Genomic DNA, 258056 nt, shown 5'->3' with positions numbered 1-258056 from the left:
TTCACTGTTCCTCCCTCTGCGTGTGCTGGGTGACGTGTGATTCCATCTCCTCTGTGTTTACATGGTGCGGAGAAAGGCTGTCTGTGGGGGTGACACCCGTGTGCGGTGTGTGACACGCTGGGTGGCAGCTTTCGATGAAGTTCCACGCGGGGGCCCCGTGTGGCCTGTGGGGAGACAGGGCCGCACCTGGGGAAGACTTGTTGGCAGGTTTTCCGGGGTGAGATACTGGGAGTAGGAGGCGGGAGGGTCCCACTCACGCCCATCTACGACCATCTGCTTCAGAATTTTTCTGTAGAACATTCTAGAGCTTTGAATCCAGGTCAGAGGCTCTAAGCCGACAAGGTTGAAAGCCTGTGTTAACGGCATTCCAGTGTTTAACACAGTGGTTAGCGTTCAGGCAGGAAGCACTTTGGAGAATGTGGGAGTTCTGTTATTTTACACTAGTCTGTAAATTTTTCACACCCCACCCCACCCCACCAATAAAGTGGTAACTCAGTTCTTCATATAACAGTGGATTCTACTCGTCTTGAGTGCTCTTAAAAGTACAGCAGAAAGCAGTGGAACATGATCATTAAAGATGATTGGAGTCTCTGTCTCTTACACATACTGTAGATTTTATTGGCTTGCATTTTTTCTGGGAAAAAATAAAAACAAACAACCCTCTTTAAAACGTGACTGGAACAAGATTCTAAATTTCTGGGTTTAGATACGAAATTAAGCCGCTCATGCAGCTCCACGGATTCACATTGGAGGTGCAGCGAAGGATACCTGTGGCCATAGTATTACCGATGGAAAACATACATAAATGTAAAGCACAGTACTTAGAATCCTTGGCAGTGGTTTTCTGTCCCCTTCTCGCCCCACCAATGTGCAGAAGTAAATTTTCTAGCCTTTATTCTCATGTTCTGAAGTCTTGGGACACTGATGGATTGCTGGGTGCGAGACCGAGGGAGTCTTCGTACGCACAAGACACAAGGTCCTAGAGAACAGTTTCCTCGCAACGCTCCCTAGTTCATCAGCCGAAGGCAGTGTAGACACAATTTGAAAACTACAGGCTTGAGATTCTGTGCCAAAAGTCTTAATTTTAAATGAAAATATTTATATAAAATACGTATTACATCTGCTGAAAAGAAATTGAAACTGACTGACTTTAGAATTTTATTATAGGGACATGAGTCAAGAGGTGTGATGTGTGTGGCTGAGCTGCCAAGAGTGAATTTAAGTAGTTAGTTTACAGAATTTGAAAAGGAAGGTTGAAACGGAAAATGACCCTCAAAAGAAATTTCCTGATTTTTCCTGGTGTTCTTTATTTATAAATGTTATAAGGAGTTGAACTTTCTGGAACTAAAGGAGAGTAAATGAAATTTTTATGACACTACTTCTTAAGTTGGTAGACCAAATTGTTTCACTTACTAAAAGTCAGGTAAAGAAATTTCATGACATTGTGTAAATTTTGAAAAAGGGAACGTCACTTTATCTTTATTATCGGTATGAATTTTTCTTATTTGTTGAATGATAAAAAAATGAAAAATAAATTTGACTTCATTTAGCTTTTTCTCTATACTTTCTTTTATAAAATTATACGATAATGAAGGAGAGAGTGTGGCATTGAACCCCGTTAACTAATGATGACAGTCTACATGTCAGTAATACAGAAAGACCCTCGAGCCACCCGTGACGGTGACTCCCTCGGTGGGGACACATGGCCCAACCAGAGTTCCAGCGTGGCTACAGAATGTGCTCGGGCCTTAGGGGTCCGTGGTAACAGGTTTGATTTTTGCGGCCGCGAGTGGAACAGCAGGGCTTGCTTCTTCGCAGGTAATGCTAAGGGCCGGCTGCCGGAACCGTTACCCAGTTAGCAAACCGGCCACGGCTGCGGGGCCTGCTCCTTGGCCGCGGCGTGCTGAGCTGTGCGGGAGGCGCCGGGCTGCCGGCCCCAGGGGCGCGGAAAGCGCCTAAGGCGGCACAGCGCTCACCGCGCGTCTCCCCAGATCACGGTTCCGGCGGAGCGGGCCTTTCCTATTTCCCCGTGAGAACTGTGGCGCTTCCCGAGGCGCCGCTGAAGGAGCTGGCGGCTGACCTGAGGCCTGGGCACTGCTGTCGATTCCCGGCCTCGGCCTGAAAAACAAAGGCTCAGGGGCTCAGAACTCAGGGGTCTGGTGATCTGGGGTTTCCAATTATTATTATTATTATTTTTTTGGTTCTTTTTTTCACTTTTGGAACAAAACATGTAGCTTGCTGTACTTTATATCCCACTTTTTTTTTAATTTTGTTTTAAATGTATCTTTATTGACTTCAGAGAGGAAGGGAGAGGGAGAGGGAGTTGAACCATCAATGATGGGAGTCGTTGATGGGCTGCCCCCTGCAGGCCCCTGCTGGGATCGAGCCCGCAACCCCGGCACGTGCCCTGACCGGGAATCGGACTGTGATCTCCTGGGTCCTCGGTCGATGCTCAGCCGCTGAGCCACGCCGGCTGGGCCGGAGCCCACACTTTAACCAGGCCCTTTCTTCAACTCACATGTAAGGCAGGCAAGGGCTTCGCCTGGGTGACTGCTGCCTGGCGGTGACCACAGCTCTTCTGGGTGGCAGCAGCCCTCCCTCAAATCTTCTGCCAACACCATCCACTTCACACGCAGTGTGACTGCCACCCTCAGGAGGGGTCACCCACCTCAGGTGTTCCGACGAAACACCCACAATGGTTAGTTTCCAAAGTCGCCTTAAACGTTACATTGGCTCCGTTTTCGGATCCCTTTTGTTCTGTTTTCTAATTTTTTTCCTTTTTTCTCCAAATAAAATTCTGTTTTACTACCTTTAAGAATAGTCAATAAACTGTGGGTCAGTTGTCTTACCTGTACAGACAGAGCACAAGTGTTTCTGGGTAGAGTTAACATATGAACTGTAAACAGATTACCAAGTTTTCAATGTAGAGAGCACATTATTTGGAATGGTTCAGAGCCTACCTCAGGACCTTGCAGTATGTCACAGGCATTGTGGGGACCCATTGTCCTTGTGGGGTGGACATGTCTCTCCATGGGATACCCAGTAGACAGAAGCCACACACACCAGTGGTCTCTGACTTTCCTGTTGAGTCACAGTTGTAAGTGGTAACTAAATTCATAATGTAAGTGAAGCTCTCTGAACCCAGTAACGGCAGCTCAGCTTGCCAAACAAAGATTTTCTGTATTTACACTGACAAGAATTTCTCCTGTGAAATGTTGTACAAAAGTTTAAATATTAATCACATGGGGATATGTCCTTAATAACTTTTGGAGATAATAACATATCACATGAAACCAGGACAGTCCCCAAAATTCCAATTTTTAAAAACGTATACATCAAAACCATTCTCATTTGTACTAAAATGGGGTCATGATAGCTGGAACTCATGGAAGGTAAGAATTTAAAGAGTATTAAACTCTCAATTCTTTTCATTTCAAATGCACATATCTAACATGAGGTTAACACTATTACTGTGTTAGAAAACCTGACGAGAGGAATAAAGATTATGATCGGTCCGTAGATTTTCTGTGTGTAAGTGGACCCTTGGGCGAGGTAGTGGGTGCTCGGAAACACGCTGCCTTCTCAGGCCAGCCCAGCAGAGCGTTAGGGCAACGCAGCCACTGTGTTTCCAAATGGCCCCTGAAGGCGATGCAGAGCTATGGGCCACCCACCAGACTAGGCGTCCGTGACACACAGTTTGGGTCACCTGATCAAAACCCTTTACTGTGTTTGCTTCCGCAATTACCCCTTACTCTCAGGCATCTGGTTTAAATGCTTACCTTTAGCTAGAAATGGCTCCGTGAAGGTGCTTTGAAGGTGACCAGAAGAAAATGCTCAGCCTGGTCAGTGGCATCACCAGCTGGCGGGGTCGGAAGTCAGACTTCAGGGTGCCCGGCCTGTGCTTCAGCCCCAGCAGAGGAAGGCGAGCGCAGGGAAGCCCACCGGCCCACGCAGACCCACCGGCCCACGCAGACCCACCGGCCCACGCAGACCCACCGGCCCACGCAGACCCACAGGCCCACGCAGACCCACCGGCCCACGCAGACCCACAGGCCCACGCAGACCCACCGGCCCACGCAGACCCACCGGCCCACGCAGACCCACAGGCCCACGCAGACCCACCGGCCCACGCAGACCCACCGGCCCACGCAGACCCACAGGCCCACGCAGACCCACCGGCCCACGCAGAAAGCGTTTATTGCGTTAGGTTCCTTCTGGGTATTTCACTAGGTTCCTCCTGGGTATTTCTCGTGGTTTCAGTTTCATTAAGCAGACTCGAGCTAGGTTTTGGTAGGTGAGTTATCACAGAAAACAGTAATTCTGTCTGGATAAGAACCTGAGTCCCAGCTATTCAAAACGGAACGGATTCTTTGGTAAGCCTAAAGAAAGATCGTCTTATCCCACACGATAAATTTAACTATTAATAGGTATTTTAACTACATTTTTGTCCACCACAGTGTGTGATTTGGAAAAGGGATTTTTATTTATTAATATGTAGTATATTTTAAATCCAGAGTGATCAAAATGCAGTGCCTTGTTCTAACAGGAACCTTACAGCCCACTTTCATGCCGCGTGAGTTAGTAGTAGAAACACGCCTTCCCTCCCCCAGGAACAAGCTGCCTGAGAGCCGGTGTTTTCAAAACAAGAACTGGCGCTGTTTCTTACAGCGTCATGGATCAGAACCTGGAAATTCTGTTACTGTTTGCACAGACAGCTATCTATAAAATGGTGAGTTTAGACCATGTGTTTGGGGAAAACAACACATCTAAAGTAAAATACTGTTTTAAAATAAGTATTTGTGCCCGGCCGGGCATGGCTCAGCGGTTGAGCGTCGACCTGGGATCCAGGCGATCGGGGTTCGATTCCCGGTCAGGGCACATGCCCGGGTTGTGGGCTCGATCAATGACTCTCATCACTGATGTTTCTCTCTCTCTCTTTTCCTCTCTCTGAAATCAATAAAGGTATATTTAAAAAAAAAAAAAGTATTCGTGTGCCTGACTAATTAGAAGCCCTAGTGTGTAATGACGTGTTATTTTGAAACTATTTGCTCGCCTGCGGTCCATGTGGACTAAATTTCAGTTCTGTATATATCTGGTATCAGCGTCAGGCTGTGAAGGACTAAGGCTTGTTGTTTTACCGTTAGGATGTGTTCAGCGCGCTGGAGTTTAGAATTTTCAAGCACTTCAGGACCCTGCTTTAAAATACACATCGGGATACAAAACAATGGCTTCTAAAAATGAACAATTAGAACAAATAACATTTCATCACAATTTAAAGGGATTTTATTATTAAAGAAAATGATTGCCATGTAATTGGCAAATCCTTCAGGGGAAACAGTTGAGGACCGAACGATGTTTTCCAGATGGAACCCCGTGATTCTCCACTTGAGCGCGTTGCACGCGCCAGGCCCTGCGGAGCGCGGCCCGCAGTCCCAGAGCTGCAGCGCCCGCGCACCCGGCTGCACCTGCGGAAACCCGGGCAGGGCGCTGCAAGGCCGCCCAGAGCTTTCGGGGAGCCACGTGCTGGCGCTTACGGTGCCCCCAAACAGCTCTTCTCTCACCGCGGCTGACCGCCCGCCTGAAACGTGCCCTCGCGTGAAACCTCTGCCGTTAGCAACACCGCAGCACAGTGGCACATTTATTATAATCGAGGGACCTACATTCACAGGTCATTATCACCCCAACCCACAGCTTATATCAGGGTTCGCTCTTGGGGGTGTACATTCCGTGAGCTTGGACAAATGGACAATGACATGTATCCACCATTGTGGATACAGAGTCGATCTGCTTTATTTTTTTTTTTAATAATTTTTATTTTTGTTTATTACAGATGTCCCTTTTTCTCCCCAATGATGCATCCCCCCCCCCGTTCCTTCCCCCTCCCCAGTCACTCTCCCCACCATTGTCCGTGTCCTTGGGTTGTAGAACTCGGGGCTCTGAACACGCTCCTGCTTCTCGCCCTGGGGACAGTTCCTTCCTTCCTTTCTCCCTCCCCCCCTTGTCTTACTCAGCTGCAAGGGTTTCCACCACGGGAGTTTTGTTGGTCTTCACCCTCCAGTTAAGGCTTTCCTTCGCAGGGGAGAGGTTGGCAGAGAGCAGCGGCTACTCTTCCGCTGCCCCGGCCAGTAAGGACATGGAAGATGAATCTCCAGGTTCTCCACAAGCACTTGGCAGGTTTTGTTGAAGAAAAGCAAGTTGATGCGAACCCCTTCAGTGGGAGCTGCAGGGGCTTCACAGCAGCCATACCTGGTCTATGGGAGTCATTAGAAATTCTTAGCTGAGGAGTCGGAGCTCACAGCCGTTCAGCGTTTTCCGCAGCAGTTAGCGAGCCCGTGGGCCCTGCTTCTCCCCGCAGGCCCTTGTTTTCCCCAGCAAGTCGGGTGGGTGGGCTGTTTCCCTGAGAACTCCATCCTCTCGTGGGTTCAAGAAGAGCCACCGATTTGAAGTCTGTCTCACATTTTGTTTGTAGAAAATGTGAGCAGAGTGCTCTTTGCAGCTCTCTACACCTCCAAGAAGAAAATGGAAACCTTGTTTTTTTCACATGATAACTCTTTGAGAACTGAAGTTGAACAGAAATCCACCTGAAGCCCCTAACTCCATGTTCTGGTGACGCACAAGGGCCCAGCCTCGAGCCTTCACTTAGCCTGAGTTACCTTCTGATGGGCCCTGTTACCAAATACAGTCACACTGGGGTTAGGAGTGCAAGATATGAAATATGGGGTACACGAAACACTCCAAAATGAGAAACCTTGCCACACAGAGATTCAGAATTGCCTCCGTTTCCTCACTGATAACGGGGAAATTGCAGCGCTTGCTGCAGTGGGTAATTATGGTTAAATGAGCTGATAAACCCGCGCACTTAGAATAGTGTTCGGGACAAAGTGACTGCTCTGAGTGCGGGTGTTATTATTTGTCGCTGCTGTCATTTTTGGCACTTAGCTGTTGTGTTATTAGAGTATCCTCAGATGCCGCAGTTTTTAAGCACTTACCCCATACCCTTTGTGCAACTAAATTAAACAGAGCTTAAAGGACCTGGCTGAGCGGAACAAGAAGAGAAGGCGGCGGAGCCGTCGGTGCAGGGCTGTGGGGACACCTTCAAGATCCTGACAAGGGCCTCTCCCTCTCCTCTATGCTCCTGCCTGCGTTTCCACCCAAACACCAGCTGTTTCCTCCTCGGGGAGGCCTGGGTGTCTCCCCACCTCTCCCAATCTCTTTCTCATTGATTAGATTACCTTTCCTTTGGGGCGCTGGACCTGAACTGGCTCACGGACCCTGCGCTCGTTTGAGCCTGCCTTCTTGGGAAAGTAGGTGGGAATGGAAATTAAAAGTTCATCCTCATCTTTACCAACAAAAAAGGACCAGTGGCAAAGGCATTTAAGGAGAAGGTCGTATACTCCAGAGCCAAGGTTAAATAAAAATGTCTTTCTTTAAATTAAGACTCAAGTCCTTCACTCTGATTAATTAAAAGTACTTGCAGCCAGGGGGCAGGAGAAGAGAACTTTTCATTTATGTGGCTGCTTCAGGCAGACGGAATGTAACATGTCCCCTCAGAAAGAATTGCAGCAAAACAGTGAGTAAATTAAATCAAAACTGTAATTTGTGTATTAGTTGGCATAATAGATACATTCCTGCAAGTTACATCATTTTCATTTCCAGCTTTTTAATATATCTTTATTGATTTCAGAGAGAGGAAAGGAGAAGGAGAGAGAGAGAAACATTAATGATGAGAGAGTCATTGATCGAGCCCGCAACCCGGGCATGTGCCCTGACCGGGAATCGAACCCCGATTGCCTGGATCCTAGGTCAACGCTCAACCCCTGAGCCATGCCAGGCCAGGCCATTTCCAGCTTTATGAATCAAAGAATTTCCCTTTGGTCCCAGTTTTTTTATTGGAAATGTCTTATTGTAGATTGATTGCAAATAAAGGCAGGCTTTTAAGAAATATGTTCCGAGTGTCTTGCCCCTTTCAGGAGTTCATGCACTTAAGTGCACTAGTAAGAGTTCCTTATGGAACTGAACCCAGAGTTGGGCAGCAAACCTTTTTCAAACTGAAGGATATTTTTGTAAAATAACTGCTTCTGTGTGAGTTACTTGTGTACCTAGTTCTCAACTGAATGGATTGTCAACTGCCTAAATTAATGAGGGGAGTGAGCGTCTGGATCTTGTAACAGTTGTGTTCAGTGTAAGTTATTCCTCGCGGCCTGCGTACTTTGATGGCACCATCTTAATTAAAGCTTTACAGCATCCAATGCTGTGAAAATAATAAATCTTTGACTACAATGTTTGCATTATATCAAAATCGCAACAGCTGATCATAGTATCCCATGGAATGCAAGCAGATTTTACCCGTGGCCAGCAGGGGGCAGTGTTCGCCCAGGTCAGTTCAAGGCGGGGTAGAAAGAGGCCTAGTGTCTGATGCACCAACTCCTTTGACACACTTCATCTCGCCTGAAGGCCCCAGTCACCCTCTGGAGCACTGTTCCCATTTTCCCTATAAAAACAGACTCACAGAGTTGAGCAGTTTGCCCCAGATCACTCATCTAGTCAGGAAACTCACTCTTCTTAATTCCACGAAGTCCTCGTTCTAAAGGACTGTCCGTGAGGGACAACACGGGCAAGGGAGCTGGTGCCTGCAGTTCCCATTCTTGGCCCAGGTTCACCGGGTCTGGGGGGTCACTCCCAGGTCGCCACTCAGCACCTTGCCTCTTCACTTAGCTTCGGGGGTACAAGGAACTCCAGGTTGAAAGCTGTAACAAGGCCATGACTAACACTGGGGATACAAACATAGGAACATAACCCGTAAACTACTGTGACTTACCTTTGGCAGTGGGACTCCATGCAGATCTGTCTTTGCTTACCCCTAGCCCTTTTTTTTCTTTTTAATTTTTAAAACCTTTTTCAATTACCATTGACATTCAATATTATACATATTAGTTCAAGGCATATAGCACAGTGGTTAGACATTTATATAACTTCCCATATGACTCCCTTGATAAGTCTAGTACCCTCCTGGCACCATCAGTTTATTCTGTACATTTATGGGTTTGTTTCTGTGTTTGTTTGTTTGTGTATTTTGTTATTGTTGTTGTTGTTGTTTCAAAAAATATATCTTTATTGATTTCAGAGAGGAAAGGAGAGGGAGAGAGAGATAGGAACATCAATGATGAGAGAGTCATTGATCAGCTGCCTCCTGCACACCCCCGACTGCGGATCAAGCCCGCAACCCGGGCATGTGCCCTGACCGGGAATCAAACCCCGATCGCCTGGATCCTGGGTCGATGCTCAACCGCTGAGCCACGCCCGGCCGGGCTGTGTATTTTGGTTTTAGATTTCACATACAAGTGAAATTATATGGTATTTGTCTTTCTCTGTCTAACTTACTTCCCTTAGCATAATACCTTTTAGGTCCACCCATGTTGTCACAAATGGTAAGATTTCACAATGGCTATCATCAATAAATCAACAAACAACAAATATTGGCGAGGATGTGGAGAAAAGAGAGCCCTCATGCACTGTTGATGGGATTGCAAACTGGTGCAGCCACTGTGGAACACAGTATGGAGGTTTCTTAAAAAATTAAAACTAGAACTACCATATGACCCAGTGATCCCACTTTTGGATATTTACCTGAAGAAATACAAAACACCAATTTAAAAAAGATACATGCACCCCATGTTCATTGTGGCATTACTTATAGTAGCCAAGATAGGAAGCAGCCTAAGTGCCGTCAACAGACGGTTAGATGAAGAAAATGATAGTACATGTAGACAGTGGAATATTGCTTGGCTGTAAAAAAGAATGAAATCTCTGGACTTCTTCATGTGACCAAGAAAGTCTTTAACTCCTATAGTTAAAAAGACTTTTAGATGCTAAAATTTCCGACCAAGAGAGTGGACACCCACAGAAACTGGTTATTTCATATTCTGCCTATTAAAGACTTAGTTGTATCCAAAGTATTTAATGTGCTTAGTATGGTGTCTGCCACGTGGTGGATGCTTATGAGTATTAGTTATTATCGTTCTCCTTGGTTTTCATTTTTGATCGTCAAGCTGTCCCACAGGGTGGACCCTGAGACACCATGCTTATGCTTGTGGCCTTATCAACACAAAGTGGATTCAATATTCACATAGGGACAGGTGTGCACAGTAGCAGTGCAGTTGCTTTATTATAGAGTTATTGTGCATTGAGGCTGGTGCCCAGTATGTCTCTCTCTCCTAGTCTCCTGGCCTTTCACTAGAAAGGAGGGAGGAAGTGAAGTGAGAGCCCATGCCCAGATTTGTAAAGCTTGTGAGAACACAGCTGTTTAACAGTCTTCCTGGGGCATGGACAGCTTTCTAGGCTGCTGAGAGAACTTGGGGAAGAGACACTGAATGGCTGTGAGTCATGGAAAATTAAAGGAGCTTTAAATGATCCCTGGATTGTAAGTTCCATTTCATTCTCCATAAGTGTCTAACATAGATTTTTAAAAGATGGTTTGTGGACATCTGCTGAGGAGTTTCACAAAGAGCAAGCCAGCTCTACCCAAAAGAGGTGAGTGTGGCCCACCTCTTGTGAGGCAGGGAGGCGGACCTGCACCAGGGCCTGCTTCAGCTCGAACCAGGGGCAGCTGAGGGCCTGGCCGAAGCCCTGCACCTGGTCTGGGCAGGTTCCCATCATGGAAGTGATGGCCCTGGGGAGAGGCAGGTGGGCAGCAGAGTCAGAGTCCTGGTCTTTCCTTGCACACTGCCCTCTCATGGCACCCTTGTTTGGGACTGGGCCTCTGTGCCTGCCCCTGCCTATCCAGGGGACAGCCCCATGCCACCCCCGACCCCTGTGGGGCTGTCCTGGGAGTAGCAGCCTGGTGATCCCGTAGGTTTAACACGAAGTCTGTATGAGGCTCTTCCTCCCACTGACAGTTCTGCTGAAGGCCCTGCACACTGCCCAGCCCAGCCCAGCCCTCCGTGCCCCTGGGCATCTGGCTGAGGACTGAGCCAGGCTTGTGAGCAGCCTGCGCACCACAGTCCTGTTCTGAGCCTGGCCATGGCTGTCAGGAGAGAAGTACATGGAGAGAGGTAGGCAGAGGGGGACAGGACTGTGCTGGGTTTGGGACCTTGTCCCTCCCCAGTTTGGGGACAGTATACAGGATTGACACACTATGTAAACCACTGACTTCCAAAAGGACACTCATGTTTCTTCTTTTTACATTAAAGGGTGTTTTGAGACCCTCGTTGTAGAGCTCCCACATTCCACAAAGGGGCAAAGGCCTGGAGAAAGGTGATCACCAGGCAGGAGTCTGAGCAGATGACTCGGGAAGGAGCCAATCATGTGGCAGGTGAAAAACTGCCAGGTGAGCCAAAGTCCCCGGGAGGCAATTTCCAATGAAAAACACTGTGATTGCCTTGGACAACTTGTTGTCGGATAGGTAGAAATTTCAGTGAGTGAGAAATCCCTGGGCCAGGCTGGGCGCAAGGCGGCAGCCATCAGCAGAAACTGCTGTTGACAACATCTCTGCCACAGCCCTTTGCATTTGGAATCTGCCTGCAGATCTTAAAATTTTACCTGTGCGTATCCTCCCACCAGCAGGGGGCGACTATCTCCAGAACACGATACTATATATTGTGGCCTGAATTGTGTTCCCCAAATTCCATGACTTTGCAACCCTTGGAACTTCAGAACATGCCTGTATTTGAGCACGTAGTTAAGGTTAAGTGGGTTCAGTGGGGTGGGTCTTAATCCAATAGGACCAGTGTCTTTGGAAGAGGAGGGGGGACACATGGAAGCCCAGAGGGGAGCCCATGTGACAGAGAGAGAAGGTGGCTGATTACAAGCCCAGGAGAGACCCCTCAGGGAAACAGCCCTGCTGATGTCCTCAGCCCTAACTTCTAGCCTCTTGAACTGTGAGAAAACGAATGCCTGCTGTTCACAGCACCCAGTGTGGCCCTGTGTCATGGCAGCCCGAGCACAGGGACACACTTAAGTGTTCCCGGCAGCACTGCTGACCTGCAGCTGAACTGCACTAGGGCGATGTCCACAGCGCTGAAAGGCTGCATCACCGTGACAAACGACCTCCGTCACTGGACCAGGTCTGCAAGGACAGTGGAGCTGACTGCTCCATGGGATACCCAGGGTGGGGAATTTAAACAACACAAACAGCAAACGCAAATGTGCTCATGGTCTACTGTGAAGTGAAACAATTTTTTTCCCTCTCTAATATTCCTACAAGTATGTGAGGAGTGAATTCTTTTTTAAAAAAAATATATCTTTATTGATTTCAGAGAGAGGAAAGGAGAGGGAGAGAGAGTAATAGAAACGTCAATGGTGAGTCATTGATCGGCTGCCCCCTGCACGCCCCCAACGGGATCGAGCCCGCAACCCGGGCATGTGCCCTGACCTGGAACTGAACCCCAATTGCCTGGATCCTAGGTCAACGCTCAACCGCTGAGCCACGCCTGGCCAGGCAGGAGTGAATTTTCACTCTCCCATGTAGCTGGTGGGAGGAGCAGAGGTCCAGATTCCTTTGTCATGGGACTGTGGTCACTCTGGTGGGAAAGCCCTGGAGATCCCCAGACGTGAGTCTGTATTCTTGGCCCTTCATGATCATCTTGGGGTCCTGGGTATGGAGACTGCCCTGGGCCAGCTCTCACCTCGGACCAGACCTGGACAGGGTTGTCGGCCTGGTGCACCTGCACCCTGACCCGGTAGGTGGTGTAATGGGGCCCGTGGACCAGCACCTCGATGATGTCATCCTCGGAGCTCTGCAAAGACAGAGCGGGCACTGAGCCAGGAGGCATCAGGAACCTCCACCCCGCCTGCGGTTCTGTCCTATGAGAGACCTAGCAAACTAGGACGCTGTCAATTAGCACACGGTGAGGATGTCCCCAGCAGCCCTGCTGAGCTAGCAGCACGACAACCACGTCACGGTCCGACCACAGTGAAAGGCTGGGTCACTGAGGAAAACTCCCTCCTAATGGGATGTGAGGGCAGTGAGTGAGGCCACAGCTCCTGACCTGGCCTCCTCCACTGGTTGGCCGTGCTCTCTGAGATGACAAGTGGCAGAGAAATCTATGCAGTGCCTGCATCCCTTTCCATTTGTTTAAATACACAGCATCTGTTAGTGTGATGGTGTGTGAGGCTCAGAGACAGCCTCCAAGGACAGTCGTGCTGACTGCTCCCCAGGATCCCTGGGGCAGGCAGTTAAACAACGAAAGGAGCAAACAGCAAGGACAGAAGAATATTTTCTCCACTACTCCAGGAAATACGTGAAGCCTGAACTTCTACCCTACCAGAGACGTGATCGGGAGGGCTGGAGGTACAGATGTCTTTGGGAGTGGGCCTGTGGAAACACTGAGGCCCCAGATTTGAGCCTGGGTTCTGGTCCCACCCCAGCCACCTGGGGGCCCTGGGTGTGGGCCAGCTCTCACCTCAGACCGGCACTGGCACTGGACGGTTTTCCTGGCCTGGCGCTCCTGCACCTGGTACCGGTTGATGGCATAAGTGAACCCATCAGCCAGCTCCTCTATGACACCCTCCGTGAAGCTCTGCAGAGACAGAGGCCGGTCCCGGACCAGGGGCATGAGGGGCCTCCCAGGGCACTGCCAGTGGGGGACATGCCCACCACAAAAGCTGCTCCCCAGATCAGGCACAGAGTGCCATCTGCAAAGACCTCCAGGCAGGGAGGGAACACGATGACCCCTGGAGGACTCCTGAGTAACAAGTGGGGAGAGGAGCTTGGTCCACAGCTCTCAGCTTCCCTTCCTGTCAGCCATGACCTGGGCCATGAACATGACAGACCCTCCAGGCTTCTAACACCCAACAACCTGCTCCTGCCCAGGATGAGCCCCACTTACCACCCCCGACACACACACCCACATACCCAGGATGAGGGGTAAGATGTGTGGGCCCCCCAGGTGGGATCCCAGTTGGGGCCTGGCTTGGATGGGCCCACCCTGGGCTGCCCCTGGCTACCTGAGGGTGCCTCAGGCCAGAGGGCGAGGAGTGTCCGCTGTGGCCCTTGCGCCGATTTCTACAGAAAGAGAAACATCTCTCACTCAGGGCTTTTTTGTGCCCAGAGCCTCGGAAGCACGGGAAGCAACAGAGAGACATCCTAGTCTCCTGACCAACTCCAGTCAAGTGAGCAGGAAAGGCGGTTTTCTCTAGAATGTGGGTACCCGGTTACCGGAGCTCTAAATGCTACTGGGGACCTGTCACCAAGGAAGTGAGGTCACCCCTCAAGGTTCCATGACCTGGGCCCCTTCCTCCAATCAGAGTCACCCAAAGGCCCCCTGGGCTTCTGCCCACTCACCCTCCTTGCCAGGTCCTGTCCACACCCACACCCCAGCACCTACCCAGCCCTCCCGCAGCTCCCTGGGGATGGGCCAGGGCCCGGCTGGAGAGGAAAGCTGAGCTCACAGCTCCTTTCCCCCCAGTTCCGTGTCCTGGGGACGCCTCTGTGCCTCTCAGGGCCTCCCCAGTCTCCCAACCCGCACAGTGAGGATGACACTGAACACCATTTCCCAAGGACACCATCAGGTGTGGATGACACAACGTCCCTCACACCTATGGGCTGGCCTCCCATGAACCTGCTGCACAGTGTAGAGGTGGAAGAGGGACGAGAATGAGGGGACGTGGCAGGGAACCTCCTGCAAATCAGGCCTGGGTCCAGCGTGTGGTCTCGGGGAGTCACTGCCCATCTTGGTCTCACTTTCAAGTCCGCACCTTTAAGAGGCTGAAATGACAGGAAATTCAGACGTTGTCATTCACTGGCCTAAAACCTTCCAGTGGCCTCTTTTTTTTGTTAATCGTCAGCCAAGGATATTTTTCCATTGATTTTTTAGAGTGGAAGCAGGAGAGGGAGAGGGAAAGACAGAGAAAGAGAGAAACATCGATGTGAAAGAGACACATAGATCACTTGCCTCCCGCACCCACCCCGGACCAGGGTCTTGGGGAGCCGGGGATGAACCTGCAACCCAGGTATGTGCCCTGGACTGGGAATCGAACCCACAACCCTTTGATCGTGGGCCGGCTCTCTAACCACTGAGCCACACTGACCGGGGCCCAGTGGTCTCTTGTTAAGCTTAGAATCAGCCCGAGGGCCTCATGCGGGTCCACATGGTGGAGCCGTCACAGCGGTTTCCATGAGTCCAGCCCCAGGCGGGACCATCCTTGTGTATCTGCCGTGGGCTCAGGAACTGGCTTCTGAACCACGGAGAGCACAGCGCAGGGGACGGGATGTCAGGTCCTGTCACTTCTCTCGTCCTCTCGTCGTTGAGCTCCCTTCCTTTCTCTCGGCCTCTATTTCACTTCCTCTCTGTATGTCTCTCTGTCTCTCTGTCTCTGTCTGTCATGTCTCTGGAACAGGGAGAGCAAGCGCCCATGGTTTGAGCTGCCCTATGTAGAGGCCCCTTGGGAGAGAATCGAGGGAGGGCCCAGGACAACAGGCAGGAACCCGGGCTCTCAGGCCAAACTGCACCCTGATGAACAGCAGGCGAGTGACCTTGGGAGGAGACCTCTCCCCAGTGGAGCCTCAGTTGAACCCCATCTCCTGCCTGACGGAGACCTTGAGGCTGAGGCGCCCAGAAGCCTAGTCCCCAGCAGTTGTGAGGTGCTAATATTTGTATTTTACAGGTGCAAGTCTTGAGAGCAGTGTTGCTTGTGCCTCAGTTTCCCCTTCCAGCACTGAGCAATAAAAACCCTACCCTCTCTGAGGTTATGGGGGGTGTTAAAGAATTAATGTTTGAAAAATGGTGGGAACACCTGGCATATCACAAGGGCGGTGTCTACATGTTAAAATCAGCTTCAACATTCTTCCAATGTCTAAGGGCCCGAGGGCGGGGATGAGCGCCTGGCCCAAGGTAGGAAGCTCTCCCAACCTATGATGAACACATGAACGGGTGACACTTTGGAAGCCTTGCAAATGCTCCCTCCTGCCCTGGCCTCACATCGCCCATGTGAAGAGCTGGGTCAGACCACAGACCTGTGGAGGTTTGTTCATGGTTGAGGCCAGAACTTCTCAGGGTCCTGGGGATTTCTGGAGAAAGATGGGACCCCTGGGTGGGGGTAGAGGCAGTCATCAGAGTCAGGCAAGCCTTTGGGGGTAGGAGGAGCAGGAGCACTGAGCTGAGGACAGAACCTGCCCAGCCCTGGGCCTAGAAGCCGAGAAAGGGAGCAGACACTGCCCAGGAGGCTCCGATGAAGGAGGCTCTCAAGGTCCTCTTCACCCGCTGCTTCTGATGCGTGGAAGGCTCTGAGCTATTTGATTGACCCCTTTTGACACTAGAAATTCAACTTTTGTTTAAAATTAGACCTGTGCCTAATCTTTAATCCAGTGAGCCTTGTTGCTGAGTGGGAGCTGCAGGGCTGTGTGTGGGGCCAGGACGAGGGCCTCACCTCCAGGGCGCAGCCCGAGCTCTGTTCTGCGCCCAGACCAGGATGGTTCTCTGCCTGCTGGGAGCCTGCTGCCCTAGGAGCAAACCTCAGGCTCGGCAAGGATTTAAAAAGCATTAAGATGGTCAGTTTTCTGTTTTGTGTATTTTACCACTGTTTTAAAGCTGATGACCTGGGGCTGCCCAGAAGCTGCAGTCACACTGACACCCAACTGGAAGGACCTGTTCTGGGCACCCCTGGGGGCTGGAGCCGGGGCAGCAAGATCTCACTAGTTCCCTTTGAGGGCGTGGGAACTTCCCTGGGTGGCTCCAGGGGCCTGAGGCGGCTGCCCTGAGCCTGGGTCTGCATCTGTGGACAGGGCAGAGCGTGGAAGTCCATGAAGGCCCTGGTCAGGGAGGGTTGTTTTGGGCATTGGAGTGTGACCTGGAGGAAGCCCAAAGCCAAGAATCAGAGGTGGCCCCAGCTCTCAGGAGAATGTGTAGTACTCCACTGTGTAAATGTCCTACAGCTATTTTTTTACTTTACTTTTATTTTCGACACTATTACAGATGTCCCCATTTTCCCCGCTTTACCTGCCTCAACCATCCCCCACCCCCCTTCACTCTGACCATCACCACACTGTCGTTTGGGTTATACATATTCTATGGGTTACACAAATGTTTTCTTTGGTTAATAGGTTATACATATATGTTCTTTGGCTAATGGGCTATACATGTATGTTCTTTGGCTAATCCCTCACCTTCTTTCATCCATCCCCACTCACCCCCTGCCCCTCTGGCAGCTGTGAATCTATTCCAGTATCCATCTTTGTTCATCAGTTTATTTTGTTCATTAGAGTCCACTCATTGGTGAGATCATACAGTATTTGTCTTTCTCTGACTGGCTTATATCGCTTAGTATTCCATGGTGTAAATGTCCCAAAGCTTTTTATCCACTCACCTACTGACGAGCATTTGGGCTGTTTCCAGATCTTGGCTATTGTAAATAACACTGTGAGCATAAGGGGTGCATGTGTTCTTTCCGATTAGTGTTTTGGGATTCTTAGGATATATTCCCAGAAGTGGGATCACTGGGTCAAAACCTTTGTCCATTTTTTAACCGGGTTGTCTTTTTGGTGTTGAGTTGTATAAGTTCTTATAAATTTTGGATATTAATCCTTTATCAGATCTATCGGCAAATACGTTCTTTCATTCAGTGTGTTGCCTTTTCATTTTTTTTATGATTTCCTTAGCTGTGCAAAAATTTTTTAGCTTGGTTTAGTCCCATTTGTTTATTTTTTCTTTTGTTTCCCTTGCCCAGGGATATTTATCAGAAAAAGTACTGCTATGAGAAATGTCTGAGATTTTTCTGCCTATATTTTCTTCTAGGATTTTTATGGTTTCAAGTCTAACATTTTAAGTCTTTAATCCATTTTGAATTTATTGTTGTGTATGGTGTAAGAAGGTGATCTAGTTTCATTTTTTTGCATATATGTGTCCAATTTTCCCACTATCATTTATTGAATAGACTATCTTTAACCCATTGTATGTTTTTGCCTCCTTTGTCAAATATTGACTATAAAGGTGTGGGTTTATTTCTGGGCTCTCTATTCTGTTTCATTGATCTATATGTCTGTTTTTATGCCAGTAACAGGCTATTTTTATTACTATGGCCTTGTAGTGTAGCTTGATATTAGGTAGCATAATTACTCCAATTTTGTTCTTTGTTTCTCAAGACTGCTGTTGTTTTTCTGAGTCTTTTTTGATTCCATATACATTTTGGAATATGTGCTCTAGTTCTGTGAAATGCGCCATTGGTATCTTGGTAGGAATTCCATGGACCCTATAGATGGCTTTGGGCAGATGGACATGTATATGGTCCATGAACATGGTATGTGCTCCCGCTTGTTTGTTTCTCCTTCAGCGTCTTGTAGAACCTGCTCCTCTTTCATGTAACGAGAACTTTTGCTCTTAAATGAGCACTAGTGTGGTTATTGTTCCCCCTCTTTTGATAAGTTTGTCTATTTCTACACACCTTGTGTTCTACCTATAGGGGATTCTCAAGTGTCTGATTGTTTTGTTACTCCTAACTAACGTCCCCCATCGAAGCTGCCATAATGAAGCATCTTTCATTTCCTCTGAGAGCACAAACTATTTTATTATCACTTTCTAAGAAAACCAAGCCCAGGAGTGCATGTACTCTCAGAATGCTCAAGTGTTTATGTGGGTAAGACACTGTGCCAGGCTGGGTGAGAATGCAGGATGAAGAACATCTCATCCACACAGCCCAGGAGTTTAAAACACTCACTATATGATATAATGTTAAAGGTTTGAGGCTTAAGATGTGCAAGGCAGTTTCTCTGGCATGGCAGCTCCACTCCATTTTAAAGAGGCTCCGTTTATTATTATTTTTTTACAGTCTGTAATTTGAAAGGGATCCACAGGTAGAGTGTGTTGAAGGTTTCTAGGCTGGAGGAATCAGGAACAGAGGGATGGGATGTGGGAAAATAAGAATATTCTTTAGTAACAGCAGTGGCCTGGAATGACTGGAGCAAGCTGTGAGTCAGGGGAACAAGAGATGAGACGAGCCCTGGGGGGGGCTCATTTGGTTGGAGCATTGTCCCATACACCAACAATGTTACGGGTTCACTTCATGGTCAGGGTACATGCCTGGCTTGAGGGTTTGACCCTAGGTTGAGGCACATGCGCGGGCAACTGATTGATGTTTCTCTCTCACATCAATGTTTCTCTCTTGCGTGCTTCCTCTCTCTCTAAAAATCAGTAAAAACATATTCTTGAGTGAGGATTTTAAATATTTTTAAAAGAGAGAGTGATGAGCTGAGAAAAGATTGATGAAAGCCAGAACTATGACTAATGAATTCGAAAAGGCCTGGCAAAGAAGCATCTTTCTGAATTGAAATTTTAAGGTTCAAGATAACCAGTTTTTGAGATTTTATATTATTTTCAATGTATATGCATGTTATGTGTTTGGGTTCATGGCTGTGGCATACAAATACTCCAAACAATAAGTGCCCAAAGGCCTAGTCAGCCTCCTAACAGAGCTTTGAACTTCACTAATATGCAAAAACAACAGTGTTAGAAACAGCATGCCATCCACAGGCCATCTGGAAAGCACTGTTCATACTTTCACCTTTTTATTTATTTAACAGCGTCAGCCACAGTAAGTGCCTTGAGGTATAAGTGCATTAAAAATCTTTGCTGGGACACGAACAGCTCTAAACCCGCGGGTGATGTTATAAGATTGTGACTAGTGATGACACCAGGAAAGATGTCAAGTCAACGCTGGCAGAGCACACACCACCCCTGCGACTGGGACACATGCACCTCCTAGTCCTCCAAAGAGACTGGGGTTCCCCTCCGCTTGGTTGGTGAATTCGACAGAAAAGTCAGTTCCCCCCACACATGGCTGCTTCTGCTAAAGACATACAGGAAGGAAAGGAGAAAGCTTCAGGGAACAGAAAGGCCTCGTGTCACTCACACGGACAGACCCTCAAAGTAAGGGATGATCTCTGAGCTTCTGGAAAGGGATGTGCTCAGAAGTGGTGCAGACTTGGTCCTGTCAAACTCCCTCCAGACTTGGAGGTAGAGGAAGATTCCTGACAGTGTCTTGGTCAACTCAGGCTGCTCTAAGAAATTCCACAAAGTATGTGGCTTAAACAGTAGGCCTTCCTTCCCCACAGTGTTGGATGCTGGGGGTCCAAGACCAAGGTGCTGGCAGTTGGCGTGTCTGGTGAGAAACTGCTTCCTTGCTTGCAGATGGCCATCTCCTGGTGTTCCTCTGTGGCTAAGACCAGAGGGAGGGCTCTAGTTTTTCCTCTTCTTAAAGGCGCTAATTCAATCCAGGGGTCACCTTCATGACCTCATATATACCTCACCACCTTCCATATACCCACCTCCAAGCACCACCACATGGGGATTAAGGATTTAGCAAGTGAATGTTGGGGACACGGGCGTGCCATGTACAGAACAGAGGGTCAAGCTGCTCAAGAGGGAGTAGCGGGAAGTGATTCCGTTACCTCCCTTCAGTATCTGCTTGGCAGTTACAGATCCAGCCTGGGTAAGGACAGCCTCCATCTCTGAGAAGTCACATTTCATCACCCCCTTGGACGGTGCTGGGCAGGAAGCAGAGGTGCAGAGAAAGGGGGGCAGCCTTGAGCTCCTTCTCCCAGTCATAGCAGGAAAAAATATCATTTTTGCATTTTCCCATAGTTAAGCTTTCAGTCAGGAAACTGCTTTTTAAATACATGAACATGAAGCTGAAAATCATGAGAGTAGTAGTTAGTGAGTATTGGCATCTTAAACAATTTACCAAATTCATAATCATGCTCTTAGGCTCATGGTTGCCAGAGGAGAGGAGGGTTGGGGGCTGAGTGAAAGAGGAAGGGATTGAGAGTAGAGATTACTAATTACAGAATAGTCAGTGGCTGTAACCTACAGCACAGGAATGCAGTCAGTTATACTGTCATTATTATGTACGGTGTCAGGTGGGTGCTGGAAGTATCGGGGGGACCACTTTGTAAAGTATACGATTATGTAACCACTGTGCTTAACACCTGAAACTAATACAGAATAACAAATGTAAACTGTAATTGATATATAAAATTAAAAAACACCAATAACACTGCTTCTCTAATCTGTGCCCGGTGTTCAGTAGCTTTCAAATTGATCACAGCTTTTTGTGGGCATCAGACTTACAGAGGAAATCATCATTTGTACTTTGCTGTTACTGTTCCTACTGAGCAAAGCTCTGTCTTATAGGTCAGATAAGTCATGGGGCAAATTCATTTAACACGTACATGGACCTATAACATAATCCAGACTCTTCCAGAAGTTCACAGGGGTCTGTCTGGGAGTCCTTTACAAGTGACAGCCTAGGAGTTGACTGCAATGTCTGGAGAAGACACACGCAGTACTGGCACCTGCCTCGGGTACAAGAGAGGGAAAGGTCCCAGGTAGCAGTGCTCTGTCACAGGAGGTAATATTCATAATAAGGAATATTATGAATGTTACCTCCTGTTCAGAACATCAGCCCTGCCCCACTCCTGTCTTAGGGGATCGTACAGAACTCTGCTTAGAGCATTGCCAGTTGGGTTTCTCATGGTGTCACCAGCTACCGGGATAAAATCAAGCTGTTTAGATTGTGCCATCAGCCAGGGACACTGTCAAACCCCAGCTCTCCATGGCTCCCTGCACAAGGCCCCTGCTTCCCCATCTTCCTTTGGAGCAGGTGAATCTTTTTCTGCTGTGTGATGAACCCTGCCTTTCTCCCCCATCAAGTGGCAGCTGGGTGACCCTGGCCTTCCCTTCACCCCTCATAGAGCTTTCTGATGCTGGCAGACCAAGGCAGGGCTCTGGATTGTGGTTGTCCTGAGTGGGGGGGAGGGGGGGGCACCCCGCCCAAAGCTGGGCACTGCTTTCTCCAACTCAAACAAAAGTCTCTGCAGCCACTGTGGGAACAGTGTGTAAACACTGTGGACTGCCTTATGATGCAGCCATTCCACTTCTGGGAATACATCGAAGGAACCCAAAACACTAACTTGAAGTAATATGTGGTCATTGCAGCGTTATTTACAATGGCTGAGATTTGGAAGCAGTCCCAGTGCCCATCAGTAGACAAGTGGATAGCAGACTCTCTCCGTCCATGTGTACAGTGCAACATGACTTGGCCATGAAGAGTGATGAAACCTTACCATTGGTGGCAGCATGAATGGACCTAGAGGGTATTGTGCTAAGTGAAGTGAGCCAGAAAGAGACAAACGCCATGTGGTGTCACTTATATGTGGAATCTAATGAACAAAATAAACAAAGTTGGGGGAAAAAGGGTCTCTGGCCCTAAGTGCCCTCCTTCCTAACACTCTTTCTTAGACCCCGCCCTGTACTTCTTTGGCTCTGAACTGGACTCAGGAGCCCTGAAAATCTAGCCTGAGAAACAAGAGCAGTGACGAAGGTCACCGAGGGCAGTTCCTCCTTTTGCATCCCTGGTGCCTTAGTCAACCTCCCTAGTAGGTCTCTCCCGACCCTATCTGGTCTTTTCCCTTTTCGTGGCCTGTGCAGGTTCACTGGTGGCCACGGTGGGTAAGAATGGTAATAAGAATAGCTAGTTTTACATATAGGTGTCTCACATCTAAACGCTTTACTTCCATTAACTTCTTTAATCCTCAAACCAATCCTCTGTGCCTCAGTTATTGCAAGTTCTGCAAAGTGGAGATTTCGTAGAACTTGCAATAACTGAGGCTCAGAGAGGTGAAGCTTTTTGCCTGAGTTACAAACGGACAGGGGCCAAGCAGGAGTGAGCATGTAGGAGCCTGCCCGTGAGCGGCCCGGCACACACGGCCTCGCCAGTCAGCCCTGGCGGCCGGGGGAGCCTCACTGTGTGTCCAGAGGCTCATGGGCCTCCGCAGATGACATCCTGTGGGGCTCCGGTCCTGGGCTGTGTGCAGGTTGTTAGACTTCGTGTTCCTGTCCGAATGAGGTGTCAGCCAGAGCTCTGCAGCTGCAGTGCTGGAGGAGCGTGCGTGGCCCGCGTCAGCGTCACCCCCACCCTCGCAGGCCGGGCCAGCCTGTCCCCTTCCTCCACCAGTGGCACAGCCCCTAAAAGGCAGAGGAGAGATGGCTCATCGCTCAAGCTCTGGCGCTTTGCTGAGTCATTCATGCCTTCAAGCGTCTGTTCCTCTGCCACTTGTTGGTCCCTGCTATGAGCCAATGTAGTCACTTGGGACAACAGCGACAAAGCCGGTCAAAAGCAGAGGGGCCCCTCATCCGGGGAGAGGGTGCTGCTCCAAGGAGGCTGGAGCCTCAGTGCACTTGCCCACGAGGGGCTCAGCTTCTCTGCTCTGCTTCAGGACTCCCAGAAGAGCCGACCAGGGACAGCCCCGGTCTCCTGCTGGGCCTCCCGATGGGCATGTCCGGGTGGACCCGCAGCCTGCCTTTGCCCGGGCCTCGGGGACAGCAGCTCCGGCTTCACCCGGTCTCCTCCCCACCTCCGTCTCCCTCCCCCTGCCTCCACCCGTGGACTTCCCCTCCCCGAGGCTGATGAGGAAGCGCCCGTGAAGCCCGCGGGCCCTGGAGAAACTGACAGGGACAGACGGCCGGCGCCCACTTCCCTTTGCAAACCGCCCCTGGTGTGTCTCAGACCAGCTCCCCCGACTCTCGCTTCTGTTAACTGGGCTCTCGGCGCAGGTGGGTTGCTGGTGGTGCCGCCTTATCAAAAGAAGGGGCCGATCCCGTGGTGGTTCAAGCCGGGCCCCCACCCACCCCGCAGACACACTTTCACCGCCACCCGTGGATCAGCAGCACAGCCTGCCGTGCGCGGGGCTGAGCGCCGCGGGCTGCGGCTGGAGGGCGTGGGGGCTGCGCCCGCTGCGCCCAGCCGGAGACCTCTGGCTGTCGGGTGCTCAGTGGCTGTCGTGGCGAATCCCACCGCATATGAATTTTACCACATTTTTTAAAAAAGCAACTGGGCTGAGAGGTAAAAAAGGGGAATTGTTTGACCTGAAGTTCCTCCCATAACTGCGTGAGGATGAGTCATGTTCAGCAGAAAATCTGCTGCACCTCTGACTGGGGAAGGCGACAGCAGGCCGGACAGAACGCCGTGCAGTCTTCAGACAGACGCCCTCTGCTCTTGCGCAGGTCGGGGCAAGATCGTGGCTGCAGTGTCGTGGCCACTCGATGCTGTGTTTGAGAGAAGTCACGGGCTCGCACGAAGCACAGGGTCCGGGGAAGTAACAGCCCTTCTGTTTAGGCTGTGTGGTGTCATCGACGCCTCAGTGACCTTGAAAACACTCGATGCCACCGCCAGGGGCCACCTGTTGGTGGCACATGTGCCGGACTGGAAATAGAAAGCAGCGTCGGAGAGAAGGAAAACTCGTTTTGGGGTGGCAGCGAGGACAGCGGGGTGAGCTAGCTGCGTCTGGGAAACTGCTGCAAGCTTGCCATGGGGCGGCTCCTCACAGGCACAGGGGCCGCCTCCCCAGCCCCCGAACTTCACGCTAGCACGCCAGCAAGAGGCCGCGCCGGGCGAGGCCGCCGCCCGGGCTCAGCCCAAGTGAGCACCGGGAAAGGGCTGCGCCCAGAGTCAGTGCACGTCTCTGTCCAAAGGACTTGAGCTCCAGACGTCCCACAAGGTGTTTGCAATTTTGGTGGCAGCACCGCCACTTGTTAGCACTCAGCCCTGGGAAAGCACCGGAGGGAGGCTGGGTTTAGTTCCGCCCTGAGAGGAAGAGGGCTGCGGGGCCTGCTGAAGCTAAAGCAGCGCGAGCGGGTGAGAGCAGCTGGGGCGCCCAGGCGCGTGCGGGCTCTGGCCCCCTCCGCCCGTCACCAAACCCTTCCCGCAGCTCTTCCCTCACCTCCTTCCGTCCCGTTTGGTTTCCTCTCAGCTCTCACGTCCTGCCTCCCTGCGTGTCCAGGTGTGGGCTCAGTGAAAAGTGAATGCGTTTATCACAGAGTGGTCAGTAATTGCCTAAACATCTGGAACACAGGCAGACAAGTTCTGTGGCAGAAGAGGTTTGGGAGCACAGGGGTCCCAGGGAAGGGCAGGGGTGTGCACTCTTCCTGCTCTCCCAGGACTGCACCAAGGAGCTCTGAGCTCCTCACCCAGTCCCCAACGGGACCCTGGCCAAACTCCCAAGGGGCCGAACATTAAAGGACTCAGAACTTCAATCTGTGCTCCAGGGCAACTTAGCTCTCCCCAGATCATTTCCTCCTGCAGCCTGATGTCTTCCTTTGTGTTCATGTATTAACATTTCTGATTTATAATTTCCATTCATGTGGAAATAAAATATTTATACCCTTTAAGATTTAATCAATCATCATTATCAAATTCACCTCTTCTTTTCAGAGTAATGTTTTCTGATAAATATATATTCATATACATATTTTTTATTTATTTCATAAATTGATTTTTTTTTTTTTTTTTGAGAGAAACATTGATTCTTGTATGTGCCTTGACCTGGGAATCGAACCCAAAACCTTGGCATATCAGGACAATGCTCTAACCAACTGAGCTACTCAGTCAGGGCTCATATACATATTTTTTTAAAACTCTGGGTATCAGCCTAATAGATTTTATAATATAAATGATCCTGGGTGATCTTCATAACCTTCGAATTCCTGCTTCACTTTTCAAAAGGAACGGGCACTTAGCTGCCTGACAAAATTGCCCGCCAGCCTCTCTGGGGGAGCCCACTGTCCTCTGCGCGGCCTCACTGCAGAGGTGTGTGACCACCCTGAAGTGAGTATGGAGGCTCCAAAGGTCATTCCCTCAGTCCTCTACCTCTTGTTCTTTGCAGGCTTTCACCCGTGTTTCCCTGAGTAGAAGACGGGTTCTGTTGACTGAGTTAAACCATAGTAGGGCTTCTCGAACTTCAGTGCCCACAGAGGTCACCTGCAGTGCTAATGAGAACTGCGGACTCCTGGGTCCCTCTCCGTAAACATGGGGAAGCTGGATGGGGCGCAGGGCTCTGCCTTTCAGCAGGCACTCCGGGAGGCTTATCCGTAAGCAGTCTGGAATTAAAGGCTATCCCCGCCTGGCTGTCGTGGCTCAGTGGTTGTGAGCATCGATCCACAAACCAGGAGGTGACTGGTTTGATTCCCGGTCAAGGCACATGCCTGGGTTGTGGGCTCGATCCCTGGTGGGGGTGTGCAGGAAGCAGACGATCAGTGTTTCTCTCTCATTGATGTTTCTATCTCTCTCCCTCTCCCTTCCTCTCTAAAATATCAATAAAAATATATTTTTTTTAAAAAAAAGACCCATGCAACTTAACTTACCATATATGATGCAAGATATGAAACAGTACTTCTGAGCAATTAAAAACTTTAGATTGTCCCTACTTGGTAGTAACTCATTATACTTGTATCAGCAGCCACGGGTGAATACTGTCTAAGAGAAAAACAACTTTTAAAATAAAAATAGATAGAGATTTTTAAAACTTGGTTTGAAAAGGGCATGTGACATTGTGACTAAAGAATAGAGGGAAATCACTTATCAAGTGAAGCTGGAATCAGAACGCAGAGGGAGTCACAGGTCACATCAGTGCTTCCCAGGACAGGGGCTGATGGTGAAGCTGGAATCGGAACGCAGAGGGAGTCACAGGTCACATCAGTGCTTCCCAGGACAGGGGCTGATGGTGAAGCTGGAATCGGAACGCAGAGGGAGTCACAGGTCACATCAGTGCTTCCCAGGACAGGGGCTGATGGTGAAGCTGGAATCGGAACGCAGAGGGAGTCACAGGTCACATCAGTGCTTCCCCCAGGACAGAGGCTGATGGTGAAGCTGGAATCGGAACGCAGAGGGAGTCACAGGCCACATCAGTGCTTCCCAGGACAGGGGCTGATGGTGAAGCTGGAATCGGAACGCAGAGGGAGTCACAGGCCACATCAGTGCTTCCCAGGACAGGGGCTGATGGTGAAGCTGGAATCGGAACGCAGAGGGAGTCACAGGTCACATCAGTGCTTCCCAGGACAGGGGCTGATGGTGAAGCTGGAATCGGAACGCAGAGGGAGTCACAGGTCACATCAGTGCTTCCCCCAGGACAGAGGCTGATGGTGAAGCTGGAATCGGAACGCAGAGGGAGTCACAGGCCACATCAGTGCTTCCCAGGACAGAGGTTGATAGTCACCCAGAGAGTGTGAAGAGACCGAGCCCGAGCTCTGATCAGCCAAGTGCTCATGAAAGATCAGCTCTTCTCCCTTCACTTGCTTCTGATTGTTCACTTCCAGACCCTGCCATCTGAGGTGAAGGGTGCTTTGGAGGACTGGGTTTTTCCCCTTTTATGTAGAAAAATAAAATGTAGTATGAACTGTGGTGGAGGACAGGGTTAAGGTGATTCAACATTTAAGAAGCACTGGATGACATTGAAGTGTTAATCATGAAACTCTTTCAAGTCTCTTGTGATGTGCCTTTGGAAAGTCCCAGTGTCCCCCGTCCCATCACCACAGGGCAAAAGTGAACAGAGTTGCAGTTCAGCACCGTGTTCACCAAAATATTCCCGCCTCTCAGGCACATGTGGGCTTGTCCTTCCCTTCCCCTGGTGTTAGTGGTGGCCCTTGAATTGCTCTGAGTGGCAGTGACCTGTGTCCAATCCAGGAGGAGGCCTGAAGAACCAGGGCCCCACTCACCGTGCTCTCCCCCTCTGCCCCGCAAAGGGAAATGCTCCAGGTGGCGGCTGAGCTACTGGCCCAACCCAACGAGGAGGGAGGTGTGGGCCTGAATCCCCAGCCGCCCCCCTGTGGTAAGTAATGAGCGAGAAATAAACCTTGTTGTTTTGTATCAGAGATTTGGGGTTTGTTACTGCCGCCTGACCCAGCACATCCTTACCCATTCAGTGGTAATGACAATGGTTCGTGGAAGGCTTTTCAAGAGAACCTCCTTTCATTTTAATATCCATTGACCAAGAAAATATATGTCTAAAAGCTACTCTGGCCCTGGCCGGTGTGGCTCAGCTGGAGTGTCACCCTGTCTATCAAAAGGCTGCGGGTCTGATTCTCAGTCAGGGCACACACCCAGGCTGCCGGTTCCATCCCTGGTCGGCGCAACTGATCGATGTGTCTCTCTCACATCAATGTTTCTCTCTCCCTCTCTCCCTTCCTCTCTCTCTAAAATCAGTAATAGCATATCCTCAGGTGGGGCTTTAAAAAAATCTACTCTGAATTTAAAAATATTTTAAATACACATTTTTATTAATCATAACCCTTATATTTGAAAACTAGCAGCAAATCCACGAGCAGCAGACAGTTCTTTGTGAACATATAGGCTTGAGTTTTAGTTCCCCGGGGTTCAGGTGAAATAAGCCTGACCCTGGGACACAAAGGCCAAGAGGTTTCTGGAAAGTACAGCTCTGCCGTCATATAACCATATGACTTAGGGATGGGCAGTTCCCTCCCCGTGCAGACCTTAGTTGTCCGCAAAGCAATGATATGCCAACGGTCCCTCTGTCTCATGAGAGATTAAGTGATACGGTGATAAAAAGTAAGAATTTTGGAAACAGTGTTTTAAAGTGCATAAAATCACTTACAGTCCCAAGTTTGTGTCCTCAAATGACATTTAATCTTTGCCTTAAACAAATGCACAAAGAAAATGGTTTCATGGCAATGCTACTATAGACCAACTGTCTGAAAATTAGATGCAAGTTCATTTGTCTTTTCAAATATTGCCTCATGCATTCAAAGTCAATATCTAAACTCTGAAATACAAATGACTAAGCGAAGGCTCAACATTAATTCAGGAAATGAAGAGAAACTAGACAAGAATGAAAGGAAAATAACCAAGACTTAAGCATTGGGAATTCATATGCAGAGGTGGGCAGAAGTTTACAGTTGTGAGTACACGAAACGCAGAGTGTATTCTTGTATTATTTAGTCTTGTGCTGTTTATTTGTAGCACAGCTGCAAACCTACTTTTGCCCACCCTGTATACGCATAACACTAGAGTTTGTCATTTATTGAGGGGCAAGGTCAAAATCCAGGCACCAGAAGAAATCGTTGTCAGGAGGTTCAGTCAGTGGTTCTCAGACGGCGGTGTGCATCCGAATCACCGGGAGGGCTTGTCAAAACACAGGCTGCGGGGCCCTCCTCCCCAACTCCCCTCCCCAGTGCAGGCGGTAGGTCTGGGGTGGAGCCCAAGAGTTTGCATTTCTAATAAATTCCCAGGTGATGCCAATAATACTGGCCCAGGGACCACCCTTTGAGAACCACTAAAACCAGCTGTGGCTCCCCTCCCCTGCTTGCCTTGACCAGATGTGCTTGCAAGAAGGAAGATTCCTCAATGCCCTCTCAAAGGCCCTTTGGGCTCAGACCAGGGCTGAACTATTACCCATCTGCTCCATACCAGGCCTGGCTGCACCTGGCAATCATCCAGGGAACCTCTCACGTGGAATGCACAAGTCGCACCCCTAGAGTCTGATTTGACCAGTCTGGGGTGGAACCTGAGTAGAAAAGCTGCCTGGGGCTCCAATGCCCATAGTAAGGCAGTGGCTCAACCCCAAGTGCACATTTGCAATATCCGAGATCCTTTTAAAGAATATCTAGTCCTGGCTGGACTTCAGACGTCTTATCAGAATCTCTAGTGGAAGTGGGCTGTGGGTTGTTCTGGCTTTTGGCTTTTGTTTTTAATTAATAGACTTTATTTCTTACAGCAATTTTATGTTTACAGAAAAAAAATAAACAGAAAGTACTAAGTGTTCCCATATACTCCCCCTCCACCTCCACCCCTTATAGTCTCCCCTATTAATACCTTGCATTGGTGTTGTACATTTGTTACAACTGCTAAACACTCTTGAACTGGTGAATATTGGTAGGTCATTATTAATTAATGTCCACGGTTCACATTAAGGTTCACTGTTGTACAGTTCTGTGGTTTTGGAAAATGCATATCTCACCTGTGCACCATTGTAGTATCGCACACAGTTGTTTCACCCTTACTGGTTTTAAACACCCCCAGAGATTCAGAAGAACAGTCAAGCTGAGAACCAGTAATTTAACAATTATCAAGAACCAGTAACAAAATAACTAAGAACTTTACCATATTTGCTATTTCTTTAAGTACCTCATCTGGTTCCCAATAATGATAAACAGCAAAATAAAAAGGGACTGGATAAGGGACACAGACCCGGAAGATCTAGGAAACGAATTGGTCAGACGTAAAGACCCAATGCAGGCCCAGGAAAGACTGGGAAATGATTTTTTAGTTTCAAAATGCACCTAGTGTCCCTCCCAAGCCCTAGATAATACAATCCCAGCTTAACGGAGTCCTCTCCTTCTCTCCTCCCTCTCTCTCTCTCTCCTCTTTCTCCCCCCCACTGCCCCCCTTCCTTCAGGCAGTCTCTCTCCATAGTAGCCATGCGGGCCTAGCAGCCACCTGGGGCCCCCAGCAGACCACCTGGGCTCGAAGCACATGCCTGGGCGCAGCCCCAGCCAAAGCGCAGCCAGGGACGAAAGCTAAGCTAGTAGGATGTGGACAGGGATTGAACTGGACTGAGGTAATGGCACAGAATTTCTGGACACTAGCCCTGTGTCTGGGCGTAAGAACATGAGGCCGGACTTTTTCCATAGCAGGACGAACAGAGATGAGACATGAGAACCTGGGGACACTCATCTATTTCAACCCCAATAATTTTTACCACTAAGCCTCATCCTCCCACGTGTGGGTCCCTGGAAATGCTTTTCTTGTGACTCTGTGGAAGGACCCCATTTCCACCAGCAACAGAACTATGGACAATATTTTTTGTGATTATGCTTTTGGTTTTGCTTTTAAAAAATTGTGATAATATTGTGATTATGTTATTTTTAAATATTAAAATGTTTACAGATAAGATGATATGATGTTATGTGGGCAGAGAAATAAATGGTTTTCTTCTTTTCTAAATTCTTCTCGCTGGACTAATAATCAAATTAACATGAAACAGTTTAACAGGAGAAAATTACCAAGCACATTATGTGTGTACATATGAGGGGTCCATAAGAATATGAGACCCAGGACTAACTGGGCAGTTGAGAGTTTATATGCCATTTTGGACAAAGTAGAAGGGTCTGGGGTTTCAAAGGCATAGTAGGTAATTCATAGGTAGATGAGAGAGGGCACATTCTTGCCAGGTCACCCAGAAACAAAGGGACACAGAGGGGGTTCTAACAAGAGATTTGCTTGGATCCTCTCTGTCTGCACATTTAATTCTTACATGGAAAGGTGACTATGCTAAGGTTCTCTTCCTGAAGCATGTTTTACTATCTGAATTCCTTTGGGCAGGAAATGGGTAGGGTCAACATTTCTTTCTGAGTCTTTTGTATCTTAAAAATAAGCAACTTAAAATCATCAGTATCTCCTAAAAGGCATATTTGGGGGTGGCAAACTCTGCTTCCCCTCAACGTCTTGGATTTCCTTCAAGGTAATCCAGTAGGGGCAAGTGGAAGTGACTGGGTGTACCCGAAATTGGCAATGAGCTGATCATTGTTGAATCTAAGTTATAAGTGCATAGAGCGTCATTATATTAGTTGCTCTACTTTGGAAACAGTTGGTATTTTCCATTATAAAACTATTAAAAGAAAAGATACTGGGGGTTTTCAAGATGGCGGGGGACTGAGTGGAAGCTACACTGACACTCTCCCAGGACCAAACTGGAATGACAACAAAAATATAGAAAAACCATCCTGATAATCAGCTGCAACTGAAGACGAGCTGGAGAGCACCCTCATAACCGGGAACAGAAAGTGGAGACAGCATAGAGACTGGTAGGAAGTATGGACACGAGAGGGCTGGCCGGGCTCCCACAGGCAGCAGCTGAAGGTCTGGAGGGAGATCTCAGCTATGGGGGTTCCCACTGAGGACTCTGGGGCCCAAACCCCAAGCTGGGCTCCCCACCCAGAGCACCAGAATTGAGAAAGGTGCCCACATAATAACTGGCTGTGAAAAGCAGCCAGGTTTTTGTCTGGCAGGGAGAGATGGCTGGAAATGCAGGCACCCTCTTAAAGGGCCAACACACAAAGTTTCATGTGCAGATACTCACCTTGGGCTTCAGTAGAGGGAGGGCAGAGAGGATTGGAGCCCTGTGAAGAGAATCTAGGGTTGTGGGCTCTGGACATGGAGCTCAGAGAGCACCCATCTGGATTCCTTTGCCGAGTCAATCCCCCATATGGCAGAGGGCATCTTTCTCAAGCAAACATCTACCTTCAAAGCAGCTTTTGCCTGGAGGGGAAGCAATTGCCCTACCCTGCTGGAAAACCTCTCATCCTACCTCTTGGAGTTTCTACAGCCTGAGGCTCAATAAGAGAATCAGATTTATCAGCCTGTAGGAAAAGGCAGACCTCAGAGTGCTTTGAGTCTCTGCTTGATCTGCTTCTGGACCCAAGCCTTAGAAAAGCAGACTTGGGTGTGTCTCTTGGTCCTGCCCAAACACACCCAGTCCCAGGAGAGGGAATCTCAAGCCATGGGTCATTGATAGCTCCAAAAAGGGTACTAAAGGCCAGTCACAAGCAACATCTGACATTGGCCTGCACCAGAGACCCTCCAAAAAGACTGAGAGTCCTAGCAGATATACCTAATACACAGAAACAAATCCAAATAGGCAACAAAATGGGGAGACCAAAAAAAAAAACAAGCCCCAAATGAAAGAAGAAGAGAATTCTCCACATGAAGAGTTAAGTGAAATGGAGATAAGCAATCTATTAGATATAGAGTTCAGAATAGTGATTGTAAGGAATGTGAGAAAAGATAGGGAAACTATGAAGGGAATTAAGAATGACATAGCAGAAATAAAGAATACATTGGAAGGAATGAACAGTAGATTAGAGGAAGCTGAGAATTGGATCAGTGAAATAGAAGACAAGGTAAAAAAAAAATCAGTGATCCAAAAAGAAAAAAACAATTAAAAAACAGGACAGTTTAAGGGAGCTGTGGGACAACATGAAACATACCAATATTCACATCATAGGAGTACCAGAAGGGAAAGAGAATAAGCAAGGTATAGAGAATTTGTTTGAAGAAATAATGGCAGAAAACTTCTCTAACCTGGTGAAGGAAAAAGTCACACAAGTTCAGGAGGCACAAAGCGTTCCGAGCAAGAAGAACTCAAAGCGGCCCACGCACAGACACATCATGCCAAAATTTCAAGACAAAGAGAGACTATTAAAGGCAGCAAGAGAAAAACAATCTGTTACTTACAAAGAAGCTCCCATAAGGCTGTCAGCTGACTTCTCATCAGAAACTCTACAGGCCAGAAGGGAATGGCATGAAGTATTCAAGGTAATGCAAAACAAGAATCTGAAACCAAAACTACTCTATCCAGCAAGACTATCATTCAAAATAGATGGTGATATAAAGAGCTCCCCAGGCAAAAAAAGGCTAAAGGATTTTATCACCACCAAACCATCATTGCAAGAAATGTTAAAGTGACTGCTGTAATGAGAAGTAGAAATAGAGAAAATGAGAAACAGGCATAAAGAATTAAAATGGCAATAGATAAATATCTATCAATAATAACCTTAAATGTGAATTTAAGGTTGGAGCATTTAATAACCTTAAATATTCCAATCAAAAGACATAGGGTAGCTGAATGGATAAGAAAATATGACCCAACTATATGCTGTCTACAAGAGACCCACCTCAGAACAAAAGACTCACATAGGATGAGAGTGAAGGGATGGAAAAGTTTTTTCCATGGAGATGGAAATGAAAAAAAAGCTGGGGTAGCAATACTCATATCTGACAAAACAGACTTCAAAATGAAGACTATAAAGAGAGACAAGAAAGGTCACTACATAATACTAGAGGGATTGATCCAACAAGAGGATATAACCCTGATAAACGTATATGCACCCAATATTGGAGCACTTACATTTATTTTTTTTAAAACCTCTGGAGGACGTTAAGGGAGAGATTGACAGCAATACAGTCATAGGAAGGGACTTTAACACCCCACTGACTTCACTGGATAGATCTTCCAAACAAAAAATCAATAAGGAAACAGTGATCTTACATGACACCCTAGATCAGATGGATTTAATTGATATTTAGAGAACATTTCACCCCAAAGCTACAGGATATGTACTCTTCTCAAGTGCACATGGGACATTCTCAAAAATAGACATGTTAGGACAAAAAGTAAGTTTCTACCAGTTTAAGAAGATTGAAATCATATCAATCATCTTCTTGGATCACAATGGCATGAAATTAGAAATCAACTAAAGTAAAAACACTCAAAAACATTCAAACACATGGAAGCTAAATAGCATGTTATTAAACAATGAGATCAAGAAAGAAATCAAAAATTTCCTGGAAATAAATGAAAATGAACACGCAACAAACTCAAGTCTATGGGACACAGCAAACAGTCCTAAGAGGAAAGTTCATAGCACTGCAAGCCTATCTGAAAAAACAAGAAAAACTTCTAATAGACTCTCCAGCCCTACAACTTAAGAACTTAGGAAGAGAACAAGAAAAGCCCAGAGTAGAAGGAAGAAAATAATGAAGATCAGGGCAGAAATAAATGACATAGAGACTAAAAAAACAATACGAAAGATCAGTGAAACCAAGAGCTGATTCTTTGAAAAGATAAACAAGATTGGTGAACTTTTAGCCAGACTCATCAAGAAACAAAGAGAGAGGACCCACATAAAATCAGAAATACAAAAGATTGTAAGAAAATACTATGAACAACTATACGCTACCAAGCTGGAGAACCTGGATGAAATGGACAAATTCCTAGAAAAACACAACCTTCTAAAACTCATTCAGGAAGAGTTAGAAAACCTGAATAGGCCAGTAACTGCTGATGAAGTTGAAGCAGTAATCAAAGGGCTCCCAGCACACAAAAGCCCTGGCCCGGATGGCTTCACAGGGGAGTTTTACCAAACATTCAAAACAGAACACCTTCCCTCTTCAAACTATTTCGAAAAATCCAAGAGGAAGGAACACTTCCAGCTCATTTTACGAGGCCAGCATTCGCCTAATTCCAAAACCAGATAAAGACACAAAGAAAGAGAATTATAGGCCAATATTTCTGATGAACCTAAATACTGAAATCCTAAACAAAGTATTAGTAAATTGGTTCCAGCAATATATTAAAAAGATCATACACCATGACCAACTGGGATTTATTCCAGGGATTCAAGGCTGGTACAATATTTGCAAATCAATAAATGTGATTGATATATGACATAAACAAACTGAAAGACAAAAATCACATGATCATATCAATAGATGCAGAAAAAGCATTTGATAAAATCCAGCAACCATTTTTAATAAAAACTCTCAGCAAAGTGGGAACAGAAGAATCACACCTCAACATAATAAAGGCCACATATGACAAACCTACAGCCAACATCATACTCAATGGGCAAAAACTAAAAGCCTTTCCCTGAAGAACAGGAACAAGACAAGGGTGACTGCTTTCACCACTCTAATTCAACATAGTACTGGAAGTCCTTGCGACAGCCATCAGACAGGAAGAAAACAGAAAAGGCATTGAAATTGGAAAGGAGGAAGTAAAGCTGTCATTATTTGCAGATGACATGATATTGTACATAGAAAATCCTAAAAACGCTCCCCCAAAACTACTAGATTTAATAAATTAATTTGGCAAGGTAGCAGGATACAAAATTAACTCCCAGAAATTGATGGCATTTTTATACACCAATAATGTTCTTTCAGAAAGAAAAACTAAGAAAGCAATCCCATTTACCACTGCAACAACACAAAATTAAGATACTTAGGAATAAACTTATTCAAGGAGGTAAAAGACCTGTACTCAGAAAACTACAGGATGTTGCAAAAAGAGATAGAGGAAGATATAAACAAGTGGAAGAATATACTGTTTTCCTGCACTGGAAATATTAACATCATTAAAATGTCCATAGTACCCAAAGCAATCTATAGATTCAATGCAATCCCTATTAAAATACCAGCAGCATATTTCACAGATCTAGAACAAACACTTCAAACATATATATGGAACCAAAAAGCCCTCAAATAGCCACAGCCATCTTGAGAAAGAAGGACAAAGTTGGAGGGATCACAATACCAGATGTCAAGTTATACTAAAAGCCACTGTAATCAAAACAGCCTGGTCCTGGCACAAGATCAGACATATAGGTCAGTGGAACAGAGCGGAGAACCCAGAAATTGACCCAAGCCATTACACTCGATTAATATTTGACAAAGGAGGCAGGAGCGTACAATGGAGTAAAGACAGTCTCTTCAATAAATGGTGCTGGGAAAATTGGACAGGAACATGCAAAAAAATGAAACTAGATCACCAACTTCCTCCATACACAAGCATAAACTCAAAATGGATAAAAGACTTAAATGTGAGACATGAAACCATGAAAACCCTAGAAGAAAACATAGGTAGCAATATCTCAGACATCTCCGGTAGCAATATGTTTGCTGGTACATCTCCTAGGGCAAGAGAAACAAAGGAGAAAATAAACCAATGGGACTACATCAAAATACAAAGCTCCTGCACAGCAAAGAAACCATCAACAAAACGAAACGGAGCCCACTGTGTGGGAGAACATATTTGACAACAGCACATCTGATAAGGGATTAATATCCAAAATATATAAGGAACTCATACAACTTAACAAAAGAAAGGCAAACAATCCAATTAAGAAATGAGCAAAGGACCTGAATAGACACTTCTCCAAAGAGGACACACAGAGGCCAAGAGACACATGAGAAAATGCTCCAAGTCACTAATCATCAGAGATGCAAATTGAAACCACAATGAGGTGTCACTTCACACCTGTCAGAATGGCTCCATCAACAAATCAACAAACGACATGTGCTGGCGAGGGTGTGGGGAAAGGGGAGCCTGGTGCACTGCTGGTGGGAATGCAGACTGGGGCGGCCACGGTGGAAAACAGTGTGGAGGGTCCTCAAAAAATTAGAAATGGAGCTGCCTTTTGACCCAGTGACCCCACTCCTAGGAATATGTCCTAAGAATCCTGAAACACTAATCAGAAAGGATATACACACCCCGATGTTCACAGCAGCACAGTTTACAACAGCTAAGATCTGGAAACAGCCCCAGTGCCCATCAGTAGCTGATGGATGAAAAGCTGGGGGACATTCACACCGTGGACACTACGCAGCTGTAAAGAAAAAGGATCGTTTACACTTTGGAATGGTGTGGATGGAACTGGAGAGAATTATGCTGAGTGAAATAAGCCAGGCAGAGAGAGATAAGTGTCACGTGATCTCACTCATATGTGGAATCTAATGAACAAAATAAACTGATGAACAAAATAGGTCCAGAGATGGAGAAGCATGGAGCTGACTGAGGGATCTCAGAGGGACGGCTGGGGTGGGGGAGGGTAGGGAGAGATTAATCAAAGAACTGATATGTGTATAATCGTAACCTATGGACTCGGACATTGGTTTGGGGCAGGCCTGGGGGTAGGTGGATGTGGGGTGGAGGGGATCAGTGGGGAGAAAAGGAAACATCTGTAATACTTTCAACAATAAAGATAAATTTAAAAAAAGAAGAAAAGATAATGACACCAGCCTGGCCCCACCCCCTGCATAAAGAATGGTGGGGTGAGTCCTGTCAGTTTTCTTCTGGGACCGTAGGGGAGGGGAACTGAAGAGACTGAGTGGCACTTGGCAGCTAGTGTAGGTGACGGCTTGAGTCAGTGGTGACAGCTTTGGATCAGGGGCCTGGAGTTGGTAATGAAAACTAAAAACCAAGAACCTCGGGTGTCTAGGGGCTCAGCAGCTATAAGGCCTGTTCCTGTTAACCTGTTGGACTTCACTGAGCAACATGCCTGCCAACAATCACGAGTCCTTGACTCTGAAAGAGCCAAAAGAGCTACTTTGCTCTTTTTATTTTTTTAATCCTGACTCAAGGATATTTTTTCCATTGCTTTTCAGAGAGAATGGAAGGAAAAGGGAGGGGGGGGGATGTGAGAGAAACACATCGATTGGTTGCCTCCCACATGCGCCCTGACTGGGGCCGGAGATTGAGCCTGCAACCGAGATATGTGCCCTTGACTGGGAATCGAACCTGAGACCCTTGGATCCTCAGGCCAATCCCGCTGGGGCTGCTTTGCTCTTTTTTAGACACATTGATTAGACAGACATGAAGTTCTGCTGGCTGAGGTAGACTCATGAAAACAGCAAAGATGCAATCCTGGCCCTCAGGAAACTCAGTGTCATTAAAAGGCTAGGAATGGTATTGGAAAGCAATGCTGCTGTTATAACAGTAATGGGTAAGTGTAATATACACAACATGGAAAACAGGAGGAGCACCTAAGTTTGCCTTTAGGAACCAGGGAAGGTCTCACAGAATAAATAACTTTTGAGTTAAAACTTGAAGACTGCCCTGGCCAGGTAGCTCAGTTGCTTAGAGCACTGTCCCCATACACCAAGGTTGTGGGTTCGATCCTGGATCAGGGCACATACAAGAATCAACCAGTGAATGCATGGATAAAGAAAATTAAAAAAACAACAACAAAAAAACCCCACAAAACTTGAAGATTAAGTTAATGTTTGCCAGGACAAGAGCCAGAAGCAGGATTTTGGGACGTAGTAAAGGATTTTGTAAAACGTAGCATGGAACTGCAAGGCTCGTTCTGGGAACTACAAGTACGTTTTGCTGGAACACAATGTGGGGGTCCTAATGACAGCACTATAATTAACCTAGTTATTAATTAAGAGGAAAGGAGCAAAGGGAAGGCCAGATAACATAGGCACGCCATTGTTACACCCATCTTACTCGAGACCAATTCATACAGAGACCAAATTGACCATTTGGAAATTTATAAGCCAGTGACTGCAAGCAGAGTCCCGCCCTAAACAGACTCACAGCCCCGAACAGTCTTCGCAGGGAGAATATAAAGGCAAAAACTACATTCTCTCTGGCCAAGGGGGCAGGTGGGGGACTAGTGAAGCAGTAGACAGAAGCTAAGAGAAGCGTTAATTAACTTTGGTTAACTATTCCCTGGAATTTTTAAGGGCGGAAACCTCTTACAAAGTTTACAAAGAGCCAGGGGAGGGGAAGAGGTTATTGCTTCTACCACAATTTGTTGCTCTTGCTTATCTCCAAAGTATCGATCGTAAGGGTAGAAGGCGGGGTGCTGAGATGGGGTGCTCCATGTGCTCGACTTCACTCCCACTGCTGTTTGTAAAGGTGATGACAATGAACTTGATTCTCCTGCGAAGGGCAGAGAATGGTCCTCAGTTCTGAGGGGGGTTCCTTTTACAGGGTTAATTCTACCTCTAATGAAGGAGGTCAGGCGGGTAAGGAGACGGGGCGGCACTAAGGGCGAGTGTGAGGCGGAGTGAAGGGCAGGCTCCCCCAGGGCTGAGGCTTAGGGCCCAGCCCCAAACACTGGGGCTGCAGCCCAGGCGTTCCTGGGGGCGGCTCTGAAACGTGTGGGCGTCGTATACACTGTGCACTGCATCAAACCGAGAGAGCCGAGCCCTAGGACGTATTAAGACTTTCTGGAGGTTCTGTTTGCCTCGGCCTCAGACTCCGGGCACTGGCTGGGAGCTGGGCCCCTGTCCTGCGGAGGGAGCAGAGAGCGAACTATAACTGGTGTGTGTCAGGCGTCACCCCCACACCCACCCTGCGAGGTAGGCTGTGTTGTCCTGCTTTACAAATGGGTAAACAAGGGCTCGAGAGGAAGGGACTTGCCCAGTTACACAGCAAGAAACATAGGAGCCAGGGTCTGACCCCAAGCCAGTGGGGCTCCAAAGCCCACATGTCTTCTCTCAGGACGAAACAGAAATCAGTCCTTTCTAATAAGGGACCTCAAGTTATACGCTCAGGGACTCTCAGCCCAGCTGGGGGTGGGGGGCAGGGTGAGAACCAGAGACTCCAAGGGCACGGCTCCTGGACGGGCTGGTGGGCTGGCAGAATGGAGGGGCAGAGAGAGATTACCGGGCAGTAGCTATCAAACAGCTCCAGCCACCAATGCTCCAGGAGATGGCTCTGGCCACCTAACAGCTGTGGGCAGGGTGAGGGCCCGGCTGCTCCTGAGGCCTTGTGGCCCTAAGTGGGTGGTGCCAGGCCACTAAGCCGGCGGTTTCCAGCAGGCTTCGGCAGGGGCCCTCAGTGTGTGGCCGGGTGGGCTGGCACTGGCATCGGGGGCAGGTGAGGCACAGCAGGACCCTCCCCCGGCAGTTGCCTCTGCTTTCTCTGACCAGGAGTTGGTAGCTTCCTCCCTGGCTTCCTGGCCTTGGAGATGGGAGTCTTCTGAGCCAGAGATAGGCTCCCTGGCTCATCTCTGGCCAGGATGGGTTTCAGCTGGCGGCGTCCACAGTCACGCCGCTGCGGGCCCAGCAGGTCAGGGTATGTCAGGCAGCTGGCGCAGTGCCAGCGACTTCAGCATGCGTGGGGAGCAGCTACGCAGGGCTCGCTCCCGCAGTGCCTTCTCCTCTGACAATGCGGTGGGCCGGAGCTCCACGCGGTGCTCCTGCAGCACGTGGTCCACAGAAGCGGGTGGCCGCCTTGGGAAGAGCTGCTCCTTCACCCGGTGGATGGGCACGAGGATGGTGCCAACCCTCACCACATGGGGGAAGGGGCACTGCCAGGTGCACACAAAGCGCTGCACTGGGACAGCAGCTTGCCCAACAGCCCTGGACTGCCTGGCCATCCTGCCGTGCTGCCCCGCCCCGAGGCCCAGCCATCTCAAGCCATTCACAGCTTCTCAGGTGGGGAGTGGGCCACTGAGCCCGAGATGGCATCACACAGGGATTCGTGCAATCGTGCAAAGTGTTGCTCTGGGGAATCCACTGTGACAGGGGTAGAAGCTGGAGTCGGAGCCTGGGCTGAAGCAGGTGATGGAGGCAGAGTAGGTGCTGGGGTGGCCACGAATACACCTGGAGAACTGGGCAGTGCCAGATCAAAGCAGGCCATGGGCAAGAGCTGTTTGAGAATCTGTAGTCCAGTGGGCACAGATGTAGGGGTGGGTGCAGGCTGGTCAGAGGAAGGGACTGAGGTGGGCACAGATGGGGCCATAGCTGCAGACAAGGGTGCCGGGCAGAGGATCTTGAATTTTCGGAACATGAAGGCCACGGAGCTGTGGAGGTTGGTCTTTGGGGTGGTCTCTGTGGTCACTGGCACCCCAGGCAGCTCCGAGACTGCGCTCCCTGCATCTGGCACCCCCACAGCTACAGGGAGCTTGGCGAATACCGCAGGACTAGGGACCTTGATAGGAGGAGCCTCTGCCATGGGTTTCTTTACACTCAAGTGCAGTGCCACTTCCTCCCTAAGTGAGCAATGCACCCTCAAAGGGGCCTCCTGGGTAGACAGGGTTCCCCTGGAGTCTTTGTCATAGCTGTCCTTGGGGACTGGGGCTGGATCAGGCTCAGGTGTGGCCTCGGGTGTCTGCACATCCAGACAGTCACGGTAGGCAGCCAGGTTCTGTAGAAGAGACTGGTGCTCTTGGGCACAGGGTGGGAGTGTTGGTGGGGTGTGGGGAACTGTGCTATCTCCAATAACAATGGGTGCCCCAGGGTGCTCATTGAGCTGGGGCTGGAGCTGCTCTTTCCTGCAGCTGGGCAGCCATATAGTCTTCTCAGCATCCTGCACCGGCTTCTCTATAGGCCTTACAGGCTCTGTGCACGGCTGACTGGCAGGCAAAGGCTGGCATGCTTGCTGGAAGGCACTGGGCTGTGGCACAGCCTGAACACTATTCCGGGACGGTAGTGTCCCCCTGAGCCCCAGGGATGCTCCACAGAGAGGTCATCCCGTGCATAAGGAAAGCCCAGCCTCTGGGGGGCAAAGTCTAGTGGGCACTGTGGAGTGAGAGGTGGCTCGAAGCTTGCAGAGGAGGTCCCTTCCCAGGAGGGGATAGGGACAATCCGAGATTACAAGGAAAGAATCAGCGACAGTATTTTTGCCTAGGTCAACAGTCCATTGGGATGTCCAAGGATATTGTGCGGAGTTCCCAGTGGCCCCTTAGACTGTTGTTCTCTTAGAGGAAAGGGGTCCTACTCCAGCCGATTTGTGGGAAAAGGTTGTTCAATCCTATCTCTATTCTCTTCTAAGGAACCCCCTCCAGGGCCTAAGGCTGCCTGCGGGCCTCCTTTTTAATTCTTTCATGTTCCTCAGAAGTGAACAGGGTAACCATGAGTTGCCGACAATTGTCCCATGTGGGGCGATGGGTGTGAAACACAGACTCTAGTAGCCCGGTAAGGGCCTGCAGTTTTTCCAAGAAAGGGGGATTCTGGGCTTTCCAGTTGTATAGGTCGCTAGCCAAGAAGGGAGTGTGAACAAGAAAAGCGGATCTTCCCCTCGAGTCCCCGTCAGCAGGCAGGGCTCCCGCAGGGAAGAACAGTGCTAGAGGAGGGTGCACCTCCCGCAAGGCCCCTAAGGAGGAAATGGGGCCTGAGGGGGGCACCAGAGGATGACAGCGCCTCCTGAGAGGGGCTCCCCACAACGCCTGTGCGCAAACCAGCCTTTTCCTCACGGTGGAGCACACCCTGGAGCGGAGTTCTGATTTTTTAACTACCCCCGCCCTTGGTGAAACTGATGAAAACAATCAGTGCGGCCAAGGGAATAGAGGAGAAAGCCCCCCGACACGTTGGGAAGGAGGCGAAGGCCGAGTCCCGCCGTCCCGTGGGAAGGGAATCAGATTAGGAGACAGGTGGGCACTGGCGGCCCCGACAGAGGAGGGGGAGGCATGGAGAAGACCGGGTCTCGGGTGCAGCACGCGGTCAGAGGCCCGAGATCTTCAGAGAGAGCAGGCTTCAAAAGAGAACGGGATAGGACCCCACCAAGAAAGATCCTCTAAGACAGCTGAGACAAGAGAAGCGAAATCGTAACCCAGGAGGACTAACGTATGGAGACTAAGTGAAGTAAGAGAAACTGAACAAACTTATAAATTCTATGTATTCCTTGAACCCAGATCTTTCTGTGCACGGTGTCAGAGACAAAGGAGAGGGGAGGTCCCCGAAGGGACCCTCTCAGATGCCCCGTCTGCCCACTGCCTCGCGGCAACTTAGTTCGGCCTTGACTAAGGTGCACCCGTGTACACCCCGGGCCTGGTCAGCCAGAGCTGAGTCACCGCTATGTCGTTGTGGCCGACTACAGAATCAGATTAGGGCCCACTCAGATCCCGTAGTGAAAGCTATGGGACTACAGACACATTCACACAACACTTGTTCAGAGGTTATGACATTCCCACCGACAAAACCTGAGTGGGACCTCTATAGGTTTCAGAACCAGGTAAATCCTTCTGTCTGTGTCCCGACCCAAGGAAGGACCCCGCACAATTAGGACGGCCACGTCTGGCCCTCATTGGTGAGAATACAGAGACTAGTCTAACCAAGAAATAATTTAAAATTATATCTTACCTCCGGATGCATCCTGAGAGACTCTAAACGGATCGATGGCCACAGGGCATCAGCTTCTGACCCACAGGGGAGAAGTCCTCGTCGCGGAGCCTTGGCACTTCTTCAGAGGGTACCCATCCTGCGAAGGGAATTCCCCGGCAGGCCAGTCGCGGAGGCCCAGAAGCCTGGAGAAATTTTAGAATTAGATCTCGCTGGGGCCTCCAAATGTTATACCTGGCTTATGCAAAACTAATTCACACAGAGACCAAATAGATCGTTTGGAGATTTATTAGCCAGCAGCTGCGAGCAGATGCCTGCCCTGAACAAAACTCACAGCTCAAAACAGTCTTTGCAGGGAGACTATAAAGGCAAAAACTACATTCTATTTGGCTAAGGGGAGGCAAGTGGGGGACTAGCAAAGTGGTAGACAGAAGCTAAGATAAGCGTTAATTAACCTTCTTGGTTAACTATTCCCTGAAATTTTTACGGGCGGAAATCTTTTACAAAGTTTACAAAGATCCAGGGGAGGGAAAGAGGTTATTGTTTCTACCAAAATTTGTTGCTCTTGCTTATCTCCAAAGTAGCAGTTGTAAGGGTGGAAAATGGGAGTGCTAAGATGGGAGTGCTAAGATGGGAGCGCTGTACTTCACCAGAAAGCTACAGTTTTACATGCTCCAAGTCTGTTCCCTGCAGATCCTGGGGGAAGGAACGGGACATAAAATGAATAGGCGCATGCTCAGTACAGTCTAGGCGATGTAGGGGAGGGTGCTTGTCTGTTAGTCATACCTGGGACCAGGGCATCGGCCAGAGAAGGCATATAGCCGTGGCCACTGAAGCTCTGGGAGACTTGGTATTTAAGCTCCTAAACACAGGAACTCTCTTGCTCTTCTCTCTCCTGCTCACGGCTGGCAGGGCTCTGAAGCTCGCACGGTGGGCCATGTAGACCCCACCCACGATGAAATCATGGATACAGCTAGCCTGGTGCTCTGCTGGACTCGGTTCCACCATGGAACAGACGCTCTGGACGCTGGCTTTGCTTCTAGCTCTGATGAACCCCCAGCTGCACCTTTTCCAGGACTGGTTTAAGGGAGACGGGACTTTGCAACCCGAGGAATGTAATCCCACGCAAATAAAGCTTTCTATCACATCTCATCCTCCAGTGGGGGCCCCTGGAAATTCTTGTTCCCACGAGCAACGGAGAAATTCCGCCTGGCCGGCTATCCAATAGCACGCGGCCCTGCCCCAGCCTGCTGCCACCGCCATGCTGTGGCTCCCTTAGTCTAGGCAACCGGGGCAAGTGCCCTTGACAGGAAGAGAGCCTGGGACCCTCCGAGGGCAAAGCTCTAACCACGGAGCAAACTGCCTAGGGCTCTTTTCATTTCAGCCTTTTAAAATTAGTTTCCTGATGAGAAAGGGAGAGATTTCAACTTAAAGGAAAACTTAGGGTTTGTGGGGCAGGTGCATTTTGGAGCATAGTTTTAAAATGTAGTCCAAGAGAGGTTGATGACAAACGGGAAACGCAAGAGAATTTAAGGCCCAAGAAAAAGACCTGCTGCGAGTGGCAACAGCCTGCTTGTGACCAGCACAGACCCCTATTCAGAGATGAGTCCGAAACCTTAGCTTCTTTCCCGCGGCAGGAAGGCTTTCCATCCAGGGCAGGTTCATTTTCATCCAAACAGGTACTTCTGTCTCTTTTTATTTATTACTGTACAATTTAAGTTTGATGCAGTTATTTCAAAACTACAGGTTATATATTAAAAACATCATACAAGGGGTCCTTGTAGGCATACTACTCGAGAAAAGCCTTAAGGAATCCATCACCATTGCAAAATTGGTAGCAAAACATATCTGGAAAACGTGGGTAGCTTTGAATTTTTTTTAATTTTAAAAATGTCTTAGACAAGCAGGTCGTTTGCCACAGTAAACTCTCCGCGAGCATCCGCTGAGCGATTTTACACAATCCCGCTCCCACGCCGCGGAGAAGCTTCCCCTTTCGGGGCGGCCACGTCTTCCTTCCGGGGCGCCAGCGGCCGGCTCGCTCAGGGCGCACGGTGCCCGGGGCCGCCGCCCCTCCCCTCCCCGCGCGGGGCCCGCGGGGCGGCCGGGCCCAGGGACGCGGCGGGGAGCGGGGAGCCCCCGCGCCCCTCGCCGCCCGCCCGGGGGAGGGGCCAGGGGCCCGCCCCGCGCCCCGCCCCCGCCCCGCCCCTTCCCGCACCTCCTCTCCCCGCGCCCCGCCCCCTGCGCCCCGCCCCGCCAGGTGCGCGTGCGCCGCCCCGCCCCGCCCCCAGCGCCCCGCCCCGCCCGCCAGGTGCGCGTGCGCCGCCCCGCCCGCCGTCCGGCTGCGCTCGGGGCCGGCTGGTGCGCGCTCGCCTCGGCGCCCCCGCCCCCGCAGGCCCTGGGAGTCCCCGCGGCCCGGCCGCTCCTCGTCGCGCGGGGCCATGGCGCGGCCCGAGGCCGGCTGCGGGGCGCGCGGCGCCCTGGCGCTGCTGGCGCTGGCCTTGTGCGCGCCCGGGGCCCGGGGCCGGGCGCTCGAGTGGTACTCGGCCGTGGTGAGCCTGGAGTACGTGGACCGGCTCACGAACCGCACCGTGTGCAGCGTTTCCGAGAGCGGCCGCTTCGGCGACGGCTCCCCCAGGACGGGCGCGCTGGGCCTGGTGGGCGCCCCGCGCGCCGCCGACCGCGACCCCGAGGGCTGCGCGCCCGGCACGCGCTTCGCGGTGCCCGCGCCCGGCGGCCGGGGGGCCGCGCCCTGGGTCGCCCTGGTGGCGCGAGGGGGCTGCGCGCTGCGGGACAAGGTGGCGGCGGCGGCGCGGAGGAACGCCTCGGCCGTGGTCATCTACAGCGAGGACGGCCTGGGCAACCTCACGGAGCCCGCGGCCCCCGCGGGTGAGCGGAGGGGGCGGGGGGCGGGGCGTCTTGCCGGCGGTCCTGGCGAGAGGACTTCGCGTCTCCACGGGGTCCCCGGGGGGGGGCGGCCGGGGCGGGGCGCCGTCGGTGGCCGGTGACCGCCCGGCGGCCCCCAGGTGCTGTCCGGAGGACGCCGGCCTGCCCACGGGCTTAGGTCCTCGCCTTGGGCCCCTAGGGGGGCAAGGAAAGAAATTAAAATCGACGGGGAGGAGTGTGGCTCTGCCCTGGAGAGCCTCGGGGTCGCCCCTGCGGGCCCCTCGCCCGGCGCCTCCCGGAGTCGGGGGGAAGGAGCTGCGCTCCCCAGAGCCGGGCGTCCGCGGACCCTCCCGCGCCAGCGGCGCCTGGGTGGCGCTCGGTCTCGACCTCCTTGAAACGTGCCCGGGCTTTCTACCCTGAGCCAGAAAATGGGGTTTAACTCTGAGTCAGAGTCTGGACTGGAACTCGGGTACGTTGTCGCTACTAAACGTGAGGGTATGATTCCGGCTGGACCGCCGGGCAGGTTAGTTTCGTCTTGAGTTTACAGGAAATGTTTAAAGCTGTGCTCATTCAAGAAGGGCCTTGCCCTTTGCCAGGTGAGCCTTCCTACCTGCACGCGTTCCCCAGGGCAGCAGACGGCAATTTCAGGCAGCAATGATAGTTTAAAAGTCTTTTTTTGTAAGATATCTTTTTTTTCTTAAATATATCTTTATTTCAGAGAGAGGAAAGGAGAGGGAGAGGGAGAGAGAGACAGAAAGAAACATCAGTGATGAGTCATTAGGAGTTAAGCCCGCAGCCGGGCTTGTGCCCTGCCGGGGAATCGAACCTCCGTCTCCCGGATCCTAGGTCGATGCTCGGCCGCTGAGCCACCCCCGGCTGGGCTGTGAGATATCTTAAGAACTGAATCCAAGCGCTTTCTGACCAGTACACAGAGTGACTGTGTATTCTGCTCCTCCAAGATCGTGACTCATTCTGAACTTACTGTTATTAAAATCTCTTTTTAAAGTTGCTGCTGCTGTAAAGTGCCCTTCGTCCTGTACTTTTGTTTTTCATTCTGTTTTGGCTGAGTGCAAGTTCAGAACCTCACAGTAAAACAGGACAGAAGAGTGCCTTTGAATGTGTTAGCCGAGTGGTAGGAGCGGAAGTCAGTTGAGAGGAGAGGAAGTGGACACTGTTAGAACAACTCTTTCCAGAAGGCTGACTGGAAGGGTTTGGGAGGTGCTGCGACATGGGCAGAAACGGCAGGGCCAGGGCGGGTAGGATGGAGGCTGGTGAGGCATGTTTGAAGTTGGAAGGGATGGTGGAGATCTGGGGTAGAGAAGAGGTAACTGGCAGAGGAAGGTCTTTGGGAGACTGTGCCCAGAATACTTGTGGAGGGTTTGTCCTCATGTAATAGAGGGAAAATTCCTCAGTTGCAACAGAAAGGAAGTGGGTTTGGAGAGAAAATGGAGATGCCCATTTAGGGTATTGGGCAAGGTGCCACTTTTGGTGCAGTGATTCCATTGATGACGGATCTACCCAAGTGTCATCGTACCCAAGCCATGCTTCCACAAGGCTCTCATGAAAAGTCCTGCCCGTCGGATTTCACATATTCCAGATACATCCTATCCATAGTTTTCCTGTAGTTTGGTAGTTCTGTCCTAGAAGAGGTTAGTGTGTCACTTCTCAGTCTACAACATCTCAGTGCAGCCCTTTTCTTTCCAATGGCAGGCTCATCAGCCTACAATTTTCTAAATCTGTTCACTGCATTTTTTGATAATGGCACTAACATCTTTCCGGGCTAGCAGCACTAGTTCTAACCATTGTTCAGCAGCCTTGCTTACATTATTGACACAGTTTATCCAGGCCCAGAAAAGCACTCCTTATTTTATTTATTTATTTTTTAATATGCTTTATTGATTTCAGAGAGAGAGAGGGAGAGAGAGAGAAGCATCAATGATAAGAGAGCCACTGATCAACTGCCTCCTGCATTCCCCCTACTGGGGATCGAGCCCACAACCTGGGCATGTGCCCTGACTGGGAATGGAACCGTGCCCTCCTGGTTCATAGGTCCACACAACCACTGAGCTGTGGCGGCTGAGCAACACCTCTTATTTTAAATCCTCTCCTGGTGAGCTTTTGTCCCATTATCAGTGTCTGTTCCAGCCTTTTCGTGAGAATAGTTCTGTCTGAGAAAAATGACGAAAGTAACAGCAATTTTTAGAAAATGTGTGAAAGTACCCAGTGCTGAGGCATAGCGTTCAGTGTTCTCAGGCAGTCCTCCTCACAGCCCTTTAATGTGGTACTTTAACCCCATTTTACCAAAGAGGAAACTGACACTCAAACAATTGAAATGACTGGCCCAAAGTAGCAAGGTGATATATGGCCAGATCATTCTTTGTTGTGGGAGGGGCTGGCCTGTGCTTTATAGGATATTTAGCAGCATCCCTGGCCTCTACCACTAGATTCCAGTAGCACTCCCCCAGTTATGACAACCAAAAATGTCTCCAGATATTGCCAAGTGTTAGGGGGGAGAGGACATGACAAAATTATCCAACTTTCTGAACCACTGACTTAAAGGGAAACTGATTTGGTAGCATTGTGACTAATGGATTTAACAGAAGGAAAACCGGAAATAGAGAATCCAGTTAGACTGTTGGGCTAGTCCAAGTAGAAATATAAGGGCCAACATAGTAGTGACAGTAAAGGTGGAAAAGAATGACCCTCACAGAACTTGGCCCAGCTGGGGATAAGGGTATAAATGTATCATGACTTTTTGAGAATGAAACAGAATTAAAATAGAATGAATGTTAAAAGTCAGAAGACAAACCAGCTCTGACAAACATGAATTTGAAATGTTACACAGAGCCTTGATGTCAGTGCAGGCTTCGCCTTCTTGTATTTTGTCAGACTGAGGCTAGAGCCAGTAAACACCTTGGATTCAGTGGGTCTCGGTGCTCCAGTATAACACTGGTGTTAGACAAAATCCGTAGTGATGGCTGTGTCTAAAATTGAATCATGAGAGCCTCAGGAGAATTTCTCCAGTTTTTCTTAAACATGTTGCTTGATTCTACTAGAATCCAGTATAAGATATTTTGGATTATATCAGTATTATATTGTGGCTCTAAAATGAATCATGACTTTAAGACAATTATCTGTCAGAACAACTGTAAGAACTGTTATAGTAATGCCCAGAGTTGATTTCCTTTAGCAGACAGATACTGAGCCAAGTATTGTGCCTTCTCACAGACAGAAATACATGAGACATATGCCTGCCTTTGAGGAGTTTGCAGCTAGTGAGAGCAATAGACAACTTTCCAGACAGAACTGTATGCATAAGTGCTTAGAAAGCCTAAAGGAAGGATATCTAATGCAGATATTGCAAAGATGGCTAGAAGTTAGTTTGAACAAGATGGGTAAAAATTGATACAAGTCAAATAATTAAAATGAAAGCTTTTATAGAGTATTGGCCTTAGTGTAGTTATTGTTGATTAATAAGTGGGATGATTCTTTAGCTGAAGTCTTGGTGTGGCCTTTTAGGAATGGCTCTTTCATTCTGTTGAAAGTTGTTTACTAATTGCCAAGTACTGGCAAGGCATAGAGCTGTGTTTGAGGAAGAGACCAGAGTTGTGGTGAAGGGAGATGACAAAGATGTATAAGAAGTCCTTGATCTTCCCCTGGCTGGGTGGCTCAGTTGGTTGTAGCATCGTCCCAAGCACCAGAATGGTTTCGGGTTTGATTCTAGGACAGGGCACATACCTAGGTTGTGGGTTCGAGCCTTGATTGGGGTGTGTATGAGAGGCAGCCAACCCATGTTTGTCTTTCACATTGATATTTCTCTCTCTCCCCCTCTCTCTCCCTTCTCTCTCTAAAATCAGTAAACATATCCTCAGGTGAGGATTTTTAAAAAAAGAAGTCCCTGACCTTAAGAGATATGTACATTTTGTGTTCACAGAGCATGGTAAATAGTCTTTAATGAATAACACATTTCTTTTTTTATTTTATACAATTTTTATTTTTCAATTACAGTTGACATACAATAATATATTAATTTTGGGTGTGCAGCCCAAGAATTAGACATTATATAACTTACTAAGTGATCATCCTGATAAATCTCATACCCATGTGACACCGTACATAGTTATTACAATATTATTGACTGTATTTCCTATGCTGTACTTTATAGCTCTATGATTATTATGTTACTACCAATTTGTACTTCTTAATCCCTTCACCTTTTCAACCATCGCCCAAACCCCCTCCCATCTGGCAACTGTCAGAATGTCCTCTGTATCTATGAATTTGTTTCTGTTCTGTTTGTTTTGTTTTTTAGATTCCATTGATGATATGTATTTATTGCCATTTTATTATTTTCTTTTTATTCTTTAAGAAGACCCTTTAACATTTCATGTAATACTGGTTTGGTGGTGGTGAACTCCTTTAGCTTTTTCTTGTCTGGGAAGCTCTTTATATGCTCTTTGATTCTAAATGATAGCTTTGCAGGGTAATCTTGGTTGTAGGTCCTTGCTTTTCATCACTTTGAATATTTCTTGCCACTCCTTTCTGACCTGCAAGGTTTCTGTTGAGAAGTAAGCTAACAGTCTTATGGGAGCTCCCTTGTAGGTAACTAACTGCCTTTCTCTTGCTGCTTTTAAGATTCTCTCTTTGTCTTTAAGTGTTGGCATTTTAATTATGTGTCTTGGTGTGGGCCTCTTTGGGTTCCTCTTGTTTGGGACTCTCTGAGCTTCCTGGACTTATATGTCTCTTTCACCAGGTTAGGAAAATTTTACATCATTATTTTTTCAAATAGGTTTTCAATTTTTTGCGCTCTCTCTCCTCCTCCTGGCATCCCCATTATGCGAATGTTGGTATGCTTGAAGTTGTCCCAGAGGCTCCTTATACTAGCCTCATTTTTTGGATTCTTTTTTTCTGTTCTGATTGGGTGTTTTCCGCTTCCTTGCCTTCCAGTCTCTGATTTGATTCTCTGTTTCATCTACTCCACTGTTGGTTCCCTGTAATGTAGTCTTCATTTCAGTTCACGTGTTCTTCATTTCTGACTGGTTCATTTTTATGTTTCTAGTTCCATTTTTGTTTCCTGTGTCTTTGTTGAAATTCTAAGTGCATCTACTCTTCCCCTAAGTTCATTGAGTACCTTTTTTTCCTCCTTATCCGAGGGTGGAAGGGAGAAAGAGAAACATTGATGTGAACGAGACACATCAATTGGTTGCCTTCTGCACGTGCCCCAAACAGGGCCAGGGATTGAGCCTGCAACCTGAGTACATTCCCTTGGCCGGAATTGAACCCGGCACCCTTCAGTCTGCAGGCTGACACTCTAACTACTGAGACAAACCGGCTAGGGCTTATTGGGTATCCTTTTAACGAGTGTTTTAAACTTGCATCTGGTAGATTGCTTGTCTCCATTTTGTTTAGTTCTTTCTCTGGAATTTTGTTCTGTTCTTTCATTTGGGAATGTTTCTTTGTATCCTCATGTTGTCTGCCTCCCTCTTTGTTTCTATGTGTTAGGTAGAGCTGCTGTGTCTCCTGGGCTTCATAGAGTGGTCTTATGTAGTAGGTGTTTTGTAGGGTTCAGTGGCACAGCCTCCCCAATCACCCGAGCTGGGCACTCTAGGTGCGCCCCCCATGTGGATTGTGTTCACCCTCTTCTTGTATTTGAGCCTTGATTGCTTTTGGCATGTCAATGGGAGGGATTTACTCCTAGGCCAGTTGGCTGCAAGGACTGTCTGCGACCACCATGGAGGATCAGCTGTGTGGGGGCTCACCCACAGAGCCGGACTTACTTCATTGGGGCCCTGGTGCCTGCTAAGTCTGCCCCTTGAGTGTGGTGCTTGTGGAGCGGTTGGGTGGTGATTCAAAGTGGTCTGAATCTCACCACGTGGTGCCCTGCTCAGAGCCACCCGGCATGAGCTACAAAGCAATCTGCAGAGGACTGCTACTTGTGCTTGGCTTGGAGGAACCCAGAAGAAGCCAAGCTGCAAACAAAGGCCAGCTGCCGGTAGTGCCAGGCTTTGGGCAATTTAGCCAGAGGTATGAGCCCAGGTGCTGCTTGTTGGAGAGATTTTAGCAAACTGAGCCAAGACAGGCCATTAGTCTGGAAAACCCACTGAAGATAGCTTGGGTGGGCCTGCAAGTTGGGTGGGGCAGGTTCTCAGGGAAACGCCAGGGTGGGTAAACAGTGTTAACTGGTTGATGGAGACTCATTTATAGCACCCACCTGCCCACTCTGTGTGGGGAGGGCTTATCAAAGGGAACAATAACTTCTGTCTGGGAGAAGAGCGACTCCTCCTCCCCGTATGTCCCTGGTGCCTTTCATGCTGCTGCCCCAATGCTAGAGCTCAGAGGAAGTGAGTCAGAGTAAGTCCCTTTAAGATGAACTGCCAGGGACTCCAGCAGCCTCTGTCTCATTCAGCCACAATCCCCACTGGTTATTACAGCCAGAAGTTATGGGGACTTCTCTTCCTGGCACTGGGATCCCTCGCTCCTCAGTGGGGACCTCTGCAGCCAATGTATCCCTCCCTATTTTATCCGCCACACATGGGTTTGGGACCAGCCCCTTTTGTTCCATGTCTGTGCCCCTTCTACCAGTCTCATGTGGCTGCTGCTTTATATCCTTAATTGTAGGAGTTCTGTTCAGTCAGTTCTGAATGATGGTGGTTCTGCAGTTTGGTTGTAATTTTGATGTGGTTGTGGGAGGATTTGAGTACCGTGTTTACCTATACTGCCATCTTGACCAGAAGGCTAGACTAATAAATTCTTGATGATCTTTAGTGCTTACTCCCACAAATGATCTAAAAATTTAGCTTTGAATTTAGTGTGTATTTTTGTGCTATAAGAAGACAGAAATGGCACCTGACAGCTTAATAAAAGGTGGAATTAATTAACTAGGACAGTTCCCAGAAAGACTGAGTTTTGAAGGACAGGATGATAGAGAAAGTGTCTCTGGGGATGGATGTGTGGTGTGAGGTAGGGGTGGGTGGGCTACAGGACATTCTGGGTGCAGGATTAACACTGTGAAAGGCTGAGTGACTGAGATAAAGTAATGCATTTAGGAAAATAGTAGAGTTTTCACTAAGATTGTTGTGCAGTATATTCAACAAATACAAAATATTTTTGAGCAAGCCAGATTATCCAAAACATAATTTAACATTCCAAGAATTGCATTTATTTTTGGGTCCTCTTCACTCTGAGCCAACCATTAAAATGTAAAATAGCTTCAAATTTCAGAGACATTTACATTCATATTTAGTGTACTGTTTCCCCTGCAGAGGAGTTAATATTCTCCTTTTTGGGTTATTTAAACTATAATACTAGAAGATAAGCCAGTTTTTCAGATTGATTCATTCAGAAACCCTTCTCTGGGTCATCACTGCATCATGCTGGGCTGCAAAACTAATAAATAAGAACAGGTAGTGCTGGGCTAGTGAGGGAGAGAGATCTATAAAGAAATTATAGGAGGCACATAAAAAGAGGCATATCTAAGAGGCTTTGGTGCATTGCATACTCAAAGGGATGGGTGGTGCTGAAAAGCCACACCTTAGGTTGAGCTTATGCTGAACCTTCAAGATTTAACCAGGAAGTCTCTAGGTCAAGGGGAAAAGGTGGAGAGGGTATGCAAGTTATGTTATTGGAAAAAAGAAAACCTGAAAGTTCGTGGAATTCTCTTGCTAGAACTTTAAAATGTCTTTCTTGCTCCCTGAATGAGTTCTCTAGAACAGAAATCTAATCCACTACTTTAAATATTTCAGTACTTCCCATTTCCTTCAATAGAATGTTGAAATCTACTTTAAATAGTTTCCTTGGGAGGAGAAATGGTACAATAGACTCAAAGCTCGCCCTCTAGAATTTTGAAACTATCGTTTGTTTGTTTTTGACAAGGTGGTAGGAGGAACACAGAAATTTGAAAGGAAATAAAAGTACACCCAATTTTATTTTTGGCATAGAAGAGTTCTGTGGATAATTTGGCTTGCTAAAGAATACTTTATTTGGTATTTATTATTGTTTTTACGTAGGTTTTTGATGATGTACTATGTGCGAAGGCCTTGTGCTAAGTGTAAGACAAAAATAAAGCAGACTGCCTCAGGTTCTCCTGTCTGATGGTGGTGTGTTTAGATTTGGGGAGCATGGAGGAGACTTGCACAAGATGACTTTTTTTAGTCAGATATGGTTGGTAGCAATGTTAAGGCCTAGGGAAGAAAAATAATTCTAAGGACTTTTTCTCACCCATCCCAAGTCTTTGGGTGTGTGTGCCTTCTGTGAAGAAATCCAGCTATTTGGTTTGAGAATAAATTGTGATGTGTCATCATATGCCACTGAGGCTCCCTGGGAGTGACAGAGATGCCTCAGGGGAGAAGGGCAGGGCCAGCAAGCTCCCTTGAGGCTGTGCGGGTGGTGACCCAGGCTAGTGCATTTTTACCCAACTGCCCTGCCTCCTGTTTGTCCCCCAAAATGTCCCAGGAAAGCAAGTCACAGGATAGAATGAGTCTTCATTCTGAGTTTTATTAATTTAAAGTAGTTCCCAGAAGCAGTCTTGTTGGTGTAATTACAGTACACACAGCACATGGTTTACCTTCATCCTAGGCACAGAACTTTTTTTTTAATGATTTCTTTTAACTTGCTAAACTAAGATTAATTTCCTAGGTGGAAAATTTCAGATTGATATGACAAGTGTTTTCAGTTCAGGGTGTCCTGATGCCGAGTGTTAGTTGTCTCACCCCTCCCTCACTTGAGATTTTAGGTGCTGAAGAACCTCTCTCATCTTGGTTCATCTTTCACCTCTTGTTCATTCATTCATTCATTCATTCGTTCAACAGATATTTACTAAACACTACTGTGTGCCAGCTTCTTTGTGAGGCACTAGGAGTAATGAGACTAGCACCTTCAGTCACTAACCAAACTGGACCAGTCACCATCCCAAATATGTTTTTATGATGGTTTCACAGCCTAGAAGGTTTCAGTTTCCTTCGCTTGTCAGCTTTCCTGTCCACCAGGACGTACCTGAGATGCACTTCGCAGGGAAAGATGCCCCATCGCCCCAAACAAAGCGATCCGCCTCAGCCCTGCAGCTCTTTGTTTTCTTCTTCCTTATTAAATTAAATCAGTGACAGCTCAGAATAGAAAAGTTCTCACCTCCATGTTGTAGCTGAAGGCATATTCTCAGGGAAGGCAGATTCTCCTGCCCCGACAGTGGTGGCAGAGAGAGGCTGACCCCCGCTGTGGCTCGGAAGCCTGGGTCGCCCGCACGGCACCGTGCCGGTTCCTCCAGCCCGGCTTTTCCAGGTGCCGGACGACACTGAGCAGCCCAGGATTCCCGCGGCTGTGGAATGCTAACGTGGCCTCTGCCCGCTTCGGGCGAGAGAAACGCGAAAGCCCTCCAGAGTCAGGTTTCTGCATTGTCACGCGAAGAACATTGTTCAGTACCAGGTGGTGTATGTGGCTGTAAGCACGGCATAGACAGTTCGTTTTCTGTGTAAAAGCTATTAACTGAGACAGGGACACGTGCTTCCCTACGCCCGTCTTCTTACTCACGTATGTTCCTGAAGGTTTCCGCAGAAAGGAGGTTTATAGGAGGCTTTCAGCTTGTGAAGTGCCGTGTGATTGCGGGTGGTATAACTATCATAATTGTGTCTGTATTTGTCTTTCTTAGCCACGAGATGTTTATTTTCCTGAAGGCGAGACGCGCCTCAGTCCTCGTGTCTCCCGGTGGTGACATGGTAGAGTGAGTGAGCGCTGAGACTTCAGCTCTTGTGAAGGGATGCTTTTAGGCCCAGGTCGTAGGATCGGCTTCCAGGGAGCAGCCACTGAGAAGGGTGCCCTTCTGGTGTTTCAGTAACTGAATCCCGATGGCTGAGGGTCACAGTGGGTTTCCTACAGATCAAATTTCTCTCTTAAGATAAAATGGTGTTACAGTGTGGTTTTAGTGTCATGCCAGAGAACATTATATATGTATTTTTAAATTAATTTTTGAATAGTAATATGTGCACATGGTACAGAATTTTTACTATGCCCAGCTCCTCTCGCAGCGGCAGTGGGGTCCCCAGTCCCTGGGGCCGCCTCCCAGAGATAGTCTGCGTTGATCTCTGCTCCCCAGAGTTTTACATGCTCCTTTCTGGTCGTCTGTGTAGCTTGAGCTCTGTCAGTACCGACAGCCGCTGCCTCACTGTGACTTGCATGGCTGGTTTCTTGCCGATGGACTTTTAGATTGGGATGGCAAAAACCTAGAAAAAACACTGACGGTCAGCATCTCTATAGATACCTCACGTGTACATACGTACATGTGTCTCACTGGTCAGCAGCCGCGCGTGGACGGCCATCGCCCTCCCCCGCAGCTTGTGGTCCCCTGCCCCGCGGGGTGCGGGTGCGGGTCTGGGCGCACTCTGTGAGCCGAGTGTGTCAGACACGTTTGTCTCTGGCAGGGTTACGGCCAAACTGCTGTGTGGACCATGACTTTTCATATGTCCAAAATCCACCTATTGGAGAGAAACTGTGCAGCTCTTTGGGGGATGATGAAGGTGTTTTGGAATTAGACGGTGATGGTTTCATACATTTGTAAATATACTGAAAGTCACTGGAATGTACCCTTTAAAAGGGTGAGTTTCATGGCATGTGAATTATATCTCACTAAAGCTGCTGTTTTAAAAAATAAAACCCATTTGTATTTTCCTTTCTGCAAACTGACTTCATTTCCCTTGTTTTCCCATTGTTCTTTTTCTTATAGGAAGCTGAGTTAGTTTTTTGTTTTTGTTATGTTACATGTATATATTCCCAATTGGCCATTTGCTCTTTTCATCTTGAGTCCTTGATTTTGCTCTTCAGCCATGTAGAAAATTTTAATTTTTATATATGGCTGGTCAAACCCTTTTTTATTTTTTATTTTATTTTTTAAAGAAGATTTGAGGTGGTTTTTCATACTTGGAAAGGTTTTTCTTCAGTATTTTATATTTATTAATCCCCATGTTTCTTCTGGCTCTTTTATGTTTACTTTTGAAATATATTTAAATCTTTGATTCTAAATCTTCAGAATTTGTTTTGGCCTAAGTTGTGAGGATGGGATAATAGCTTTTTTCCTCAGATAACACCCAGTTTCCCCCACACTTTTTTTTTTTAAATAATACATTTTGGCCCATTGATTTGAAATTCCACTTTTATCATTTCCTAAATTCTTTTATGTTTTGAGGTCTAAATTCTAGGCTTTTTATTCTCCATCCTAGTCATCTTCATATGTTACTATCACAACTGTTTTAATTACTTTAAATATAAAGGCTAATAAAACTCTTTAAAAGGTTTGCCTGATCATTCTTTATTTTTTTTCCCTTAAGTGAACTTCAGAGGTGGCGATTTTAAGGTTTTTAAAATCCTGTTGACATTTTGTGGTTATTGCATTAACTTACATTCATGAAATGGATGATTTCACGCCTTCGCCGTTTCTCTTTCCCTCTTGTCTTGTTTCCTGCTCATGCCTTCAGATCGTGTTAAATAGTAGTGGTCATGTGGAAGTTCTCAGCTGGCTGCCCTGAGATTAGTGCACATACATGCTTTAGGCGTGAGGTGGTAATGTTCATAAGTGAGGTTGGGCTGTGTGGTTCTTTTGCTTGTTTTTTTATTACCATTTTGTTTTTATTGTCTTAGAAATAATTTTAAAATGTATTTTTTAAACCTGCTGTGGAACAATTTAAATGTCATTGGTGTTGCTCGTCCTTAAAGGGTTTGGTGGTAGAATACACCTCTGAAACTGAGTGGGACTCTTGCTTTTGGGGAGGTAGTTCTTGGTGATTTATTCTACATCTCATGCAATCAGTCTGTTTTCTCTTTGGGGATCACTATGTTTTCCTTAAAAATTACCCATTTTATCAAAGTTTTCACATTTATATGCATGGACGAGCCATAGTAATCGTATGTTTCTCTTTTAACTTTCTCTATATAGTATTTTGCATTCTTTATATTGATTTCTTTGTTCTTTCTTACAGGAACAGGAAATATAGTGTTCATCATGGTTAGCTACTCAAAAGGAAAAGAAATTTTGGATCTGGTGCAAAAAGAAATTCAAGTCAAAATGACCATAGGGGTTGGCAAGCGCCATGTGCAGGAGCTCATCAGCGGCCAGTCCGTGGTGTTTGTGGCTATTGCCTTCATCACCATGATGATTATCTCGTTAGCGTGGCTAATATTTTACTATATACAGCGTTTCCTGTACACTGGCTCACAGTTTGGAAGCCAGGTAATTATGGATAACTCTTTTTAACTTTGCTTTTTTAAAAGATAGCTTGTAAAATATTTGCCATCTATATTGCTTGAAGTTGTATTGGACTGTATTCTCTTGCTGTTGTTGTAAATCCTCACCTGAGGATATTTTTTCCAGCACTTTTCAAAGAGAGTGGGAAGGAGGGGGGAGAGAGAGAGAGAAACATCGGTGTGAGAGAGACACATTGACTTGTTGCCTGACAGGGTTGGGAGCAAGCCTGCAACCTGTGTACGTGCCCTTGACCAGGAATCAAACCTCTGACGCTTCGGTGCACAGGTGACACTCTAACCACTGAGCCGCACCGGCCAGGGCTGGACCCGTTTCTTTTGTTTTGTTTTTAAATATATTTTATTGATCCAAGAGAGAGGAAGGGAGAGGCAGAGAGATAGAAACATTAATGATGAGAAAGTCATTGATCGGCTGCCTCCTGCATGCTCCCAACTGGGGATCGAGCCCGCACCCTGGGAATGTGCCCTGACTGGGAATCAAACCATGATCTCTTAGATCCTAGGTCGATGCTCAACTGCTGAGCCACATCTGGCCGGGTGCTGGACCCTATTCTTAGTATCATTTTCACTCATAATTGTTAAGTATTAATATGATTTTTTGAAAGTAACTTTTAAATTAGAATGTATTGTTTTCTGTTCTGGGGGAAATTACATACACATTTTTAATCCTCAGTTGAGGATATTTTTTCCATTGTTTTTCAGACAGAGAGAGAGAAACATCAGTGTGAGAGGACATCAACTGGTTGCCTCCCATACGTGCCCCAACCGGGGCTGGGGATCGAACCTGCAAATGAGGTACATGCCCTTGGCCAGAATTGAACCTGGGACCCTTCAGTCCACAGGCCTACACTCCCACCACTGAGCCAAACCAGCTGGGGCAGAAATTAGATATCTTTAAATCCAGGTCACTTTTTGCATGTTTTGCAAACATAAAGGAAAAACCAAAAGGCATGAAGTAGAGGGGACCTGGTTCTATTTAAAGAGAGAACTCTGGACCCAGCCAGTGTGGCTCAGTGGTTGAGGGTTGACTCAGGAACGGAGAGGTCATGGTTCAGTTCCTGGTCAGGGCCCATGCCTGGGTCGCAGGCTCAGTCCCCAGCAGGGGGCCTGCAGGAGGCAGCTGATCGATGATGTTTCTCTCTCGTCGATGTTTCTGTGTCTGTCTCTCCCTCTCCCTTCCTCTCTCTCTAAAACTCAATTTAAAAAAACATATTTAAAAAGAGAACTCTGGGCCCTAAGGTGAAGAGCAGAGTGGGGGTGGGCTTTGCTCTCTCCATTGTGGGGCAACTTTCAAAGCCATTTACCTGCAGAGGAACGGTCTCCATCCAGCAGAGGGGAGGCGGGGGAGGGGCTGAAGATCCAGAGGCTTCCAGCGCAGAATTTCACACTTACCTCTGTTGTCTTGAAAAGTCACCTGTCCTGACTTTGTAGGCTTTAGATAGTCATTTCTGAGTCACCTTCTACCTGATGACTAGGATGCCCCTTTCCTTTTAGGGAAGTTGATAGATGGTAGCCGCATCCTTAGCTCAGTGCTTTCTTGCCAATATTTAAACATAAAAATTGGAACTGGGTTCTTGTTTAAGCATGGCATTGAAAATGGAATTCTTACCTCCCCCAATTACAGTTTACATTCAGTATTATTTTGTACTGGTTAGCCAATGCTATACTTTACAAAGTGGACCCCCCTGTATTTCCGGCACCCACCTGGCACCACACATTGTTATCACACTGTTACTGCGTCCCCTGTGCTCTACTTCATGTCCCCAGGAATATTCTGTAAGCACCAGTCTGTACTTCTCAATCCCTTCCCCTTTTTCTACCAGTCCCCCAACTCCCCTCCTGTCTGGCAACCACCAGTCTGTTCTCTGTGTCTGTTTCTATTTTGTTTGTTTGTTTGTTTGTATCTTTAGATTCCACAGATACACGAAATCATATGGTGTGTGTCTCTCTCTGACTCATTTGCAGCAGCATGGATAGACCGAGAGGGGTTATGCTAAGTGAAACTAAATATTCTTCATCAGTTAGCTCTTATATGTGCTTATTTTGTACATTAAGACCGATGGTAGTTTTATTTTCATTATAGTCATTTAACTTTGCTTTTTAAATGAATTTTTTATATAAGCTTCCTTATATTTTATGAATTTTTTAAAACAGGTTTTACATAAAATTTTCAATAATTATAATAATTTTTCTCCTACCTAAGAGCCATAGAAAAGAAACCAAGAAAGTTATTGGCCAGCTTCCACTTCACACTGTAAAGCATGGAGAAAAGGTAATATTTTTGTGGTTTGTATTTTCTGTTTTGTTTTTGGTTTCCACTAGACTATATGTCTGTCTGTGTATCTAATGCTTTTCCAGTCTGCTAAATTCACAGTTACTGAACATGTGAAGTTTTAACTAGTTGAGTGAATCCTGACTCATTTTTTGTGTTTATTTCAAAGCAGGGCTGTCAGAAATAACTCAGTTGCATATGTTGACGAGCCTTTCAGACCTAGGTAGCCACTTGGCATACACAGCTACTTGAATTTAAATGAATTAAATTAAACTTAAAAGTCATTTCTTCCATCACACTAGCTATATTCAAATGCTTAAATTGGCCACATTGGCTGGTAGCTACCATCCTGGACAGCGCCAATATGTCCATCATCGGGAAAACTTCCACCTGTTGGTCAGACTCAGATGACTAAAGAAGATAAAGAAGTTGTCTCTACCACAGACCCTTGAAAATGTCAAGTCATCTCTGTTGAATCCGAGACTGTGTTTACTCTCTCAGATTCCTTTAATTCCAGGGAGAAAATGAAGTACTTTTTTACAAAAGAAACATTTTGACATGGCCAGCCCGAGACTTAACAGGCCAAAGTCATACCCGAGGTGAACCTTTTTTAGAACAGGACAGATCCCGAATCTAGAACCTCGCATTTTAGAGGGTAGATTCCTTAAAAGGAAAGCGGTTGCTAACACAGCAGTATTCTTTTAATAGACCGTTTTTGTGCCGTGAAACTCTGATAACTATGTTGACATAGCTGTAGGTTTGTTCAGTTGTTTTGGTTTTCATTTTATCTCACTAAGTTGAGACTTGATCTGTCTCACCCTCTAGTCTGTGTCCTTGAAATGAAAGAATAACTGCACTCGTGGTTTTTCTCTTCCTCTGACCTACTTAAAGGGCCAAAACAGAAACAGCACGTCAAATACGGACCTTTGATTTGAAAACTTTGGAATGTGATATTAATGGGTTATGGGCTATCTTTAATATTGAGATATCCCTGGCATTGTATTTTGGCTGCCATGCCTTCCCTAACCCTTCACGTTGTCGTGACAGTGAGTTTTAATAGCTTGTGCAGGGTTTCTTGCCATGCAGATATACTGAACAGAAAAAGTTTAAAAAAGTTTCCCATCTTCAGGGTTAGGGTTAGCATCCGATTTACAAAACAAGGTCCTTGTGATGCATGCCCGTGACAAGCGGCATGCCTTTGGTGTAGCCAGGGACTTGACAGCAGGTAGTCTTAGGTTCCTCTTGGAATCTTCCTACTCTCCGAAGCAGGAATTCTCAGTCCTTAAGTAGGAAGACTGATTTATATGGATAATTTACTGAATTAAGTCTTTGAGAACATAAGTAAATTGATACTACCTTCTTTCTGTTAAGACCATTTTGGAAAATATGCTTCCATGGACTGGTTTTTTGAAAATTGTCAAAATAGTGGTTTAGAAAAGAGGGTCCATAAGTGGCCCATGAGATACATACGTGGATTTTCTGACTATTTTATGTTTTAAACTTGTATGCAAAAATGTTGTTTTAAATAGGTGTGTGTGTGTGTGTATATATATATATATATATATATATATATACATACTCATCTTAGGCAGGGGGAGAGAGACAGTGCTTTGCTGCTCCGCTCCTTTTCGCAGCATTGGTTGATTCCTCTACGTGCCCTGACCGGGATTGAACCTACCACCTTGGTGTATGGGGATGAGGCTCTGACCTACTGAGCTACACAGCCAGTGTCTTAAATCTACATCTTGTCCAGTTCTAGAGACTAGAGTTTGTTTTCTAATTTTTCTTTTCTTGTGGACTCATTTATATAATGTGTAAATTTTTAAATCATTAGGGACTTTAAAAATGATTTCATCACTCTTGCATGGCATACTGATAAATATTAAGTGATATTTACTTTAGTTGTAACATATAATTTTAAGTGTTATAAAGTTCATTTTAATACAATCTTTGATAACCATATCTACATATAAAATCAGTTTTCATTGCTTGCTTATTAATAAGTGATACACATAGCTAAATATATTTTAAAATAATTACGTGTAATCGAGTTTCATAAAATCAACTTGCTAGAGCTGTAGCCCCGGGCACTGATGGGTGGTTCCTGAGTCGCCCCAGAGCCTTGGGAATACAAGTGCATTGGCCCCTCTGGGTCTGGTGGCACCTCCAGCCCCACCCGCTGTGGTCGGTGGGATGCCAGGTGGGTCGACCCTGAGGATACCCAGGGAAGCCTGAGGGGTGAGGTGGACCCATGGATTCTTAGGAGTGGAAACTTTGTCATAAGACTGCTTCCTCCCCTGCAAAGACTGCTTCCTCCCCTGCAATTTTTGTTTGTTTTTACCTTTGTTAATTTGATAAGTGAAAAAAAAATAACTTATTTCAATCTGTAATTCTTTTATCACTAGTGAGGTAAATATTTTCAGGTGCTTAGTGTTCGCATTTCCTCCTTCACAAGCTGCAGCTGTACCCCAGCAAGGCTTCGTGACTGTGCTCTAGTTTCTTTTTAATGATTCCAGAAAACAAGCAGCTTATTGGATAACCTTCCTTTATAGGTTTTTATATTTGAAAAATAGTCAACTTTATCATAGTAAAGCAGGCATTTGCATTTCTAAAGCCCTTAAAACATGAACACTTTAAAATATAAAAACCATGGACGCTAGCCTAGTATGTAAACACTGCTCACGTCTCATTAGGTAGACAGTGACATTTCTTTTCAGCAAATTCTTTAAATATTCTCTTGATAGTGGTAAGAAGTAAATACCAAGTAGAAATTGTACACTTAGTTCCAGGTAGTACCCAAGTAGACTAGAATTGTCGCTGCTTTACCCAGGGCGCCGTGAGCCTCTCCGCGGATGTGCGTCCCTCCCAGGCTGGTGAATGCTCTCTTCTCTTACAGGGGATCGATGTCGATGCTGAGAATTGTGCCGTGTGTATTGAAAATTTTAAAGTGAAGGATGTTGTCAGAACCCTGCCATGCAAGTATGTTCTTTTTACCTCCTGAGATGTTAAGAATTACTCGACAGGCTTCAGGCTCCCAGCAGGAGTCTTTTGGTTCTGCGACTTGAAGACCTCGTGTAATGATGATCTCAGGGTCTCTTCCTCTAGAAAAGACGTTCCAGTCTTGCGGACTCCTGTAGCGTATCGCTTTAAAATCGCTTCGCTTAGGAGCCTGTGGGTGAGACTGGGAGACCCGTGGGTGGGCTTTTTACAGTGTGCTGTGGAAGAGCAGGGAGCTGACGCTGGCCGGCGGGGGCCCGGTCGCGGGCTGGAAGGGGCGGCGGGGGGGCGGCTGGGGAGGGAGCCCTTTGCTGTTGTCTGCACCTGGGTTTGGTGTCCTCTGGGGTTGCATAAAATAAATATTCCTCCCCTTGCTCTAGGTACATTAGGGGCTTGGGGGTTTTCTTGTTTGCTTTTTAAATCTTCACCAGAGGATATTTTTTCCGTTGCTTTTCAGAGAGAGTGAAAGGGAGAGAGAGAGAGAAACGTGTGAGAGAGACCCATCAATTGGTTGCCTCCTGCACGCGCCCCGACCAGGGCTGGGGGTCCAGCCTCCAACCAAGGTATGTGCTCTCGGCCAGAATCGAACCTAGGACCCTGCAGTCCTTGGGCCGGCACCCACCACTGAGCCAAACCGGCCAGGGCAGGGCTTGGTTTTTTAACCAGTAGGAAGTTACGTTTCCTTTTTAATGATGGGATAATTTGATAACTTTTTAATTGCTTTGTTAGCAGAAGGGTGTACAAATTTATATGTTTGAGTTTGATTAGTTTTAATTATACTCCACAGCTATTAGAAGCAAGTCACAAGTTGATACAGGGCAGGCAAAAGCACAGGTTTCCAGTTGTGAATATGTGAAACACAGTTTATTCTTGTATAATGATTTATCAATTATTGTATTATTTTCCACATGGTCAACTGTAACCCACCCTGCTTTTGCCCCACTCTGTATATAATTATGTTTGCTTTATGTTTGGAAAGTATTTTAATATATATAAGTACTTTATAGTAGATTAAGTTCTCAGTAATTGTGGAGGAAATGAGTGAGTATGGGATTAAGAAAGTAAAAGTTTCCTTAAGTCTGTAGGCAGTTATAGGGGTTGGTGTGGTGGGCACTGAATGAGTTGAGGTGAGTGTTACAGGGTGATCATGTCCTCTAGAAAATTATTAAAATAGAAAAGTATTTTTACTCTCGGCTGGTTTAGGACAAGTCTTTCTGACTTAAAACTAATGCTTAGGATGCTTCCCTGAGGGGCGGCCGAGGCTGCCTGCGGCTCGGCGCGCGGGGCCCCTGTGCGCGGCCCGAGCCAGCCTTGACCTGCGCACGTTTCCTGGCCTTTCTCGGCTCCGGGTTTCAGCGTTTTCCTCCATTTTCTCCTGTGCTTTATTTAGTGAGTTTTCCAGGATGGCCAATGGGTTTCTTTTATGTTTTTGTAAAAATAATTCCTTTGGTGAGTCGGTTTCCGTTTGAAGATGGAGAGGCCGAGAAGCTGCGCCAGGCTGTCGCGGCCGAGCGCTCGCCCTAAGCGCGTGGCGTGTGCATGGCGCGGTCCTGCGCGCCTGCTGCTGTGGGCCCCTAGCCCCTGGCCCCTGGCCGGTTCGCCCCTCCGAGGAGCCTGTGGTGCAGGTGCACAGGGCTTAGGGAACCAGCTCAGCCGCGGCATCAGTCACCCGACTGGTACCGGAGCCCAGCTGTCTGGTCCAACACTGTTCTCCTAGCTCCTCACCTTCGTCACCTGAGCCGGCCAACCAGGGCAAGTCAGTAAAAGAAGAAAATACATAGGTGATTGTTTTTTATGCTGAAAGGGATGTGTTTGCTACAGAAAAATGTGACAAAACGTTTTTTAACTTGCACCCCAAAGATGATTTGTTAATATTTTACTGTATTTCTACTGGAGTCGTTATTTATAGACAAATATAAGGTACTCTCAGTTTAGTATTAGCTTATTGCTATTAGTTTACTGTTGGTAAACCACATTTGTGCCCAAAGAGCTTGAAAACCACATAGAAATACAACCTAGCATAATGCAGAAGTAAACTGCTCTTTTTTGTGGAGTGAAGGGGAAATTTCCCTGTGAGGTCATGTTTAACGTGGGAAATAGAATAGATAGGAACTGAGGGGACGGGAACAGACCTAGAGTGTTGATTGGATGTTATTTAATTGTAATGAGAAGAGAAGTTGGTAGAATGTATTGTTTCCTTGATATGATACAAACATTGATTGTAAAACATTAACACAACTTAATTTTTTTAGGCATATTTTTCATAGACTGTGCATTGACCCATGGCTTGTGGATCACCGCACGTGTCCCATGTGTAAGCTTGATGTCATCAAAGCCCTGGGATACTGGGTTTGTTGCCTTTTTGTTTATATTCCATCTTTCCCCGGTTCTTGCTGAGGGATGCGGTGTCCTATTGGCCAGACGCAGGAGGGTTGGACTAAATACTCCTTCTTTGAAGAAGCTTTCCTCTTGATTAAGAACAAATTCTTAAGACATTCCAAAAAAAATGACCTAAATTTGTGATTATAGAGTAATATGCTCGATGTTTCCTCAGAGAGCTTGCTGTTGCTTAGGGCAGTACATTGTGGGATAACACGTTGCAGAAAGTGCGTGTGCGGGCCAGCCTTGCAAACAAGTCTTACACAGTGTTGGCAGCGGAGGGGCCTCCGACGTTCTCTGGCTGTGGGTGCACATCCTGCCTGCGAGCCAGAGCCAGCGTCTCCCGACCCCAGGTCTCCCGAGCCCTGGGTTCAGAGTCAGACACGGGGGCGGATGTGTCCTGCATTGAATTGGCTCCCTCAGTTTGATCCTTAGAGGCCATGGGACCTTCCTCAGAAAACAGACATTAGGGCCGAGTAGGAGAGCGCACGTCCCAGTAGCCAGCGGTGGGTGAGTGCTGCACGCTCCGTTTCGCTGACTAGAAACTCCAGTTTAGAGATGCTCGGCTCACGCGAGGTCACAGCCAGTTAGGGGGAGTCGGTTTTCAGAAGAAAGTTTGCTTCCTTCCAGGGTCCAAGCTCTTAACTACTGTCCTACCCAGAAGGGGCAGACAGAGGGAAGAAAGCAGATACTTCCAGACTGTCCTGGTTTTTATTGTCTTTAGAGTCTATATAATCAAATCAGTGTCTTCAAATGTTCTTGATTAAATAGTAAGTAGTTTTGGAATAAAGATCTTTGAAAGAAGTAATATAAGTGTGAAACATAATTTTCTTGCTAAACACATATTTAGAGTTTCTCGTAGCATTTATTGTGCAGTTAGAAACTACAGAGAGGTGTGGTTTTTAAATAATCATTTAAAGCTACTTAAAGTCATAATGGCTCTCGAGGCTGCGGGTATGCGTAAAGTGTGCTCTCATCTCCTGGCCTAGCATATCTCAAAAGATAGACCACTACCTTAATAGCCAGCATAATTTTCTGTGAATTATATTTTTCAAGCGTGGGCTCTAGGATTCCCTCCCTTAGGCGCACAGTCGGCCTTCAGGAGCATGTTACATAAGTCGCATTGGCTTTGATATCTAGAAAATTTGTCTTTCTTCTAGAATTCCTAACATTCCCTTATCCATAGTTTTTAATAGTGATGCTCTGTTTAGCACGTGGTAACCCACTTCCTCAGTGAGAGGCCCACCCGCCGCTGCAGGTGGAGGCTGCACCCGCAGGGCAGCCCGTTTCAGTAGCATCCAGGCAGGTCGACAGGTGTTTTCTCAGAAAAGTTTTCATTCTTCCCTTTTCCCTCCTTAGATACACTCTGAAGTTCATTTTAAGTAACTTCATGAGTCAGTGATTTTAAACTTGTTATGCATTTCTAAAAATTTGTATAAAAGGAATTTCACTAACAATTAGTATTGAGACTTTAATCCTCATGAGTTTTGTTTCTGGAAATATAATTCATGTATTAAAAATCAAGATTCTTCATTTTACATAAGGTTGGGTTGCTTTCTTAGAACATTAATTTCAGAAAGCGAGAATATGTATCCCAAAATGCTTAATTTCTTTTTGAAGAACAGAAACCTTATAGAAACTTGAAATCAAACTAAGTCATTAACTTGTCTTTAATTTTTTTTAAATCTTTTGGCAAGTATGCCATCTTCTTCAGCTCAGTGGCTCATCCTGTGTTGGATTTTATAGGTAGTCATGACATGCTTTCATGTAGTGACTACAACTAGTATAACTAGTTGTCGCTTCCAAGAAAATGTCCACCGCAGGGAGCAGCCGGCTGTCCTCCACACAGCTCAGAGGTGGTCCTTGGGTTTGCAGCTGTGTCCGCTGTTGTTTTCATTAATTTCTCCGGCAGTTATCAGAGGAAAGCTGTCTAAGGGGCTGGGTCTGAACTTGGCTCTGGGGAGACCGATGAGTAAGACACAGCCCTCGCTGTCAGTGTCACCTGATGGGGGCCAGGGTGTCCACCCAGACACAGCGTGGCAGAGGCTGTAGGAACCCAGAGGAAGGACGGTCCACTCGCCAAGTGCATGTGGGAAGGGACAGGAGTGGTTTCTTCGAGGCACATCTGAGCTGGTTGTGGAAGGATTTGTCTGGCAGATGAGTACATGGCAGGGGTATGAAGATGTGGGGTTAGAGACTGGCAGGTAGTCAGACTTGGCAGGTATTTGGAGAAACACCTGGGAAAAACAGTGGGCTGAGCGAGTTTGGACAGTGTGGCAGCTCAACAAGATCTGGTGTGAGGCGTGTCGGGTGTCGTGTCCTGAGGGTGTTCGTTACTGATGAGAGCGGCAGAGTACGCGGTATTTGGGAGGCGGGGTTCTGGAACACAGGTGGGGTGCAGTGTGGCGCAGGCGGCAGGCCCGGGCCCTGAGAGCCCGGGGGAGGGCAGGGGAGGGACTGCAGGGTTCCACTTGGAGCACAGGCGACGGTCTCTGCCCAGGCGCACAGAACCCACCCCCACCCCTCATGTCAGTCCCTTTCCCAGCAGTTTCATCTGATCACAGCATGGCTTTGACTCCAGCATTAATCAGACAAGGTCTGGATGGCCCCCAAATTTTGAGACAGAATGTAGTAATCCTCCTAGAGTCTCGCCCCCCCTTCCATTATTTTATTTAAAGCAGCAAATGAGAGAGGACGTAGTTAGAGGCAAATTGACAGTTGATATTTTTAAGTGGACCAGATCAGTGGGAAGCGCCGTGTTGTTCAGAAAGCCCGGCCCTCGCTGTGGACCGGCCGTGGCCAAGGCGGCGTGGTTGGTGGCAGGCTGATTCCATCGTCTCCGGGGGCGGGAGAGTGTGTATGACAAAGCTTCCCTTCCTGTCCACAGAGAGTTTGAAGGTGGCTTTGATCGTATCAAGGGAAATGGCTGTTAGAGTAAAAATGGTCAGGTCTTAGGAAGCTGCTTGTTGAGAAGTGACTCATTGACGATGTTAAGTAAAGGAGTCACGTGCTCTTTGCCATGTTCTGCGTATTAGGAAGCATTTTGTGTGAGTTATGCACAGAAGCTGAAAGGTAAGCTTTGATCGATTTACTTAGAAAAGACGTTTCCTTTTGTTCTCACTCCCAAGGGAGAGCTTGAGGCTGCCCAGGAGACGCCCGCCGCGGAGTCGGCCCCTGGAAGTGTTGTGGCCGCGCCTGTGAGCATCGCCCTGCAGGACGAAGACAGAGGCGCCGGGACCAGGCCTGGGGCGAGCTCCGCCTCCGAGCCCGCGCCCCAGCCCCGAGGGCCCCTTAAGGAGGACGCCGGGGAGCACACGGCCCTGCTGGGTACGTAGCCGCAGGGTGTGCCACACACCGACACTCGTCATTGGAAGGAGATGCGGAGATCCTAAAACGCAGGAAAGCGTAAGGGCGAGGGGGCCATGGGCTCACACCTGGAAATGCCGTTCTGTCGTTTTGGTGAATGCATGCCTTTTCGGAGCTCTTGCTGTTCAACGACCCGGAGAGCGTCGTTTACGTGCTGCTGGGTAACCTGTCTCTGTGTGAGCGCGGGAAGCTCTTTCCGTACCAGTAGGCACCTGGTTCTGTGTAGCTGCGGAGGGTACATTTTGGGCTTTCCACAGTCCTGTCTTCAGGCCACACCCTGTGGATGGACTCGGTCAGTACGTGGCCCCTTCTTACCATTATGTGTATTTGTTTTCCACTTGTCTGGTTGTTTCCTGTTGTTCTGAGAGGTAAAATAGAGTGAATTACATTTTCTTTTAAAGATTTTTTTATTGATTTTTAGAGGGAGAGAGAGAGAAAGAAGCATGGATGTGAGAGCAAAGCATCGCAGGGCTGCTTCCTGCGCGCCCCCGGGGAAGGAACAGGCAGCCTGTCGTGCCAGGAGGGCGCCCAGCCAGCTGAGCCACACCGGCCGGCGCTGAATTGCAGTGTCTGATTATTGGTGACATTACCGTCTTTTCCCATTTGCCAGTCGTTTGTTTCTCTCACGAGTTTTCCATTTCATCTTCAGCCTGTGTTTCTGTGGAGAAGCTAATTTTCATACTGATCCTAAGCACTTTGGTCTTAGTCAGATGTGTTAAATATCACCCCTTTTCCCCAAGGCCTGTATCCTTTGACTTTCTGATTTATTTTGCTTAGATAGAAAATTTAAAATTTTATCTAATATTTGTGGTTTTGTACTTTACATTTAAATCTTTAATCCACATGGTTCAAGGGGCGATCGAGCTAACCTATTTTTCCCTAAGTATTTGATCAATTACCCTAATATTGTTTAGGGAATAACAGTTATTTATAAACAATATGTTTTGATATTTGCAAGACAATGCAGATTCCTTCATCTTTATTCTTTTTTTAAAAAATTTCTGGCCTTTTCTGCACTTTTAAGGTTAACTTTGTCTCTGGTAACTCTTTCCTTCATGTTGGGGGCCCTGGCAGGGGGCTGTGGGCCCTAGTGGGAATCACACTTCGGGTATTCTACCTGCCTGAGCTCAATCTTCCTTTCGTGTGTGTGTTTCCTGAATTGGACCTGAGTTACTGTATTTCTTTTTCTCATTTTTATCATTGTACAGTTTCTTTACCTTTCAAGTATAAATATGTACATAAAATATAAATACAAGGAATTCACTAAATACCACTATTAACAGTTGCTGTGTAAATAAAACTTGTAAGCAGAGAAATTACTTGGGGATATCTGGTTTATTTAACCACATTAGGAGAAAAAAAGGAATAAACCTTTTTCTTGCCAAATTTCTCTTCCAAGGGATGCACTAGGCCTTCAGCCTCTTGAGACTGACAGTACTGGCCGTGGAAGGGCTGCACTGTGCCTGCCCGTGAACCTCCCATACAGGGGCTATTCGCAGTCAGTACATGACAGGTTTTCTTTTGGCTAAACTATATTTTCCATTAAAAAATAACTTTTCCTACAGTCCTCGAGATGATGTGAAATCTATTTGGTGTTTCATTTGTCTGTCCTAGCCCAGGGCTACGTTGCATTAAGTGCTACTAGAAGATAACAGTAACTAGCATAGTTTTCTAAAGCCATAGAACAGTGTCAGTTTTTACTGATTTCTTTTGCATTCATGACCTTCATATAATGTCATTGGCTTGAGTATATTTGACTTTACAGAAGGTAAGTAGCATTTGCAAAAGAGCAAATCCTCTGACTTCAAGATACAGTTTTTATGGCAGCTTAGGAACTCACACTATTTTTACCTAGAAAATTCAACTTTTTAGAGTATATACTGTTGGAGGGTATAATTCTAAAGCATATAATCGTGGAATAATGTATCTTCATAAAGCCATATGGTTTATTTCGATTCATTTCCTATTTTTGTTTGGAGAAGATAAAATTATTTTGTACTCCGTGAGCATGTTCAAACACAGCAGAGATTGGTATAAAGGAACAACAAACGTGGAAGTTAGTGTCGGAAAATCAGATTTTAATTTGCCATAACTAGTTGACATTGTCTCACTTCTTTGTCTTACTTCTGGGTGAAAAATGATTTTTGTATTGAATTCATACTATTTTGATGTTGTCAAAGCAGTGTCTAAAACATGAATTCCCAAATGTAGTAAGACTTCATTAATTAGAACTTACTGCTTCACAGCATTTGAAAACAAAAATTAAATAGAAGTTCAAAAAAAATCTTAGGGAAGCTAACCACTTCAGAAAGAGACAAAAGCCTGGCCCTTTAAAAATACTGTTTGCTGCCCTGGCCGGTTTGGTCCAGTGGTTAGAGCATCGGCCTGCGGACTGAAGGGTCCCGGGTTCGATTCCGACCAAGGGCACGTACCTCGGTTGCAGGCAATGGGCCCTGGTTGGGGTGCATGCAGGAGGCAACCAATCAGTGTGTGTCCCTTACACTGATGTGTCTTCCTCTCTTTCCCCCCTTCCCACTCTCTGAAAAGTAATGGAAAAAAAATATCCTCCAATGAGGATTTTTTAAAAATTTAAAAATAAATAAAAATAAAAATATTGTTTGCTTACTAACAGTGTAATTGCAATAGAAGTGAACTTCTTGGTACTGTGAATGAATGCAGGAACATTTGTATGATTATATGCCAAGCAATGCCTCTTAATATTCTGATAGGCTAATAAGTTAAAAGTAAAATGATTTTTTTTACTATTGCGATTTTATTTGGAAAATCACTTTTGTAATGAAAACGTAAATGGTAAATATATACTCGTATGTAAAATTGACAACAATGGTGTATATATATATATACACACACGCGTTTGTTTTTATTTTTAACTTCAGGCATAAAATTATAAAAGCAGAAAGTAAAACTATAAATTTTCCCGGTCTAGGCAGTATTGATAATCAATATTGCAAGTAGATGATGTATTTTGATTATCAAATCCCAAGGCATTTTTTCAGGTGGTTTTGAGGGAGCGTTTTTTAAAGCTGGGACAGAAGCAGCGAAAGGGAGAGCCCAGGCAGTGCTCTGCTTTGGCTCCCTAGAAATGTGACAGGAAAGAAGTGAGCCGGGGGCTGCTGTTAGCTCCCTGGGAAGTCGGAGGAAAGGGGCCTTGGAGACGGGATCAAGGCCTGAGCCGGGTGGAGCGGCCGCTGCCCACTGCTCCCCTGGCTGCAGGTCTCGTGGGGGCCCTTCGAGTTTAAGAGACACAGGCCTGTGGGGATGAGAGGGGAGGAAAAGGCAGGCGTGCTCCCTGGAGGGAGAGCACCAGCATCTGTATTCTTAAGAACCTTTGAAAGGGACGTATTTACCTGATTAAAACCTCTGTAGATTGTAAAAAGCTCTGAATGCCTGTGTTTAGACTTTGACTTGAGAAGATAAATCGGAAAGTGTTTGAATGATAGTGTTTGTTCTAGTGTTAAGTTAATAAAGTGATTTTTAAATAAGTTGCGCTGCAGTGAAGAAAATTTTTCTGGCCTGTTCTACATTTTTTAAGATTAATCTTAAAATCATTTTGCCAAGTAAAAGGAAGTCCCATCAGAATTTTTACTGTAATTGTTTTACAAAATCATGATGCTTCAATTTTAAAATCTGCCATCCTAGAGGAGCAAGTATATTTTCCTAAATGTGTAATATTCAAACTGAATCAGTTTTTTCATTTTTTTACGTATTTAGGATCCGTGAGGCAAAGATAGAAATATTAGAGCTTAAGTCTGAACGGGTTCCAGAGAAAAGCGGGCTGCCAGAGGAAGACTGCGGCTCGGAGCTGGAAAGGCTTCGAGCTGGAGGGGCTCCGAGCTGGGGGGGCTCCGAGCTGGAGGGGCTGCGAGCTGGAAGGCGGGAGGCCCCGCGGCTGGGACAGGGCTCCTTCGGGCCGGCCTGCCTGGCGCGGCTCCTGTTTTAGGGGTGCTCTTGCTCGAGCCACAGTGCAGCCAGTGGGTTTATGTTGTTGCCGGCAGGCTCCAGAAGGAAAGGAGATTTGCTTCTCTCGTACTTGGTCACCCTTGAGACACTTAAAGCGGGATAAAACTTGTATCCTGACTAAACATCCTTCAGAAGCGGCGTCTCGCGGTTCCTCTTCCTTCTCGTTACCTGTAGTGCATTAGTTTGTGAGCATCTTTCCCCAAACGCCCTCTTAAGACTAAGATAATTTCAAACAATAGAAACAGGCGCGGGGAACGAAGCTAGGTGACAAAGGCGCGGAAGCTGTTCGCTGGCTGGCCCTCGGCCCCGGGCTTAGGGACGTGCCGTCTCTGGGAGACCCTTTTGTGCGGAAGCTGCTCTGCACCCCTTTCCCGAGCAACGCCGCGCGCCAGGATGTGAGCGCCAGGTGCTCCTCCAGGCCACTCTCCCGCTTCAGTTTCCTCTGTAAAATTAGGGTGGAATATAGCGTCTCCCTGTTGGTCGGTATATATCGCCCAGTAAATGCCAGCTATTGGTTTCATGGGTGTGGCCCCGTCGTCATTGTCACCAAAGCTACTTGCTTTACTTTTGGAAACGTTGACCCCAGCTCCGGCTGCATCGTTTTTTATAGCTCGTGCTGACCGGGCGAATGGGGCTGATGCTGGAAAGCCTCGCACTGTGTGTGCGGGAGATGTTCATAGGCTTCTCTTAACTGTCTGGAATGGGTTGCCATTTTTACACATACGTTTTATTTTTAAATTTCTGTAATCTGTTGCTTGAATTATGTCTTTAAATGAGTAACAGTGTTTGTTTAATTGAAGTTCAGACTTTGCCAGGAGACTGATGTTGCTCTGCTGCTTTGTTGCAGAGACCAGCAGGAGCGACCTTCCTGGAGGACCGGCTTCCTTGCACAGCGGCCACTGACAGCGGCATGGACAGGACTTCAAATTAAAGGACATTTTATTTTTTTTACTTTAGCACATAGTTTGTATATTTGAAAATAATGTACATTCTTTTACCTCTCATGTTCTGATTTGATATACAAAGGGCTAAGATATTTTATTCTTAAAGAGACTTTTTGATTAGTGTTCATATATTTATCTACTAAAGTATATCATTTGCAATAAGCAGCATGTTGTTTCAGACTGTTTACAGCGCAGGCGACTGGGAGGGCCCGCTGGTGGGCGGACGGGTAGTGTCTCTAAATGCTAGACTGGCTACTGTGGTTCAGCATACACGAGATGAATTCCGTCTCAAGGGTGGCTTTAGACTAAGCACACTGAATTTAGACCAGTTGAGGTGGAATTGTATAATTAAATCCCATAAACCAATCACATCAGTTTTCGTGGAAGAAAGACTATTTTAAAACATTAAACTTGTAAATGAGATGAGAGACATCTACACCTTGGTATTATATAGATTTCAGAATCTGAGAACCTTTTCATTGTCATATTACCTAATTTTTGTGATGCTTCAGTGGGAAGTTCATTTTCTTCAACAAATAAAAATGCTGAGAGTGTACTTCACACGAGCATTAGGTTCTTGTAGCCTTGTCAGGAAGCGGAGTAGACAGAGGCTGGTTCTCTTTGTAAATGATGACTACGATGTGTTGGTTCCAACTGCAATTTAATATTTACGGCTGTAAGGGCGGAAGGTGAATTTTTTATTGTTGTAACAAAATAAAACTGGTTTTCTTGATTGATTTTAAAGCAAACTTAATGGCCATGATCATTTAATCGTCTGTCCCTTTTACCTTTGTTTGCTGTTCCTGCGTGTAGGTGAAAGGAGCAGGCAAATATGAAGCATTCGGAGACTAAGTTTTATGAGGGGACTAAGTACACACCCACGCCCTGCTCTGCCACTTGTCGGAGGTGGAAGTCGGCGGGGGGGGGGGGGGGGGGATAGGGAAGTTATTAATCTTAGATCTTGGTATTATAGTCCTTTGTTGCTTTGCTTCTAAACTAGTTACTATGTATATCTTTTTTGTGGGTATAAATAAATGTTTAAAAAGAAAATACATTTTACAAAATTTAAAAGAATTTACTCTTATAGCTATCTAAGTTTCAGATAGCTTATTTTCTTCAAACTACTGACCACACGTTGATTGTAGCCACTTGTAGTGAAGTTCTTGGTGAGTAAACATTTTTCCTAAACTCCATGGCCAGATTCAGCTTGAGAAGCTACTAAAATAGAAAATCCATCTTACTTTGAGCTCATTTAAACAGACAGCCTCAAAGTAGGTTTCCATAGTAGTCATTATTTTTAAAATCTGCCTTCTCTGGTTCATTTCAAATAGGAAAATACGTCCTTGAAACATGCTAGAGCCCTGGCTGGTGTGGCTCAGTTGGTTGGAGCGTGGACCTGTACACTGAAAGGTTTCGGGTCCGGTTCCCAGTCAGGGCACATACCTGGGATGCGGGTTCGGGGCATGTACATGGGGTGGGGCACATTGATGTTTCTCTCTCTAAAAATCAATAGAAACATGTCCTTGTGTGAGAATTTTGTAAAAAGCTGGGAATATGGGTAATATAGATGAAGAAAGGGTATACTAAACCAGATAGTGAGGTTATGATGTCTGTACGATCATTTTCCTTTCTAACAGTTGTCATAAAAGCCATTTGTTCACAAGTAACGTCAAGTTTTAACTTTGAAAGTTCACAGGCAGCCTGTGCGAGGCAGTGTCCACGAGCAGGGCTCCCGTCAGAAAACTAGGAGTCTGGAGGCGAGGTGTGGAACAGCGCCGTCAGGTAATTCCCTGCCTGCTGTCTTCTCGGGGATCCTGGATATACAGAGCCTTCCCTGAAGGACTGCTCCCTGTGTCACTGAGGAATGATGACAGTAAAAGGCCGAATTGCAGTGCACCCCTCAGCAGTGTGCTCTCTGGGTGCACAATGACAGCATCTCCTGAAGCGAACCACTGGTCTGACCTCAGCACAGGACTGAAGCTTCGTGCTTCAGGCAGGAGCTCCGGGGAGGCCCCACAGACTGATCCGTGCATCTTGACACTGGGCCTTAGACGGGTGCTAAATGCCCCTCTGCACTCCGCGGGGCTTGCCGGGTCAGGCGGCTCACAGCAATAGACCTTCAAGGGCAGGTGCGTCCCCATGTGACGAAGGACCCAGTGTGACCCAGCCTCCCAGTTAGGCTGGCTGGCTTTGGCAAGTCTATCTGCTCAGTGAAGGCTGAGATTAAATCAGTATGTGCTAGCACTCGAGGCATCGTGTATTGGTTAAAAGCAGTTTCTGCAGGCTCGGTGTAAACCCTCTGTGATTTACAAGGCACAGGATGCCGGCCTGAACCAAAGCTAGTCTTGTGGTATAATGTGTCTGACACAACCGCCAATTAGAAAAGCACCTACACCTTTCCTAGTTTAGTTTTTGAAGTTTTTTAAAAAAATAAGCATTTCACTTTTAAAAATACTTGTGTATTAGCAGTTGTAAAAATGAAGTATTTACAGTGTCAGTGTACAGCTAGAAATATACTTATTCTAAAGACAAAGTATTATGTACGTTGTGAGTTGAGAAAAGTGTATTTGCATTAATTTAAAATAAAAGACTAGAAAGGCAATCCATTCTTTTTGATGAGTTGTAGGCTTGTGTTACGGGCTAGTGAGAACCCTGGGAGCACCATTCCTGCGGGCGGACTGCAGGTACTGAGTCCCAGGACTGTGAACTGCTTTTGGAAGCACCTTGGTTGGTTCGAGAACAGTGACTGCACAGACCGACCAGACAGAAAATGAGATCAGCAAAGTCTTAGGTAGAGGGCGCAGGAACATGAAGGGGCATGTAAACGCTCTTTCGTGATACCCTTAAAATGTGATCCTAAAGGGATGCCACTCAAAACATTATTTAAAATATGGGGGGGCAAAAGTAGGTGTACAGCTGTTTGCATGGAAAATAATACAATAACAACACAAGAGTAAACTGTTTTGCATACTCACAACTGTGAACCCACTGCCCCAGCCCGCAGGTGTGTGGCCCTCCACCGGAAGGGAGGGCAGGTCGTCACGGGACGTAGGGCGTGGTACGTGCAGCGGAGAATCCAGGAACGTGTGCCCCGGAGAACAGTGAGGGAGCCATCTCTTAAGGTGGGTGGGATAACATACTGTTACGGAAAATTATTTGAAATAGTTGTATTTTAAGGTGCCAGATACTGTTTTTGAAGTAACTTCTTTCTGTCCTGTTACTTAGTTTTGTTTTCTTTTTAACAGGTGGTTTGAAGATATTAAAGAAATTGGAACTAGAAAACCCAGAGAATTCAAGTTGGTTTTTTTTTTAAGATAAGTTAAACTGAACTCCTCTGAATACACTTAAAAGTTGGTTGCACACACACAAAATAAAAGGGGGAAAAAGGCAAAACAACAAGCATTGATTGCAGTTGTTAAACCCCATGATTATAGTTTCTTGTATCTCAAGTAAACTTTCCTCTGCTGCTAAGCATGTTTAATGAAGAACCTTTTGCTGGTGTTCTGAACGTAAATTTTGACGGGTTCATATGTTCTCTAAATATAACTACTATTCTTTGTAAGCTATTTAAAATAAATCTGCAAGTCTTTCCTCATTCAAGTAAACACCAATAGTGTGGTCTTTCACTGCTGAGTCCATGTCTGCCATTTGCCCACTGAAGTTTATTTGTAACCCTAAAGTCCCTCTGGGCAGCGTGTTCGCAATTGTTTGTGGACGTGCAGACAGTGAACATTTTGAGTCACCCAACGTGCACGTCCCAGGTGAGGTGGAACAACTGCCAGCATGTTTTTTTCGTGGTCTATTTACTGCCACATTTTCTGAAACTGCTTTGTGGGTGACTTCAGTTTAGTGTTTCAGTGCCATCTGTTATTCCCGCAGCAGGCTGTGACGTGCCTACAGAGAGGACGTTAGATCAGCTGCGTTCAGGCAGGAGTTCCAGGGCTGGTGGCCGAGTTCAGCGTCATCAGCATCAGGAGGTCCTGCAGCCTGAGGTTGGGCTGCTCCCAACAGTGGCAGCAGTTGAAACTCTGCCATCCCAAAAAGTATCTGAATAATGAATTTTATCTCCTCCAATGCTAACATGCAAAAGTGATGCCCGCTTTTAGGGACTGAGAGAAATCAAGTCTGTTGCCGTTATTTTAGGTGTCTGAAGGTGCTCCTATTATATCAGCTTGGGTCCTTATTTTCAGGAAATATATTTGCAAGTCCCCTACTTTCATAAGGGGGTGCCTAAGATAAAATTTATTATAAACGTAGGAGTACTCCTCTTTGCCAATATTAAAAGATTGGAACTTCAAACCAAAGTATATGCCTTGAAAATACCTCAGTACATGAAGAATTTCTCAGTTTCTTCAAGAAAAAAAATACATTCAAATACAGAATTTATAAAAAAGAACTTTAATATAAGGCACTGTTGTCCAGAGTTAAATGAGGGCTAGGAGCCCCATGACGCCCTCTTGCTCTCCGACTCCTCAGACCCACCACAGGCAGAGGGCACAGACCCCACTCAGAAACAGTTTCACATGACAGTTCCTCAGTGACGACATTACATCCCAAAGCACTGACTGACGGGTTTCCTTAAACCAAAAATGACCACCTTAGACTAGTAACCGAAGAACCAATGAACACCCCCACAGAGAAAACCAGAAAACCATACAGCTGTTACAACCCTGACCGAGGTTTCTAAGGGTTGCCAAGTTGTAAAAGGCCCAAGAAACGCATTTATTCTTGTTCTCTATTAAGTCCTGTAACAAAAAGGGTTAAATCTCAAGTCAGTCCTTCCCAGACTCCGCTTAAGGAGAAGCTCAGAGCTACCTGCACAACGGTTCCAGGATCAAACTTCTGGTTGCCGCTAGATTCAGAAGCATTCCTCCGATTTCGCCTCAAGGGCAGTACAATGAATTCTTACTCGTTAAGTACATTTACACTGGAACCTGAGGAAAACTGGGTTCTTGACTTAATCAGAAGCCTGTGATTTGTTTTAAAAGAAACAGGCACCTTGCTTTTTAGTGCTAAAGACCTCATCTATTTTTCTGCAATCTTTTTTTGGATAACCATTCTGTGTAACACACCTAAAGACATTTTTCCAAGTTCTTACCAAAAATTCTTCTAAAGGAAAAAGTCACCCAGGAAAGTAAAACTTTGCTTTAAGTAGCTAAAGTTGTTTATATGTATCACAACAAACAACCCACTCAGGGTTTTAACAGTTAAAAATAAATCACAGTACAGCTGAACAACGAATGGGGTGGTTCTGAAGAGGTATTATTTGGACATTTTGGTCTCAGAAGGTGTTTCCCCAGTATCCAGTGTCTTCAACAACCGGAAAAGGCCAGCAGCTTCTCGTATCCTACTGAACTCGATACAGAACGCCTGCACTTCTATGAACAAGTCCTGCACGTTTATAATTTTGTTACGGATCAAGGACTGGAGAAAGACACACACAAGACGCACCAAACGATTCTGAAAAAGAAGAAAAATTTAGTGTGCCCATTTTCTTGGCAGGTTATTTATAAAATTTACTAAAGTTTCTATTACTTACCTGCATATATTTATCCTTAATTTGTTCACAAGTAGAGATGCAATTTGATATATAAAGGTGAATAAATTCAGGAGGTAGATCAACAGCTGTAGTCAGTCTGTTTCATAAAGTTAGAAAATTAGGGTGGTTCATTTTATTTGCTACCATTAAAAACACTGTTAACCATAGAATAAAAAGTGTCCTTTGGACATTTAGTGTAAACTTCTGATGATGACCAATTACCTTGTTTTAAATATACTTACGCAAATAACCCTAAGAACCACACCCCTTTGTTAATGAATGACACTAATTAAATGCATTGTAATTACTCATTAAGCAGTCAATTCTTTGAGCACCACGTCTCTGTTTTGGCTGAATCGTAATTCAGTTATTTCTTCCAAGCTCTAATAATCCTGGCAGTTATCTGTTCATTTACTAAACCCCAGTTACATAGGTGCTGTGCTACGCAGGGTGTGGGAAGGTGCAAGCTCAGTAACTAAACTACAACGTACAAGTAAATGCTAAAACGAGGCACTTGCAAAAAGAGGAACAGAATAATGTGAGTGAGAGGAGTTGGGAAAAGTCTTAAGAGGGCAAATGACTTAAACTGGCACCTAAGTAGAGGCGTAACTGATAGTAAAGCCTGGACCAGGGGCAGGCATGGAGCAGCGACCGGGGGGGAAGACCTGGGCGTGCCAGCCAAAGGCAGGGCGTGGTGGCGGGTCAGTTCAGAGTTGCAAAAGGCAAGGCTGGTATTTTTCGAAGGAGTCTATGGAATGTTTTAAAGAAAACTAAAAAGATGGGGTAGGAATTCCATGTTCATATAAAGGTATGCAGGCTCACAACAGTGAGAATTTCCAGAAGAATAAACTCTAAGTCCAGAGCTTGATCCCACGAGGCTCTGAGGAACGAGCGCTCCCAGGAAGCGCCGCCTAGGCTGCTGCGGTCACGGTGGTTCCGCTCTTACGGGTGACGCACTGTGATTGGTGGGGGCACAAAGAGCAGCTCTTGTCCTTGAAATGACTGATAGGAAGACGCAGATATTCTTGGACTAAGTGCCAGATGTCTGACAACTCCCACGAGAACGTGGGGAAGGGGAAGAAGTGAGCTCTCAGCCTGGTCAACCCAAAGGGCAGCCCTGCGAGAAGATCAAGTCCAGCCGCGCAGGGAAAGGCCTCGACCAGGAGGAGGCAGGGACGAAGCAGCACGTTTCCGCAGCAAGTTTCCACAGGCAATGCCTGTGCGCCGGTGCTAGGAAATTAAGCTGAAAACCTCATGCTTCCTTTCCCACCCCAAAAAGAACGCACTCTTCTACTTGGGATCACCTGGCTTCGGCCAGGCTTTCTTCACCAGTTGATAATACAACTTCAAGTAGGTTAAAAAGAAATAACCCCCAACTCAGAAACGGGCATTCAAAATATGTGCTAACTGAAGTTCAGTTGCCTGGCACTTGGGTGGATTTCCCCACGCAGAAAGACCATGTAGACAGAATTTAGCACCCAAAACACCACCACAGGAAAGGAGGCCAAGATAAGCCTAAATTGGGACCACCTCCGACAAACCTGGACATACACCACCCTGTATGTAAGCAGCGTCATAAAATAGTAGGCTCCCAAGCTAACCCCCCAAGCCTATTAAATCCATAGTTTACCTAAAACACATTTTTAAGGAAAATAGTATAGAATGTGAAGAAAGGATACATTCTATTCTTCTGACAGTCAATGACAAGAGTAAGGAGAGTCGGAGAACGGCAAGGACTTCTAGGATGACGTTCCCAGAATTCTCACAGCTCTAAAAACCCACACATCCCTATGATACAGTGTCAGGCACTAACCAAAAATAATGGAGCATCTGTATTTGTGTAGAGGTCAAGAATATGCAACTATGTAGAGAGAAATTTCATCAATTAATTATGCATCTACTAATGCTAAATATTTGAAGTCCGACCCTCTGGGTTCTTTCCTGTGGATGCTAAATTCACATGCAGTGAACACTATAGCTCAGATTATTTACTGGGTTTTCTCAGGCTAACATGATCAGAAAAAAACTGGTTGCTGGGTTTTCCCTCCTGGCCATGTACTAAGGATCTGTATACCTACATTGGATCAAGTGTAGGAACTCACCGATTTACAACTTCCATGGAATGTAAGGACATATCCATGTTGACCAGGACCGAAAAATACTCAGTGATCTGGCTCGACTGCATTAACTTCAGCAGCATTTCTATGGCGACTAGAGGGTTGTTTTCCACGAGGTCAGGAAGTTTGGCTGGAGTGAGGCCAATATGATAAACAAGTTTGGGGTCTTTTTCCAACTCACCAAGGAGCTAAATACAATCAAATTTTTTAAAAAGAGAAAGAGGTTCTTGAGTCAAAGTAGGCATTCTCTTTCCTGCATATAAAAATATGTATTTTATACAAAAAGCTATAAAATGACCTGCATTAATTTCTTACCTGAAACCCATAATCATGATGACTTGATATTTTTCAATTTACATTTGAAGTATAGAAATATAAACACCTTTATTATTGTCATTATTGTTATTATAATCCTCACCCGAGGATGTGTTTTATTGATTTTTAGGGAGAAGGGAGAGACAGAAACATCTATCAGTTGCCTCCTGTACACGCCCTGACTGGGTTTGAACCAGCAACCTAGGTATGTGCCCTGACTGGGAATTGAACTTGAAACCTTTTTGGTATACAGGATGGTGTGCCAACCAAGTCACCCAGCCAGGGCAATATAATTAAGACAGTTTATAAATATGCCAGTGATTCCTCCTGGGCATTAAACCAGTTGAATAAAATACTGTCTGGATTGTAACAACATCGTCTGTGGATTTCTTTTTCTGTCATCTGTTATAACAAAAAATAATTGTAATTACCAACCAGTTCTCCCCAAAATCCCAGACCATAGAGAATTCAGGAGCATCCAAAACAACAGTGCAGCCCAGCTCCAGGTAGGAAAAGAAATCTCTGAGAGGGAGCAGGCTGGGAAGAGGGAGATCTGTCCTGCAGCTCCTCCATTTGCAGTGTTCATGGTTCCAACATATTCACACTTTGTAATTCAAATAGGTATCCTCAAAAAGTTTTTTTCTACCAAATACTACTTTTTCTTTAAAACTTTCTATGTTCTGTCTCCTATCTATTTGTATGTACCACAGTGGTGGTGGTTCAGAATGGCCTAGTAAGGAAAGTGAACTACAGACAGCTGCTTGCTTGACTGTGAAAACAATGATTTTGGTGGTAAACTGCACGAGATGCCAGCATCTCCTGATAAGTTCTAACCTGAAAGTATGCCAGCTCAACCAGCTCCCAACCAGAAACCACACAGGGTGTCCTTGCCTTTCCCCCAAGTGGAATCTTCTGGTTGGGCAGCAGGGCTATTATGACTCGCAAATCTACCACTCACCAGCTGTGTGATGGGGCTAGTTCACCTTACCTGAGCTTTTTCCTCCATAAAAGGTTAATAAACCTGCTTATCCTCAGAACTACTGTCCAGCTTCAACATAACAGTGCATGTCGTGTCTAGCTGGTATGCAGCAGGAGCTAAGTGCCAAAAACGTGAGACCCATCCTGTCCCTCCTCTCCCAGAGTCGAACTGATCCCAAACATGCCCAGGTACAGTTCAGTCATCAGGCCTCCTGCCCCATCACGGGGAGGGGCAGAACAGCATCGGAGATCCGAAAACCGCTCTGCTGCTGGCTCCTGTTAACAGTATCACTGTCTGGGTCATTTATCCTGTTGCGGAGAAATGCACACTCGCTGGGTTAAAGACAGGGTTACCTGCGTCTGCTGGGGCGAAGACAAGGGGCTTTTGAAGGCCTTCGCCATTATCCGCTTGATCTCCACGCCCGTGCTGTTCTTCACGCACATCGACTTATCCCACTGGACCGCGTGCTCAGGCTCGGTGGGGTTCAGCCACGCCAGCTCGTCCTCACAGATGTGCAGTGGAGGTGGGGGACGAATAAACTCGGGCCGAAAATGGCCTGTAAGCGAGAGCAGGAGCATGACTGCTTCTAGAAGCGCACCAACACCCGCACCGCTGTACGCGCCGCACGTTTCACTTAATGAGTCACTAGCGCCCTTTTAACAAGGACGACAGGATAAAACGGAGGCTTCAAAACCAGAGCAGAGGTGATACAGAAAGTCAGGGTTTTATTCACAATACAAAGAAGAAAATGAGACATTATTACGCCAGGGACCAAACCTACATGTGTTTGGAGAAGAGGCAAACGCAGTTCCACGACCTGGCGACTCCGTTCAAGCATGATTGCCACTCCATAGCAAAGGGCACAACCTACTCGATTAGTGAGAGTCTCTTGATGAGAAAAATGAAACACTACTTGATCTCACTCATCCTGTTCTGTTACCACTGTTTTACCCAGAGACCACTATGATTAGCACTAGTCCTTCCTCCGCATCTACAACCTTGAATTGGCTAATTACGTGGAGGTGAAATGCCAGGCGGAAAAGAAGGGCTGACTTGACATTTTCAAATAAACCCAAAGACATCCATAAATTCACAAATCCATATTTTAATAGAACAGTAAAAGCACAACGGGCAAAGTGAGAACACAACTATTTCATAAAACAAGGCTGGTCTCCAAAGTTAGCCACCCACTAAATTGATGCTTGCTGGGACTTCTGCCAAACATAGTGCACACCTCTGGTTTCCACTCAGGACTGAGATGGCTTGTTCCTATCATGGATCCCAGCCCCTGCCAAATCTGAGGTTATACTCTAGCTTACTGAAAATGCCTGCTTTCTGGCTGAGAATTAATACCTTAACTTTACACGATCTCTTCCCTTACATCACCAGAACCAGCACCTGAATCTCTCTTCAGACCATTTACAAAAGAACCAAAGTGTTTAACACTTCATGAGAAGCACAACACTCAATCGAGTTCCCATGAGGCAGGGATGCTTCGTGCTTCCTAACTGTCTGGCAGACCTGCCTTCACATACCTTTCTGTGCCTGAGCGAGTATTACATGAAACCAGTATGTGCATGACCTTCTGGCACACTTGTGACCAGCTGAGACTTCAATATTAGGCCCATTTATGCCAAAGATTTACTGTAAATAGCACAGAGTCAGTGTGAGTTTTAAATTCAAGGGGACTATGACCTGGAGACCACAGTCTTACCCCAAGCAGAAAGCAGGCCCGTCATTAAAGCCATATAGAACCTGATAAAACCAAAAGGTGCAGTTATAATACTTTAAGTTCAATAGGTGTTTTGTTTGACTTAAGTAAAGTAAGAGCTATAAGATCAGTAAAACTTTACAATGGAGAAAGTAATGACAGTGATAAGATTAATAAAGAGACATAAAACATAAAAAGCTACAAAAAGAGACTCATTTCAGTAAAATCAGAGAATTTACATCTTCAGATATGCTGGTGACAGATATGTAATAAAAATTTTGGTGTGTAATTTTATTAAAGGAGGTAACTTTTACCAAGCATCTCCATGAAGTTCTAGACACTATACGAATAAGTTTTTAATTAAATTCTAGTTTAAGTGGCAACAAAAATAATGTTTCAGAAACCATCTCAGAATGCTGATAAAGTAAAACTAAGACCATAAAATATATACTTACTTTCAATAGGTGGCTTTGGTCCACTGACTAAAGCTTCTGTGATCTGAGAGGCAACTGAGCTGTCAAATCCAGAATTGGAAGAATCTGGGTCCGGGTCACTGAGGATACTCGGGAAGCTAGCCTTACTTTGGGTTGGCAATTCAGACTGGCGTTCTGAAAAGGGTAAAATAGGAGACATTTAAAACTGGGGGCACCACACGGGAGTGAAAGACAAGCTAGTAACTGGGAAAAGCTACCTGCAACACATAAGCAAAGGGCCAGATTCAGAGTACGTGTGTATTTTTTTCAAAAGTCCTACAAATCAATTTTTAAAAATAGGGGGGGAAATGGGCTAATGACTTCAACAAGCACTTTATTCTTAAAACACAAAAGGCTTGGCTCTGGCCAGTGTTGGAGCATGGTCCGGTATACCAAAAGATCACGGGCACAATTCCCAGTCAGGACACATACCTAGGTTGCAGGTTCAAACCCTGGCTGGGGAGCATTCGGGAGGCAACCAATTAATGTTTCTCTCTCTCCCCTTGTCACTTCCTCTCTCTCTCTCAAATCAATAAAAACATATCCTCAGATGAAGATTAGAAATAATTTAAAAAGCCCGGCCGGGCGTGGCACAGCGGCTGAGCATCGACCTAGGATCCAGGCCATCGGGGTTCGATTCCCGGTCAGGGCACATGCCCGGGTTGCGGGCTTGGTCAATGACTCTCTCATCATTGATGTTTCTATCTCTCTCTCTCTCCCCCTCTCCTTTCCTCTCTCTGAAATCAATAAAGATATATTAAAAAAAAAAAAAAAAAAAGTTAAAAAAAAAAGAAAGAAAAATAATAAAAAACAAAAATCATAAAGCCTGAATGGCCAAAAACATCTTAAAAAAATGTTCAATCCCATTAGGAACCAGGAAGAAATCAGTCAATACACAAGGTATAATTATTCATCCGCCAGACTGGCAAAAATTAACAAACCTGACACGATCAAATGCAGAGGCAGCTGTCAGGTGACTCGCACACTAATAGGGTTGAAAAACGGCACGGCAACTGGAAAACAATCTGCCATCACTTGATAAAGTTTCACATGTGCTTATCTTTCCCTTTAGAAGACACTTTTTCACATGTACACCAGAATATATAAAAATGTTCATAGCAACACTATGTCCATCAACACCAGAGCAGATAAAGAACTTGGTATTCCACTATATGGAATATATACTTACAACTCAGTATCAAAAACCAATCCAATTAAAAAATGGGTGCCCTGGCCTGCGTGGCTCAGTGGTAAGAGCGTCGGCCTGGGCGCCAAAGGGTTCGGGTTTGATTCCCAGTCAAGGACACATACCTCGGTTGTAGGTTCAATCCCCGTGGGAGAAGCAACCAATTGATGTGTCTTTCTCACATCAATGTTTCTCTTTTTTTGTTTCTTCCTCTCTTGCTCTTTCTCCCCACCCCACCTCCTTCCTCTCCACTCTCTAAAAATCAATGGAAAAAATACCCTCCAGTGAGGATTAACAGAAAAAAAAAATGGGCAAAAGGTCTGAATATACATTTTTCCAAAGAAGGCATACAGACGGCCATGTAAAGATGCTCAACATCATTACTCATCAGGGAAATACAAATCAAAACCACAATGAGATATCCCCTCACACCTGTCAGAATGGCTATTATCAAAAGGACAAAGCCTGGTCAGGTAGCTCGGTTAGAGCGTCGTCCCAATACACCAAAGTTGCAGGTTCGCTCCCCTGTTAGGGCACATACAGAAAGCAACCAATGATGTATACATAAGTGAAACAACCAACCAATGTTTCTCTCTCTCTCTCTCTCAAAAAAAATAATAGTTTTTAAAAAAAAGACAAGATGATAAATGCTGGCAAGGAACCTTTGTGCACTGTTCGTGGGAATGTAAACTGGTGCAGCTACTGCAGAAAATAGTATAGAGCTTCCTCAAAAAATTAAAAATATAACTACCATATAACCCAGCAATTCCATTTCTGGGTCTTTATCCAAAAACCAAAACACTGATTCAAAAAGATATATGCACCCCTGTGGTACTTACAGTAGCCAAGATATGGAAGCAGCCTAAGTGTCCATCAATGGATGAATGGGTTAAGAAAAGGTGATACACACACACATACACACCACCTTTGGTCCATGGGTCCCATTGTGAGATCTGAATTTCAGGCCTCTGTGAAGATGATCTGTGTAGCTAATTCCAGATAAGATAGGTGGCCTTGCTTTTTTTTTTTCTGCACTTGTGACATGAATGGCTTATGACATCTTCAATTTGGGTAGGGGTCAGTGAGCAGCAATCTTCATCATTCTGCCAAGCTTCTCAGTCCTAACTCTAGTCATATATTCCTTTCTGAGCTTGACATACTTTAAAACTTTATCACAGGCTGACTCAAGTCACCACAAGTTTATAGGTCAGATTTGATTCTCATGTGACTGAATGCAAAGCTAGAATCCTCAAGATACATATCGCTTCTCAAAGTAAGGTGACTGAAATTGTCTATCATCTCTGTATGATGAAAATAATAATTTTATTTCTGCTAATAGAGTGTATCTGGCACTAGTGGCTAATAAGTACTTCTGTGTTCCTTCAGTCTTAAAAGTCAAAAGATTTCTTGGGGTTTCAGAAAATAACCATTGTTATATTGTTAATACCCAGTAGTTAAAAAGTGAAGTTCAGGGCAACCCTTTTCGGGACCCCTCTCACACGCCGAGAGCTTTGCTTTCTTTCTTTCCACAATAAACCCTGGTACTAAAAAAAAAGAAAGTGAGGTTCAGATGCTGCAAGGAAAAAGTAGTTTACCGAAAGATGTCACCTTATATAAGCAGCCAAATGCCACAGGTGCCTTCAGTCTCAGAATGGGCACTGTCAAAATTAATACTGTGGCTTATTCAATGACAAAGTCAAGGGTTCATAAATCTGGCTACATATTAGAATTTCCCTAATGAATCACTCTCAAGCATTAAGATCCAAGCCATCTGTATTTTTGCTTAGAGCGGAAAAGCAAAAGGTGCCTCTTCTCTTTCACTCCTCAGAGAGACTCTCTCTGACTATCCAGTTCAAGAAGGTCCCCCTATTTTCTATCACAACACACTTCTGTTTCAAGAGCACCCATGCATTTGCTTATGTGTGTAACACACAAGGTGCCAAACACTTTTGAAACAGAAGAACCAAGTGGAGGGCTCACACTTCCTAGTCTCAAAACTGATTACAAAGCATCCATAAGCAAAAGGGTGGCACTGGAATAAAGACAGACATATGAACCTGATGCAGAACAAAGGTGCCAGAAATAAACCCTCCACAAATGGTCGAAGGATCTTCAGCAACGGTGCCCAGAGAACACTGTTCTGGCCATTCAGCATCCCGAGATGCCATCTGCATTTTATGACGGGTTTTCTATTTCTGCAAAACATACCTTTGGAATTTTTATAGGAATTGCATTGAATATGAGATCTCACTTTGAGCAGGACTGACACGAGGAATATTTTTTTAACAGACTAAATTTTATCCAGTGTTCTCCTTAAACTGGAAAAGCAATCCAATCAAGTGAAGACTCAAAATGAACATACATGCCACACTAGCAAGGATCTTATACTGAAGCTATGCTCTTAGAAAATACTAACCTTTTAGCACAGCTACAGAACTGCATCTTAAGTGCAGTACCTTAAGAAAAAGGCCTAACACTACCTACCACACAAGAATGCCCAAACCACCAATTCCCTCCTTACCAGCCAAGGCTAGCTGAAGCCCACTAATGTCCACAGACTGGCCCATGTTTCCAACGTCCATCAGTGCAATCTGTCGAGGTGTCTTTTTGAAGAGTTCCCTTGGGGGTGCCAGCATTAGCTGGGAAAGAAAAAACTTTTCCGGTGGAGTTATAGGAGGTAAAAATCCTGTAAACAAAGATGTATAACAATTTCTCCAGTGGTTATTTTAAAAAATTAACACAAATCTGGTAAAATTAGCATTTGCTACTTGCCAACTCAACTTACATATTTTTAAAGACAAAATTATTTTAAGTTTCAGTTACCCAAATACATACATTTATGAAAATGTAATTAAATGTCATTTGAAATTCTATGAGTTGTAGCAATATCAATGAAACTTAAGATTTTTGTAATTATTTAGAATTTTTTTTTTAACATGCCTCAATTCCTGCAAAGGCTAAAGCCTACTTATGTGAGTAAAAACAAATTAAAAGCTACAGCATTCAGAAATGCTCTTCTTCTCTGCTGTTACCAGCAACTGTGTAGAGGTTAGAGAGACAAGGAAGCAGTCCCTAGCAATGCAAATACACTCCACCTACCTGCTTCACAATACACAGTGCAGCTAAAACTCCCGTGCTGAACGTTGCTTCCCTGTTGTCCCATGTTCAACTGCACACCAAGCCGCATCCATCCTACCAGAGCAATGCTGCCGGACTCCATGCCCACACCACCAACCCTTCCTCTTGCCTGAACCACACACAGCACAGCCTTCCTGGTTTCCCAAGCTCCCAGTGTTGGCTCCTGCTACATCCACCACCCACAGTCCGCACTCCCACTTACCATTTAGTTACATTTCTAGGAACAAACTTGCTCACGTTACTTAACCTGTTTACACAGAATTAAACCCAAACTTCAGCACCATTATAAAACCCTCCACAATCTGCTCCTACCCACTTTCCTAATCTCATCTCTTGAATCCCCCTTCAATCCACATACACTCCAGCTGGACAAAAATCTCTCAGCTTCTCTGGCTCCAGACTTCAAAACATCCAATGCACCAAGTTCTTAAGACCTGGCAGGGCCACACCTTTTCCTCCCCACCACCATCTCTAATCAATACCCAGCAAAGACAGCAGTCTGAGAATCTCATTCCACACAGGTAGCTGCTGCTCTGTGCCACCGAGCATTCTGTACATACCATCTAGTACAGCCGTTACCACACTGTTTACATTTTCCCAACCAGCCTACTCCTTTCTTGAGTGAAGGGAAGCCTTCTATATTTACTTCCAGGTACATTCTCAACCCTGACTCTGCATCACAATCATCTGAAAAACTTGAAAACATATACCTATTAGGTGCTCACCTAGGTGTACAATAGCGTATGCCTTGGCACTGATATTCCCTGTTGTGCATTAAAGCACCATCCTTACCTAATCTAAAAAAATACTGATAATGGGTAATGCTTATCAAAGATACTTTTATTCCTCATCATAACTCTACCAGCTGGGAATTATCTGCATTTTAAAAAGTGAAAAAACAGGCACAGAGAGAAAAAATAACCAATGCAAAGATTCCTTCCCTGGCAAATCTGTGTTTACAATGAAATGTACAGTGTAGATTTGAGTTGAGACTCGTGGCATTCGATGACAGCGTATAAATCATGGTTCCTGTCTCACCTGTCTGAAGCGCCTTGCGACACCACCCCACCCTGCCCCATCCTCTAAGGGCGCCCTGGGGTGGGGGTCTGCGCTGCACCCGCTCGGGCATTCTCAAACTTGCTGGAAGCCAGCCAGCGCCGTGCCCAGGGGCTCGGCCCCACAATGGCCTCCTACAGGAGGGCAGCGCGAAGAGGCCGGCGCCCAGGGGAGCCCCCCAGCTGTGCCAAGTCTCCCCGGGGTTACCTCAACCCTCGGCCTGGACCCCGGCAGGAGCGGCCCGCTGGCGGCGGGACCGCCTCTCCGAGCTCAGCCCGCGAGCCCGCGCTCCCGCCTCCAACCCCCGCTCCGCCCGCGCCGCCCTAGGGCCTCAGGGGCGCTCGCCCTCCGCGCCCCTCGGCGGGGGCCCCGCGGCCCCGGCCCCCGGCTCCCGCACAGCCGTCGCACACGCGAGGTGCGGCCGGACATGTCGTACAACGTCCAGCAGCCACGCGCTTTGGGACCTGGGCCGTGGGCCGGGGACCCCTCGGTCCTCCGCTCCCCCCACTGTCCAGGGCCCTGACCGCCCAGCGCAGGCCGCCAGGTTTTAAACGCTCCCCGACGCGTTTCCGCCCGACGGCTCCGGGTTCCTACAATGGCCTGTTTTCCCGCCTGAGACTGAAAACGTGCCGCGAGATGCGCCTCGCAGCCTCAGACGCTGAGGAAACCCCGCGCCGGCCCCGCATGGCCCGCACCCGGCGCTGCCCCGCCGCGGGCGTCACCCCACCTCCGCCCGCGGCGGCCGCGGGCCCCACCGAGCTACCTGAGAGCGGCGGGCGGTCGGGCTCCTGGCCGCCGCGGGCGGGCGGCGCGGGGTTGAGCAGGTGCGCGAAGCCGGCGGCGAAGGGGTTGGCGGCCAGCGGCTCGGTGCGGTACATCTCCCAGAGCAGGTAGAGCGCCGTGAGCCGCTGCGCCGCGCTGGGCAGCAGGTCCGGCTGCTGCAGCAGCATGACCAGCACCGAGCCCAGGCGGAAGTGGTCGGCCTTGCTGAAGTAGTGGTGGAAGGCGGTGGACAGGCCCTCGAAGGTGCTGCCGCCGCCCGCCTCCTCCGAGATGATGCTCAGCAGGCTCGAGAGCTCCTTCGGCGTCAGGCTCATCCTGCCCGCGGGGCCCGCGGGGCCCCCGGGGCCTCCGCTCCCCGGCCCGGGGCCGCCCGCTGCGCCTCTGCCGCCGCCGCCGGAGCCCCCCGGGCCGTCCCTGGACGCCGACGCCGCAGCCTCCCGAGCCGCTCTCTGCTCCGCCGCGGTGAACAGCCGGCCCGACGCCGCGCCCGCGCCGCCGCCGCCGCCGCCGCCGCCGCCGCCGCCGCCGCCGCCGCCGCCGCCGCCGGGCATCAACCTCGCTCGGCTGCACTGCCTCCCGGCGGGTGTGGCCTCGGCGCCGCTCGCTCCGACCCCGACCGTAAAGCGTGCGGTCCCACGACAGCGTCGCAAACCAAACGCGTCGGGGAAGCCAAACCGCCGCGGAGAAGGGCGGCGCCGCGCAGAAGCGAGGCTGGCGGAGCGGGCGGCGGAGGACCCGGATCCGCGGTGGGCGGGGAAAGGGGCCGGAAGTGGGGCGGGCCGGGCGTCTGGCTTCCCGCCGGAAGGGGCGGGGCCTGCGCCCGTGGACATCAGGGGCCAGCGCCCAATAAGTGTTGCCGAGGAGAGAAGCTTTCGGGCCTGTGGAGCATTTTTTACAGTGTTTTTATCGCCTTTAGGGAGAGACGCGTCCATTGGCTGCCCCGCCCGCGTGCGGGGACCTCCTGAGCCGCCGAGCGGGACGCGCCCGACCTGGGCCCCAGCGCCACCTTGCGGCGCTCGAGCCGCGCGCGACGAGCCCCCCGCACCCGTCGGCTCGCTGGGCCGCGCGCGGCCGGAAGGACAGGTGCCGCCGGTCCCGCCCCTGTCCCCCGGGGGAGGCGGGGCGCGCGGCCGGAAGGACAGGTGCCCCGGTTCCCGCCCCTGTCCCCCGGGGGAGGCGGGGCGCGCGGCCGGAAGGACCGGTGCCGCCGGTCCCGTCCCTGTCCCCCGGGGAGGAGGGGTCGGCGGGGCCGGAAGGACAGGTGCCGTCGGTTCCGTCCCTGTCCGCCGGGGTCGGCGGGGCTCGCGGGCGCGCGGCCGGAAGGACAGGGGCCCCGGTTCCCGTCCCTGTCCCCGGGGGCGGCGGGGGCGGCGGGCGCGCGGCCGTGCCCCTCGGGGGCTGCCCCGCCGTCGCCGCCGCGTGGGGGCGCGCGGTCCCGCGTGCCGGGGAGATGCGGCGCGTGTCCCGTTCAGGGGACGGAGACCTGGCCGAAGTGGCGGCGAGCTCCGTGCCCACGGGCGCCGCGGGAAGGGCGCCGACCTCTCAGCCCGGGAGCGGGCTCGCGAGCCCCGGACGGGAACGTGGACGGTCTCCTGGTTTTCCTTATGTTTGGAAAACGGAAATACTTAAAAGTGAGCGGTGTTTTGAACAAAGTCTTAAAAGGAAGACTCTTCCGTTCATTCAGTCCCGTAACCATTTTTTGTTTATCCTGATTATTTGCCAGTATTTCTATTAACTCAGTTATTAGGGTTCTGCAAATCTTCATCTAGGGTCCGTTCCGGGGACCTTTCTAGAAATGTCACATTGGCAGATGCGTTAGTGTAAGACAATGTCTATAAATGACATGGTTACGGATCCGATGCTAACGCAGCTAATGAAAAACCTTTGCTTTTCTGTAAGATGTAACATTCCAAGGTAACAATTTCTTGGTAAATAATTATTATGAAGTGACATAAGACAATATAAAGCTCACATTTTTAGATTTAATACACAATTCCAATACATAAAGAACAGTTAATATGTAAGATTTTAAAAGTTGCACGTGGCTTATCGGAAGTGCGCTGAGCCTGGGACCCTCCGGTGCGTGGAGGTCACCGGGGCGCCGCTCGCTTGTCCTGTGCCATGGACAGGACACCTGCCAGCCCCAGCGCTGGGTTAACCTGGCTCTGAATCTGCAGGCTCCTCCCCAGGGCCGGCTGAAATCTCTAGAACACCCATTTCAATAAAATAAACGTATACAAGTAGAACATAGTTATCTTTTGGCAAAGCTTTTCATGTAATTTCAAGCATATCATAATAATTATTAGTTTAAAATTTCTCTTATAGGGAAAGAAAACAAAGCCTTGAGGTACTGCGGGGCCCGTTGGAGCAACCCAAAGCCATTTCTCAGTTAAAAAGTCTCTCAAAACTCAAACTTTGGGAAGGTCGTCAAATATATTTAACCAAAAGATCAAGACAAACTTTTTGTAAACCTGGGTAAAACAAATACATTGTTGGTAATAATTCTAAAAGCTGTCAATTCAACTTAAATTGGTTTTAATATCAAATATTTTGTCTATACCACAGGACCCTGCTTAATCTATGTAAGTATTTAATCTCTTTAGGCCAATAAAGTATTATAACCTAGTTATGCCATCTGGAAGCAAAAAACACACCACATATAACACACAGATGAACACATATTATTACGTAAAGACCATACCCATAAAGACCACACACATAATCCAAATTACAAATTTTTGTAAAGAAGACAAAAGATTTCTCACTTTTGACAGCTTTCAAGGAGACTGGAAGGGGGGGGGGGGGCCTAATTCGCCTGCAGGAAGAGCTGTGGAGACTCAGTCAAAGCTTTGAGGGCTGTGAATGGTCCGTGGAAACAAAGTCTCAGCGCCAGTCTAAGGAATTGAGCCACAGGAGAGAGCCTGGGCAGAACTGCTTTGACTGGGGTTTTTCTTTACAAACTTAAAACTCTCGCTAACTTTTACAGCCTTCACACCCTTCTTACCCAGTCAGAATAACCATCTTTAGAATAGCTCACTTTCAGTCCTTGTCTTTCAAAAAAGTATCTCTATACCTTATACCTTCTATTATCAAAGCTATACAATTTGTTTTATTTATTTAATCTCCCTTTTTTAATAATCTTAACCCGAAGATATGTTTTTTCTAATATTTTTAGAGAAAGGAAGGGAGAAAGGTAGAGAAACATCAATCGGTTGCCTCCCATACACACCCCGACTGGGGATCAAACCCACAACCTAGGTACATGCCCTGACCTGGAATCAAACCCACAACCTTTTGGTGCACAGGATGGTGCTCCAACCAACTGAGCCACCTGGCCAGGGCACGATTTCTTTTTAACTTAATTAAAATTTCTAACTTAGAAACTTCCAATTTCCAGTGATAACCAAAAAAGTAAGCAACCAGTATTCCTTAAATTGACCTTTTAAAAAATATTTTTATTGATTTTTAGAGAAAAACATCAATGTGAGAGCAGAACATTGATCAGCTGCCTCCTGCATGCCCCCCACCAGGGATCAAACCCACAACCCAGGCATGTGCCCTGACCAGAAATCGAACCAGCAACTTTTCTATGCACAGAATGATGCCCAAACAACTGAGTCACACCAGCCAGGGCCCTAGATTGACTTGTGAACACATTTTATTACTTTTAGAAGCATAGATTCCTCTGCTGGGAAACACACACTTTCAGGAAACACACCAGCAGCAAAGCACAAGGCATTCATCAACAGCTTCGCCTTTCTGCTCAATAAAAGGCAAACGTAGGCAAACCTGAGACTTATCTAGCAATGTTTCAGTGTTCAGTATTGAATATCTAGATTTTCAATAACTTTAATCAAAATTTACTAATTTTTAGAAAGGAATAGGGGAAATAAGTTCATTTGCTCAGATATGGCTGTTTTTTTAACCCTTTTGCTAAGGTTTACCTCCCAAAACTTTGCATTTTTTTTTTTTTAGAATCTTTTTTTTTAATATATCTTTATTGATTTTAGAGAGAGGAGAGGAGAGGGAGAGAGAGATAGAAACATCAATGATGAGAGAGCCATTGATCGGCTGCAGCCCACAACCGGGGCATGTGCCCCCACCGGGAATCGAACCCTGCTCGCCTGGATCCTAGGTCGACGCTCAACCGCTGAGCCACGCCTGGCCGGGCCCAAAACTTTGCATATTAAAAGATGGCCCGGGATTCTTAGGGTACATTCCTAGGAGTGGGATCACTGGGTCAAATGGCAGCTCCATTTTTAATTTTTTGAGGACCCTCCACACTGTTTTCCACAGTGGCTGCCCCAGTCTGCATTCCCACCAGCAGTGCACCAGGCTCCCCTTCCCCACACCCTTTGCCAGCACAAGTCGTTTGTTGATTTGTTGATGGAGCCATTCTGACAGGTGTGAGGTGACACCTCATTGTGGGTTTAATTTGCATCTCTGATGATCAGCGATATTGAGCATTTTCTCATATCTCTTGGCATCTGTGTGTCCTCCTTGGAGAAGTGTCTATTCAAGTCCTTTGCCCATTTCTTAATTGGGTTGTTTGTCTTGCTGGTGCTGAGTGCTATGAGTTCTTTGTACACTTTGGAAATTAGCCCCTTATCAGATGCATCCCTGGCAAATATGTTTTCCCAGACCGTGGGGTTCCTTTGTATTTTGAGGCTGTTTTCTAGAATCCTGAAACAATTAGAAAGAATCTATGCCCCCCTATGTTCATAGCAGCACAGTTTACAATAGCTAAGATCTGGAAACAGCCCAAATGCCCATCAGTAGCTGATGGATAAAAAGCTGTGGGACATTCACACCGTGGATACTATGCAGCTGTAAAGAAGAAGAATCTCGTGCCCTTTGGGACAGTATGGAGGGACCTGGAGAGTATTATGCTGAGTGAAATAAGCCAGGCAGCTAAAGACAAACATCACATGATCTCGCTTATACATGGAACCTAAAGAACTTAATAAACTGATGAACAGAATAGATTCAATGACATGGAAGCATAGATGAGACTGATGAATGTCAGAGGGATGGAGGCAGGCGGGCGGGTGGGTGGGTGGAGGGGGAGAGTAACCAAAGAATTTATGTGCATATATACACAACCCAAGGACATGGACAATGGTGGGGAGGGGGACTGGGGAGGGGGAAGGAACAGGGTGGAGTGGGTCATTGGGGAGAAAAAGGGACATCTGTAATATTTTAAACAAAAATAAAATTAAAAAAAAAAGGATGGCCCAGATAAGAGTCCTCGAAGGAAACCAAGTATTTGCATTTCAAAGGTCCTGGGACTTTGGCTTCACCTCTGTAGAAGAGGAGAACTGGGGTGTTGGTACTTATTAGCTTTAGAAGACTTCTTTTGTTTAAAGACAGTCTCTAAAATTTCTTAACTTTAAAAAAAAAATTTATCTGTATTCCTTGTAGAATATTCTAATTTCCAAATCAAGATATGCTTCCCACTCAGTTTAATTTTAGAGCTGTCATTTTTCTAAATATTGATGCAAAAAAACTAATTTAGGTGCCCAAAGAAAATGGCATTTTGGCCATTTTAAGTCAATATAATTTCTAGTTAAATCTTCCCATTTCTGTAAAGTACTTGCAAGTAAAGGCTTCCTACATCCCTGAGAGTATTAATGAGGACTGGGCTCTGGGAGTTTCCAGCCTTGGAGGCACGATTTCCCATGTTAATTTTAGTTTTTTTTTATGGGATCTACAGAGTGCACAAATTTCTAGGGATATTGTGTAGTGGGCTGCTTATGGGTTGAGCTCCACGTGTCTCTCACCTCTGAGTTGCATCCCTCTTATGTGCCTCGGTTTCTGTCCCTGGTTGTCTAACAGCCGTGAGGACTCAGAGCACTAGGTTGAGTTGGAATTCTCTTTGGGGCTTCTGCACATCGGATGCCCTTTGACCCCCCCCCCCCAAAGGATTCTTAGTAGCCTAAGAATACCCGAGATTCAGGCTGGAGGGAGGAAATGCCCCTGATCTTTGGAGCCCAACAAGTTCAGGTTCTCATTTCAGCAAACAGTTTTGTTCAGACTTACAGTTAAGCGATTGCAATTGTCAAGCCGAGATTAAAGCCAGCTGCGCCCTTCAGCTCCAATCCTGTAGCACCACCTCAAGGATCTGATAATAACTCAAGTCAAGTCAGACTCCCCCACAGCGAAGGACGGGCCTGGACTCCACGGGGCAGGCACCCGATGGACGGGAACCCGTGGGCTCAGCGGGCACCTGCTGAATTCCAGCGCCACGCGCAGGTCCTCAGGGTGGTCCTGAGTGAGGCTCTGTGGAATCCTGCTGCACTGCTCCAAGTAAATGCCAATGTAAGGAACAGCCAAACCTGCAGAGAATTTTTATGAGTTTATTTGAAACTGATGACAGTTTCTGGGAGGCAAACCTCAACAGGCTGAGAAAATGCTCTGGAAAATGACACTTTTCAACCTTATTTTGTACATTACACTCAAAAGAGGAGACGTAAGTGGGTTACGTGAAATCCAGTGGTGATAGATTAGGGAGGTGGGAAAAAGCAAAGTGGGGGGACCTCTGGGATTGGATAAACAGTAAAGTGATAGACACATACTTCTCTCTGTTTTGACACACTTTTTTACATAGGTGGGTACAGGGTAGTTAGCAGCATTTAACATGATAACAATGGCAATGAGGGATTTGTGGTCTTTGCTCTGGTGGGTACAGGTGATTTGAGGGGTGTGGAAAAAGGGAAATTACTTTGTTATTGCAAAGGCCTGTTCATCGGGTTCGTTATCCTAGATGCACAGCAACAGACGGGCTTAGTTAAGGTGAAGACTGACCTGTGTTAGGGAAAAGTACTGCCCTTGGACATGACTACGGCCAGGCTTTAGTGAAAAAGTTTTAATTTCAGCCCATCCTTGTGGTTACTTTAGGTCTCTGAGTTTGTAAGGCTGCCATGCAGGTCTTCCCTGAGTTTGTCAGGTTTAGTGTGTGTGGCCCCTTTTCATCCACAATGTGGGCTATGTTATTGTTTGGAAAAGTGCATCTTAGATTCTAAATAGTTTTCTTAACATAACACATATAACTCTTCAAGGTAAAAACACAGTTCAAGTACAAGTAACTGAAAATATCACATACTACTCAACCAAAGTTAATTTCCATTCTTACACTCCTTTTTGCAGAACTGGAATCATTGCATGAGAGCTTTTGTACATGGTCATTTTAACAAGATTTCAGGGAAGTGTCTCCAATAAATATTCATTTACAAAATTGTGCAGCTTTTTACTTAGCCTGCCCAAGATGCTGATTCTGGGTCTTGGTTGCACATGGAAAGCTCTGAGGCGTCTTAATGCCTAGTCCCACCCCCAGAGATAAGGACTCAGGTATTACAAAACAACCAAAAACACCTCCACAGTGAGTCCAGTGTGCTCGCTGAGCTGAAAACCCAGTGGCGTTTCCCAGACCTGCCCAGCTCCTCCCTAGACCCACACACCTGCAGGCATTTCCCTCACCAGTGATTCATTCCCACCAGGCACCTTTGGGAAATCCAGTCTGCACTAAACAACGCTAGCAGCTCAGTAATTACCAAGTTAAGTGCCACCTTACTTCTAAAGTAAAACTGAAGGAATAGAAATTGCTGGGTCACCAGGTATGCATATTTTTAAGGCTTCTTCAATTTCTTGCTAGATGCCTTCTAGAAAGGTCCTGCCAATTAACATTCCTAATAGCAGCTGTTAAAAAAAGTCAACCCATTGAATTTGAACATCTAATGGGCTTTTTTGAATGATTCATAAATCAGGCAGCATCTCATCTAATAAGTAATAAGAGAGGTGCTCCAAGGGCCTGTACAAAATGGAAGGTTTTTCTAGGAAACTGAGTGGGACAGGGAAGTTATTAGTAAAAGGAAAAAAAATGTTGTTTCAGACAAGGTCGCCAGTCTTTGGAGGAAAGGTGACAGAGGTCTTAGCAGGCAGATTACCTCACTAGCTAGCGTTGATCGGGAAATTCCAGGCTGATTGGTTTAAGATCACATTCCTGAGCCTACATGCATAGGGTTTCACTGTTGGTTTAAGATATTTCAAAATATTTGATTATGTTACCCCCCAAGAAAGAACTTGTTAAAGAGAAAACTACAGGCCCAAAATGGCATCACTCATGCTAAAAGCCTGTGATACCAAACCCAGATTTAATACCTGACATAATTGCTATTTCAGCCTCTCCCAGAAATGTAATTTTAATCTATCAGTCAGAACTTTCTGGTCAAGCATCAGTAAGGCAGTCAGTCTACCCCTCAGCCCTTTCCATCCCCCAGGGAAAGAGGCAATCACATGATAAAAAACCTTTCCCATTCTCTTCCCCCCAAAAGCTCGAGGCCTTGCCCAAAACCAAAATTTTATTTTATTTTGTTAATAGTTGCCTTGCCCCACCCTGCTTCCTATAAAACCCTTCCATCTTGTAGAGCCCCTCAGAGTGCCCTTCTAGCTGCTACGTGGGATGCCGCCGGATTCGTGAATCACTTAATAAAGCCAATTAGATCTTCAAATGTACTCAGGTGAATTTTGTTTAACAAACAATGCTTTTTTTCCTGTAGGAAAATTAATTTCCTTAATTAATTTCAAAATTAAGATAATATCCAGAGCTACCTATCTATTCCCTGAAAACACTCTCAGGCCCTGAATTGATTTCTTGGTAACCACAAACTGGGTGTCTTAACACAACAGAAATGTGCCCGCTCACAGTTCTGCAGGCTAAAAGTCTCCAGTGAAGGTATCGGGAAAGCCCTGCACCCTCTAACACTAGGGCAGAATGCGGGCTTGTCTCCTCGCAGCTCCTGCTGGCTGCAGGCCAGCCCTTGGCTTATAGCTGCACCACTCCAGTCTCTGCCGCTGCATCACAGAGCCTCCTTCCACGACCCTCTCCTGAGGTCACCAGTCATTGGATTGGAGACCCACCCTCATCCAGCCTGACCTCATCTTAACTAATTACACCTGAAAATACCCCATTTCCAAATAAGGCCACATTCTGAGGTTCCAGCTGGACGTGCATTTGGGGGAGGCACTATTCAACCCCGTAGAAGCCCTAAGCTCTCCTGAGCATATAGTGGTAGTTCACACCCACCTCATCTCTGCCCTTAGATTTGTTAACCTAAAAATAAAAGGCCAAAGTGAGAGGCATGGTGTTTATTTGAGATAAAAAGCATAGCTATTTGGGAAGCACTGATTCGGGCAGAAACCCAAATGATGTTTCAATTAGGAGATTAGGAGAAGGGCAGAGTTGTTCATGAGAAAGGGAAGGAGGACAACTGCATGGATGAAGGAAGGCTTTTCCGTAGGCGCAGAGAAGCCAGCTTAGTGATGTTCATTCTAAATGTGTTTAATTTTCAGCCCCATACGTAGTCATCACTCCAGGAGTCATAATATCTGCTTTCCAGTTACCTTTGCAAACAGTTGTTTGGTCCTCTCTACTCCGCTGGCTGGTGACCCTGACTTGAGTCTGCACAGTTCTCTCAGGCTTGGCTCTGGGATATGGTCGCCTGTCGAGTTGCTCAGTTTTCCTGAACTGGCTCTGGGTGCTGGCAGGTCAGAGCTTACTGCGGTTCCCTGGCCTGGAGCTGTCCATACGTCCTGTGATAAGGGTGGGCCTGCTTATGCCACTGAACACATGATGGTAAGACAGGAGCATCTTTGGCCTGAACTTTCATTGTTAACACCGGAAGGAATGCCAGTATTTCAGAGATCTTTGTACTATGTGGATGAGGTGCCTTGGGGACTCAGTTTTTCCTCGTGACATTAGCTGATTAAGATCTAATGCTGCTGCTGCAAATCAGCTGACTTAATTTAAACTACGGGTCAGTCCTAAAGATGGAGCTCCCGGCCGACTGTTGGCGTCAGTGGGCTCAACACGTCCACGGTGCGCACATCGCGTCGGTCACTCTCCTCTCAGGTCTGAACTTGTTTGATGCTCACACTTTTCCTTCTTTTCTTGCAGGCAGACAACGAAGATCCAGAGGAGGCACAGACTGAAGCGCACACAGGCATCCTGGCCACTGTACCAGGCATGGGAAGCTTTGCCTCCAGGCTTGCTGGCCGTGGTGGGCACCACAGCACCAGGAGAGCTTCAGATCCCACAGACCATGCCCAGCACATCTCTGACCTAATGGCTCATTAGCTTCTCCTGTGAGCACTGAGCCGGCTTCTGTGGAAAGCAAGCGACACGTTTATTACTCATTCTGTAATTTAGCAAAGCCTCTCTTCTCAGTCTCTGAATGGCTGGCGGGACTATACGGGGTGTCCCAAAAAATGTGCACACATTTTGAATGATTATAAAGGCCATGTTTATTAATATACAGTTCAGTTTCAAAACTGAGCTATCAGCATTAAAGCGTGTGTACATTTTGGGGACACCCTGTATATATATATGCATACCTTTTGGAAAAATAATTTGGAAATATGCATTAAGAGTCTGAAAAACATTAATATACTTTCTCTAAATAATCCTTCTGAAAGTCTATCAGAATCAGAAAACCCTTTTTGGATGAGAAATTTAATAACACTTTCATCAGCAACACCTAAATGTCCAACAATAAGGGAATAGCTACAGCACATCTACCAGCAAGAATATTATGTAGTCATTACAAATGTTATTTACCAACCATTTAATATATAGCAAATCCATATACTACTCAGCAATTAAAAATGAACTATTAGATGGATCAACTTAGATGGATCAACTTGGATGGATCTCAAGGGAACTGTGCTTGGTGAGCGGAAAAAGCCAATCTCAAAAAGTCACATACTTGTGATTCTGTTTGTATAACATTTTGAAAATAGCAACATTTTAGAAATGAAAAATAGATTAATGGTTTCCAGAGCCTAGGGATGGTGGGGAAGCAGGGCAGAGAGGTGGGTGTGACTCCAAAGGGAAGCCCGAAGGAGCTTTGAGGTGAAGGAACCCTTCTGTATCTCAACTGTGATCATGGCTGCGCAGATGTACACATGCAATAAAAAGTGCTTACAGCCGCAACATACATCGTACCTCGCTGGCTTTCTGTCCTCACGTGCTGTAGTTACGCAAGATGCTGCCCTTGAGGCAGCCTGGGTGAGGAGTATGAGGGAACTCTCCCTGCACTGTTGTTCTGGCGATTTTCTGTGAATCTGCAATTATTTCAAAATAAAAAGTTAAAAATAAAATAGCAACATTCCCATGGCATAACACTAATGCAAAAAGCAAAATCAATGTGCATGTGCACATACATACATATATACATAAACTTGTAAACGGTGGCTGTCTTTAGGTGGATTTTTTTTTTTTTCTTGTGACTTCCAAAGAAGCGTGTATTATTTTCAGGATGAAGAAGTTTGCTGAAAGATGGCCAACATGCATTAAAACCCGATGGCTAGAATGTGCGCTTGTTTACTGAGGCACCTGCCTGTGTTCTCTCTGCAGTCCTCCCCATCACTCCAGCTGAAGAAATGAGAACATTCCCCGTCCTTTGCTCTGCCCCTGAGGCTGGTCCACTCCTTTCCCGGTTGTGGACAGTGGTGCAGTTATTTGACGAAGTGGGGGGATGCTCTTCCCCACTGGGTGCTGGGGTCGGGTCCTTACGGTATCTTGGGAAAAAGGGTTTTCTGAGACTCAAATGGGTGAATGAGTGATTTTTATTTGCATGGAGTTACGTCCCTGGGTTTCCAAAGTCCCATCTCCCTCAGTCCAGTCATAGAAGCAGTGCAGCTGGGGTGTTAGTAGAGCCAGAAGCGAAGCCAGAGTCCGGAGTTTCCTTTCCTGTGGGAGCCGGGCCCAGTCCAGCATCAGGCTACAGCAGCCCATTAGTCCGCTGTGTGGGGTCTGCCCGGCTGTGGGCCATGTGGCCAAGGCAAGGGAGCCCCACAGGCCCCAAGAGCCCCGAGAGCAGTAAGAAGCACAAGAGAAGGAGCTCCTTTGTTCACAGGATTAAATATCCCAAATCTTCCCGAGTTTGCAGTGCCCATGCCCATGCTGGCCAGTGGCCTCCGTTCCCAGACGTGGCTGACAGTCGACAGTAAGCACCTTCCCTATGTCACCCCAGCCTTCCTGGGCAAGCATCTATCTTCCCTTTGTTGGACCCCTGGGGAGGGTAAAATTGTAGCTTCCTGGAGAAGCTGCCAAATGACACGCTTGTAATACGTGGCCTTCCCTTTGCTCCTTTCGTTATTAATAACCGGTTAGTACAACAGTCTCAGGGCCACTACACTTTCCTTGTGCAACACTATGCAACACACAAGGCCAAGCAGCCCGTCTCCCCACGGCGCCGACAGCTCCTGCAGGTGCTCTGTGTCTTAACCCTCTCAGCAGTTCTCAGAAAAACCGGGAGAGGCAGAAGAGGGAAGGAGGCGCTTCACTCGGCTTCCTGCCCGTCGCACGAACAGCCACCTCCCGGGAATACGTGAACATCAGAAAGCCCTTCCCACCTCTGGTTCTCCCCAAAGCCCTTCTGTGCTCTGCATGTCATCAGTCCCGTGGGGTCTCCTCTCAGCTGAGCGCACTCAGATGGCCTGACCAGCCCTGTGGGAGGAGCGGGTCAGGCTCACCCGGCCTGGGGCTTGGCTGCAGCTCAGCAGCCACCGGCCAGCCCCACAGCATGCCCCTCATGCACCAGCGGGGGACACCACGTGAATGAGGCCCAGCCCCTGCCCTTGAGGATGCCAAATGAAGAGGAGCCTAGTTTTCCCCTGTTTTGTAACCCTGGGCCAGTTGTTGACCTCTTTGACCCTCAGTTTCCTTTTCTGGGTAACAGAAAAATCCACAGGGAAGGTTCCCCTCATCTATCTTGAGAAAAAGGAAAAAGAGTTGTATTTTTTAAAGAATCTTTTGCCTGGCTAGTGTGGCCCAATGGCTGAACGTCAACCTGTGAACAGGAGGACAGGGTTCCATTCCTGGTCAGGGCACATGCCTGGGCTGTGGGCTCCGTCACAGGCAGCCGATTGACGATTCTCATCATTGATGTTTCTCTCTCGCTCCCTCTCCCTTCCTCTCTCTGAAATCGGGAAATACTTTTTTTAAAGGAATTAATCTTTCTTTGTGGATTTTTAAGCATAAAACTGGCTTTACTGTTCACCTTCAATCAAACTTTTATTTTAGACTTTATATTACTTCAACATGACACATCTGACATGAAATTAATTTTAAGCATTTCAAAATCCTTCCAATGAAAAAGATCAAACCTATGAATATAGATACTTTTAAACAGCCCTTTCATCCCTGAAGAGAACTGGGAGTGCCACTTAGTTCGTTAATGGCAGTAACAGAATTGAAAACAACTAAATATATAGGGACTTGTAAACTCAAAAGGGGAAACAGCTAAAAAACTAAGTGGCTGTAGTTTTCATTTCCCTGTTGAAGATCATTTTGAGCTCCCTGACTGCCTCTGCCTTCATTTAATTGTGTTGGAATTCATTCCGCATGACCAAAAAATAATATAGTATGAGCTACAGGGCAGGTGCTTTGGCATTTGCAGGGCAATAAATACTGAGACAGAATTTTCATGAACCATCTCAGTTTATTAGGAAAGAAATATACGGAAAACACTTGTGTCAGGGTAGCATGACGTCAGCCTGGGACCCACAGCCCGCTGGCCGTTCTCAGTCTCCCACGCATCTGACCAGCTCTGTGAACTGAGATCTGAGTCTCAGGTTCCTCGTTTGTGAGTGACCGGCCTTATACAGGCACACCAGAGATACTGCGGGAACGGTTCCAGACCACCACAATAAAGCCAATCTTAACCTTTTTTGCTGGTGAGGGTCCTGCCTTCAATTTATTTAAAAAACTCACTCCATCGACGAAGCAAAGCACAGTAAAGCCAGGTGCACCTGTACCAATGTCACAGGGTTGCTGTAAACAAGATAGTGACTATGAGGCTGGACACAGTGCCTGGTACACAAAACTGTGGCTCTCACGGTGCTCACGACGATGTGCTGCCAGGCCCCGGGGTTTGCAGACCGCCCCCGGCTCCGTGTCCTGGAAGCAGCCTCACTGCCGGGGACTTCCAGCTCCCGTCACAGGCCAGCTCTTAAAGTCACTGAGGACCCCAAAGAGCTCTGGTTTACATGGCTTAGAGCTGTCAAGATTTACCATATTAAAAACTGAAACTGCTATGATGCTAAAATTTATACTCGCTTAAAAATAACAATGAGGGTGGACTGGAAACAAGCTGGCGGCGTAGGTACCAGCTGCGCCCGCCGCCTCCCGCACCACATCAAAATCACAACTAAAACACAGAACCACCATCATCAGAGCCTCCTGAGATCCGGCTGCACAGAAGCCCCACAACCAGGGAGCTGAAGCAGCCCCGAGAACGGTACGAGGGGCGGAGACGTGGGAGGGTCAGGGCTGGATCCCGGAGACTTGGCCGCGGGCCCACACCCGGTGCTGCGGGTAAACCCGGGAGAACATCTCGGCGGGGGAGGTTTCCTGGAGGAGCGAGGGGTCCCAGCCCCACAATAGGCCCCAGTCCAGGGCTCCAGGGCCGGGAAGAGACGTCCCCACAACTCTGGGCCGTGAAACCAGCGGGGACTGTCCCTGAGGGTCGCGGAGGCCGTGGGAGCCCCAGCAGCTCCTGTAAAGGGCCCGGCAGGGACTCACTCGGACGCTCCCTCTGAGCCCAGCGCCGGGAGCAGCCTGAAAGGACCCGGGACACTTGGGGAGGAACTAACCTGCCTGAAGTCGGGGCGAGAGGCGGAGGGCGGCTTCCTCCCAGGCAGAAGGGCTGGCAGAGGCCATGGCTCCTGTGGCGAGTCCTCCCCGCACAGCCGGCAGGCGCCATGTTTGAGTCGCCAGCACCTGACTCTCACCTTTGGCCCCGCCCCGTGATTCCCGGAGGCCCCGCCTCTCCCCACCTGCAGCTCATCTGGGCCCTTTCCAGGGGCTTTTCTATGCAAGTGGCCTCTTGAGCCTCATGCTTAGGACTTTCCTAAAATCTCTCAAACAAGCAGCAGCTGCCCCATACGGCTTGATAAGCGGCCCCAGGCCTGGCACTGCAGCAGCTACATTGCCTCATAGCTTGGCCTCTCCTGGGCACCTCCAAGCCCAGCACAAGTAGCAGCCAACTACGGTTTGCTGTGTAGCTCATGCTGGGTGGCCCTGGGCAAGGCACTGGCACAGGCTGACTTTGCACCTCCGGTGAGGCCCCAGGGACAGTGCACCTGGTGGTCAGACTCAACCATGCTGCATTACAACCCTACCTCATCCACGAGTGACACACTCAAGGGGCGCACTTGGTGAACACCAAAGCTCCACTGAAGTAAATCCTGCTCCATAGGGGTGTCTCCAGCACAGCAGCTCTCTGGCTGTAGTTGCAGCTGGTCCTCACAGCTGATTGGTCTGGGGGTCAGTTCCTCCCAGTGATGCCAACAGCAACCAAGGCTCAACTACAACAGGACAGTGCACACAGCCCACACAGGGGAGCACCTAGAAGGACCAGCTCAGGGGACTGGGGAGGCTGAGCCACTGGACCCTGCAGGACACCTACCACACAAAGCCACTTTACAAATTCCAGGAGACATAGCAGATCTACCTAATACATAGAAACAAAGACCTGGAAGCAGCCAAAATGTGGAGGCAAAGAGACATGTCACAAAGGGAAGAACAGAAGAAATCTCTAGAAGAGGAACTAAATGAAATAGAGCCAAGCAAGCTAACAGATAGAGTTCAGGATTTTGTTTATAAGGATGCTCAGGCATATTAGTAAGAGTATTATGAAAACAACTGAGAAAATCGACAACATAATAAAGTACCAATTTGAAATGAAGGCTACAGGAACTGAAATGAAGAACAATTTACAGGGAATCAACAGTAGAGTAAAGGTTGCTGAGAATCAAATCAGCCATTTGAAACATGAGGAAACAAAAAACACCCCAACAGAAGAGCAAAAAGAAAAAAGAATCTAGAAATATGAAGATAGTATAAGGAGCCCCTGGACAATTTCAAGAGACCCAACATTCGTATTATTGGGGTACCAGAAGGAGAGGAAAAAGCATGAAATTAAAAACCTATTTGAAAAAATAATGACAGAAAACTTCCCCTACAAGTTTAGGGGAAAGAATAGACTTACAAGTCCAGGAAGCACAGAGAGTCCCAAACAAGAGGAACCCAAAGAGGCCCACAGCAAGACACATCATCATTAAAATGCCAAAGGTTAAAGACAAAGAGGGAATCTTAAAAGCAGCAAGAGAAAAGCAGTTAGTTACCTACAAGGGAGCTCCCATAAGACTGTCAGCTGATTTCTCAACAGAAACTTTTCAGGCCAGAAAGGAGTGGCAAACAATATTCAAAGTGATGAAAACCATGGAACTACAACCAAGATTGATTGCTCTACCCAGGAAAGCTATCATTTAGAATTGACGGTCAGATAAAGGGTTTCTCAGACAAGGAAAAGCTAAAGGAGTTCATCACCACCAGACCAGCACTACAGGAGAAGTTAAAGGGTCTTCTTTAAGAAGAAGCTAATGAACAAAAGAATCTGACAAACTAAGTGGATCCAGAGACACTGACGCATATAACAGACGATCATATTTCAGAGGAAAGAGGGAAGGGGGTTGGAGGGTGGGAAGAGATTAACCAAAGAAGTTATATGCATATAAGCATAACCCATGGACACAGTCAATAATGGTGTGAAGGCCTGGGGAGGGGGTGGGAGTGAGGTGGAGGGGGTCAGTTGGGGGGGAAAAATGGGACACCCGTAATACTTTCAACAATAAAGATAAATTTTAAAACAACAACAATGAGGCAAGGCAGGGCTCCCTCCCCGTCTCTCTCTCTCTCTCTCCCCCCCCTTTCCCCACCCCCTTCTTTCCTAGGCATGCTCTCTCTGAAGCAGCTGGGACCTCCTTTTGCCTCTGTAACTTGTTTCCTGAGACCACACAGCCCAACTGGCTCACTTCTTTCACAGCTCATTTCTCCTACCTCTGTGACTTTCTAAATAAACTTTTGCTTGTATTTGAATCTTGGCTCTGAATTCTTTTTTTCTTTTTGTTGTTGAAAGTATTACAGATGTCCGTGGTCCCCCCCCTCTCCCCATTGAACCATTCCACCAGGCATCCACCCCTTCCCCCCCAGGTCTTCTCCACACTATTGTCTGTGTCCATAGGTCATGTATATGTGCATCTAAGTCCTCTGATTAATCTCTCTCCCCACACACTCCCCACCTTCCCTCTGAAATTCATCCAACTGCTCCATGGTTCTGTATCTCTTGGCTCTGAATTTTTTTATAAAAATGAAAATGACCATATTTTCCCAAAGAAAACACATTTCGTGAGAAGAGTAGCTTACATTTCTACAGGTGACTTTACTGTCTGGCTTAGTGACACGGAGCTCAGTCCTCACCTGCTCCTGTGCTTAGTCTGCCGGAAGGCGCTGCTTCGGTTCATGTGAATGCCGACTATCCAGCCTCATGCAGGCATTAGTTAAAAAGGGGGGAGTATTTTAATGGACTTCTTACATATCTATGGCTATTTTTTGATACAACACCAAAACTTACCACGTTGTAATTTGTTGAAGGTTCTTTATCATGTGGAATCTGAAACCACGTCAGTGTCCCATAGTCTGTTACAGGAGGACCCGCTGGTCTGCCTGGTACCCGGCGCGCACCCTTCACCAAGATGACTGTTGCTTATCACACATTACTTATCTGGAAAATATTGTTCACGGCTGTGTGCAGCTCTTCTAAATGCTGGCACACTCATACAATATAAAACATCACATTTATTAATGTCAGCACTGATCTTATCAGAAAAGTATTTTAAGAATTTAGAAGCTATGAAGCTTACAGTGCCAGATACAAGTTTTCCGCAATTCTAATTTCCACACAAATGCCCGACTTTATCACTGACAACAGATGCCATTAGCAGGGCTCCTTGAAGTGACAGGATCACTTTGCTCTTTTTCAGGAAAACATTTGCCGAGTACTTGAATCTGAGTAGCTGTAGTCTGTGTGCTAATAATCCTTTCAGGTAAAACGGTGTTCCATGAAAAAAGTTGCTAACTTGGCCCATAATTCAGTCTCCAAAGTGCTTTTCTTTGAGACAACAATGGAAGCAGTAGGAGAGGGTGGTGTGTCCTTTCGTTTGGTGACGTAGAATATGAGACAGGCAGGTGCCCAAGGGGTGAGATTTAATGAAATTTTTTAATAATGTCTATTGCTTCATCAATGACATTCTTTTTTTAAAAAAGTTTGTATTGATTTTAGAGGGAGCAGAGAGAGACATCAATGAGAGAGAAGCATCGATCGGCTGCATCCTGCACACCCCTACTGGGGACCAAGCCCACAATCTGGGCATGTGGCCTGACTGGGAATCGAACTGGTGGCCTTTTGGCGCCCAGGACAACGCTCAGCCGACTGAGCCACACTGGCCAGGGCCATCGGTGACATTCGTAAGTGAGACTGGCTTTCGCTCCTGTTTAACGTGTGTGTAAGGCCACGGAGAATAGATCACTAGAATAACTCTGTGCTGCGGCCTTAATCGGTGCTAAAGGACCGACACTTTCACCCAGCATCTCCGCCGCACCATCGGCGCTTTGGTCAAGGTCCCCATAGAAAACCGGTGTCAGGTTCAAATTACATAACTGTAGGGGACTTTGAGCGGGAGTGGGGCCCCACAGGGAAGAGGGAGTAACCCAGGGCTGGCAGCAGCCACCACCTTCAGGCCCAAAAGCCAATGGAGGGAGAACTGTCAGAACCTGAAAGAAGAGTCATGCAGGGTTAGTGACCCTCTCCTGAGGCATGGAAACAAACACCCGAACGGCCGTGCCCTCCTACCCCCCGATCCGCTGGGGCAGCCCGACGTCGAAACCTAACTGGAGGCCACAGGTGAGAGGAGCCTGGTGACGTGGTCCAGGGGAGGCAGGACGCAGAAGGGTGGAGAGTGGCTCCAGGGGCACGGAGACGTTATGTGGCCCAAAAATGCCCTCTAGCTGCTGCTAGACCAGCTGTGTCGCCAGCCAGATTCCCAGGAAGTCAGTCACGCCCTTCACGGCCGCTCCACAGCTCCCACCCAGGGCCCGGCCCGGCAGGTTCAAGGCAGTAAAGGTCTGCTGGCAAAGAGAGCCTTGGGGTCCTGACGTTCTCACAAGGAGGCTCTGCAGGGCCCAGCAGCCCGCACCCGCACTCAAACCCGCCAACACAGGAGCCACCAGCACCCCAGCCTGCAGCGCCTGACCTGCCGTTGCTGCTGCGGAGCCAGTGCTGAGCAGACCAGGCCCTCAGCCCTTCTCGAAACCTGGCACAAGTGCCCAAAAAAGAGCTCAGAGCCTAAGATGCGAAAGGAGGCGAGCACAGCACCCTGCCTCGGGCCCTAGGTCGCTGCAGACTGAAGGCTCTGGCGGTGGTTCTCAGCCACAGAGGGCCCCCTCCCGTAAGAAGTCCTGTGGAGAACACCACGTGTGAAACAGACTAAAGAAGACGTCAGTATCTTTTTATTTACACCTCCTGAGTATTTCCAAGTCTGAGTCTGAGAGGCTGTCCCCAAGGTTGTGCGTGGCATCACCACTAGATGGCGTCAGAAACTCTCGGGCCTCACCCACCGCAGCCTAAGGCCAGGCTCTCGGCTAATGATGAGCCCATTATTTCACTTCCTTTTATTCTAAAATTAAGCAAAAACAGAAGATTAACTGAAAGTAACAGTAATGTAATCACTTCCAATTAAACACCAACCCTAATCTGATGAAACAAATATAAATCTATAGTAGGTGAAATTTTTCTGAATGAATTTTGGCTATTTCTAATCTCTTTCTCTTAAAGAAATAATTATAGACATTACCATAATAAGCACCTATATGCCTGTCACCCTGGCTAATAAATAAAAATACAAATACAATTATAATCCTCTGGGTATGTTTCTTTTCTCCCAGCCCCGTCCCAGGTTTCCTACTCTAAAAAGCCTAAATCCATGAGCATGCTCGAAGGGCATGGAACCCTCCATAGGGGCCACAGCTGCACCAAAAATGTGAGCATGTATCTGTGCTTTAAAAGAATTTGTCTTCTCTTTTTACTAACCTGACTTGGTTTGAAATCTTTTTTTTATTATGACTGCTTTGAGAAATAATTCGCATGCCATACATACAATTCACTCATTTTGAGTATACAATTCAGTGGTTTAAGTATGGAACCTTTCTCTTGGAGGATCTGCTTTCCATAACGGGCTCTGGCTTCTTTAGGAACGCTCTCGGACCCTCTCTAAACTGGTCGCACCTGAAGCTCGCACCAGCTCCCATGGCTCTCCTTTTGAGTCATCGTATCCTTCCTCATATACACATTTTCCCCACCCCCAGATGTACAAAAAAAGGCCTGATGGGAACACCCAGCAAACTGTGGGGTGCCGAGAAGAACTTAGATGATGTATTCTATAAGCTTCTGTATTGTTTGAAAGTTTCCTAAGTGGCATATCTACTATTTTAGTTTTTTTGGAAAATTTCCTTTATGTCTTATTTCTCCCCAGCCTTTGTCTAGTTCTAATCTCCCCATGTGGAAAATGCCAGGAGGAGCCGGAGGAAGGCAGAGTGTCTCCTTCTTTCCAGGAGAGCAAGATCGAAGGCGTCAGAGTTTTCTCCAGTCATAAAAGGTTTCACTTGGTGTCTTCTGCTCTCCTTCCTCTGTCACTCTGAGGACGAAGGCCCTCCCCATGCTGACTCATTTGCAAGCAATTATGGGGGTTACTGCATTCTGGTAGAGAAAATTTTAAGTCACAGAATTCCTTTTAATAGAAAAATGTACCAAATAAAGAACAGTCCACTTAGTTTACTTCAAAATGTAGTAAACTAAGCAGAACAAGTGTTAAATTCCATTAAAGTTCCTGAAAGCAGCTCAGAGTGGAGCCACTGTAGCCCGGCATTGGCTCAGCTCATCACTGACTTTGTGTCTAGTGGAGACCCTGCTCCTGAGAAGGTGTGAGGGGACACTGAACACATCATTTACAAGCTGCTGAGCCCAGTGAACAGCAAACCATGTTTACTAGTTTCCCTGGCAGAGTGTCATCTGGTCAAGAGCTGTGATTTTACCTCACACGTTAGCCTGCCACAGTCTCCTGGCTGCTGGTAAGAAGGGATGAAGGATGGTGTGTTACAGCAACAGCAGCAGCCAGAGCAGCAGCACCTGTGCCTGTTCCCAGGGCTTCAGTTTCCAGGGTGACACAGAGACCACCAGGTGACACCTGCACCAAAGTGGGTTACATTGCAGGAGAATGTCCCAGGGTTTGTGGAACCCACATGTTTTATAATGGGCAGGAAGCATGTCTGACTTCGTTACAAAGAGGAACATCCTTAGTCACACCTACCCTTTCCCGCAGGCTGTTCATTGTACTGAGATCCTTAAAAGGACACCCAAAACAAAGGCAGGCATGCCTTGCTCTAAGGTCCAGGGAGAATTGTCTCTCAATATACTTGAGCTGCTAAACAAAAATATCCACCATTATTAGTTCTGAATTATATGCATTTTAAATTAAACAGAGTCCTTAAAAAAAAAAAATCTTACATAAAATTCAACTCCTCTGTATTTTCTTACTAGGCTACTTAGCCTCAAACTAAAATTCACTTTAGACATTTTGAGGCTAAGACCTTATGGGAAAGAAACGGAGTAAATTACATTTCCCTAAGCAGGCAGGGGATCTTCCTTTCTTGCTACTTTGTTACCAGAAAGGAAAAAAATAAATCTTAGCAAATGTGCTTAATGTCAGAACTATTTCAGATAAATTTATATTTACCAGGATATATTCCTAGGAGTGGGATCACTGGGTCAAATGGCAGCTCCATTTTTAATTTTTTGAGGAAACTCCACACTGTTTTCCACAGTGGCTGCCCCAGTCTGCATTCCCACCAGCAGTGCACCAGGTTCCCCTTTCCCCGCACCCTCGCCAGCACAAGTCATTTGTTGATTTGTTGATGGAGCCATTCTGACAGGGGTGAAGTGATACCTCATTGTGGTTTTAATTTGCATCTCTGATGATTAGCTACGTTGAGCATTTTCTCATGTGTCTCTTGGCCTCTGTATGTCCTCTTTGGAGAAGTGTCTATTCAGATCCTTTGCCCATTTCTTAATTGGGTTGTTTGTCTTCCTCTTGCTGAGTGCTATGAGTTCTTTGTACACTTTGGAAATTAGCCCCTTATCAGGTGCATCCTTGGCAAATGTGTTTTCCCAGACCGTGGGGTTCCTTTGTATTTTGAGGCTGTTTTCTTTTGCTGTGCAGAAGCTTTTTAGTTTGACATATGGGACTATATCAATAAACTTAAAAACAAAACATATGGCTGTACTGCCCTGGCCTTGGGGAGTGGGTGAGAGCAGAGCCAGGTTGGGGAGCCCAGTCAGATTTGAATCCTACTGGTTTACCAGCAGTGAGAGGGAGACACCAGGTCTCTGAGCAGACACTTTGGAAAGGATGCTTAGCTTCAGGCAAGGAAACATAATCATCTACAATGAACGAGGGCTCCCTGCAATATCCTTTATAAGAGAAGAGAGAAGCATCTGGAAGACCCACCTTCTCTCCTCACAGCGGCCCCTGCAGGAGAGAAAGTATGCTTGTTGCTCAATGCTCATTTTTCTGTCCTTTCTCTTATTGAACACACTCAATAGCCATCACCACCTATTTGAAGCTCCCTCTTCCGTTAGCTTTGAGATCACTGGTTACATAAGTAATGAAGTAGCAATCTTAGTATTTTGTGCGTACCTGATTGTGCTAGTGTGTTCATACTTTCATGCATGGCCATGTTTAATCTCCACACCTGCACAGGTGGGTTGATGGTGAGTCATTTCTCATTTTCAGTTGAGTAGCCTGAGCCTTGGGACTGGGAGAGAAACCACTACCTCTGGCCTCAGGGCTGGAGGGCTGGTGGCTGGCAGCGAAGACTGGCAGAAAGAGACAGATGCTAGGAAAGAAAAACAAATGCTAGTGACAGTCACAGCTCCTGTGCCTCAGAGCTCAGCAGTGCTGTTTCCAGGCCTTGCCCTAATCCTGGTCACAGTGGGAGAAGCAGGCCCTGCTTGGGGGCGGGGGGTCACAGAGTGACAGAGACAGGCTTTGGTTCCTAAGTGGTGCTCTCTGCCCATCACCACAGCCCAAACAAGCTTGGCCCCCCACCTGGGTGCTGAGAGGCAGCCTTGCCCGGGCCTCTCCCTCCACAGCTGCCTCCGCTGGACGGGACCTCGGCTGGTCTTGGCACAGCGCAGGGCCCAAGGCGGGTGACCCACCTTAGACGGGCTGCACCGGGCCTGCCCCTCACCCAGACCATTCCAGGCATCTCATATCCCGGGCATACGCGGTGCCTTTTCTAACCTCCGAGTCACCTATCCCTCACTTTCTGTTCATTCACTACGTACCCCGCAGCTCTCCCTTTCCTTTGCAGCACCAGTTGATGTTGAAAAGGCTTTAAATATGCTTTAAGGAAGCATAATAGCATCATATGTGCTCAGTAGGGAGTTATTGATTTTTCGGGTGAAATATTAAAGTGTCTTTCAGGCTATTTACGTCCCAGTGCACCAACCACACCAAGCCTTAGTTTTCTTTCTGGGAAAAGGTCAAGCATTTACCACTAGCACTGCTTGTGGTTTTCTGTCCTCACTATTATTGTGTCAGACTCTAAACAATACCGGCTGTAGGTTGGCCACTGTAATGCATCAGCCGTGCGGGTTCCTAAGGGTTCCCTCTGGTCTGGTCGGATTCTCACGTCCCACCCACCGACCTGCTGTCCAGTGGAGCAGCCTGAAGCCATCGACTCATTTGCTCCGGTCAAACTCTGCCTCTGATGAAACGAAAATGTAGAATGGCCTTGGCACGTCGCCCTCCCAGGGTTCCTGTTTCTTGCAGTGCACGTGGCTGCCTCTGGGTCCAGCAGAGGCCAGGCCCTGAGGCCAGAGGGAGCCTCAGCCTTGGGAGCTGGTCCAAGAACCAAGGCCCCAGCGCCGTCCGGGGCTTCCTCAGTGCTGCCAGCGTGGCAGCCAGGCCGGCGGCATGCAAACCTCCAGGGCAGTGCTTCCAACCTGTGTGTCGGGGCCACACGGAGGGCCACCAAGCCTTTCCTTCTAAGTGCACAGCGAGGCCACGCTGCATCTAATAGAGGACGCTACTCTGGCCGAGGGAGTGTGGGGTGATATCTAGGTTGTGCTCCTCGTTCTCTTTTCCCTGGCATTTTGGAGGCCACGTGTTCTAGACGGTGAGGCCACAGGGGGGAGGGAGGCTGGAGCCCTCCCTGCCGCACTCTGACCTGAATGAGAGTAGACGTTCCCTGTGTGGTCACTGAGATTACCTAAGACAGCCAGCCCTCTCCTGGCCGGTCACAGGTGCATGAGTTCAAAAACATGTTATGTTCCTTGTTTGTAATGGTTTCTTGTTCAAATAATCTGAGAAACTTGGGGAGGGGGGCATTTTGTTGTTAACGCTCAACCGAGGATACTCTTTCCATTGATCCTTAGAGACAGTGGGGGGGAGGGAGGGAGAGAGAAACATGGATGTGAGAGAGACGCAGCTGCTGGTTGCCTCCCACACGCGCCCCGACTGGGGCTGGAACCCACAGCCCGCAACCCGGGTACGTGCGCTTGACCAGTAGTTGGACCCTCGACCTTTCAGTCTACAGGCCAATGCTCTAACCACTGAGCCAAACCTGCCAGGCAATGGTTATGTTTTTAAAATTAAAATTTTTTCTCAATTACAGCTTACATTCAATATTATTTTGTATTCATTTCAGGTGTACAGCACAGTGGTTAGACAGTCATATACTTTACAAAGTGATCCCCTGGATATTTCCAGCACCCGCCTGGCACCATAATAGTCATTAGAACATTACTGACTACGTCCCCTGTGCTGTACTTCTCGTCCCCGAGACTGTTCTGTAACCACCAATCTGTACTTCTCAGTCCCTTCCCGTTTCACCCAGTCCGCCAACCTCCTTTCCCTCTGGTAACCATCACTCTGTTCTCTGTGTTTATGGGTCCGTCTGTCTTACTTTCTTTTAATTTTTACAGAAAGAGGAAGGGGGAGAGAGAGAGAGATACATACATGCACAACAACTTGCTGTTCCACTTATTTCTGCATCACTGGTTGATTCTTGTACGTGCCCTGACTGGGTATCGAACCCAAAACCTTGGTGTATCAGGACAATGTTCTAACCAACTGAGCTACCCAGGCAGGGCTATTTCTGTTTTGTTTGTTTGTTTACATTGCTCTTTAGAGTTCACATATGAGTGAAATCATAGGGTATTTGTCTTTCTCTGGCTGACTTATTTCACTCAGCATAATACCATCTAGGTCCATCCACACTGTCCCAAGTGGCAAGAGATCCTTCTTTTTATTTTTTATTTTATTTTTTTTCCTATAATATTTATTTTTTAAATTTTATTTTTGTTTAAAATATTGCAGATGTCCCTTTTTCTCCCCAATGACCCGTTCCACCCCGTCCCCTCCCCCTCCCCAGTCCCTCTCCCCACCGTTGTCCGTGTCCTTGGGTTGTGCATATATGTGTATAAATTCTTTGGTTAATCTTCCCCCTCCACCCACCCGCCCGCCTCCATCCCTCTGACATTCATCAGTCTCATCTATGCTTCCATGTCATTGAATCTATTCTGTTCATCAGTTTATTGAGTTCTTTAGATTCCACGTATAAGCGAGAACATGTGATGTTTGTCTTTCTCTGCCTGGCTTATTTCACTCAGCATAATACTCTCCAGGACCCTCCACACTGTCCCAAAGGGCACGAGATTCTTCTTCTTTACAGCTGCGTAGTGTCCACGGTGTGAATGTCCCCCAGCTTTCATCCATCAGCTACTGATGGGCACCTGGGCTGTTTCCAGATCTTAGCTGTTGTAAATTGTGCTGCTATGAACATCGGGGTGCAAATATTCTTCCTGAGTAGTGTTTCAGGATTCTTAGTATATATTCCTAGGAGTGGAATCACTGGGTCAAAACGCAGCTCCATTTCTAATTTTTTGAGGACCCTCCACACTGTTTTCCATAGTGGCTGCCCCAGTCTGCATTCCCACCAGCAGTGCACCAGGGTCCCCTTTCCCCACACCCTCGCCAGCACATGTTGTTTGTTGATTTGTTGATAGAGCCATTCTGACAGGTGTGAGGTGACACCTCATTGTGGGTTTAATTTGCATCTCTGATGATTAGTGACATCGAGCATTTTCTCCTATGTCCTGTGGACATCTGTATGTCCTCTTTGGAGAAGTGTCTATTCAGGTCCTTTGCCCATTTCTTAATTGGGCTGTTTGTCTTCCTCTTGCTGAGTGCTATGAGTTCTTTGTACACTTTGGAAATTAGCCCCTTATCAGATGCATCCCTGGCAAATGTGTTTTCCCAGACCATGGGGTTCCTTTGTATTTTGAGGCTGTTTTCTTTTGCTGTGCAGAAGCTTTTTAGTTTGATGTAGTCCCATATGTTTATTTTTCCTTTTGTTTCTCTTGCCCTAGGAGAAGAGATCCTTCTTTTTACAGCTGCACAGGATTCCATGGTGTCAATGTCCCACACTTTTCATATCCACTCATCTATTGATGGGCACTGGGGCTGCTCCATATCTTGACTATTGTAAATAATGCTGCAGTGAACATGGGGTGCATACATTCTTTCAAATTAGTGTTTTGGGTTTCTTTGAATATATGCCCAGAAATAGAATTGCTGGGTCATAAGGCAGTTCCATTTTTAATTTTTTGAGGAACCTATGTGGTGTTTTCCACAGTAGCTTCACCAATCTGCATTCCCACCGAAAGTTCATGAGGGTTCCCTTTTCTCCATGAGAAACTTTCGTTTAGACTTGCTTATTTAAATCTTTTGAAATATATTTTTTTATTGATTTAAGAGAGACAGAAAGGGAGAGAAAGAGAAACATCAATGAGAGAAACATCAATTGGCTGCCCCACCGCATGCCCCTACCGGGGATTAAGCCCACAACCCAGGCATGTGCCCTGACTTTGAATTGAACTGGCGACCTTTTGGTGCACAGGATGACACCCAACCAACTGAGCCACCCAGCCAGGGATCTCAAAGATTTTATATTCTGACATGTATTATGAGTTTTCTAGAGAGGTTGAGTAGGCTCTTATTTGACCCTAGGACCCTTTTCTGCAAGTATCTTATGGGAAGAACATTCAAAGAAATCCATTTGGAGAAAACACTGCATTGGAGACTTGAGGATGGTAAAGGTCTCGTGAAACTTCACACAGGAAGAAGTGACAGCGCTTTGCCCTATGGTGTGTCTTTGGAGGTTTCTGAGACAGAGCTCTGGCGTTTGAACTTGGTCACCATTACCATCTTTGAGAAGAAAGACAAACACTGTAATTTCAGCAACACATTTTATCATGGCATTTTCCAAAATTTTCAAGGCTCTAGCCTGAAACAAATCAAAGAAATGTTAGTCAGCTGGTTGCCTGGGGTGTTAAGTGGTACTAAAACGTCATTAGAAGCACAGGCAATGAAAAAAAAAGATAAACTGAACTTTACCAAAATTAAAAAGTTGGATGCTTCAAAGAACACTATCAAGAAAGTGAAAATATGCCCCGATGGTCAAGTCGTTAGTCATTAGAATGAGACACCACTTCACACCCACTAGGATGGCTTTATTAAAAAGATGGGCAATAGCAAGTGTCAGCACGGATGTGGAGAAACTGAAACCCTCACATATTCTCCTGGGAAAGTAAACTGGTGACAGCTGCTCTGGGAAACAGATCTGCAGTTCCTCAAAAAGCTTAACACAGAATAACCATCAGCAGTTCTACTCCTCGGTATATGGGTTTATTCCAAGAGAAAAGAAAACATATGTCTGCTCAAAAACATGCATAGAAATGTTCATAACAGTATTATTCATAACAGCTAAAGAGTGGAGACTACCCTAACATCCACGAACTGATGAATGGATAAAACATGTGGTCCATCCATCCAACGAAATATTACTTGGCAATAAGAAGTAAAGTCCTGCCCTGGCCGGTGTGGCCCAGCTGCTTGAGCACCGTCCCACGCACTGAGAGGTCACTGGTTCCGTTCCTGGTCAGGGCACACACCAAGGCTGAGGGTTCAGAGGGAGGCAACCAGTCAATGTTTCTCTTTCCCCCTTCCTCTCGCTCTTAAAAAAATCAATAAAAACAACCAAAAAAAAAAGACAAAAAAAAGAACTGATATATGCTACAATAAGGATAAAACTTGAAAAACATTACACTAAGTGAAAGAAGCTGAACACACTCAAAAGGAAGCCACATATTGTATTATTCCACCTATATAAAATGTCTAGAAGAGGCAAATCTAGGGACAGAAAACAGATTAACAATTGCTGGGAGATGGGGAGATGGGAAATGGGGAGTGAATGCTAATGGGCATGGGTTCCTTTTTAAGGTGATAAAAATGTCTTGGAATCATATGAGAGTTAAAATCATTCGACTATACACTTTAAAAGGGTGAATTTTATGGTACATGAATTATATCTCAACAGTAATTTTAAAAATCATTAGAATAATTGGGAAAGAGAGGACACATCGATGTCAGCTGTCCCATAGGACTCTCCACATAACTAGCAACATGTAAAATGTCATTAAGGGAGAAAAATACAAAACAAAATCTAACCGGGCACCATTCCTCAGCAGCACCAACATGTTTCCATAGAACACTTTCGCAGTGTGTGTCTGGATACCTGTCCTGTGGAAACCGACCCAGCCCTGAACCTGTGACTAACCAGCTGACAGCCACTCACCTGAGATAATGTCAGATGAAATGATGCCTGGATTAGTGCTGAGAGCTGGAGATGAGGGATTTGTTTTATCATATAAATTGCAAACTTTTAAATATGTTGCCATGATTGCCAGATTCATGCAAATGAAAACAGGAGAACATGACCTGCAGAAGGCAGGGGAGTGCTGGCCACGTGTAAGTCAGCAGAAAGAACACATTGAAAAGATCACTAGAGCTGAACTCGGTGAGTGTGAACAACTCATGCTATCCAGTAATAAATAACAGAAAAAACAGTGGCTTGTTGACCTGCACCCTGTGCTCCTGGGAAACACCTGACCCTAATCAAAAAGAACCTCCCTTCTCCATGTGACTTAGATGAGACTCGCTGTCTACTCTTTCTTTTAAAAAAATTTTTTTTAATTGATTTTTTTAGAGAGAGAGGGAGAAGGGGAGAAAGAGAGACAACAATAAATCGATTGGCTGCCTCCCATACGCACCCCAACTGGGGACCAAACCCGAAACCCAGGCACGTGCCCTGACCCGGAATCGAACCAGGAGACCTTTTGGTGCAGCAGATGACGCTCAGCCAACTGAGCCGCACTGGCCAGGGCCACTTTCTCTTGATGCCAGGGGCCCGGATGGCTTTCTGGACTTCATGCTTGTGTAAAACCCAGGCCCCTGCCTTTACACTGAGGCGTTCTTCATTAAAGAACATTCTCCCTCTTGCAATATGCTGAATAAATTATCTCCTTAATTATCTGGTGCATTTTTGTGAAAGACAATACAATAAATCTTTTCTTTTGAACATAAAGAGGTATACAGTTTTTATCAGTAGACAGTCTGTTCTTTCTGCCCCCACTAAGAAAATGTTGAAAAAATGTTTAAAGAATGTCAGTTTGAAGGGATGCCAAATTATCCACCAGCCGAGGGTACGCACAGTCGAGTTTGTCTTGCCCAGCTATTTCAGATAACAAGGACTATGAAGCAGGCTTTTGTTTTTTTTAAGCAAAGCTTCTCCAAGTGCACCAGTTTTACATTTCTAGAGTAAGCATCCTGATTCCCGGGTCTAGGCACAGTGCTCCTCCAATGCCAAGCACCTAGCTTTCCCAGTCTTTGGACGTCAAGAGGGGAAATGCATATATAGAACTAGTTTCCTGCCAGATTATCAGATTTTTTGTTATTGCTACATCTTATTTCTAACTTCATTTTACCTCTGACAACCACATGTATGTTGGTCTGCTTAGAACCATTAAAATCACAGAGAGAGAGTAAAATGCAAATACTCTGAGACATCACAGCTCAGTAGCACCCTGAACTTTCTCATGGGGTCCTCGGCCTGTTGATGAGGGTTTGCAGAATTGCCCTGATACATTTAGGTGGCTGCTTCATTCTCAGATTATTTCCTGTGATCTGCTGGGCAGGCTCAGGAGCCAGAGCATCAGCATCTCCTGCATTTGTTTTGATTCTCCCCATCCTGACCCACAGGGGTTTTGGGAATAAGACATGTTGCACGACTGAACATTCATAGCCATTTTTCCTGTTACCTGCCAAAAGGGGACCTGATTTTTGTCTTGGGCACAAAGCAGTTTGAAGGTTGTGTACTTCATGTAAGTAGCCCAAGGTGACACTGGAAAATCAGGGCTGAGAAAAACATGTGATTCATCTTGGAACCTGTCAGGGATGCCCCTCTTCATGGATGCAGGACACAACTTCAGGCTGGCCTAACAACACCCCATCCAATGATCAGAGCAGAAAGAAAACTGATTGCCTCAGTCCTGGGGTCTGTAGCTTCTGTTTCACTGGTGCTTTGGGAAGGAAAGCTGAGCCCTCCACCTTCTGGTCACCGAAGCATGTCTGTGTCACCAGGTAGCAAAGGGACAAGCAGCTCTTGCCCAATGTCTCACCCACAAGTACTAAGAGGGGAGGTTGTTGACGGTAGCAGGAAGACAGCTGAGCTTTGAGACCCAAGCTCTGGTCAGGGCTGTCACCTTTGGGCTGTAAGACTTTGGGCAAGTTATTTCCCTTCTCTGGGCCTTTTTATCTCCCTCTATAAAATAAAAGGGCCAAATCATATGGCCTGTGAAGGCTTTTCTAAACCCAGCTTTTGCTCATCAATCACTGTGGAAATAATGTAAAAAGTTTAATTAAGTGACTTGACAGGGTTACTTCTAATGAAGTCATGTACTAGCAACAACAGGGCTGCATTCTGAGAAATGCACTGTTAGGCGATTTTGTCATTGTGCAAATGTCATAGACTATACTTACAGAAATCTAGATACTTGGGCTATATGGTATAGTCTACTGCTTTAGGCTACAAGCCTGTATAGTATGTTACTGTACTGAACATGGTAGGCAATTGTAATACAATGGTAAATATTTGTGCATCTAAAAAGCTCTAAATATAAAAAAGTTACAGTAAAAATATAGCATAAAGATAAAAATGGCACACCTGTATAGAGCACTCACTATGAGCAGAGCTTGCAGGACAGGAAGTTGCTCTGGATGAGCAACACATCCAAAAGGAAGCCCTCAGTCAAGTGTGTGCATCCTATGTGCCCCACCTGCCACATCCTGATCCAACCTATCTGGCCTCCTCCAGGGCTCAGGGGCTGGGAGCAGTCCTGGATGCCTCTGGGGCCTGGTGTCTTGCCACACCACATCAAGTGCATCCAAGTAGCCAACACTCACGTTAGATGTCTGATGCTATAGAGAGATTCTAAGATGGCAACAGACTGATTGGAAGCTACACTGACACTCTCCCAGACCAAATGGAATTACAACTAAAATAGAGAAAAACCATCCTGAATAATCAACTGAAAACTAGTTAGAGAGCACCCTCATAACCAAGGACCTAAAGTGGAGACCACATAGAGACATGTAGGAAGTGTGGAGGCACGAGAGGGCTGGCTGGGCTCCCACAGGCAGCAGCTGAAGGTCTGGAGGGAGATCTCAGCTTTGGGGTTTCCCACTGAGAACTCTGGGACCTAAAGCCCAGGCTGGGCTTCCCAGCTCAGAGGACCAGAACTGAGAAAGGTGCCCACATAACATCTGGCTGTGAAAAGCAGCAGGGTTTCTGTCTGCCAGGGAGAGATGCAGGCACCCTCTTAAAGCACCAATGCACAGTTTCCTGTGCAGCTACTCACCCTGGGCTCCAGTGGAAGGAGGGCAGAGGGACTAGAGCTGTGTGAGAAGAATCCAGGGTTGGGACTCTGGGGATAGAGCTTGGATTCCTGTTCTGAGTCATCCCCCATCCTGCAGAGGACTTCCTTCTCAGGCAGAGCTTTACCATCCAGGCAGCTTTTGCTTCTGGGGGAAGCAATTGCCTCACCCAGTTGGAAAACTGCTCACCCCACCCTGTGGAGTTTACACTTTGCTGTGGTCTATAGCCTGAGACTCATTAAGAGACCAACAGTCAGCCTGCAGGCAAAAGTGGATCTCTGGATGTTTTGAGTCTGCCTGATCTGATTCCGGACCTGGGGCTAAGAAAAGCAGACCTTGGTGGGCATCTTGGTCCTTTCCAAATGCACCCAACACCAGCAGAGGGAACCACAGGCCATGGATCAGGGCCAGATGCAAACAGCATCTGACACTGGCTTCCACAGCGACCATCCAAAAAGACTAGGAGTCCTAGCAGGCCTACCTAATACAAACCCAAACAGGCAACCAAAATGGGGACAGACACAAAAAAGCCCCAAATGAAAGAACAAGAGAATTCTCAGAAACAAAGATAAATGAAACAGAGATAAGCAATCTGTCAGATATAAAGTTGAGAATAATGATTGTCAGGATGCTCAACAGCATGAGAAAAGATATGGAAACTATGAAGGAAATTAAGAATAACATAGTGGAAATTAATAAAAACCCACCAACATTGGAAGGAATAAACAGCAGATTAGGGGAAGCTCAGGATCCCATCAGTGAATTAGAAGACAGGGTAGAAAAAATAATTCAATCAGAGATCCAAAAAGAAAAAACAATTAAAAAACAGGACAGTATAAAGGATCTGTGGAATGACATGAAACACAATAATATTCACATCATAGGAGTGCCAAAAGGTAAAGAAAGTGAACAAGGGATAGAGAACCTGTTTGAAGAAATAATGGCAGAAAACTTCCCTAACTTGGTGAAGAAAGAAGTCACACAAGTTCAGGAGGCACAGAGAGTCCCAAGCAAGAAGAACCCAAAGATGCCCACACCCAGACATATCAATTAAAATGCCAAAAATTCAAAACTAAGAGAGAATTTAAAGGCAACAAAAGAAAAGCAATCTGCTACCTGCAAAGGAGCTCCCATAAGGCTGTCAGCTGATTTCTCATCAGAAACTCTACAGGCCAGAAGGGAATGGCATGAAGTATTCAAGGTAATGAAAAGCAAGGATCTGAAACTAAAACTACTCTATGCAGCAAGGCTATCATTCAAAAAATAGATGGCGAAATAAACAGCTTCCCAGACAAAAACAGGCTAACGGAGTTTATCACCACCAAACCAGCATTGCAATTATGTTAGACTGTTGTAATAAGAAGAAAGAGGGAGAGAGAAACATAGATATAGAGAATTTAAAAGGCAACAAATAAGTATGTATCAAAAATAACCTTAAGCCCTAACCAGTTTGGCTCAGTGGTTAGAGCACTGGACCACAGACTGAAGGGTCTCGAGTTCAATTCTGCCCAAGGGCACCTACTACAGTTGAAGGCTCGATTCCCGGCCCTGGGTCTGGGTGTGTGCAGGAGGGAACCAATCAATGTGTCTCTCTCACGTCGATGTTTCTCTCTCTCCCTTTCAGTCTCTCTGTAAAGCAATGGAAAAAATATCCTCAGGTAAAGATTAAAAATAATAATAGTAATAATAATAATAACCTTACATGTAAACCGATTAAATGCTCCAATAAAAAGACATAGGGTAGCTGAGTGGGTAAGAAAACATGACCCAACTATATACTGTCTACAAGACACAGGCTGAGAGTGAAGGGATGGAAAAATAATTTTCCATGCAAATGGAAATGAAACAAAGGACTTTAAGGGAGAGATTTATAGCAATACAGTCATAGGAGGGGATTTAACACACCATTGACTTCACTGGATAGATCTTCCAGACAAAAAATCAACAAGGAAACAGTGACTCTAAATGACTCACTAGATCTGATGGATTTAGTGGACATTTACAGAACATTCCACCCCAAAGCTGCAGAATATACATTCTTCTCAAATGCACATGGGATAATCTCGAAGACAGATCACATGTTAGGACACAAAACAAGTCTGTACAAGTTCAGGAAGACTGAAATAATATCAAGCATCTTCTCAGACCACAGTGGCATGAAATTAGAAATCAACTACAGTAAAAACACTAAAATCATTCAAACACATGGAGTATCACAGGCTCTTGCTCATATGTGGAATCTAATGAACAAAATAGATCCAGAGACATAGACGCATGGAACAGACTGAGGGATCTCAGAGGGAAGGCGGGGTTAGGGGAAGGGTGGGGAGAGACTGACCAAAGAAATAGTATGTTTATAAGCATAAGCCATGGGCACAGACAATTGTGTGGTGAAGGCCTGGGGGAGGGCGGGTGTGGAATGGAGGGATCGATGGGAGAAAAGGGGGACATTTGTAATACTTTCACAACAATAAAGATAATTTTAAAGTCTGTTGGTATAATAAATGTTAATGATATTACAACTTGGTGTTAGAAATAAATATTACCTTGATTTTGGCACTTTCTGTTCACACTTTGGAGTCCACAGCATTTCTTTACAGAAATCAGACATTTGCCAGGGCCCTAAGGTGCACGCGGGCTCTGGGCGGCGCGCCCCCGCCCTCATCTCTCCTTGACTCCCGATTGCTTCCGCTCCCCAGGGGCGCAGGTGAAACCTGCCTGGTGGCATCTGACGGCAAGATTGGACCAAGCGGCCGGGCAGGAGCCCCAGCCGCGGGCACCTTGGGCATGTCACCGCGGACACTCTCCGTCCGTCCGCTGCCTCCGGGCGGCCGGCTCCAGCAGAGTCATTAAAAGCTGATGAGCCTGCGAATGTCTGTCTGGTCTGCTGGGCCGTGTGCTGTGGGGAAGGGGGGGGGGGGAGTCCCCCGAAACAGGTGAGCCCCCCGGAGAAGGGAGAAAGGCGGCGGGACGCCCCGCAGACAACCTCAGGCAGGCCCTGGAGGCCAGGGTTTGGGGGACCCGGAGCGAGGAGAGCTGGGCCAGGGGCACGTTTAAGGGCCAGGGGAAGGGAGAGGGGTCGCGGGGTGCGCTCGCGGGAGCAGAGGCACCGCGGGCGGGCCCCGCTTCACCCCCAGAGTCAGCCGGCTCAGCGCTCGCACGTGGACGGCCACCTGAGGACACCGGGCAGCGCCCGACTGTGAGGGGCGCTGTGCCCAGCGCTCAGCGGGCCCGGGGCTCGGCTCCTGCGAGGACGCGGGCTGCAGAGCCCAGGGGCCGGGCGCGGGGCGCCGTCGGCGCGGGCGCGGGCGCGGGCGCGGGCGCGGGCGCGGGCGCGGGCGCGGGCGCGGGCGCGGGCGCGGGCGCGGGCGCGGGAACGCGGGCGCGGGCGCGGCCTCGGGAACGCGGGCGCGGGCGCGGCCTCGGGAACGCGGGCGGCCGGGCGGCGCCCTCCTCCATCCACGACGCTGGTTTCTTGAGCTCTGTGTGTTTGCACAGACCCACGAGCGGTCAGCGCAGCCGGGGCCTGGGGAGCGGCCCGCCCGCGGTTCCACATCATGAAAACGCGGTGGGGCTGTCGAACGGGAAACAAGCCGCCCGTGACCCCAAAGGGCAGAGGGCTCTGAGGCTGGGGGTCCCGCGGGTGCAGCGCGGCCCCTCTGCCCCCGCTGCGGAGCCGCGGCGGGCACCTCCCGACGGGACGCGGGGCTCAGGGCCGCCCGCCCGCCGGGGCCGTCGCGGGGCCCAAGCAGCCCGTCGCCGCGGCCCCTCCCTCGGGGGTCCCGCGCTGCCCGGCCGCGGGGGGGGCCGCAGGACCGGCCTCAGTCCCCGCGCCGCCCGCAGACCCGGCTGGCGGCTGCTGCGGCTGCGCGGCGGGCGGGGCCCCCCTGGCGCGGACCCCCTCGGGGCTCCCCGCCCCGCCCCGCCCCGCCCCGGGCGGCAGCGAGACTGCAGGCTGGCACCCGGGACGCGCACGGGAGCCGCCCCGGGAAGCCCGGGCTGGGCGCCGCGCGGCCCGGCGGCCTCTGCCCTCGGGGCTGGGAGGAGGCGGGGCCGCGAGGCCAGAGGGGCGAGGGCGCGGGCGGCGGACTGCGGGGCACCGGCTGCGCGCGGACGCTGCCCGGCGCGGTGCGGGCGGGCGCCTTGGACGAGTGCGAGCTGGGCGACGGGGCGCTGCCGTCGGAGGGGAGCCCCGGGGGCGCGGCCGGGGGCACAGCCTCTGGGGAGACAGCCTGAGGGCTCAGGGGGTGGAATCCAGTGCGGCGCCGCGTGGATGTGTCCGCGCCGGCTGACCTGCCCCACGCCCGCCGTGGGTGGCTGCGGGCTGGGCGCCGGGAGGGGCTGGAACACGCCCGGGCCTGCGGGAGCCGCGGTCAGAGTCCGGTACCGGGAGGGCGCCCGACAGCCGGCGCGCTCACGCGTGCCCGGGGCGGGGCGGGGCGGGTTGGGAGAGGTGTGCGCCGTCCTGGCTGCGGGCAGCGAGCGGAGAGCGCTGGGCTGGCGGGGTCGCCCCCGCCGCGTGGCCTGAGCCCGCGCTCACCCAGCCCGGGGCTGCGGTGACGGCCTGAGACGGGCCTCCGACGGCAGCGGGGAGGGAGCTGGGAGGCAGTAACCAGGGGGGCCGGCGAGGTCCCCCCGACTGTGCTGTCAGCTTCTGCCCAAATAAACAGAGGGAGGGGAAGGGGGAAGGGAGGGAAGGGAAGGAGGGAGGGAGGGAAGGGGGGAGGGAGGGAGAGGGGAGAGGGAGAGAGGGAGGAAGGAAGGAGGGAGGGAGGGAGGGAGGGAGAGAGGGAGGAAGGAAGGAGGGAGGGAGGGAGGGAGGAAGGGGAAGGGAGGGAGAGGGGAGAGGGAAAGAGGAAGGAAGGAAGGGGGAGGGAGGGGGGAGATACTAAGGAGGGAGAACGACCAGCGTTGGTGCCAAGTAGGATGCCATTGACTTGAGGGCCTCAAAGGCTAAGCTGCTGTGACCAAGAGGACCCGGCGGGCCTGCCCCTCAGTCCTGCAGGGAGGTGGCCCTGCGGGTTCTCAGTCCCAGCTTCCAGCGAAGGTGCGACCGGCGGAGGAACGACCCTCAAGGTGGCCGCTTGGCCTCAGGGCCACTCGGGCTGGAAGGGGCCGAACAACGCGCTCTGGCCTTGAGTTCAGAAGGGAGGGCTGGGGTTTGACCGATAGCCAGCAGTCTCCGCCCTGGTAGATCGTTATCAACGATGGCTTTAATCAAAACGAGGACATTTAAAGGAACAACAGGCCCAGCCGGGCGTGGCTCAGCGCTTGAGCGTGGACCTGGGATCCAGGCGTTAGGGGTTCGATTCCGGTCAGGGCACATGCCTGGGTTGCCGTCTCCATCAATGACTCTCTCATCATTGATGTTTCTATCTGTCTCTTCCTCTCCTTTCCTCTTTCTGAAATCAATAAACATATATTTAAAATAATAATAATAAAAAAAATAAAGGAACAACAAGCCCCAGCTGGTTGGGCACAGTGATGAGAGCGCTGGCTGGGGACCAAAGGGTCCTGGGCGCCATCCCTGCCAAGGGCCCTCCCTGTCTTTCTCACATAGACGCCTCTCTCTCTCTCCCGCTTCTACTCTCCCTGAAAGGCACTGGGAGAATATCCTCCGGTGAGGACAAAAAAGTTCTTTTTTTCAATTAAAAAAATAATAATGAAGGAAAAGCAAGGCCGCAGAGCTCAGCTGGCCCCCCGCTGTCCAGGATGCCTGTAGTCCGCAGTCCTGGAGCACCAGGCTTCTGCCCTCCCGTCTGGGGACGCCAGTGCAGTGACCAGGAGGCCTGCGGGCACGGCTGAAGTTTGTGCCTTTGGGTGAAGCATGACTCTTGTGGCTCTGGTCTTGAAGCCAATTATTTCTTCGCTGAGGGACTGGAATCTATCTGCTAGATGTCCAGTTAAACCAAGTACACTCGAGAAATAGCTTTCCCGTCAGCAGTACTGACATACTATTTTTATGATTGTCAAGGTAGAGCCCAGCTGCGTGGTAACAAATACGCTTGCGATAGAGAATTACAGGACAGCCTCAGGCAGCTCTGATGGGAAAACCCTCCCATAACCTCATCTGACATAAGGCTGGAAAAACTTGTGAAGATTCCGGCCTGCGGCACTTTTAGGGGGCTCTGTTTTTCCCTTACCTATAGGCTTGCCTGGCCTTTTCCTGATGTTCTGAGTGTTGGAATCTTGTTGAGCATAGAGGATGACATCTTTGGACAAGCATCTAGGATTCCATCTAGGTGTTATTTCTAAGCTGCACATTACTGAGAGGGCTGTGACATGTTTAGAATATAAGTAAGGAGGGGCTCCATTCACAGCACCACACACCTTCACACCACAGCCTGGATTCTCCAAAAGCAGCCAGCCTTCACATATTGGGAAGCAGCTGGCTCCGACTGTGCACTGTCTAACGTGGTTTCTCTTCTTGTCAGGCCGTTTTGTGGTTTCTTTGTAATTAACAGGGGTGGGTGGGCTAAGAAAGGACACTCAGTTCTGGCTTAAAGTGCTGCTTGTGAAGATGAGGAGACTGGATCTAATGATTTAAATCAAGTCACCACACTGCCTTCTCCGCCTTGAGCATGATCTGACAAGTGAGTCAAATCAGGATCAGACCAGGCGTTTCAGATGAAGTGAGTTTGCTCTGTCTTGGCACGTTCCTGGTCCGCCTCCGGGCCAGATAAGTCCTGCCCTTCTCTCTGTCAGGTAATGCTCTAGAGCCGGGATCTGAAGGAAGAACAAACTCAGACATGAAACATTGGCCATAATGAGCAATCACCAGGACAGGACAGCCCAGCAGCAAGGCCAAGCCCAGAACCCCTTGTCTTCAGCAAGCACATTTCTCCACTTAGGCAATTTTTCTTTCATGTTTTTTTTTTTCTCGAAGGAAGAAGCTTGGGATATAATATCATAGGTGATGTAGTTTGTGTGCACAATACTAAGGGGACAATGCTTCCACTGCCAGCTGTTAAGAGAAAAGAAACAGTTGGTCTCCCTGCTTCTACATCCCACTTCGCTTTCTTTTGTTCACCTTGGAGAGAGGCTGGTTAGAGCTGTTCACACCTGTCTAAATGAAGGTATCAGGCAGTGAGGTGGGCGGAAAGGAAAGGAAAGGGAAGTGGGAGAGCAAGGTGATGAAAAGCTAATGGGGAGATTTTGTAGTTTTAATGATCACCACTATAAGGGAAATATTTTTCCCTTTAAAACTGTAACTGTTTCCACACTGGCCGGTGTGGCTCTGTTGGTTGTGCATCTTCATGTGCACCAAAGGGTTGTTGGTTTGATTCTGAGTCAGGGTGCATGCCCAGGTTGTGGGCTCGATCCACTGGGTGAGGCATGCAGGGGGCCAATCAATGTCTCTCTCTCCTATCAATATTTCTCTCTCTCTCCCTCTTTCTTAAAAAAACAACAACAACTATTTCCTACAAACCTTCAGCAATACAATTCCATTTAAAAAATGTTTATCCAGCCCTGGCCAGTTTGGCTCAGTGGTTAGAGTGCCTGCCCACAAACTGAAGGGTCTCAGGTTCAATTCTGGTCAAGGGCATGTACCTCGGTTTCAAGGTTCGATCCCCAGCCAAGGTTGGTGGCGAGTGAGGGAGGCAACCAATTGATGTGTCTCTCTCACATCAATGTTTCTCTCTCTCTGTCTCTCCTCACCTTCCTTTCACTGTCTCTATAAAAATCAATGGAAAAAATATACTCAGGCCTGGCCAGGTGTGGCTCAGTGGTTGAGCATCGACCTAGGATCCAGGAGATCGTGGTTCCCGGTCAGGGGACATGTCCAGGTTTCAGGCTCAATCCCCAGTCGGGGGTGTGCAGGAGGCAGCCCATCAATGACTCTCTCATCATTGATGTTTCTATCTCTCTCTCCCTCTCCCTTCCTCTCTCAGAAATCAATAAAGATATATTAAAATATATATATATCCTCAGGTGAGGGTTAAAAAAAAAGTTTATCTAGAAAAAATTAAAATAAATAAAAACGTTTATGCAAATTCCATTAGGATAGATGACAAAATACTTAGAAATAAGTTTAACAAAAGAAGTGCAAGACTTGAATACTGAAAACTACAAACATTGTTCGAAGAAACTGAAAAAGACTGAAATACATGGAAGAACATCTTATGTTCATGGGCTGGAAGACGTAATGTTGTTACGATGGCAACAGTGCCCAAAGTGGCGTACTGATTCAGTGCATTTCCTATCAAAACCTCAGCTGGCTTGTTTTTTGCAGAAATTGACAAGCGTATCTCAAATTCCTGTGGAAATGCAAGGGACCCAGAGTAGCAAAATCAATCTTGAAAAAGAGCAAAGTTGGGGGACTCATTTTCCAATTCCAAAGCTACCTACAAAGCTGCAGCAGTTAAGACTCTAGTGCTGCCCTGGCCAGTGTGGCTCAGCCTCTTCCCAGGCTCCAAGAGGTCACCGGTTTGATCCCCAGTCAGGGCACATGTCCAGGTTTCCGCTCGATCCCCCAGTAGGGGAGTGCAAGAGGCAGCCGATCACATCTCTCTCTCTCTCTCTCAAAAAAAAAAATACAAACTTTTTTTTTTTTTTTAAAAAAAGACTGTAGTACTGGTGTGAGCATAAACACATAAATCAATGGAAAAGAAATGAAAGTTCAGAAATAAACTTTTATCTTTATGGTCAATTGATTTTCGACAAGTGTGGAAAAAAATTAATGGGGAAAGAATAGTCTTTTCAACAAATGGTGCTGGGAAAACCAGATATCTACATGCAAAAGAATGAAGTTGGATCTCCACCCCTCACCTTATACAAAAATTAACTCAAAATGGGTCATAATGTTAAGAGTTAAAAGTATGCTCTTAGGAGCATAGACAGGTGTAAATCTTCACAAGCTTAGATTATGCAACGGTTCTTATGTATGACACCAAAAGTATAAGCAACAACAATAAGCTAGACTTCATACAAGTTAAAAACTTTAGTACTTCAAAGGATACCATAAAAACAGTGAAAAGATATTCACAGTGGGAGACAATTACTGCAAGTCATACATCTAATAAGGGACTTTGTTATGAACTGAATTGCATCCCCCAATATTCGTATTTTGAAGCTCTAGCCCCCAATGTGATTGTATTTGAGGTAAGGGCTTCAATGAGATAATTAAGGTAAGTGAGATAATAAGGGTGGGCCCCATTCCTATGTGACTGGTGTCCTTATAGGTAGAGGAAGAGATACCAGGGGTGTGGACACACAGAGAAAAGGCCATGTGAAGACCCGTCTGCAAGTCAAGGAGAGAGCTCTCACCAGAAACCAACCCTGCTGGCACCTTGATCTTGAATTTCCAGCCTCCAGAACTGTGAGAAAATAAATTTATGTTGTTTAAACTACCTGTTCTATGGTATTTTGTTATGGTAGCCTGAGCAGACTTGTATTTAGAATATACAAAGAACTATTACAACTCAAAAATAAAAGGAGCAATTTAAAAATGAGCAATGGTGCCCGGCCGGGCGTGGCTCAGCGGCTGAGCGTCGACCTAGGATCCAGGCGATCGGGGTTCGATTCCCGGTCAGGGCACATGCCCGGGTTGCGGGCTCGATCAATGACTCTCTCATCATTGATGTTTCTGTCTCTCTCTCTCCCTCTCCTTTCCTCTTGTCGAAATCAATAAAGATATTTAAAAAAAAAAAAAAAATGAGCAATGGATCTGCGTAGTGTTAACGTAAAAAATCATTCAAACCTGTGAAGAATTTTTTGTGAGTTTATTTGAGCCAAACTGTCAACACTGTGCCTGGAAGCAAAATCTCAAGGGGTTGAGATAATGCTCCGGAGAATGGCAGTTTTGCACTTTGCTTTATACGTTACAATCAAAAGAGGAGGTGTGAGTGGGTTACAGGAAATCCACTGGTGATAGATTAGGGAGGCGGAGAAAGCAAAGCAGGGAAGTGACTTATATGTCATAAAGCTGTTATTTGAGAAACTAAAAAATATTTATGCAGCCCGGCCGGGTGTGGCTCAGCGGTTGAGCATCGACCTGGGATCCAGGAGATTGGGGTTCGATTCCGGGTCAGGGCTCTATCAATGACTCTCTCATCACTGATGTTTCTATCTCTCTCTCTCCTTTCCTTTCTCTGAAATCAATAAAGATATATTAAAATATATATATATATTTATGCAGATAAACAAATTAAAGGAATTTTCAAAATATAAATACATATTGTTTTACCCACTAGGTTAAAATCTCCAGGCCACAAAATTTGGCTTGTATTTGTTTGGGTTTTTTTGATTTTTGTTTTTTTATTGCTTCCCTGGTCTTTCTTTCCCTTCCTTGTATGAGTTCTGTAAGATGCTGGTTCCTTCCCATATTTCTCCTTTGTCTAGTGTTGTATCCAGAAGGTGTGTTCTGTTCTCAGCAAACAGGAGGGCCCCTCTAACCCCTCCCCACACATTCTAAGGAGGGCAGGGGGCAGAGGGCAGGGCGAAGGGCAGGGGAGCGCTGGCCTGTAAGGCCTTGTGCTCGCCTCCCTCTGTAGTCCTGAGCATGTTACCCACCATTCCTTTTGGCAAAGATTATACCACATGGTCTCAGCCTTCAGAAGTATGTAAAATGTAGGTGATAATGTATATTTGTGGCCTGGGGCTGGAGGTGGGGTGAATGGGAGATGTATTCTTCAGTAGGTACCATTTTGTAGTTTGAGATTTTACCATGTGTTATGGATGAAACTGCCTGAAGTTCTAACCCCCAGTACACCTCAGAATGTGACTGCATTTGGAGATAGGACCTTTAAAAAGATAATTCAGGTTAAATGATAACCTGTGGCTGTGCCCTAACCCAATATGACTGGTACCCTTATAAGAAAAGGAGGAGACACTAGGGATTCGGGCACACGGAGAAAAGGCCACGTGCAGACACAGCAGGAAGGCAGCTTTCTGCAGGCCAAGGAAGGCAGCTTCACCAGAAAGCAGCCCTGCCAGCCAGTACTTGAACTTGGACTTCTCACCTGAACTGTGGGAAAAAATTCTGTTGCTTACGCCACCAGTTTGTGGTATCCAGTTATGCAGCCCTAGCAAAGTAGTACAAAGTATGCACATGGCTTTTTTCTTATCATAAGAGTAATTATGGTAATGCAGAAGAATTTATAATCTAATTTAAAAACACAATGTTATAGACAGAATGTTTTTGTTCCCCCCAAATTCGTAAGTTGAAACCTGATCCCCAGTGCGATGGCCTCAGGAAGTAGGCCTCTGGGAGGTGCTTAGGTCTTGAGGATGGAGCCTTCATGAATGAGATTAGTGCCCTTATAAAAGGCCCCAGAGAGCTCCCTGTCCCTTCCACCATGTGAGGACACCATGAAAAATTGCCCTTTATAAGCCAGGACTTCTGTCCTCACCAGACACTGACTCTGCAGGCACTTTGATCTTGGACTCCCAGTCTCCAGAATATGAGAAATAGATTTCTGTTGTTTAGAATTCATTCACCCAGTCTATGGTAGTTTTGTTACAGTAGCCTGGATGGACTAAGATCCATGAAAAGCTAATGAAGGAATTAAATAAGGTTATATACTGTTAATTCTCAGTGAATGGGATGGAGACAGTCACAGTCTCCTTATTCCTGCCCTCGAGCTGCCCATCCTGCGGCAGGCCTTCCTCACCCAGGCCGCCTTGATTTTGCCCACTCTACAAGAATTTAAGAAACTAGCTATACACCTGCAATTTAATACATTGCTTGTTTAGATCCAGAACTGGTTAATGTCCAACAGGGCCATAAGCCATGGCCTTTGAGGTTATTTGTTCATGGGGCAGAATCTAATTTGCAGTCCCACTAGACAAAAAATCTACACATTACCCTCTGCCTGTGCATAGGCTTGTAAAACAGCCCTGACAATGACTGGCCAAGCCTAGTGTGCTGAAGTCAGAGAACACCTGGTCATCCTGTTTGCTCATTCACAAGCATCTAGAACAATGTTCTTTCTCTCAGGATAGGAATTCACTGGGAGTTTGTGCTACCAGAGGCCCAAACCTTCCTCGTTATTAGGCTCCAGGGAGGAAATGTGTGGATTTTGGTTACTCCTCTTCCCATGGCCCCAGCAACTTTTTAAATTAAGGTTGACTCTGTGTCTCCTTATGGGTAGAGTGAGGAAATGATGGGCCTCTGTCATCTGGAATTAAATCAGTCATTTCCATCTCTAAATGTGATTTCTCTAAACTTGTTCTATTCATTTCTCTAATTCCTGCCTGCTTGTTAAAGTTAAAAATTATACATATAAAAAAAAATTATACATATCAGCCCTGGCTGGGCGGCTCAGTTGGCTGGAGCATCATGCTGTGCACTAAAAGGGTTGTGGGCTCCATCCCCAGGCTGGGCACGTGCAGAAGGCCACTGACGGATGTTTCTCTCACATTGATGTTTCTCTCTCTCTCTCTCTCTTCCTCTCTTTCTAAAACCAATGAAAACATATCCTTCTGTGAGGATTTAAAGAAAAATTACACACATGTTAACGTAAGAAACATTCAAACATGTGAAGAATTTTTGTGAGCTTATTTGAGCCAAACTATAGACACACGCCTGGAAGCAGAATCTAAATGGATTGAGATAATGCTCTGGAGGATGGCAGTTTTGCACCTTGGTTTATGCATTACAGTCAAAGGAGGAGCCGTGAGTGGATTACGTGAAATCCATTGGTGATAGATTAGGGAGACGAGAGAGCAAATCCGGGAAACCTCTAGGATTGGGTAAAGAGTAAAATGAGACACACACATTCCTTTTACTTCTGTGAGTGCAGGATAGTTAACAGTCAACAATTAACATGATAACAATGATAATAAAAGGGTTTGGGTCTCAGCTCTGCACTTCGAGGGCCTGGAAAAAGGGGAAATTTGTTTTCTACAAAAGTGTGTTTATCAGGTATATTATCTCAGATGCAAAAAGACAACTGACATGCTTAGTTAAGGTGAAAATTAACCTTTGTCAGGGAAAAGTAGCTGACTACCCACCATGACCTGCTTTTAGTTAAAAACATTTTAATTTCAGACCATCGTATGTGGTTACTTTAGGTCTCTGAGTTTGCAAGGCCTCCACACAGGCCTCCCATGAGCTTGTCAGGTTAGCATGTGGCCCCTTTTTGTTCACATGTATCAGAGTACGTAATTTTACAAGACGTATTGTTTTTAAACTTATAACAACAGTTCCCTTTTCCATCCCCTCTTCACTCTGCGTGCCTGCTCTCTATAAACAAACTCTTTCACCCCTTTTTGCCCTTCCTTCTGCTATTTGCTTCCCTATTTCTAAATAATATGCTCATACTACTGATTCTTGATTTTTAAGATATTATTAACTTCCTGTTATGAAACATGAGAATTCAGGTTTTCTACTCTTTCCTTTCCCCACAAACATACACTGTCCCCACTATAGTCATAATACAATATTTAGTTAAAACCAACATTCAGTGATTGTTACTTTGATTAAACTTATATATTCACAACCAAGCCATATTTGTATAAGATTACATTTCTTTCCTTGTAAAACTTAGTCTCCACTGTATTAAACATTTTCTCATTTTAAAAATTTGCTATTTTCTATGAATTTGATGCAATTTTCTCAGCCTCTGCCAGAGCTACCAAGTTCCTCTCAAGCCAGTACCTGTCCATCAGACACTCTCTCAGGTTCATCCCTCTCCTGACGCCCTCAGACGGCCTGCATGACACAGGCTGTGCTGGGTTCCGTGACCCTTATTATGAGAGCTCCCTTTGAGGCTCCTGTGTTGAGTCCTCTACTTCTTGGTTCCCACTTCTTCCCTACTTTTTTGATTTTGAATGTTTGGAAAACATTCTTCAGTATTTCCTGAGAAAGTATATTTGGCAAGTAAATTACTTTAAATATCTTAAAATGTCTTCACATGATCAACAAATTGTACTTGATTAATAGTTTGGCTGGGTATAGAATTCCAGTCTAAAATCACTGTCTCTCAGATGTTTGAAGGTTTTGTCCCACTGTCTTCTAGCTTCCAGTGTTACTGTTGAGAAGTTATTGCTCCAGTTTCTAATCTTTTGTTTGTGGTCTGTTTCTTTTCTTTGGGAGGCTTTAGGATTTTCTTTCTATCCTGGGTGTTGTGAAATAGCATAATGATGAAGAGTCTCAGTGTTTGTCTTTTTTTGTTTGTTAGGCTAAGCTCTTCAAATTGGGTCCTTAATTTTATCTTCATTTAAAGAGGATCCTTGTTAACGTCAATAGGTGTGAAGTGGAAGAGGGAGGCTCTCAGTGTCTTCTAGTGAGTAATAATCAGAAATTACTGTGTGCCCAAATGAGAGGAGGTACCCTACTCTTGTTGGTTCTGAATGTGCAGAGAAAACAGTTTTAAGTCAAATCCTGGGCTCTGAGAAAGAACAGTGTAATTTGTATCTTGAAAAATTATAGTTTATGAAGCTCCTTTCAATTGATCAAAATCTTTTTCCTTGTATTTGAGGTTGCTATTGAAACAGAATGTGGATTCTGTATCTGCTGTAGATCCTCAATCTTTCAGAGTAATTAGAGAATGTTTCGAGGTTTTATCCTTTGATTTAATACTGTTATGGTGCAAATCACCTATTTTGTGGGAGTTATTGGCATAGATTCTCTGACTTATAAATCAACAAAACAGAGTAGTTGTAAGATAGGGAAAGAATCTGGAACAGAAGTTGGCTCATTTGAACAGTTTCGAGCTGTGTAACTTTCCTTGGCACAGGTATAGACACACCATCATTGCCATTTGATACAATTTCTCTGATTATAACTCTTTTGAGATGCAAAAAGAGCTAAGAGGAAAACAGAGGATTTACTTTTTTCTCCCCAGATTTCCCATCTCTTTGACCTCCTTCTTGTGCTTTGTTTCCCAAGGGAGAAGAACCTGATCTACTTGAGGCTGCGCAGTCTTGGCAGGCGAGTTTCTAAGGAGGTGAACACTAGTTGTATTTTGTTGGACCCTTTCCAAACATGTTAACAATCTTTGTATAATTACAGACATATGAAAAAATGTAAGCAGAGGTTGGATGAACTGCCCTAGATTACGGAGGGAACAGTGCGCTTCTCTTATAGAAGGGATGCCAGGAACCCTCCTGCTACACAATTCCTGAAGAAGGTGTTTTAATGACTGTATCTTAACTAAGCCACAGATCTGGGGAGACCTGTGACTCCTGAAGGGAAGACAATGGCATGATGTTGGCGGTAATTTACTTCAAAATACCATAGCATGGTTATAAGGTGACATATGTGTACACTAGTTTTGGGTGTTTTTTTCTCTCATTTTTATTTATTGATTGATTTTAGAGAGAGAGAGAAACATCAATTTGTTGTTTCACTTATTTATGCATCCATTGGTTGATTCTGGTATGTTCCCTGATGGAGGATCAAACCTGCAAGTTTGGGGTATTGGAACAATGCACTAACCAACTGAGCTACCTGGCTAGGGCCCACCAGTTGGTTTTAATCCACACCCTAGGAGACAGCAACAGACACCCTAATTCTAATCATGAATACACACTCCAGGGTTGGTTAGGTAGCATGTAATCAAATATCCACACCCCAGCTGTCTTTCTGTCCAATCAAACAAACGAGAAGTTGTTAATTAGCCCAATGGAAGTTAGAAAAGTGATTTTCTGGTGAAATTTGTTCTGTATGAGAAGGTGGGTTGGCTAAATTTTACTGGCTCTTCATCTCTCACCCTCTGGAATGGTACCTAAGGCTTGAACTAAAAGGTCCTATGTCCAACTTCCGATTCAGAGGAGTCTGGAGGCTTCTGGTGACCTGGTGTCAACCATGAAATTACTCCCAGGATATGGTTGTGTTTTTATCTGGAGTTAACTTTTTTTAAATTAAAGATTTCTTAAAATTGATTTTTTTAGAGATGAAAAGAGAGGGAGAGAAGGGAGAGAGAGAGAGAGAGAGAAACATCCATGTGAGAGCAGAACATTGCCCTGATTGAACCCACAACTCCGGCATGTGCCGTGACCGGGGATCAAGCTAGCAACCTTTTTGGTGCATGGGAGGATGCCCAACCACTGAGCAACACTGGCCAGGCCTATCTGCAGTTAACATTTAATGCCAGGTGTTGTTAGAGACCTGAGACTTCAGGAGCTTATAGAATGGGATGTGGGACTATCCTGGGCTCCCTTCCTAATGATTGTTTACTACATGCTTGAGTGCGCAGCAAAATTTGGTCTATGACTTGCTTCCATTATAAGCAACTGCCTTTCTTGAGTGTATGGGGAGGGGAGGAACCCATGGCCCTTTACCTATTCCAAACCCATGGCAGCTACTGGCATTTACCAAAAAGAACCTACTAGTTATGTATAACCAAATGGACTAAGTCCATTTTCAGTAGAGGTTTAATGTGGATAGGCCACCCCAAGTGACTTAATGTCCTCCTTTCTGGGTGTAGAAGGGAGATATTATTTCAGTGGCCTCTGCTCTTGTATACACCCTGTGCTGGGGAGGCTGCTAGGATAGGTCCTCCAGTCTTCTCAATCTGAAAGCAATTTCAGAATTGCAGGCAGAGAAGAGAGGAGATGTCACAGGTGTGCCAGGGCTAGGGTTGGATAATCTCAGAGGAAATTATAACAATTGCCATTTGAAAGATGTACAGGGGCCAAGACCTGGAGATTATTAATGTTTAAAATATGGGTGAGAGCCCTGGCCCTTGTGGCTCAGTTGGTCGGAGCGTCGTCCCTTACACCAAAGGTGGTGGGGTTTGATGGCCCATTGGGGCACATATGTGAGACAACTGATCAATGTTTCTCTCTCACATTGATGTTTCTCTCTCCCTTCCTCTAAAAATCAATAAAAAACATATCCTCAGGTGAGGATTGATACGAATAAAACATGGGTGTGCATGTGGGTTGTTTCACTTCCAGGAGCTCCTGCACACTCAGTAGTAACAGTTGACATTTATCGAGTGCTTATGTATGTTCCAAGAACTGTACTTACGTATATTAAACACTGGATAGTACCTATAGAAAAGGTGCTATGGCCCTGGCTGGTTTAGCTCAGTAGATAGTGTCGGCCTACAGACTGAAGGGCCCCAGGTTTGATTCCGGCCAAGGGCACCTACCTCTGTTGCAGGCTCAATCCCTGGCCCCGGTTGGGGACTGTGTGGGAGGTGACCAATCAGTGTGTCTCTCACATTTATGTTTCTCTCTCTCTCTCTCCATCCCACTCTCTCTGAAAAAGCAATGGAAAAAATATCCTCTGGTAAGGATTAAAAAAAAAAAAGTGCTATGGTTATCACAATTTTATAGTGGAGGGGACTAAGATTCCTATCTTGCCCAAGGTCCAGGGTGCACAGCTAACTAGTAGCAGAAACAGGATTTGATGTTGTCTGTCGGTCTCCAGAGGCATGCCCTAAACCACAGTGTCCTGCCTGCTGATCCATTCACCGGACATGCCCTCTGTCCTTGACCTTGTGGAAACACTCATTTTCCAAGCCTCACTGAGCAACAGCTGTTCTGTGGGGCTTTCTCAATACCGTCCTTGAGGAACAGACCCTTCATTCTGTCAATCCCACTGTCCTCGCCATGACTCCCACGACACCTGTGCCTGTTTTTCCTACCAGTGCTTTTCAGGGCAGGGCCATCTCCCATCATCTCTGCAATTCCAGGGCTGGCAGCGTGTGAGAGGGGGAGGTGCCGGTGAATGTTTCTGGAAGGAATATTTTCTTGCCTCCCCTGAGGGCTCTCTCTCTCTGAAGCACCCAAATCCTCCTGGTTATACCTGACTGACTTCCTTCCTGAGTTTAACTCAGATGTTTGTCAGTGGCCTTCTAGCTCTGGGCCGCAGCCACCCCTGCCCTCTGGGTGGGAGATCCTGTTTGTCTCAGCATAGGGCTCACCGTGGCTTCTTACCTGCCAGTCAGCTCCGGATTCTGCACTGATCCTGTCTGCCCCTCCTTGGCCTCCAGTGAAGAGGGTTACTCGGTTCCCAGGCACCCTGTGGGGGACTTTCTTGGCTTCCACTTTTTAGTTTTGCTCTAATCAACAGCCACATTCTGTCTGGGATCCCTTTGTCAAAACCCGAGGGACGTTCTGGTGTTTTTCTTTTCCTTGTTAGTGGCAGTGTTGGCAGTGAAATTGGACCTTGGTTCTTGAGTTGGGCAAAGAAACAATTCAGAGCCAAAAACTCAAATTATAAGAGAGTTTATTTAGAAAGTTACAGAGGTAGAAGTGAGCCACGGGGCTGCACAGGCTCAGGAAACAAGTTACAGAAGTAGAAGAAGGGCCTTTGGAGCTTAGGAGAGCGAAAGGCAAAGGCCGTATGCTGGGGGGAGGGGCAAGAGGGGGCAAGCAAAAGGGGCAACGGGGGCTCCTGAGAGGGAGAGCAGCCAGCTGAGCTGGGCCCTTCTGTCTTGAGGGCTTCAAAGGCTGGGAGTTTAGGGGAGGTCTCAGGGGAGGGTCGCAATAGAATATTCACCAGCTTTATGCCCAGGTTACAAAATGAGATTTATTCCCCTGACTTCACCCATCCTTGGGTGTGGTTGGCACAGATGGCACTAATTGGATTTTTTAAAAAACTTATCTTTATTGTTGAAAGTATTACAGATGTCCCCCTTTTCTCCCCATTGACCCCCTCCACCCTGCTCCCGTCCCTTCCCCAAGACTTCACAGCACTATTGTCTATGTCCATAGGTTATGCATATATGCTTATAAATTCTTTGGTTAATCTCTTCCCTCCCCACCCCCTCCCTCTGAGATTTGTCACTCTGTTGCATATGCGTTTCTATTTTGTTCGTTAGATTGCACATATAAGTGAGATCATGTGACACTTGCCTTTCTCTGACTGGCTTATTTCACTCAGCATAATACTCTCCAGGTCCCTCCATACTGTCCCAAAGGGTAAGGGATCCTTCTTCTTTACAGCTGCATAGTATTCCATGGTGTAAATGTACCACAGCTTTTTTTTTTTTTTTTTTTAATATATCTTCATTGATTTCAGAGAGAAGATGGGAGAGGGAGAGAGATAGAAACATCAATGATGAGTCATTGATTGATCACCTCCTACATGCCCCCTCCTGGGGATGGAGCCGGCACCTCTGGCATGTGCCCTGACTAGGGCTCGAACCTCCAGCTCCTCAACTGCTGAGCCAGGCCGCGGGGCAACCACAGCTTTTTATCCATCAGCTACTGATGGGCACTTGGGCTGTTCCCAGGTCTGAGCTATTGTAAACTGCGCTGCTATGAACACAGGGGAGCACGAGCACTTTGTGATTGGTGTTTAGGGATTCTTAGGATAAATCCTAGAAGTGGGGTCACCGGCTCAAATGGCAGCTCCATTTTCATTGTTTGGGGAAATTCTGTACTGCTTTCCACAGTGGCGGCTCCAGTTGCACTCCCACCGGCAGTGTTTATCTGTCTCCCGAGCAGGGTGATCTAAGCTCTTCACCCTCTGGTAGGGGAAGATAACGGTAAACCCCTTACTCTTAACTATCCCTGGTTAGGGAAGATAGGGTTTCCCCACTTCCTAGATGGCTGCAAACTGCTAGGCGGTTAAGGCTGCCTGTCTCCCTAGCCCACCTGTCCTGCTTACCGGCTGGTGGCCCTCCCTCTTGCTGGGGGTATTCAGCGGCGCCCTGCAGGGGCGGCGTGGAGCCCCAGCCTGCTTAGGGCAGCTCACTGTGTCTATTTCTACACCAGTCTTGAGGAAATACTCAGTTTAAAACTCTACCTCCAAATTCCCTATAGGTTTTCCTGACTATCACCTACGCTACGTTTCCCAGCTTTTTTTCTTTCTTTTTAAAAAATTTTTATTTATTGACTTGGGGGGGGTGTTTTCCACTTATTTACGAACTCACCGGTTGCTTCTTGCGTGGCCGCGGGGATCCCACGCCAGCCCTGGGCCTCGGGCGATGCTCTCCCGGTTCCCAGGGACCAACCCGCCCGGTTTCAGCCCCGCCCAGGGGCCCAGGATCCCCCCTACCCACCATGTGTTGGGTCCACGAGGGGCGCCCAGCGTGGAGTCGGGCGCGACGCCCGCCTCAGGGCCCACGACGTCACTGCCCCCGCGGCGCCCTCGGACCGCGGCCAGCGCGAAGGCAGCGTGTGCGGACCGCCTGAAGACCCGAGAAGGCGGCTCTCAGCCGTGCCCGCGGCCCGGTCACCTGGGAAGCCGCCCGGCTCAGCGCTGCGCTCCGCCGGGCGCACCCGGGCTCCCGCGGGGGGCGCCAGGCCCTCCCTCACCTCCCCTCCCGGCCGGGGACGCGCCTCCCGGGGCCTGCGGGGGGCGGGGCTGCGCGGGAGCGGGGAGGGCGGAGCCCGCGTTGGATTTCCTCCCTCGGCTCCGGAACTGCGCGCGGGAGACGCCAGGACTCGGGAGCCGCGGGCGCCGCGGGGCAGGAACGGGGTGGGGCGGGGCTGTGGGCGGGGCCACGGGCCGGCCCAGGCTGTGGGCTGTGGGAGGGGCTGTGGGCGGGCCCGGGCTGGGGCTGTGGGAGGGGCCTGGGCTGGGGGCTGGGGGCGGGGCCTGGGCTGGGGGCTGTGAGGCTGTGGGCGGGGCCTGGGCTGGGGGCTGTGAGGCTGTGGGCGGGCCCGGGCTGTGGGAGGGGCCTGTGCTGTGGGCTGCGGGGCTGGGGGCGGGGCCTGGGCTGGGGGCTGTGGGAGGAGCCTGGGCTGGGGGCTGTGGGCGGGGCCTGGGCTGGGGGCTGTGAAGCTGTGGGCGGGCCCGGGCTGTGGGCGGGGCCTGGGGCGGGGCCGGCGCCGGGGCTGCGCGGAGCGGGCGCCGCCGGGTGAGCCTCGGCCGCCGCACTCCCCGGAGTCGCGAGCCCGGCTCCGCTGGCTGCGCCCCGCCGCCTCCTCCCGCACCCGGCCCGGCGCGGCGGCCGCCGGGGCGATGTGAGCGGGCCGCGGGCGGGCCGCACCGCCGCGATGTGGCTCCGGCCCGAGGAGGTGCTGCTGAAGAACGCCCTGAGGCTGTGGGTGACTCAGAAGAGCAGCCGCTACTTCGTCCTGCAGCGGCGCCGCGGGCACGGCGAGGGGGGCGGCCGCCTCACGGGTAAGGGGCGCGCGGCCGGCGGGCGGGCGGGCGGGCGGCTGCGGCGGCGGCTCCTCGCGAGTCGCGGGGCCGGGCGGCCCTGCGCGGGCCCGTGCCCCTCCGTCCGCGTCTCCCTTGCAGCCCGGTCCAGGCTGTGGCCGAGGGACTTAGGGCTCGTGCGCTTTTCCGGGCGGGCGGGTGCGGTCGCCGCCGGGCCCAGTGACCCCCTGGGGGCCAGAACTGGCTCCGACCCGAAGGAGCAGCGCGGGCTGGAGCGAGACCCGAGGGAACGGGGGCCCCGGGGAGCTGCGCCTGCGGGGGGCGCCCGCCCCGGCCCCGGCCCCGGCCCGGCCCCGGCTGCAGGTGGGGGGCGGCTGCGGCCGGCCGCCCGCGAGGCCGGGGCCGTGGGGGTGTGGGGGTGTGGGCGCGCGGCCGGGACGGTGCCCACCCCGCGCCGCCGGGCCCGCAGACGCCCCCCGGCCTCGGGCGCGAGCCCCGCCGCTCAGCTCCCGGCGCCCCTCTGGCTTCTTTCAAGGAGTGATGGGAAGACAAAACTCAGGCTGGCCAAACTGACGGAGAGCAGAGCACTTGCCCCGAAAGTTACCCAGACGTCCTGGGCAATAAGCATTTGGAAGGTCGTTTTAAAGGTTTTATTGAGTTTACTGGGGTGGCGTTGGCTAATAACGTCGTACAGGGGCCCAGCGTGCAGTCCCACACACACCATCTGAACTCGCGTGTTCGCCGCCGCCCACGCCCCCTCCACCCCTCCCGCCCGCTGCCCTGGAGGTCCCGTCCGCTGTCTGCTACATTCGGGTAAACTGAGGCCAGCTTGCATCGGCTCGCACCCCTGTTTAAACCTCCGGTGGCCGAGCCGTTGATTGGCTCTGTTCAGTGTGTTTAGTGTACCCAGTGGAGTTTCCAGACCTGGAGCCTGAGTCTTAGCCTCCGGATACTGAGGAGAGCAGCCCGGGTCCCTGGGCTCCTTGCCGGCGACGCTGCCCTCTGCTTGTTTGGGGGAGACCCTCCCATGAGTAGTCTGGGAAATGGACCGGATCAGTCGGTGGGCCCTGAGGCAGCAGGACCAAGTGCAAGCGGGGTTACCTTGGGCACTCTAGACTCGGAAGGGTCAAGTGGGTAGATGGACTGGTTAAGGGGGCAGACCTCCGGCATTGGTGGGGTTCTGGGTGGGAGAGTGGTGGGGCAGTTGATGGAACTGGGTGAAAAGGGTGGGGGGTGACCTGTCATCGTGGTCAGTGGTGGGGTGGGGTGGGCAGCAGGTGGGCCTGCTCCGGCAGTTGTGTTAAGCTCTGAGAGAGGGAGTTAGAGTGAGAGGCAGGAGCTATAGAGGCCTGTTGGGCCCCAGCATGGCACCGTGCACTTAATGCCAGAGCTCTTGGGACATGGAGGTTGGTGGCACCCTGTGAAGCTCATCAGACTCAGAGAGACCAGAGGAGGGGATTGTCCATCTCCCACCCCCTTCCCCACAGTGTATCTTAATTTTTGGTGTATTAAGCACAGTACCTGGCCTATAAATGGTGTCCTTTCGTAGAGGGCGAGGACAGGGCTTGAAGATTTGTGAAATAGGAAGACAGAAGGAACGTTTGTCCAGCACGGGCTTGCATTCACTTGGTTCACCATACCCTGCCTGTGCGGGATGCTGGTGCAGCTGCTTTGGGGAAGACTTCAGGTTATTCATCTAGTAGGAGACAGACCCAGACAGGGAGGGCCAAGCCTCAGACAGGTGCGTGATAGAGATTCAGGCTGTTCCCCACCCGGAGAGCCCGGCTCTGTTGTCCAGTCTATCTGTGATGGCCTCAAAGTGAGTCCTCTCATGTTGCATTCCAAAATCAAGTAGGCCTCATGTGGTCATTGTACCTGTGGCTTTGGCTTTATTACAGCCTCCTGTTGACTGTAAAAGGAGGACACTCCTGCACAGCTGGACGCTTTACCTTTGGGAGCCAGGAAGCATAAACACGTAGCGCTGATGTGCCGACTGAGCCTCTGAGCTGTCACATCTACTGATCTTAATGGGGCCACTTTCGAAGCACAGAGGGCAGTCCATGTTGGCAGCAGTTTTCAGATATTTTAGAATTCTAATTTGGCAGAGTTTTAGCAATTTATTTTAAAGGTTTAAAACTGAGTTTATCAGTGAAAATAATGGACACCAATATGATGCAGATTCTGACTAGTTCTAGGTTTTTCTTTGTAGAGAAGCAAGTAGAGATGGTTAAGAGAGGCTGGGAATAAAATGTAAGGGAGCAGTAGTGAAGTATCTCCTTAACTTTAATTGAAATGTTGGATTTGTAACTAGGTAGTAGGAGCTTAAACATATGGGGTCTCCATTGGCATTTAAAGTACTCCGACAAGTTTAAAAATTGCCCACCCTCAGAAAGACAAAGTTTTGTTTCATTGAGGATCATAATTGGTCCCCGTACTTACACACATGCACACGCACACGCACACACGCATTTCCTGTTTATTCATTGTTTCTCTCTACTAAATTGTCTGTTCTGTGAGGGCAGGTACTTTACCTATGATGATGCCTAGTACTGTATATAGTATATTCTTAGTACACATTGTAGGGTGAATAGGTGGATGAATGTGTGCATGAGTGATGGACCCCACTTTTTTCTTAACTGTTGGGTAGAAGTGGAGACCTAGCTTTTCTGATTGAGGCTGAGCTGATTACATGGAACAGGGACACCCCCTCTCTTCTCGGCTTCCTATTTGCCTGGCAGCCTGACTGCTGTGGGAAGCCAGCGGGAGAGGGTGGCAACAGAGGCCTCCTTCCTCCTGTCTCTTTCTCTTTCTGTAACTTCCTCCTTTGAGGGGGAAGGATCTTGGCACCAGCTTCTCAGGTGACCTCTGTTACCACCACCTGAGACCTGTCTGGAGAGGGAAAAACTGGGTTCAGGGCAGTGGTGGGAGGCAGCCAGCCTTTCCTCCAGGTAGCACATGGTGGTGTTTCCAAAGCTCCCTTGATAGAAGTGGTTTTGCTGCCCTGGAAGGGAGGAAAGAGTTAATCTCCAGCCCATGGAAGTGTTTTGTAACAGTTCAGTCAGGTCCTCGAGGACAGAGGGGGAGAAGTTAGCATGTGGGAGGCAGTGGGCAGAGCACAGCATCGCTGCCCTCTCCCTCAGGTTCTCTGAAGCCCCCCGGGTGTGGGGGGTGAGGTGAGCCCTGCCAGCCTAATGGACTAGGCAGAGCTGAAGATGATCCAGAGGCTTGCAGCTTTTAAACAGTTCATTTCCTAGCTGTGAAGGGATAGGATTGTATGATTTTTGACTCCACATTCTGGCAGCATTGGATAAAGGAGGAATTTATTTAAAGTGCAACTGGTAAGTTTGATACTATTTTTGGCCCAAATTTTCCCTCTCTTATTTAAAACGTGAGTGAACTGTATTAAAAGTAGCCCTGCTCCTAGTAGAGCAGCTCCTTCGCCTCTGCTCGTCAGCACAGAGCCTCCAGTGTCAGGCTCTTTCCCTCCCAGGACCTTACCTGTGCCCGCTCTGCCTGGGGGGCCTCACCTCCCCATCCTCGCCTACTTTTCCTGTACCGTCACTCATCACCATTGATCACTCTGTCACTTTGTCTGTTTCAAGCCAGCCAGCACTCGAACTTGAGCAGGGAGGTCCCAGTCTGTCCCTCAGCACTGCCTCAGTCCCGAGCAGTTTCTGTCACTTTTGATAAATGTGACCTGGATGTCCACGTAGAATTGATAGATGTGAGCCTTTGCGGTTGAGAAATGTTTTGCCTTGTCTTGGAAATAGAAATTATGCAGAAAACAGCAATAAGCAACCTTAGAGCACTGCAGTTTCCCACGCCAGCCCTGCCCCGCCCTGCCCTGCCCCACGTGCTTGTAGGGACTAGTGGTAGTTTGTCAGCAGAGGCAGCCCAGCCTGGTGGTTAGAGCCCCCCCTTGGTACCTTTATGTAATTGGTCCCATACAGACCTCGAAGGATTTCCCAGGACATCAGCCGGCTAATGCAGCTGTATGAACCTCAGTCACTAATATCCTCGAACATCTGGTGGGTCTGTTATTCCACCAGATTTTATGATTTGCTTCCTTTTTTTGACTTTAAAAAATAGGAAAGAAAAATCAGCAACAAAATAAACAGCCCCTAAAAAGATCTTAGGAAAAGGTACTGTATTTTGTGATTGGTTTTATTCTGAATAGATAAATAGTTACTAATAGAGAATGGACGTTGAAAAATAATGAATAGGATGGTAGTTTGCCAGAAAAGTTTAAATATGAAATCTTTTATGTGTGAAGGAGTATATCATGTAAATGTGAACAATAGATAATAAAATGAACATCACATACCCAGCACTTGTTACAAAAACTAGAGAGACCTCTTGTGTGTTTTCCTCCCTCCCTGTGGGCCCTGCTCTCCCTGTGTTAATATTCCCTTGCTTTTATTTGTAGTTTTAACATCTTTCTATGTATCCCTACAATGCATTGTTTAGTTGCGTATGCTTTTATAACTTCATACAAGGAGAATCATACTTGATGTATTTTTCTGAAGCTTGTTTTTCCACCACCCCAGTTATATTTTGTGTGTGTGTGCGCATGCTCGTGCTTGCATACACAGCCCTCCCTCAGTATCCGTGGAGGATTTGTCTCCTGTGGCCACCAAAATCCACGGATGCTCAAAGTCCCTTACAAATGGTGTAGTATTTGCATATAACCTACACACATTCTCCTATATGCTTCTATTATTAAACAGTGAAATAAATGTGAGCTGTACATACATTTAAGAAAGATTAATAAAAACAAGCAAAGTCATTCTTTTCCAGCCGGCTGATTCCAGTTCAGGGTCATGGTGGCCAGAGCCTTTCCCAGCAGTTCAGGACTCCAGGCGGGACCCACCCTAGGCAGGACACCTTTCCATCTCAGGGCCACTTACAGCCACACTCAGACTGGGACCACGTAGACATGTCAGTTCACCTCACGTGCCCGTCTTTGAGGTGTGGGAGGAACCTGGAGTCCCCGGAGAAAGCCCACATAGCCATGGGGAGAGCACACACCTCACACTGACAGCGCCCTTGGCTGGGAATCAGTGTTTTTTCTTATTAGTGTTATAATGAAATAATGCTGAATGTAACAACCATTATTTGAGGATGGGCTGTATTTATATATTCATTCTCCTGTTAGTGGGTATTTGGGTTTCTAGTTGTTGTTTTGCTGTTTTAAATAATACTGCTCTGAGCATTCTTGTGTAATGTTAACACGTGTAGAAGGTTCTCTAGAGGAAATTCCTAGGAGTGAGCTTGTTGGGTGTATCAGCCAAGATGGGCTAGGCTGTGCTGCAGTAACAGTCCCTCTCAACACCTTAGTGGACCCACAGTTGATTTCTCCCCCATGCTGAGCATCTGCAGGTACCTCTTCTCACTGCCGCACTCCCAGGCGGGCTGATGCAGCTCCGTTCCTAATGTGTCCGTGGTCACTGTGATGAGGGGAAGCAATCTGGCAGATCTCATGCTGGCTCTGGGAGCTTCCACCTGGAGCGACACCTGTTCTTTTTACCCATAGTATGTTGGCCAGAGCAAGTCACATGGTCTGTGCAACCTCAGAGACCTGGGGACGTGCCATTCCACTGTGTGTCTGGAAGGAGAGGGGAACCAGGACATTTGTGAGGGGGCCCAGTGGCGGGTCTAGGAATGTGCATTCCAGCTTTTCTGGATCATTCTAAATCGCTTTCCAGAGTAATTGTGCTAGTTTACACACTGCTAGCAGCAGTGTGGAAAAATTCCCACAGTGGCACATCCTCACCAGTACTTGGCATGTCAGAGATGTTACTTTTCATCCTGGTGGGTGTTCAAATAGTGTCTCAGAACCACTGAGATGCTGTTTCCCTTTATAGCTCATAGGGGTGAGCATCTTTTTATGTGCTTCTTAGGTATTTGTTTTGTCTTTTGAGAAACATTTGTCTTTTGCCCATTTTTTCCATTGGAGCTGTGTGCACACGTGTGTTTATGTGTTCAATTATATATATTAAAATTCTCCCTCTATGACTTCGCTTTTTATTTCTGAAGAACCAACATTCTTAATTTTCATGCAGTCAAATGTACCAATCTTTCTCCTTACAAGTTTGTGCTTTTTTGTTACTTGTTTAAGGAAAATTCTTAGAAGGGAGTCTTCAGGGTGCTGGCAAAGGGAGATCCTGAGACGTAGCTGAGGAACCCTCAGGCCAGATTGAACAACCCCTAAGAGGAGAGAAATTGATTGAACACCCATGTCCTGGCACAGGCTGAAGGAAGAGCTGCAGGCTAGGGGGAATGTGTGGATAAATTACTGATACATAGAAGGCTTACCAAGTGCAAAGTCTGAGGACAGTAGTTAATACCAGGGAAAAGAAAAAGTTGTGTAGATTAGGAAAAGTTTCATAGTTTTACTATAAAATTCAACTCTCAATAACGCTTACCTACTTATAATGTAAATTCTGACTAATGATCTAACTGAAATTGTTGCCTGTGTGAGATGTGACTGATGAGTCCTGGTGGATGAAAGAGGTAAAGCCTCCAGTTCTAATGCCTAAGTTAAAACCTCTGAAAGCAGTAATATAGACATGTTCTTTAGGGGTGTAAAATACAGAAAGAGTCAGTTAAGAACTGGAAGTGGTTGCCCTCGGGAACTGGGAAGTGGGAGTGGGGAGGGGTGGAGGACCTGTTTGGTTTCTCATGAGCTTTGTAGCTTCTTTATATGCACATTTAACTTTGATAAAACAAATACACGGAATCTAAAATTTGGGAGAACTTGGCCCTTTTTTGGTTACCAGCTGTGTGAGGGTGAAGGGGGTCAGGAGAGGCATTGAAGCAAAGTTGAGTTGTTGCCTCCTCGACCAGCCGTCTTTTAGATATTTGTCCTTTCAATAAACTATATTTAGCCTTCAAAATGTCTAGCATGTGTGGGTGTGTCAGTTCACAGAGGCTTAAAAGCTATTTTCAGAAATGCATCTGATCTAGTTAAGTACTTTTATTTGAAATTAAGAGATATCTATTCTGGACTTTTTTTTTTTCCTCTCTAGGGAGGCAGTCAGTTTAGAGTTACAAGGGTGTATGACTTTTGTCTCTCCCCGAGCTTCAGAGATTTGGTTCTGTGACTGTAACCCATTCCTCCTCGGGTCTGTTTCTTACCCTGTAAAACAGTAATAACAAAAAACAGTTTTTGCTTTATGGAAGCATTTATACTTCAAACTGTAATATTTTCCATATACATTGGCAAATTCCATTTAATTATTTGTATTTAAAAAGAAGAAAAAGCCAAGAGAACATTTCAGTAAGTCAGAAGCGCCAGTCTCGGGCACTCATGGACTTGCCCGTCTAGCGCAGTGCACTGAGGGTGCGTTAAACCAGAAAATGCAGGGTTGTGGATGGGGGTGAGTGCAGGGGTGTGTGAGGGAATGGCAGGGAAACTCATTTAGGTTGGAGTGTCAGCATTTTTTGAGGACCTGTGATCAGCTGAGACCTGCAGGGAGTGTGGGAGACTGCTGTTTGTTAGCTGGGTGGAAAGTAGAGAAAGAGCCTTCTGAACAGGGGAAACAGCATGTGCAAAAAGCCCTGTGGCCTCTGGGAGCCTGTTTTGGACAAGTTAGTTTGCTGTGCCTGTAAGCTGCCTAGTAAGGCCTGCAGAGGAAGGAACCCCACTGGGGACCGAGGAGTGATTGGGGGACAGGAGGAAGTCAGAAAGTATCTTCCCAGAAGCCAAGAGAAAAGTGTATTCAAGAAGGAGGGAGGGAAGCGGGCCCAACTCTGCAGTGCAGAATGGGAAAGGCTGGCAGGACACTGGCAGCCTCAGCAAGAGCAGTGCCGTGTGGTGCAGGTCCATGTGGTGCAGGAGTGGGGAGGGGGCTGGAGACTGGATGGGTGGAGAGGAAGTGGATAGCATGTGAGGGCAGCTCTGTGGAGGTGGGGTTTGGTTGTTTTTTGTTGTTGTTACAAATTCATTATTTATCAGCTGAGTATCTGTTGAATGCTGGCATACACGCGGTGTGGACTTGGGGAAGAGCTGCTGAGCCTTGAGATGGGCAATGCATAGGATTTGAATAGGCCAAGGAAGTAGGTAAGGCATCCAGGTGAGGGGGACCTCAGGAGCATTTCCCAAGGAATTTTGCTTTTGGAAATGAGGTTAAGTACTCAGTACTGGATAAAGTTGCCTCAAAGAATCTGTAACTGACCACCAAAAGAATTAACTAATTTAGGTGGAACCCAAGGATGTTGGCTCAGCACTGGGCAGTGATTATTTCACCTGACAGAGGACATTCTTTGAGGAGACCATGGCAACTGAAACATTGGGTAATGTTACTGGCTTGGCATTTGGTGTCACCTTGTACCACACTGTGGGATGCCCCTTCTACCGTCTAGTCTGGCTAACTGCTGGTGAGAATCTGATCTGGCCTCACTGTGTGTTATTTATGATCAGACTTCATTTCTCAATTTTATAAATGTATATAGTATTTTGTTATAAATGATGTTATCAGGATTAAGAAAATAAAACTTATTCCAGTAAATTATAAAGGTTGACCAGGAAGTTCAACTATCCTGAATTACTGAGTCCATTTAACAGGGTTTTAAGTAAATGTATGGTTCAGAGATTAGGATGTAGGGATATGTTACTATGGAAATATAGTCACATTACTAAGATGGGATTAGCCTGGTGGTGTAAGTTTGGAAGGAACTTCTGGGGGTTCTCACCTGAGAAGCAGTATCTGCACGACAGAACCCCTTTTGAAAGGTAGAAACAGCTGCACTCCACCTTAGATAGAGATTTGGGTATTTACCTACTATGGGAGTGTAGAGAGCTAGAGTAGGGTCTGAGTGTCTGTTACATTGCTGTTATAATGAAAGAATAATTTGTGAAATGGAAGCAGGGCATTTAAGATTGATTTCAGAATATATAGCTCATGATCTTCTCTGTCAGTGATCAATCACAGCAAAGATTTGGCTACAGAGACTAGAGTATAGTCAGCTTACTGTCCCTGTCCCAAACTTTGTGTGTGCGCACATGTAGGCACACCTGTGCCTGTGTGTTTTTGGTTTAACTTGTAGCTTCTCTTAGCATTTTTTAGATAAAGGACACTTGATTTGAGGTTTGGACACTCATTCAGGTCTCAAAGTAGACACTGATTAATCCCAATATAATGGAGATACCTCTTAACGTGGGGATTAGGTTCCAAAATCAACGTGAAGGGCAAAAACTGCTTGAGGTAAAAATTACCCTCAAAATCATCAGGTGGCCTGTCTTGGTAATCTGCTCATGTTACCAGAATTCCTGGGAAGTGGGGACTTCTGGGGAGCAGCAAGGTTCTAGTTCCCAAGAGCACGCTCCAGGGCCTGTGCCCCTTGAGTGGTGGGCAGTCCATGTGCATTGCTTCCCTCTGTGCTTTGGCCAGTGCATATTGTTGAACTGATAAATTAACATGAGATGGGCATCTACTGTACCACCTCCTGCTGGTTGACGTGAAGTACCTGAACCGCTTCACAGTAGTAATTTGGAAACTACTAGCAGATGGGGGGTGGTGGTGGTAGTGGTTGTTAGAGCTACAGTTCTGTCTACTGCTCAGGCGGCTTGCAGTGAAAAGGGCTGCATTAAGTGAGTGTTGTTTGTCTTTCAGCCTTTTGCTTGTCTTCATTTATCCAAATAAAACACTTAAATTTGGAGAGCCTCTTGTGGACCTGGAATGTTTTCCTTGGTAAGATGTGTCTCCCACTATAAAAGCTGCTTTTTCCATGTTTGATTTTGACTTTCTAAACCACCAGGAATGCCAGATTTGAGCATTCTATGTTAATAGCCAATAGTTAAGGTAGAATCATATAATAGTAAATGTATATTTTCTTTGAATTGAAATTTATAGAAACCCCAGCTGTTGGCAGAGCCAGAGATCTCATTGCATAGTTGGTGCCTGAAATCTTAGTAAGATTCAAGACCTGAATCCCTGTAGATAAGCATCAGTTTTTACCAGAAAGATCGTTAGAAAGTCTGTGTGCGTGTGTGGGAGGGTAGAGGGAGAGAGAATCTCAGAGAGAGACTTGCATGGCTGATGTACTCGCACAGAAAGAGATCACAATCTCAGAAGCTTTGGGAATCTAATATGCTATGTGTATAATACTGCTCTATGCATTCCTAAAAGGTCTTATTTAGAATTAGAATTATATAAGTTAGAAAATCTTCCCATTACTTACAGTGCCAAGGAGATGTACATTTTAAGTACAGAGCAAATTATTACAATTTATAGAAAAATCTATAAATTTAAATAAAATAATAGTATTTCAGATGTAAGAATATTTTTATTATGAAATAAAAATAATTTGGTTGATCAAAGCTGTCAAAAACAAAAAAAGTGGGGATGGGAACTTTTGTCTTCAAGATGTCAGTCAAAAGACAAAGAAAGGCTGTGGGTTAAAGGAAACCAAAGAGACATAACTAAACATACACCCAGCCCTAGAATGGATCCTGTGCTAGAGGGGAAAATGCTATAAAAGCCATTTGTTATTGAGTTGAATGAAAAACTGGAATACAAATGGCAGATGAAAATTCCACGTGTGTTAAATATAGTGACGTTGATAACTGTGCCATTGCTGTTTAAGAGACTATTCCTGTCCATGGGCATAGGCCTCTCAGATGACTCAGAAAAAAATGTGTGTGTGTAATTATATCATTTATCATGTTACATTATATCATATCAAGAGAAAGCAAATGGTAGGAAATGGGGTACGTTGTTAACTATAGGTATATCTGTTTTTATTTATTTTTTGAGAGAAGAAGGAAGGGGGAGAGAGACAGAGAGAAAGAAGCATTGATGTGAGAGGGAAACATCGATTGGTTGCCACCTCTCTGCGCCCGACCCAGAGATCCAGCCCAATACCTGGGCATGTGCCCTGACCGGGAATTGAACCTGCCACCTTTAATTCTTAAAACATTTTTTATGCTTGACGTTATTTTCAAATAAGAAGTTGAATCCACACACACTTGTCCATATTGATAGAGGTATTTTTTGGCCCGAGACAATAAAACAAAATATACTTATAACTTTAATCCTCATTTGAGGATATGTTTTTTTTATTTTAGAGAGAGTAGGGGGAGGAGAGAGAGAGAGAGAGAGAGAGGAAGAAAGAAACATTGATGTGAGAGGGACACTTTGATGGGTTGCCTCCTGCACACGCCCATTGGGGCCAGGGATTGAGTCTGCAACTGAGGTACGTGCCCTTGACCCAGAGCCTAACCTGAGACCCTTTGGTCCACAGGTTGATGCTCTAACCACTGAGCAACACCAGCCAGGACTCTTTTCTTTTTTATGGTGAGTAATATTCCATTGTATAAAGAAGATGTACCACATATTCTTTATCCAACTGTGTATTGATGGGCACTTAGGTTGCTTCCATATCTTGGCTATTGTAAATAACGGCACATAAACATAGGGGTGCATATATCTTTTCCAATTAGTGTTTTGGATTTCTTTGGAAAAATACCCCAAAATGGAATTGTTGTGTCATAGAATTTTTGTTCGATAGAACTGAAATTGTTCTATTTTTAATTTTTTGAGGAACCTCCATACTGTTTTTCGTAGTGGCTGCACTGCCATCCCACCAACAGTGCATGAGGGTTCCCTTTTCTTCAAATTCTCACCAACACTTGTTGTTTGTTGATTTAGTCTGACAGGTGTGAGGTAATAATTCATTGTGGTTTTAATTTTCATTTCTCTGATGACTAGTGACATAGAGCATCTTTTCATGTCTCTTGGCCATCTGTTTGTCTTTTTTAGAGAAATGTCTATTCAGGGCCTCTGCCCATTTTATAATTGGATTGTAACCCAGTTTTTAAAGAGTTGAGGTTTCTTGGGGTCCCAGTTGCCAATCTGTAGGACAGGCAATGTATATAGGTTTCTCCACCACCCCCAAGCTGGAAGCGACACTGACATAGTGCTTTTCAATACCATGTGTACATGTTATGTGTTAGGTTATGCCTTGATTGTGGACGCTAAACATTTAGTTTTAAGAGAATGAAGATTTTGGAAAAGAAGTTCCTTCAACAGCTACAATAAAACCTCGATATAACAACTAATTTGGGCGAGGAGGTGTCCGTTAAAGCTGAAAGTCCATTATATAATAAATTAGGTTTTCCAAATGCATATGTGAAAAAATTGACAAACTAGTTAGTTTACCTGTTTTTACTTATTACTTATTGTGTCATTAAAATTAAGTGTGTATGCCCTGGCTGGTTTGGCTTAGTGATTAGAGTGTCGGCCTGTGGACTGAAGGGTCTCTCTCTGTCCCTCTCTCCCACTCTCTCTGAAAAGCAATGGAAAAAATATCCTCGGGTGAGGGTTAAAAAAAAAAGTTAATTTCACAGAAAAGTTTTCAGTAGGTATTACAGTAATTTTAACTTTATACTGAATAGGTCTAGTAAACGCATGCATTCATCTGTCACCCGGTGACGTGGCTGGGCTTAGCGTAGTCACTCCACGACAACACACTGCTTGCAATGTGGTGTGACCACGTGCTGATCATGCGCCAAACATTGTTTTGAGTGGTGACTCTTGGATTTAAATATGTAGGCTGTAGTTGTAGATTTGTAATATTTATTTATATTGGCAAAATTACTATATTGTTTTTTCCAACAAGTTTGCTAAAATTTGTTAAAAATAACAGTGAATTAATAACAAAAAAAACCCTGTTAATTTAATTATAAGCAAAGCTTGGTTAAAAGCATTTCAAAATTAGCAGGGTGTTAATTTTCATATATGACATACGGACTGGAAATTTTGTCTGTTAACTCTGAAGTCCCTTAAATCAAGGTCTGCAAAATCGAGGGTTGGCTTTATTTCCTGTGCGCTTCCGTGCGCCTCGCTCTCATCTGGGCTTGAACAAAACAAAGTCCTGCCCTCATGGTATCTCCGCTATTCCAGGAATTACTCTGGAGCAACTAGTAATTTCCTACTCTAGTAATTTAATTCCTCTGATATTTTATCCAGAGCAACTCTACTAATTACTTAAAACACCTTACTGACCGGCTCTTTTGAGCTAGAACTTGCCGGTGCTGCCGGCTACTTTCCCACACTTGAATGCTCGTGACCAGTCTTCAACATTCAGACATGGAAACACATGTATATTTGTCACTGGTCAGCAAGGTGTTAGCTTTAGTAATCTCTACTCTAGCAATTACCTACTTATTCTAGTGATTAAAACTGGAATTTTCAAGTGTGTGCTGCAAATCCCCTTGAAGACTGAAGCTTGGGTGTCATTTTAAACTTAATTAAAACGTTTTGTGTTGTTTTAAACCACACTTCAAGAAGTTGGCTTTTGTAGTCTAGCCCTGAAAAATGGAAATATTGCCCGGCTGGCGTGGCTCGGTGGTTGAGGGCTGAACTATGAACCAGGAGGTCACGGTTTGATTCCTGGTCAGGGCACATGCCTGGGTTGTGGAATCGATCCCCCCAGTCAGGGGCGTGCACGAGGGAGCCAATCGATAAGTCTCTCATCGTTGATGTTTCTCTCTCTCCCTTCCTCTCTCTGAAATCAATAAAAACATGTTAAAAAAACACACCAAAAAACCCCCAGACAAACCCAGAAATATTTAGTCAAGGAAGGTAGGGCCTTTGCACCACTTCTCTTAGGTGTGTGGCTGCTTTAGGCACACCACCTGCAAGCGCTGCTGCGGGGCAGAGCCCCTGTGATGCAGCGTGGCCTGGGCTCGGAGGCTCTGCGGGCCTGGGTGGGCGCCTGGCTTCGGCTCTGCACACTGCCAGGTGCCGGCGCGGCCCCCCCTTCCCGCTCCTGCAGCGGCTCAGCTGCCTTCTGCAGGTGGCTGCAGTGAAGTGGACTTATGTTCTTATTCAAAAATCACCCAGCAGCTGTGGGTTCGTCTTCTGGTCACGAGATGGTTCCTGTCTCACGGCTGGGACTCGGCTGTCCCATCTCTGAGGGGCAGGGCAGGGCAGGGCCAGTGTCAGAGCTGAGATTTTGGAGACCACCAGCCATATTCCTTCATTTACAGATGTGGAGCCCAACTGATGGAGGCAGCTATGCTCCCATTCCGTTTCCATTTGACTAGAGAGAGAAGCGAGTCGTGGCACAGGAGTTCCGTGGCTGCCTCCCCCAGCCCAGCCGCGCTCCTCCGGACCTGCTCCCCTCCTCTTGTGCTGGGCTGGCTCTGATGAGACCCTTCTTTTGTTTTTTAAAAAATGGTGGTAAAATATACATGACATGAAACTTGCCATTTTAAGCATTTTAAAGTATACAGTTCAGTGGCATTAAACACATTCCCAGTGCTTTGCAGTCACCTTCACCGTGTGGCTCCAGACTTTTTTTATCTCCCCAAACTGAAGCTCTGTACCCACTAAGCACCAACTGCAGGTTCTCCGCAGCCCACTCCCCACCCTCCCCTGCCCCTGGCGACCCCCCCTTTCCGTCTATGAATTTGACTACTCTAGTCTCTTATATAAGTGGATTCACACAGCATTTGTCCTTTTGTTACTGGCTCACGTCATTTAGCACGGTGGTCTCAAGGCTCATGCATGTTGTTGCATGTGTCAGAATCTCCTTTTCTTTGAAGGCTGAATAACATTTCTTTGCATATGGAGACAACCTTTTGCTTACATTCATCCCCTGAGGGGCACTGAGTTGCTGCTACCTTTTGGCTACTGTGAACATGGGTGTGCAGATATCTCTTCAAGCCTCGGCTTTGCGCTCTTCTGGATACATACTCAGAAGGGAAAAGTGGGGCCATATGGCACCTCTGTATTTAATTTTTGAGGAGCCCCGTGACTTTTACATATGGTTCTCATCTCTCCTGGCCTCTGTGGCTCCACTTGGCCAGGACGACACTCAGTTTGCTGGGCTGTAGCCCGGCCCTGGGTCCCCGGCTTCCTGTACAACCTCAGCCTGGCTCTGAAGACCCTCACTTTTCCTCCCATTAAGGCTGAGTGGAGAACTGAAAAGAACAGGCCTTTTTAGAGGGGCATCGCAACGCATTAAAAGAAAACAGTAGAAAAATTAGAATTGACTTGGAGGCATTTTCAGGTTTGCTGTTGTTCCCTCTTTGGACGTCATGTGCTTTGTTTCTCATAACTGCGGCAGGGAGTGGAATGCTTGAAGGTGACCGGCCTTGGCGGATTTTCTAACATGTTCTCAATTACATCTGTATGTAATTTCTTTAAGTGTTGTTGGGGAAAATAATAGGACTGTTAGGAGGCAGAGAAGTAGAGAAATCTTGTTCTCATTCCTTGTATGACCTTGGCCTTAGTTTCCTCTCCTGTAAATGCAACTACCTACCTAATGAATACAGAGGGTTAGGACTGTAGTAGTAACTGGGAGAAAATGGATCTGAAGTACCTGGCACGGAGCTTGACAGCCTCTGTGCTGGGGCGATGTTAGTCTGTCCTTCCTTACTGGTTACCGTAAAATAATTGGAAGTTGTTTGTGAGGGTGTGTGATGGTCCTCAACTTTTGGGTGGAACAGCAGCCCTGGAAAGAGCTTGGAGCAGGACTCGGGCTGGGTTTCGGTCTCACATGATGCAGTTAACTCCCGGTGCGGAGTGGCCCCTGAGCCATCCACCCAACTTCCTCGAGGCTGAGATTTATCACCTGCAAATGAAGAGGCCGGACCCTCCCATTTCTGTGTTCCACTTATTTACACATTCATTGGTTGCTTGTATGTGTCCTGACCGGGGACTGAACCGCAACCTTCGTGTGTGGGGACGACACTCTAACCAACTGAGCTTCTCGGTCAGGGCGCTAGACTCCTTTAAAAAAAATTATGATATAATAAACATATAACATGATATAAGTTCAAGGTGTACAACATAACGATTTGATATTTATTTATATTGCAAAATGATCACCGCAGTAAGTCTAGTTAACATCCATCACCACACGTAGTTACAGATTTTTCCTTGTGATGAGAACTTTTAAGATTTACTTTCTTAGCAACTTTCATAATTACAATAGAGTATTATTGACTATAGTCATCATACTGTACATGAAATCCCCAGGACTTTTTTATTTTATAACTGGAAGTTTGTACTTTCTGACCCCCTTCACCCGTTTGGTCCCCACTCCCCGCCTAGTTGTCCTCTGACTGTAGACCTTTCCTTTTCTACAAGCTCAAGTTTATTTTCTAAGGTGGTGGGCTCATCTCAGCGGTGTGTGAGGTGAGTTGAGAATTTCTGGCATTTCAGGATCTGCTTCTTCAGGGCGAGGTCGTTCAGGATTTCCTGTTACTATCTCGGGGGCTGGGTCTCTGCCCCAGCCAAGAATTCAGACACCCCTGAGGAATAGACACGTAAGCCCTGTGTCCCTGGGGCCGGCGCCCCGAGCGTGGGAACTGGAGAGTCTTTCCGACCTGGGAGAGGAGAGAGAGAGGAGGTACAGGAGCTGTGGACATCATTCCTGCCTGCTCGGGAATAGGGTGACGCTGTCCTTAATGAATCGGATGGGGAGCTCTCCGGCTCTGCCCCCCTCGAGACCTGGCCATTGTGTACAATTGACCTTGTCTGTGTTTATTACTTATAATTACCAGTCTTCATTTGTTAAAATTTACTTATTGATTTCAGAGAGAGAGAAAAGGAGTGGGGAGAGAAACATCAATTTGTTGTTCCACTTATTTACACATTCATTGGTTGCTTCTTGTATGTGCCCTGACCGGGGATTGCACCCCCAACCTTGGGGTATTGGGGTGATGTTCTAACCAACTGAGCTACCTGGCTGGGGCTCAGTTTTCATTTTCTCTAAGAAAGAACTGCCAGCATATAATGCCTTTTTCCTCCAATCTTCCTATTAAAACCCAAAACAAACCCACAAAGCATTGATTGCTTATTAGCTCTGCAGCAGTAATAGTGTTTTTGCATCTTGTATTGTACTTCTTAGGGTGCTTTCATCAACTTTTCCGTATGTAATCTGCACATAGATGCTTGTCCAGGCCACTGAGCTTTGTGTGGTCACGTGTCTTGCCAGCAGTTGGGAGCAGAGCCTGGCACTCTGTCTTTCCTTTCCATAAAGTTTGTCAGTCGGCAGCACTCAGCAGTATTCATGGGAAGTCTGGGTGCGCACAGCGGAGATGCTTGTGGTAGAGAGTTCTTACCCTGAAGGCGTTGTGACCCATAGGGTCTTAAGGAGAAGATGATGGAGTTCACGTTTGTTACCTGCAACTTATTAATTAATGCCAGTAATCACGTTTGATGGATGAAGGAAGAGCTGTGAGTTCAAATGAGATATGGACATGTCTCTGAATTTAAAGTGTGCGTATTGGTCACCTTCCCTGACTCGTTTAGACAGTGTTTCGGTGCCCCCAGATCTGGCACTGTGTCCCTGCTGCGCCTTGTGGCTGAGGCGCGTCCGTGCCAGCTGCTCCACACTGCTGGTAGGTGTAAGACGACTGGACACTGCCTGGCACGACTTCCTTCTGACCTCGTGGGCTTGTGGCTCCTTTCTCTTTGTGTAGGATTACTGGAAGTAAAGACAGGGCTTTCTTTGGGTCAAAAATGAGGACTTTTGCCCGGCCGGGCGTGGCTCAGCGGTTGAGTGTCGACCTAGGATCCAGGTGATCAGGGTTCGATTCCTGGTCAGGGCACATGCCCGGGTTGCGGGCTCGATCAATGACTCTCATCATTGATGTTTCTCTCTCTCTCCCTCTCCTTTCCTCTCTCTGAAATCAATAAAGGTATATTTAAAAAAAAAAGTGAGGACTTTTAAAATAAGCAATTCTGATAGATTAGAATCTACCATGCTTTGTGAAAGTGAGACTTCTGGACAGGAGCTTTTTTTCTCTGTGCATTTCGTCAAGTTCCTGACTTCACAGGTGTTTAATAAATCTATAAACATGTCAGTACTCAGGTCTGGGTGAACAAGACGTGGAAAATGGGATGTTTTCTGCAAATTTTTTTTTTTTTATTTAAAAAATATATTTTTATTGATTTCAGAGGGGGGGGGAGAGAGAGAGAGAAACATTAACGATGAGAGTCATGGATCCGCTGCCTCCTGCACACCCCCTGCTGGGGATCGAACCTGCAACCCGGGCATGTGCCCTGACTGGGAATTGAGCTGGGACATCTCCTGGATCCTAGGTCGATGCTCAACTGCTGAGCCCCACCGGCTGGGCTGCAGATTTTCTTTAACTGCTCACCCTGTCTACTCTTAGCAGGGAGTGGCTGTGAGCAGCAGGCTCAGGAATGTGGGACTGAGCAGAACCTGGACTCCAGCCCTGGCACCCCCGCCCCGAGGTGCTGTGTTTTGTGTTGCCGATACGCTCGTGGTGCGACAGATGCCGGGCAGAGGAGAGGCTGGAAGGCTGCTTGGTTGTTCAGATGGCGAATGTGCCTGTCATGGGAGGCTGCTTGTTTTTCACACAGGCATAAAATGTCATTTGCTCAGAGGACATTAACTTGCACACAAACATCATGAACTTATTCTTTGGTGATCTGTATTTGTTTTTATTTATTTTTATTTTTTTAATTAATTTAAAAAAATTTTTCAGTATATCTTTATTGATTTCAGAGAGAGGAAAAGAGAGGGAGAGAGAGAGAAATATCAATGATGAGAGAGTCATTGATCGGCTGCCTCCTGCACACCCCCTGCTGGGGATCGAGCCCACAACCTGGGATTGAACCCTGATTGTCTGGATCCTAGGTCGACGCTCAACCGCCGAGCCATGCCCGGCTGGGCTGTATTTGTTTTTAATTAAAAAATTTCAATTGCAGTTGATATTCAATATTATATTAGTTTTAGATGAGCAGCACAGTGCTTAGACATTTATATAACTTACAAAGTGTTCCCCCTAATAAGTCTAGTTCCCTCCTGGCACCACACATACTTATTATAATATTAATAAGTTCCCTATGCTGTACTTTACATCCCTGTGACTAGTCTGTAACTACCAGTTTATAGTACTTAATCCCTTCACCTTTTCTACCCAGTCCCCCCAACCCCCCTCCCATCTGGCAAAACTCAAGTTTATTGTCTGTATCTATGAGTTTGTTTCTGTTTTGTTTGTTTATTTTTGTTTTTAGATTCTGCATATAAGTGAAAGCATGTGGTGTTTGTTTTCTCATCTGACTTTTTTCACTCAGCACAGCACCCTCCAGGCCCATCTACGCTGTCAGTGGTGAGACTTCACTATAGTGTATGTCTTGTTTGTCTGTGAGTCTGCTCCTTGAACAGCTGTGCTGTGAGGCACTCGGGAAGGTGAGGGCTCTGAGTCTCTGCTGACAAGCCTGTGGGAGACACTTGTCCCTTCCTGCTGTGTGTGTATTGGTAACCTTGCCTGACTCTGGATGTGGGGAAAGGTGAGTTTAAACAATGTCTCAAGGCTTTGAAGAGGTTTCTTGCCCACGTGGCCCTTCATGATGCTCTGATCCTAGGATTTTTTCCACAGCTCCCTAAGTGACAATCTGCAAGTATCCTGGCAGCTGGTGGACCTGGGCTGAGTACCAAAAAAGGGACATGTCTTCAAGAAGGTTGGAAAAAATGATCTTTGGGGTCTGGTCCTCAAATTCAGTCTCCCTTTGGCGGGGCTGCGGTGATGATGTTGTCTTCTCTTGGGGAATAACCCTAACTGATCTTCTGTCAACTGGCAATTTACTGAAAGCCCTTACCAAGTCTATTCACTCACTTCAGCTAACTGAATATACAGTTGACATGGGGGTTGGGGCACCGACCACCTGGGGATTGGAAAATCCATGCGTGACTTTTGACTCTCACAAAACTTAACTACTAATTGCCTACTGTTGACAGGAAGCCTTACTGCTAACATAAACAGCTGATTAACACATATTTTGTATGCTATGTGTATTTATACTGTATTCTTACAATAAAGTCAGCTAGAGAAAAGAAAATATTTTTATGAAAATCATAAAGTTTGTCTGTGGGTTTTTTTCAAGTTGTTCCAAACCTGCAAAAAATTTTCCAGTCTATTTTTTGGAAAAAATCTGCATATATGTGAACCCATGCAGTTCAAACCTGTGTTGTTCAAGGGTCAACTGTCTATTGAATTAACACGAAACTTTTCCTGAAACTTGAAGAGTAGGTTTTTAGTGTATTTTTGGGCTTGGGGAGTAGAAATATGGTCGTGTTTATCATGGTTAGCCTTCCAGCAATCTTATAGACTCTCCAGCAATTTTTAGGAAATCTGAAAGCATTTTTTCAGACCCTTGAAATCTCCAATGACACTCAGCACTTATATTCTCTATGTAGTGATGAAAATACTTCCTTTACTGTGTGTAAAGGAAGGAAAAAGTCTGAGCTAGTCTCCTGCTGTTAAAGGTTGCTGTGAACCCTCCACCTCCTCGCCCGCTGCTTCTGGCGTCTCTGCCGTGTCTGAGGTGCTAGGTGCAGAGCAACCAGGGATTGTGGGGGAAGGTGTCCTCTGGCCTTGGAGGCCTCTGGATCTGTGAGCGCCTTGCTGAATCTGAATGAATCCTGCCCTCTTTATGAAGTGGACCTGAAGCAGAGACAACTTTAATACTACAGAGGAGGGGAAATGTTCTTTCAGGAGCAGCGGTTAGAACCAACCTGCGCAAAGCTCAGAGACATGAAGCTCCTGCGGAACATGAGGGGCCTGCGCCCCAGCTCAGTGGCTTTTGGAGCTTGCTAGAGGGGGTGTATTCGGAGTAGTGGCTCCTGGGACCTTTGCAGCCACACATACAGAGTCCTGCCAGGGTAGCTCATGACCGTGGCCCAGTTACAGCCCTGCTAGTCCCTTGTGCCACACTGTCTACGGCACTCACGCCGTCTGCTCCCCTCTGCACCTGCTTCAGTTGTGTAGCTCAGCTCTGTTTTATGTATTCACAAGGTGTCACCTTGTATGTTCTGGCAGACATGGGCTGCCTGACCATGTGCTGTGCCTCTCACCTCTCAGTTGCAGCTGTGTACACATGTACCAGTCACATGGCTGTGTGACCTGCTCAGCCTGATACTGTGTCTGAAAAACACCACCATACAAGTACTGCATGTATTCCTGCCCCCGAGCAACACTTGGCCCCGCTGCACACGGCTGCGGCACCCTGGGCCGAGCTGCACACTGGAGAAAAGCACAGGTGACCACGCTTCACAATTTGTGGGTACCATTTTGTTTTAACAGTTGATTTTAAAGCCTTTAACAGTATCTTGGCTGGTCTGGAAGTTCATCTTGGTTCTTTGCACCGTATTAGGTGATACACTCTCTTGAGCTGGCCGTCCTGGGAAGGTAAATTTAACAAAACAGTCTATGTGGCATTATTAAAAAGACTTTCTAGCCATAATTTAGTTTTTTAAATTAGAAAACACATTAGAAACATTTTTTTGTAATAATGCTTTCTCCCGTGACCTTAAAAATAAGTGCTAGATGTAGGACAGTGGGCATGTAGGGGAAAGGAGAAAAGCTTGTGATCCCACAGTTAACCTTCATGTGCTGATGTTCCAGCGTTCTTTGTGAGTTGGTTTACCTGGCCCGGCTCATCCTGGGTGTGTGCTTCGAGTCTTGCTCTTTACTTGGGGATTAACCGCCCCAGAAATCAGGTCACAGCCTATCCTGTGTGTGTGTGTGTGTGTGTGTGTGTGTGTGTGTGCGCGTGTGCGCGCGCGATGATTTGTTCTATGTCTCCCCTGAGTTCTGTGCTGACACCGACCTCCTGCGGGCACTGCCACCCTGCCTTCTGCCCAGGCTCCCAGGGTGCTGCCTGCAGTGGGGGGGGGGGGGGAGGGAGCAGAGCTGGCCTTTGAAGCACCACTCACTTGTAATCCTCGCTCAGGTCTGTCTGGGGCAGGTCAGCCCCATGCCATGGTAAGGAACTCAATCCTGTATCTCGCCATGCCTTCACTTTTCTTGACACTTAGCGTGAGATTTTGCCAACCTATTAAAACAGTGGCTCGCACATGGCTGTACAGTTAGGAAGTAGATGACACCTGCTCCCCGTGTCGTCAGCATTCTGTAAGGGGTGGTTATGAGGCCTGTCAGAGTCTTCCTGAGGGCCAGTGCTTAAAAAATAGGTAGCGATGAATTTGGACCTGTGTCTGCTAGGGTGGTTTTCCCTCCTCTAGGATGTTAGCGACGTGGACTGTAGCTTTGTATAGTGCACGTGACGATCTGTTCACCATCTCCTTGGTGGCGACAGTCCTGGGTGACATGGAGGACTTACCTTGCTGCAGGTGACTCAGTTTCATGGGTAGCCCTGTAGGTAACACTTACCTTGTCAGCACAGCATTCATAGTTTCTTGCCCCATGTTTTCCCCTCTTGTGGGATGTGGAATTCACTCCTTGAGAGTCAGTCTGAGGTGGGCAGGTTTACTTGGTTGAGTAATTGCTTGGCTTATGACTCAGTTGCAGAAATTTAGGCCGGTTTTCCTGGCCCAGAAGCAAGGTGGACCTGTTGGTAGTGGGTGCCAGGTGGGGGCTCCTCTCAGACTCCTTCCCCCTAAGGCTCTGGGAGTGTAGGCGATGCCTTCCAGGGCTCTCCCGTGGGTGGGGACTCTCAGGCTGTTCCTTCGTTCCCATTCTGGTGACGCGACTACCAGGGCTGCCAGGGCAGACTCTATGGGGTCCACCCCACCCCCGCGAGGATTCCTGTTGGGGATTCCTCATTGTGCACGCGGCCTGCTTGTGCAAGGGCCCCGAGTCGTCACTTTGGTCTCCCCGCTGGGAGTGCGAGTCAGTCCGCTTGGAAGCACAGGCTGCCAGTTTAAGCGTAGTGGCTAGTTTGGGGTCGGCTTCTCTGGGTGCGAGTCCTCCTTCCTTCTCCCCCTTGTACCGCCTATATGCCCTCTGAGCCTTGGGGACAAAGCTGTGCCTGAGGCTCACACACAGGCGAGGCGTGGGCATAGCTCGTTGCCGCCCTGGCACATGCTGGGCCTGTGAGGCACGTTAGCTGGTGCCTGTGGCGTCGGGCGGGCCTGCGGTGGCTCCTGCTCACACAGGCGCAGCCGATCACCGTGTTACGAAGGACGGGATGTGGCATTGCTGTCCGTTTTTTCATGAGGCCTCTTTGGAATTGCCTTTCTCTGACTTGTTTTCTTTCTTTTCAAAAGAACTCGGTGATTTGAGATGCTTTGCTGTCCTGTCTGGGAGATGGAGGTTTGCCGTATCATAGGCTGTTTAATGCTGTGTGACTTGTGAGCTCAGTATTTTTGGGCTGCTGAACTTCAGAGGGGCCACCCTGGCCGGGTGGCTCAGCAGGTTGGAGCTCCGTACCGTGCACCAAAGGGTTGCGGTTCGATCCCTGGTCGGTGCGCGTGGGAGGCAACCGATTGATGTTTCTCTCTCACACGATGTTTCTCTCTCTCTCTTCCTCTCTCTAAAAATCAATAAAAACATATCCTTGTATGAGGATTAAGAAATTTTTTTAAAGGGGCTAAGAAGGTAAAAAAAATTCTTAAAAACCTCAGTGGATTGCTGCCTTTAACTATGTATAATAATAGGGATCAGCTTGTAAGCCTTAAGTCATGGCTGCTGTGCTCACTTCTCCCGGCGTGTGTGTGTGAGCGTGTGTGAGTGTGCACTCGCCCTCTGAGTGAGGCCTTCTTCCTGAGGCCAGGTGCCCGAGCCCGTGCCCTGTGGGTGGTTGTCAGCAAGCTCTTGTTAGGGTCATGCATTAACCAGCGGCCGTCGAGTCCTTGGCTCTGGCTGGAGCTTTCTGGGACTTCGTTTCTCGCCCAGCATTTCTGCTGTTGCCTTGGACCTGAGATTGGAGCTCTTGCGTGGGCCTTTTGTGTTTTCGTTTAGTTATTTTATTAAGGAGACTGACAGATGGTTTCCTGCTAAATGTGGACTGGTTTATTCTTTTTTTAATTGAGATTATAATTGACATATAACATCGTGTAAATTTAAGGTGTACAATGTATTGATTTGATACATTTATATATTGCAATATGATTACCACTGTCTCCCAGCAGCTTTGAGTTTATGCTGCGTGTTGTTGACTGTAATCACCACGCCGTGCACTAGGTCTCCGGGACTTACACATCTTCTAGTTGCAGGTTTGTGCCCTTAAACAACACCTCCCCAATTCCCTAGCCCCCAGCCCTTCATAACCACCACTCTACTCTCTGTTTTTACAAGTTTGGCTTTTTTTATATTCCACATATAAGTGAGATCACGCAGCATTTGTCTTTCTCTGTTGGACTTACCTTCCTTCGGTCCATCCATGTTGTTTGCCAATGGCAGGATTTCCTTCTTGCTCTCATGGCTGAGTAATATTCCATTTTGTGTATGTCCCACGTCTGGATCTGTTCATCTGTTGATGTACATTTAGGTTGTTCCCATGACTTCGCAGCTGTGGGTTGGCTGATTCCTGCCTGTACTTTATGTTCTTAGACAGGTTTTCCTTGACAGCTCCACAGATAGCAAAGGCTCCTGCGTAGTTGTGTGAACAGTAGGATAGAAGCCATGGTCTGAGATCCTGGGGAGCTTTCAGAGGGCTCCACCCAGGCCACACCACAGACCACTCGAGTCTCTGGACTAGGATTTTGAGAGCTCCCAGGTGATTCCAGTGCTCCGTCAGGATTGAGAACTGGAGAGTAACCCAGGGTTCATCCTGAGGTGGGCAGGACATATGGACACATGGACAAATGCAGACCAGTGGCCAGGAAGCCCACCCCTCAGAGCACAGGGGAGATGGTTGGAGTTGGAACCAGTGGCTGTGGTGGCAGAAGGGTTGGTTGACCATCAGCATGTGTGGATGAGACCATGAGGGTGAGTTTTCACGTCACCCCCGAGAAATGGTGGGTGTCTTTCCAGGGTCCTGCTGTGGAAGAACTGTCTGGATGGAGACCAGACAGGATAGATGAAGAAGGGAGCACAGGTGCCTTCCAGGTGACCAGAGAAATGAAACAGCGGCCTGGGGTGAGCAGCAGGGTGCAGAGCCTTAGGGAAGGGGAGCGAGAGCGGGTCCTGAGGGAGCTCGGTCAGGCCTGTGCAGTGCACTCACGGGGCGCTCCTAGCCTCTGCCCCGAAGCCGAGGCGGGAGGGAGCCCCTGTCCTGGAGGGAGATGAGGAGTCCTTAGTGCAGCCAGGTCCAGGAGGGAAGGACGTGTGGGGTGCGCCAAGGCTGGCAGGAAGGGGACCGCATGGGGTGGAGGTGGGACTCTAGGGGTGGGAAGGGCATGTGGGCTCCTGAGGCAGCAGGGAGGGGTCAGGGGACTGAGTGAAGTGACCTGTGATTGGTGTGGTTTACTCACCTTGCTCCCAGTCGCCTTAGGCTTTAGGTGGGGGCCGTGTGGAGAGCCAAGGGGACCTCCAGGTTTCTGTGGGTTCGGACCAGCTGCTGGAGGACGTGCAGCTCTGGTAAGCGGTTCTCCATGCTCCACTGAGAAGCTCTAAGGAGCCATAGAAATGCTAAGGAGGTGCACACCTGGCCCAACAGAACTGAGTCTCTGGGTGGGGTCTAGGGGTTTGGGGACCACATTGCCAGGAGCAGAGAGAGTCCCCACGTTGAGTGGCCCAGTTCTCACTGCTGTGTGACTGTGACTGATGATGACCATGACAAGAGTAACTTTGGCCGTTTCAGGAAATTTGACAATTAAGCACTGTGCTCAAATTGATCATGAGGGAGTTACTGAGAGCAGACTGCTCAGTTTCCCTTCAGGAGGCTGCCCCCACCCCTCTCCACACAGAGAAAGTCTAAGTTCACTCTTCTTATGGCTAAAAAAATGTTATTCCTTTATTTATTTTTATTTTTTTCTTAAAATATTTTTTTGTTGATTTCAGAGAGAGGAAGGGAGAGGAAGAGAGAGAGAGAAACATCAAGGATGAGAGAGAAACATCAGTTGGTGCCTCTTGCACACCCCTGCTGGGGATCAAGCCTGCAGCCCAGGCATGTGTCCTGACTGGGAATCGAACCAGCGACCTCTTGGTGCATGGATGCTGCTCACCAACTGAGCCACACTGGCTGGGCCAGTTCTGGGATCTAGAAGACACAATGAAGAGGTCATCAGGCTGTGCTCCCCCTGAATCCTGTTGGGGAGCCCTCCCCAGCCCCTTCCTTGCTTTTGGTGGTGGCTGCAGACCTGTGGGGTCCCTTGCGACTGGCTGCAGGCTGCCTCTGCTGTCATACGGCACTGTCCCTCTGTGGCTGTCTTCTCCTGAGGATACCGGTTTCCTTAGATAGGGGCCCATCCTATACAGTATGACCTCACCTTAACTAATTACAGCTTCAAGGGCTCTATTTCCAGATCAGGTCACATTCTGAGGTACTGAGGCTCAGGACTTCAACACTTTTTTGGGGGAATGCAATTCAGCCTGTAGCAGGTGTGTGGGCCAGGTGCTTTGCACGTGTTTCTGTTTAATATCCATGCAGATCTCATTGGACATATGAGGCAATCAAGACTGATGGTGGTGAGGGTGCTTATCTCAGCTACACAGCTAATGAAGGACAGAGTTAGTATTTGAGCACAGCGCCTTCTGACTCTTGAGCAACATGTGACCCCTACTGTAGACCTACTGAGGGTCTTTGGGGCTTCAGAGTCCATGTGTCTTCTGGGCCTTCTTGGGGCCATGGCTGTCACCAGCTCTCAGAAATGTGTCAGTACAAAGACACCACATTCCTGCCCTCTGCTGTCCTTGATGAATGGACGTCACCCCTGTGTCAGAGGAAACCTGCAGTTAGTTTGACTTGGTGAGGGGTGGGATTGAGTGGGCGTTTTATATTTATTTTTCATTTCCATTCTTACTGCTCTCACAACTTAAAATTCTCTTACATGGTATGAACAGAAGCTTTTTAACCAGCACCCTGCTGAAAGTTGCTCTTCCCGGGAGACCCTTTTGCTGCCAGCTTTGTGCGGTCAGGGTCTGCCGCTCGCGCAGAAGAGCCAGATCGGGAGGGGTCGGGGTCCCCGTGACCCCTGCCCGTGCCCCTCGGGAGTGGGCGCCAGAGCATTTTGCCAGAAGTGCTGTGCACAGGCTTGTCTCAGGGATCCGGAGTCTTGACGGCTGCATCAGCTTTTCCTAAATGGAAGTCTGAACAGTGAGATTCCAGGAGAAAACTCCCTGTAGTAGAGACGTCCCTGTGTCCGAGGACGAAGTTGCTGCTGTGAGGCTCCTCTAGTCCATCTTCTTACGCTCTAATTGGGTTTGCTGTTTTTCTCTAATTACCAGCTCCAAGGTTGCTTTTTCCTGCAGGTCCTCTGCCCATGGATGTTGGGTTCAGAAGGAAAGACTTTCTGAAGGCTGCTTAGGTGACCACTGCCCCCGCGTTGATGGTGGCTGTAGGGATAAGGGCAGCTGTCGTTTTACCCTTTCTCCCTCCCTTCCCTGCTTCTGCCTTGGACCCTGTTGTGACTCACACAGAACTGAGCCCTGGTCCAAGACCTTTTCGGGACCTGGAGATGACACCAGGTTCTGTGAAACACGGACTGGCAGCTTGCTACAGACCAGGTCTACGAAGGCCCCTGGCAGGGAAGGCAGACCATGGTACGGGCAGTAAACTCACGTCCTGCTTCCGTGGGATGGAGCCCTGTTCTTGGGGAGGTGGAGTGTGCCCCTCACCCTCCCGCTTCCCTGCTCCCCTGCTTTTCCTGAACTGATGGCTAAGTTTCCATCTTTATGACCCTCTAGGAGAAAAGGCTCAGCATCTCAGAGTACACAGTTAGCTCAGGCGGAGACTTCCGGCTGTGGGCAGAACAGAACAAAAACCAAGGAAGTCCATTTAATTCCTGAGATAAATGTAGCTCCTGCAGCACTTACCTCTGGCCGGTCTGAGGTAGCATTAGTGAGTGGGGCTCTGTAGCAGAGCCATGCGCTGCCCCACAGGGAGTGACAGGTGGCAGCCTGGGGAATCGGATTTCAGGATCAGAATCCACAGTGAACAAAAACTTCAGTTACTTGCAGCATATGGAGAAACAGTTTCCTTCCAGTGAGCTTAAAAGGACAAGTTCTTTTCTTTTATTCAGAGGATTCATTAAACAAGTATTTATTAAGGGCACGCCTGGAGCCAGGCACATCAGGTGCTGGGAACTGATGAAGGGTTCTTGTCCATACTCTTTTACACCCGTATCTATACAGGTTGTAAACATTTAATTGTAGGAAACTAAGTGTAATTCAATGCCTGAAAAGACTGCTATTATCAAGGACAGACGTGTTGGAATGAAAGTCAGAGGTAAGTATGAGTTTATTGCAGAGTTGCGAAGGGTGCTGTGAACAGTTGTACTAGACACGATGTGCCGACGCGGCTGACGCCTTCTGCTGTACCTGTTCGCTGGCCCTCAGAGGCTGCAGTTTAGAGATGATGACAGTACTTCCCTCTGGGGAAGGACTCATCAAACCAAGAGTGCCTGGCATAGTAGGTGTTCAGGAAAAGTGGTTTAAAAATGGCACAGGAGCCACTGTGCTGAAATGCCTGTAGCTTGGTAAGCCTGGTGAGGCGGCAGATTCATCCCCTTCAGGACTTGCTGTTCGCAGGATCCGGGGGGCTCTTTCCACGTGAGGAGCTGGATCCACTTGAGTACTGCCTTCCATTTGAACTTGAGCCTGTGGAAAGTCTTGGTTCACTGACCCTTTTGACTCTTTCTCATTTTTTTTCTGCAGAGGAGGCACTGTTCCTTTATGCTGTTTGTTTATTTTTCCATGATCCTTGAATGCTTCCAAGCTCCATTTTCCTGCCTTTATTTATGTACAGGGCCAGTAAACAGAAGTGTGGTCTGGAAGGTGGAGGGAGAAGTGTGGCTCTAACAGCATCAGGTGCTGTCAGGCGGCAGGCGGTGTTTATAAACTGGTTTCCTCACCACCTGTGAGTTGCAGAACACGTTTGACAGCCTTTCTGCAACTGTCACTGAGTGTACGTACAAGGGAGAACCCTTCAAACTTCAGGTTCACTCTTGTTTTTACTTCCAGTTCCCAATATCCCCAATGTGGGAATTCAACAGCCTAAATCTGTGACCGGTTACAAAAGAGGCCATAAATTATTACTAAGTGGTAAGTTCAGTTTTCTTCTTTGTGCTTTTATGTATTTCCCCACGTTTCTACAACAAAAATGTGTTCATTTTGTAATCAAGAAAATCGGATTTCTTTAGAAGAACAAATTGTGATGCATGGAACATTTTTGGAAGAGATATTCTTTATCACTGATTCTCTTAATTGGATTCCGGAAGTACAGGTAATGCTGTTGGGCCTGTTGAAAGTAGGCCGTCAAAAGTGATAAGTTATTCCGTTATGAATGTGAAGTCTAGGTTGCAGTCTGTGGGAGCCAGAGTGCACCAGCTGTTAAAGTACTTGGCCCAAGACAGATGTTTCTCAACAAAATTGAGAGATCAGAAAAGTTTTGCCACAAAAGTCTTGGTTCTTTGAAGTAGCAGAAATTGGCAAGGGGAAAACAGGGTCAGTATAATGTAATTTTACAATGTGTTTTTTAGGTTTCATGGCTTAGGAGTTGCTGGAATGTAAGGGAGGAAAGTTAAGGATTCAAATGGGTGACAGCGCCTTAAAAAGGAAGTCCTGCTATTTGCGACAACATGGACGAGCCTAGAGGACACTATGTTAAGTGAAATAAGCCAGTCACAGAAGGACAAGTACTATGTGACACGACTTATATAGTGAAAGTAAAATAGTCTAACTCACAGATGCAGAGACTGGAATGGTGGTGGCCGGGGGCTGGGAGGGGAAAACAGGGAGGTATACTAGTCAGTCAAAGCGCATGAAGTTTCGGTTCTGCAAGATAAATCCGTCCTGGAGTCTGTTGTGTAGCCTAGTGCCTGAGTTAACAGCATTGCATTTTTTTGTTGTTTGTTTTTTTTATAAAAATGTATCTTTATTGATTTCAGAGAGAGGAAGAGAGAGGGAGAGAGAGATAGAAACATCAGTGATAAGAGTCATTGATGGGCTGCCTCCTACATGCCCCTGACTGGGGATTGAACCCGCAACCCGGCATGTGTCCTGACCGGGAATCAAACCGCAATCTCTTGGATCCTAGGTCGATGCTCAACTGCTGAGCCATGCCCATCGGGCAGCATTGCAGCTAAGAGGATTAATCTTACGTTAAATGTTCCTATCGGGATACTGCATACTTGCCAGGAATGGACATGCATGTGGTCCACGTTGTGGTGATGATTCCTGCATTTGGTGTACACTTACCTTCAAACCCATCGCGTTGTCTACATTAATTATAGACAGCTCCTTGATGTAAAAAGAAAAAAAAGCAGGTGACAGTGGGGTGTCTAGAAAGAGCTGAGCAGAACTAGAGAGCACATTAGCCTGGGAGAGGTGTGAACCATTGAGATGCTGACAGGCAGTCCTAGTATAGCCGGGCCCCATTCCATAGCATGGCCGGCCAGGCCAGGCAGGTAGTGCGGGCTTGCAGTGGGGGTGGAACAGGTAGGTTACCCATCCTTGTCCATCCCAGGTGCCCCTGGCCAGTGGTGTTTCATTTGAAGACTATCAGATTTTAAATCCGAGCTCTTCTGTTGATTCTTGGCTTTCTTCTCTCACTGCGTCCCTATAGGGGATTTAAACCTAACTGCTTTGCATGGCCTTCAGGCCAGAAGACCAGGAAAGTGGGTGGCCAAGTGGATGGGCATGCTGGGGAATTTTCAGAATAGCATTCATTATATGGGGCCTAAAAATAATACCTTTTCTCCCACCTTCTAAATTCTTCTAGCTGGGCTAATCAAATGAACAGGCAGATCAACATGAGAAAATTAAATTTTATTACATGCCCACGTGGAATTCACATAAACATGAAAATCCCAAAGACAGTGAGGCAGCATTGGGTATGAATGTTATTTTGGAGAAAGGAGAAGAGGGGGAAACAGGGGATCTTAGATTTCAATGTGAAGATGGAGAATTTACCATAGTTGAGGAAGAGCAGAACCCACACAGCAGGTGGGCGTTCACATCAGGGGAACGCGGGGGACCCAGCTACCAGGCTCCTGCTTGAGGCCTTCCACTCCACCCCACTTAATTTAAACAGGCTAAGGTGAACATGTTCAGATTTCCTTCCTGGAGCAAGTTTTTTCTGCCTGAATCTCTGAGACAGGAGAGGGGGAGGGTCAGACATTCTCTCTGAGCCTTTTGGTTCTTAATAACCATCTTACTGTCAATATCCCAAAGGGCAGCTTTAGGGAGCAAAACCCCAGTCTCCTCCCGTCCTCTCACAACATGTGGCGTGGGCGCAGTCTCAGTGTGGAACTGGCCATGGTGACGGTGCTCCGGTCAGGCATCTGGCTGTCCTGTGTTTCGAGCACTGCGCCACCCTGTTTGGCGTTAATGACGACAGGACCCATATGTTTGGTCTGAGCCAAAGCAGACGGCTTGGTTCCCATCCAGCGGTATTTATGGAGCTATGCGAAGACGTGTCAGGGTTCAGCAGTGTGGACCCAAAGCACACATAATGATTTGTCACTTAGGGAATGGGGTAAAAAAAATTATTTCTGTGTTTACTTTAGGAATCCAACTGCAGGAACTTTTGACTATTAAAATTTTCAGTTTAAAGAAATTGTGACATACACAGAACATGGACGTAACTCTCTTAACTGTTCTCAGTGCAGACTTAGTTCACATTGTCCTGCAGTCACCACTGAGATCCACGCCGGACTCTTCTCATCCTGGAAAACAAGCTGTATCTAAGAGAGAATTTTCAGTTTTTGACTAAAGACAAAAAACCCCAAAAAACTTCTTTAACTCCAGTGTGAACAGAACCGTCAGCCTGGCAGTGTAACCCTCCTGAGAGGTCATAGTTGGCGGCTGCTCTAGCTTTTCTCTCCTGGTTTCCTAAGAAAGAAGAGGGTCAGTAACAGCCTGTCCTTGTTCCCCTGTATGTGGACGTGGGTGCAGGGGAGGGCCTGGTGGCTGCCCATCCTGTGCTCGAGAACCAGGGCCTGAATCCCTGCCTTGAGGTGATGCCCCTTTAGCTGTCCTTTCGATCCTCGTGGAGCCGGCAGGCTCGTGCTGTCGCCGTGAGGGTTCCCGGCTGTTGTGTTATCAGAGTTTCCGAGTGAGCTCCTGCGTGACTTTGGAGTCTGCAGCAGCAGCGCCCCGTCTGCTCCAGTCGCTGAGAGCGGCACTGTTGTCTCTCAGTTTAACGCAGATCTGTGGGAACGATGCGGGAGCCACACTGCAAGGTATATTGAATTATATGAAATGTTTTGTTAAAAAAAAATCTAATTTTAGAAATTTGGATTAGAAATTTTACTTTGAATTTCCCACATGCACTTTCTCTCTTTGATAATAGAAAGGACTTCATGGGATCCTCTTTGGTTGTTACTTTTTGTGAAGAAAAGTTTTTCCCTTCATTCTGATTATTTGCTTTGCCCCCACCTCTTGCCTGCAAAACAGTAACAGCCAAAGCAAACAAGCCTGAGTGGACAGCTCCAGAGGAACCGTCCTCAGGGCAGGTTTGGTGCTGAGCTGCACAGGGCTGCAGCGGTGGGAAACTCTCCCTTGAGCAATACACAGGGCAGGGCAAAAGTAGGTTTATAAATGTGAGCCCACGAAACACATTTTATTCCTGCATTAGTATTATTAATTATTGTATTACTTTGCATGCAATACACCTAAAAACCTACTTTTGCCCTCCCTGTATTGCTTAGGTATATTGTTTGTCAGCCCAAAGCTGTTAGGGAGACCTGCTTTCTCTAATGCACGGGGGAAGACTGGGTTTTCTGACTTTCTTTAAAATGCTTTTCAAGGAGGATGGGGTTTCTGTTTTTGAAATGGATTATATGATGTTCTGGTGCCCTTAGAGCTAAGAATAGAGCACTTGCTCACTGCTGCCTGGGGTGAGCCCCAGGCCCGCAGGGGGTTATAAACACCGGGGCCGGGAAGGCTTCTCTGAGTGACCTTGCTTGTCCTGTCAGTATCTGTCGTTTCATCTTCAGCTTGGCCCCTCGGATGAGCAGGAGATTCAGGCAGAGTGAAGGAATTACAGCATTATCACTTAGAAACACATTATTCGCAGCACCTATTTGGGCCCTAATTATAAAACTTGTCACTCGACATCTATCTCAGCCAGAGTTGTTATTCCAGTAGCCTGAAAATAGGAGTGCGCTCTCAGGAGGGGATTCCTGCTGCTCCAGAAAGGTGGGTGGAGCTGCTGCAACTGGCAACCGACTGGCGACCTGCAACTGGGGCCCAAGCCACCCCCCACTGCTTCCCCCGCCCCCCCGCCCCCCTGTGCTCCCTGTAACTGGGGCCCAAGCCACCCCCACTGCTCCCCCTGCCCCCCCCGCCCCCCTGCGCTCCTGTGGCCTTGTTCCTGATTCTGAAGACCTTGCCCATTCTGTTGTGAGAGGAAAGGCAGCCTGGGTGCAGGCAGAGGAGTAGGTGGGTGCTGGAGCATTTCTGAAGAAGCTGTCCTGTCTTTAGCTGCAGAGCAGAAGGTGAGGGGCTGGCGCTGGAGGCCTGGTGGGCCTGCCTGCCCAGCCTTGGGCTTTGCCCGCCCGCCCGTCCCCTGGCTGAGGAGGTTGCTGATCAGTGAGAAAACAGGCACAGTGTTACTACTTCACTATTTTTTTAAAATGAGCCCTGAGCCTGGCTAGTAAATATTGGGTGAGAGTTATCTTCAGCTTCCTCATAACAGGGCAGACTCAGTTGGGCTGGGGATGGTTTGCTTTATTTATGTGTATATGTATACGTCTATGTGTATATTTTTGTCTTGGCCATTTGAAAATCTTACCCCGCTTCCTGATAACTTGGAAGGGTTGCTTTGCCATGCTAACCACTTTCATTCATCCACCCACTTAGCAGAAAGTAAGGGCAGTTTTTTCTTCCTGAATTTTTATTTCTCTCTTTGGTTTTCCTGCTAAACTCTCTGGGCTCTGCCTCCGGGTTTGGTATCTTTGCTGCAGCCTGGCCCCATGCCCTCTTCTCTTTCTTTTGTCTTTGTCCTTTACTTGGCTCCACTCTGAGCTCCCTGGATTACCTGTGGATTAAGTGCCCCTCCCTCTCCTTGGGTTCCTGTGGGGGCAGTTTGCATTTCCACAGACATGACCTTGTCTGCCGGTGGATGCTGACTGCCCCAACTCTCCTTTTCACTTAAAAAAACCCCACCACCAACTTTATTTTTTAATCCTCCCCGAGGATATGCTTTATTGATTTTAGAGAGAGGAAGGGAGAAAGAGGGAGGGAGGGAGAGAGAGGCATTGATGTGCCCTGACCTGGACTCATTTGGTGTACTGGCCAATGCTCCAACCGACTGAGCCTCCCGGTCAGGGCACAACTTTATTTTTTAGAACAGTTTTAGATTTACAGAGAAACTGTGACATAGTACAGAGTGTCCTCATGCACCCCCTCAGTTGGTTCCTGGTATTAACATATTAGTATGATATATTTCTTACAATTAATGAAATGATATTGATACTTTTTTGTGACAGGTAGGAAAGTAATGACTTGAGCCTGTGAATATATTGGCAAAGGGGAATGTAGGGTGCAGGTGGAACTGAAATTGCCGATCGGCTGGCTTGCAGTGGGCGATGGTTCTGGAGTACCCAGGTGGGCCATGTGACCACAAACTTCTTACCGAGGGGTTGCAGAGGAGCGGGCATGGGAGGGGTGGGGTGTGTGTGTGTGTGTGTGTGTGTGTGCATGCGATGAGCTCGCCGTGCGGCTGGCTTCGGGCTTTGAAGGAAGAGAAGGGCTGTGAGCCAGGTAAAGCGGTGGCCTCTCAGTGCTGGCGAAGACCCGCCTGAGCCTCCAGGAAAGCGCACCCCTATGGTTGACGCCTGGTTTTACCTCAGACTACTGAACCAGAGAACTGGAAGGTAATAAATGTGCTTTAAGCTGCCATTTTAAAAATAACTTTAATACAGCAGCCATGGAAGTACAACGACTACTAACTAAAGTCCACATTTTGTTCAGATTTCCTCGGTCTTTCTGTGCCCCAGGATCCGTTTGGGCTACCCCGTACATTGTGTTGTCCCCTTGGCTGTGACAGTGGCTTGACTTGGCTTGTTTTAATGGCCTTGACAGTTTCCAGGAGTGCTGGCCAGGTGTTTCGGAGAATGCTCCTCAGTTGGAAAACCGGGTTTGATGTTTTTCTCATGATTAGACGGGGCTATTGTTTGGGAGGAAGAACAGAGGTAAAAGGCAATTCTTACCACATCACATCAAGAGTGCATCCTGTGACCATGATTCTTGACTGTTGATACAGACTTTGATCACCTGTTTGCCAGGTTTCTCCGCTGTAAATGTCCCCCTCCGTACTGTGGTATTTGTCTGTCTGTCTGAGCTCTTCTTTGTGCTACTATAAGATGCTCTAGAATCAGCCTTTGTTCAGAAAGCCCTGGTGCCGTCCACTGGAGAAGGGTAGAAACCAAAGCCGGGGCTGGCCGTGCTCACTGCTTCTAGCCCTGTCCGCGGGCAGGGCAAGGAAGCACGTCATGCACACTAACCCTTGCATGTGCACACAGCTGTAAGTCTTTCCGTATGTACCCATTTGTGTCTATAGTAAACCAAACATGCGTTCATACCTGTGTCTTTGACTACTTCATTAATGTATGAATCATTCTGGCTTCTTTGCCTTGCTTTTCTGTAAACTGTCACTCCAGTTAGAAACCTGGCTCACCCTCCGCCATCCGTCCTCTTAATTGTTCATGTCTACATGCATGTGTAGCCGTGTGAGAGTTGTTAACCCACTGGTGGAGCACAGTACTCATGTACCCGTTTGGCCTTCCTTCCTCTAGACTCCACTCATTTCCAGAGTTACCTAGGTCAACACCCTTTGCCCCAGCGCCTTCGGTACTGTGCTTCATACATTTGTAATGCACTTAGAGTTTTTGGCCACATTCTGCACAGTTACCCAATCACTCGACCTGCTAAATGATTTTTTAAAAAATTTGCAAATGGCCCTAGCCAGTTTGGCTCACTGGTTAGAGCATCGGCCACCCCACACTGAAGAGCCTTGGCTTCGATTCCGGTCAAGGGCATGTACCTAAGTTGTAGGCTTGGTCCCCGGCCCTGGTCATGGTGTGTGCCAGAGGCAGCCAATCGACGTGTCTCTCCCACATCGATGTCTGTCTGTCTGCCTGTCTCTCTCTCCCTCCCTCCCTCCTTCCTTCCCTCTCCCTCTCCACCTTCCACTTTCTCTGAAAAGCAATGGAAAAAAATCCTCGGGTGAGGGTTAAAAAAAAAAGGCTGAGAGCTTCTGTGGGATTTTGACGAATGCATGGCGTCATGTGTCCACAATGACAATATTGTACAGAATAGTTTCACACCCCAAACTTCCCCGTGTTTCACTAGTCACCCCTTCCTCCCGGCAGCCCCTGAGCTTTCCACCCCGCTGTAACTTTCCGCTTTCCTTTTCGAGATTGATCGGAGGCATAGAGAACGTAGCCCTTCTCAGGAGGGCTTCTTCCACTTAGCAGTTGCACATAAGGCTCCTTGATGTCTTTTCATGACTGGAGAGATTACTTCTTTTTATCACCATTCACCTGCTGACGGACATCTTGCTTCCAGTTTGCGGCAATTACAAATAAAGCTTCTGTAAACATTCGTGTGCAGGTTTTTATGTGGACAGAAGTTTTCATATCATTTGGATGAATACCCAGATGGTATGAAGAGACTGGTGAGCTTAGGAAGAAACTAACAGGCTGTCTACTAATGTGGCTGTGCCATTTGCATTCCCATCAGCAGTGAGTGAGTTCCTGATGCTCACATCCTCACTAGCAGTTGGTATTGTACGTGTTTTGGGGTTTTAGGCCATTCTAATGGGTATCTAAGAGTATCTTGTTTCAGTGTGCAATTCCCTATTGAAAAATGATGTTGAGCGGCTTTTCAGGTGCTTGCTTGTCATCTGTATGTCATCTGTCCAGAGGTTTCTGTTCATATCTTTTGCCTATTTTTTCTAATCCTCACCTGAGGATATGGTTATTGAATTTAGAGAGAGAGGAAGGGAGAGAAAGAGAGAGAGAGAAACATCGATGTGAGAGAAACACCGATCTGTTGCCTCCAGTTTGTGCCCCGACTGAGGATCGAACCCCGACTGGGTATATGTGCTGACTGAAAATTGAACCCATGACCTTTTGCTGTATGGGTGATGCTCCAACCAACTGAGCCACCTGGCCTGGGCTCTTTTGCTTATTTTTAATTGGGTTGTTTGTTTTTTTATTAATGAGTTTTAAGAATTCTTTGTACATTTTGGATACCAGTCCTTTATCAGATACGTGTTTGCAAATAGTTTTGCTTAGTCGGTGGCTTGTCTTGATTCTCTTAGTGTCTTTTGCAGAGCAAAAGTTTTTAATTTTAATAAAATCTAACTTTTCAGTATTTTTTTTTTTCGTGGACCATGTTTTTGGTGTTGTCTCTAAAAAGTCATCACCTGCCTGGCCGGGCGTGGCTCAGCGGTTGAGCATCGACCTAGGATCCAGGCGATTGGGGTTTGATTCTCTGTCAGGGCACATGCCCGGGTTGTGGGCTCAATCAATGACTCTCTCATCATTGATGTTTCTATCTCTCTCTCCCTCTCCTTTCCTCTCTCTGAAAATCAATAAAGATATATTTAAAACAATAATAATAATAAAAAGTCATCACCAAACTCCAGGTCATCTCGATTTTCTCCTGTATTTTCTTCCATGAGTTTTATGGTTTTGTATTAGGTCTGTGATCCATTATGACTTAATGTTTTGGTGAGAGGTTTATGTCTGTGTCTTATTTATTTATTTATTTTGCATATGGACGTCCAATTGTTCCAGAACCATTTGTGGAGAAGACTTGTCCTTCTCTGTTGAATTGTCTTTGCTCCTTCGTCAAGGATCAGTTGATTGGATTCATATGGGTTTGTTTCTGGCTCTCTCTTCTGTTCCACTGACCTGTCAATACCTCACTGTCTTGATTACTGTAGCTTTCTTACTAGAAATTGTGTCGTATGATTTCTCCAACTTTGTTCTTCTTCAGTATTGTGTTGGGTCTTCTAGGTAATTACCTTTTTATATAAACCTTAGAATTAATTTGTCAATATCTATAAAACTGCTGCTAGGATTTCTGTTGGGATTGCATTGAATCTGTAGATCAATCAAGATGGGATGAATTGACATCTTAACATTATTGAATCTTCCATAAATATGGAATGTCTCTTTATTTAGATCTTTGATTTTTTTACTTTTTTATTTTATTTTTTATCTTCACCCGGGGATGTTTTTCCCCACTGATTTTTAGAGAGAGTGGAAAGGGGGAGGGGAAGGAAGGAGGAGAGGGAGAGAGAGGGAGAGAAACATTGATGTGATAGACACATCAATTGGTTGCCTCCCCCACACACCCCGACTGGGCCCAGAGATTGAACTTGCAACCCAGGTATGTGCCCTTGACCGGGAATTCAACCTGTGACCCTTTGGTCCATGGGTCAACTCTCTAACCACTGAGCCACACTGGACAGGGCAGATCTTCTTTGATTTTTTTTTTAAACAGTTTTGTAGTTTTCTGCATATAGATTCTACTCATCTTTCTACTAATAAAAATGCCATTTTCTATTATTGTCAGTAGTATTTAAATTTTTTTTCAAATTCCAGTTGCTCATAGCTGGTATATAGGAAAGCAGTTGTCATATTAATCTTGTATACTGCACCCTTATTATACTTGCTGATTAGTTCCATAAGTTTTTTGTTGTTGATTCTTTGGCATTTTTCTACAAAGACAAGCATGTCATCTGTGAACAAAGACAGTTTTATTTCCTCCTTCCCTCTCTGTATACCTTTTCTTTCCTCCTCTTGGCTTATTGCACTAGCCAGGACTTCCATACAGTGTTCAACACTCAGCCGTGTTCCTCATCTTAGCATAAAAGCGATTAGTTTCTCATTAAGTATGATCTTTGTAGATGTTCTTTATCAAGCTAAAGAAGTTATTGACTCCTAGTTTGTGGAGAGTTTTAAAAAATTATGTAGAGATGTTGGATTTTATCAAATGCTCTTTCTGCATGAATTGATGTGATTATGTTTTCTCTTCTTTAGCCTATTGATGTGGTGTATTGCGGTGGTTGATTTCAAATATTGAACCAGCCTTGCATACCTGGAATAAGTCCCATCTGTTCATGGTGTATAATTCTTTCTGTATATCGCCGGATTCAATTTGCTAATAATTCGTTGAAGATTTTACCTGGGAGATACTGGTTTGTAGTTTATTGTTTACTGAAATATCGTCGTCTGGTTTTGCTGTTAGGATATGCTGGTCTCATAGAGTGAGGTGGGAGATGTTCTGTCTGCTTTGGTTTTTTGAAAGAAGCTGTGGGGATTATTTTCATGTGTCCTTAACCTTTCTAGAATTGACCAGTGCAGCCATCTAGACCTGGTGTTTTCTTTTTTGGCAGGTTATTGATTCTGTTTCTTTAATAGATATAGGCTTATTCAAATGATTCATTTCTCCTTGTGTGAGTTTTGGTAATTTGCATCCATTTCATGTAAGTTATCAAATTCGTGGGCATGGACTTGTTCATGTATTTATTACCCTTTTACTATTAGTAGTGATGACCACCTCCCTTAATTTCTCATATTAGTAGATAGATCTTCTCTCCATTTTCTTACATTAGCCTAAGTAGAGGTTCATCAATTTCATTGATTTTTTTCCCCCCACAGAAACAGCTTTTGGTTTTATTCATTTCTCTCTATTTTTTGTTTTCAGTTTTGTTGATTTTTCTCAGTTTTTATGATTTTTCTTCTGCTTTCTTTAGGATTAAATTACTTTTCTTTTTTTTGGGTATAATTTCCTACAGGAGAAGCTTTTAGCTTATTGATTTTTAGTTCCTTCTTTAATTTATGCATCTATTGCTATAAAGTTCCCTCTAAGCACTGCTTTTGTTGTATCACACAAATTTTTCAAATTTATATTTTCATTTGTATTAAGTTCAGACATTTAAAAACCCCTCTTAAGACTCCCTTGACCCATGTGTTACTTAGAAGTGTGATTAATCTCCATATATTTTGGGATTTTCCAGAGATCTTTCTGTTATTGATTTCTAGTTTAATTCCATTGTGGTCTGAGAATACACCTGATGCCCAGCAGGTCTCGGATATGCCAGTGGCAGCCTCTTCGCGCCGGCTTCTGCATCCGTTGGACTGGTACAAGAAATAATCCAAGTTCATCTTGTACCTGGCTGCTCCAGCCCTGGAATCAACCATTTCTTCACGGAGCCTGGTTTTTCTAATGGGGAATAGTGTATACAAGCAAAATCTGGGGGCCAGGTGTGCTCACTGCTTACCGGGTGCTTGCTCTGAGAGCCCCTCAGTGGGCAGAACTAGGGACGGTATGTCTGTGTGCATATGTGTGTGCATGTATGTGTTTATCTATTTATGCACAGACATATTCATTGACACATTGTCTGTATTTCTTTTTATACAAATGTACTATATTAAAATGAGTTGACCTCCCATTGTGACCCAGTACATCCAACTGCTATCCAATACCACAGTGTTCTTTCTAGTTTCTTTCCGTGTCTGCAGGTCCCTCCTCTACCGCTGAGGAACCTGACTTCCATGATTCTTACTATATTCACATATCTGATCAGTCCTCCTGTTGCTACCACAGTTCCCTCCCTGGCAGGTGCCTTCCTCATGTTCTCCAGGCTCCAACTGCCCATGTATCCCATGCCCTACAACGACCTTGATCTGTCCCATCCAGTGACTTTAGGGAGAGAAGACAGGAAGGCTGCATGGGTTTTATAGCAGTCATGCCTTAGGCTGCTCAGCTTTTGCCTCCTTACTAGTTTGCTCTTGAATGACTGACAGTGGAGGGCTTTTGGAAGCCCTGTGCTGGCTAAACAGGCTCTGACATTTTAGTATTTATTAATTAATTTATTTAATCCTTACCTGAGGATATATTTATTTTTAAATTGATTTTTAGAGAGAGAAAGAAACATTGATGTGAGAAATGTCCATCTGTTGCTTCCCATAATTGTCTGACCAGGGGTCAGACCTGCTCCCTGGGTATGTGCCCTGACTGGGAATCGAACCCACCACCTTTCGGTGCCTGGGACAACACTCCACCAACTGAGCCACCGGGCCAGGGCGAGGGGCTGCTGCTTCAGTACATCTGAGCAGATTGGGTGCTTGGCTGGTCGCCCCGTGCTCAGATGTGTACTCTCTTCTTTCTTTTGAAGGTCGCCTGGTAGGTGCCCTGGACGCGGTGCTGGATTCCAGTGCACGGGTGGCTCCATTTCGAATTCTGCTCCAGGTTCCTGGGTCCCAGGTTTATTCTCCTATAGCATGTGGTGAGTTACTGAGTGGATCAGATGTTTAGTGCGCCGCAGCCACAGGTGAGTTTTGTTGCAGTTGGAACCTGACGGCCTGAGCACGCTGCGTGTCTGTGAGTGGCCGGAGCTGGGAGGGGACCCCGAGCCCCATCTGCCCTCTGAACTCTCTTCTTTTTCTTTAAGCATCAGCAGCGCATAGAGGCGCTCAGCGTGGACAGCTTGGCTGGGCCGTGCCAGGCTTCCGGGCGGCATGCTCTGCCAGGCTGCCGGAGATTGTTGCCTATGAAATGAGCCATTGGCTTTTTTCTTTTTAAATCCTCACCTGAGGATATTTTTCCCATTGCTTTTCAAGAACAGTGTGTGTGGGGAGACATCAATTGGTTGCCTCCTGCATGCGCCCCAACCGGGGCTGAGCCTGCAACCGAGGTATATGCCCTTGGCTGGAATCAACCCCAGACCCTTCAGTCCTTAGGGCTGATGCTCTAAACCACTGAGCCAAACAGCCCGGGGCACCCGCCATTTGCTTCTTAATCTTGTGTCTGACATACACATGTCCCTGGGCACATACACCTGTTGTGGGGCAGCCTTCACCCCCTTCTTCCACACGTGCATGGAGTCATCAGCTGCTGGGAACTGCGGTAATTTAGGCGTCACCTCACCCTGTCCACCGAGGGCCAGCCCCTGCTGCACACACCCACCGGTGCACCCCCTCACCACGCAAGCCCCTCGGAGGCTGGGAATCCTCACATCTGAGAAGCCCTTCCATAAACACCAAAACCAAGAGGAGTCTTTTTAATTACACAAATAATAAGTGTTCACCTTCCAGGAATTAAAAATTAGGTAAGAGAGAAAGAAAAGCAAATCCTCCGTAACCCTCTGCCCACTGTGAACCCCTCTTCTGTGTACCGCTCTGCAGAGTCACACAGGTTTTCGTTTTACTTAACAGGTTTTCGTTTTGTCTTAACATTCTACCAGCTACCGCAGGCTTTCAGTGTCACCTCGCATTCTTCAACAATCTTGGGCTATTTTTTTTCCAGAAAAGATACAGAAAAGTACAAAGAAGAAAATTGTCACCCATATCCACCATCCAATACTAACTGCTGTTGACGTCTTGGAATGTTGTCTTTTCTAGTCCATTTAGTTTTGTTGTTTAAATTAAGACAAACTAATCTGTATTTGCATAAAGTGGTAAAAATGGTGCACGTTCAGTGTAAAGACATCAGCTAGCAGTGAAAGGTGCAAAGAAGAAATGAGCTCTGGCCCCACATCCTAGCCGTCCAGGTGACCTGTTCACGCTGGGCTCCCGTCCCTCAGACAGCTTACAGTGTGTGTGGACAGGTACAAGGATAGCTGTGGGGGGACAGAAGCGCCTTTATAGGAGTGCATCCTGTGTGACAGTGCTATTGTCTCATAAAAGTATTACATTTTTACTTGATTTCAAGAAAAGAAAAGAAGCTGCAGTGAAACCAAAGAAAACATGTGAACTTCAAATAAATCTTTAACACTAGAGCTTATTTTCTAAAAGGCTCACTCAAGGTCAAGGGAAGAGATTTTGAAAGCATTGCAAGGTGAGAATTGAGTGTTATGAAACTGTTTCTTTCGATTTTGATTGCTCGTGGACTCCCGCCCTTCCCCTGCTTTGCCTCTGTCTCATGGTGGAAGTTTCATTATTGATTTTACACTGTAATTCCCGTTCTGTTCTGACCGTGCTTTCTGTTATTGTTTGGATCAGTTCTCTATTTAATTTAGTGCTTTTACTCAGCTCTGTTTTATATTGGCCCATATCTTAATTGGCTCCATTCCTGTTTTCTTCCCCCAACAAAGACTTGCATTTGCAGATGTTCGTCCCTTGCTTTTGGACTTGAACGACGCCATGCTGGGTGTGGGAGTCTCTGGCCCTATTCTAGACTTTGGTGGCAGTCGCTCTGGGGTCTTTCAGGATTTAACACTGCAGTAGGAGAAATCCCAGGCTGATCTGATTTTCTCCCCCTGTTGGGTTATGTGCTTTTTGTGCATACAACTGTCTTGATTGTTGAGGTTTAGTAACACGGTTATAATTTGTTACTGCCTTGAGTACATTGTTTTAAATTTTTCTGGAACTAGATGTGCTTTTTCAATATGCAGATTAAGTTCTTTAATTATTTTAGGAAGTTTTCTTATATCATTTTGTGTATCTATGATACATATATATATATATTTGTATTGATTTTAGAGAGAGAGGAAGGGAGAGGGGGAAAGAGAAATTCGATGTGAGAGAGAAACATGGATCAGCTGCCTCCTGCATGCCCCCTGCTGGGGATCGAGCCTGCAACCCTGGCATGGGCTCTGATGGGGAATTGAACTGGCGACCTTTTGGTTCATGAGACAATGCCCAACCAGCTGAGCCACTCCAGCCTCACACTGTGTGTATTATATTTTTAAAGCGCATGTTCCATGTATTGGGTTCTCTGTGTTAAGACACTTTGTGTGGGACAGCTGTGGGCTGCTTTTCATTTCTCTCTGCTTTTCTTTATCTGTATTTTTCAGTTGCACTCTCCATGCTGTTCATAACCCTTTCTCTAAGTTAATAACTCAGCTGCTTTGAACTTATTTACTGATTTTGTTGTTGTGTTGTTTTGATCCTCAGTTCGATCCTTAGGTCTCTAATCTCCCTTCTCATCTCTATTATTTCACCATCTCACCTCTCAGCTCTTGTTTTATTCAGGTTTCAATTATATGGTTGGGAGTGTGAAGCATGTGTGAGCGTTTCCCTTGCTGCCCTGAGTGTTCCATTTTCTTCCCGGACAGAATCTCGCTTGAACACCGTGTGCTCATTTGTTCTTCTGTTGCTCTCCAGTGTTTTGCTTGGGTGCTGTGTGTTTCTTCCCATGGTGCTCATGCTTGGCCGTTACCCCAGAACCAGGCCTGTGTTATTTGCACTGATATAGTGAGTGTGACTTTAACTTGTGTTTTGGGGACAGAGAGGACTGGTATGCTGCTGGATTGGACATGGGATGCGAGGGACAGGACCCTGTTCCCTTCTCCCATTTCCCCTATTTCGTCTCTCACTCAGGCAAAGGAGTTGGCCTCGCTCTGAATTTGAGGCTTTTGATGGGGATGTTTGGATTTTTGCCTCCTCACTAGACTGGCTCCTGAGGCTTCCGCAGTGTGGGGACTCTGCTCAGTTCTGAATACGTGTGGCCTAGGACACTGACAGCAGCCACTCAGGGCTTCTGGAGCTCCTTGAAACCACAGGGATACAGTGTAGTGCTTTTTCTTTTTTTAATCCTCACTGGAGGATATGTTTATTGATTTTTTTTTTTAAATTTCTTTTTAGGGAGAGGAGGGAGGGGGGCGCATTGATGGGTTGCCTCCCTTACATGCCCTCACCAGGGATCAAACCCACAACCTGGGTATGTGCCCTGACTGGGAATTGAACCTGCTGCCTTTCAGTTTATGGGACGAAGCTCCAACCAACTGAGCCACACGGCCAGGGCAACAGTGTAGTTTTTTAAAAAAAATATCTTTATTGATTTCAGAGAGAGGAAAGGAGAGGGAGAGAGAGAGATAGAAACATCAATGATGAGAGAGTCATTGATCGAGCCCACAACCCAGGCATGTGCCCTGACCGGGAATCGAACCCCGATCGCCTGGATCCTACGTTGACGTTCAACCGCTGAGCCACGCCCGGCTGGGCCAACAGAGTAGTTCTTAATGGCCACACAGCACTCAGCCATATCGCTGTAGCCTAATTTACTCCTCTAGTCCTTTATTAGCTCCTTGTTTCTGATATTTAAAGTATTTTAAAACCTTAAATGAACATCCAAGCACTTAAGTATTCCAGGACACTCACAATCCCCAAAGTCTGTTTATTTGAAATGTTTGATGCCTGCCCTGTACCAGACATGTGTTTGGTGTCAGGGTTTGCAGTTAGTGTGAGGGGCTTCCTTCCGTCTGGCTTTCCAGGGCTGTGGGGAATACAGATGGCAACCTGGAAATGGGCAGGTGCAGGTGGAACAAGAATTAGGACAGTGAGACAAGACAGGACCCTTGAAGAGCACATACTAAAGGAATTGCATCAAAGGGATGTATGTTTAGAATGATTGATATATATGTGTGTGTGTACAGATATATAAAAGGATATGTATATATGTAGCTATATATCTATATCCATCATCATCTCTCCAAATGCCTGCCTAAGGGCTGCAGCAATTTACGCTCCTCCCCCGCCCAGCGGCGCGGACATACTGAGCAGGCTCCATTCCTCCCCTCTGTTGCGCCACGCGGCTGGGCGTTTGCCTTGGATCTGACCCACAGCAGGTCTGTAGATGCTGCACTTTCCTCTGCCCCTGAGGAAGCAGTTACTCTTTTCGGTGCAGCTTTTCTTGGGTTAAGGAAGAGTGAAGGGTGAAGGTATTTGTGTCTGGGCTGGTGGTATTGATTTAGATACTTAGGCCTCCTCTGGGAGTTACTTGGGCATCTTAACACTGTGTTATTGACTCACTGTATTTAATATTTTATTGTTCTGAGCACTGAGAAAGGATCCCTGCCCAGGGTTTCAAGTCTCGAGAAAGCAAAGCAGGAACGTAGGGAGGGCCTGGGCGGCACCAGGATGTGGGTAGGGACAGGAAGACTGGCCTGAAGGGTAGTTTGTCTTCATTTTGGCTGCTCGCATGGCACTTTGGGGAGACATAGGAGAGCCTTGAGAAATTTTTTTTTTCTTTTCTGTTTCTTTTTAAGCAAGTGGAAGAGTAGATAGGTAATTTCATGTGTGAGCAATAGTATTATTTAGCAGCAGAGATCAGTGGATGACTGTGGTTGGAAGTAGATAAGAGATAAGTTGCTGTTATGATTATTTTTAAATTTACATGGATCAAAGACTCCCAAGGCCAGACAGACATTCGTGTGTTGAGAGGAGCATGCCGTCACTCAGGCCACAGCCCAGATGTCCCCCATCGGGGCGGCCTCCCTGACACCCTGCCAGCTGCTTCCTCTGTGCTCGCACTCAGGCTCTCCAGAACTTATCACAACTATCATTTCCTTTTTTTTCCCTTCCCTACTGATAAAAGACTTCTCAGAGTCATGTTTGCCACTGACCTTCAGTTGAGAGCAGAGGGCTGGTGAGCGGTGATGTGGAGGAGGGCTCTGTAGGCAGAACTCCTTCCCGGATGGGAGGGAGGGTGCGGGAGTCCCAAAGCAGACTCCCGCTGGCTGGCACGGGCGGGCCGGAGCTCTGCATTGAGCCACCGGGACCAGTGAGCAGTAGAAAAACTTGCAAAACAGGGACCTGGTTTTTTTATTAAGCTGGAATTTTTATATCTCTTTTGGCAAAATGGAAGTTTCATGCTTATGAAAGGTCCCTCTGTATCTCAGGTGGTAGTGTTTTGTCTCGGCCCTTCTTCCTCTGGTAGTAATACGGTTAATGTTTGCAAAGTATGATTTTCATGTCTACTTTATGTCTGAGTTTTAAATTTTAGATCTTTTTCTTTCAAGAAACACATGATGGGTTTTCATTTTTTCCCCAGTCTGATAATCTTTTTCGATTTTTTGGGTTGTTTTTATTTTTTTCTTTAAGCTCCGTTGATTGTCACAAAAGCCCAGGAAATGCAACTAAGGAGAACACAAATGTCCAACCCAGATCGAAGAACCCAGAGCGTCAGTGGGGACTGGACTGCTGGGTGTTCCCTAGAGGGTGGGAGGTGTGGTCCCTGTGGGGCATCTGGCTGTGGGGAACACGGGAGGAAGGCGAGGTGCCTGGCAGAGCGTGGTGGTTTTGTTAGCTGCTGTGCGATGAAGGCGTTGAGGAGCTTGGCTTCATTCAGGGTCCGGTTTACCTCCTCCTGGCCTCTCCCCAACCCCTTCCCTCTGAGATCTGTCAGTCTGATCCATGCTTCCATGCCTCTGGTCCTATTTTGTTCATCAGTTTATTTTGTTCTTTTGATTCCACACATAAGCGAGATCATGTGATGTTTGTCTTTCTCTGCCTGGCTGATTTCGCTTAGTATAATTTTCTCCAGGTCCCTCCACACTGTCCCAAAGGGCATGAGATCCTCTTCTTTACAGCTGCGTAGTATCCATGGTATGAATGTCCCACAGCTTTTTATCCACTCAGCTACTGATGGGCACCTGGGCTGTTTCCAGATCTTAGCTATTGTAAAGAATGCTGCTTTGAATATAAGGGCACGTAAGTTCTCTCTTATTGGTATTTTGGGTTTCTTAAGATATATTCCTAGAAGTGGGATCACTGGGTCACAAGGCAGCTCCATTTTTAATTTTTTGAGGACCCTCCACACTGTTTTCCACAGTGGCTGCCCCAGTCTGCATTCCCACCAGCAGTGTACTAGGTTCCCCTTCCCCACACCCTCGCCACCACGTGTCATTTGTTGATTTGTTGATGGAGCCATTCTGACAGGTGTGAAGTGATTCCTCATTGTGGTTTTAATTTGCATCTCTGAGGATTAGCAACATCGAGCATTTTCTCATGTGTCTCTTGGCCATCTCTGTGTCCTCTTTGGAGAAGTGTCTATTCAGGTCCTTTGCCCATTTCTTAACTGGGTTGTCTTCCTGGCTTTGAGTTGTATGAGTTCCTTATATATTTTGGAGATTAACCCCTTACCTGATGAGTCATTGGTGAATATGTTCTCCCATATGGTGGGTTCCCTTTTCATTTTGTTGATGTCAAAACAGGGATCTTACTTTTAATATTTTTTTGTTGTGGTAAAGTATACATAACATAAAACTTAGCACCTTAACCATTTTAAGTGCGTGGCTCAGTGGCTTTAAGCCCATTCGTCCTGTTGTGTAATATCACCACCACCCATGTCCAGGACTCCTTCCGTCTTCCCAACTCTGCCCATTAAACACCAAATGTCCACTCCTCCCTCCCTGCAGCTCCTGGAACCTCCATTCTCCTTCCTTTCTCTGTGAACTTGACTTCTTTAGGAGCCTCATGTAAGTGGAATCATACAGTGTTTGATTTGCTGATGGAACCATACAGTGTTTGATTTGCTTTTGTGTCTGGCTTATTTCACTAAGCGTAATGTTTCATCCATGTCATAGCCTGTGTCAGAATTTCCTTCCTTTTTAAGGCTGGATCATGTTCCCTTGCATCCTGGCTTTCTTTTTGAAACAGATCTGTAGGGACTGGCGCATAAGTGGACACCAAGGACATGGCGTATGGAACCAGGACAGTCGAATCCAGGAGCCAGTTCCTAGTCAGGGTCAGGAGAGGAGGGGAGAAACCAGGTGGGCATTCAAGGGCCAGGGCTCCTGCGTGTGATGGGGCGGCTTTTGACTGAATGACACCTGAGCTGTGAAGAGCTCTTTGGGGCCCTGGAGGAACAAGGAGATGCTCTTGCCGTGTTTCTGTCGGATGGGCTCAGCCTGTGCTTTGTCCTGTGGTTGAGAAGTTCAGCCGCACCAGGCTGTGATTTATTTACTGTGTCCTGTTTCTGTTGGTAGGTGATTCTCAGTGCTGCTGCTGTGTTATTAACACACACATTTTATTCTTACCATGGCCCCAAACATGGGTTAGTTGTGGTCTTTGCCTGGTTTTTAGGAAGGAGAAGAGCCCAGGCAAGACTCTGGATTATCTGCCTAGATTATTCCGGAAGTTGAGTTGATTATGCAATCATTTGACCTTTTAATGTTGATTAATTGATATATGGGGTGAATTGTCTTTTCTGGTTACTGAAAGAGCACTTGATTGCCAGGCTTAGAAGGCAGCCAGGGTGTGTCCTGCCAGGAACAGGGCCAAGGTTGCAGAAGCTTTATGAAAAACCCAAGGCTTTGTATGGTTGCCTGTGCATAGCACTCGTGTCTTTACAGATAGGAGTTTGGACTCCAGAGCACTGAGTAGTTTTGTGATTCTGTTTATGGCAGCGTAAGTCAGAGTATTCACATTCCTAGCTCTGTCGGTCCCATGATCTTGAGTGAAATCAGGGAGAGAAGGAACACAGAAAAAAAGAAAGAAGCCAGGTGGTAGCGGGTTGCGTGACACCACCGTGATAGGACCTTACAGCAGCAGAGGGAAGAGAGCTTCAGGCAGACAAGGGGAGACCCCCACCTGACCAGGCAGAGGCGTATCTGTATCTTGGGAGGGGGTATGTATGTAGTTTGAAAAAAAGTAGCTAATATTTTAGATATAAAAAATGGGAAAACGTGATTTTGAAATTTCAAGGATCATTAAAGGAAGCTCTGATATTTTTGCTAATCAAAATGTGGCAAATGTTTTAAGAAACTGAGAATCACAAGTTATGCTTTCCAGTTTAAAAAATACTTTCGTGTACACTGCTCATTGATCCTCTCGACAGCGTATTAGCAGGGTTGTTGCCTTTGGAGTGGGACGAAGCAAGGCACAGGCTGCTGAGTGCCTTGCCAGGGGCGCGTTCTGTGTCCGGGCCTCCCTGGTGCCCAGGCGCAGCTCTTACAGAACGTTCTCTCACAGGTTCTTCTTGATGTGCCGCCGTCTCTTATCTCTGCCCTTGACCATGGCTGGAGCTTTAGTTTCTTGTAGCCCACACCCTTGTTTGCTTTGTCTTTGGAGAGTGAATTTTATTACGGGAGGAAATGTTCCAGCATGGATCAGATTAATGCCTTGGTGAACTTTGTGCCAGGGCAACGAAGGAAGGGCCAGCCAAATCTTTTCCAAGAACAGAACTCACTGTGCGCTTCAAGGGAGTGTTTGAGGCAGGAGGGAGTCAGCCTTTTCTGGGGGCACACTCCGAGGCCACTCACTGCGAGGGCCATGATCATGTTTGGTTACTTGGGGTTTCCTTAGAACAGCACGGGGTGGCATTTCCCACGTGGGATTTGCACTTGAGGGTGGCTGAGTGGTGCCATGCTAATGCTTCTTTTATGCTAGGGAGTTCTTTTACCAGGTTCTTACTGTTTAAATAAAGCAGTTTTGTTTATGCTCAAATAATTAAACGTATCTGAAGGTGCTCTTCCATTAGAGATGTTGCTTGCTTATAGTTTTTTAAGGGCAAATTCTGAGTCTAACTTTAAATAAATTTGGAGGTCAAAAGTTATATTTTAATAATATTTATTGATTGATTGGTTTGAGGGAGAGAGGAAGTGAGAGAAACATTGATTTGCTGTTCCGCTGATTCATACATTCACTGGTTGACTCTTGTATGTGCCCTGAACTGGCATTGAACCCACAACCTTGGTGGCCTCAGGATGATGCTCTAACCAACTTAGCTACTTGGCCAGGGCTCAAGAAACGTATTTAAAAAGCTGCTTTTAAACCAGGAACATACTTGCAGACCCTTCGGTCTGTGAGTTTTCCTGTTGCAACAGTCCCCTCGCTCTATTGCAGTAGTTCCTTTTCTCACTCTTACAATAATTCCTTCCTATAAAGCCTCCCTTACCTAAGACCTGACTTGGTTTTCTTTTATTTTACATACTTCAGAATAAATATGGCCTGTGCAAAATCTTTCAGAAGTTTTTAAGCCGGAATCAGACTTTTCTCTAGTATGTGTCTTACAGTTTGCTTGCCTTCTGCATGGAGCACGGCTTGTTTGACAAGCCGTTTGGAGGCATCCGACCAGACGTCTAGTTTGATCTCTTTCATTTCAGTAGGTGAGAGGCTGAGGCTTATGGGTTTCAAAATAAGATGACTTTTGTAAATGGCTTTTTATTAAATGATTCCTTAATAACAGTCAGAAGAGTGGATGGAGTGTGAGGAGTAGTCTGACTTGCTGCTGTGCCCCAGTGTGCCCTTTTCCACAGGTTTGCCGGGCCGGACGTGTCAGCTGGCTTCCTGACATCCCAGAGGGCCTACTTCAAGCTCGCTTTTCTCTTCGGCTTCTTTGACATGAACTGGAACCTTATATAACCACTTTGCCTGGGGCTGGGAGTCATCCTGATTTAAAAAATAAGGAAATTCAGGGATTGTGAAACCCTCTGTCTCTCTTCTTGCTCTGCCTTCACTTCTGATTTTATAGAATATTCCTTCTCGGTGGAGGTCAGTGACCCAAGCTTATATGCCTTTTTTGTTGTTGTTAAGAGTTTTAAATCCTTTTATGAATATTTTCAAACATACCCCAAAGTAGTGAGAACAGTATAATGAAACCCTCCAGGCCCATTAGGCAGGTGCATCAGACCATGAGGCAGGTGCATCAGGACCTTACACAGGTGCATCAGGACCATGAGGCAGGTGCATCAGGATGGTCAGGCAGGCGCATCAGGGCCATCACGCAGTACATTAGAATCCAGGTTTTACCAGCCTTACTTTATCTCATTCTCTGAGCCTTTTCCCTCCTGATGTATTTTAAAGCAAATCCTAGAAATTACATTTCACCCGTCCATGTTCTAGTGAGCCCCTCAGGATATGTGTCCCTCTTACGTCACTTCCCCAGCCTTGTTACATAGAGCTGACTAGCACTCTGTGGATCGCTGCATAGTAAGCCTCCTGCCTGCTTCCAGAACCCTTCCTAGGTTTGGCGCGCTCATCCCTCTTCAACAAGAGCCGCGCCCCCATCTGGTTGTCTCTTCTAGTCAAGAAAGCCTCCCCCGCCTCCCACCCCGCTTCGTTCCCGAGGCACTGGCTCGGTGCGGCATGGGGCCAGTGCTGATGCGGCCTGTTCACCGGCTCCGCTCGCGTCCTCCTGAAGGCAACGCCTAGCTCACTCCGCGGTCCTCATGGCCCCTGGAAACCAGGTCTTCACAAAGGCTCAGCTCTTAAAATGAGGAATGCTTAACAGATGGTTCGCATCCTTCGTGCCGTCCTCTCCGGAGGCGCCTGTCCCTGGAGCCGTACCCTTAGCGATGCTCGGACAGCTAATGAGTTCAGGGGCCGGCTTCCGCTGCGTTCCTCCCATCCCCTTCGTCTGGTGTCTCACCCGTCCTGGCCATCACCTGAATTCATTTCTTCCCTCTAGGTCACAAAATGGTGATTTTCTGATTTGACCAGTCCTTTCACAGGGGTCAGCTTGAGCTCATCAACAGCGCCGCTTGGTCACCCTGAGACGCGGTACGTCCAGAAGAGCAGGAAGGGAGTCCTCGCTTTTGCCCTTTAAAGCTGGTTGTTAGTGTAAGGAGCTGGTGCCCTGCAGTGTCCAGTGCTGACACATGAGTTAGGGTTTAGGTCTTAGCTTTCCTTTTCCTTCTTCCCTCTCCCTTTTCAGTATCATTTTAAAGACACTGTTCCCTGCTCTCAACATTTTATTACGAAGATTTTCAAACACATAGAAAAGTTGAAAGTATTGTAGAATGAGCACTGTAGCCCATGAGTTTTTATATTTTCAGTGTGCTTTTGTTAATTATGGTCCCTTTTGGTATTTGGATTGTACCACCTTCTGCCCACCCGACTCCTTCCTGTGCCTCTGTGACTTAGTCTCACCGACTCAGCTGCGAGGCTTCCTTGCTCTCTGGCCAGCAAGGTGCTATGCGCCCGTCTGGTGCATTTCCTGCCTCCTGTCGGGAACTGTCTTTTCCTCTGAAGTCGCCTGGTTCCTTGTAGTGGGGAACGGTAAGTGAGTAGGAACTAAGAAGTGTATGTTATGAAAAAGAGTGGCAAATCATGAGTTCATACTTACCTTCCTGATTCTGCTGTAAAACTACAGTTATAACAACTTTGATTTTATATTTGTTTTCTTACTCATTGAAAATTTTGGTTTCTAACAATATTTACATAATTATTATCTATCTGTCATACATACATCCATCCCCCAAAACATATTATTTTTAAATAATAGCAATATTGCTATTAACAGGAAGAGAGTACTGAATGAAATTTAAGTTTCTGCAGCCCTATTTGGTATTAGAATATATTTAACTATGGACGTACAGCCAAAATACTATTTAAAATTGTTATTTTCTCTGTAATTACAAACACACCTTGTTTTACTGTGCATTGCTTTATTGCACTTTGCAGATACTGCGTTTTTATTACAAATCGAGGGTTTGTGGCAGCCCCGCACCAAGCAAGGCTATTAGCACCATTTTCCCAATAGCATTTGCTGAACTTGGTGTCTCTGTGCCACATTTTTGTAAATTGTGCACTATTTCAAACTTTCCCATTTTGATTATATTGTTATGGTGGCTGTGGTCAGTGTTCCTTGATGTTACTTTGTAATTGTTTTGGGCACCAGGAGCTGTACTCATAAGACAGTGCGCTTCATCAGGAAATCTGTGTGCTCCGAGAGCTCCACAAGGGCCAGGGCCCGTCGCTCGGCCGCTCCTCAGGCCTCACTGTCCCTGAGACTCAGCAGTGTTGAAATTAGGCCAGTTGATAAACCTGCAGTGGCGTCTAAGTGTTCAAGAGTCGCACGCCTCCTCCTGGCGGAGACCCTGTGAGGACGTTGAAATGACAACGGAGGATTTAAAAGATCCCATAAACTGAGTTGAGAAAGCAGCTGCGGGTCTGAGAGCACTGACTCCAACTGTGAGAGAAGCTCTACTGTGGATAAAATGCTATCAAGCAGCGTCACGTGCGACAGGGAAATAGTTCGTGAAGAGTCAGCTGCGTGGCAAACCTGACAGTTGTCTTCTTTTAGACAATTGCCCCCCCGCCCCTTCAGCCACCACCACCCAATCCCCAGTCACAGCCATCAGCGTTGAGGCAGCACCCTCCACCCCCCAAAAGATTATGATGCCCTAGAGTTTCAGATGATGGTTTGCAATTTTTAGCAATAAAGTAGTTTTTAAATCAAGATACTGTACATTTTTTTTAGACATAAAGTAAACCCTTCATTTTGCGGACCTTTGACTTAAGGGACTTCGGATTTAACAGACAGAATTTCTGGTCCATATGTCATATGTGAAAGTTAACACATTGTTAATTTTAAAATGCTTTTAACCAAGATTTGCTTATAATTAAGTTAACAGGTTATTTTTTTGTTATTAATTTGCTGTTATTTTTAACAAATTTTAGCGAATAGGCCATATGTTGTAAAAACACTGCAGTAATTTCACTGACATAAGTAAATATTACCTATCTACAACTATAGTCTACGTATTTAAATCCAAGAGTCACTGCTCGTAAACAGTGTTCAGCAAATGGTCAGCACTTGATCACACCGCATCGGTTGCGGTAACTGGTTCTGTTGTCCTGTGGGTGACTTTCTGCAGCAGTTTTAATGCCATCGGCCAGTGTTCCACATGCACTGAGCCACACTCCAGCCACTAAGCCACGGCCCAGCCGTGTGCATCTATTTACTCGTGGTGACTGGTGAGTGCACTCATTTATTAGACCTGTTCAGTAAAAATTTAAAATTACAGTAATACATATAGAAAACTTTTCTGTGAAATTAATTTTTTTCTTTTGGTCCTTTTAAAAGCTGTTGTTCTGTCTTCTTGCTTGCATTGTTTCTGATAAGTTTACTGTTATTCTTTGTTCCTCAGTAAATATTTTGTCTTTTTCTTCTTTCTGACTGGTTTTTACCAATTTGATTATGATGTGTTATGCTTTCTCTGCTTGGGGTTTGAGTTTCTTGGATCTGTGTGTTTATAGTGTTCATCAAACTGGAAAAAAATTTCCGTTCTTATTTCTTTAAACGTGTATATATTTTTCTGTTCTCTGACCCTCCCCTGCTTTTTCCTGGGGCTCGCCCACGCTCTCGGGCTGTTTGTTGCTCCACAGCTCACCGAATCCCTGTTCATTCCCTTGTTGGATTGTTTTCCTCTTTCTCACTTTAGGTGGTTTTATCACTATGTCTTCAAGTTCTGCACTCTTTTTCCCCTGCAATGTCTAATTTACTTTTAATCCCATCCAGTATATTTCTTATTTCAGACTGTTTTTTACCCGAGAGTTTGATTTGGATCTTTTAGTATATCTTTCATTTAGCCTCTCACCATCCTCATGCTGGTCTGCTTTTTGAACATGTGGAGTATGTTTATAATAGCTGTTTGATGTCATTGTCTAATGATTTTTTATCTGTGTTTTTTCTGTTTCTGTTTCTATTGATTGGGTTATTTTTGGTTATAGGTCAAATTTTTTGCGTCTTTGCTACTTTCCCTGCTTCTGTTTCTGAGAAGTGTTGCTAATGGTGCCAGTACAAGGACATTTAAGTGACTGTTTCAATTACAAGTTAAAAATCTATTTCACTTTCAGTATTAAGGAGGTTGATTTTATCTGTTTTTCACTTATTGTAAATAGTCGCAGGGACTCATTTTAATTTGAAGGCAAAAAAGGCAAGGAAATTATATAAAAGAAAGGTTTAGAACTTATCTTCTTAAACCATACAGTGAGAAATGTACACAGGTAAAAATCCTGTAGGTCATGAGGGTGTGATACTGATACTGACTCTTCCCCCGTTCCGGTGAAGATGCTGCCCCAGACTACAGATTATTTACTTCAGGATGTGAGGTTTCTGAACACCGAGGCTTTGGTCTAACCCTGTCCCCCGTCGTTTGTGATTTTGCCTCTCAGTGACTCTGTGCATGATGCGTGTCGAGTGGAATTTAGGAATAACGCTGCCTGGATGGTTAGCTACACTTTTAATTCGCCCTTTCGCGCGTATGTGGCTTTTAGTGGACTGTTCAGTGTTTGGTCAGTAGAGAAATATTTTACTGTTACAAAGGAACAGATCTGAGCTGTGCTCATGCAGTGCCCATTTTATTGTAAATTAGGATCTCAGTGGCTGGAGAAGGTACTTAAGTCAATTGCATATTTATTATGCAGAGACAGACAGTTGCTTTTTTTTTTTTTATATATATATCTTTATTGATTTCAGAGGGAGGAAAGGAGAGGGAGAGAGAGATAGAAACATCAATGATGAGAGAGTCATTGATCAAGCCCACAACCCGGGCATGTGCCCTGACCGGGAATCGAACCCTGGATCCTAGGTCGACGCTCAACCGCTGAGCCACGCCCGGCCGGGCGACAGTTGCTTTTTGAAAGTGAAGCTTGGTCAAATTATTTGTGGCTGTGTGTGTGCAGAAGCTGTAGGTGTAGTCCATAAGGTGCTTGTTTTATTTCCTGAAAATACCTCTGGGGAAAGCCGAAGAGGATAAATATTGTGTGTGTTTCTAAGTGACTCAGCTGTTGGGAGCCCCCCTTCTGTCTCCACAGTATGTTACAGATAGAACCAGAAAAACCAGACCTTCAAGCTGACTTTCTTGGCTTGAGTTATCTCACCTAGAAGATGGAGATCACAGTACCTGCCCTGTGCTGTTTTCATAAACAGCATAAGCATACGGCATGCCTGGCTTATGGTAGACATTCAGAAAATGTTTTGTATCTGCCACCCCTGGCTGTGTTTCCTAGAACATAGTTTTATGTCATTTATTGATAAATTATCAGTGTTGTTTGTTTTGTGGTCTTAATTGAGGTTTCTCATACTGTATTTTAGTTTTGCCTGGGGATTTATAAATCTGATTTTTGACTTTGTGCATGGGTAATGTTTAAGATCCACTGAACTTTAATTTTCTTAGAAAATAGAAAAGTCTTTTTCTGCAAAATTAGGAGTCTTAATAAAACAAAATGTAATTTTGCTATTTGGACTTCTGTTATAATCTACAGTATTCCTATAAATTTTGGTTTTAGAGAGCTGTGCTAAGCTGCTATGGCTTCTAAACAAAATAACACAGACGGGTGGCTTAAACAACACATTGATTTTCTCACTGTTGAGAGGCTAGAAGTCCAAGACCATGTTGCGGGCAGGATGGGTTTCTCCTGAGGCCTCGGTCCTTGGCTTGTGCAGTCAGCTTCTTGCTGTACCCTCCGCCGGCCGCTTGCACATGCACCTCTTAACGAGGACACTGATCCTGCTGGATCAGGCTTCAGCCTGATGACACTAATAAGCCTTAGCTAACCACCATACAAGCCCTATCTTCAGATACGAACACGTTGGATATTAGGGCTTCCTCCTATGAATTTGGGTGGGCAGGTTCAGGCCCACAGCACAGGCGTGGGAATACTGCTATGGTGTTGAGTTAATTTGTCGCCTTTTGGCATTCTGCCCCGTTAGTGGATGACACATCCTCACTCCCTTATCCTGTCTCTTACATTTCCGCCACTCTGTCCATGCCTTTCTTTTGACCATGACCCACAGACAGACTAATGTATTTGTGTGTTGTGCATACTCTAACAGGTATTTCACAGGCCAGTAGTTGCCCTGGTAAAGTGGTATGCATTTTATTTTCTATTCTGTTTCATTTTTTTAAAAGCTGCTTTCTGATGGGCTGCTTCATGTAATTTGAGAAACAGCTACAGAAACAGCTCAGAGCTTTGATGTGTTATGTACAGGGGAAGGCTTTCTAGTCCTTGGAGGTCAGAGACATGCAGTCAGCTTGCATTGATTTATGGTATTTTTGAAGCCCATCATAAGACTTCCCTGAAGAGGAAATTGTAGTTTGGAAAATTTCCCTGCCACTTGGCAACTTTTGTAGGAAATACAAGACAGTAGGGTGGAAAAGTTTCCTTACACCAGTTGTCTTTGCTGGGAGAGGTGTACAAGCGTGCCTTCTATTCAGCGGTCAGGCGCAGGCAGCGGGGTGGGCTGCAGTGTGGCCGCACTGTGGCTCGGCGATGGGCTTTATGAGTAGTTTCTCTCTTGAGGTTTGGGCTTCGTTTTGTTTTAGAGTTGTCTTTCCCTATCGCAAGCTCTCCCCCAGTAGGTAGAGAATTTTTAAAAAGGATATGTTTTTATTGACTTTTAGAGAGAGGAAGGGGGAGATAGAGAGAAAAACATCGATGTGAGAGAGAAACACCCATCGGCTGCCTCCCACACGCTACTGGCTGGGGATTGAACTGGCAGCCTTGGCACGCGCCCTGAGCGGGAATTGAACCCGCAGCCTTTTTGGTGCACAGGACGATGCTCCAGCCAACTTGTTATGGGAAAAATGAGTGGATGGTCTTTCTCTGTTGCTAGTGGGAGTGGGGTTCTTGGGGAGCCTCTGGAATAAGCATTTCCAGAGGCCCCCGTGGGAGGATGAGTGATTTTATTTGTGTGGAATTACATCCTTGCGTTTCTAAAGTCCCGTTTCCCTTAATCCAGTCCTGGAAGAGGTGCAGCAGGGGCTTCAGTGGAGCTAAAAGCAAAGCCAGTGTCCAGAGTTTCCATTCCATGGTGGAGCTGGGTCTGGTTTAGCATTAAGCTAGTTGCAGTCCATGAGTCCATTGTATGGGGTCCACATGGCGGGAGCCATGTGGGTGAGTGCAGGGGAGCCAAGTGAGCACGGCCCCTGCAATGAGAGTCTCAAGGGTCCCCAAGAGCTCAAGAGAGAGAACTCCTTTGTTTAGGGGATTATATATCTCAGATCTTCCCAAGCCTATTTGGTTCAGTGGTTAGAGTGTTCGCCCACAGACTGAAGGGTCCTGGGTTCGATTCTGGTCAAGGGCACATACCTCGGTTGCAGGCTCGATCCCAGGCCCCAACGAGGGAGTGTGCGGGAGGCAACCAATCGATGTCTCTCTCTCTCCCTCCCACTCTCTGAAAAGCAATGGAAAATATATCCTCGGGTGAGGGTTAAAAATAAATTTTTTTAAAGAAAAAAGAATAATAGTTTAATTTTTTGATGACTGCCTTAAGTCATAATTCACATATTGTACGGCGTTGGGCCTTGATTATGATTTATTCACGGGCTCTGTGGTTATCAGTCGAGGAAGACACGTACGTTACTGTTGAGAGCTGTGCTGCCTCAGAGCTTAGTAGCAGGATGAATGAAAACCTGCTCCAGGTCGTCCAGGAGAGTGGGATCGCGGGAGGGAGCTTGCTCTACCTGCGAGCCCAGAAGAGCTTTTTTTAGTCAGATCCTAGGAAGTACTGGACTTAAGGTTTATGTAAATGTTTCTTAGTGATTGAAATACAGCTTATTGTGGGAGGACTACAGGATACGGCAAAGCTGTGGAGGCGAATGCCTGGGCTTGCCGCTCACGTGGTATGTGTGCCCTTGGAGAAATGTTGCCCCTCCACTTCACAACAGAGGCCGCAGGGCGAGTTCTCACCCCTCTCTTTCTTCCCTATTTCTTGAGATCTTTTTCTGTTGCTTTAAGGTAGTAACTACATGAAAACATACAGCAAATCATTGAAGTCCCATAGAGAGCCACTCCTCTTTCCATTTATTCCCTGCTTTAAAACAGACTTTCCTGACCAGCCGGTTTTATTGTGATAGATAATAAAGGATCAAGATCCAGAGAGAGAACTAGTAAGTGCCAGAGAGGAGCAGAGACCTGGGCACCCCCAGGAACCTGGCAGGTTTGTTGGCTTCGGTGAAGACCCAGAGACTCTCAGACTATGTGATGTGCTTTGCCTGCTGCAAAGACACCGTTGCTGACCCAGCAGGTTTAGGTTTTGTTCTTGTTCTTTGTGATTGACACCTACACAGTTGCCATCTGAGCACTGAACAAGCAGAGATTTAAGCAAAGACAGGTAAACCAGACGTGCGCGGAAGCCGCGTCAGCACCGGGCACAAGGAGCAGGCGGTCGTGTGGCTCCTGAGTCCAGGTAGACGACATTAGGGAGCTTCAAGAGCTTCATGCAGCGGAGGCGGGAATTGTTTGGTTTGATTTTTGTTTCAAAATGTTCTTTCCCTTTGTAAGAGGAATGGGGAGTCTGAAGGGCCGGGGGTTTCCAAACACCACAGGGGCCTCCTAGATGGGAGGGCAGCAGAGAGCGAGAGGCTTATAACCTCGCCCTCGGAGCTGGTGGGTGGCGGGACCGCGGGTTCCGACCAGACCTGGGCTCAGCCACCTCGGTACTTGGGTTCTGTCTAGGAAAGAAGTCAGAGCCAAGGCTCAGACTATAAGAAGACATTTATTTGTAAAATTACAGAGGTAGAAGTAATTTAAAGAAGAAACAGGTTATAGAGGAAACAAGTTATAGAGGCAAAGGAAGGACCCTTGGAGCTTAGAAGTGAGGAAGGCGATGGTGAAGTGCCTGGGTGGGGGGGCAGGGAAAGGTGTGGCCTGCTCCCGGGAGGAAGAGCACTAGGTCCTGTATCCTAAGAGTTTAAGGGTGGAGATGAGGGGAGGTCCCAGGGAATGATCTCAATAGAATATTCAGCAGCTTTCCAGGTGTGTCCTTTCAGGGTCCTGGACTCCACTGATTAATTGGTCAGCACCAGGGCAGGGGGTCATTATCCAGTGCAGCTGGTCCTGAGGTCAGCCACGGTGTCACTTGTCTGGTTTCGCTGCTTTTCTGGGCCTGGAGCTGAAATACAAGTGAGGCCTCTAGGGAGGAAAGGTCAGGGGGTCTAAACCGCATGACCAGCCGTATGCTAGGGGAGGAAAGGTCACCCTGGGGGTGAGGTCCCACCCTACAACTGTCCTTTGCTAGCCCTTGGGGCTTTCCACTCTGGTGACCTTCTGTACCTGCCTCATCTTCCTTGCTCTGCTCACATCTAACTGCCCACCAAGAAGCTGGCTCTCCCAGACCTCAAGTGGGCTGTTCCCTGGGTTCATTGATCTTTAAACAGCAAAACAAGGGAGGTGGATTGACGGATAGTTGAGTAGAGTCACCAGTTGTTAGGGGCTGAATTATGACCCTCAAAAAATTCAAACGTTGAAGCCCTACCCCCACGTGATGGTATTTGGAGCTGAGAACTTTGGAAGGCATTAGGTTTAGATGAAGTCGTAGGAGGAGAGCCAGAGAGCCTTCTTTCTCTCTGCCACGTGAGGACACAGTGAGAAAGCAGCTGTCTACAAGCCAGGGAGGGGCCTCACCAGGAACCAGGTCTGCCAGTACCTCAGCTTCAGAGTCCTCGCCTTCAGAACTGTGAGAAACAGCCTGTTGTTAAGGACACTCAGCCTGTGGTGTCTTGTTATAGCAGCCCCAGCTAAGACACTGACCAGGTGTTCCAGGGACAGGCCTGGGAGTCCTGAACCTGAGAACGACGGCTGCCCCAACGGCCAAGAAGTCTGCCTTTAGCGATGACCTGAGGACATGGCTTTGGCAAGGCCATGCCTAGGTCTTGGGAGAGTGCAAGGAAACAAACACCACTGTTTTAAACTCTCCCATTTCCTTATGAAGTATCCTCAGATTCTGTTGTTTCCTCCTTCCTGAACTGCCCATTTGCAACAGTCCTAACACAGATATCCCTCCTACCCCCGGACCCAAATCCACAAGTGCAGAGTGAGTTTTGTGGCCTTTTTATGAGTGGGGTATTGATAAGATCTGCACATGCGTTTATACTCTGGAGAGAAGAAAGTTGCCAACCACACCTCGGTGTTAGATGAGTGTCTGGCTGTGGTGTTGGTGGTGGGTGGCCCATGGCGCTGGGCCTCTCGCACTGGTGAGATGCTTGTGGGCTGTGGTGTGTCTGGTAGCCCATCACTCCTTTGAAGTTAGAGCATCTCCTGCTTCCAGTTGTAGAACTCTGGCTCCGTTCGTTGGTCTGTTTCTGTACTAGATATATTTGATGCACACGAGCCTTTTCCGGTCCAGGATGATGCTGCTGCAAGTCCGTGGACTTTGCTGAGCATGTGCTACATGCCGGGCTTCACTGGTTGCTGGCACAGCCCTGGTGCCCAGGTGCCCACGGTCCAGTGGAGAGGATGAGGCGGGTCCTTGAGAGGGAGCACAGACAACTCAAACCACTCAGTGTTGTGTAATGCTTCAAAAATAGGGTGATCTTGTTGCTGCCTTTGAAAGAAATTAACTTACTATATACACTTTAATGGTTTTTTTTTTTTTTAAATATCTCTTTATTGCTTTCAGAGAGAGGAAAGGAGAGGGAGAGAGAGAGAGAGAAACATCAATGATGAGAGAGTCATTCATCGAGCCCGCAACCCAGGCATGAGCCCTGACCGGGAATCAAACCCCGATCGCCTGGATCCTAGGTCGACCCTCAACAGCTGAGCCACGCCCGGCCGGGCAATGTTTTTGGTTTAACATGTACTGTGAAGCCTCTTTTTATACATGTTTTTAAGGGATATTGTAAGAGGTAAGGAGTACGAATGTATAAACCTGGAAGTTGTGTTCAACCAGGCCTGTTGCAAGGGGCAGTGCCCCTGGGCCGCCAGCAGAGCCTGCTCGAGAGGCTCTTCCCTGTGACCTGGGCTGAGGCTCCCCCTGAGGCCCCTCATTCTTAATGGGGAAAGAAACTGTGAGCCACTGAGAGCCGTGTGCTGCTTGGGGCTTGTGTCACTTGGAATAGCAGCATAATTACAAGTATTTTTGTCATTTGTGTGGAGGCTGTGGGAATTCCCCGTGTCGGGGAGGCAGGATGTCCACAGAGCAGAGCTGGGTAACCCGACGGCAGCCCTGGGACAGGGGTCACAAATCCCGTGTGGAGGTGGGGAGGGCGGGCTCCAGAGGGCCGCTTCCTTGTCAGCTGGCAAACTGCAGTCCAGGATGTGGGAAACCAGGATGTCATAAGGCCGTAAACACAGGATTCATGACATTTGGAGAATGAACCCATGTTCTGGGGTTTACTTTTGTCGTTTAATCCCGGTCTCTTTTTTTGCTACCACCCAGGTGCGACGCTGGAGGAGATAAGCCAGCACTGGGACTGGCTGGAGCAGAACCTCCTCCACACCTTGTCTGTCTTTGACAACAAAGAGGACATCGCCAGTTTTGTCAAAGGGAAGGTAAAGGTAGGTGTGTCGATTGCAGTGTTTCTCCCCATTGTCTCATCTTTCTTTTAACTTCCCTATGACATTTTGAACACATGCATTTTCAATTCTATTCGAAGAGTTTTCTCCCCTGTAATTGAACTTCTTGGCTTAATACACAGAACCAAATGAGTTCCACTTGTTACCTGTACAGCTGAAATGTAAAAAAGACCTTATTCTCAGGCTGAGTTTTTTATCCTATATAGAAGTGAAGGTCATTTTTTGTCTTAGGGAAAAAAATATTAAGCTTTTTTTGCAGAATGTTATTTGACTTTTTTGTAAAGAAAACATGTCTTTATTAATTTCAGAGAGAGGAAGGGAGGAGAGAGAGAGAAACCTCAGTGATGAGAGTCACTGATCGGCTGCCTCCTGCACACCCCCTGCTGGGGCTCGAACATGTGCCCTGGCCAGGAATTGAGCCGGAATCTCCTGGATCCTAGGTCGATGCTCAGCTGCTGAGCCATGCCGGCTGGGCTTATTTGACTTTTTAAATTAGTTATTCCCAACTTTTTGGCAGTTGTGACATCTTGTGACTCTTTGTTTCATTGGACCTAGCACTGTCCTCCTCCTGAAAGTATTTTCTCTTAAAATATGTTAATTGAATGGAACTAAAGCTAGTTAAGTTTTGAGCTGGCAAGAGGAGACTGTTTTGGGAAGTATCTGCTGATATCTCCTGTGAATTACATCTCACATAACTGGTCTCATTGCAGTAACGTGATCAGTAGCCATTGTTTTAATAACCTGATGAGGCAGGAAAATGCTGTTTCCTATTCAAAATTTAACTCTCTTCTTAAGCACTTGCAGACAGTAGCCTGTCGTACAGTTTCCCCCCTTTAGGGTAGAACATTCCAGACCAATGACTGTTGGGTTGTTTTTTCTTCAAGAGTTTTCCTTTTCAGTACTTAGTGCTTAGGCTTCAGTAAGGGAGTCAACATGAATTCTTGGTGTTACAGCGTCAATACAGAATCATCCTTTCCCTTTGGGGGTTGGGGTACTTGTGGGATCAGATGGAAAACAGCCTCCTGAATCCAGTCAGGGTGCGACTGTGTTGACTGGTGCCCTCTTGGTATTGCCTCTGGCCTGTTGGGTTATGGGGTGAGAGGCTGGGTGGGGTGTGTTTAGCGTTTGGGCTCCCCCTCACCTGGGCTGACTTTCTGTGACAGGGTTCCCTGGGTGGGGGTCGCAGTGGAGCTTAGCTACAGAAACGCCTGTTTTGCAGTTGTTTTTCACACTGTCCCCCCTTTTCTTGGTCTAACATGAGTTGTGGTGGTTTTTTGATTTAGGTGTTTCTCTTCTTAGTTTGGAGGAAGGATGCTAATTTCTGGTACCGTGGCTTTAGGAGCGCTTCGGTAGGGGAAGAGAAAACCTAGGGTCTGGGGCTGCAGCCCTGGAAATTAAACTGACCGAAGTCAGATTAACAAGAGAAAAACAGTTTATTAACACATGCATCGGGCAAACACACGGGAAAGGCTCAGCGATGAGTAAGTCAGAGGGGTGGTTAGAACTTGGGGCTTGTATGGCATCTTTTTTTTTTTTTTTTTTAAACATATCTCTATTGATTTCAGAGAGAGGAAAGGAGAGGGAGAGAGAGAGAGAGATAGAAACATCAATGATCGAGCCCGCAACCCAGGCATGCGCCCTGACCGGGAATCGAACCCCGATCGCCTGGATCCCAGGGCCACGTTCAACCGCTGAGCCCCGCCGGCCGGGCTGTATAGCATCTTAACAACAGTATATTTGTAGAGGGGCCAAGGCGATGGAAAAGGAATTTAGGCTTCTGGGGTGGCAGGCTGTCAGAAGGTAGATACACGGTGGGAACTCACGGGAGGCAGGGGCTCTCTCAGTGTGGTTTGTTGTGCGGATCCCTCAGTTCTGTCTCTGGCTGGTCTGAGTGTGAAGCTGTCTCCAACTGCTTTGGAAATATTTAGAACCTCAGAAACCTCCACCAGTGGGCCCCTTTCCCACTTGGGAAGACTGGAATATATAGCGAGAGTCACATGTATGAAGTATCACACAGTTATGCATTGTTAGCGTTATACGAAAGTTTGGAACCTAATGTGGAAGATGACTTGTCAGTTTCTTTGTTTTGTTTTAAAGACTAACTTTTAACTCCAACATGGGTGGTTCCTTAGTGTTGCTGCACTGAGCTCACATGCTAACCGTTGGATCTTCATGTCCCTGCAGGGACGGGCAGGCAGGTGTCATAAAATAGTCATTTGTTTGGGAACCAGAGTTAGCAGTCAGTGATTCGCCCAAGCCTCACGGCTGGAGGTGCCAGTGGGAGACCTGTTCTTAGGTCTCCGTCCCCAGCCTGTGTCTTTCCCTGTGCTGTGTTTCTGGGTGGTGGGCGACATTCGGTGAGCCGTTCTTACAATCCTGCTGTCTGCTGAGCAGGGAAGACTCCTTCCCACGTCCGTCCCTGCCACCCGGCCCTCCCCCTGAACCAGGGCTGCTGTCTTTGTGTGTGTCAGGCTCTGATTGCGGAGGAGACCAGCAGTCGGCTTGCGGAGCAGGAAGAGGAGCCGGAGAAGTTCCGAGAGGCCTTGGTCAAGTTTGAGGCCAGGTTCAACTTCCCCGAGGCAGAGAAGCTGATCACCTATTACTCCTGCTGCTGCTGGAAGGGCAGGGTCCCTCGCCAGGGCTGGCTGTACCTCAGCGTCAACCACCTCTGCTTCTACTCCTTCTTCCTGGGCAAGGAGCGTAAGTGAGCCGACGCCGCGCCGGCCCGGGGGTTCGGTCCTTCACAGAGCCGATGGCCTTGGGGTGCTTAGCATTGGTCCTGAGATAAGTCTTTGATAAGAGGAGTTAGACCATAGAAGATTTCAGTAAGTAATGAGATGATGATAACAGGTGATATTTGATTAATTTCTAAATAACTTCTGCAGAAAATTATATTTAATTATATATACAACTACCACTAAGGGGATTTGATTTTGTGAGAGTTCATTTTTTCTACTGCCTTAAGAAACATTTCTGTGTAGTCCACTTCACATAGCTACTGAAGGGATTTTACTACTATATATTGCTTTGAAAACTGTTATAACTGACGGCCCAGTAGTTCTCAATAAAGGAGCGGAACACATTGCTGCTGCTTAACATGGGCTGTTTCAGAAACTCCCAGCTCTGCGCGTCATGGCTGCTCTTGGGAAAGGAGCTGGGCGGACAGTTGTTTCTAGGAGGCGACCCTTCACCGGGGCCCCGAGAGTCAGGCAGTGGTTCACGTTTCACCCCATCTCCACTGAGCTACCGGATGAGACCCTGGAGTCCCGGGTGAAGAGGAAGAGCCGTAGTGCCAATGGTATTTGAATTTTTAAAAAGATGTTCTCAGTGAGACTTCCTTTGGAACCAAATATTGCTTCAAGTGCCCACTCAGGATGGTATGGGTGTTGTGTTCATACGTAACTACACACACAAATATTTTCTTTTTATTCCTGCATTTCAGTTTACGTTTCAACTTGAGCCCGAGGGAGGGGCTCCACTTGAACTCGCCCCGGCCGGCGTCCTGCAGGTCGCCCTTCCCTCCTCCCAGGCCGCCAGCCTCGGGCTGATGCTGGGGCTCGTACGCCGCTGGCACCGCCCCCCCACTCCAGCTGCAGTGTGTTCCCACCTACCCTTGGCCATCCCTGCTCATCTACCTTCTGAATGCTTCTCAGAATTAGCACCCCGTCTTTCCTCTGCTTTCCCATTCTTATGTCTGTCTGGAAACGCCTCTTCATCCTTAGAATTCAGTTCAGATTTTATCACCTCTGGGGGCCTTCCCCTTGTCACTGGAACCATGTTTGTGATTCTGTTTTGGGTCCTGCTAAGTCGCTGGTGCCTTTTTTGTTTTCATGTGTGTTTTCCCTACTTGAACAAGCTCCCGAAGGGCAGGGCTTTTCACAAAGTACATGCTTAATGGATGAAAATTGATGGTGTAGAAGGAGAGTGAGAGTGTGTGTGTATGTGTATGTGTGGGAGTGTGTGTGTGTGAATGTGTGTGTGTGTGTGTGTGTGTGTGTGTGAAGGACTTTATGTGAAAGAACTAGAAAAAGTAGCTTTGTGAAGAAGCTTATTCTCTAGCCCAGTGATTTCCGGTCACTGTGCTGCAAGAATCTTGAAAGCTTGTGACACCTGACCATTCGTCAGGGCCCTGGCCTCTTTTCCCTGAGATGGTCAAATTAAAAAATGACGACAGCCAACAGTAGCCGCCCAGTGTGAATGGATCAAAATTATGCCTATTTGTGGGGTCAGATTGGCAAAATATTTGATATATTTTTGGGTGTGCCACAGAATTTTAGTAATTAGTTTGTGTGCCATGAGATGAAAAAGGTTGAAATTTGGGGCTCTAGCCTAATGTAGAAATGCAGCCTTTTAAATTAACACATTAGCCCTGTCCGGTTTCACTCGGGTTAGAGTGTTAGCCTATGGAACTCAGGGGTCCTGGGTTCGATTCTAGCCAAGGGCACGTGCCTCGGTTGCAGGCTCTCTCTCTCTTTTCCACTCTTTCTCTCTGAACAGCAATGGAAAAAAATGTCCTCAGGTGAGGATTAAAGTAAATAAATAAATAAAATTAATGCATTGAAGACATTATTGTGAAATAAATGGAAAGACATGGTAGGAAGGAAAACACTTCATGGCCCCTCCTTTATTTCAAAAGGGAAATGAGTTATCTTCCAGTTACTTACCAGTCATTGTCACTAAGCCTAATTTTGTTAGGGTGATAAAACTTGGGAAAAATAAGTGATTCCCCATATTTGAGAACATTTATCAGTTTAAGTTGCTGTCTGTGTGTCTCCTGTGCTCTGCAGTGGCACCCTCGCCAGCTGTACTGGAAACCTTTCTGAGGCTAGAACATTGTTCATAAGGGAACTTTGTCCTGCGTTCCTTTAAAAAGAGCTCCAGAAGAACTGCTTGCACCCTGCGACTCTGACAGCTGTCACATGACCCAGTCTGAATGTTAAGCCCATTCCCCTGTATGAGATCGTGAATAATCTCCTGTGCACTTCTTTTTCATAGCTTATGCAATGACTGCTCTTGAGACCAGCATTTATGTGGATTGAAAAATTTCTGCATATTTTGCGAAAATTTAAGTTTAACTACTTTTGAGAAAATTTCCGCGACGTTAACTTGGTATTTCAGAATGATGTTCCTTGTTCGTATGCAGTAGCCAGCAACCTGGGAAGTTTCACTTAAACCTTCAAGAAAATCTCTAGGACAGGAGCTGGGCTCCAGCATATGGCTGCCAAGCAGTTTGGGGCTTGCTCTTTCCTGCTCTGGTTTCAAAGGTTTGCGTTTTAGTGTAAGGAAAGCCTTGGACGGCTGATGACGCGCACAAGTTTGGGGTAAATTTTGGAGTAAAATATGTATTTGCTCTCCTTTCCTTCAGTTAAACTTGTAATCCCTTGGGTTGATATCCAGAAGTTAGAAAAAACATCCAACGTCTTTCTGACGGCGACGATCCGAGTCACCACGCAGAGTAAGGAGCGGGACTTCTCCATGTTCCTGAACCTCGAGGAGGTGTTCAAGGTCATGGAGCAGCTGGCCGATGTGACGCTGCGCAGGCTGCTGGATAACGAGGGCTTCGACCTGGACCCGGACCTGCGGGAGCCCAGCCAGATCACCAAGAGGTCAGAGCTCGGGCCAGGCGCCCCTCCCCATGGGCCAGCCTCCTACCCTGGGGACTGTTAGGAGGCAGGGGAGGGTTCCTGTGTACGGGGTGTGTGTGTGTGTGTGTGTTGGCCTTGACCAAGAGTGTTCTTGGCAGCATTTTGGTCCCATTTGTGACATCGAGGTTGTCCTTAATGATGGGGAAACCAGGAAAATGGCGGAAATGAAAACTGAAAATGGCAAGGTAGAAAATACTGTCTTTTCTATGATGGAAAATCTGTTTAAGGAAAGGTAAGCCTAGCCTTTAAGCAACTGGAAAGAGCCCAGAGCACCAGGGAATTAGAATTGAGTTGGTAGGTCAAATTGAACTTCTCAATGACAAGAATAATACGAATTTCCCCCTCGTTGGTGGGGCGTTGTTAGCCTGAGTTATACTAGATTTAAATTTCCCTCGTGGCAGAATCCAGATTCTCTTGTGTTGTTGTTCATGGCAGAGATACAGTAATTGGCAACAAATACTATTCATTTCCTTTATGCCATAGACTTTGATTTCTGGGTTCAGTTCCTTCTTTTTTCAGGTGTTATTTCAAAATTGATTTTCATAAAAAAATACTTCTAGAAAATGTAATACGGTAGCCTCATGATGGAATTCCATTCAGCATTGGGCTTTATTAGTAAACATTAAGAACATTTGTGTTTTCATATTATAGGAAGCATTTTCGGCACAGCTGGGCTTATTTTGGTACCAAATCATCATCATAGACATGCTTACTAAGAGTGTCAGTTAACACTATTATTTGTTTGCCCCAAGTTGATACTAGTCATGGAGACTTGTGAGGTGGTTGCTTGAGGTATTTGTCACATTAAAGAAGTTCAACTTCAGTATCTAATATTGAAGCTGTGGTGTCCGAGCTCAGCTGTGATTTTGGCTTTGTGGTTTGACTGGGCAGCTGCAGAGCTGACACAGGTTAGCTAGGACCCGGGTCCTCCGGAGAACAAGTTAGCCCGTACAGCGCTGTCCTGGTTGGGTACGGAGTCACCAATGCTATTTGAATGTTAGTGGTCATTAAAAATTTTTTTTTTTTATTGTGGTGAAAGACATTTAACATAAAATTTACTGTGTTGACCATTTTTAAATGTGCTGTTCAGTGGTATTAACTGCATTCCTGTTGTTGCACAACCTTCGCCACAGTCCATCCCTAGGACTCTCTTCACCTTGCAGACTGAAATCTGTCCCTGTTGAGTAGCAACCCCCCTTCCCTCCTTCCCCAGCTCCTGCAGCTGCCATTCTGCTTTCATTGGTATGAATTTGACTACTCTGGGGACTTCATATAAGTGGAATCATGCAGTGTTTGACCTTTGTGACTGGCTTATTTCACTCAGCATAATGTCCCCAAAGGTTCATCCTTCTTGTGGCAAGTGTCAGAATTTCCTTCCTTTTACGAGTAAGCATTTCATTGCATGTACAGACCACCTTTTGCTACCCATTCGTCCATCCCTGGCTGTTGTAAGTTCCTTCTACCTCCTGGCTGTGTGAGTGATGCTGCTGTGAATGTGAGGGTACATATCTCTCAGGACCCTGCTTTCAGTTCTTTGGATGTACGCCCGGAAGCAGAACTGCTGAATCAGATGTGATTCTGTGCTTCATTTCTTAGAAACCACTAGTCATTAAAATTTTTTTTGCCCTGGCCGGTGTGGCTCAGTTGGTTGGAGCGTGGTACCATGTACAGGAAGGTTGCCGGTGTGATTCCTGATTGGGGCACATGCCTAGGTTGCGGGTTCAATCCCTGATTGTGGTGCATATGGGAGGCAACTGCTCGATGTTTCTCACATCAGTGTGTCTGTCTGTCTCTCTCTCTGTAGAATCAGTAAGAAGAAAAGTTTTATTATTCATTTATTTTAACATTCCTATTATTGCTTACACACATGTATTGTCTTCTCTGAACATTTAGGGGAAAGTTTCTTTCTAACTAGTGGTCTCAGAACAGCAGTGTGTAGAGTTTTCATGAGGAAAGAGCAGGAAGATCAAAGGCCTGTAGCATTTAAGACCCTTTTGGTAAAATCATCCATTTGGAAGAAAATTCATCAGTGTTGGCAGTTTTCAGAATCAGGTGACTTCTACCGGGCCGTCCCCAGCCTCCTACCCTGGGAACTGTTAGGAAGCAGGGGAGGGCTCCTGCGTACAGAATGGGGGGGGATGTGTTGGCACTGACCATGAGTGTTCTTGGCAGCATTTTGGTCCCATTTGTGACATCGAGGTTGTCCTTAATGATGGGGAAACCAGGAAAATGGCGGAAATGAAAACTGAAAATGGCAAGGTAGAAAATACTGTCTTTTCTATGATGGAAAATCTGTTTAAGGAAGGGTAAGCCTAGCCTTTAAGCAACTGGAAAGAGGCTGACGCACCTAGGAATTAGAATTGAGTTGGTAGGTCAAATTGGACTTCTCAGTGACAAGAATAACACGAATTTGCACACATAGTGAAAGAACTAGCTTTACCCAGAGCAAAAGTTAAGATTTTGAATTTATGCAAGTTGAAAAGCCATATGAATCTTACGTCCACGTCAGTGTCCGCTTGAGGTATTTTCTTTATATATATATATGTATGTATATGTATATATATACCTACACATATGTGTGTGTGTGTGTATTTTTTTTTAATTGATTTTAGAGAAAGGAAGGGAGAGGGAGAGAGAGAGAGAAACATCAATGAGAGAGCCACTGATCGGCTGCCTCCCGACTGGGGATCGAGCCCGCACCCCGGGCACGTGCCCTGACCAGGAGTCGAACCCTGATCTCCTGGATCCTAGGTCGACGCTCAACCGCTGAGCCACGCTGGCCGGGCCTGAGGTATTTTCTTAAAGTGACAGGAGGAGGACCTGGTAAAGAATGGGATCCTGCTCAGCAGGTCACTGCCCACCCTGCTGTTAACTGAGCTGTAAAGATACAAGTGGGCATTGAACTGTCTGCACATAAAATTTGAATATAGTAAATCAAAGTGTCGTTTAAAGGGTGTGATTGTTGGAAAAATTTACTTCTTATTAGTAAGAATAAAAGTTCGACATAGGAAGTTAGAGCTGATCACAAGAGAGGCCCTGGGACTAGGCCGAGGGCCACCGGGGACCAGAAGCGACGGCTGGGCGGGAAGGGCCGGCGCTGCCACGTCACGGGCTCCCGTGGGAGGCTTTCAGCGGGTGGGTGCCTCCTGCAGGGAGAGGGGACAGCCCGTTCTCAGTGGGCCCGTCCTCTAGAGATGGTGGCGGTGCGTGGGGGTGCCCAGGGCCCCCTGACGGTGTCTTCCTTCTGTCACGGTGCTGGAACTAAGCACCCTTCCTGTGCCCACGCTAAAGCACCTGGCGTCTGGGCCCCGGGGCGTCCTTCCTCTGCCTCTTACTGCTCGCCTCGCTTGTGTGTGTGGACAGTGAAGATTTCACGAGTGGGCTTGTATTCGCACTTTCGCTTGTTTCCTGTATAATGTTGGTTATAAATCCATTTAGTCTCCTTTTTTATGCTAACGATCACCTCTCATTCCCTACATGGGAAACTAAATATTAGTGTTCAAATGAAACCTGAAACCCTGAGTGGCCCTCACGCCCTGCAGGGTTCAACGCGGGGAGCGCACTTTCCGGACTGCGTCTGTCACACAGTGTTTGGGACACGCATGTGGAGGCTTCCCTGCAGGTGCTCCTGGCCCCCCATCCCCTGGCTCCCTCAGTTTTATTCTCTTTGAAGTCTTCTGTCGTAAGAATGTTAAGTTCTTCCCCAAGGGACTGTGTAGCGTGTCCTTGCAGCCTGTTACATTTATTTTTTGTCATGTCAAGTAACCCTTTTGCTACTAGTACCCAGTGGGTCCATGGCCGTGTTCTGCAACGCGGAGTTGACTCCGTGTTGGCATTTTAGAATGTGTTAAAACTTTACAATTTCTTCATGAATACTTTGAATTTTTTAAATTTAAGGAATCTTTTTACCACATACACACAAATATAATTTTCTTGACTTCACAAATACTCTCTTCCCCTTTCAGGAGAGAATTTGAGGAGGGGGGATTTGGGTGCACCTCTTAATAAGCATGTAGCTGTCCAGAGCTGGACAATCTCATGTTTGTTAAATTGGAACTTTGGCTCTTTCAAACTCAATTTTAAATTTCACCCACGCTGTTTAATTTTATTTTTAACACTGAAGTCAAGTCAATTGTTCAAAGTCTGTAAGAAAGAAGGCTACAGCAACGTCCCTCGAATGCCCTCTGGGGAGTAGGGCCTAAAACAGCAGCCTGGTGTGGAAGCTGCTGCCACTTACACAGTTCACTGGTTTTTGTGCCAATATTTCTCAGACTTCAGGGCAAGTCTTGTCATTTGACCTAACTTATGAGTAAGGTAACTAACCCAAATTATATTTCTTGAAACTTGTTTTACTTCTACGGCACTTTGATAAAATGGCCAGTAACCAACTTCTTTACTGGCAAGAGGCTCTGTGGACCGTGAGCTGGAGTGTGTGTTAAGTGTGGAATCTGTAATGGTGCTGTTTTCTCATGTAAGTGACTGCTCAGACGTTCAAAATTTAAAAATTCCAAATATTTTGATGGTCATTTGCAGGTAGTAATCTAGAAAATATTCAAAGAAAATTTGAAAACCAATTGTATTTAACTAGCCTCAAATTGTATGACCATGATGTATAATGAAGAATTTGAAACAGTGAAAAAACAAAGAAAGTAGGGGAGAGAGAAAAGGGTCCCGGTGGGGCTGGCGGTGAAGCTGCCCGCGGGCTGACGGTGCCTGGGGCTCGCCCCAGACACGCAGCAGAGCTGGGGTGCAGGCATGTTTCACTGCGCACTGCACTTTGACTTTCTCCAAAAGGGAAGGGCGTGCTACTGCCTACCAGTTCCCCTCCAGTTCTCATGTGCAGCTTTTGGTCCCGGAGACCTGGGCCTGGGGACATAAACAGGTAATGACTCAGTTAACTTGACATCCTGCCAAGAGAACCCAGGTTTCAAGTTTAGGAAAACAGTCTCGTGCCAAGGGCCTGGTTAGGGTGTTGGGAGGGTCCCCAGGCTCTCTTGTGGATGTATTTCCACTTCCCTTCCCAGATAATGGCTTTGGAAAGGTGCCTGTGGGGTCATGAGCCTGTGGTTGTGGACTTGTCCTGATGGCTTCTGTGCTTGCTGCTGAGGGACTTAACGGGCTCAGCGGGGCAAGGCTTGCGTCCGCGGAGCGGAGTGGGGTGGGTGGGACGGTGCGCTGTCACCCAGGATCAGGAGGACAGGTGCTTCACAGTGGAGGGCCTGGCCAGGGGTGCTCCAGTGTGTAGTCCCCGAGAGTCCAGGAGGGCAGGGGACTCCCAGAGAGAATGGAAGGAGGGAGGGAATAAATGGATTGGTCCTGAAATTTTCAAACAGAAAATATCAATTCTGAAGTTGTGAATGATGGGGTGAGAACAGTGTAACCAACTAGTTTTTTGTGGGGGATATTGGAGAGGTGATATTGGGCATCACTAAGTGGAAATTAAATAATATTTTATTAAAATCTGTTTGGATGGGTGAAAATGCTGGAGGAAAACTCAATCCCCACAGGGTAGTGGGTGGAAACTCTTATTCACGATGTAAGCCAGCTGTTCCTACTGGTACCTAAAGGTGGACAGTGGTTGCCAAGGGGCTGGTGTCCTTAGCAGTCATCCCCCACCCCCCTGTTGCCTGGCTCACACTTAACTCCCCTGTGGCTTTTCAGACCATCCTCAGCCTCCCCCGCCCAGCTTCACCGTCCCTGCTGTTCCCCTGGGCCCCGCTGGGAAAGCCCAAGCTCGCTGTGGGCAGTGTGTTTCACTGTGTCCTGATCCTGGCGCAGAGTCTGCTTGGAGCAGTCGAGACATCCACTGGGGCTCCTACAGGCCTGAACAGCCCCCTTCAGGGGAGCTCTCCCCGCTGCGGCCACCTGGAAGCTCTGTGGTCATAGGTATTCTCTGGGACAAAGTGGCGAGCAGATGATGAAGGCAGGAGCCTTTTCTGTGGTGGGAAAGTGCTTTCTGATGCCCCGTTACTGAGGTCCTGGCCTGTCGGGGCTCGGGATGGGTTTTCACGGGCAGCGGGGCACTGGGCACCGCGGCCTGCCATCTTGGAGTGGGCCGCGCGTCCCGCCGTCTGCAGCTGCCTCTCTGCCGTGCTCCCTGAGGCTTCACCAGCAGCTTTGTTCTTCCCTGTCCGTGGAGCTCCCAGGGGATTGTAGAGGAAAGATGTTTTGAGTAAACACACAGTTGAGAAATGCAGTGTTTTATGCGCAGACTCGGGCTTAGGAAAAGCACCCCTACCCTTCCTGCCCAGTGTGAAGGGGGCCGGTTCTTGATGTCCCCAGGGTGTCACTGCATTGGGCCTGGGTCTGTGGGTGGGCACCTCACGGGAGCCTGTGGAAATCTTGGTGTCTTTCTTGATGAGGCAAACTGGCTGTGGAGGGTGGAGTTATTCCAGGGGCAGGAGTATGGCTCGAGGCTTTCTGTCCAGCACAGAGCAAGGTCTTTGCACCCTGAGCCGGGGAGAGCCCGCCTGCACCAGCCTGCCACATGGCTGACCTTGGGGAAGCTTCTGGCCTCGAAGCAGCTTTAAGCCTCTGACACAGTAGGTTTGTGGAGTGAAGGACATGGGGGAGTGAGAGCTGGTGTGTGAGCCTAACACAGCTCTGTCCCAGAGCGTTCTGAAACCTCTGGGGAAGAGCGAGGGAAGCCTGCTTTTGCTACATCTTCACCTAATCTGAAACGGGGAGCTCTGGGTTCACGGAGAAATAAGAGAAGTACCTACCCCTTGATGTTGGGGTCTGTGGTCTTAGGAGTTAAACCTGAATTTTAAAATGTGTGCGTGTAGTCTAGAATTTTCTGCAGAGCTGTCACGCATGATTATACATATTGACTTTGGCTCACCAGCACACTCGATGGCTATTGCTCCGGGTTCTGGGGACCCCGTGTTTGTTCTGGCCCCTTGATGCAGAAGGGTCTGCGGCCCCTTCCCCTGCTGTGCTCAGCGGGAGCTGGGGCAGCTGCACCAACAGTGTGGACGGTGGGCAGTCAGTGTTGTGTGCTGCTGGCCCGTTTCCAGCCTTAGGGGGCGCTTCTGCCAAGGCTTCCAGCCCTGAGATCACGTACCGCTCAGAAACCGCTCAACTCACCCTTTTACTATTTATTTTTTTATAAAAGCAAGCAAGAATTTACTGGCTGCACCTAGAACACACAGGGCAGTGAGACAAGGAGGAGCATAGGAGAGGCAGCGGAGAGCCTGGCTGGGCTGCTCGGGCTCACTGGGAAGTCAGAGAGAAGGGGCCCTGAGACAGGTTCAGGGATAAGCCCCGACTAGTTGCCGCTGCTCATTGCTCCCCTGGTTGCAAGTCCCGTGGGGTACCTTGGAGTTTAGGAGATGCAGGCCTACAGGGGAAGGAGAGCGGAAAGGAATGGCACGGGCATGCTCCCTGGAGGGGAAGCGCCCAGTTCACCCCATAAAATGTACCATTTAGTGGTTTTAGTACATTCACAGGGTTGTGCAGTCCTCACTGTGATCTGTTTAGAACACTGTCCTCAGTCCAAGGCAAAACCTCGCACCCATGTGCAGTCTCCTGTTTCTCCCTCCCCCAGCCCTAAGCAGTCACAATCTATTTTCTGCCTTTTTAGATTTGCTTATTCTGAAATTTCATATAAATGGAATCAGGCAATATGCAGTGTTTCGTGTCTGGGTTATTGAACTTAGGATAATGTTTTCAGGGTTCCTTCCTGTGGTGGCAGGTGTCAGAACCTCGTTCCTTTTTACAGCTGAATGATATTCTGTTGTATGGATGGACCACATTTTGTTTACTCATCTGTCATTCGGGTGGTTTCCAGTGTTTGGCTGCAATGAATGATGCTGCTATGAACATGTGTGTGTATGTTCCCGAGTGGACATACGTGTTCAGTTCAGTACAAGTGCAGTTGTTGGGTCACGTGGTCACTCCGTGTTTCACCTTTCGAGGAGTAGCCAGGCGTTTTTCCAAAGTGGCTGCACTGCCCACTCTCCCCCAGCAGTGTCTCCACATCCTCACCAGCTCTTGTTGTCTGACTTTCTGGCACTGGAGTCTTACACAGTTGTTCTATGATGGTTCCCAATGTTACGCAGACTGAGGAGGGATATGTGTTTTGGTCCCTGAATTTGTCACGTCACCTCGGTCAGCGGCAGTCCACCCAGCCCGTCGTTCCCGCGGTGGGCTGTGCGTGAGAGTGGCTGCTGACTGTGCAGGAGCTGGGCAGCCCAGCTCCGTTTTGTGTTCACTTCAGTATCAGGTTGTGCCAGTGGGTTTACAAGTGTTCTCCTTTGTGAGTGAGCTCCCTCACCGCTCCTGCCTCCTCGTGCTCTCTCATTCTCACCAGGGACCTGGATGCCAGAGCAGAGAAGGAGTTCTTCCGGGCCTTCTTCAGGTTGCCCAGGCAGGAGAAGCTGCACGTGGTCACCGACTGTTCCCTTTGGACGCCGTTCAGCCGCTGTCACACCGCCGGGCGGATGTTCGCCTCCGACAGTTACATCTGCTTTGCCAGCAGGGACGAGGGCTGCTGCCATGTCATCCTCCCTCTCAGAGAGGTGGGGAGGGCCTGCCTCCCTGGGAGACAGCAGGGCCCGGTGCTCACAGCAAGGCCTTGCCCGCTAGGGATGGCAGCTAGAGGGAAGCATGGCCTGAATTTGACCACTACCCAATTGCTGTTGCTTTTCCTGTTGCTATGGCAACCTGAAGTTTGTATAAAACTGACTGGTGAGAACAGGGCACGCTAACCTCCACATTATCAATAAAGCTGTAGTTTAAAGCTTTATGACAGCCCTGGCCAGCGTGGCTCAGTGGTTAGAGCGTCCGCCTGTGCACCTGAGGTTGCTGGTTAGATTCCTGGTCAAGGGCAGGCACCTTGGTTGCAGGCGCGATCTGTGCCCCCAGTCAGGGCGCGTGCGGGAGGCAGCCCATCAGTGTAGCTCGCTCTCTCTTCCTTCCACTCTCTTTGAAATCAGTGGAAAAATATCCTCACTCCTTAGGTGAGGTCTGAAAAAACAGCTTTATGGCAGGTTTTAGGCATGAAGCCTCCCTTCACCCACAGAAAGGGAGAAAAAAGGCCACGTACTAAACGCCTCCCCTTTGAAGGTAAACGTCACCTTGCTCGGCTGTTATGCCCTCCTGGAACTTCACTTAGAAATCTAAAAACGCTTCCTTTCTTTCATACGGGCCAAGTCCTTCCTCCTGGAAAAGCCCATAATTCTCTTCGTGGAAATGGAGAGCAGCTCCAGTCTCCGTTCTTCTGGACCTGGTGGCTCAGCCTTTGGTTTGAGGGCGCCTGCTGGGCGGTGCCCACAGCTCTGTACACCAGCACCCAGGTCCTCGTGCTGTGAACTCGCTGAGCACTGCTCTTCGGGGAAGCTCAGGCTTCCTGCAGTCGTGTGATCTCCTACCTCCATGCCCTTTCTCTGTGGCAGAGTTTTCGTTTCACAAATATCCTTTCTTAAGAGTGGAGCAAGAAATCCAGTCATTGTCTTATATACTTATTTTAAAATATTTATTTATTTATTTTTAATCCCATCCGAGGATATTTTTTCCATTGCTTTTTCAAAGAGAGTGGAAGAGAGAGGGAGAGAGACATCAGTGTGAGAGACTCGTCGATTGGTTGCCTCCCACATGAGCCCCAACCAGGGCTGGGCATCGAGCCTGCAACCCAGGTATGAGCCCTTCAGTCCGCAGGCAGACGCTCTAACCGCTGAGCCAAACCGGCCAGGGCTCCTTATTTTTTAAAGTTATGATAATATATACATACAGCATTTACCGTTTTAGCATTAAGTAGTTCATGTTATTGTGCAGACATCTCCAGAACTTTTCTACCTTCCCCAGCTGAAGCCTTGTCTCTATTAAGTGACTGCTCCTCACCCCCTTTCCTCCCCCAGCCCCTGGCAACAGCCGTCCTACTTCCTGTCTCTGTGAGTTTGACTACTCTGGGCACCTCCTGTAAGTGGAGTCAGACAGCATTTGTCCTTTTGTGATGGGATTACTTTACTTAGCGTAATGTCCTTGAAGCCCATCCATGAAGCCTGTGTCAGATGTCCTTTTTAAGGCTGACTACTACTGTGTGTGTACAGACCACATTTGGTTGTCCCGCTTGCCCACTGAGGGACAGTGGGCAGCTCCCGCCTTTTAGCTGTTGTGGATGAGCTGCCTTGCATACTCTTGACCTTGGCACCAGCTCCTGATTGCGGTGCTTGTTTTGGCTTCTGTGTCAGGATGTGTCTGACTATGTAGTTAAATGCCTGCCTCCCCTCTTTGTATGTAATTTCCTGGCACAGGTGGTGAGCATTGAGAAGATGGAGGACACGAGCCTGCTGCCCAGCCCCATCATTGTCAGCATCCGGAGCAAGACGGCCTTCCAGTTCATCGAGCTCAAGGACCGAGACACCCTGGTGGAGCATCTGCTCGGCAGGCTGCAGCAGGTGCACGCTGACCACCCCGTGCGTTACAGCACCTCACAGGAGGACGTCACGGTATGGCTCTTCAAAACAGTAGGACTCCACACACCAAAACCCCGTTTTCACCACCTCTAGGGCAGTGGTCTCCAAAGGAGTGCTCACAATGATGATCCTCATGGTGCAGAGCTGTTGGGTCTGTGTGGCACTCTGGTGCCACCTCTGATACACCCGGTGTCCACAGGTTAGAGGGGCTCCACGCAGGTTAAAGGAAATGATAGGCATGCCCCCCCCTCCCCGCAGGTCAGAGGGGATAATGGGGTGCTGCAGTCACAGGTTAGAAGCTGGGAGGAAGCTGCGTCCTCTGGCTGCATGAGCAGTCTCGGGGGACATTGCAGCACAGTCCTTCCCAAGGATCCGGTCCATTTGGCTTCACGTCAGTCTGTTTTTCCTCCAGGTCGTCAGTAGACGTGTTTGAGTTTGCTGTACTCATACTTCCAAAGGCAAGCAGAGGTTGCCCTGTTTTAAAACCATGACTTTCTCTTTATTTTACTTCCCCCTGCAGGCGCCACACGTCTTTCACTCAGCAAGCATGTACAGTGAACACAGGTTCGGGGATCTTGAGATGGTGTCTTCTCAAAAGAGTGAGGAAAGCGAAGAGAAGAGCTCACAGCTGCACCCCAAGGCCCTGAGCGCCGTCTTGCAGCAGTCGGGCAGCCAGTGCCCTGACTTGCGCATGGTGGGTGACACTCGGCCTGGCTGGGCACGCGTAGGGTTGCCCCGGGTATGGCTTCCAGCTTCCTGACCCACTGTGGAGCTTGGCATTTAGGAGGGCAGCTGTGGTGCAGGTTGTCAGGCAGCTGAGAACAGCAAGCTGCCCCCTCTTTGCCTCGTTGGCCCAGAGTGGAAGGGGCTCGCTGATACCTGCTGCCTGGGCATCTCTGGGCGTGCTGCAGATGCGTCAGGCAGTGGAGGTCGGTGCTCTCCCCGCCTGCCCCTGCGGTGGAAGCTGTGGCTGCCGTCCTTGTGGGTTTTCCAGCAGGTCTTCCTCCACTTACCCCCTGGTGTCTGTGTGCCGCTTTCACAGCCTCGCTCTTTGTCTTCTGGGACAGAGTCTTCTGTTCTTGTTTTATTAAACTAAAACCATTTTTGTTACATTTACTCAATAATTTTCATCTTTGGAGGGAGAGTGAGGGAAGTGTCTTTGCAGGAGGGTAAACGGAGCAGAGGCTGTGCTTTGAGCCGGTGCCGTGGCAGGTGGGCAGCTCTGCTGGGACCATGAGAAGTGGGGTGGCCATGAAATCCTCACCCCCAGCTGTGCCCCAGTTGCCCTGTGGCTGCTGCATAATTAATTCATTGTTGGCTGATTCATTCAGCACTGAGCCCGATTACCAGCTTCACACAGAGATGCTCACTTGAGGACTAAACGCATAAAAATACTGAATGTATGTGTAAATTCCCATTACTAGAGACTGAGGCAATTAAAAGCATATAGAAGCATCTTATTTATGAGGAACTAAACTTTCCGCCATCAGGATAACTTTAAAGGATTGTTAACTGCCTGGAGCCCTCACGTTTTCCTTGTTTCTCACCCCGAGAGCGATGGAACGATGGAACCTTTTCAGGCTTCAGTGTTTCTCCTGGCTGTCAGGACGCTCAGGGCGCACTTTACCTGCCCTCCTCCCCTCCGCCCTCTGCAGACCCGTGTTTCAGCAGCTGGCTCGCGTCAGCGTCAGGATCAGCTCCTCTCCTGCGTCTCACCCCCACCTCGCCCCCCCATCTGCTCTGTGTTACTTTAGTGTTGGGACAGACTTCTTCCCATCCAGTTTGCCAGGGAAATGGCATTTTACTGCCTAAGTGCTCCCACAGGACCCTGAGCTCCCGAGGGGCTGCTGCTCTGTGTTATTCCCCTGAACGTCTTCTGTGCCTAGAGGTTCAGGATCCCGAAATCCTCTGCCACCCTTAACAGAGGTGGTGCTCTCTGCGGTGGACTGTGCACGGGCTGTGGTGGACTGTGGACAGGCTCTTTGTACATTAAGGATGTTTCTGTTTCCAGTCCAGAGAGCAGATAAAGATAAGCCTGTGGAACGACCACTTTGTGGAATACGGCAGAACCGTGTGTATGTTTCGCACAGAGAAGATCCGCAAGCTTGTCACCATGGGGATCCCTGAGTCTCTACGTGGCAGACTCTGGCTGCTTTTCTCAGGTAAGTGGTTCTGGTGCCTTTAGGCCAAATGTGGTTTCTGGAGCGGACGCAGGAGGGGAGACTGAGGTTGGGCAGCGTGTGTGTGACAGTTATCTACCCCAGCTCCTTCCTGGACATTCCCTCCCCAACTTCAGAACTCCTGTGACAGCTGGGAGCTCATACGTGTCCTCGTCAACGTGCGATTGGGCTGGCGGGATGTCTCCTCTAACCATGACTTTGAGTCTCTATGTGGTCCCGAGAATTCTGTTAAGAAGCAGCTCCTGGGAGGGACGTGCCTTTCTGGGGCACAACTTCTTAAACAGACTAAACGAAAGTCTCTGTGAGCTGGTCACCTGCAGGGATGCTGAAATGGCTCCTCAGAGCTCACTTAGTCTACTGTCCCCTCCCTCGAAGTGGCTCTTCTCCCCTCTTCCTCCTCTGGGAAGTACAGCCGGTTTTGGCCTCAGGCCTCAGCCCCTCCCTCCAATTCTGTTTGGGGTTGTTTGGGACACCTACTGAACGATGGGCCGAGACTGGGACCAAACTTCTCCAGACTCTTGAGCAGCCATTCGTCTGTCTCCACATAGATCATGAGCTGTTTTGTCAGCTTGGTAGAGGAGCGGGGCTGCGAGCAGGAGGGGGCCCTCTCCCCTCAGTGCCAAGAGAGGCAGGTGAGGAGGCCGCTTTCCCCAGGTGACTGCTGTGCTCAGGGCCGCAGAGAGGCTCTGAGGCCGGGCATGTGCCTTCCTCCCACTGCTCACTTTCCCTTTTCTCCCTCATGGTAGCCTCTCACCCCCATCATTTCTCCTCCTCTTTCCCTGTCTCTCCCCCAAAGTAGCACAGCCCCTCCCCCTCCTGTTTCTGACCCGCCCTGGGGTGCCCTTCATGGGCACTCACTGGTGCCTCACCAGCCACTGCTCACCTGTTCACCCCTCTTTCCCCTGCCTCAGGCGTGTTTTTGAGGCTGCCAACCGAAGACCACCATCGCAACACTTTCTTTTAAAATTAAAAATGTCTTCTGTGTTTTTATATTTAATAAAAACAATCTATATTCATAGTTGAAAAGAAAATAATAGAAGAGCAAGCAAAGAAAGTGGCGTTGCTCATAATCTCGTCACCTGAAGTGGTTTATGGTCTTCAGGAATCCTTAATGAACATGTGTTATTAATTAATTTATTTATTCTCGGCCGAGGACACAGGTTTATTTATTTTAGAGAGGGAGGGAGGGAGAGAGGGAGAGAGAGAAACATCAATCAGTTGCCTCCCATATGCACCCCAACCAGGAATTGAACCCACAACCTTTCGGTGCGCAAGAGGACGCTCCAAACAGCCGAGCCACCAGCCAGGGCAGTGAACATACTTTATATGTATGTATAGTTAGCTTTCCATATTCATGGGTTTCACATCTGTGGATTCAACCAACACATCAAAAATATTCGGGGGGAAATACCCCAGAAAGTTTGAAAAAGCAGCACTGGACTGCCGCATGCCAAGCACTACGCAGAGCCCATGGGAGTGCAGGGTGCAGGTGACCTGCTGTGGCCTCTGTGCAGATAGAGGCGACGCCCAAATCCCATGCCACTTACAGAGCTTGAGCATCCATGGGGTCCTGGAACCACTCCCCTGGAGACCGAGGAACGACTGTTCCCACACGTACTTTTTGTTAAGAAAACAGTTGCCAAGTCAGTTCACAAAGGGCCCTCTTCGCTCAGCGCTGCAGTGCTTCCTCGGCTGGCGGGAAGGCTGCTGCAGCGTGTGGGGTGCCGCTGAGGGCGGGGCAGCTGTCAGCGTGAGTGCTGATTGTGGCACTGGGGGCCGTGGTGCCTGTGTGTTGGGTGTGATGGAGGCTCAGTCATTGCGGATGGACAGCTGGAGGAGGGAATGACACTAAACCCACTCAGGACCAAAAACATGAATAGCAGTGAGAGGCAGAACGGGGCCCTTTCCACTCCCCTGCTCTCCTGGAGCCCCTGCATGGGGCTGGTGGCAGTACCGGGGAACCATCTGCCGCCAGCCCCCCGAGGGAACACTGGCTGCAGCCATAGGGGCCTCGATGCCGGTGGGTGAGTGACTGCAACTCCCAGGTGGCGTGGGGGGCTGGTGTGCCCACCCCCCACTACCCTGCCCGCCAGAGGCCTGGCAGTGGCTTGGCCCTGGGCGAGCTCTGCTTGGTCACCCTGCACATCGTGAGCATAGCCTGCAGTTTCCTGGTGGCAGCTGTCGGCTCTTTCATATGTGTCACCGTCACTTCATCGTAATGGCACCTCCTGTGCTTCTCACAGAGGTGCCCAGTGATTTCTTGTTGAACTAACGCATGAAAATTGTGGGCATATGTATGTGTAAGGATATGTGCATATGTGTATATGTTACACACACGTATACACTTTCTCTTACTGGGGAATGCAACTTATGAAGAGCATGTTAACAAGTATTTCTAGTATGAACTTTTCCCTTTATATAAGGTTATTTTTAGAAAAGCCATGTTCTCTTTTGTTTTTGGCAGAAATGAAGTCCTTTAGGTTGTATGTGGTCTCAACATATTTCCTGTCCCTCAAGTAACGAGACCCTTCTGAGGTTCTCTGACAGGACAGCCCTTCCATGCTGACGCTATCCTGGTAACCAACCCCTTAAAAATTACTTACAAATCATCAGATGCCGTGACCGATCTTGCTGCGCATCCCGGCTACTATGGTAGCCTGGTGGAGGAGTCCATGGGGAAACCCAGCCTGGTGACAGAGGAGATAGAGCGGGACCTGCACCGTTCCTTACCTGAGCACCCCGCCTTCCAGAGTGAGACGGGGATTGCTGCTTTGAGGAGAGTCCTGACGGCCTATGCCCACCGGAACCCCAAAATCGGGTACTGCCAGGTGAGGTGTGCACAGAGCGCAGGATCCTGTTGACCACAGGGTCTCAGGGCCTGTTGTCTGGGTGGGCCTCTGGTACCAAGGACGGTTGTATGAAGGCTCTGTGCTGGGCTCTTGCCTTAAAGAATGTGTCGAAAGAGGCCAAGGAAGTCGTCTTTGTGCACACAGACAGGCTGCTCACCTGATGTTGGAAACATTTCCCAGGCCTGGGCAGAGTCATGGGCTGAGTGGACAGCAGGGCAGCTGCCGTGTGCCCCCTGAGAACAGAGCCTCACGGGCTAAGTCCACGGCGGGGCAGGTGCTGTGTGTCCCCGGGGGCAGAGCCTCACGGGCTGAGTGAACAGCGGGGCAGGTGCTGTGTGCCCCCCTGGAGCAGAGCCTCATGGGCTGAGTCCACAGCAGGACAGGTGCCGTGTGCCCCCCGAGAACAGAGCCTCACGGGCTGAGTTCACGGCGGGGCACGTGCCGTGTGCCCCCCAGGAGCAGAGCCTGACGGGCTGAGTGGACAGCGGGGCAGGTGCCGTGTGCCCCCCAGGAGCAGAGCCTCACGGACTGAGTCCACAGCAGGGCAGGTGCCGTGTGCCCCCCAAGAACAGAGCCTCACGGGCTGAGTCCACGGCGGGGCAGGTGCCGTGTGCCCCCCGAGAACAGAGCCTCACGGGCTGAGTGGACAGCAGGGCAGGTGCCATGTGCCCCCCGGGAGCAGAGCCTCACGGACTGAGTCCACAGCAGGGCAGAGCTCTAGAACTTATAGGGATTAGTTTTAAAATGACAGTGCTATTTGGGGAGGAAAAAGATGTTTGGGGCAGAAATCTTCCCTTGGGAAACATGGGTGGAGGGAAGATGTCCTCCAGGCAATTGTGAGGACTTGGGAGGTTGGTTTGGTGTCAGAACAAACACCAGCAAACCCCCAAGGCTGGGTTACAGGACCGCCTGACATTTAGAATATAAGATACATGTATCTTTAATTCTCCTCCGAGAAATGAGGGCATTTCCCACTGATTTTAGAGAGTGGAGGGGAGGGGGCGGGGGAGAGACATCAACTGGCTGCCCCACACGTTCCCCAACCAAGGGCGGGGATTGGACCTGCAGCCCAGGTACGTTCCCTTGACCGGGAATCGAACCCTCGACCCTCTGGTGCACAGGCTGGTGCTCTAACCACTGAGCCACACAGGCCATCGCCAAAATACAAGATTTTAAACTTTGTTTTCTGTAAATAAGCAAAATCAGTGGGGGAATGACATGTAGTGTGTGTGTGTGTCTGAACATGAACTTAGAAAATGGACAGTTTTTTTATTGTCTTTATTGATTTCAGAGAGAGGAAGGGAGGAGAGAGAGAGAAACCTCAGTGATGAGAGTCATTGATCGGCTGCCTCCTGCACGCCCCCGACTGGGGATCAAGCCCACAACCTGGGCATGTGCCCTGACTGGGAATTGAACCGGGATCTCCTGGATCCTAGGTGGATGCTCAACTGTTGAGCTACGCCAGCTGGGCGATTAATGCACAGACTTGATCTGAGCCTGAGGTGTGCTCCACAGCTCAGTCCAGCATCACTAGGTGGGGACAGTGATGGAACGGGTGGCCGATCCCTCTGCCGGGTGTATCTGTGAGGACCATGTTGACATGACACGTGGTCATTCTTCTGCATATGTTGGAGTGGTTAGAGTACCCTGATCTTGGCTTTTGTAGGTCATTTGAACTTGTGTGTTTTTTAATGTCTCTGTGGCCCTATGTGGTTTGGTCAGTCACTGTCCCCTCCTCTGAACCCCCGAGCAGTCCATGAACATCCTGACTTCCGTCCTGCTCCTGTACGCCAAGGAGGAGGAGGCCTTCTGGTTGCTGGTTGCTGTGTGCGAGCGGATGCTGCCTGACTACTTCAACCACCGGGTCCTTGGTAAGTTGCCTCCTGCCCCCTCTGGTGCACTGGGGAGACAAGAGCCTGGGCAGAGACCTTTCCACCAGTCCTGGTTCTCAAGTCTGTGTGCTTCTCAGCAGTCTTTCTGCAAATACTGTTCGGCTCTGGGATTTGCAAAGTTACCCAGTGTAATTCTCTGCACAGGTTTTTTTTTTTTTTTTTTTTAATTTTATTGATTTCAGAGAGAGGAAGGGAGAGGGGGAGAGAGAGAGAAACATCAATGATGAGAGTCATTGATCGGCTGCTTCTTGCACGCCCCCGACTGGAGATTGAGCCCACAACCCAGGGATGTACCCTGACCAAATTGAAATGCAATCTCCTGGATCCTAGGTCGACGCTCAACTGCTGAGCCACACTGGCTGGCTCCCTGCACAGTTTTCGCAAAATGGTGGAATAAGGTAACCTGATAACTCTCTTGCTACAAGCACAGATTTTGCATAAAAAACAAATTATTTTACTTTGATAGCTGAGCTCACAAGGAGGAAAGAAAAATTCAAGGCTCAGAAAACAAGTTGAAAAGTGAAAACCAGAGAGATTTTTCCCTGAAGATGTGGCCTGGGAAGGGAGGGGCATCTCCTCTTGCTACCCAGGCAGCTCTGGGAGACAGGAGAGGAGAGAGGTGAGTGGAAGCGTGCTCCCCGACCTAGAGGGAAGACGTGGGGAGCTGCCCCCCTCATAGGTGGGAAGCGAGAGCACTCATTGTCCCTGCTTGGCTCTGGGCAAGCCTCTGCCCTCAGCCCTGAAGCACTCGGTGTCTCTGTCTTTGTGTGGTTGGCATTTTAATTTGCACTGTCTCGGGTCCAGCAGCTGTCTAGTGGAGAAAATGACACAGACGTTACTTTGGTAAGACTCTTAAGAGCACCTTTCAGTAGTCCAGAATGAGAGATGGAGAGAGCCCCAAATTCTGGTGGCAGCAGTAGGAACAGAAAAGAACCTGTCTGAGACAGAATTTGACAAAGGACTGATGTAGGGGCAAGGCAGGGAGAAGGGCGTGAGGACTGATGGATGCGATGCCCCTGGGGGTAAGGAGGGGTGGCGGGAAGGAGGTGGCTGCCTCCTGCCTATTGGGGCCTTTTGGTGTGCCCGTGCCCATGCCCATTCCCGTGCCCATGCCCCCGGCTTCCTTCATGCACCTGACCCGTTAACGGCTCGTGTCTGTTTTCACTTGATGTTGTGGGAGGTGGTTTAACGTTGTACAGAGTAGCACGAAAGAATCGGAGCCCTGGAGTCACGGGAGGCCTGTTACCCTCTCAGTTGGCGAGTGTTGCTTGGGACAGCTCGTCCTCAACGTGACTAGTGCACCCGCCCGGACATGTGCACGCCGATGTGACGACCCCCCCCCCCAGGCTGTAGCGGTTCCCTTGTGCCCCTTGCCTGCCACAGGCAACTCTTGGCACTGATTTCTGTCACCACAGATTAATGTGGCCTGTTCTTGAACTTGGCATACATACCACAATAGAGAATGTTCTCCTTTGTGGCTGGCTTCCTTTGCACATGATGTTGTTGGTGAGCCAGTAGTTTGTTCCTTTCCCTTGCTGAGTAGTAGTTCACCGCACACTCATACATTGATCTGTGTTGTTTCCAGTGTTTATTCTAAGTAAAGTTGCAGTGAGCATTCATGTGTAAGTTTTTGTGTGAATACCACATATTGTCCGTTTTCTTGAGTATTTACCAGGAGCAGAATTGCTGGGTCATAGATTAGTTGTATGTTTAACTTTATAAGAAACTGTTGGTTTTTCAAAGCATATGTAATGTGGTCACGTGCTCTGCGTCAGGAACGTGTGAGAGTTTTGGTTGCCCCACATCCTTACTAACACTCGGAATTGTCTTTTTAATTTTTGCTATTCTAGTGGGTAAGAAGTATATCATGGTGCTTTTAATTTGCATTTCTGTGATTAATAATGTTGAACATAAACTTTTGTTCTTACTGGCCCTTTGTTCTTCGCCTTGTCTCTTCTTTGAAGAGTCTGCTCAAATCTTTTGCCTATTTGGAAATTTTTTGGTTCCTCGCTCCATATTACTGTGCTTCAGGGGTTCTCCCTGTGTTTGGAATACGAGGCCCCTGTCAGATACATTTCCTCTTTCTGAGTTTGAAGTTTGCGTTTTCATTTTATCAATGCTAACTTTTGAAGAACATGTTTTTAATGTTGATGAAGTCCAGTTTATACTTTTTTCTATGATTAGTGCTTTTTGTGTCCTAAGAAATTTTGCCTTTCCCTGTATTTTCTTTTAGAAGTATTATGGCATAGGCTTTTATATTTAGGTCTGTGACACATTCACGTTTTTCTGTGTGCCGTGGAGCGCATGCATATCCACACAGATACCCACTTGACTGAATGTGATTTTTTGAAAACACTGTCCTTTTGCCATTGAATTTCCTTGGTCACAGTGTCAGAAGTCAGTGGACTGAGTGAGTGCTGCACTCAGGCTCTGCCTCCCTGCCCTGCCCTGCCCTCGGAGCAGCTTTGCTTCAGGCTGGCCGGAGCGTGTGGGCCCCTTCCAACCACGCGGCCTGCCTTCCTTCGCAGGGGCCCAGGTGGACCAGTCGGTGTTTGAGGAGCTGGTCAGGGAGCACCTCCCCGAGCTGGCGGAGCACCTGCGCGACCCCGCCGCCCTGGCCTCCGTGTCCCTCTCGTGGTTCCTGACGCTCTTCCTCAGCATCATGCCCCTGGAGAGCGCAGTGCACGTGGTCGACTGCTTCTTCTATGATGGCATCAAGGCCGTGTTCCAGCTGGGGCTGGCGGTGCTGGAGGCCAGCGCCCCCGACCTGTGCCGCTGCACAGATGACGGCCAGGCCCTGATGATCCTCAGCAGGTGGGCTTCGCTGCAGCTCCGGCCACGGGGGGTGGGGTGGGCAGCGCTGCGGGTGTCCGGAGGGCTGTCCGGTGCAGGGGTTCCTCCCCCCTGCCGTTTGTCACCCAGAGCCGGCCTGTCCGGTGGCACCGTTGCCCTCTTCCCTCACCCCTCTCTGCCAGGTGAGAACAGCCGTCGGTGCTTTTCTCTGAGGAGAGTCACATGTCTTGAGTCTAGATGGACTCCTAGTGGCCTTGGATGGGGCGGCTGGGCGGGCACCGGGAAGTGTGGGCCTCAGGCAGGCACCCGGAGCTGAGGGCAAGTTAGCTGAGTAGGTTCCCTTTCAGAATACGGTGGAAGCTTAAGGCTGCAGCGTGCACAGGACTTTGTGTACCTCGCTGGACTCGCAGAGACCTGGAAACACCCCGTGGCCCAAGACCGGCACATCTGGCCCTGGGTGTCCCCCCTTTTCTCTGAAGCCAGCAGAGTAGTTGCTGCCTCACCCTCCTGCCGTGCTGGAGACAGATGAGCAGTGTGGGAATGTACTGGGACCCGTCTCAGCCCCTGTGACCAGGCGAGGTCAGCCTGTGCCTTACTGCTGCTGGTTGCTCAGGTTTCTAGATCACATTAAGAATGAGGACAGCCCTGGAGCCCCAGCTGGCAGCCACCACGCCTTTTTCTCTGATGACCAGGAGCCCTGCCTGGGGACGGACATTGCCGACCTGATCCGGGACTCCTATGAGGTGATGGCCTGTCCCGTCCCCCCCCCGCCCCGAGGAAGCTTGTTGGGGGGGGCCTGCAGGGGGCTTCTGGGCTGCTGCTCGTGCCGTGTACAAGGGGCTTCTGAGAGTGAGTGACCCTTGTTTCCCTGCAGAAATTTGGAGACCAGTCTGTGGAGCAGATTGAGCGCATGCGCTGTCGGCACAGGATCAGGGTTCTCCAGGGCCACGAGGACACCACGAAGCAGAACGTGGTGAGTGGCGCCTGCTGCCTGTGGCGTGTCTGCTGGTCTCCGATGCGAGTGCCAGCTCTCCTGCCCCGGCGGGCAGCTCAGCGGTGGGAACTCTGTCCGTGCACCGAAAGGTTGCAGGTTTGACTCCTGGTCAGGGCACATACCTGGGCTAAGGGTTCGACCCCAGTTGGGGCACGTGTGAGAGGTGACTAACTGCTGTTTCTTCCACATTGATGTTTCTCCTCCTCCTCGGGTAAGGAGTAAAGAAGGGGTGCAGCTTTTCCCCGTTGGATTAAAAGCTGAGTAGAGGTGACATGGTGTAGCAACAGCAGAAGTTTTAGTCAGACTGCGAGCAAATTACCCACTTTGAGCCTCAGGATCCCTGGCTGTAGAGTAGGGTAGTAGCTGTGGTGAGGGATCGAAGGAGGTAGGATGTGGGGGATACCAGCACCCGGGGCCTCAGGGTCCCCAACTGTAGAGTAGGGTAGTAGCCGTGGTGAGGGATCGAAGGAGGTAGGATGTGGGGGATACCAGCACCCGGGGCCTCAGGGTCCCTAGCTGTAGAGTAGGGTAGTAGCCATGGTGAGGGATCGAAGGAGGTAGGATGTGGCGGATACCAGCACCGGGGGCCTCAGGATCCCTGGCTGTAGAGTAGGGTAGTAGCCGTGGTGAGGGATCGAAGGAGGTAGGATGTGGGAGATGCCTGGCACCCGGGGCCTCAGTGTTGGCTGGAACTCATTCAGGAGGAGCTCTTACCCAGCTGCCCTGGCCAGTGTTGGGCTTCCCTGAGAACTTACACCTTTGTCGGGAGGCCTGGTGTGCGACTGAGAAGCTCCCATAGAAGGATCTTGGTGTCAGCAGGGAGCAGACACCGCTGCTTGCCGCAGGGATGGACGCTGGCACGGGGCGCCTGGTGCCCCACGCTGCAGGAGAGCCCCTCCTGCTGCTCCAGGTGCAGACAGAGCTTACTCCTTCGTTGTTTCTTCTTTCCCCAGCTCCGCGTGGTCACCCCAGAGGTCTCATTTCTGCTCGAAGACCTCGAGGAGCTCTATGACCTATTCAAGGTACGGAAGTCTGGGGAGGGGAGGGAGTGACAGCCCTGAGCCAGGCCCAGCCAATGTGGTCACCCTGCCTGGCGATGGTGACGTGTGGAAGCTGTTTTGGGACAGCAGGGGCCCGGGGCTGCCCCACCCGCCAGCCCGGGGCACTAGATCAGCCCCGGCATGAGTGCTGCTGCTGTTCTACAGGAAGTTCCTGTCCAATTAGATGGGACAGTGACCCCTGAGGCCGTTGCTTCATATACTTTTCAATTACTTGTAATTTAGCTCATAGCACATCTACACATATTTCTATATTTATGTGGCTGGCATGCATGCAAGTTCATGTGGCCACACAGTCTTAATCATTCTGAAGTAACTTTATAATCTATCATACTGGTAATAATATGCTGAACTATATTTCCAATAGTTGGATATTTAGGTAGATTCTCAGATTTTGCTATTTAACTCATGCTACAAAGAACATTTTCTTTCTTTTCTTTGTTAAATATGTTTTTGTTACTGATTTTAGAGAGAGAGGAAGAGACGGGGGAGAGAGAGAGAAACATTAGTGATGAGAGAGTCATGGGTCAGCTGCCTCCTGCACGCCCCCCACTGGGGATGCAGCCCACAATCCTGGCATGTGCCCTGACCTGGAATTGAACTGTGACCTCTTGGTGCATGGGATGACTCACCACTGAGCAACACTGGCCAGGCTGCAAAGAACATTTTCAAATGCTTTGCTAGACGTTTTCTTGCTGGGAGCAGTAAATAAAAATGGGGAAGAGAGGCTGACACATTGATGCCCTCCAGAGGCCTGGCAGGGAGGAGGAAGAGCAGTGATAGGAATCAAGTCCGGCAGTGAGGAGTCCGCCTCCAGAGCTCCTCCTGCTGGAACTACAAGCTGCTGTCACTTCTGAACTCAAATTGCCAAAATAGCGGAAATAGTGATAAGCAACCGCAGTCTGAGTGGCTGGCTGAGCCTCTGTGGGCCAGTTGCTTCTCTTTGGCCACCGGAAAGGATCCTTGGCGCTTAGGTTCCCGGCATTCCTCGTTCACGACAAGCAGGAAACATCACCTGTTTTCAAGTCTTACAGTTTCCTCTCTTGCAGGAAGAGAAAATTCAAAGTCCAAGGTTACTCGGTGTCCCGAGCCCTCTGACTTTCTAGAAGGAAACAGGGAATACTAGAAACACAAGAGCACGGAAACCAGTGTTGTTTAGCACGGACAGTCGGCCACTCATTTAGGTTAGCTATTCTCAATTTGAGGGAATATCGATGTCACACATCTGAAGTTATGCAATCTGAAAGATTGCTTTAAATTTGTTTCATTAAGCACTAATCATGTCATTCCTCTGTAACATAAAGGGCTTTTAAAGAAGGCAGAACCGACTACTTCTTGTTTCCTATTTCTACCTTTCCTATGAATGATGTGATTGGTACTTAATGAAATTCATTTTTGTATTTGTAGTTAGCCCTATAAGTCTTTCATTTTTGTAGCACTAACTACAAATATAAACTTAAAAACTATAAATACAAGATAATTTTGAAAATATATCTCCAAAGGAAATTCCAGTAAAATAGTGTCATAATCGTGGTGTCTAAATCTGTCGGGAATCCTCAACGCCTGCTTTGTGTACACGCCCAGCTTCCTTCCAGGCCCAGGCCAGCATCATGCTCCGCCCAGCAGCCTCGGGCGGCCCCTTCTCCCCTGCCTCCTGCCCCCTGAGGGTCCTTGGCTTTCACAGGTGGATTTCTCCTATTTTAGTACTTGATTAAGTGCTGTGGGGCATGGTGCTCTCTAGTTGGATTTCACATGCACCTCTTGTCTTTTGAATCAGAATTCTAATTTCTTAAGGGCGAGGGCCTTGAAGGGCTGGGTTCAGGAGTCCGTCTGTAACTTGACTGCATCTTCCCTAAGCCTGGGACGTGCAGAGTGACCATTTCGTACGTTAACCAGGATAGTCAGCTCTGATGGTCACCTTTACATACTGTTTCCTGTTGAAGACGAACAGTGTGGTTGGTACTGGATGAAATCTATTTCTATTGTTAATTTGAAGCAGTCTTTTCTATCCTTTAATGCAGTTCTTTTACTTCCTTTCATTTCTATTGAGATATAATTGACACAGAAAGGCCTCTAGCAGAATGACACTGATATTCTGAAACAACCGCCACAGCAAGTTTAGTTAACACCCACCTGCTCATGCAGATACAAAAAGAAGAAAATGTTTCTTTTCTTTGTGATGAGAACTTTTAATACATATTCTTTTAGCCACTTGCACACACGCCATGCAACAGGGGTAACACGGCCGTCACGCTGCACATGCTGTCCCAGCATTCGCCTGGAATCCCGAGTTTGTGCCTTTGCCCACCTTCCCAGTCCCCCGCCCCCACCATCACCACAGCTGTGAACTCTTTCTGTGAGTTTGTTGTTTTTTGTTGTTGTTCATTCTTGTTTTGTTTTTTAGATTCTACATGTAAGTGAGGTCACGCGGTATTTGTCTCCTCTGTCTGCCTTATTTCACTTGGCACGATACCCCCTAGGTCCACCCATGCTGTAAAGCAGTCTTGTAAATGACATAAATTCAGATTTGTGATGCCCATCTCCTGTTCTTTCTAATAGAGAACCGTGTCATTAGTCATCTCTCCAAGTAAGACATGGACAGTATAATACATACTCGGCGTCACAGGCGACTCCTGGAAACACCGACTGGGGCCGGGCCTGTGGAGTCCCTCGGCCGCTCCTCTTGATCAGCTGCGCTCGTTCACTCTCGCTGGGTTATTAGGCCCTGGAGAGCATTCGGTCTTTTTAGTATTATTCTGCTTGTCATCTTGTTCTGGTTAAGACTTTTATTGTCAACATTTAATTAAAAAATACAGAACAAAGGAAATAGAATTATATCTACTCTCACCATTGAAAACATAAAAATAACACTTTTATTTTTTTTAATATATCTTTTATTGATTTCAGAGAGAGGACAGGAGAGGGAAAGAGAGACAGAAACATCAATGATGAGAGAGTCATTGATCGAGCCCACAGCCTGGGCATGTGCCCTGACCAGGAATCGAACCCCGATCACCTGGATCCTAGGCCGACACTCAACCGCTGAGCCACACCCGGCTGGGCAAAAAAATAACACTTTTAAGCAAAATGAAAGGATCTTATCCTACCAGCACCTGCAGTCCTGTCTTGTACAAGTCACCGCTGTCCCAATATGGCGCATCCTTCCTGATCCCCCATGCTGTCTGTCAACACACACATGCTTAGTCTTTTGTTCCAGGAAAAGTGAGAATATGCGACACATGCTGGTCTGCAATTTTATTATGGACATTTTTCTAAATCAGTATCTACAGCTTGGCCATGCTTTTTTTTTTTTTTTTTTTTTAATATATATCTTTATTGATTTCAGAGAGAGGAAGAGAGAGAGACAGAAACATCAATGATGCGAGAGTCATTGATCGAGCCCACAACCCGGGCATGTGCCCTGACCGGGAATCGAACCCTGATCGCCTGGATCCTAGGTCGACGCTCAGCCGCTGAGCCACGCCTGGCCGGGCGGTCATGCTTTTTTTTTTTTTTTTTATGTTCTTTTGGTGTTTAATAATTTCATTGAGGAAATAAATACACCAGAAGTAGAAGGATCCCCAGTAAGGAGATAATATTTACACAAATATATGTAAAATGTAGTAATGTTCAGGAGCACTCGACCAATAGAGTGATCAGAATGGGAGGAGGCTGTCTGGGAAAAAACTTCACTTACAAAATATTTTAATTATTTAAAATTCACAGAAAATGTGTTTTTTTTTAGGTCAAAAAGGTTTTTTCCTGAACCATCTGAGAACCCACTGTCTCATTACCCCCAAGTATTATGCATTTTCTACAAGAACAGACATTCAGATCTATAACCTAGCAAACCATCGAAGTCAGAAAGTTGACGCTGACACGCACAGCCGCCGGCCTCTCCCTATCAGATCTCATCATTCCTTCCTTAATGGCTGCACAGTGTCACTGTGGAGCTGAACCGTAATTTATTTAACATTTACCCATTCAGGGACGTTCATGTTGTTTCCGTGCTTTGCTGCCCTGTAAACTGCCGCCCTGAGTGGCCATCCCTGTGCCCCCCCAGGGCTCAGCACCGCTGTCCCTGCAGTGCGGGTCCCTGCGGAGCACACAGTCAGGACTGGAAGTGTGGTTTATTTTCCAAATTCCAGTTTCCCCGAGGCTGTCTGAGATGCTCATTTCCTACGGTCCACACGCACCCGCATTTAATATTACAGATCTTTGAAAACTTTCTAGTCTTGTAGAAAATAGTATTTTCTGTTAAGTTTGTTTACTCATTGGTGAGGTTGAGTACCATTCCAGAAGTTTATTGGCTTATCACCTGTTCGGACCCTTTGCCTGTTTTTTATTGGTTTGTTTTTGTAGGATGCTGTGTAAACTGGTTGGATTAGTCCTTGGCTTATAGAACGGTTTTCTCTGGGCAGGGTTCTGTGGGCCTTTAGCATCACAGGCTGCACAGATACACATGGAAATCCATAGCCTGTCTTGGGTTTTCAGGAACGGAGATTATTAGACCTCTGTGGTACTTTTCACGATTCTGCAAAGGCTATTTAAAGAACATGGCTGCAGTGAGTAGACAGTAAAGTGATGAATGGCATTTTGGTTTCTATCCAAAATGGAATGTGCGCTGGCATGTCACAGCATCAGCATTTGTTCTGTGCCGTCCTTATAGTCGGAGGCATTGAAATTGTGAGTGATCTGCAGTTTGGGGCCAGTTTTAGTGAGTTGAGATATCTGTCCCAGGAGGGGACTCAGCTCCGGGGCAGGGGGAGGGTGTGTCCTGAAGAGGCTCAGCTGTCCTCAGGGACATGGCTATTTCTCAATTGCTTCAGCTTTCAGTCTTATTACCCAGACTTTTTCAAACCACCTGTGTTTTTTACTTTTAATTTTTTGAATTGTTAATATATTCATGTAGTTCAAAATTCAGAACATATAAAGAAGTATGCAGGAAAGAGACTTGCTTCGCATTTGGGTCCCCAGCCCTTTTCCCTCCTGACACTGGCCAGTGTGGTTAGTTTCTTTTGTATCCTATAGCTTTGCCTAGTACTTTCCGTTTTTCAAATAGGACTTTGAGAGAAAATATCAGATTAAACATTGCATGTCTACAATTAAAACTATGGCAGCTGAACTGTACATTTAAAATTAGTTAAAATGAAAAATAAACCTTAATAAAAAAGATGTCCAAATTACATATTCTTGTGGTAACAAGGAACTTTTACATGTCTGGTTAGAGTGGTGAGATTGTAATTTAATTTTTTTCATGTTTGTGTTATAATGTTGCTTATATGCAATTTTACAAGGTGTAGAGTAAGCCGTGGGAGTTCATGTCAGCCTTGGCTCTTAAGTGTGCTGCCCCCTCTCACGGATCCCCCTCTCACAGATCCCCCCTCAGAGATCCCCTCTCACAGATCCCCCCTCACAGATCCCCTCTCACAGATCCCCCCTCACAGATCCCCCCTCACAGATCCCCCCCTCACAGATCCCCCCTCACAGGTCCCCTCTCACAGATCCCCCCCTCACAGATCCCCCCTCACAGATCCCCTCTCACAGGTCCCCTCTCACACATCCCCCCCTCACAGATCCCCCCCTCACAGATCCCCTCTCACAGGTCCCCTCTCACAGATCCCCCCTCACAGATCCCCCTCTCACAGGTCCCCTCTCACAGATCCCCTCTCACAGATCCCCTCTCACAGATCCCCCCTCACAGATCCCCCCTCACAGATCCCCTCTCACAGATCCCCTCTCACAGATCCCCCTCTCACAGATCCCCCCTCACAGATCCCCCTCTCACAGATCCCCCTCACAGATCCCCCTCACAGATCCCCCTCACAGATCCCCCTCTCACAGATCCCCCTCTCACAGATCCCCCTCACAGATCCCCCCCTCACAGATCCCCTCTCACAGATCCCCCCTCACAGATCCCCCCTCACAGATCCCCTCTCACAGATCCCCCTCTCACAGATCCCCCCTCACAGATCCCCCTCTCACAGATCCCCCTCTCACAGATCCCCCCTCACAGATCCCCTCTCACAGATCCCCCTCTCACAGATCCCCCTCACAGATCCCCCCTCACAGATCCCCCTCTCACAGATCCCCCTCACAGATCCCCCTCTCACAGATCCCCCTCACAGATTCCCCCTCACAGATCCCCCCTCACAGATCCCCCTCTCACAGATCCCCCTCACAGATCCCCCCTCACAGATCCCCCTCTCACAGATCCCCCTCACAGATCCCCCCTCACAGATCCCCCCTCACAGATCCCCTCTCACAGATCCCCCCTCACAGATCCCCCCTCACAGATCCCCCTCTCACAGATCCCCCTCACAGATCCCCCCTCACAGATCCCCCCCTCACAGATCCCCCCCTCACAGATCCCCCCTCACAGATCCCCCCTCACAGATCCCCCCTCACAGGTCCCCCCTCACAGATCCCCTCTCACAGATCCCCCCTCACAGGTCCCCTCTCACAGGTCCCCCCCTCACAGATCCCCTCTCACAGATCCCCCCTCACAGGTCCCCTCTCACAGGTCCCCTCTCACAGGTCCCCCCCTCACAGATCCCCCCTCACAGATCCCCTCTCACAGATCCCCCTCTCACAGATCCCCTCTCACAGATCCCTCTCTCCCTCTTGTTTTAAGAGAGAGCACATGATGAGCTGTTACTGGGAGCAGCCCAGGCCCGTGGTCTCTCGCCATGACCCCAGCAGGCCCTACGCAGAGCAGTACCGCATAGACGGCCAGCAGTTTGCACACCTGTTTCAGCTCGTCTCGCCATGGACCTGTGGGGCCCACACAGAGATCCTCGCTGAGAGGACTTTCAGGCTTCTGGATGACAACATGGACCATCTTATCGAATTCAAAGCATTCGTGAGCTGTCTCGGTATGACTGTGTTTATTGCAATGAGTTGATTTGGGATGTGAGCCAGTGAGCACAATACTAAGTGGATTGTGTAGCAGAAACGATTACATGTACCTGTGATTAGCCCGACAGGAGTTTGTAATTTTAAAAATCACTCTGCAGGCTCCTCTGTTTTTATGCTTCCTTAAGGGAGAGGGGCACAGGCTCTCCACACATGAGGTCATTGACCTTGTTCTTGGCGCCCAGGGTGTGGTGAGTGCTTGTGAGAAGCCACGTTCCTAATGCTCACACATAAAATAAAAATCTTTCCAAAGGTGTGAGGTCAGACAAAATTCATGAGCTCAACACTCCCCAGTCCCCACCTTTTTTCTCATTTTCATTGCAGACAGTGTGTGTCCGGGAGCAGGGGAAGAGGAAGCTCTGGGTCAGCAGTGTCGACCTTACTAGGTTCTCTCCGCACAGCGAGTGTGTGTCATGACACATGTACTTTAACTGTTTGCATCGCCCCTTTCTCTCTCCCCAGATATTATGTACAATGGAGAAATGAATGAGAAAATTAAACTGCTCTATAAACTTCACATTCCTCCAGGTAAGAGGCAGCAGGAACATTGGGCTCTGTTCTGATTGACATAGATCAGCTTTGTGCACAACACTCAAGTTCTTTTTATTTTTATTTAATTTTATCTTTAAATATTTTTATTGACTTAGAGAGAGAGCGAGCAACGTAGACCGGTTGCCTCCCTTACATGCCCGACTGGGGATGAACCTGCAACCCCAGGCGTGTGCCCTGACTGGGAATCAGCCGATGACCTTCTGTGCATAGGATGACTCTCACCACTGTGCCACACCGAGCAGGGCCTCAAGTTCTTTTTAAATTTCATTTAGACTCAAAACAACAGCTGTTTGTAGCTTAGGGTTCCTGATGGCAGATCTTAGGTGCCGTATTGTGTGGCCTATAACAGTGGTTCCCAGACTCGAGTCACCGCAGAATCTCCTGCAGGACTTGTTAGCACAGGCCCCTGGCCCCACCCCTGGGTGTCTGACTCGCCAGGTCTGAGGACCACTCCTGTGAACCCCTGGCCTGTGGAGTGTAGGGGAAGCCAGACCCTGGTGGCCTTCACAGATCGCTGTTTCACACGACTGTTTTTGAAGAACCATTTCATTTTTCCAACATGTAAGCCTTGCTTCCTTGAGGTTTAAGGAAGCAGGAACAACTGAAGCAGTTCTGAAGTCTGTGGGGTCAGACTTGCTGTTAACCTGAAAGTATTCCATGGACCTTGAAACTGACAGGTGGGCTAGGAGTTCCAGAAGGTTTCTGGACAAAGTGCCCTGGCTGTGATGCTAGATGCGGAGCCTCTGACAGAACTTCCCACCGAGGGCACCATGGAGGCCACTGCGCTGTTCGGTTTCCAGGCCAAGAGAGCCTGGTGGCTTTTTCCTGTAGTGACATTGAAAATGCATGTGAATATTGCTGAGGGCCCCTGGGTGCACTTCCTGAGCTGGTGTGAACAGTGTGCACGCTGTCTGCAGGGTGTTGTTCTGCAGCAGCCACAGCTGCTGTCCGCCTCCCAGCTCTCATCATCACTTCCCCGTCAGCGCAGGTGGTTAGCGTCAGTGATGCTCTTTGCCTTTCATGCCGACGTCATTTGCCCTTATTTCCCACGAGTGTTCTCCTAACACAGGAGACGAGCGTAATTATTCCTGTCAGCACCATTGTCCTCACTGTTGTCTCTCCATAATCGTTATATCTGCTATTGCTAAATAGAACATGGTTGATTTTATTATTATTATTATAAAATATATCTTTATTGATTTCAGAGAGAGGAAAGGAGAGGGAGACAGACAGATAGAAACATCATTATGAGAAAGTCATTGATCGAGCCCGCAACCCGGGCATGTGCTCTGATCAGGAATCGAACCCCGATCGCCTGGATCCTAGGTTGACGCTCAACTGCTGAGCCACGCCCGGCCAGGCTATTCGATTATTTTTATCTTGAATTTAAAATAACTTTATTTTGGGATAATTTTTGATTTATAGAAAAGTAACAAAGATCATATAGATAGTTCTTAGTCTTGATATCATTTGAGATTGCTATTTGATTCTTCATACAACTTCATATTGAATTATTGTTTCCAAATTACAAGTTTATTCCTAAAAGACATTTTATTTTTTAAAGTAAGTCTTTATAGATTTCGGAGAGACGAAGGGAGAGGGGGAGAGAGAGAGAAACATCAATGGTGAGAGAGCCATTGATCGGCTGCCTCACCCCCAACTGGGGATCGAGCCGCAACCCAGGCATGTGCCCTGACCGGGAATCGAATGATGATCTCCTGGATTATAGGTCAGTGCTCAACTGCTGAGCCACGCTGGCCAGACAGAAAGACATATTTTAATTATATTAACCCATTAAAGGCATTTGTAGACCTTTAATGGCTTCAGAAAATCAATTTTTCAAAAATGTTCTGAACATATATGATTGTAATATTTATATGGTGTGACTCTGAATTTAAAATTAAGTGGAAGTTAAGATTTGATATATCATTTGGTTTACCTATATTTAACATTTGAATTTTTATGCAGTTTTTAAAGTCTTAAGAATGCAGATCCTGCCCGGCCGGTGTGGCTCAGTAGTTGAGCATCAACCCATGAACCAGGAGGCCACAGTTCGATTCCTGGTCAGGGCACATGCTCAGGTTGTGGGCTTGATCCCCAATAGGGGGTGTGCAGGAGGCAGCCGATCAATAACTCTCTCTCATCGTTGATGTTTCTATCTCTCTCTCCCTCTCCCTTCCTCTCTCTGAAATCAATAAAAGCATATTTAAAAAAAAAAAATAGAATGCAGATCCTAAGACCTACATTTAAACACATCAGCTTGCCAAGGCTATGATGATCCACAAACATTTAAGTATTTTCATTTAAATAGATTTAATTTTAACAAATATGTACTTCCCACCAATAACAAATAACTTTTTGATTAATGGTAGGACAAACTCACTAGTTGGAAAAAAAGTTTAACTCACTAATTAGAAAGTATCCTGAGGATTACAAGTTTGAATTTGTGTGCCTGGTGGAAGGTGGGTACCAGGTGAGGCTCCTCAGCACCTGGATGTGCTGCGAGCCTGAAGCTCAGCGAGGGCCCCAGGGGAGGCCACGGGCTTTGTGAGCTTTCTTACGAAGGTGTCTGATGCCACTCAGGAACCAGGAGGCGCTCAGTTCCAGAAGAGCTCACTTCATTGGCTCCTTGATGTCTCAACACTGCTCAGCAAAGGAAACAGAAACGAAGTATTCCAGGTGATTTGAAACCGTGTCAGGTATTCCAGAAGGTTATGAAATCAGCAGTTTCATAGCAGATGATAAATCTGAAGATATTGGTCATTTTGCTCAGTTAATTACACTAACTGGACTTCCAGAGACAGATTCCTGGAAGAGCATCAGCTTCATTATAGAGAAGCATCAAAACAAGTGGCCGAGGAGGAGATGTTGGCAGCAGTGAGGGGGAGCCGCACCCGGCGCACCGGAGCAGCCGCGGCAGGCCCTCCCCGAGGCTGCGGGAGTCGAGGGCGAGCGCTGGCAGAGCAGCTCTCCAGGTTCCCCTGCTGGCCAGGAGCCTCATTAAATGGATCTTAAAGTGTCGAATCTAGTAAAATTCAGGCAGCTCTTTGTGTTCAGCTTCGCATGAAGAAGTAGAGGTTTCTTCCTGATGTTTTATACAAACCAAGGTACATTTGCTGTCCAAAGGAGTTTGCTGAAGTTAAGAGGAAAAACTGTGTGAATAATTCTAATTGGCAATTTGGTTAAAGATAGTTATTTTAAAAAGACTTAAAGTGTTTAAAACCTGAATGGATGTAATTGAAAACTGAAAGAGTTCCTGAAAATGTATTAACCTATTCTGATGAGTATGGAGTCCAAGCAAAAACTCAGAGAAGAGTGAGGTTATGAATGCTCCTTTAGTGAAGTTAGTGTTGTTATTTGAATCCTGAAACGTAATTATAGGCTAAAAGAGCAGTAATCTGTGTTTGAGGAAAAGCTTTGTTTTGAAATCCTCGATATAGAAAATAATGTTGATTGGATTAAAATCTAGTTATATTAGCCAGAACTTTTTCAACATTACATTGGCCAGTGAGGGAGAAGCTGTTTGACCTGCGGAACGACCACACCCTTGAAGTAAAGTAAAACAGCATTTGAACCATCCAGTTCTTGGTAGTGACAAGGAAGGAGTTTTCATCAAGTAAAGATGCCCCTCACCTTTACCTTCCTGCGACAGGGACTGTTTGGAAGAGGTCATTATTTAAAAGTGCTAATCAGGAATTGTACGTAGCCATTTCAGTATTATGAGTAGGAAAACTAATATTAAAAGTCCATTTACTTAGAATGGACCCACTTTCTAAACCTACACAGTACAACTAGAAACATACCACATCTTTGCTGACATTGCTTTGCCAGGAGCACCTGCAGACGGGACGGCAGGTGCTGAGACACAGTCAGATCCACGGAGTGTTCACGGGACGAAAGCCTGAGCAGTGCTGCGGAGTGGGGTAGTGTTTGAAATGGCCATCAGCGGGACCAGATACAGAGCACTGGCGACTGACTGCCTGAGAGGAAAGTTTGGCGCTCATGTTATACCCACCACATTGGCTCTCTTCGGTCAGCCTTTTCTTGTGGTTATGCTGAGAAACAATACTGAAAATAAACATTCCGGCTTTTGGGAATGTGCCGCTGTGTCAGAATATCTACTGGAAGCTAAGAAAACTGGCAGATCGCTCCACTGCTCTAAGGACCAGAGTATTAATGGGCACGACCCAGGTGCATGCCTGAAGAGGCTACCAACCAGGCATGAGCTAAAGGATCACCCCGCCCAGGGTCAAGAACTTCCTTCAGGGACTGGAAACAGTCAGTGTGAAGAGGCAGTTGGAGGAGACCGATTTTGAAAACAGGTGACAGACTGAGGAAACTTAGTCAACTTCTCCCAGGACACACAAAATGACAGTTGACATTCTGGCCTAACAACTTGGGCAGAATTGACACCAACAGAAGGGGTACTAGGCTCACTGATGTGGTGATGGACAACCTGGGCGAGATGAGAGATCTCTTCTTTGGATTTGGATTCAGAGCTGAAAATGCCACTAGAAGATTTTTAAAAATATGAGAAGTGTAGAGTACAAACCTCAAAAACCTGATGTGAAATTGAAGATTTCATTGACCTTTTTAAAAGAGAGAAGTGAGGTGCTGAAGATCCCTGTTGTTATTACATTGTCAGGAAGCCACGAAGAAACGATTTATGGTCCCAGCATCCAGTACTTAATATATCTCAAGTGGAAAACCCCCCCAAAAACATATATATGTTTTTATTGATTTCAGAGAGGAAAGGAGAGGGAGAGAGAAACATTGATGGGCTGCCTCCTGCATCTCCTACTGGGAATCAAGCCCACAACCCAGGCATGTGCCCTGACCGGGAATCGAACTGTGACCTCCTGGTTCATGGGTCGACACTCAGCCACTGAGCCACACTGGCCGGGCTCAAGATATTTTTTACAGTAGATACCTGAGTCACGGGTTGGATACTTTGGTTGATTTCCATATTGGTGACTCGGATACATTGAATCCATAATCCAAATGGAAGTCCTGTAGGTTGACTGCTTTTTCCAACCGCTGTGGAGGGGTGGGAGGAGGGCACTGTATTGCTTTTGCAAGAAGAAAATACGGAGAATGGTATTATTTTGATGACTAATCTCTCAGCTGCATCTGAAGGCCAAATTGTGCTGAAAGCAGTATATGTAAGAGGTAAGGGAGTTTCAGATAACCAAGTGTAAATCACTCATCAGATTTTAACTTGTGCAGGCCTTGAAGTGAGAGACAATGAAAACTTTAATAGAAATGTTTCTTAACTCAGTCTTGAATTATGAGTTACATATATATTGGAATATAAAACTAAGGTTACATTTATAAAAGTGAGCTCAAATAGCTCATTTAAAAAGACCGAAAGTACATTTAAAGACTGTATATAAGACAGTGTTTACTATTTTCCCTAATGTGCTGTGTCCTGTATTTCTGATCATAAATCGATGAGTTTTTGTAGTGAGCTCCAGGCCTTCTCCAGTCCAGGTCCTGTGTTCTGTGTGCCGGGACTGGCAGGACACTGGGAAGCGCTGCTCTGTGGCTGACCAGCCTCCTGGTTCCGTGTCACTGTGGACCCTTTATCTGCCTCCTTCCTGGACACATGCCCGCTGCTCGAATTGTTCCACTCTGGGTGTGCTTATTGGTTCTTCGTGGAAGCATTTTGTCTGTGACTTGTGACCATGCTGCTTCCGTTTGAGATACCAAGCTCTTGAGGATAGGTGCCCAGTATCCTGTTGACATCTCAGCGGCTGTTACCTAGGAAGTCCATTCCCATCGTGACTGCCCCAAGGACCATCTGGGATTTGTCGTTTCCCTCCCGTTCAGTTTCTGAGTGGCTTCTCACATGTGCCACTGTGTAGAATTTGTTTGGGGCAAAGTTGGGAGAAAGAATGACTCAATGTCTCCAGTATAGAAAAAAGAAAAAAATTGGGAAAAAACCCAGAGACCTACGTTCCCAGGAAAGAGCGTAGGCTTATCAAGGCTTTGGGGCATCTTGTGTTTGTTCAGTCACAGCTGGACTTTGCCTTTGACTTCCTCTCGGTGAATGGCTTGCTAGTAATCGTCAAGCTTTTAATGTGGATCCTTGGTCCGTAATCCCCTTAGAAGTGTTTTTGTAAGTTTTATTGACTATAACTAACATACTGTAAAGTTAACTCATTTAAAGTGTACAATCCAATAACTTTGTGTATATTCAGTTATGCAACCGTCATCAGTTTTAGGAAACTTCACCCCAAAAAGCTCTTTAGCATTGCCCCTGCCTGCCCGCTTCGCCTGCTGCCTGTAGACTTGCCTCGCCCAGGTATTGCCTATGAAGAGCTCATGCAGGATGTGTCCTGCCTGGCTGTTTTCAAGGCTCGTTGCTGGCACGGCTCAGTGCTGCATCCTATGGCTGAAGCGGCGCTCGGGCTGGTGGGCTGCCTTCGTGTCTGCATCTGTTCACCAGCTGATGGGCCGGGGGTTTGTTCCCACTTCTCCACTCTCGTGAACGATGCTGCTACAAACGTGTGTACGTTTTTGAGCTGACACGCTTCCATTTCCCTTTGGTGTGTAACTGGTGGAACTTCTGGGTTGAATAGTACTGTTCAACTTTTTGAGGAACTGCCAGTAACATTTTCTTTTTTTTATGTATCTTTATTGATTTCAGAGAGGAAGGGAGAGGGGAGAGAGAGAAACATCAATGATGAGAGTCATTGATGGGCTGCAGCCCGCAACCCGGGCCTGTGCCCTGAACGGGAATCAAACCCTGATCGCCTGGATCCTAGGTCGATGCTCAACCGCTGAGCCACGCCCGGCTGGGCTGGCAGTAACATTTTCTATTTCCACCAGCAGTGTATTAGGTTTCGGATTTAATTGTACTTTTGTGCATTTCAAAACTTGTAATAAAATGCTTTTAATTCAGTAAAGCTTTTTCAACTTTTGTTAGAAATTATGTAATATAGCAGTACGTGCTCATTATAGAAAAAACATAATTATGTGAAAAGTTTAAAACAATGACTTACTGTCCCATTCAAAGACTTGGTCTTTATTTGTAAAATTTATGTAGTACATACGTACATACAAACTCACATCTGTTTAACCAGAGGACTTCACTACACCATCCTCTGGGCCGTATCTGCCAGCCCTGTGAACTGGTGTCATTGGTTACAGCAGCCCTCCACGCATCCGGAGGAGGCTACCTTGGTGTGTGCGACATTTCTTTATTCTGCATCGGGTGCTGGGGGTGCACCTGGGTTCACAGACCCTGCAAAGGCTGCATGCAGCCCACAGGCTCACTTAGCTGTTAGTTTCCTTACCCGAAAGCTTTCATTTTGGTTAAAATAACTTGTTCAATCTCTTTTTAAGCACTCACTGAAAATGACCGAGACAGCCAGTCACCATTAAAGAATCCTCTGTTGTCGACCTCCAGACCCCTGGTTTTTGGGAAACCGAATGGCACGTACCTCTTTTCGTTGTTACCTTGTCAGGCCCACCACAGTACCTACACCCTCCCTCCTGAGTTCACACAGCCCACTGCTTCCAAAGGCCAGAAACCTGGGTGACTGCCCCAACCTTACCTTGTTTATTCCTCTTGCTTAATGTTTCAGGGTCCTCTTGTAGCAAGTCACCCAGCGGCCACACTCCATTTGTGGTCAGTTGTAAAACAAACCGTCCCTCCCGTGTTGTCAGTGACCCTGTTTATAGATCTTGGTTTAATCCCTTGTCCCCTCACTACCCCCTTCTATATATTTTGCTTTTATTGAATTTACTTAAAGTATATATTGTGTTTCCTGTCGTCTCAGGTGATACAACTGATTATCAGAAACAACTAAAGCAGATGATTAAGGATTTAGCCAAAGAAAAAGATAAAATTGAGACAGAATTGCCACAAATGAGCCAGGTACGGATGTTATTCTGTGTAAATAATGAACTATTTTGCAAACATTTTGCTCAGAACTAAGCTTGATAACTAATCTGGGGCCTCTTTACCTCCAAAGCCATAATCAAAGGATCTTGTAACTTCTGGGAGTGAAACATTGTGGTGATTAAATGGGAAATATTTAAAATGTGATCCAGTAAGGTATTCAGAGCTCTTGGAAACAGAAGGCTGCTGCTTGTCTTTGAAGGGCTTTGTCAGCCCCTTTCTCCCCTTAAAGACTAGTGCCCTTCAGCTGCTTTAAAATCATGCTTATAATAGGCAGTTCCTGTTAAGTCTCAAACCTTCGTGTGACCCCCACAAGGGGTCTGTGCCACATTCAAGCAAATGATAGCAGTAAGTTCACTTATTTGAAGAGGGTTCCTTCGTGTTTAGGAGATGCAGGCTTCAGGTTGGAAAGTCCTTTGTTCTAGGGCCTTTTTGGTGCTAGTATGTACCATGAGCTTCCCGAGGGGAATCTAGCGTGCAGTGTTTCTCGGTTTTATTTTGACCCCAGATCATCTTTTGGGATTCATATTTCCTGGCATATTTCACAAGAAATATTTCACATATTTCTGTTGGGAATTCCTTTCCAGTTTTCCCTCTACTACTTGGATATAGTCACTTAAATCGGAATGTTGTATGTCAGTTACACAATTAAAAAAAAACAGTTAAATCTCATCGTCCAGAGTTGTCGTCATGCAGATACAATTTAACATCACCTCCTTACTATAAACAAAGATGGGCAGCGTCAATACCGGGCTTTGATTTACTTCAAAATGATTATGGCTATTTCTCCTCAATCATTAAATACTTATAGTTCTCAGTCACCATTTTCCTATCCCTAGAGTAACTGTGTGGCCAAGTCTCCCATCAGTCTCCACTTGGGCAGGTGTTTAATTTCAGGAGCATCAGTCCTCGGCCATCACTGCCCTTCACGTCACGCCCTTTCTTTGCTGCACAGCAGCCCCAGCAGATGGACAAGCCATTCCTTGTTGTAACCCTTAGCTCAAACAGCCCTGTACACAAATCTCTCTTAACAGTTGTTATAGACAAATAGCACACTAAGTGTGCTGAAAACCCCTGGAGGCAAAGGGCAGAGGCTACCTTTTCTCATATTTTGCTTCAGAAAGTACTGTTTTCTCTAAGTATAAAGTTTAATGCATTATACTTCCATCCTGGTTATGCTATGTACTCTTTTGTGTTCTAGAGAGAATTTATCCAGTTCTGTAAAACTTTGTACAGTATGTTCCACGAAGATCCGGAAGAAAACGACTTGTATCAAGCCATTGCCACGGTAACCACTCTGCTGCTACAGATCGGGGAAGTGGGGCAGCGAAGCAGCAGCTCTGGGAGCTGCTCCCAGGACAGTGCGGAGGAGCTGCGGGCCTCGGCTCCTTCTCCCGCACAGGACTCTGTTTTTGTGGACACTGACTCTGGGACGGCTCCCCAGGCATTTCCTGAAGAGGCAGAAGGGGACTGGACAGTCTCCCTTGAACACATTTTAGCTTCACTGCTGACTGAACAGTCATTAGTAAACTTTTTTGAAAAGCCACTGGACATTAAATCCAAACTTGAAAATGCCAAGATCAACCAGTACAGTCTCAAAACTTTTGAAATGAGCAGCCAATCACAGTCTGAACTCAAGCAAGATAGTGGTTTGCTGAGCCGAGCCGGCCATAACAAGGCAAGAACCCCCATTTCATGGGTCGTCAGCCCATAAATCCAGATTTCAGTCTAATGCATTTTGAGTATATTCCACACCCTCAACATTTCTATTTATTCTTTTAAACTGGTTTTTAATTTTTTTCAGAGGGAGGCAGGGAAACACTGATGTTGGTTGCCTCCCATACGCACCTTGACCCGGGATCGAACCCGCAACCTTCCGGTGCATAGGATGATGCTCCCACCAACCAAGCCACAGCGGCCAGGTCCATTTCTTTATGAGAATTACCAGTTCCACTTTTACCAGATTCACTGGAACGGGCACACCTGCTGACTTCTCTCAGAATGCGAGCCGTGCATCACGCTGACCCGGATGGGAGCACCCAAGCTCGTCATCTTCGCTTGGGTCCCAGGAGGTCCAGAGTCAGGTTCACTTTTAAGAACTAAGAGCCACTGTACGGAATTGCATTTGGCTTTTTCTTTGCACAAATTTTGTTTCAATGCTGGTAATTGAAACCATTTTAATATATTTGGCTGTATTCACTCGTCCTTACAAAGATGTGTACAAACATGCTTTCAATGTTGGCCTCCAAGTTTTTTAATAAGAAATTTTTGTATTGACTTTGGTGTTTGTTTATACTTATTTGAGACCTGGGTTGGGCCAGTGAGTCTGAGTTCCCAGCCAATAGTGCAATACTGCAGGGCCTTCTACTCTAGTGTGGCTCTGCACCACCTCCCCAACAGGGCTTCAGAGCAAGCTTACATGGACGCCAACAGTCATGTAGTCTAATCCCTGCCACACTGCTTTCATGCTGAATTCAGATTTTAGGTTGTATAAGCTTTACCTCTGAGGTTTAACTCCATGTAACCTGGACTAGAAATATCCCATGGTGCCATTACAAGTGAGCAAAAATATTAACTGTGCATGTAAATTAAACAGACTCTAACTCATCAAAATATCAATTATTTTAGAAGACAATTCTATACTTCTTGGCAATCTACTCAATACACATGACTGTACCATTTCAGTTTGTTAAAATGAAAAGTGGCCAATGGCAATTGAGTTCTACATGCCAGTTTCTGCCAAAATGTTTATCTTAGAATGAAACATGCATGTGAAAGCACCATGTCCCAACCACCTAAGCAGTCTTTCTAAAGCCAGGCTACACTTGAAACTAAAAAACCACCTCAAAGGCCGTTTTATAACTTTATTTGACACTCAGCAGTCAGTTCTCGTCCACATTAACTGTTTGCAGATCTGCAAAAGAAGAGACGGCCAGTCAACCTTCCACACCCGCCAGCACGCTGTCCCCCGACCCGCAGCTTTGTGCAAGGGAGTAACTTACTCTTGAAAGTGGTGACGGGCACGTAGGTGACCAGCGTGTAGAGCTTGTTTGGAGAATCTTCGTCCTCATTGCGCTTCCTGGACAGCCGCACCCGGATCCGGTACGGGACGTTCCTAGCAAGAAACACACGTGCAGGAGTCAGTTCCTTGTGTCATGGGACAGCCGCCAGGTGTACGCACACCAGTCCCCACTTCCGCAGCAGGCTTCTAATGCTCCGTCCAGGGGTCTACTCTGACCAACCAGCCAGTACAGAGAAGTGCTGTCTCAGGGTGTATACCCGTCTCAGTAGGCAACCCCCACTGACTCAACCTGTGCAGACATGCAGGCCTAACTCGAGAGGTCTTTCCCTCTACACCAACACCGAAACCATGGTTATGGGCTTCGTCTAAAATTTAAATCTGGAGAAACACTAAAACCCCTGCAGGCTATAATGAACAAAGGACAACTGAATGTTTCCCTACCTTCTGCACACTGTCCTCTCGCCCAGCCTCTCTGTAGCATCCCAGTGCATTGTATCCCCTCCCCCCCTTACTGGCCTGAGAACGTTAAGTGTCCTGAAACTGGGACTACTCTTGGCTTCTATGACACCACTCCTCCCTTATCTCAAAGGAGCCATCACCGGTCACTCCTTTGCCAGACGTTTCTACCAAACTCTAAATGCTGGCCCACCACAGGGCTGACCTTAGGTCCTTCTGTCATCCCATCCAACCCCAACACTGAAATACCATCCAGATGCCACACCTCGCCCACAGCTGGCCCCACTTCCACTCTGGCACCTGGTATAGCCTTCACAGCAAAAACACCGTCCTGCTTATAAGCCAGGCTTCTCAACCTCGGCACTACTGACATTGGGCTGGATAATTCTCTGCTGTGGGGGATACCTTGTGCATTCTAGGATATTTACGAGAACCCCTGGCCTGTAGCAACCCCCACTAGTTACAACCAAAAATGGTGCCTGCAGAAGGGTAAGTAAAACTGCCTATGGCTGAAAACCAACGGCTTCTAGAGATGAATCCAAACTCCTTGCCAAGACCTATAAGGTTCCCTAAGCTCTGCCTCCTGCCTCTCTCCGCCCTTCAAGTCACTTCCTTAACGCCACCTTCATCAACCTGTTCCCAGGTCACACCAAATTTGCTCTTTGTGTGACACTCCCACCTGACCCCCACACCGCTGGCTCCATCATTTGGGTCTCATTACAGATATCAGCTTCTCTGCAGATGCCCCCCACCCCTTGAGTTACTGCCACACTATTTTTTATACTTCTATATGCATTAGCTAATTACTGAGCTGCTTAAGCTGGTTTAAGTTTAAAGGTTCATCCTATAACACAACTCCAGACCTTATTCCTCTGGCCCAGACAGCTTTGTTCAGCCTGGTGTCAATGCGCACATCTGGAGTCCCCATCTCCTTCACAGCAAACTTCCGGATCTCCTTGAGTGCCCGAGGGGCACGCTTCTTGAAACCCCTTAGATTCAAACATAAATAAGTAAATTAAAGGAGTACAAAATTAAATGTCCTACTTTCATAAAAAATCTAAACCAAACTTTAACAAGGTAGGAACAATCCTTTTTCTTCCAGCAACAATGCCCAGCAACTGTTACACCTGGGACACAGGAGAGGCACAAGGATAAGGGCTCTGCATACGACCCTTAAGTAATGTTAACACATACACTGGCCAACCCTTTCCTGACAAACGCACCCCCAAACTCTAGGAAAACCACCTGTCAAAGAGGGTGCAATCCAAGAGTGACATGAGAATATGCCTGAACAGAGAGCACACAGCACTGCACGCTACACGAATACGGCGAGCGCCCCCGGGACAAAATACAATTAGATCGGTCCCATCTTAAGACACAGCATGTTTTTGGAGACCATTCAATACTACTTTAAAAGTTTAACTTGGTATGTAATGAAAGAGCAGAGGCCTGCAATGCGCAGTCCCCTCTCCAAGCACGATGAAGACAACAGTTAATTCTGTGGAGCTCATGGTATGTGTCGGGTGCTGTCGTGAGCCCGTCGGTTACCACTCTGAGCTAGGTGCTACTAATGCGCTGCTTACATAAGGACATAGGTCCATTTAAATGTCATGCTTTTACTTAAAAAATGTGAAAAAGCAAAACTTTACTATAGGTGGAAATGGTCAAACATTTGAGGTCCATTCCAAGTGGGGCAGAGAGAGAGCACAGTCTAAAGAGGTGTCCCAACACCCCAAAACGTGAATGTCAGAAGGGACCGTCAATGGTTCACCTCGGTGACCCAATGCACAGCGCCTGGCACAAGATAGGTGCTCCATACTCGTTAGATGAAGCAAACGTCATGGAATCCAATACAAGTAACAAATGGAGCACGTTAGAGTGACTTAATTCTGCTCTGGAACCTTCAATAATGTCCCATGACCCACGAAAGATGGGACCCTCCACCCACCCTGAGCCCACTCGACAGTGTCTCCCCTGTTCCCTGTGCACTCTCACCAGGCTTCTGGTCATTAATACTAAACCATCTAGGAGTAAAAGGTGCCAGAAATGACAGCAGTGTAAGAAAATCCCTTCTCCAGAATTAGTAGGTGACACTCCTGGAGTAACTCAGATGGTATAAAGTCTGACAGAGAAAACGAACCAGGGACACACACAGGAGCACTGGGAAGGGGACTGCAGGTCTGATAAGGTGGCCGCGGAGATACTGGAGTCAAGAGCTGAAGGTGATGAGGGCAGCTGCTTAGGTGTGTGCGAGACAAGCATTTAAGCAAAACCGGGTGGGGGGAAGTATATACAAAACCAAACAGCTACCCCGAATCAGGTAACTGCCTGATAGGAGATTAAGAAAATGAACGGTGCTCCTATGGAACCACAGTACTTTGGATTCCCATCTGAGGAACATGGGAAGCCAACGGAGGGTTTGGGGCTGGACCAGGGGCTTAGGGAAGGGGGATCAAAAGCAGGGAGCTGCAAACTGTAACCATTCAAGTGGCAGAGAATGGGGGGACCAGCATAGTGGGTCAGGCTGTGCAAGGCAAAGCCAAGAGGGCATGTTCAGCAGAACCCGAAACAGGGGAGGCCACGGGAGAAACGGGGAGGCTGGCGCTGGAGATCTGGGGCCAGGCGAGGACCGGCCAAGTGGGCTGAGCAGATAGGAAAAATACAAGACTGGGAATCTTTGTAAAACGAACAAAGCGCTTCTACAGAATGAGAAAACTGTCAAGTGCTGCCAATCAAGAGCTGAGAGCTGACCAAAGGGCTAGGTCTCCACCGAGGGCCTTTGTACCCGCAATGCCCACCTCCACACCTGCAATGTCCCGTTACTCCCGCGGCCTAAAAGCGACCCCTTTCTCCCGGGGCACCGGGTCAGTCTCCGGGTCCGGCAGCGGGAACCAGTTCTGCCCCCGGTACCTCGCTCGCCCCCCGCCCACCCAGATCCGTTGATCCGGTTGCAAGCCCCGGGGGAAGGACGGCGCCAGGGTTTTCCCCCCGGCACGACCCTCCGAGCAGGACCCTGGAAGCCCCACGCGCCGCAAGCACGGCGCGCGGGGCGCACGCGCGGGACACGCTCACTCCCAGGCCGCCCCAAGCCCAGCGCCCGGCACTCACACTCCGTGGATGCGCTTGTGGATGTTGATGGTGTACTCCCTCGTCACCACCTCGTTGATGGCGGAGCGGCCCTTCTTCTTCTCGCCACCCTTCTTGGCGGGAGCCATCTAAACCCGGGCGACAGGGGCTGAGCAGAGCGCGGCGCGCACGGGCCAAGCCCCCTCCCCGCGGCCTCCCCCCGGGCGCGGCAGAGCGCAGCCCGCCACCCGCACGGCGCCCCCGCGGGCCCGTCCCGGAGCCCCGGCCCCGGCTCCCCTAAGCCCGTCTCTCCCAGGCTTCGACAGCCCTGAAGCGCAAGGCAGGCTCCCGTCCCCTGCACCGCGGGCCCCGGCCCAGCTCAGGAGGGACCCCGCTGCCCGGTCCACGCGACCGCGGGCGAGGATGGAGCCCGATCCCGACGCCAGCGCGCAGAGCCCATACTCACTGTGCCCGGCCCAAGCTGGAGAGAAAGAGCGCGAGGTATTGTGGGAGAGGGAATGCAGGGTTGCAAGTACAACTTCCGGGTCGCCTGGAGGCGGGGGGAGCCGGAGCAGAGGCGGTGACGTCAGTGCGCGCCCGGTAAAGGGAGCCGGGCTGGACGACTTCCGCCCACGGCCCGGGAGCGCGGGTTCCGCGGCGGCCGTGGCGCGCGCTCTCCGTGGAGCTGCCTTCGCCGAGCGCCCGTCTCCGCCGCGGGCTTGAGGCGAGGGAGGGACTGACGCCCCGGGTCCTCAGAGGCGACCGCAACCTCGGCCGCAGGGGCTGCGAGCCGGGCTGCGGAGAGGGCGCGCTGGTCTCCCGCGCCCTCGCGGAGGGGCCGCGAGTGCTGAGCCCGGGCCACGGCGCTGGCGGGCGGCCTGGACGAGGCGGCTCCTTCCTGGGCGCGGGGCCGCCTCGCTTGGGAGTCAACAGGGCGGCCTGCTGCGCCCCAGCCCGGGTCCTCGGCGGCCCGGCCGGCGCGGCGGGGGCAGTAGCAGGGGCCCGGTCCCGAACCCCGCGCGGGGCCGCCTCCCGCAGAGGCGGCCTCCGCCCTCCGGGGCCGCCGGCTCGGGCGCGCCCGGGGCGCCGCGCCTCTGAAACGCCCGGCGGCTCCCCGCCGCCCTCCGGGGCCGCCGGCTCGGGCGCTCCCGGGGCGCCGCGCCTCTGAAACGCGCGGAGCCCCCGCGGCCTCGCCGCCCCCGCCTCTGGCCAGCTCCAGGGCCCGCGGGCGGCGAGCTGCGGGGAGGACGCGCGGCGGGGGCTTCGGGCGGGTAGGGCGCGGTCCGAGGTGGTCTGAATTAATTCGCGGGTCCTGCGAGGGGTAGGGTGGGTGTGGGGCTGATGGTAGCAAGACTGGAAGGAGGAGACGTAATAGCGACGGATGAAGTCCTGAGCTGAGGCTGAGGCAGTGGCACTGCGCGGGGACAGACTGGTCTTTGTGGCGATGAACAGGAAAAATCAGGAGGGCTTGGAGAGAAGCAGTGCACAGTCACTGCCCTAAGGGGCGTGTGTGTTGGGGGCGAGTTGGCAGAGATGGAAGGAATTAG

At 47.6% G+C, this 258056-nt stretch overlaps 4 protein-coding genes, 1 long non-coding RNA gene, 1 other non-coding gene and 2 pseudogenes across 8 annotated transcripts; 5 read left to right on the top strand and 3 right to left on the bottom strand.

Moving 5' to 3' along the window:
- Positions 1-39898: 39898 nt before the first annotated feature.
- Positions 39899-43942, bottom strand: LOC148091744 (uncharacterized protein C15orf39 pseudogene; annotated as a pseudogene).
- Positions 43943-45563: 1621 nt separating this feature from the next.
- RNF149 (ring finger protein 149) lies at positions 45564-74939 on the top strand. The gene is made up of 7 exons (XM_087823733.1): positions 45564-46011; positions 57969-58219; positions 60455-60523; positions 63420-63502; positions 65773-65869; positions 69028-69226; positions 74094-74939. Exons 1-7 carry the CDS (start codon positions 45564-45566, stop codon positions 74147-74149), a joined length of 1203 nt encoding a protein of 400 aa, XP_087679859.1. The 3' UTR covers positions 74150-74939.
- Positions 74940-76046: 1107 nt separating this feature from the next.
- On the top strand, positions 76047-76158 carry LOC148091743 (small nucleolar RNA SNORD89). The gene has a single exon (XR_015715576.1). It is a non-coding gene; the product is annotated as a small nucleolar RNA SNORD89 (small nucleolar RNA).
- Positions 76159-76333: 175 nt separating this feature from the next.
- LOC107532709 (uncharacterized) lies at positions 76334-77816 on the top strand. The gene is made up of 2 exons (XR_001602764.2): positions 76334-77312; positions 77436-77816. It is a non-coding gene; the product is annotated as an uncharacterized LOC107532709 (long non-coding RNA).
- A 756-nt stretch (positions 77817-78572) lies between these two features.
- CNOT11 (CCR4-NOT transcription complex subunit 11) lies at positions 78573-92038 on the bottom strand. Its single transcript, XM_087823797.1, has 7 exons — positions 91468-92038; positions 89032-89196; positions 85307-85459; positions 83494-83696; positions 81832-82034; positions 79730-79826; positions 78573-79650 (listed from the first exon to the last, which is right to left on the bottom strand). The coding sequence occupies exons 1-7, from the start codon at positions 92036-92038 to the stop codon at positions 79453-79455; spliced, it is 1590 nt and encodes a 529-aa protein (XP_087679923.1). The 3' UTR covers positions 78573-79452.
- A 52046-nt stretch (positions 92039-144084) lies between these two features.
- Positions 144085-251713, top strand: TBC1D8 (TBC1 domain family member 8). Of its 3 annotated transcripts, XM_087823730.1 has the most exons (20): positions 144085-144249; positions 185196-185306; positions 206630-206748; positions 209238-209466; positions 212132-212372; positions 220723-220930; positions 222665-222859; positions 223347-223520; positions 224838-224988; positions 227620-227834; positions 229609-229726; positions 232276-232561; positions 233154-233283; positions 233415-233513; positions 234488-234556; positions 241227-241467; positions 241970-242035; positions 249407-249496; positions 249844-249941; positions 251167-251713. In XM_087823730.1, exons 1-20 carry the CDS (start codon positions 144123-144125, stop codon positions 251677-251679), a joined length of 3480 nt encoding a protein of 1159 aa, XP_087679856.1. In that variant the 5' UTR covers positions 144085-144122; the 3' UTR covers positions 251680-251713. The 3 variants fall into 3 exon arrangements, with proteins under 3 accessions (XP_087679856.1, XP_087679857.1, XP_087679858.1); XM_087823731.1 differs by lacking the exon at positions 249407-249496; XM_087823732.1 differs by lacking the exons at positions 227620-227834; positions 229609-229726.
- On the top strand, positions 212567-218297 carry LOC107532688 (vacuolar protein sorting-associated protein 26A-like; annotated as a pseudogene).
- Positions 251714-252815: 1102 nt separating the features above from the next.
- On the bottom strand, positions 252816-256658 carry RPL31 (ribosomal protein L31). Its single transcript, XM_016207180.2, has 4 exons — positions 256552-256658; positions 254307-254432; positions 252968-253080; positions 252816-252879 (listed from the first exon to the last, which is right to left on the bottom strand). Exons 1-4 carry the CDS (start codon positions 256656-256658, stop codon positions 252848-252850), a joined length of 378 nt encoding a protein of 125 aa, XP_016062666.1. The 3' UTR covers positions 252816-252847.
- Positions 256659-258056: the final 1398 nt, after the last annotated feature.

This window comes from Miniopterus natalensis, chromosome 13, assembly GCF_054644295.1.
Source record: "Miniopterus natalensis isolate mMinNat1 chromosome 13, mMinNat1.hap1, whole genome shotgun sequence".
NCBI classification, from domain to species: domain Eukaryota; kingdom Metazoa; phylum Chordata; class Mammalia; order Chiroptera; family Miniopteridae; genus Miniopterus; species Miniopterus natalensis.
This window is presented reverse-complemented; position numbering and strand designations above follow the sequence as displayed.

Excerpts from the sequence above, each read along its gene's own strand:
- RNF149 (XM_087823733.1), top strand. The coding sequence starts at position 45,564 with ATGGCGCGGCCCGAGGCCGGCTGCGGGGCGCGCGGCGCCCTGGCGCTG. Across the intron at positions 46,012-57,968 it reads GGAGCCCGCGGCCCCCGCGG|GAACAGGAAATATAGTGTTC; the intron begins GTGAGCGGAGGG and ends TCTTTCTTACAG. Across the intron at positions 60,524-63,419 it reads CTGTAAAGCATGGAGAAAAG|GGGATCGATGTCGATGCTGA; the intron begins GTAATATTTTTG and ends CTTCTCTTACAG.
- RPL31 (XM_016207180.2), bottom strand. The coding sequence starts at position 256,658 with ATGGCTCCCGCCAAGAAGGGTGGCGAGAAGAAGAAGGGCCGCTCCGCC. Across the intron at positions 254,433-256,551 it reads CACAAGCGCATCCACGGAGT|GGGTTTCAAGAAGCGTGCCC; the intron begins GTGAGTGCCGGG and ends TTTGAATCTAAG. Across the intron at positions 253,081-254,306 it reads GTCTGGGCCAGAGGAATAAG|GAACGTCCCGTACCGGATCC; the intron begins GTCTGGAGTTGT and ends GTTTCTTGCTAG.
- TBC1D8 (XM_087823730.1), top strand. The coding sequence starts at position 144,123 with ATGTGGCTCCGGCCCGAGGAGGTGCTGCTGAAGAACGCCCTGAGGCTG. Across the intron at positions 223,521-224,837 it reads AGTGCCCTGACTTGCGCATG|TCCAGAGAGCAGATAAAGAT; the intron begins GTGGGTGACACT and ends TTCTGTTTCCAG. Across the intron at positions 241,468-241,969 it reads AGCATTCGTGAGCTGTCTCG|ATATTATGTACAATGGAGAA; the intron begins GTATGACTGTGT and ends CTCTCTCCCCAG.
- CNOT11 (XM_087823797.1), bottom strand. The coding sequence starts at position 92,038 with ATGCCCGGCGGCGGCGGCGGCGGCGGCGGCGGCGGCGGCGGCGGCGGC. Across the intron at positions 89,197-91,467 it reads CGACCGCCCGCCGCTCTCAG|GATTTTTACCTCCTATAACT; the intron begins GTAGCTCGGTGG and ends CTTTGTTTACAG. Across the intron at positions 83,697-85,306 it reads ACCAAAGCCACCTATTGAAA|GCCATTTTCGGCCCGAGTTT; the intron begins GTAAGTATATAT and ends TCTCGCTTACAG.